The sequence below is a fragment of the Strix aluco genome, chromosome 19 (genome assembly GCF_031877795.1).
Source record: "Strix aluco isolate bStrAlu1 chromosome 19, bStrAlu1.hap1, whole genome shotgun sequence".
In the NCBI taxonomy this organism is placed as follows: Eukaryota; Metazoa; Chordata; class Aves; order Strigiformes; family Strigidae; genus Strix; species Strix aluco.
This window is the reverse complement of record NC_133949.1, coordinates 12,775,436-13,042,035: the sequence shown is the minus strand read 5'-3', so window position 1 is coordinate 13,042,035 and position 266,600 is coordinate 12,775,436. Positions and strand designations below refer to the sequence as shown.

The window sequence follows — 266,600 nt, the reverse complement described above, 5'->3', positions numbered from 1 at the left end:
CTCCAGGCAGTTTTATTTTACCTGATACCGGTAGGAATCTCTTCACAAGCAGCTGCAAAGACCCAGCAACTTAAAAAAAAATTTCCTGCAGTTTTCACCTCCTGATTTGCTCGGCCAGGCACAGGCAGCTGCTGGCCTGGCTCTCCCCACACCCCACAAAACTCTCCCCCATCGCAGTACGGCAGCGACAGTAATGGGAGAGAAAATAAAAAAGATTCTTTCTCTCTCTTTATAGAAAAGGTTTTTTTCCTCACTAACAAAATTCAAATACAGCATACAAAGATGTGACGTGGCAAAACGCTTTAAGAAATAGTATTAGGGTAATGGAAGGGAGGGAGATGGGGCCGAGCTCAGAGCTGATGCCGGTGCAAGTGCAGAACAGCTCAGCTGAAACCCAGCAGGCTGGTTGGGTTTTAAATTGAGGTAATGATGAAAACATTTTGGTGCATGTGTTTCCTCTGCAGAGCCCTGCTGTGTCTTTGCCGGCCGTCGACCTCCTGCCCGAGCTGGGGCTGCTCAGGCACCTCGTCCTTCCTCTCATCTTTCACCTACTCAGATGATGAGGTCGCTGGGACGGGGAAGGATTTTGAGTACCTGCTGCATTTGCGAGGAGCTAAAAATAAAAAGCATCTGCTAAAAATAATGAACGATAAGGGAAAAAATGCTAAACCCCAGAGATCTCCCTGGACTCTGAGGATTAATTTTAATTTCCCTTTAATCCAGACAAAAATAGTGACATCACTGCTGGAGGGTACAGCTCAGGGCCGGGGTCCAAAGCAGTTGTGCCTCCCTGCCCATCCTGCCCAGCAGCACCCCGAGACCCAACTCGCTCCCAGCACGGCCAAACCCCAGCACGGCCAGACCCCAGCACGGCCAGACCCCAGCACTGAGCTTTTGGGTGCATTCCAGAAAAAGTGGGAATGCTGCAAGCCAGAGGCCACAGGGCTTCAGCTGCTCCTGCAAGGGACGTGGCCTTAAACCCAGCTCAGTGCTTGCTGTGGTGCGGATTAGAGTTGGGCTTCATGCTGCTGTGCATGCCTGGGTATGACCAGTTTTGGGGTGCTCTGATCCTGTATGATGCTACAGCCTCAGGGAAGGGGAGGAAAAGGGGCCAGATGTCCCAGATTACAGACTGGACTTTTTAAAAATAAAATTTACCAATACTCCTTACCTTCAGAGGGAAGAAAAATAGTGATCAGAGTGAGCTACTTAGCTTGCAATCTTCCAAAGAGGCAAAAAAAATAATTTCTGAAAACACATTTCAAGGAGCAAAGGATGCTGCACACCCAAGAGCCTGGGCTCCACGAGCACCGCAGCCACCGCCCGCCCTGTCTGACCCCACACTGCACGGCAGCCAGCCCGGCACACGTCCCCTTTCTCCAAATCCTCAGAAAATGTTTCCCTGGTCTTATCCAAGTGATAAAACACCAAGAATATGAGGAGAGGAACGCGGGCTGGGCGCTCTCTGCAGCTCCTCACTACCCATGCGTACGGACAACGGGGGCGGTTGAGCATCATTAAATAGAAACATTGCTCCCAGCTTACCTACTGCATTCAGATGTATGCAAATATATGCATACAGCAATTTACATACAGAGCTCGCCTGGGACTTTGCTTCAGTGCCAGGAGGAAAACTCCCTTAATTCCTGGGATGCGCTCAGGGCTCGGTGCCCCCCCACGAAGCCGCTAAATTTGGGGTGGGGGGTTTGGGGGTGGATGGGCTCAGAGGAGCGAGGCAGGAGGATGTGCTTTGGGGCTCTTTGTGCAGCAAGGTCTCAGCTGAGAGCCTGTGAATAGATACAAGGGCTCATAGTTGGAGGTGTGATTTATATGCAACAGCACATAAACACCTGAAATGGGGTCTTTAAAAACGCCTCAGACTTCCCTATAATGCTGCTACTGTGGAGCTGCTGCAGCTCCTCGTGGAGCCAACATGCATCCCCAGAGCCCAACGCTGCTTGCGGGAGGGGAAAAATTAAGAAAAATCAAATCTAAGCAATTCCTTACAAGCTGCTCCAAATGTGTTTTCAATTCAAGAGTGACCAGAGAGGTAAGTAAATATTTTTCTGGAAAGGAAATTACATTGTGTTTACACCTAATACTGTTTGCTGAAGCACTGCCTGCAGTCAAGCTCCAGCCTGCTTAATATTTACCCAGCTGGAGGAGATGCTCAGTGGTGTTTGGCCACACTGGGCATGATATAGGTGAAGAATTCAGCATTTATACTTATAGGAAGCCCTGTGGTTTCTCGAGCTGTGATGCAAAAGACCCAGCGTCTGTTTGCTGGGCTGTGTTTTTGTGAAGCTGCAAGCCTCAGACAAGGGGCTGCTGTTGGACAGGGGCTGTGCAGCCACTTGGCAAGGGCCAGGTAGATAAAAAGCAAATACTGAAGTCAGGAGGGTCCAGCCTGCAGCCCGCTGGGGTCTAGCATTGGCCTGCAAGGCCCTTCCCATTGCAGGGAGCTATGTTCTGCACGTTGGGAAGATCTCCCATGGCTTTCTTTAAGACTCACTGCTCCAAATTTTTGAAGGTGACTGTCCCAAAAAGCTGTTTGCTGTTTCTACAAAGACCTTTTTGCCACCCTCCTGTGGTGGGCACAGCGATGCTGGAGTGACATGGGTGCCACATGTCATGTCCCCACAGCTGGTGCCTCCCTTCCTGCATAGCCGAGGGAATGAGCTGGGAATACCCATGGGAATGAGCTATGGAGGTACCTTCCCTGGGCAAAGCTCTATCTGTACAGCAAATTTGATGGCTGGTGCAGCCGCAAGATCCTACCTAAAACCTGTGCCCTTTGGTCCCTGGGAAGGGCCCAAGTGGGGCCTCTGTGTTGCAAAGCAGAGCTAACCCAGGCTGGGGCTCACGTCTTCCATAGAAACAGATTTACAAGCCCCTGAAAATGGTGGCCAAATCTAAATATTTTCCTTGGACACGGACAGGACAAAGGCACTTGCTGCCACATTGCCAGTTTGGGTAACCCACAGCTGAAGCGCTAACGAAGGTATGTCTGCAATGCCTTTGCTCATCAGCCTGGAAAGAAGCACAAAGCTCTCCCCTCCCCAGCTCCCAGGTGCCAAAAGCTGCTAAAGGTCAGGCTTAAGCTCCATGGACTTTGGCAAGAGTTTGAGCAATGAAATCCCCTCCAACATCTTGGGAAACACAGGTCTGAGCTTTGCCTTCTGTTAATCGTGGTGGGAGCAGCCGGGGGACGCGGCCGGGCTCCCCACGCTGCCAGGACCTGCTCCAAATCTCCCCACCGAGCCCTTAATCAGCTTTCACCTGGGATTAGCTCAAACATTCCCAGCCTCTGGTTCAAAATAGCTTTTCTTGCTTGTGGGCAACTAATCCCAACCAAGCCCTCTCTCCATCAGCCAGTGTCTCCAGCAAGGTTTGTTTTATTTTTTTTTTCCTAAGGCTTGAACCTTGCCTGGTTCCCAGATTTTTTTTGATTGAGAAGCCAGGACATGGGATTCACGTGCAAGTGTTCAGAGCTGGGTTGTGATGGGGACTGACGGCTGTGGCTCCCATAAGCCCAACCAAGCGAAGCCTGGCCTGGTGCAAGCCAGGTGCAAAGAGGAAAACCAGCCCAGTTCAGGCTGAGCAGTCTGCATTTGGGGAAAATTCAGGGTTTGCACAGGGGATTTTGTTCAGGAGCTCACAGAGGGGGTGCAGGGCACTGCGCAGACACCTCCTGCACAAGCTGGGTTCATTCTGTGCTGAACTCCTCTCGCCCTGCCAACAGCAGACAGAGCCAAAGAAACTCCCTTGTATATCTGAGGCTGTCAGAACCTGGGGAGGAATTGAAGAGGGGAAACAACAGCCCCTTCTGTCAGACAGGGAGCCCCAGGGCAAAGAGCTGCCAAAAACCCCACAGAGCGAATCAACAGCCCCCGACTTCCATAGGCACCCATCAGGATAAGGCCAGGTTGGGAAGGGACGTGCAACCAGTCACATCCAGAAACGCTGTGTATGACGTGACTATGATTAAATAAAAGACATTATTACTGCCTTGCTAATGGCTCAGGGCGCCAGCAGCGGAGCCGTCCGGCTGCTGGCAGCTCCCAGCTCGTGGGAGCTTGTCCCCAGCAGGCATCAGTGTTTAAAAGATTAAATTCACTTTCACAAGCCTGCAAACAGGATCCACATTAACACTCCCCCATCACAGCCATGGTGACAACCTCCTCCAGCCCCGATAACCAGAAGCACAGAGCCACAGCAGCTCAATAAACAGCTCAAATACTGCATTCAGAATGAAATCCGACCTCAAATTAAAGACAACAGAGACTCATCCCTTCAGCCAGTTCATTTCCTCCCCTATAAAACCTGCTCCTACCTGGCTCCTTCCCACTGACCTGCCTCAACGCCCATCGCAGGGAGACAAGCTTGAGCAGCAAAGCCCAGCCAGGATTTCAGCAGCACCAACACTCTCGATAAAGCTCCCTCCCAACAAAAATTCAGCACATTTTTTTCAGAAACCAGCAGAACCTGGGGGTCAGGGGAGGCCCTTGTGATGGGCACAGCTGATACCTCATCAGTGACACCTCAACCACCAGCTGTTGGTGCTTCATTACCCTGTGCTGGGGCTTTATCTCATCAGTGGCAATTAGGGTGTTGATGAGCTGCAATGTGGGAGATAAAGGCCCCTTGACTCGATGACAAGTTCATTTTTGTGCCCTGTGAGGTGAGTTTTGGTTGCACCCCTGCTTTACACCATGAAGGCTCCAGCGTCTGCCCCGGGCACTCTGGTTTGTGCAGCATCTGCACCATGGCCACTTCACCTCTAGGCTGGAAACTCAAAAAAAAAAAAATCCCTGGGAGGTAAAACCCCTGTTTCAACAGGGCAAGACATCCGCTAGCAAAGCGACTTGGCGGAGACGGGAAACCTGCGTCAGAGGCTGAATCCTCCAGTGTTTGAGCTCCTCTGACACCAAGGCTCGGCTAGGAGAGGCCCTTGATTTCTGTCCTGAAACCTTCATAAAAATAGCACAATTATGGGAAAATCCTTGTCCAAGTGGAAAAGAAAACACCAGTCTGGGTTTCACAAGGAAGCAGAGCGATATAAAAGCGCACTCCTATAGCCTTCTATTATTTCTGTAAAGCGTCCAAAAACTTGCACAGAAACCCTTTACCGAGGGGCATGTTTCCACAGGGCGAGGTCGGACCCCTGGTAAAGTATTTTATTTTATTTTTCCCCAGCATTTTACTTCACCTAATCAGAAGTTTCCGTATGTGGGGAACAAAATGTCTGCAGAAACGTCCTCTGCGGCGCTGTGCGGGGCAGCCCCCACCGGGGGCTGGCCCCTTGATCCTGAGCCATAAATAACAGGGCAGAGTGGAAAATCTCCATGTTTTTTTCACAGAAGGCAAGTCAGTGATGTCTGTCACCCCTGCCCCTCCTGTCCTCACAGCAGCATTTCCCCAAGCCCCCTGACACCTGCCCTCGTGGGGATGATCCTTCCTTACAGACTTGGGGTGACCCAACTGATGGATGTCCCTCCTGGAGTGATTTAATATATAATTAAATTAAGTGGCCACCGCCTGCATGGCCTGGACAAGGTTTGTGCCCACAACACCCCCAGAACCCCCCAAAACAGCGCTGAGAGGCTGAGGAAACCTGTCCAGACGTGGGGCTCGCTGGGGGCTTGGTGGCTTTTGGGGGACATGTGGAGAGGGTGGCACCAGGGCTCTGTTATTTCAGCCATGTCCCACCCTGGGGACCCCTCTCTGTGGCCAGGGCAGGCACCCACGGGGTGACTGCCTTCTGGGTGACATCTCCTTTGTGCCCAGCCTCTGTTTCTCAGCCAGTGATGGAGAACGGCCTCAACCCTATTTATACCCCAGGCTGGGACTGGGTAAAAATAACCCCGGCGTGTTTGGCAGCCTGAAAGTGCTACTGTAAATCCTCCCTGTCAGCAAGAAAATCCCTCGGCTCAGGTCGGAGCCGTTGTCCCCACAGGAGAAGTGGTGTGGGGGAAGCCCAGGGGCATCCGTGGGGCTGAACCCCGAGCGGTTCACCTGAGAGAGGACAAAAGGGATCAGGTGAACCAACGGAGGAGCAACGGGCAGCATCCCTCCCCAGCTCCTGTGTCCTGTGAGAAGGGCTGAAGAGCAAAGCAGGAGTGTCAAATTGCTCTTGAACCAGGATTAAAGGCCACCGGTGCCACTGTATTTATAGCTTCATGATCATCTTTTGAAAAAAACTCACTGGAGGATCTGAGACGAGCTCGGGGAGCTGCCCCACGCTTGGCCCTGTTGCTCTTTCTAGCCCATCCTCTGGCTGCAGGTAAAGGTCATCGTGGCTCCCACGGCACCGTCACCTCTTGGGGTGGCACCTCCATGGGGACTGAGGAGGGGGTTTCATGCACCAGCATCCCTCCCTCCCTCCCTCCCTCCCCACCACGCTCTCCTGCTGCGGAGCCGTGGGCCAAGTTTGCAGCAGTGAAGCTGCCGCCGCTCACCAGAGCCCACGTCTGCTGCTGTCTGAGTCAGCTTATCTGCACTCGGCTATTAATAGATTGCTTTGGCTTGCCTGCGCTCTAATTGCAGTTTAATAATACATCTAACGCACCCCGGTGAGAGACAAAGGGCTGGTGCAGGGTTGGAGGCTCTTCCCGGGCCGTTGCTGAGAGAGACCCTTGAGATTTGGATGCTCGGGATGGGAAATACTGAGCACAACACTTTTTCTTGGGGGGAATTTCCCTATAGGGCTCACGTCCGAGCTGGCGAGGCGCCACGGCCGACACACACAATTGGGCTGGTAAATAAGAAACGCTCCCACCGGAGAGGAGCAGCCAGCAGCCGCCCCATCCACCGCTTCCCCTCCCCATCCTGCCAGGGATTTCTGCTGCCCGCACCACCCCGGATCGCACCCTCCCGCCCCAGCAGCAGGTTTCAAGGGAAAGGTGGGAAAACAAGACAGAAATATTTCTATTTTCCTCCCTAAATCATGTAATAGAATTAGAGACAATAAAAAGGGCCGGAGCCCCAGTCCCTCCATGCCCAGCTGTTCTGGGCTACGGCAGCGGCAGGCGCGGGTGGCCCGGGGCCAGGACGGCCACGCTGGGCTTCGACCCCGCCGTCACTGGCTGCGCCCCGAGGCATGGGGTGCGGCGGGAAGCACCCGCTGCCCGTGTCCTTGCCCCTTGGAAACAGCTGACTATGGTGGAAACCAAATCCCTCCTCTTGTACACACATGCATGGCCACGGGACACGGCGCTTGGTGAGCTGCCCTTTCCATGGGGTAATTGCTTGTCTTGACAACACGAGGTGGAAACGGGGTTAAAACCTTTGGGCTTTTTGAGTGACCTGGCAGCAGCCGTTCACCTACAGCAGCTTTGGGGGTTTGTAGGAACAAGCCCAGCACAGCAGCGAGGAGCTGCCCTGCACCAGACCGTGCTCATCTCCAGGCACCACAGCGTGCCCGAAGGACCGGCCTCGCATTTTTTGGAGATGTCATCATCTCCGAGACTTTCCTGCCGCGCAGGGCGGAGGCAGCGCGTGTCTCATCCTCCCGTCTCTTACGGATGCCAGGGCAGCCTCCGGAGCACACACCCAGCACGTCACATGCAGGCACGGCGCCAGCGATGGCAAATTAAAGTTTTGGCGAAACCAAGAACTCAAATTACCTTGAGCCCATTGGGCAAGCAATTAATTGCATCGACTGTTCCATCGGCTGAACCCGTTCACTCACGCTACGGGCACACACGGGACGTCGGTTCGTAGTCGCATGTTCCTTGGCTCCTCACACACCTCCCGTGAACCTCCCAGCTCCTCCTCGCCTCCCACTTTTCAGGCTTTCTCGCTCCGGCCTGAGCTCCACTTTGAGTTCAGGGCATTTAGCAGCTGGCACGAGCGGGTCCTCTCCAAAATTGCTTTTTTGGACATGTGGGGAATTAAGGATGCTCGGCTGGTGTGTGGTGGCACGGTGAACTGCTGGGCACAGGGCACAGGGACAGGTCCCAGTGGGATGAAGAGGGATTGCATCAGCTCATCCAAAACTACCTCAAATAAAGCACTGCTTTCAATCCAACTGCAGTTTCAAATAGATTTTCGAGCTGAATGCACTGAGAATTGGAAATGTTGTACCCCACACACCTGGGAGCAGAGAAGCAATTCTGGCGTTTAAGTGAACGGCGCCAGATGAGATGAGCAGTGGCAGGCTGCAGCTGCAGCTAGCAAAAATGATTCATAAAAATGTCACAGCGTGTATCTGAGATGGACAAGCTCCCTCCATTATGCAAAGGAATTGCTCTGTATTTCAGTACTGAAGGATCACCCTCTCCCTACGTGCCCTCTTTCCTTCCAACGCACGGATTTTCTTTGCTTCAGGACTAGTGTGGATCTAACCCAGGAAAATCTCCTTTGCTGAACTTCTGAAACAGACATTTGACTTGCAAATACCCACATCAGACAGCTTTACCGATGCTTTGGCTTAACTGTGACCAACAGGTATCTCCTACAGTCACCACAATACAACTTTACAAGACACGGAGCTACACCGTGAATTCTACCAACAAGCAAAACTTCCAAACCCCATGGGTGATTTTCTGGCCATTGGGAATTTTTGGACCCATTCTACCGTTGTAGGCACTGCTACGTAACGGTGCTGACAAAACCCCTCAGCCATGGGAAATGATTTAATGAGAATCAGGGGATTTTATTTCATGGGTTTCTTGTTATTGTTGCTGCTTGAAAAATACCTTAAAATTGTGTAATTCCTCATGGAGCAAATCATGTGGTTCCCTCTGGTCTGGTTTAGGGAAAAGCACTCGGTTGTGGTAGGATGGTGCCAGGCGCCAGCACCGTCTCCTGGTGCATTTGTGGTTTCCTCTTGTACTAAATCCCAGACTTCAGGGGCTACGGATCATCTTTCTGCTCCGCCCGATGGGATCCCTGCTCGTGACGACGGTCTCTTAAGTGCTGAAGTGATTCAAGTGCACATCAGGTGACTGCTCCGCACTGGCAGGTAACGGGAAAGAGGAGAATTTGACTATTTTCAAGCTAAATATGACATTTATTGAACAACCAAATTTTGCTGCCTTCGGTTTGCACGAAGGAGATTAAAACAGAACACGGACCGGCAGTTTTAGTACTTGAAAATTTTATTTTCTCAAATGAGCACCAACACATATTGTAAATATGACAAACAATACGCCTCCCTCTAATACTGAAGAACTATATACAATGTACAAATACATGAAAAGGTGAAAACCAATTATTTGAAAACAAACAATTGCATTTATTACTGAAGCAAATGACCTGAAAGAATACGCCAAAAAATAAAATTAAAATAAGATCAAAGAAATAAAAGTATACACAATTTGTAAACACAAGAGCATCAATAGACAGGCTGGTATTGGAAATATTGTCCTTTAGTTTTGTCAGTGGGGAAAGCATTCCCATTTCCTTATGAAAAACAAAACAAAGGATACATACAGTTCGTAACTATGAGAATAGCTTATTTGTGGTTGTACCTTACACAATGCCATTCTGCTTGCATTTAAATACGTTGATTTTTTTTTTTTCTGAATTCAAGATGATTTTGTTTCCCCTCCTCTGCTTATTCTTTTTAAACAGGATTCTGCAAAATCTATGTCTAACGTAATTGTTTCTGAGCACTTAATTTCTGAGGCCTCTCACCTGGTGAGAAGAGCTCCTTCCCACTGAGCTGAGCTCTGGTTCTCGCCAATCTGTTCACCCAGGCGGGTGTCTGGGTGTCATCTCTTCATCCAAGCACTGGTTCACACGGAAACATGATGCTCCTCCCAAAACAAGGAAGTGCAGTGAAATGCATGATTAACATACTCTCACATACCAGTTAGAAAAATGCATACAGAGAGAATTCTCACTTGATCATCACAAGAACAACAGATTTCATTCGTAGGGTTTTTTTAATCTGTGTATTTTTAAATCGTGTGCACCAAAAACAGAGAATTAAAGAGCGTGCAACAGTTATTCCTCACTGAAAACAGCTCCTTGCTCAGCAAAACACAGTCCAGTGGTTTGTGCTGTTGGTCCACTTTGGGATAAACAAGAGACCCAATGAATTAAAAACAAAGAAGGGGGAGAAGGGGCGAGGTTAAAGACAGAAAGGAAAACAAAAAAACCCCACAACTTTACTGCCAGAGAGGTAAACTTTTACTCTAATTTGTTATGTAGCAGCCTGGTTTAAAAAAAACCCAACAAAACAAACAACAAAAAAAACCTCAAAAAGAAAACCAGGATCCATGTCCAAAGACTTATGTTCTAGTTTAAAAACAATGACTAGTTAGAAATCTCCATCCTCCATCCCTGCTGCCCCCAGGCAACTGGAAACAGCGATTCAGAGGTTGCAGCTCATATTCAATCCTGTTTTCTAAGTCTCGATATCTACTTCACTCCAGCCAATACTGGTGCAAAAGAAAATTTCAGGCCCAGATCCTACAAACCAGATCTCCTCCGGAATGTCGTGCCCAGACGGAGCCCCACTGGCTTTCGTGGGACTCACCGCGGGAGCACGAGCTGACACAGGGCTCAGGCTGCCGGACGGGACCTCCAGCACCGAGGGGAAGGTGCTTCAGCACGGAACCCCAGACACCGGAGTGCTCCCCGTGTGCCTGGAGCCACCTCCCGTCCCACACACACCAGGACCTGCCCGGACCGCGGGCTGCTGACCATAACCTGGCCCCCACCCGCACCGGAGAGCAATTCTGCTGGGGGGAAGCGGGAGTGACTCCCCTCTCCTGCCACATCCAGAGGAAAAATGGATCGACTTAAGAGGACAACGTATATTATGATTTTTGTTTCCCTTTAAACATATTTTCCAACAAATACGGAAGGAAACAGCATCATTTATAAACAACAAGAAAGTGCTCTCAGGGAGGGGCTCTGAGAAAACAGCACCAAATATATTATCTTTTTAAAAAAATTAAATATTATTTACAAAAGTATATTTCACAAGATAATGTTTTTTTTCTGCTTTGTATATATTATCATCTGAATATTTATTACAGGGATCAGGATTTCACACCAGATTACCCACCAGAGCAAAACAATTTAAAACTTACTCAAGTCTGAGCTTTGGGGTAGACGGGGGTGATGTAAACTCAAGGGTGCGCGTAGCTTGCCGGAGACGAGGCTGCCACATTAAAAAAAACAAAAAAGCAAAACTCACTGCTGTTCGTGTTTTCTCAAGGATGTTACCCACGGAAAGCAGCACCACGGGCACTCAGCGCTCTGCGTCCAGGCACTGCCTGCCCACTGCTTCCACGGGCCACACCTCCAGCTCAGAAACAACGGCCCCACCTTGCTCACCCCAACCGGTAACCAACGGGCTACAGTCAACTCGCACGGCCAGAGGGATGCAGATAACGAGGTTCTTTGGTTATGCTCTGAATATATCACTCTACAAGTCATCGATTTAGCCTGCAGTGATTGTGGTAGCCACCAGCATACAGATCTGATCATCCTGTCTGGTCACCAGCTCCCACTACTGTCATGTCTCTTAATACAGCAAGTCACAGATGAGTTAGCAGCGGACTAAGAAGTACTTCATATTTAATGGGCACACAGCAGAGAACAAACACCAACGAGCTTCACAAGCACATTTTTCCTTATCTCCCTGTACAGTGTATTAAAGTCACTCTATAGATACTTTTCTGGGTGTTGGGGACACTCACAGGCACACATATTTTTTTCATATCAGGGCTTGAGGCCAGATTCTCAGCAAGTGTAAATCTGTGGATACTGATGGGACAAAACCAATTAAAACCAGATTAAGATCTGGCCGTATTCAAGCTTAGACTGGCTGCCATTAAAAGCGTAACCCCCATGAACAGTTAAAAACAGCCCGATCTGATGGATCATCGTCCTTTCTTGTCCCAAATATATGGATTAAAAACATTTACATCTGGTAGCTCTCTGTAGTAGCTGTTGTTATTTCTCAGAGCAGCCTTCAGACAGGCCTACTTTTTATACTGCTTTTTTATAGGCAATCACTCTAAAACCCAACATAAAACCATGAGCCCCTGTGCACTCTCTTTCTCAACCTCCTATTAATGATTTGGGGTTATCCCTTACTTCTCCCAGCTCCAACCAGACCCTTTTAAAGGCTACCTATCTGGGGAGACTGAAGGGCTCTTCAAAGAACATAAATTACTTCCCACTAGTCAAAACCCAATAAATCGTCATGGATCACCAACCAAAGGACAGGAAAATGGGACCAGGTCAGTGCCACAGTCAACAAGATAGTGGGTACTGCAGTAATTTTTGATTTCTACTAGTTTTTTATCACTGAAGGGAATGTGGATGATGGAAGCAGAGACAATCAGAAATGAAAGCTGAAGCAACTGTTACACAGCCACAGCAGAACGGGGGAAGGCAGAGGCCACCTCCTAACAGGCCAGCCACAAACCGAGCCAACTCCATCCACTGCAGGAGCCACGGCCAACCTCCATCTCACTTCCCTCTCCAAGGCTGTAGAGAATAGTGGTTCAAGAGAAAAAACAGCCTTTGCTTAGACGGGCCATCAGGTCTGGGTTTCAGCACAAGGACCCAACACAGAAGTTCCACCCTGATCCGTAAGTAGCGTCTCTGCTCACATCCCCTTCGTTTAACAGCAAATTACCTTCTCACCACCAGCCCTCCGTCCTGATCCCCACCGCCAACCGAGAGACTCTTGGGGGTGAGGGCAAGCAACAACAGATTACAGCTCCAAAGCTTCGGTTTCATAAGGAGTTACAAACCCCTACACAATACTCTTTCCTTCTGGATTAAGAAAGATTTCCCCCAGTGGATTAACCTACTTGAAAGAATTCCACAAACAAAAAGAAAATTCACTCAGAGAGATAAAACTAATTCAGTTAAATAGTCTTGAGTTATGCACCAGATACTGGCTGGACTGTTGCAGAGCAAACTTCACATTGTCATGTATGTCTAACTCAGCTCCCCTCTCATACACAATGCCCCTTCCCCACCAACCACCTCGGGAAGGTCCACACTAATTAAAATGAAAAATTAAAATGGGAAGGACTTGTCCCTTGCAGTTATGATGCCCACATCCACCCCTCCCCTTTAAACTCCAAGGCATAGACAATTTCAGGGGTAGGGGGAAGATGTTTAGTTTCTTTTTTCTTTCCCATCCTCCCTGTGCCTGCAACAGGCTTCTGGGAGTGGGAAAAGGGGGAGAAGGTTTTGGGGAGGATACCTCATGGCTTGAAATATCCACCTGTGCAATACTGCCACAACCTCCAGGCTCCTCTGCTCCCTCCTCTCCCCACTCTCGCACCATTTCTCTGCCAGGCTCCAAGAGCAGAGCTGATGGCTGGGGCCTGGGATTTAAGAAAAAGATTCTGTAACAGCATTTTCCTACTCGCACTTGTGAAGGATTGGTAAAAGACCCCCAAGGATGCTCAGTGGAGGCCAGGAAATCAAGGGGTACCCTGCGTTACTAAGTTTGTCCCCATCCTCCTCTACGTAATTGCCTCTTCCTTGCCTAGCACGTGCTTTTTTTTCCCCATCATATCTTCTAAGATGCGGCTCCAGCCCCCTTGTGCCGTAAGTGGTCTTCTCCTCCTCTCTGAAGGGCTCAAGAATCAGGATTTGGTTTCTCCAGCTGTGAGGATGCTCCCCACAGCTGTGCTCTGTTGGGACGTTTGGCCTCCCTACCCTGAAACAGTGAGAAAAAGGAGAGGCAGGGAATCTCTCCAGCCTTCAGGTCCTCCACCCCCCCAAACAACGAGTTCATAAACAGCAAACAAAACACAGATTTGCAATTAGCTTGTGGGGGGAACTGGTTATGACTTGTGCTCAGCCGGCTTAGACTGAAGCTCTACCGATGGAGCAGCGGTTTTACGATTCGGAGAGAACGCAGCCGTGAGGTATTTTTCTGTCCATTTAGACAAGTAGATAGTTTCAAGCCTTGGTTAACCAGGACTTAAAGGAGAAGTACAGTTTCAACTTCTGATGACTTCCCTTCGGGCCCACTCCCCACCCCCTATCACCTTCTCCTGCCCAAAACTTGGGTCTTCCTCCCGCACCGAGACCTTCTGATAAAATGCCACCACAGAGCCAACTTCAGTTTGTACTTAAACATTTGTCAACATGGAATGGCTGTCGGGCATTCGGTGCATTCTCTTAGCCAACGCCAGAACAGAGAGAGAAGCAGCCAGGGTCAACTCACAAACAGATACAAAGCAAAGAGACAGAGAGACAGAAATTTAGAGGCCAGTCACCAATAAAGATGGAGAAGGGTGTGAAGATGCTCCCAAATTGCAGAGCCTCTAAATGCATGGAACCAAGCGTTCAGTCACTCTCTCACTCTTGGATATAATGTTCGGTTGGATGGCATTCTCTTACACGCTGGTAGGGCTGGGCTCTTTCCATTCAATCCCAGCCATTATCCTTGATCATGTGAGCTAGTTCAATGATGTATTTGCCTTCTTTATACTTCTGGCTGCTTTCAAAAGCGTGTTCCTAAAAAAAAAGGAGAAAGAATGAGATCAAGATGATATTTGAAGGTAAAGCCACAGTTACAGATCAGATCTGGGAACGCTGGCGCAAGTTTTAGCCTTGTCTACAGAGTAAAACAGTCAAACTGCAGGTCCTCCTGTTGGCTTTCAGAAAAATTACGTTGGAAGAATCTTAAATCCTGTTTCTATCTGTCTTTACAGGCTGGAAAAAAACAATCAGCATCATGTAAACATGCAGTTTTCTGTAGGTCAGCGGCAACTCCTCCTTGAACTATGTTCTAGGAATCATCGGTGATAAAATCCACCTCCTCTCTCTAGGGTGATCTGAGAATTTATTAATGTTTGTTAAGAATGGTGGGATCCGCTGACGAAACATGCTGTAAAAGCACTACCATCGGGAACGAGGCAGGTTATGGCAAACTTCATGTGGAAATGGAGCAAACGGACACCAAGGGATGAGAAGGACCCACTCTACACAGATGTGTGCTTGCAGCTACAGAGACACGCAGCGCTTCAGCACTGCAGGGTGGAAGAAGCCAAGAAATCTATGGGATCCCTAACCAGGAGGGGCTCCCGTTATTGAGACTGCATCCTCAAAAGCCGCTCAGCTCTGCTCAGGTGTGCTGTTTGCACACACGTAACGCGTCTGAAAGAATGCTAACACGATTGCTGGAGAGGCCTGGGCTTTCTGCTATGTTTATGAAATTTTGTATTTTGTTTTACAATAAACTCAATTTATGTACTTAGTGTCCTTCCCCATTTGTGAGATCCATGCTGTGTTTCTGCACGAATTTCTACTGCATCAATTTTTGATGCTTTACTTTTTATAGCCTTTCAACTGATTTATTAAAGAATATTTCTGTCCAGAGGCCACAGATACATGTTTTGTTTAGACACTGGTCAAAATGTTTTGACAAACAAGTACACTGCGTGACTCCTGAAGCAGAAATTAGGATGTAGGATATGCCTTTATTTGAAGGTAATTGAATTTATGAAGAGCAAGAGACAGCAAACAGATAAACTCATGTTCAGTAGCATTTCCAGTGGGAAGGACACAGGATTAACAATATATGGATCATATTATTATTCAGATACTGTCTGGGGAAAAAAGACAATATGAACCACAAGACTGGCTGAAGTTATCCTCATTTACGTTAAGTACCACTAAGGGACACCCACCAAAACCAGGCTGTCAGTGTACGTTCTTAGTAAAATATACATTAGCCACAAAGAGCTCCTGCTCTGAGTGGATGCAACAAATACAAGACAGGAGGGAAAATGGAAACTCAGGAAAGAAAAAAGACGTGGCTACAGGCCAGAACCCACATTTCTGGTTCCCAAGTTAATGGTTTTTCCACAAGACCACGTTACCATACATACACCTTCAGAATGGGCTGGAGCAAAGATGTCCACAGGAAAAACAAATGATACTGATACTCACATATTTCCAACCCAGTGTGGTTTTGCAGTTTTCACAGTAAATATCTGCAACCGCATGTAATCCTGTTAATAACACCCGCTCCTCTGCAGGGCCACAACCCACATTAACTCTGGGGAAAAAGGAGAGATGCTCCCTATTAGTGTGTCTTTCCAAGACGCTACAATGAAGCTGACAGCAATTTTATTGCAGTATTTGAAAACATAAGCAAGAGGTTCAGGATACTGAGTACCACAGCTGTGCCCAAAAAAAAGATCTCTTACAGTTCCAGAACAGAATGAAAAGGTAAAATAGAATTTTTATCCAACTAAAAATTCTATAAAGCTTTGAACGGAAGATTAATAACATTCTAGTAAATTGCACTAATTATGCATTTGAGAAAGATTTTCATTTTCAAATTGATAAAATGGTACTTTTACTTTCCCAAATGGAAAATTGAAAAATGTAACTGAAATCAGCAGTTCTTCTGAAAGACATGCCAGCAGTGATCTCACCAAAACTACTTGCAGTTATCGGGAAAATTATACTTAATTTTTATGCTAGCTCTGAAAAGTAAGTTTGTATTTAGATATCATTTATTCTCTACATTTATGAAACTCTGACGCTTCGGTTCAACTACATTCTCTGAGAAGAGAATGACTCATCTGTTAGCTCTTATTTCTCAATCTGATGACGAAAAAATCACCTTGTCCTGGCTGCTTATCTGAGACCTCAACATTAAATCAAATATGAATCAGTGCTATTTCCTGCCTCTTTCTCCAACCATTTTCAGAAAGCTCCCAAGTCTTAGGCTGAGGTTTTCTAAAGGAAGACTGTCCTTTTGTTTTCTTCTTCACGAGGTTCTTCTTCAATCTATCCTAAGAGATGCAGAGGTGACACATACGAAGTTATACTCACACTGAATTGAAGAGGTATGCTCGTCCTTGGCTTCCTTGAAAGGACTGAAAGGCAAGAAAACAAAATTCAGTTGGCTTGTTGATAGAAATAAGGCTAAACCAGGACCTGCCCTCAACGGCTGCATTAATGGTCGTTATAGCAACCGCTAGCCAGGGCCTGAGAAACGCACATCGGTACAGCCTTTGAGATGGAACGAGCACAAAGCGCGGCGTCAGGAGGAGGTGAGCGCTGACGAACAGAGGTCTCGTCCGCAGGACGGGGACAGCTGCCTCCAGCTCTAATGCCTGCCCGTTTCACAAGGAGTACTGGCAGCCTACTGGGAACTTCACCTGATATTACCAGCATTTCCAGCGCCATACGAGCCCGATGTACTTTCCAAGAGTTAAGTTGTTTTCTCTCTTACATCCCAGCAATGTCTATTTTCACCCTTTGAGTTCTGATAATGAATTTCACACTACTGCCTCCACCTTACCTAACGCAGCCTTGCTGCCAAATATTGATTCAAATTCTAAAAACAAGGTGCTCACGGAGGCTTCCCATTGCCCTGCCACAGTTCTGACACACCGCTGCTGCACACCAGGTAATCACCAGTCATGGCACATCCTCTCTGCCCCACATTTCCTCGGGATCTTAAACATCACCATGAAAAGGCAGCATTTTGAAGACAGTGGGGCAATGCCAGCCCAGCAGGACACTCCAGGTAGCCAGGACACTGCCAAGAGCCAGCGGGCTCCATTTGTGTCAAGTCTGTAACATTACCCCGTGCTGGTGCCTCGCTTACAAGAGCTGGTTCACACACAGCAAGTGCTACCTGCATTTTTAATGGACTTTGACAAGCACACACTGAATTAAACATTGGGTGCCTATGAGCAAGAGCACAGTTGCTCTGTACACAAGTTACCTTATGAGATACCTCAGCGAATGTATGCACTGAAGGGCACGGAGCTGGGAAAGTGAAAGAACAGCTTTCCTGGGCCATTTAATCCTTTACCTTCCCCCTCACCAGGAACCTTGGAATATTTAATGGTTTTCTTAAAACCTCAGCTTCTACAGATGAGTGAGGATTTCAGACTAAATACCCTTAAAAAGGGGGAGACAGAGTTCTGAGAGAAAAGAGAAACATTCAAGGTTTTACCTCCCTGGCCCACTAACACTGGTCATCTATTTAGTTAAGAGCAAATCGACCCTGGGGCAGCACAAATGTGGTCTCCCCACGCCACATAAAGCAACCTCTGGGGGGTCCCTGCCCTTCCCAGGTTGTCCCCTCCCATCAGTCCAGCCCTTGGGGTGCACCCCGACACCTGCCCAACCGCTGCCTCATGAAGAAGTTGAGTCAAAGCCACGCCTGAGAACCAGCAAGCCCACGGATGGGTCTGGACTCCACTGCTTACATCCACATACATCTGCATTAATCACCTGCCTCCTGCCTCCTCCGCACTGGGAAGGCCACTGCATGTTTCCAGTTAACTCCCAGAGCTGGGGTACCAACCCATTAGCTCCAGCGAGTATTTTTTGGGGTCACGACAAGCAGCTCTGGGCCAGACTGTAAGATGTTCTCTCCATCACAAGTCCTGTTCATGTGAAAGGCAGAGACGGAAAATTCACTCACCAACACAGGAGAACAAAACACTTTAAATGTGTGATTTAAAACTGCCCTGACAAGAGAACAATCACAGCCTGTCACGGTGTTTAGCCTGGTGCCCTTCCCGGTGTCAAGGTACTCTCCAGAAGTGGTGAAGGCCCACTGGAAGATCCCCAATTGCAAGAACGTATGCCAAAAGCTCCTCACCACAGAGCAGAGGCACCGATGTGGACAAACACAATGCCCCGGGCCACGCAGGCAGGGAGCCACAGCCAGCAGTGAAAGCTGCCTGTGAGGTCTGGATGGCAGCAAGGGCTCTACCAGCTATAAAGTCACTGCCTGGCAAAAAAAAATTACTCAGTCCTGGAGGAATAACTGTTCTTCAGAGGAATCTGAAGCCCAAGTATTACTTGCCACCCAGGGCACAGAAGAGCCACTCTGGATTCAGAGAGGATGCCTGAGGCACTTGGATATCTCTTTCACTCAGACAAAAGCAGTGCCCTGAGGAATGCCTCTTTTCTTGGGAAGGAATTAAATAGGGCACATGGCTCAAGCATGTTTGTGTAATTGCATTTATTAGAGAAGCTTCTTTTAATCCTTCTGCAGCACTCAAGTTCTTTATTACTGTTATTGTCAGCTGGCTGATACCCCACATGCCAACGAGGTCTAGTCTGACTCCTACGAAACACACACTGCATTGTTTCAGCGTCCTGGGTGGTAAAGTAGGAACCCACACAAAGCTGATGTCCCCAGGCCAGAAAGAAGAGTCCCAGCCAGACCCAGGCAATGCTCTACCTTGCTACAGCAAAGGGCAGGGGCACTGGCTGTCCACGCTGCCCAAGAGGGATACCAGCCTGGAAGGATGGACTGTGGATGGGGTACAGGGATGAAACAGAAGGTCCCACAGCAACATATGTGCCATGAAAGAAAAATGAAAGCAGATGAAGCTTGCTAACCATCCAGTCCTTCCCAGTAAATAATTTTCCATAAACACCAAAGTGACTAAGTTTGCCAATAACAACAACCATGGGAGCAAAGTTTTTATTGGTACAGAAATAGGATTTTCCATTACTGCTGTACAAAGGCCTGTCTTTAATAAACAACAAACCCAAACCCATCAGCTTTGTGTTCGGGGCTCACTGGACACTATTCCAGCCCACTCCCAGTGGACAGTAGCATCCCTTCAGAGGTGCCCTTCCTTCCAGCTCAAGCCAGTGCTGTAGGGTACCTAAGGGTGGTCACTGCAAAAAAACCACATTAATTATCTCTTGCCCAAGCAGAATTTTTCAACATACCACTGCTCAGCTTTCAGTGCTGCTGCCTGTCTTAACATTCACCCTCCAGCTAGCTAAGGATTTGGCAAATCATATAAAAAGAAGTGAGAGAAGTCTGGCAACCACCCCGAGTTCACCAGTGCGTTTGCTCTCTGCAAGACTAAGCTGACTGTATGTTTATAAAGGTAACACAGGTTTTATCTGGGTGTTATAACCTCAGCATTTTCTGGAGATGCTCCTTCTCTTCTGGCACTCCAGAAAAATTGCACATGCTCTAACGAGTGGTATGAAATCAGAAGAAACAGATATATTTATACACAAACAGATGTTCTTTTCTTTGGTTTTGCTTTGGGGTTTTTTTTAAGAAACAAAGAGATTTCCACAACACGCTTGGTTTTCACTGAACAGTGACAGTCAGCAGTAAGACCTCCTTTCTGTGGTATGCGTTCATCTATGTAGATTTGCTTGATACACACTCAAAGGTGTATCTCACACGCATGCTTATAAATCCAGACTTATTCTCTAAAACAACAGCTCCTGGCATCACTTTCCAGCTGAAAGAAATGGAAAGGATTTTTTTTGTTGTTGTTTCCCACTGAAAGCCCAAGCACATATTTCTCTCTGCACTGCTAACGCTCAATGTCTGGCTGGAAACACATCTGTATATGCCAGCAACAAAACTCTCCCTCCCCATCCTGCCCGAGCCCTCTAAAAAACAATACAAGGTTTTGAGATGTGCAATGCACAACAGCTTATTCCTCCTGACTACTCGCATCCAAAAACCCTCCCTGCTCCTGGGTGCTCCACTCAGCACGGAGGCATCTAAAAGCTGTAGGGCCTAAGGAGTGCTGATATCAGTACCCAGGTGGGAAACCACAAGCCCAGAGTCAGCTATTTGGCTGCAGATCCTCGCCTGCCAAGCTGTCTTTCGTTACGGCAGAAGCTCCATGTTAAGATGCCTTTGGCAGCTGCTCTGGTTTAAGAAGTTCCTATCATCCAATTTACAGACGCTCATTATGGCCCCCTCAGCTGTGCTGATTCCAAATTAGATCTGTGAAATCATTATTTTTAAAAACAAATACTTTGTGGGGGGTGGGTGGGCTTGAGGTAAATAGCTTTTTCTTCTTGTACCCTATCATGGATCCAGTTTAAAGGGCAATCACACAGACTACTTAATAATCACAGCATGGGGGCAGACACAAGTCGTTGGGAGTAGGAAGCTCTCAAACTAAATTTGCTGGCAAAGAACCACAGTGCAGAACTGCAGCTCTAGTGAGAGACAGTCTGCAGGGTAGCGAGTTTGGGTTTCACAGACGCTGTTAAACCAGATCTGCCACAGAAGGAAGCGTAACGTTCAGCCAGCGTCTAAGAAGCGCCAGCTCCTTTGTGGCAGACACATTCTGCCCCTTAGAGATGGACTCAGCCTGCAAGACTCAAAGCTGAATCCTTACATATTCAACACCCATGACCTTGGGAGCTGTCATTTTGGTTTAGCCCATTTGTTATATTCTGGCCTCAATATGAAATGCTGAATCTACCACTCTGTTTGCTCTGAACAAGATGCATGACTCCTTCAGAGCCTTCTTCAGCAGAGCAACAGCACACAGATGCATTCAGAGAAGGGCAGTGCCCCTCCACCACTCCAGCCTGTTTCACATTCCACCTGCCTTCCCACTGCCACCAGACCTTTGCACTTGCACGTTCCTGTTACCGGTGACCACTGAAGACACAGAAGGAAATTTTTACATTCAATCAGTACAGCCAGGGAAAGGCATGAATTCTGAATGTGCTCCAAACACGCCTACACACCATACCCCTTTTCCCTAGTACCTACAGCTTCTCATTCACTGCACAGCCCACTCAGCAGTTCCACACACTGAACAGATGACAGGATTAATACCGCAGGTCTTTGTGACAGCATTCGACAATAGGCTAAACACAAAAAGAGCTGGCTGGAATCATCTGGAAAAATAGAAAGCAGTTGCCAGGACTAAATGGCTACATACTGATGCTTGTTCTCTGCAGACTGCAGCAGAGAAAACCCCCACTTACCTATATCCAGCTGGCAGCCTTTTAAGAAACTAATAAAACAAAAATGAAAAGGCAACTGGTCCTGAAGAGGTACAAGAGGAAAAAGGAACAGAGTGTGCCCCTCCACGCTACGCTCTTGAAAGCTACAAATAATTCTCACTGCAAGGATGCAAACAGGAACAGAGGGCCCAAAGCCACCGCCGGAGATCAACGGCAGTCGGCACGTCCTAGGCAGTGTGAAATGGTAGCATCAGGAGAAGCCAAATGACTACAGCCATCTGGACTTTTCAAAAAAAGGACATGTTTTCTGTGCTTGTGATATCCCCACCGGGACAGAGCAATTCAGTGAGTGAGAGAAACAGTATTACAAACTCCCAGGTTTAAGAGGCACTGAAGTCTGTGTGAGAAAAATTCATCCAACGATCTATTCAGACATAGCTCTCTTATCACTTATTTCCCACCTACACATACAGCTTTTAAGTTACTACAGTCATTTGCACAACACCGACTGTTAGATTTATCTATTCTTGCTGCCAATTTAACCCTTAAACATCTAAGGATGAGATGTTCTCATGAAATACAATTTGAATAGGGAGACGAGACCTTTAAGTATGACCAAAGCATGATGTCAATCCAGCTGGAGTGCACATGAATTTGCATATAAAGATATGCTCCAAAACACAGGCTCTCCTCACACTCACCCCACTCCCTCTAGAATTTAATCCCAAATCCTATCAGCTGCTATCCCACCTAACAACCAACACCACACAGAAAGCTCTGCCTTGATGGCACCTTTCAAGCCATATTAATTATGGCAATAACGATTTGATTAAAGAGGCCTACAATGTGTTTAGAAGAATCACTATGCCTGGTAACTACACTAGGTGTATGACAACTCTACAAGGAGGTTACCTGTGAGACACTGCACGGTGGAAAGTTGGGAAAATATAACCATGAAAATACCTGCTGCAGATTCTGGGGTCTGCCCTAGACAGCACGAGCCATTTCAACCATCTTCTTGCATCATACTCAAGTATTTCCCAAGGGAGCACGAGTTCAATTACTTGGTCCCTGTATCCACACAGACTATAGAGACCTCCTCGGGGTTCATTAATTCCACCTTGTTCTTCCTCACAGAAGGGACAGTCAATGATCAGATTAAACTGAGATTCAATTCTGCTCCGATTATGCGAGATACAGACCCACATCAAGGGAACTGGTTACATTATTCCACCTGATGCACAGATGTGACCTTACGCTGTTCAAAATGCATTCCTGAGTTTTAATTGAGTTTTAACACGGGTCCTTAATGCTATTTAAAGCCCAAAGTCAATACGGAATTAGTGGACCAACCTCATCTCTGAAGTAATTCAATTAATTCAGCACGGCCTTATTCCCCAGCAGTTTACATTGCTGTGCGAATACACAGTGAGTAACTACCAGTCTGCCATGTTTCATCCGAGGAACAGCTACATCTGAGCAGTTTTACACAGTGTTTGTGTCTCAGGTTATGTAGTCTGTGAAAAGGAAGGTGCACAAACTGGAAAGATGGAAGACGTTACTACTTTTTTTTATTATTATTCTGATGCGAGATCTTCTTACAATCTTTTAGTCTGCCTCCTGGCAGCAGCAGGTGTACATTCAACCCCCTCATTCCCCCCACACCCGACGCAAGCAGGGGTGAGCTGTGTTTCTGATAAGAGCCTTTTGTCCTAACAGGAACCAACTCAGCACTTTCACCACACAGGATAGGTGGGGAGAGACTGCAGCCAGACAGTGCAAAAGGTCTGAACACACACCCGCAAAAATACCAGCAGGCTATCCCGCTGGCATCCCCTCTGCCTCCCATGAAATAAATTCTCCGCTGCTCGGAAAAAGGCTGTATGGTGACGCTGTCAGGGAAAAGGTCAATGTTACGGGGCAAATTATCAGTGACTGAAGAACCTCACGCTTCTGCTACATCCCACTTTTGCGGGGAAAGCATCAATTCCTGCTTTGTGTTTGAGAAGAGAACCTTTACCCCTTGTAACTGTTTGATGTTGCAGAAGAAATCTGGATGAGCTGGGTCCAAGTCCTCTGTCCCCTGTGCCACGACCAGAAGAGACTGAGGGCAGACTTTTCAAAAAGGCTGAAAGAATTTAGCGGTCACGGCCAGCCGAAACCATCTTCAGACCTACTCACACCTGCAAGAGTCCTTTAGCACTCATGCAGATTTCACATCACAAACTGCTTTGCTCTGAAATCCAAGTGTTCCAGTGCTACATGCCAGCCTCCCCACTCCTGATCCTTAAAATACTCAGCTTGGCTCAAAATTCCGGCAAATTTAAGTAGTAGTTGATTTTAAATTTTTTTTTTTAAATAAAGATTTTTTTTTGTTTGGTTTGGTTTGTTTTTTAAAGTGAGATTCTCTCATCTTTTCACGTTGCTAGGAGCTGAAACTGTGAGAAATCAGCACTGTTCACAAGACTCCCAAAAACGCTAAGGAAAAAGTATCATGAACTGCAAGAAGATGGTCGGCGCACGCTCTGCAGAGTTATCTCCATAACATCAACGCTGCTCACAAAGACGGAAAACAAATGGGACCGTACAGATGCCTGATCCCATCGGAAGCGAGCCATGAAATGCTGCTCTGTCCTGTTCATCGCAGCGGTTCTCAACACACGTCAGCACAACACGAAGGTGACACCGATGCTCCGATGGGGCTGTGTTGCTCCCAGGCAGAGAGGCTGCACAAACTGATTTAAATGGGTCAGGATCCAGGAGCAAATTCCCAGTTATTAATTCATGTGTCAGTAAGGCTGTCCATTATCACCGGGGAGGGGGGGGGAGAGCAAGAGATACCTTTCAAAGGGAACTTCTACATTGCAGTTGCAGAGGAGAGATCTCTTTGGAGGCTTTGCAATTAATGAAGATCAGTATTTAGGGAAATACAAATTGCCTAAAACTGAGGTTTTCATTTTTTCTGAAGTGCCTAGATTTCTAACACATTTAAGCCACAGCTCTGCTAAGCTAAAGCCTGAGCAAAGCTCTACAAAGCACGTAAAAATGCAGAAAGTAGTTGCAAACTGCTCTATCCTCTTCTCCCTCCAACACGCCTGGCAGGCTCCCCTCCAGACTTTTGACTCAGTTCAAACGCAACGCTCTTGCGTCTCATCGTGTTATCATGAACCCTGCACTATCCAGCCTCCTTATTAACGCCTTGGGCTCCTGGACGCTGCTCTTATTTTTAAATGTGTTTCTAGCCCGCAGACTTCAAAGTGAAATTTTAAAATGTGAATGCTAAAGGCGCAAACAAGTGAAGGCAAATAAAAAACACACCAAATTTATTACCTCTATAAAAGTTCATAATGTTTCGGGGCTTCTCTTGTGATTTTGATGGTCTCTGGTTGCTGCTGCTATTGTGCTTTGGAACTTGACTTTGAGATAAGAAAGAATGGAAATACTGTGGGAAACAAAGCAGATGCAGTATTTACTTTTAAAAGAATTACTCTGATTTATTTAGGGGGCACACAAAACTAGAGCAGCTTCAGGAGACAGATCCTTCTCTTCTCTGCAGCCCAAGCAGGGAAGATGGATGCGTGTGACTAAGAGCCCTGCAGCCCGCGAGAGCAGGGAGCACAGGCACTGCAGCAGGGAGCGACCGCTCCCTTCCTCTCCTGTTCACCTTCCCTCTGCCAAAGGAAACCTCATTCCTGCATTAAGGGAGCACTGGGCAGACCAGAGGAAGAAGGGCAGCACAGCTTCTGCAAGCAGGGATGGCTGCCACATGCCCCCATTTCAGATCAAGAATTCAAGATTTACTGGAGGCCTTGCAGATTGGAAGGGAATTTAGCATCGAGTTCTTTGACCAGGTCCAGCTGTCATCTTGTGGGTATACACTTCTGCTCCATCTCTTCCACTGCTCCTTGCGGCCAGGGAACAAAATGCTGTATAATACCCATAACAGTGCAGGTAAAACTCTCTTCTATTTCATGGGAAACCAACCTCTCTGGCGGGGAGAGTTAAAAGAGACCTAGGCTTTTCTAATGATCTCCACCAACTTCTGGAACTACACATGCATTGACACCAGACTGCTTAATCAGGCAAAAATACGAGCAAACGCATTGCCTAAGGAGCATTTTTAACCCCATGGGAAGAGGGAATGAGGAGAAAGGGTAGCCGTATGTCTTAGAGAGCTGCTTCTTTTCCCACATAGAGCACTCCAAATGATAAGCCAAGACAACCCATGACAGCAACACGAGATTAGAAAGAGGAAGCCACAAATTCATGTACACTGAAAGATCACAGGTTAATTCCTGCTGGACAATAAGTAGAAGACCACTTGCAACAGAAGACTGACATTTACCCAACAATAAACCAAAGAAAACTACCAAGGTATGCCTGCTGGCAGAAGCGATGTTTATTCATATGAAGTGCACCGAGCTTCTCCCATGAACGCTGCCGTGAGCCCTGGAGGAGGGCAGGCCATCTCCCACATGCAGTGCCTGAAAGGAGATAGAAAGCTCCACATTCACTGTCTGATCTAGATGACACGGGATGGGAGAAGGAAATGAAAACCTGCATCTTCCAGGTCTTCATGCTGGGCCTCGGGCCATACTGCTGGTTAACCCTGATACCTCCACGGCCTCATTCCCAACAGACACCAGCACTCCCAGATCTGCAGGAAGTTCAAGGGACTTGAGGTGAGTTTGGCATCTCTGGCACTTCAGTCATCAGTGACACCCACTGAATGCAAGCCTTTACGTTTTGGTATGTAGAAGGGCAATATGGACAGAAGCATTTTGTTATTTACTGTGAAAAACAACAGAAGATGACAACAAAACCCAGCGGTGTCTTTCTGGATAGAGACATGAAAAATGCATTTTATTCTGGTGAATCTGCAATTGCTGCAGCAGGAGCTGTGGGGTTCTTCCCCCAGTTTTGAGAGCTGCTGTCTTCCTGTAGGTCGATGCCAGCTCAAAACATCCAACAATCAAGTCATTTTATAAAGGAGTGGCAGGGGGGAGGGTAAAGCCCTTTCTTTCCACATTAATTATTGCTACTGCATGAGTTTTAGAGATAAACACAAGACAGAACTGGGATGGAAGATGGAAACTGCTAATGCAACAAGTTATTTAATTAGCAGCATAATAGTGACTGTCCATGTATCAGTGGAATACTGTATTCCATTAACGCAGCTGCTAAACTCACAATGGCACCACTACTGACAATGAGAGCAGACTTGCTTTTCAGCAAAAGCAAATCTGTCCACAGCAGCAGCTCTTCTCTGTCCCTGGATAAGATCCACTGCAGTGAGATGAAGCCACCATATGTACACCTTACTGCTGAAAAGGTTCATCAAAAGTTATCCTTTGTTGTTTAATCTCCTGCCTAAATTCTGAATGTTCGTGTCTACTACAAAACAAGTGTTGTGGTACTGAAATTTATTACTGTGGATGTGCCCTCTACGGAAATTGAACAAAAATGTGTGGACCAGAGGACAGGTCCCCAGACACCGAGGTCTCTCAGCCATGCCAGAGTGCAGGACAGACCCAGCCTCTTCCAGATCAGAGATCACAGCAGACCACACGTGTACCCTGCATTTCTCCCCAGCCTCCCCCCTCAGAGCTGGGTGGAAATGAGGCGTTCATATTTGAGATACTCCATAAGCAACTAAGATTAATCTGATTTTAACTCATTCCTTCCATGGCAATCACTGCTGAAAGGAGAGTGATCACTGGAAATCTTCCAATTCCAGGTTTCAGGTAAAGACAGTCTGTTTCTACCTTTGTTATTGCTACTTATTCTAACAGTTGTGATTTCCATGCAAACACACTGTGTATTTTAAGAGAGAAGACTCTGGGTGGAGTTTCCTTGTGCACTTGAGCTTCAGTCCTTGCCCATTTCAGTTCTGCTGGATGAGAAAAACTGTCAGGCCAAACACCTCTGACAGACGGATGCTGAGGCCCCTCTCCAGGAGAGGCCAGACTCCTAGAGAGATCTGCTTCTTGCTGGCAGACTTAACAGCTCCCCTAAAACAGATGAAGCCCTCTGATAGCATTTCCTGCTACTATAAAATGAGACTGCAATAGAAATTATCGCAAGAGACTCCTCCTGAGAAGTCAGAGTCTTCTCCCCAAGAGGCAGCAGGTGAAAAAGCCCCCCCGGCGTGGCCCCCCCCCCGGCTCATGTGCATGTGTGACTAAATTATAGATTAAACCAGAGGTCTCAGAATTGTGAGATTCATATCAGCGTTTTTCCTGGGCTCATTCTTACAACCATAAATCAGATTAAAAGTACACACCTGCATGGGAAGTTCATAGGGCAGCTCACCCCATCAGCAAGCCTTCGAGCCTGCTGGCATTTCCTCCTCTTCCAACTGCAAGGGCCAACAACTGAAACACCCAGCGAACCCAGGAAGGCTCAGACCTGATCAACTCCGTGCTCCAGTTGTTCAGGATTTGCAGCAGTTGCAGCAAAAACCCTGATGATTCACTGTCCTTCGTCCCTGGCAGTTCCCTGGATAATAAATGGGAACAATATTTTATTTATGCCCAGGTCATCAATTCTAAGGCAGAGGAAGCAGCAGATGAAAGGAGAGTTATTTCCATAAAGAAAGTGATGGATTAGAAAAATCCATTTTTACCCTGTCCCTCCTCCTTGACAGGGAATTCTAAACTGTTTTGACTTATTACTTTTTTCCCTCTTTTTGGATCAGAATTAAGTATTTTAAAATCACATAGCAATTAATTGCTGTGTAAACACAATTATACAAGGAGGTACAAATTACCTTGGGCTCATTCTATTAAACAACCGCATCCTGACTAAATCAGAGGCCTGATCCTGACTGTCTTCAGATCCCATTACGGACAGTAGGAACTGAGGGAGCACAGTGACTTGTAGGATAAGCCCCAGAGGAAGCAATTACACAGGACAGAAAGATCTAATTTAGGTAGCTGTACTATGGAATAGATACTACAAATACTCATTACACAGCTCAGATTTCATATCCTGACTTTTTCCTGCAAAGGGCATTTTTGTTTGTTTGTTCCCTCTCACATAAAGGCTGTGCAGAGCTGATGAGAGGTACTCGAGTGACAGCCTTCAAGACCCACTCCCCTCCTCCCTGCTGCAATACAGGCCAGCAACAGCAAGGACAGCAAGCACCAATCTGTCTAGTAAAGGTCCTGGGGATGAGTCTGATTGCAAGAGTTCCTCTGCCTAATCCATGCTCGATCTGGTTAAAACGCTAAAGGAAAAGGTTCCCACCATTTAATAATTTTGATGACACATTGTTCTACTGTAAACTGAAGTCCTCTCAACCTGCATTTTAATTTTAAACTTAATGCAAGCTAAGAACTACAAGATACCTTACCCCAAGTTCACAGCAGTGAAGTGTGAAGCTAAAAATCTCTAATGACATCTCACAGAACTGCTTTGCTGGTCATCACTTTCAGCCTGAACTCCAGCAATATTTGCAATTAAGAGCAAGCTCTGAATAATACCTAAAAGTGACAATTCATTAGGGAACAAGAGCTGAAAAACAGGATCCAAAAGTTACTGGACAGCTTCTAGAAATGTGCATAAAATTGACAAACCTGATGCATAAAGAGCTAAGAGCAAATAAATGAACAGAAGCTTTCTGTGCGGTGCTGAGCCAGAAAGACTAATACAATTATGAAATGAGTACGCTGTAAAGATGTTATTGCTGAGTGTGAGGCTGGAACAATGAGACCAGCCCTGTTTCCATTCCTAAAAAGACATTGAAATGCTGAAGATGTAGAAAAGAACCACAAAAATTACATAGAACTGGAAAAAATAACATTGCACCATGACTAAATTGAATCTGTTTAGCCTATCAAAAAAATGATCAGGAGTGACCTTGGTTACTGTATACCACAACCTCCTACAGGGAGAAGTAGTAGGTACTACGGATCTATTTCATTAGCAAAAAAAAGAAAATAATGGCAAATGACGGGAAGCACAAGCCAGACAAATCCAAATTCCAAGTCTCCAATTTTTAATAGTAAGGATGATTAACCACTGGAAAAAATGACCAAGGGGAGCTGTGAATTTTCCCTCTTGAAGTCTTCAAATCAAGACTAAATGCTTTTTCTGAAAGACATGCTGCAATCATGATGAAATCCACTGGCCCGTGTTCTAGAGGAGGTCAGATGTGATAGCTCCTCCTGGCCTTAAGAGTTCATTACCGTGAAGCTGGGAACTTAAATTCATATTTGGGAAGAAACAAGATTTACTTTTAAAGCAAGAATAAACCCCATGTAACGAAAAATGGTAAGAACTTTACCCATGAAAGGGGAATACTCTCCTCACCTCACACACAGTTTTTTCCTACGATGGAAATGCAGGATTTTCACTTGACTACTCTTGGACACTCAGTAACTGCCTCTTTCTTTTTCCATTAGATTAAAGTTTTGAAACCGCCACATTGTAATTTTAGGATTATTGTTTTAGCGTGTGTGCATGCTCCCTCCACCCAGCAAATAACTTCGTATCTTCAAGGTGAACTGACATACAAATATCAGCTGGTTCATGAGAAGTAAACCACTAAGAACATTACACACTGCCTTGCCCACATACTCAGAAAAAGAAAACAGAACGCACAACAATTGCTGCTTACTTCACCTATACACGGTGCATCAAGTGCTTCAAAGTAGCTGAATTCATCCACAACTTATCTGAACGCCACCATCAAAGTTTCAAATCCTTTGAAGATCCCCCAGTTGCAACATGGAACAAAGTTTGATGCTTTCAGTGTGTCACAAAGCTCTCCAAGAGGCTGTTGTACCAACACACCCGGGCTCCAGCAGTCTGCTGCCCAGGGAAGCAGCTAGGTCAGTGATTGGGAGTGAGGTTTGCTTACAAACCTTCCAACTCCTGCCTGAGAAGATAGAAAAGAGAGCTTCTAAGTGTTCCCTAGCCAACAACCCAACCCCAACTGGGAAAGTTAAGCACACACAAGGTCTTTGGTTTTTTCTAAATTCTCTGTGCTGGAGGAGCTGCAGCCTTTTGTGTTGAAGAATTTCACATTCATGTTCAGTAAGGGTCCCATGCAGACATCAAAGGAAAAATATTAAACTTCCTCAGCAAGCCTTAGGCTAACTTCAGAGGATACATCACTGCATAATGTTTAGCAGTTGGATCACAGTAATTCATGAAAAAAAGAAACTGCAGGACGCCCACAAGACATTCTCTACATATTTCCATAATCAGGGACATTTCTGCTGAATTACTGTTCACATAGCAAAAAAAGACAGCAACCAAGACACTAACTTGGCTGTGTTCAGCCTGTATCTCTCTGCTCTTGTTCCCATCCTTTTTTACTGGGTACTGGGTATATATGAATTCAAACAGAAAAGGCTGACAAAGAATTTTAATAGCACAGAGTAGGTAGAAACCAGCATCACATCTGCCTCTTTGAGAAAGAGAAGAGATGCTATTTACACTGTTGAGTGTCTATTATATTAGCTGTTCCCCCAGGCCCCACTAGAAGATGATGCAGAAGGCACATTTCTCCTTCCTGGAGAGGTTTTGCCACTGTAGATTATCAAATACTTATTTTTCTTAAACATTCTAAAAATCATGGGATGTTTTGCCTGGGAAGGATAAACGTAACAACACGTATCCTTCACTTGCTTTTTGGCAATTGGAAGGCATTGAAATACGCTTTTAAACTACAGTCGCCTGGCATGGTATTTTTGTTTTTACAGTAAAGCCAAAGATGATTAGAACACACTGTACTAATTCATAAGAGCAGGCAGTACCTGCTCCAAAGCTTTATCTTCCAAGCAGCCCGGACAAAACAGCAGCATTTCAATTGTACAGGTAGGGAAAAGAGGAACAAAGACATTAAGTGACCGACTCAAGGTCACGCAGGAATCTGTTGCAGGGCAAGGTTGAGTTCCCAAAGTCTCAGGCCACTTAGGCATTGGAAAAAGCCACGAAACAAGAGTATGTACTAAATTTGGCACAGATTTTTAAATGATGCATTGCTACAAGGGAGCGAGAATCTCCACTCATGCTAACCCAGACACCAAAGGAACATATAAAGGAAAACTAGTTACTCCACCCAGTCTATCTGATCACCTTATATTTCCTAAGTCAATAGACCTTTCTTGGCCAGACAATCCAACCCACAATTCAGATCTTATTACAAATCAGACATACTAAACCACTTTCTCCCTCTGGCTGCAGAAGATAAAAGGCCAAGTAAGCAGGCAACATTTTGGTAACTGGCTTCATGTAACAGCTTTGGATTTTCTTAAAAGCCTCAGCATCGATTATTTCCTTTAAATAGCAATGGCTTATTGAGAAACCTTCTACACATTTTAATGCACAAGGTTTTCTTAAGTAGAAAAGAAAGCAAAAACTGCCCTGCCAAGGCATATTTGTCAAAGAGTTTCAGATACCCAGCCCTGGCAAAACACTTTGAAGTCAGAGTAAATTAACACTGGTGCTGAAGGGCTAAGGGAGGAAACTTGGAGATGAAGAGGAAATAAAGACTGACACAGAACAATACTGGGATTCAGCTCCAGTTTGTGTTTCAGCCAAAGGCATGAGCCAGTGCTGCAATTTGTATGTATCCAAAGGAGCTAAAAGCTCATGGCATGCAAAGCAGCACAGCTCTCGTGTGGTCTCTGCACAACTTGGGGCAAGAGGAATAGAGGAATTAATTTCATCAAGCCAAATCACCAACACCCTGCTGTTACATAAAAGCCTGTTTTCTGGGGAACGTTTCCAAAGATGGTGTCATTTGGGCTGTTTTGATTAAAGTGACATAGTCAGGTTCAAGATGGGATACACTGCAGACTGAGAAACACTCCGGTTTGACAAAATCTCCCACTCCCTTTTCAATCCTCATGGCACTTGTTTCTTCCTTCCGTTCGCCACATTTTCATACGGAAAACAAGCGCAGCAATTGCACTGCCTGGTTCTCAGATGCTAATACACTGCTGTGATGAAAGATCTGCAGAAGGCCTCAGGGAGATGTTTAAAACCTAACTCAAACAGATAAAAAGATGACTATTTAAGTTTGCCTGGGAAAGTTTCTACGCATATTGGAAACCCCCTGAGGCAGGGACTGCCCTTCTGTTCTCAGTTTAATAGCCAAGTTGTACAAATTACGATTGCACAATTACTTTTATAAGGTTTTCAATTACACAAATAATATATCTTATTAGGGATTATATCTCTGAGAAATAAAACCTAAAACCCCAAACCCTTTGCATTCAAGCTGCATGACCCGCTAGTGCTCCACCAGCAATGCGGTCCCAGCACTAATTGACACCACAGTCTACAATGAACTTTTAGAACGAGCAGATACAAGCGCCGCAGCGCACTGTAGTTAATACTTCCATGACTTAATACACACAGACTTACATTGTGCTTTCATACCTTCCCTCTCATGTCCATATTTTAGCAGTCAGCATTCCTGGGCAGTTTCTGCATGCCTCGACGGCTAGAGGCTCAAATTCCAAGTAGTCTGCAGCACTGGTATTACCCTGCTGGAAGCTACTTACCTGCAAAGCTGGCTGTATCGCACAGCGGACCAGAAGGAGCATGGACATGGAAGGGAAGGAAGTGTCAAAGGTGAAACCACTGGGCATGCATAGCCTCGTGTTTTCCCTGGCTGGGGATCAGCTATGTCAAAAAAAAAAAAAAAAAAGCAGAGCACAAACTCTAAGCTACCATAAAAACAGTAAGTAAAACAAGCCTCCTTCTTTATCCAGTAAAGCATCTTGTGTCCCAAGACAAAATCCAGCTGGTAACAACTCTCCCAAAGGAAAGGCAGGGACTACCCATTTTAGAGGTATCTCAACTGAGCACAGGAGCCTAAAGACACAGACCTGAGCCAAGAGGTTGAATGTATTTCACATCCAGAGCTGGGCACAGACTGCTGTTGACATTTACATTTCAAAATCTCTTTCTGTTGAGGAAATGTACAACCTTCTCCTCTTTAAAAGCTGGAGGCTTTGACAGTCCTCAGGGACAGCTCTGCTAAGAACCACTGCAACTGGATCAGAACAAGAGGAACCCCCACGAGGCCCACAATGACTTGGAGGCGACAGCCTAGTAGCAAGCCTGTCTATTCAGAAACTGCAAAACCCAAAATTGTATCAGTCTGCAATCAGCATTATTCATACCACAATACTTAAATCCAATTGTTTGGGGTGGAGACAACATCACAGAGGTACACATCAACCTAGCCCATGCAACAACCAAGAGAAAAAGGAAGGAGACAGCCTCCAACAGAAGACGACAGGTCTGAGCACCCAACACGGAGAATCCAAAATTGCCTCCACAGCTGCTAAGATGTCAACCCTGTAAGGACAGATGCCCTTGGTGCAAGGTGGCATGTTCTAATCTTACCTGGGCAAACAGGAAGAGGGGAAGCACTACACATTTTGTAACGGGCAGAGCGCCTCTGCCCCTTGTGATCCTGGCCTTTCTCTCAAAGCTGCTCCAAGAAGCTGAACCGGTTTAAGTTGCGCGCCCACACACACACACAGAGCTCACAGTGCAATTTCCTCTCATCTCAGCTAATAAATCTTATGGTGTGTCTGTTTTTTCTGAACGCAAATTTTATAAGCTGCATAAACTTTATGGAACAGTTGATTGCCAAGGCAGTCAAAACCTGGAAATTTGATGCCTGACCACAGCCAGGCACTGCAGGCTTCCACAGACACTCTGAGAGAGTTTAGTTTTTGCACTTCAGAAAGATCCTCTTACTGGCACGCTCCCTCTGCAAAGGTCCCTGACTTACTGGCTCTGAAAACTTTTCATTCAGCTTATCCTCAAGACCCTTCCCCTTGCGATCAACAGATCAGAAGACAGGACAGAATCCTTCCACCCTCCCCAGCTGAGAGCACATCCTACCAGCCATCCCTTGCTTTTTCACTGTGAAGTGTCTTGTTAGACTGGCAAAAATACGAAGGTTTGAACAACAACTCATCAGTCTTTGGAAACCTGTCTTACATTTTGGTAGAAGCATCACAGAACCTTCCCTTAAGTAGGGGCTTTAGTGTAGTTGCTCGGTACAGCTCAGAGTTTAACACGGAGAACATCTCCAGACACTTTGCCTCCCAATCATGATCATGTAACAACCCTTTGGCTATGCTGACAAGCATGTACACGAACAAGAAGTATCAGGAAGGTAATTTGCACAGTCCTGGCCATCGGTTAGTGCAGTTTTACAGCTGGAAATGAGAGGGAGGAGGTGGTATCACGGGAAGAGACGGACCACCTGTAAGCACTCCAGAGACCCGAATTTGGAAACCTGTCCCCTACAGCTATTTTCAAGATCACTGAAAACAAAAACGGCAGCTCACAACTAGATCCTTTAGGCTGAGAGCCCATTTTCCAAGCAAAAACTGTGGTACCGGTTAAGGCCGGGCACTTCCACAGCAACTGACCTGCAGTGTGAGCGAACGCACCCTTCCGCTCCCCGGGGAGGAGGTGTCTGCCCAGCACCTGCGGGTGAGGTCATGCACGTACCTTGGAAATGAGCTCATCGTGGTTGGCAAGATGAGCCCTGCAGTGAATGCAGCTGTAGGTCCTGTGGCACGAAGGCAGATATGCCTGGAAAGTCTTGGACCTTGTCATCTTCACCATTGGAGCCACTGAGCGCTGTGTGAACTCCGGGGTGGCCCAGGAGGCACTCCCACAGGACGGGTCGCACGGGAAACACCGGAAGACACAGGTAAAGGCCGTGGTTTGGCAGGTGATGGGTGTGGGGCAGGCTCCACACGCTGGTGACTGCTTCAGAGGAAGAGATTCAGGCAGAGGGAATGGGGGACTTCACACAAACCTAAGTTCAAAAAAGAACAGAGACAGAACACTCAGCTCACACAGGCAACAACGGTCTCCTAGCCCATGGGGCGATCTCAGGTTTGATGGAGAGAGCAGGGAAGAGTCAGAGCAGCCAGGAGACGGGCGTGATGTCTGCAGATTAGATCAAGGAGAACAGATTTTTATTCACAGCTCAGCCACTAACTTGCTGACTGCCCTCGCATCTTCCCGCTTCTGTTATCTACCATCTTCCTATCGCTCCAATGCTCACAATCTCTATTCATTCTTCCAACACTTAATGGATTTGGAAATGACTACAGAGGTACAAAGATGCTCAGAAGATGATTTTCATCAAGTCTCGTCTCCCAGACACCTCTGGGGAACTGCACACATTGAGGTCCAACTCTGCACCACCCCTTGGGGAAGCTGGGCTCTGCTAGCTAGAGATAAAGTCAGGACCCAGAGTCGGACCTGCCAGCTGCTGGCCCGTGGACTCACTGATGTGACATCCCGGAGGCCAGTGGGAACGCTGGGAGCTGGACATGGGTTTCCTCAGCCACCAGGAAAGGGCACAAGTCACCAAACCAGTTCTTCTCTCCATTCTGCCCTAGTTTCCGCATGGGAAATGGAGGATTACTTCATTACACTCTCCTTTCTAACTCCCTGCAAGCTCTGAAGGTAGAAGCTACTCTATAAATGGCACTCTAGTATTTTATTTTCTTTTTACTCAGAACATCTGACAGCAGTCAAAGCAAGAAGCAGCCTCTGATGCCTATTCTTGATAGCAAGAGACTGTTAAAAACCCTATTCAGGATGGAAACACCTTTTTACAATCCAGTATCATCTGACAGAACCTGCAAGGCAGCTCAAGTCTGGGTCTCTTTTTGTTGGCAGAAATCAGTTTTTCAGATCCTACATCTATAAGCCTTACCAGCTACAAATGTTTCTTTTGAGAATGGATGCAGCATAAAGGATAAAGGAAGCAGCTCCCCTCCCTCCTTGATACATGGCGTGCATACATGCTCTAGAAATTAATCATGAACTCTGGCTGCTCCTCCCATGAGGATTTTCCTTTCCATAAAACATGTGATTTTGTTCAGTTTCTAAGTCTGCACTTTGTGTATCAAACACTGGAACAGTACCACCCCCCACCCCCCCAAAAAAAAACCAACCACCAAAATGAAAATCAAGAAATAAAAACCCCACACCTGACCTGCAATGGAAATTTCTGAAGTGGACAAAACAGAAAAGTACAAGAGCTTAAGAGCTGGTCTCTAAGTCGGTATGAGCAACTTGCCTGAAGCACAGCTGATAATCTTCCAGGTTAGAATAAAGCCAGCCCAGGTCACTACGCTGCTACACTGCTAAAATAGCTCCCCGGCGTTTGTGTGCTAAGCTGGCTCTGCTGCTGCTCAGCAGGATGCACCTTTCCAGAAAAAGCACCAGCCACACACCTGGCTCAAGGCATGCTGCAGAGAACGACTGAGCTGGAGCTATTCTAAGCAAATACATCTCTCTGGCTTGCTAAAGGGGAAACTGTCAAAACAGTGGGATGGAAATCAGAAAGTCAATTGGGGAACCAAAGGGAGGGCCCAAGAAATTTGCTGGAGGAAGCAATCCTGCAGAACTCTTAAGCATCCCATTTAGATGATCTCTTCTGCCCAGTGTTAGCATTGGTCACAAGTATCTCACCGGGGCAAAACTGTCCAAGTCATTCTTGAAAACAACAACAAAAATCAGACTGGGAGTCCACTACTGCTGTTTGCTGGAAAGCCTCATGCGTGATCACCGTCAAACAGTGAGATCTGCAAAAAAACTCGTCGCTGAAGTACCAAAGTGCCATTTATGGAAACCCCTGTCTTCAACACTTCTGCTCATAAGTCTTCTTGGCATTGTTGAAAAAGAAGACTCAAGGTATCCAAGTTGCTTTAGCGTTTCTGAAAGCGTCACCCACTGAACCTACTGCCAGCTGGACAATCCCCGACAGCCAGGCACGCTATCTGCAAGCTTTCCAGTAAACAGCTCCTACGAGCACTATACTGGAGGGTTGTCACAGGCTCACACGGGCATCATTTGGTGCAGTCAAAGGTCCATTATATTATGACCATGCACAGTGCTCAACAGGAGGCAGACACCAGTCAGACAACAGGATACCCATTTTCTCCTTTTTCTGAAATATTTTTCTCTTGCTCTCCAGAAGGCAGCTCTCACAGTCAAATGGGGAAAAAAAAGAGTCTTACTCATCCCACAAACTGCTGATAAAGCATATCTATCATGCTCATAACAGTCAGCACTTACATAGCACTTTTCATCCCTAAAGCTCTTTGCAAACACTAACTAATCAGATTAACCTTTTCCAATTAAAGTTACAGTGAGAGCTTTGGAAGACCCGTCCTGACACGGAAGGGCTCACTTCCCAGCTTGTAAGGAACTAACCCTCCTCTTGTTCAGTCAAAAGGGGTCTTGCCAGGAATTTATCTGGCCAACCTGTAGCTAAGCAGGCTGCCTGTGCACTAACTGGTACACAGCTGCATCGTTATATTTCAGCAAGATTTGTCTTTTACACTAATCGGAGAAGAGAAATCAGGCAGTCTTTGTCTGCACCCTGCCCCAGTTCTCCATATGCACCAGAATTTTGCCAGAACGGAGTTAGTTTTGTTAGACAGCATTGTTTTCCCCTCCGAGCTGAGGAGCACTTTGAGGACTGAACCCTAAGTTTGCAACAGGGCAGAAACAAGATGCAAAACAAAGCAGAATCCTTCCTTATTTTCTGCTGATGAGATGTAAGTAAAAACAACATATCCCAGCCTTCCTGAACTAACCAAGAGCCAACCTTTACAGTCACAAGACAAGAGAATCATCCCCAAATTCCAAGCCCCTGATTCAGCAGCTGATATGCTATATCCCAGCCCTAACAGATCTTGGAGCCTGGAATTTGTGAGCCGTGTACCTTGTCCTCCAAGTGCACGGAAGCAGGAGACTAAGTGTGTTCTTTCTGGGGCCAAATGCAACTGGATTCCAAGGCAAAGCACCAAGCCCTGTCTGAAAGAAGCAGATGACATTGGACAGACCATCTGGAGGAAAGCACAAGAAGGACTGGCAATCGCTTTACCCGATTTCTGAATGAGAAAACAGACTGTGTCTAAACCTTAGATATTTCATTGATTCATGACGAAATGGTGCAATCCCCTCTCTCTCTTTTTCTTCAGCACGGATAGGTAAGTATACCAACCACCAGTTTTACTACTTCCCTCCCATACTGTCATGCCAAACATTTCTTTTTTGATCAGCTGCTTAGCACTGCAGCACAACAGCTGGAGAAAGCAGTCCACAGGCATCCTCAAAGCCAAATGGAGACATAAACGATACCCAACCAGAATAATATAAGAGCAATCCCTTAATCTGTTGTTTGTTGACCCCTCTGTCCAGGCCTCCCAAGCATCAATGCTCTAGAACAATGAGTAAAACAGGAAATACTACAACTGCATTTATCTAACGCAGAAATGAACACACACACATGCACACACAAATTATCTGCTGCATGCAGCTTTCTGCAAAAGCTTTTCACGAGCATTCATTTATTTGACCTCATAACACCTTTAACGTCAGCAAAAAACATTTTGACCTTTTAGAAGTGGCCAAAAAAAAAAAATTCAAGTGAGATGATATCAGAGCACAGATTAATTGCAATTCCTGTTCTCACTACTGTGCTGAGAACACAAACCAAATGTGATCTCTTTGCTTAAGGCAGGGGAGAGAATAAAGATTTGTGAGCTAAGGTCTTGGTGGGAAACCTAGGTAAGAAACTGTCTTGAAAAAAACTTCGGATAAGCTCATATATGGTTGCCATACTTTATAAAGGCACTACCTTCATACAGCATTCAGCCCGACAGTCTGATTGCTTGTGTGCACTATCTACCAAGAGCTCTGTCCTCATCATAGTAAGGGAGAGGAGGGAAAAACAATAGGAAATGCATTCTTACATCTACGAGCACAGCTAGGAGCTTGTAAGGACCCACTTCTGTCTTGAATATCATCTTGAAATGTATTAAGTAGGATCCATGGCCCTCAGCAATGCAAAAAACAATCTCCTGTATTTTTTTCTGTCCTAGTAGCAAACACATTTGAATTAAAACACATTTAACAGCCAACAGTGCATTCATTCTACTGCAGAACAAAGGCATGGGGATGATTTTAGGCTGAGCCTCTGGTTTTTCAGAATGATGAGTTAATATTCACCAGCCTCACTGACAGTGGGCATTAGTGAAGTCATTCCATTCACTTTTAAAAAAAATAATGCTTTGATTACTTTATCATCATGTCCAGTACTGTTAGAGAGATAAGTATCTGTCACCACCAACATAATTCACTATTTTTCTTTTATCATTCTTTAACAGAGATTTATCTCTGGGATGAACACACTCAAACTGATGGCACAGAAATTGTGCATACTAATTAGTTCACAAGAAGTCAGAAAACTGGTTTAGACAAAAGGAAAGAATTGTAGGGAAAAAGCTTATCAACATCATTTATTGTGGTTATCAGTGAGAGAATCAGCTGAGTGTACTGCTTGCAAGCACTGTGTATGTTAGGGCTGCCCTGCTTAATCCTGCTAAGTTTCAAGCAGATGCCACCTCCATGAAGGAAAAACCATGACACACATTTTGCTGTTCAAACAACTTTTTGGTTCAGTATTCACCCGCCACCTGTCCAACAGCCACTTTTCACATGAAGCTGTTCGCAGTTCAGGAAACACAAAAAAGAAGGAATGCCAAGTCTGTGCCAAACACTTGCTAGACAAGGCTACTGCTTGTACAAGTCCATATGCCACAATGGCAGAGAACAAAAACTATCACACACAAGTCTAATTTTGCATAAAACCCATGTGCAATGCAGCTCAGATGCAAATGTTCCTGTTCGCTCTGGCAGGACAAACAACAGGTTTGTTGGGTCTGAGGGTTTGTTCTACGGATTATTTGATTTTTAAGATAAACTTTAGTCCATTAAATACTTATTAGAACATAGAAAATAGTATAGAAAGCTGCCTGTAGTAGCTCTGAAAAAATCCATCTATTTAGAAACCCAACCTTTCTTCTTTGGTGTCTCTTCTCATTAATATAGAAAGAGCTAGAGATGTACTTATGCTGAGTGCAATGAAAGCACAAGAGGAATTGGGTTTGGAGTTTTCTGTTTCTACAAGGTCACAAACTGTAGCAGCCTGCATTGCTCCAGGGTCTTAGCATGAGTCTAAGAAAATACTTAAGGTAAGCACACTTACTTACCAGGGTTTTCTTGACATAGAAACTGCTTTAATGTTGCTTAACGCATTGCAATTTGAAAGAGGAAGGCTAGTCTCTAAGGTGATACGCTGAAATCAGAGTTTGGGTTTAATGCCCAGTTTTGCCAGTTTTCCCTATGGAATAAAAATTAGTGTCAGAATTTCAGGTGCTGAACCCTCAGAGACAGCTGGCACTGCTCAGGAGCTTTTATACTCTGGTGATGTAGTACTGCAATAAAAGATCCTGGTTTGGGGCAGCTCTGGAGATCCTCACTACCACAAAGGACTGCAACAGCTTTGGAAAAGATGAAGCCAGATCATCTGAAGGTAGGAGGGTAGGATGTACATTGTGAAAGGCCCTGCAAGAAACCATTCTGAATTTAAACACGGAACACAAGGGGAAGCCAAGAAAGGAGTTTAAATAGCATATGGGTGTACACAATGTACCTTTACTCCTTCAGTATCAAGTTTCTGAAATGCACCGATTTCAAACACTTGATGAGATGACACTGCATTCAGCTCAGCAGAACTAGCACGCTCAACAAAAGTCCTTGCTGATACATGAACCGTAAGTGTCCTCCACCAACGCCTGCGCTCCTTCAGCTCATTCTCAAAACCTTGCAAGCCCTTGGTGACAGGAAAATAACAAGTGAAATGGTGGAAGATGGCCAGCAGGAAGCCTCTGCATTTACTTTTATCAGATAAATGGACACAACTGCAATACAAATAATAGCATGGGGTAGGTTTCTCATTTAGACCGCCTTCAACTAGAAACATACTTAACCCCCTTCATTCCTCTGGATATCTCCTAGCAAGCCACTTCATTTCTGCAGGCCCTAGTTCTCTCTTCTGCACACTGGAGACAGCACCCTTCACCGCTGGGAAGCACTTTGTGACTCTGGGAAGAAGGATCCGGATGGATGGATGGAAGAAGGAGATACTGATGACAAACAGTACTGCAGACAATTGCCAGGTAACCACTAGAGGGCATCAAAAAGAGCTTCAGCAAGAAGCAATTAAAGACTATCTGGCCATAGTGAATCAGGGACAGGCACAATGCCAACCGTGCTGCACCTGCCGTGCTCCACATACCGCAGCCAGCCTGTCAGGAAAAACATCAGAGTTGTTATTCTGCTCAATAGCTATCAATACTAAACCTGTCAAAACTGTCATTGCAGTTATATTAATTGTTTTTTAAAGGTTGGGGTTTTTTTAATTTTTTTTAAAAAATGGCAATATGTCAGTCTATCGTCTATCACAAGTGTTCTCATCAAAAGTAGATTCAGCAACCCTACAACAAAATTTCTAGTCCCCCTCTGATGGAGAGGCTTTCCATGAAAATGACATGGAAGGTACATAAAAATGAGTTGAAACTTAAAAGCACCAAATTTTTAAAACTCACTTTGCATTGGAATTTTTTTTAAGTCTGTCTAGCTTTGTCACTGTATACCCTATTAATCCATAACTTATTAAAAACAAAGTATTTTTTAAAAAAATAATTGTTCTTTACAGAGTTGATTTACCTTCTGTCAATTTGGAGAGTAAATGAAATTTAAAAGTTTCACTTACTATTTTTTAAATAGGTAACACCCACACCAGCCCATTTTCAGGTTCTCAAGTGCAACCACGTGGTGAGAAGCAAGCCCAGAGGACTCCTGCATTCAAAGAAAAAAATTCCTTGTCTTGAACTACAGCGCACAACTGACTGGAAAGTGAAGGAACAGGTTAAAGTAACTCAGTGAAGATGGTGCAGAGATGCCTCTTTCCTTTCTGCAGAGCCCAGACAACCATGAGAACTTTCTGACTTCACTTACAGATCTAAGGCTGGACTCGGACCACTCAGCGTCAAAACCGCTAACTCACCTCTCCCCACTCTTCAGAACAAAACACACTGTTCAAAACAATCCAGACACACCACAGACACCACTGGGAAGCAGCAAAGGGAAATCATTCTGGAAATTTTAATCAAATCGTTCCCTTTACAATTTCATCTCAAAAGGCACAGGACAGCTAGGACAGGCATCATCTCACAAGGCTGGCTTCAAAATTTGTTACCTTTTCTGGGCTGTCTCTGAAACCCCATGAACACGGACTGCAAGATTCAGCCTCTGCTGAGGAATAACTGACACCTCTGGCTGAATTCTCTTCCCACTCTCCTCCGAGTTGCCTGGCAGCAATATCTTTGCAATGCAGAAGAGCCTGCGCTGCTGATAACAGGCAGCATGGCGAGCATTATAGCTGCAAGCTGCCCACCTTTGTTTTGCAGGTACGCTCCATCACAGCTGAATTCAATAACCAGTTACAACAGATGCCAGCGTGCGTGACCGAAAGCAGGAGGAGACCTACAGGCAGAAAAGCATCACAGCTGGCCAGGAGAAATTTGAAACAAGCCAGCACTTACTTTTGCTCCTACCAGCAAATCCCACTTGTGCCACAAATAAACAAAAACTGCAAGCTGAACTAATTTAAAACACAAATGACTCCATTTCCTCCTTTACATTTCACGAAAACTCCTGCCAGCATCCCCCGCAAGGGGCTAACGGTCCCTCATCTGAATTGGCCAAGTAGATATGATGCACTCGAGTGAGATAACAGCAACGGCTCAAACACGCTGCAAGATGCAGCTCTTCGATTCATACCCATCCTTCTGCTACATGTTCAATGCAATGGGTCAGATGTGGAGCCACAGATAAGGACATCATCCTGTGTCTTACGCGTGCACGGCGTTCTACAAATGAAAGACCCTCGCCTTGTTGTTCAACCTGAACTAAAGACATCAAGGAAAAGCTCTTCCCATCCAACAACCAATTACTGGCAAAATGGAAACACTCTTTATCTTCCCAACTTCACTTCCTCATTTGTTTTAATTGTAGCACAGTCTAGCTATCCAAATCATCTTATATCGTTATGTTTCTTTTGTGCTCCTTACATTGCTCTATTATCTTCCTTTTTGGCAAATGCAGGTATGACTAGGATTCAATTAATTTGGGCTGCTGGATGGATCATCTGTTTCCCTGATAAAGGCTAGGTAGTGACAGGGAACACAGCGAGAACATTGATCTATTGCAAGTATCCTTCCAATATCCTTAAAGTCATTTGTAGTTGAAAGAAAAGATCTGCCACAGCTGCCTGTCATGACTTACTATTTGCAAGCTCCCCTTGTCAAATCCTGTAAGCTTTCACCTGCTCACAAAATCATCTGCTCAGAGGGTTCTTCCCAGGAGCATCTTTTAACTAGCCTTGCGCTGCCCAGGAGCACATCTGTCACGGGAGAGACAGTGACTTCATTTTCTACTCTGGTCCATCTGTCTCTTTTTCTGACTAAAGCTAAGGATGGGGTGTTGAATTCCGACCCATCTCTGCCAGTAACACTTTTTATGCAACAGTTACTATATTAACGAGGTACATACTTGCCATGGCAGGTGAGTCATCATCTTCCAGCTTTCATTTAGCAACCCACATGTCAAGGGGGCAAAGTCAGGTGAAGATTTATAGCTTGAATCTTCACATGACAGACACTTTATAACTGAATCTAGTTTAAGATGGGTCAAGTCAGCTGTTACCTTGCCAGTTTCTGTCGTTAGTTCCTCCTGGATATCCTCACTAGCCTGCATGTTACTGCCAAGGTATGTGAACTGACTCACCTCTTGCAGTTCTGTGCCTACTGACGCATGCTTGAGCTGGGAGTTCCTGGGATTCTCATTAAGATTTTTTTTCCCCCCCACAGTTAATTATTAACTCCAACTTTTTTTGTGATGTTGGACAATCTGTTTTTAATAACATATTGCTGAGCTATCCTTTAGCAATATTTCACCAGTGAAACTTCAATATTCCAGAGTTCTGTGGCTGAGCTATGCAAATGTCTAGGTCATACCACACTACATTTTTGTCCTCGTAACGAAGTCACTGCCAATGTGAAACAGGAGAAGTGAGAGTGCAGCTTTGACACCACTCTGCCTTCCCTCTCAGCGGATCAAAAAGTTCTCTGAAGGGCAAATTCAAAGCATCCGCAGCTTTTGAAACTTTCAATAGCCTTTGCTCGACCTCGGGAGTTTAGTTCTGTACAAGTCACAATGGCAGTAAAAAAAAAAAAAAGTCAAAAAGCTACGTATTTTACTAAGTCAGCAAAACATGACACCTTTTAACACACAATACCAACACTTGAACAGGTGTAAAAGAAACGACCTCTAGCTGGACGTGTACGCCTGCGCGAAGGGACCGGAAGGCAGCTCTTACAGTTGCATTCACATAACTTCCAATGACTCACATTGCCTGGCACTATCATTTGTTAAAGCAAGAGTGAAGCAGGGGTAATAGCTATTTACTAAAAACAGAGGAGTGTGATTAGCTTTAATTAGCATTGTCAAGTGACTTGAGATTGTCGGGTACAAGATGTGAGAGAACTAAGTCTCATTAATTATGTTATTTCCTGCAGCCTTAAGTGGCTTGGCCAGTCCAGTGACGCTTCCGGAGACGAAGCTGCTCCCGACGTCCAACACATCCGCATCAGCAGGCGAAAACGCTCTCAGACAGCCCTGGCAGACGTGGCTATCGAGGAGAGGGTCGCAAAGCCAGAACGCAAGAGCAATCAGCTTACAAGACAACTACCTGCCCTGACCAACGAGGAACACAAAGACAACTAAGTCATGGCAGAAAACAGACTCGGAGGGAGAACCGACAGCCAAACTTCACGGAGGATGAAGAGCAGGGGCAACAGGGAGCGTGATTCAGGCCCAGGACCCAGCACTCCTGAGCAGCAGCCTGCCTGGAAAACCATATTTTCTTTCCCTCAAAGATGACAAATTATAAAATCTCTTTGTTTTGGGGAAAAAAGATTCAGATCCTCAATCAGCATCACACCACCAACAGACATGCTGATTTACCAGCAAAAGTGCTGTTTTAAAAAACTGAAAAATCCTTGAGTCAGAACAGTCCATCTCTTCTGTGGACTCACCTTGGCTTCTGGGAAAAAAAGAAGGAAACCTATCCTTAGCCTTTAGCTGCTGTGATTAGATCTGGAAGACAAGACCTCCGAATTGACAGGCACAGAAAAGAGGGAACATTCTGAAGGACCGACTTACAGGTCTCTGTCAAGGAGAGGAAAAAAAGGAAGCTGTGTGTTTTGCTATGGTTTCAAAGCAATAAATACACTCTGCTACACCATTCTGCCTTGAACATCACTGACCAGCTTCAAAGCAGCTAAGAGACCTGAACTCTCCATTTCTCCATTCCAGACACCACTTCGCAATCCCTCTTGAAGCCCACTGCTCTAGCAATTCATAGTTGACCTCTGTTGAAGACTCTGTTCAAGTTCCAGCAAAGGTTTGCCAGCTAATGACCAAAGCCCAATGAAAGCCTAGGTTTATTGGCATTTCTTCAAGAGGCTTCCACACACATGGTCAAAGTCAAGGCCATGATGCAAGACCAAGAAATAAATGGCTTTACTCCTCTGCAATCCTTGCAATGCTTGTGTACTACCACAACAGATCAAGGAGCTCCCACTTTCTAAACTGCCAGTCAGGACCTACACCAGAGTGACCAGTTCCTTAATTAAATTCTCTCTCAGCAACAGGTACTCAATCCATGAGTCAAGGAGCCTTTGAGGGAATGTGGATTTACAGGTAGTGATGCTGTCTTCCTCAGTACAACCCTGACTCAACTACCCACACCAAAGAGCAAAGAAAGGAAATCACTTATTCAAAATCTGTGGATCCAGAGGACACAAGGAGCTCAACAACCAATACAGTTTTGCCAGTTATTCCAATCCTGGCATCCTTGCAAAGAAAGCTTAAAAAAAAAACCAAACAAACAAAAAAAAGAGAAGCACTTGACATCTTCATCAGATGAAAGCAATGTCTCTGCCCTCTCTACAGCATTTCCAACTTCAGCTTCAAAGCACAAGGCTCACTTTGTGAAATAAGAATTAGGGATCCAGTGAGAAAAGGAGAACATCTTAACTCCCTACTCAAGTACTGCTGTTACACAGCAAACAATGTTTACAAGAAACCAGAGGCGTGGATCCCAACACGAGGAGATCTTAAACAAAATCAACGGGAGCGCTCTGCAAGAATGAAGTCACAAAATACATCCTCTCCAGGCAGAATCCTCTCACGGACTTTAAGTAGAGCTCTCAGTACCTTCTTGTTAACAACCACCTAACTCAGCAAAGGCCTCTCTGTGCTACCCAGCATAAGCTTTAAGTAACTGTAAACGCATTAGCAAAAAATCCTTATGTGGAGCACGCAGTAGGCCCTGAGGAAGGTAACGTCAGGAAGGCAGGTGAGCCATCCTACCCCTTGCTTAATTGTCGTCTGCAAGCTAAGAACACTTGGGGGGCCTTCCTCTTTCTGTACTTTAAGACAGAGACCAGAAGAAAGTGGGGACAGATTGACTTCAGTAAATTGTGGGGGAAGGGGGTGAGGATTCAACTTCTTTTTCTACACCGTTAAAATCACATTTTAAACTGGAACGTTTTGAATTTTTTTGGCTTCAAAAATCAGCATTAAAATCTGAAGCTGTGGACCCGTAGCTCACTCCACAGCTACTTATGTCATCTCAAACTTCTTTTCTGATCAAACCCAGAAGTTTCAGTGGAGAAGCACAAGGCAAAGGACCCTTGACGCTGCACGTTCTCACCCTCAGCATAGTGCTCTGCAGAAGAGGAAGCTGCTACACCCTTAAGCAGAGGCTAGAGCAACAACACAGAGCAGCCGAGTTACCCCTGCTTCTCCTGTGGGGGACCTGTTTCAATGCACCACACGCAGAAACTGCCTGCCTTTAACGCCAAGCATCAAGCAGGGTTGAGGATGCCCTCTCCGCAGGCTGATCCAGGCGCCCTGCAATCTCTCTTTTGCCACACCAGGCATGATGTCACTTCTGTAGCACAGAGCCACAGCCTGCAGCTGGGCAAGGCCTGGTCTCCAGGGACTCCGGCAGCAGTGTTGGTAAATAGAGCGGCGGCAGGGCACTTCTCCCTGGTCAGCAGCCAGCTCTCCGCGCCGTGCTGGCAACGGCTCGGGAGGTGCCCCCTGAACCCGGGGGGAAGATGCTGCACCTCTCCCTGGAGTCGCAAGCCTCCCGCACACCTTCGTGGCAGGCACAGATCTCACCTAGGGGGGGGGGTTCAGGCTTTTATTATGCAGTTACTCGCTACAGCGAGACGGTTAGTGAGGAAGGACCATTCCCCTTGCCCCTCCTCCTCCTCCCGCGGTGGCACCGCCGGGCAGCCCCTGCCCCGCTGCCACAGGTCCCTCCTGTTGCTCTCCTCCCTCGCTAGAAGCGCCGGGGGAAAGGCAAACCCCTCTCCCCTCGCCTGCGCGCTGCCCCTGGGACACTCTCCCGGGCTGGGACCTGTTGCCCTCCCCACCTCCAGCCCTTCACCCGGCCCCGCAGACACAAATGCCGCCGCTCGCCCCAGAGGCGCCGCAGGCCCCCGGGCCCTCTCCCCTGAGGCGACACAACCCCCCTGAGGAGAAGCCGCCTCGCTGAGGGGTCGCGCCGCGGGGCTAGCGGCCCTCAGGAAGCGCAACACCCCCCCCCCCCCCCCTCCCCAAACCGGCGCAGCCGCCCCCGCTGCCCCACCGCGGGACAGGGCGGGGGGGTGGGGGTGATGGACGCGGTTGTGGCGCAGCTCCGAGCAGCGGCTTTACCCCGGCCCTGCCGCCCCCCCGTCCCGGGCCGCCCCGCAGGGCCCCGCCGCCCGGCCCTCTCCCCCCGCCGCACTCACTCGCCGCGGCGCGGCCGCCTCAAGCGCGTCCCCAGCGCAGACGGAGCGCGGCGGCCGACGCGCACCAGGCAGCCCCGCAGCGCCCTCCCCTCCTGCCGCTTCCCTCCGCTTATAGGCGCTCCCGCGAGCCTGCTCGGCCCTGAGCGGCACCGCCCAGCACCAATCGCCGCCCGCTGGCACATAGCAACACCCCGGCGGTTGGTTACCGCCAGCCGCAGCCCATTTTTTCAAGACCAATCAGAACGCGAGGCCGGCAACGGGTGCTCCCGCCCCCCCGCTCGCGGCCCGGCGCGCACACACACACACAGACGCACGCCTCGCCCCGCCCTCCGCCGCGCGCAGGGAGGCGGCAGCCAATGGGAGCGGCCCTGGCGCTGCCGGCGTGGAGCGCGAGGGGGAATAACAAACAGATGCGTTTCCTCTTAAAGGCGCAGGCGCCGCTTCGGCGGAGACGGGGAAATTGGGGCGGGGGGGTAAAGCGAGGGGCGGCTCCGCCTGCCCCCGGGGCCGCTGTGGGACCGGCGCTCCCCCACGGAGCGGGCCCCAGTGACGGTGCCGGGCAGCAGCAGGTGGTGGTGGATGATCTGTACAGGCGCGTAAAAGCGGCATGAGGATGCGCAGGAGATGCGCGGCCGCGGGGCACTGCACCAACCCTGCCGCATCGCGCCGGGGCTCCGGCCCGCGCCCCTGGGGAAACGGCAGCCCAAAACCTTAACGGGGTAAAATTTTAATAAATGACCAGTTTTGGTGACTCAAACCTGTAACCCCCCCCAAACGCCCCAGTTTGGCAGAAAGCACTTGAATGTCCCCAAGATCTTTGGGGCCACCCCGCACCCACAAGCGGGGGAGCACCCCACTTTGGGAGGCGCTGGGACACCCCCGGGCAAGGCCAAGGCCAGGATGGAGGCGGGTAACCACGCTAAGGCCTGCACTTCTGTCCTTAGACACCAAGGCAATTAGTCCCCTTGAGGTAAACTGAAGGCAATGATTGCTGCTAATGAACTCCCACCACTATCAACCCCACTTCTTAAACATGTCATAGGATTGTAATTAGCAGGAGGACTAATTGCAAATGAAGATATTCTATATTTCTCCTGGAAATCTCCATTAGCTTCACCCCCCTGCTTACCATGAGTTTTTTTCAGTGGTGATCTTGGCAATCTTCTACCCAAATACCTGCAGGTGCACTCGGTGCAGACCTACTCTGTACACGTATGTATACACGCACACACACACACGGCAGTGCACATGCACACAGCTAAGCCAGAAAAAAGTGCAAGGCCAAAATTAAACGCAATCACCTCAAAGCACTGTAATTAAGTGACAAACAGCACGCAGCTCTGAACAAGCGGATTTGGAGGCTTCTCACTGCACATTTTTTCAGTTTCAGCTCACGACAGCACGTCCGTGGCGCCCCACTTTGAGTGCTGATAACGGTAATTCATCACCCTATAAAGTACAGTTTTCATTATGTTTTCTATCTGTCCCTTTCCCACATCAAGGGATAAAAGTTTTATATCTTATTGGCTGAAATGTATTTCCTTTATGAGTTTATTCTTGTTCTAACACTCTAATGCTTTAGCAAATTCTTAAGAGTATTTTAAGCAATTCTCTACTAATTGGTAATTACTGGTAACTGTAAGGGCAATGTTCTGTTCCATATGTTAAATATATGGACTCTAATACGCACTAAGCAAGGGGCAATACAAGGTAATATTTCTATTAGTCGTGATATTTTAATTTTTTAGTTTTTTATTACATGCGGGTAGAAAAATAACACACTACCTCGTGATATAAAGTAAACACAGTTTTCTTCCACACAAACAAAATGCACCCCTCTGATCATGTTCCTAAAAGGGATGCCAGCGAGCTAAGGGATTCTGTAGACCAGCTTTTAAAATACAAAATGACAGTTTTGTCCCCTAAGCTAGTGGTACTACCACGTACAATTTAAATATGTTAACGAAGATTCAAGCACCATGGTAGTTACTAGCTACTAAACACACTCAAATGAAGAAGGAAATTGCTGTGTTATCTTTAGACAGCTACAAGAGCAACAGGAGCCTACTTTGAAGGCTTACTTTAAGCTGCTTCTTTTCTTAGATAACCTGCTTCCTTTTCAAGCCCAGCAGCAAGAGCTAACACATCAGGTTTTCGGACCACCTCACCAGTGCTGAATGAAGCCATATTTAACAGATCCAGACAAGGTTACGTGCAGGAAGTGGTGAAAAAATCTGCTTGAACTTTAAATCACCGAGACTTCTGAAAAGCAACCACAAGTACCCAAAGTTGAAACCATCAGCAAAATAAAATTTACACATCATCAAGAAGCCGCTGCATAACAGTGAATTTTTTTTTTTTTGCCACCCAAGAGTGAGTTGCGCAGCAGAATTTTGTTTGCTAATAAAAATATGTTACTATTTACAAGGAGAACATCAAGTTTCTTCACATATACACAAAGCTCTCTGTTCTAATAAGATTGCTTTAGGATGGTAGTTAATTGGAATTACATTGATATAAATTCAGCATCACCATGGAAATCTAGGGGTTCACACAGCTTTGAAGTCAGAAAAATAAGACCATAAAAAAGCCAGAATTTCTTCTTTAAATGATAATCCTATGATTTATGAAAACTGGAAGCTTTGTAGGGGTAACCATGCTTCATTAGCAGCATTTCACTCACTCTTGAAAAATAAAACGCTAGTTGGGTCCTAGTTACTTTCTCATTGAAGCTTCAAGTTACATTTTCACATTGATTCTGTGTTACGAGTTTGGTTGCTAACTTTGGGAGCACAGCTTAACCAGCAACATGAATACTTTTACTGGGCTAAGCTTTTGTGAAATTGATTTGTTTAAAAAACTCTGAATTTTGTGTCTAAGCTATTTGACAGCTTAGCTTTCAGCTGGACAGCTAAGCAGGATTTAAAATTTCTCTACCTGCAAACATCCATTTTTTGGAGCCTGAACAGCACAGCTAGTGTTTCCCTGCTCAGTGTCTGACATCAATTTCAACTTTTATTATCATTTAGACTAGAAAAACCTAATGGATAAAACATCACCGACTGGGGCTAACTTTTGCTACTCCACTACCATGGCAATATTGAGAGGGGAGAAAGTATCAAATCACTCATCGAGATATTGCCTCAACACTTTTATTGTTGCATTAGAATTAAGTGGTACGTAAAATCTGCTAAAAATCTCAGTTTCTCAGCACTCTTAAATTTTATTTCTAGCTGGTGTTACTGGCCTTGAAATCAAGATACCTCACCTAATATTGCCTTCACTTCTTTATTTCTAAAGTGAGGATACTTCAAACTTTTTCAGAGACATCAGGAAACAACATCTCCAAGTACTTCAGATCAAAGAAAGGTGCTTTCACCTATTAAAAGCAGTCGGTTCCCCCCCCCGCCACACACACACACACTTGCAGCATCACTATTTTAGGTCCAACAACAAAACAGCAAGTGTTCCCCGGTGCTTCATCTTGTCCCCCCAAATCACCAAGGCATCTCACAGTGAAGCTGTAAAACCCTCACAATCCACAGCATGTGATAGTTCGTCTTACTCCCCACAGCAATAGTCTGCACCTTACAATGACGAACTAGACCATCCGTAAATCCAGCTGTCCAGCTTAACTAGCCCCAGAACCGTGGCAAAACTCAGAATCTGTAACTGAACGAGCGTGTACTGTTCCTCCAGCTCTGCATTGCAGTTTCCCCAACTCCCTACTGGGAAGAGCTGTGTGTGGAGGGACAGAGCCCTGCTGAAGCCAGCAGCCATGAGCAGGGCTGTGGCGGCCTCCTGCGGCAAGCGGGAGGAGGACAGGCAGGAACCGGCCCAGTTACCAGGCTGGTTTTGTAAAGGTTTTGGGGCTTTTGTTTTCTGCACGCTTTCAGGAGGGCATTCTACACAGCCAGGGAAACAATCCATTCTCCACGCACGCAGGAAATTCCAGAGACAAACCAGGAGGCTCTGAAATTTCTACCAACACCAATGATCTCACTCAATGTAGAAAACTATATCCTGAAAATACAAAGAATATTGCACCTCAAGCCTTCTTGCTTTGAATAAACTGTTAAGTTCTTCTGAATATTCTGATTATTCTGTACCAAGTCTTAGTAGTGCAAATTTATGATAGGTTACACCACCTGAAGTGATCATAGACAAATACTTTCCATGTTAAAAAACACACAAACATTCATTAACGCTTCCCAATTCCTTGTTCTGGTTTACTAATCATTTATAGTATGTAGTAAGAAATAAAATACTGCCCAGAGCATTCTGGGGAATGACCTCATCAGCCTGCCAAAATCCTTTTAAAATTACTAAATACTGTTATATACAAAAACCCCACTTCATCTCTCTTACCTAATATGAAGCCTCAAGGCTTTAAAATTACACTTGACCTTAAAACCTAGTATTTAATGTAATTTAGTGGAAACCCAGTAGGAAAGCTGGACTAGAGGAAACGTAAACCTGCTTATCATTATCATCATCAAGTGCCGTATTTATAGCAAACTATCACCCAACGCAGGACAACACAACACCGTACAGAACTTGCTACAAGTGGAATACCTGTTAATATGAATATATTCAAAATAGAGCCGGTTTGCTGTCTCCACTTCAGAAGCAGATACCTGTCAGCTGTCAAAGGCTTTTTAGACTCCATAATCCATTGATCTTTTATCAATCATCCACAATCTTTTGTATAACTCTTCTACAAAAGTGAGCGAGTAGAAGACGCGCTGTGTGGGGGAGACGGTTAATTAGAACAAGCATCCTTGGGGCATTACAGAAAGGTATTTCAGGATAATTTAAAGGCCACGGTAAAATAATTTTTAAAATTATCAGCTGTTTACCATTTCAACAGAGACCAAATATAAAATTATGATTATTAACCAAGTGGAAGCAGCAGATAAAGCCCTTTTACAATGAAGGTTCTCATTTCAATCTCAGGTCAGTTCCTCTGCTACCACATCTTACGTGCAGAGGTAACTGAGCGTTTTCATTTCCCCCATTCAATTCAGGTATGATATACAGATAGGATATGATACCTTCCACATCTGTGAACTGCTACATTCTGTAATTAAACTAATGAGCCTGATTATAGGTCGGAGCTGATGTCTAGAACCAGGCTCCATAAGATGATTTCGTCAGTGTTTTCAAAACCTGACCTGTGATACTATAAATGTGCACATACAATCTTGTAACACTGCCAGAATTGTGTCACCAATCATCAAATGGGATAAACACCAAACAGCATACTTAAAAAAAGAAGACATGTCCCCCAACCAAAAAAGCTGGTATTTCCTTAGGCATGCATTACTGTGCTTAGGAATTAAGGATGATGATTTCTAAAAATAAATAATTAGAAAGCAGCTCTGATGCAGCCAGCCATTTTTACACTGAAGTGCAAAGCAAAGGCCAATGCTCTCACTTACGCAATTATTTTTGAGCATGGCCATCCAAAACACTAGCATATGTAATACTTCTCAAAATATTAAAAGCAGCAGCATTTCCTGCCTCATTTCACCTTGCTGTTTTCATCTATACAGAACTACAGACTCCATTTTAAATTAAAGGTGTTACAATCCTAGACAATTACACAGAATTTGCTAGTTCTTTACATTGAAAGCAGCTGATGGCAAAACATATACACAGTCGGCTCTCCTGGCATGCTCTTACAGTTAAGACACTTGGGATCTTCATCCTTGTTTCTCCCCCTATTCTCCCACTATTACACAAGACTTGTCTACTTCAAGCTGAATAACGTATGGTAAAACTTCAAGCGTTTAGTATCCAATTTGTACATCTTCCCACTCTTCTCCCATCTTAAATTTTGATTATTTGAATTTTCACATGCACAGACAGGCTGCCTGCCTTGAAGCATGCAATGTCCATTCTGCAGACAGACCTTTGTTTGGAAGCAGTGAAGCAACAGCACATACTGCCCTTGCTGAATCAGCAGAATTCTCTACACTATTTTCTAGCATCTTGTATGGAAACCACTTCTGATCAAGTTTATCTACTACTGTTTCTGTCTTAAAATAAATTATATGAAAATCCAATCGGAACTGACTTCAAAAGTTTTACTTAAAAGTTGATTTGTACATGGAGAAAGCAGGCTTAAGTCCTCTGCAGGCTTCATTTAGCTGCACATAGTTGCAGATACTGTGATTACGAGAAAACCAACGTCATTGCTGAAAATTTCTTAGAAGCTCAGAGTATATAAGATACCCCCTTCTTTTCAGCAACCCTATCAACATAAAAAGACCAGCATCAAAAGTTCAATGTTTACTACACCATAAATATAATATCATAATCTCAGAAATTATACTTTCAGGTGAAGAAGTCACAATTAAAAAGTATTTAGATCTTTTATGAGCAAAGATGTTTTAATGCGTCACATTTCGAGAGCATCAATCTTTCTTTACAAGAAAAAGCACTTCATAGATTTGGAGCTAGAGAGGTCCACAAGACTTTCTGCAAATAAAAATGCATGAAATACATACATCATCCTTCATACATAAAATATTTTGCAATAGGGTTGAGAACACAGTAAGTGTTAAACAATACTTAGAGTTTAAAGTACCTGAAAAGAATCTCTCCTTGAAGAGAGAGAGATTAACTGAACATCCTCCTGGACAGCTGTGCAAATTCTCAACAAATGCTTTTCTGTACAAGTGGTTTAAAAATCACACAGCAAGTTCTGGAATATTCAAAACAATGATTTGATAGAACAAACATTCTACAGTTACCTCAATTCCATGTTATTTTGTTACAAACAGTTATCATGGCCTAAGCCCTGTGCGTTGGTGGTTGGATTCACCGCCTCATCCAGGCAAAATTGTCTCAAGAGATCAAACTTCAGCTCTTGTACTAAAGCCCAAATGGGTGACTGAATAAATTCAGCAGCTTTTCTGGCACTGAACCCCTTCCCTCCCATGTAACTTGACTCATTCGAATTTCAGATATTAAGTAGCAGTCTAATCAAAGAGAGATCATGTATAAACAGCACAGTCAAAAGCTACATCAGATGCAGGAAGACTAGTGGTTGAAAAATGTGTTGAGCATCTTTGAAGGCACAAGTTTCCAACATCACTGCTAGAGAGAAAGAAGAAAAAGATTAAAATGAAATTAGAAAATTAAGTTTGCCATTTCAATAATCGTGTTTTGTCATTCAATACAGAATAAAGCAAAATAGTTTATTTATGCAGCAATGAGGGAAACTTGAGAGAGAAACTAAGTCATTGTCTGTCCCTTGAGATCAAGTCCAGAAATCAAGACTGGTATTTTAAAACCTAGCTTTTTCTAATCCAAAAAAAAATAAATTAAATATGCAAGTGCTATTTGGTAATACTCTCTATAACCAGAATTATATTTGCATCTTAAAGGTGCGCGTGTTGGAAATTCAACAGCAATTAAATTAAGTTGAAGAAAACCACACTGCACAAAAACTATCTGGAGGTACACCCTAGTTAGTAAACCAAATTAAGACAGAGTGTAAGTTTTTCATTACCTATTGAGCTGCATATGGAGCTCTGTAACTGCTCTGTGACTACTAGAAAGCAGGCAGAACTAGGACTAGACTGATTATTAGCAGTTACCTGACCAGACGTAACTGGTCTGAAAGGGAAACTAGAAGATTAGCACATAGTAAATATTATCATCCTTTTTCCTATGAAGAGTTAGGAAGTGGCATTATTCACTCTTCCATTCAATGTGCAACAAGCCTGATTAAATTAAGAGGAAATCGAATCTACAACCATCTTAACCAGGCAGATATTTACAAGGCCACCATTAAGGCATTTGCCACCATCATCCCATGTTCACTTGAACTGTAAATGCAGTAGTTTCTTCCACTTCATCCCTGTAGAAATATTCCTCAGAAAGGAATTATAATGCACAAACGAATATTATCCATCCAGATGGACCTGACATTCTAACACTGACAGCCTACTCACAGACATAATGAAATAGCAAAGATGCTCCATGATGATAAGTATGGCCCAGCAGCCAGTGGAGGGACACAAGAGCCTTTCCAAATCACAGCTAGCAAGGGGGGGGGGGAAAATCACTTCTAAATAAGTTTTTTAACTGTGAGTATATTTTGCAGTAAATGTGCTCTTGCATCTGGCTACTACATTTATTACTAAGATCCATGATTTTCACATGAAGTTCTTTAAAGAAGCAGATACTATCACTAAGTACCACTAAGCAAGTTTTGTTCCAGCAGTATCTGATGATTAGATGACTGAGCTTTATACATGTCATTGTGTATAATTAAGCTACAGTAATGAAATTCCTTCTGAAAACCCCTACCACTAACATGACAATACCAAAACACACAGGCATTGCAGGCTCAAGTCTGTTTGACACACACGTAACACCTGTTCACAGTGACAGAACAGCATGTAAGGTTCCAGAAATACCTTCTTATCTAACCCCATTTCATCACACTTGGGGTTTCCTGGCTTTTGACAGTAAAGTTACTTCCATGTCCACACACATAAACTTAATGAATATTGAATGTACTTTTGCAGAGAGAAAACACTAAAATTTACACACAGTCTAGACTGACACTTGCTCCTTTTGTAAGTATCCATATAAATCTGCTTTGGGTGAATTCATTTAATAGGAACATTTTAATTTGTTCCTCTCCTGACCAAACTTAGTCTTCTTTGGTCCCTCACCCTAAAAACAATTTCCCATTCACCAAGCCAACAGATGTTAGAACTATAAATGTGCAAAAGACTTCTAAAACATCGGCTTCCTTTGTGAAAAGACTATTCCAAAGTGTAAGTGCAATCTTCCTTTCTGGAAAGCTAGCTACTGCCATGCCATGGTAGCCTAACAGGCAGGTCAGAACCAGGGGCAAACCTAGACCCCTGCAGTGGGACTCAGTGTCACACACAGAAACTGTCTTAAATACTGTATCTAGACCTTGACGGATGAGTCACAGTATTACTCTCACATCAGAAAGGGGTCTAAATACAGCTGCAACTCAAGCTCAACATTCTTAACAGCGATAATGGAGTAAATCTATACTGACCAAGTGCGTTAATTTTGGTAAAAAAGTGACCAACTTTACTGACTACACTTCACCGGCTAAACTATCTGGCTATCCACAGATTCTGCTTTCTATTTTTCCTGTGCGTTGTTTTTCTTTTTTGCCCTACAAGTTACCTGAAAACTAAAAGCAACATGAGAAATGCATACACACAGGGCACGCTTTCAGAAATTCTTTAGTTTCTGCCCACTAGAATATAACTGACATGTCTTGACATCTGCTTAGGAACACTTGTGACTGGTAAAATAATGCTTATTATCTACAGGTATCCTATCCAGCAACTTTCTTCCTAGGCGTCGCTATTTGTGAAGTGCACCGTTGCTAAATGAGCTATTTACAAATGTAAACTATGTAATTAAAGTTTTAAAATAAATAAACAACCTTTACATTAGATAACAACTTGACAACAAGGTAATAGATCATCCAATTACATCTTTCAAACAAAATGATCTGTGTATGCCGCTCATTTTTTTTTCTAATGAAGAAAATCCTTGGCTCACAATCTATTCTGCAAGAACTTCCTTGATTTTATCTTTATGATGGATAATTGTGTAAAAACTCCTTAAGTTTTGTTGGATAGTCTGTCATCACACCAGTTGCTCCCAGATCAAATGCCCTCTTGTATTCTTGTTCTTCATTCAATACCCAAATATACACCTATAAGATGGGATAGAAAGACAAATTATATAGGAAATACTCAAATTTAAAAAAAAGGTGACGACCTAAATTGTTTCACATGAGAGAGATAATGCTGCGTATATTTAAAGTGATCAATGATTACACTGTGATGCCAAAGACATGCACACAAACATACCCAACCTCCTCCCCCTCACCCTCCAAAAGCGGCATTTTCTAGTGGTGACTCCAACTCCATTTTGTTACCTCAGACTTCAAATTTTTCCAAAAGTCAATATATTATTCTGTGAAAAGCCCCAAATCAGTAAGCAGTTTAGCAGATTTTATAAGCTTAAGTTTGAAGTGGGAGGGGGGAAAAAAAAAGAATTTTAAAGGGATTTAATTTAAAGATCCTTTTTCTAAGCATACAATTCTTCCTTCGCAACTACAGAACTGCAATTATAACAGCACAAGCTCTTGCTCGGGAACCAAAAAGCAATTTATAATCCTAGCAACACCACAGAACGTGTTGGGGAGAACATGAACCCATCTCAAGGCCGTATCTGGCTGGTTCAAATTCTCCCTAGGTTAAAAGCACATTTCCTTTCGCTTTGCCATGCTGTACCTGAATGCCCCGAGCAGTGAGGTGGTCAAAAAGTGCTTTCCGCATTAGCAATCTGCGGAAAGGAGAAAGATATTATTTAAGAACTTGAAGTATGTATGAAATTTTCAATGTCTGTTCATGTTTTGTAATAAATTTTCCATAAAGCATTTAAATTCAGCGTCTCCCACAAGAAAGTGATTAGAAATCTAATTATAGAAAACTTTTAGTTCAAGCAACTCAAGACTGGTTAACACAGATACCCAGAAATTTGTACCAGCTACAGACATTTGTATCAACTCTTGTGAAGATCAGCTCCAGCAGACCCCTCCGTCACTGTACAGGTGCCCTGTACCACGTCCGATGAATCAAACCCTTTGCTTTCAGAAGAGACTTTATCCTTCACACCAGAAGACATGAAAACTCTGCTGGCCGCTCAAGAAATCAAACTAAGACATGTCAGACACCGAAGCAAGAGCCAGAAGACACTTATTGCAATCACGTTCAACCTCTGAAAGCACATGACTAGGTTTCCTCTGAAGCACAGATATTCTTAAAATGCAAACCACTCCATGTAAACCAAACAGTATCTCCTCTGACAACATTATGAAACAGTCACAATCCCATGGAACGTGAAAGCCGCATTCTGAATCTACTTGCATGCTAATTAGCTGAACGCACTTAACGACAGAAACTAAATAGATTAAATTGGAATAAGGCCCACTGTTACTGCACCTCAGTATGTTTCAGCGTATGAAAAATAAAAGCATACAAGAACACCTACGTAAGATTTGAGTATGATTTATGCTGCACTGACAAAAAAGCTAGAAGAAACTGAAAAAAATACAAGTAGCTATAGCAATAGCTAGTCTTAGTTGCTTGAGCCAACTGTTAATATATAGCAAAATATAAATGAAAATTTAATCAGATTAAAATCTTACGTGTCAGCTAGCCAGATAATAAATTTCTGGCTTCTTGTCATCTTCTCTGGTTCTTTCAGCCTGTTGAGGAAGAGGAAACAAAAAATTACCACAGCACAGATTAAAATATTAATTGAGATGTTCCTGCAAAAGGAATATGAAGAATTAATCTTGCGGTTTCTCAAATTAGAGCAGTAATTTCACTAAGACAGTGACTTAGAATTGGGTTACACAAGAGAAATGTGCTATGTTTAAGAGCAGCAGCAGAGATGGGTATTCAGCAGCATTTTGAGTAAGTTATGAGAAACAAGGAGCATGTGAAATCTCATATCTACCCTATTACTGACTTGCCTCTTGGTCTCAATCTAACTAATTTCTTCTCAAGAAAGAGGGAGAAAAGTGCAAGAATTAGTTATTTGTACAGAACTGCTACATATTACTATCTAGATGGCATCAGCACAAGCTGTGTTGTAAAGGCAGCTGCGTGAAGGCGGTATTTACAGGAGATGCTGTAAACAGAAAACATTGATATACACAGGCACCCCACACTAACAACTAACTTGGAGCTGGCTAGGTGGGTTAAATATAGCGGGGCAGAAGGTTTGCATAGCTTTCTCTCAGGAATATACAAAAATGCCTTAAACTAACAAACCGGTATCCTCAGCCCAAGGATGCCAACTAAACCAAAGCTCAGGCTGGCATTACCATTCACTTCTTTACTATCATTTCAGCGCAGCACCCACCGATGGACTCTAACTCACTTGAGGATGATTGAAGGCATGGGAATTTCCAAGAATTCTTCCTTGAAAGGAATGAATGGCAGCAGACCGGTGTAGAACAGGCCAAGGAGCAGGAGGACACGTTGCAAACAGAAGATGATGGGAATGTCAGCATTCTGCAGGAACCAGGAAACCAAGAGTCTAAGTTAGCTTGGTAGATTGTTGACTCTGTTGCAATTAAATTTACTCATCAATGCCTGTTTAAAGTTCAACACTTGCACCTAAAGATTAGGCTGTCAACTGTTTATGATATGCCTGACACTGAACTTAAATTACTCTTTCCGGTAATGTAAGCAAAAGTTTCATCTGATTTGACGGGGCAATGGGGACCCGAAAAGGTAAAATTTCACTGGTTGCAGTGCTGCTTTTGTTACCTGCCTTCATCAGCTTTCCACACTGCATGACACTACACAGCATTTTGTCTTCGACTAGTGTTACTGCAAAGAACAAGCTGTGCTAAAGCACAGGACTTGTTACAGTTTGGTATCACATCAACTCACTTCACAACACATTTTTAAAAGATGCTGGTTTACGAACCAAAATATTTGGGCATTGATGCTACAAAAATGAACAAATACAACTGCTGTTCAGGTAGAAAGTGGTGTGTTGTCCTGCACTGATAAATTGGAACAATATCTGTACTCTCACCTAGATCAGTTTCACTCAGGTGCATAATTCCCTCAGACTAAGCACAATTTTAATTTAATTCTGAAATGTACGATTCCTCAGCACAATCTATAACTGTAAAACAGCTCTGTACCAATATAGCTGCATGCCAGCTAGTGACCACATCCATTATTTTCATAGAAAGAAACACACAATAAGCAGTCCTTAGAAAAATTGCTTTTGTATCAGAGGAATGATGTGCAAAACAGGCTCTAAGAGTTCCTGGCATAAAATCATCACACCCTGTATTTCACAGAACAAGAATAAAACATGATTAAGCTTAAATCCTCAAGTATTTTATTGCCAAGTATATGGGTGTTAACTGTGCTTGACATTGTAACAGTGCAAAATCTAAGTGCAAAACTTCTCATCGCATCTAGAAGTCTGACATAGCTGGCTAGGTCTTGATTTACTGGCTGCTTTTCTGTACATTTTGTCACCACACAGTAACAAGCAGGCAAGAACAAAGCTTAGCTGGACCCATTCTTACCTCCTTAAGACATTTTGATACAACCTCGTAGTTGACATTCCCCCACACCGTCAAATGCTCTCGCTTATACTGACTCACCAGCTCTGAAACCTGCAATACAAAAAAGGAGAACCCTAACACGTATTCATTGAAAATTACGTGCAGCATTATATAACTGAAACTCTACTTGCTACTTTTCAACTACCTACGTCATTACACAAAGGATAGTTCTTCTATATGCTCTCCCATCTTAAGATGATTGTGCTGCTTTCACTTGGAAGAAACAGGTGTTCAGGTTGACAGATAAAAGGAAAGACCATTATACCTACAAAAAAACCCTGGAGAATTTAAAAAACAAAACAAAACAAACCCTAGATGGCAAATAGTATCTGATGGAAAGCAGATTTCCTTTTCTGTGATGAACTGACACCATGCTTTTATGCTGCTTTGGTAGGCAACAGCCCATAAGAAGACCCTTCACATGAAGTACCAAATAAGCATGTCTCTAGCAGCACAGCATTAGTTTCCTGTCAAGATAAAAGGTCAGTAAAGAGCTGAGTATCTTGCACAAGATCACTTCTCTGTCTTCTGTATTACCTCATACATGGAGCAAGATCTAACACGTGAAGGATGAAGCAGTCCAAGAACACAGATTTTAGTGGCACAGACTGCTAGGAACTCCAAGAAACTTTTGGAATTTAAACATCATTACATGGCATTCAGTCTCAGTTCAGTGTAGATTTTCACGTACCTTTTTGATCAACACATTGTTGTTCACTTTGATGTCAATGTTGACAGGAGTTTGTGGAAATGCCTCAAACACCTCCTTCAGGAGTGGAATACGGTTGTCTTCTCCCTCACAGTGACATTCTCAGAAAACAAGAACATTGACACTGCTGTGACCATTTTTAATACATTGCAGATAAAAGCTGAGATGTCAGGGCATTTGTCATCTTAAAATTAAAAATAATATATAGTTCCTAGAATTAGCAAATTTTTTAACTGAAGAAAAATAAAATTGCTTCACTCTGATAGTTATAATTAATTATGACAAGCTCACTTCCATAATGAAAATGTCCTAAGCATATTGCATGTTTAGCTCTGAACTTCAAAAATTCAGACATTATTTAGCAACAGTAGGAGTGCAGGCATCGTTAAAATCCTGAAATAGCAAAGACGGGTTCAGTTACCACATACCAAACGCAATGAAATTAATATGAAGTGAGACCAAATGAGAAAAACTTTTCCTTCTTGGAAAATTTACTGGAGAAGCATGAGCAAAGGGAACAGAAGGCAAATGTTATTGTCTGAAACTGCTTGCAGCTCTAGGGAATTAACTGACAGCTCTTGCCATCTCTTTGTATTACTGTACATAAACAAAAGACATATACATGTGAAAATAACACATCATGGATCTCACCTTGGTGCACTTTAAGTATTTTGCAATTTTGAACTGAAAAGTTTAACATGTTTGCTTGCTGGGCGATTCAAACACGGAAAGGCTACACAAGATAGTCACAAAGCCCCTCAAGCAAACATGTCTGATATAACCTCCTGATATAGCCTTTTCTAGGTGGAAGTGCTCTCAGTTTTAGCCTGTATGCTTTATTCAAATTACAGTCCCATGAATCACAGTTTTCACAAGAAAACAGGTTAATCTTTTTCCAGGTTTTCCTCTCTTGCAGAAATATTGGTACTGAACTTTAAGTCATACATACAGTAACTACTATTCTTTTTATTCACCCTTCAGAAAACATCTCTATATCTGATATCTCATAGTACTTCAAGCCCAGAGGGCACCAGCACAATGGCATTTGAGTTGTAAAGAAACTCTCTTCTGCCTTCTCTTTGTTTTTCAGAACAACAAATTTTCAGTCAGCACCCTCTGAAGAGCTCACAATGGAACTGGAAAGTAGTTGCAAGAAGTAGACAAGCTAACAATTGAAATGTTTACTTGGGAAAAACATGTATCTTAAACTTAGTCACTGCCAACTGGTATGAAAAAAAAACCACCTTGGTATCTAAAGCTAGGATTATATTTTCCTTCTAAAACGTCTCTTACCAAGCTACTGATAGAAGCAAATCCACTTTTCTACTCCCTTTGCCAAAATCAGAAATTGCCACACTAAGATAAAGGAAAATTAGTTACTGTAAATTGAAACAGCAAGAGACAAAAACTTACCTTTCTGAAATGTGACATCCAGCTTGCAGAGATATGGTGGAAGTTCCTTAAAAATAAAGGGAAATGGAACATTAATTAAAATGCAGGGATCTAATAATGACTTTTCTCAAAAAAGAAAAAAAAAATCCAATTCATAAGCCACATAAGCTATCTTTAAAGACAAAAATAATAATTTTTAAAAATCTTTTTGCCCAAAAAGTGATTTAGAAGCACTGTGTTCATTCTTACTTGAACTATGTGGCATTCTTAGACATGTGTTACCTGTAGCTGAATAAAGCAAAATGTTTTCAAATGCCTGTCTGAAAATTCTGAGAATTCCACTTAAATATCAGGTGGAAAGACAGTTCTGTACAACAGGCTTTTAAAACTGTCAATGCAGGTGGGATTCATCGACCGGTTTTCCCATTAAAAAGCTGCTCATACGCGAAGGAGCTTGTTGCCTAAGCTTCCTTTGTTATCAGTATGGCAACACAGGCCCACCTCCAGAGCACTATTCATCCAACCTGCTATTGGAGGGAGTTAATCACCCTCTGGAAATGTGCCGGTTTTTCTCCCTTGACTACACAGGGAGCCTAGTTAACTTTTTTTAAGTCAGACAAGATGAATCCTCTCCTTTGATTTTGGATACGACATACACACACATGCACACAACCTTCCTGCCCACCCCAGCCACTCTACAAATGCATTTTTAAACATCATCCAGCACCAACATTTTTAATTCAACTTACAGAATATTTGAGGTCAGATATGTTGACATCAACTCCTGTTGATCTCTTCAGGTTCTCATCATGGGACACAACCACTTGCTCATCTTTTGTCAGGTGACAATCTAGCTCCAACATGTCTGTTCCTATATTAACTGCACTGGAAGCAAAGAAGTCGGCCTTGAACCACACGTGTATTTTGTACAGGTCCAAACCTAACACGTATGTGTTATTCAATTAAACTAATCCCACTGGAAGTACTTTAGATGCTTTATGATGCAATGAATCCTCATAATCTTGCTGCAAAGCACTAAGCAAATAACTCTGCTGCAGTGAGACAGCTGATGCAAGAATAAATAACATATCATGAATCAGGGATGGGATTTGAACTCTGGAGCTTTGGCTCCGTCTTCCACAGAAATCAAGCAGCACACCAGTTGATTGCAGCCTATCACCTCAGTATTGAGCAACCTACTTCCAAAGTATTGTTTCAGAATTTTAAGTGTGATGTTTATTAGTATCGGCACATAAAAGTGAGCTCTTTTAAGAAAAGTAATCAATTTTGTGGTAAGCGTAAACAACAAATGACAGGGAAGTGAAAGCCTTTTTTTCCTTGATTTAAGTTAAACAGGAACAGATGGATCAGGAAATTAGTAATGGGGCTTTCGGGCTTTTGGCTAGCAAAACTACATTTTAAAAAAATTATTATTTTAATGAAAAAGTTTTAAATTTAAAAAAATATACCACTAAAAAACCCAGTCATATTTTACAAAGAAAAATAGCTATTCCTGTTCTAATCCACTGCTTTGAAAAGTTCTAATCCAATCCCAAACCCACTCTATAGAAGCTTAGCTCATAGGAGGAGTAAAGAAAGCAGAAAAGTAGTAACAATATTGATGAAAAATAAGTACAAGCAACCTCATACCAGAACAAAAAAAACCTAAGCTTCACTCCAACGAGAAGCGAGTTGCTCATTTCATTAGAAAAGATACTCAGAAGGTAGCATTCCAGCAGAGCTGAAAGTCCTGGCCTGAAGTCTGAACACTTTCTTCAAAACACTGGGCTGTTCTTTTTATCCAGCTATGAACAAACCTGTAACATCTGTGAGTGCAGCCTATATGGGACCCAAAGTTCTGCCACTTCAGTAACAGCCTTTTCCTTAAGGAAAGGGCTTTATTGACTGCTGAAGTACAGACATTATTGCATTTGTGAATGTTTATGGTATAAAACAAACAAACAAAAAAATTAGAACATACTCCCATAAGTATTTAACACAATTTCTGGTCCAGCTGGGATAACGATCAAGAAGAGGGCAGTCAAATTAAAACCAATTTGTTAACTGTTTTCCAGTGCCACCAATTAAGAATTAGGAGAGGAACAAAATCCTATTACACAGCCTGTTCAGTGTAATTTTTCCTCCTGAGGAAAAGCATCGCCAAATAGGCTGCAGGAGACCTGCCAAATCTGTAGATGTTCCCATCTAGTACCACTACTCATTTAACCAGCAGAACTTATTAGAAATATTGCTGCTTAAGAAATTCAGGACTGATGCTGCATGGAAAAAGGAGAACAACAACTTTCCTTGTTAACAAATTTGAGAATTTGCCAGGCTCTTACTAGCAGCTTGCTGCTAAATAAGCTTCCTTAAAGTGCTGAGTTTTTTCAGCTGGAAATCAGTTTGTTCTGCAGCTCTGTAATAACACATGAAAGCTACACTGCTCCAGAGAAGACTCCAGATGCTCTCCAGATTCAGAAGAATGTGTTGGATTCAGATCCAAACTGCTCCAGAACTCAAGTTGTGAAGCTGGCTCACACTTGCAAATTAGGATGATAGAGCTCTTTCTTTGTGTTTAACTCCCAACTGTTTTCTAGGACATACCAGGAAATATATAAGAAAAGCCCTACCTTGGAAACTAAATTCCATTAGGCAAGGCCTAACGTAGCACAGTGTATAGACTTCATAAATACTAAGTTGACCACGTACTTTTATTGCTGTAACTACAGCGTTTAAAGCTTTGTCTCCAAACATGTTCGTAAAAGAAAAGGAAATACAACGCAAAAATATCTGGAAAGTTTACTTAGCAGCTTCCTGTAAAACAATGATAAAGTACATGGCTGAATTAGGGACAATTAAGCTGGTAATTAAATTCTTATGACATCTTTTATGCCAGATCCCCAAATACTTTAAGACACTACAAGTGTCTCTCTTAGCTTAAAATCAGTTATTTTAAAACCTAAAACCACCACAGAAGCATTTAAATACAGTATAACATGATTACAGCCAAAAAATCTGTTAGGCTTTTTACCATGCAAAACCAAAAAATACTGTCTTTGGTACAAAAACCTTATAATTGCTTTCCAAAATATTTGTAAATTAAGCTAGTCTAGAACTTGAAATTACCAATAAGGCCTCCTCCCCCATACACTTTGTTTACTTATTACTATAATGTCTTCATCATCATGCAACAGTATTAAATATTCTCCAATCACCGTTAAAGTGTAAATAGCATAAATAAAACTATTTGCTTGTCAATACTTAGGTTACTGTCAACAAGGCAAAAACAAAGGGGTAGGTCTTACACCGCAGACACACATTCTTTTTTGAATTCAACTACATCAACAGTCAAATACATCTGCTTGTCCAAACCTGCAGAAACAGCTCTTGCAGGCATGCCCGACTTGGCTTCATGCAAAATCTGATGGATTATAAATTGATTAGTTCATACCAGCCATCCGAGCCAATCCAGATAATTTTTTACCATGCAGATCACCAATTTTCTACCCAGTTCCTTTTGCCAGCATACCAGTGGAGATGGGAATGAGCAGATGGGAAGGACAAAGCCTTTATGGCTTCACAGAGGAAGCCAGAAGACTTTCTACTGCCTAATGCAAGGTAATCGCTCTGACTCTGCTTTCTGCAGAAGTAATATGCCTTTATTATTCAATCAAGGCACCTCAAGCCAAGTAATTGAACTTTGCTATTGACAGTTCAAAGAGTGGACCTCAACGCATTTGTTACACTATAGTTGTAAAATAGTTAAAATGGTCAGAAGAGAGTCAGACAAATGTCTGTATTATCACAAAATATTATTTGACTCCTAGCACAGTCCTTACTCTAAGTAGCACAGCTTACTTCCGGGAATGAAATAAAAATAGGTTATGTTTTAACCTTCTTTTCAAGAGCCCTATACATATAAAACCAGTACGACACTAAAAGAAAATTAAGAAATGGTTAAAAAAAAGCAGCACTTTCCAGAAAGTGTGGTAGCAGACTTGAAAAAAGGCAGGCCAGCAGGAAAAAAACCCACAAAACTGTGCTAAGCTTCCATGGAGATAGAAAATACTGCAGTACTTTCAATAGCACTGTTTGGTTGGAAAAGCTGGCACTCCTCTGTCTGCAAGGAAATGTGCAAACTGCTGAGGCTACATAGCACAAAGCAAATTTAAAAACCCTAAACAAAATGAAGAGAAGCCAGCATAGTTTGGTCACTTCTCATTGGCAGCTGGAGTTTTAGATATGCTGCTTTTTCAAATGCCTTTGAGGATCTGGTTAGAATTCACTACTTACATGCTGGAGGCTTAAAAGGCTTTCCAGCACCAACTCCATTTTAAACCCCTAGAGCAGGGGCTTTCACACATTGTGCCAATGAAGTATGTGTATGAAGGGAAAAATATAACACAAACATTTTTAATCGCTTTGCAGGTGGTATATTAAAAGTTAGTTAACATTAGGATTTCAGCCACAATAATTCTAGGAGACAAATGATTAACCTTCTACTTAGAGGAGGGAACTGAGTAGCATGAAACTGTGGAGTATCTAAGAGAATTGGTTACAGCCATAAGAGCAGTCACCAGATACAGGCTTCCTGAAACCCAGCCTTGTATGCTAATTAACATACTGCTATAGGCTATGATCTGAAATACCTTTTGGGAAACACCTATGTATCTAGAAAAACCAGTGTGTGATATTAGTTACAAAAAGCAGCTTTACCATGATAAGTAAATTACTGGAAGTAATCGCCATTAAACATGGAAGTGGTATTGTTTCATGCTTTATTAACTAGCACAGGAGGAATCAGGCCTCAGGAGTTTTATTTCCAATTGCCACTCTACCACGTTATTGTATACAAATCATAGTTTGTGGTATCCCAATTCCTTCTTGTTTGAACTGGGGTGTTTAGCAATCCACAGACGGCATCTGAAGGAGGGATGACTTTCAGAAACAGAACCACGTACCCCAAACAACTGAGGGAAATCCTATCTTTCTTGATTGCTTCACTCGCTAAAGACAATGAGAACACCACTAATTTAGGTATTATTGGTTCCATTTGTACTCACTGGTGAAAGGCTGCCATCGTGTTTTCCAGGTTCTCTCCAGCACCTACAAAAATAACAAAAACTAAAACATGTACAAAATCCTTTTCTCCCCCTCAATCCCAGTAGAAATAAATAATAATAAAAAATGATTAAAAAAATGTACATATTTTGAGGAAATATTTGGAGGAAAGAATATGAAGCTAGAGTCAGAATCCCTGTTGCCACTAACCTATTGGAGAGATTCAAGAGACAGGACTTTCTCAAGGTAAAACAATAAAATAAAACAAGAAGAAAAAAAATACTGTTATCTTGCATTTGTATAACACTTTGAATATAGAAAACAGAGCATTTGTTTTACCAGAGGTTGGGTGCCCTGTTTTTCCTTAAAGGCATTGCACTTGGCTATGACAACATGCTCCACAGGCATAGGAACAGTATATGCAAAAAGCCTATTTCAGAGTTAGTAGGAGGAGTAGTAAGAGGAAAGGTAACTAGAGAGAGAAAAAAAAAAAAAGCCCCAAGAAAAAAAAGTGCCCAAGACTCTCTAAAGCTGATATTCCCTAAACGCATAACCCAGTTGATGCTCAGAAAGGCAACAACCTCTTTTTTCAGTGCAGGGATACTTCCTGAAACAGCACGAATCCGTCAATAAAGGTTTATGCTGCTGGCAAAGGGAGGTCTCACACACAAGGAACAAAACACACATCAACACCAGTTAAGAAAGGAAAGAACAAGCAAATTAAATTTTCTCTCAGGTGGGAGTAAACTCTGCAACTCTTAAGCCATCATTCTCTACATAAAAGTCTTTGAAAATCAGCCTGGTTAGGGACTGAAAAAGGTTGTGCCTTCTCCCTCCCTCAGAAAACAGGCAATATTATATACTGGAAAACAAAACAACTTCAGGAAGATACATGTACTGATGAGGATATCTATGCAAACTTTAACTACTCTTTGACAGTGATGAATGACAGACGTTGTAAACAACAATTACACAAGCCCCAATTAAGGCCTTGCCTATTAACAAGGCCTCACCAGTACATACTTACCTAGGTCTGTGTTTAGTTACTTAATGAAAGCAATTCTATGCACGTGCAACTAGCAATTTAAAGCTGTTGTTATCAGGTTAGCTTGCATTGTTAAGTTTACAAAATGAAAGACTTAACTGACTTAGACTCATAATGACAAAATTTGCATGGTTTAATGTAACCCAATACGGTAAGTCCACAGCAGTTTCTGTGATTAGACATTCACCAATATTTTCTGGAATTTGATTGCAGAACTAGAAATAGGCTGAGTCTCATCGTATACTTCTGATGATTGCCTAACAGGTGGAAAAAACTGCACAGGGCCTGGATGGTTAGTTGTAAGTTAATTGCAATAAAAATTGAGGTTTTAGATAACTTATCAACTGTGACAATACTGCCCATACATCCTAACGGTAAGAGAGAGGGGGAAAAAAACCCGAGTCAGTCTTCAATTCGTGAACAAAACAACAGTATTCAAAACTTTAAAATGACTGATCTACCAAGTCACATGTTAGGGAGGTAGGTATGGCGAATCTAACCACTTGGTAACAAAACGCCTAGCTTGTACTGCTTTGGGGAAATGAGGAAAAATGTTGAGAAATCAGCTGAAACAGGAATTCTAAATCAGTAACATGTGTTTCACAGACCACACTCAGAAAAGGGAACTACGACAAGCAAGTTATTTGATGTCCTAAATCACTTTCCCTCCTTAAAAATGAAAAGGCCGGGCTGACTGAAGGGCTTCTGACATTTGCTCAAACGCAGCTCCAGGTTCCTGTATTGTCCATTTGCGCTGTTGCATTTCCCACACAGAAGTTACCTTCCCCAGCACACTTCAGCATGCTGTGAGCCAGTGGCCACGCTCAAACATTATGACTGCATACTCTGACTCCGAAATTACCGCCGTGGGACAAGAGGGGGTCAATGTCAAGCACTGGCTCAAGGAGATGACCCTTCGAAGTTCTGTTGTTTTGGGGTTTTCACCCCGATGTAAGCAAAGAAGCCTGTTAGGAAGAACGTTGTCAGCACGTCAAGGGAGGTGATTGCTCCCCTCTGCTCAGCACTGGTGAAACCACGTCCGGAGTGCCACGTCCAGTTCTGGGCTCCAAAGTACAAGACAGACATGGATCTACCGGAACAAGTCCAGAGAAAGGCTGTGAAAATTAAGGGATGAGAGATTCCTGCATACAATGAGAGGCTGAGGGTGCAAGATTGTTTAGCCTGGAGAAGAGAGGCTTGGGAGTATCTTACTAACGTGTATAAATACCGGATGGGAGGGCGTAAAGAAGACCGAATCAAATTTCTCAGTGGTGCCCAGGGAAAGGACAAGAGGCAGCAGGAACAGAGTAAAATACAGGAAATTCAGTTTATAAACATAAGAAAAAAGCCTCTTACAATGAAAGAGTAATAACTCTGGAACAGGCTGCCTGGAGAGGTTGTGGAGCCTCCATCCTTGGATGCATTCAAAACCTAACTGGACAAGGTCCTCACCAACCTGCTCTAGCTGCCCCTGCTATGGTCAGACGAGATGATCTCCAAAGGTCCCTCCTAATCTCAACTGCTCTGTGATTCTGTAAAAATCATCATGCTACCCTGTCATCCAGTCCACACAGCTGGCATTGGCAGAGGACCCTAACACAGAATAGCAAGACTTAATTATTGATCTCAGAAATGACCAATTTTAAAATTATGCAAAGTAAAGAACTAATTCAGGGATGTTTTCCCTGATGAGCTATAAACTGAAATATAAAAATTACCGCACGAAGAAGCGAAATCAAAACCCACAGGCTTAAAAAATTTCACGTACAAGGCTTCAGCTCAGAGAGGAAAAAGCCAAGCAAGTGTTACCTTGATCTCTTAAGTTAACAGGAGAATGCAATAGGAAACCTGACACTGAGTCTAAAGCTACAGCATGACTAAAGCCTGATGAGAATTTAAGTCCCACAGGAATTTAAGTTACGAGGTAAATACTACAGAGAGCAAAAAGTGATCTTCCATCTCATAGTACCCGATGAGCAAAAAGCTGCAAAATGTTAAGTGTTGTACTTCTACCTAGGTGCGTTTCACTGTATGCACGTGGACACAGAACAGTTCAAAGACTAAACTTTCTCCCTAAACGCCTAATGAATAATCCTCCCGTTGAGTAAGGCTTTCCTGCTGTTCTCATGGTGCTTAGTGCAACTGGGCAAAACACTTGCATTCTAGGCTTAGGGCTGTCTATCTGAGCCGAGGTCACTGCAAAGAAGCGAGAACAAAGGAAGATTAAGGAGATCATACCAAGTTCCAACAAAGTCATCCGGAAGTTTTTAATAGCTTGCAAATTAGCAAACAAACAGGTAACAATCAAAATGGAGAACCTTTGTTTGTTGAGTGAAAATACACACCTACCAGGAAGCAGCTAATACATTCCAAAGCAAAAGGTACATTTTATAAAGAAATTTCTAAAGAAATTTAATCTGTCACATAAACTAAATGAAAGAAATGCAAGTAATAAAATCTATAAGAGATCAGCTCTAGTTTTTGTATTTTAATAATTCAAGACAGTAGCAGTAGTTAAGGACCATTGGCTAGAACTGCGATCAAACACGGCATAAACTGGCACTGAAAACTGTTTAAACTCAGCATCTGACATATCTCCCACAGAATTTCAGGAAAAATACTTACTAGAAAACTATTTTCACAAACTGAGTGAAAATTCAGCAGGGAAAAGCGCAGAACTGATCTTCACAGAACAGGAAAGTACAGTTTGCTGCATTTTTTTCCTCCCAATGATTTGGAAAAGGTAGAAGAAACTTTAAAAACATCTTTCAGCTATTTTAGACAGAAACAACCAGCCTACCCCCAAGGCCTTGGCACAAGGTGTATGAAGGGGACAAGACTCTCAAAATGGGACCGGTTTTACCACAGCACTGAACCATTAACGTCTCCAACAGCAAGGGGAGCAAGAACAGAGCCACAGCAAACTGCATTTCTTCTGAAACCAGAAAGCAAAGCAAATGGGCAGTTAGAAGCAAGAAGATTGATCTTTCGTACCTGATCTAAGCAAGAGTCAGCCGCCCCTCTTATTAGGAAGAGAAATACCATAATAGAGAATCGTTAGGAAAAAAAACCATACACGTTTGAGAGGGAAACCATCACGACCCACGTAAAACAAGCTGATTTCGGCTGACGCGTTTTGAGTTGGGAGATTAATTCAGCTTTGAAATCAAGCACTGGTCAGCAGGTGGCACCTAAAATTAGGTTGCGGGAGGAAGGTTTAAAGGGAGCCCAGCGCGCAGCAACCCCTCAAGACCCCGCCGACAGGGCTCCGGCAGCGCCCGCCCGCACCGCGCCTCAGCGGGGAGAAGCGTCCTGAGGGAGCGGGAGGCATCGCCCCGCGGAGCCCCCTCAGGAGCGGCCGCAGCCTGAGGGGAGGGCGGGAAGCGGCGTCCCCGGGGGCGGCGGCGGCGGAGCAGGCAGGTCCCCCCCCTCGCCAGCCCCCTCACTCACCGCCGCGGTGGGAGATGTGCCGGCAGCGGAAGCGCTGCCGCTTGGGCCGGTGGAGCAGCCCCGGGCACTTGAGGAGAAGCGCCGAGGTGAGGACGTATCCGCCCAGCGTGGAGAGCAGGTAGAGCGTCGCCGACATCCTGAGCTTCTCGCCGGCTGCCCCGCTGCCCGCCCGGCCCGGCCCGCAGCCGGCTCCCAGCGAGGCGGCGGCTCTGCGGGAGCCGCTGCCACTGCGGCCGCGCAGCCGCACCGCCTCCCCTCCGCCCCCGAGCCGCGCAGAGTGCGCAGGCGCGGGGGGACCCCCGCCCTTCCCGCCCAGCGCTCGGCCCTCAGGCGCTCTCCCCTCAGCGGGACTCGCCCGCCTTCTTCTCCGCTCCGCGCGTCCCTCGGGGCCTGCGCTTCTTTAAAAGCGGTTAACAAATGCTGCCAGCGATTCCCAGTCACCCGCTTTAACGTCTCACTTCGCTTTCCCCGCTGCCTGTAGCACGGCCGTGCCTCTCCGAGACAACTGTTCTCTGTAGTGCTTTTCATTTTATTGATTGCGCTCGGGAATCGCTAAGTGCTGGGTAAATCTAAATTCATTAAGGCGTGCAAAGGGAGATGCCGCCCTCTTCAGAAGCAAGGGGAGGTGTTTTACGCACCCAGCTGATCAGAGATGTCAGAAACTAGGTCTCAACTCCGGTCATGCAGTATAATTACTGTATTATAACAAACTGGCAAATTAAATTTTGTATGCATGCTAATGAAAAATAAATATTCTAGAAATTAAATTAGGTCTCAGCATACGGCCACTATCATTAATACATCTTACCTTGACAAAAAGTTAGAAGCTGATTTACTGTGACTAATTTTTTGGCACCGACAGCCACACGTGAAGCCTGCAGGACTTCATGTAGCACATCTTTTGCAAAGTGCAGTATAACTGCCCAAACTTCCTCCATTTCGGATTCAAACTGGGCCAAAACCATCCTTTTAGCAACCAGAAGTCTGTTTAATCACAAGTCAAGCTATACTGACAATTAAGCTGCAGTTGCTTATAATGAACAAGCTCATACAGCTTTAATTTTTCCACAAATTGACCAGCAGGTTTAGTTTCCAAAGAGATCTGTCATTCCAAAATATGAAATTAAATCAGCCATTTAACAAAATCTGATCTAAGTATACAAATACAGTAAAATCTTTCAACTTGATATAGGTAAGCACACTTTCTGGCTATGGTGTTAATACAAACACGAACTGCCATGCCTTTTTTCTTTTTAAAGACAAGATCAAAGACAAATGGTTTCTCACATGAGCACATTAAAAAGCATTTATTGTTTGCATACCAATAGCTTGTTTAGAAAGTGAGAAAAGAATCTGCCCATCATTGCCTCAATATGACAAATGTAACTCGAGTTCAGGCAATACTAATTTTTAAATAGTCCTAAACATGTGTGTAGAAAGATACGATGGGGAAAAGCACTATCATCAAAACATCTAGTAATACAGGCTCAGTACATTTCGATAACCAGCTTTTATTTTTTACATATGAAAATGTAATAAACGGAAAATATACACATCTCGGATTCCTTTCTCTACTCTGATATCAGACCTTATTTTCAATCAGACCGTGTCCAGTGAAATACAGTGGGTGATACCTGCTGGGTAACAGACATGACTCAAAATCCATTCTTTGGATTGAAGACAGTATTTTTAAACGAAAAGCAATCTACCAGAATAATTCTTATTGTGTAATCGCTTTCAGTATTCCTCGGAGAACTTTATAGCTCATTAATTGTTGGCTTTCTTTGGGAGGAAAGCAGGGTCCACGTTCTGTCACGTATGCATAAGGAAATCTAAGCACCCACAGTCCATCGGATGGAAGGGTAATTTCCTGCTTCTCAGGGTAAAATACAGGACAAGGTGGTGGCCCTGGTTGAACCTGAAAACAAAAAGGAAATACGAGTAGATAATCAAACATCATTAGAATAAAAAACAAAACAAAACAAAACTTAAAAGCAAACTGAATCCAAGGAAGTCTCTTAAGTCTTGCCTACTACCACGTTCTCATCCACTTGAGCACGTTCCAGGTAATCACTGTGCCATTACTGTGGGACATCCATAAATTTCCAATTTTACCACAGCGAAGATGCTGAATTTAAGGCTGCAGATTAGGTCCTACCAAAGAGATTCACAATATAAACACAAGCCTTCCGCCTCTCGGGCAGTGGTAAACGCTGTGAGAACAGCAGATTTCAGTGCTGTAGCACAGACATCCCTGAGCTGTAACCTCACTAAACCAATGTGAATTTTCAAGGACTTCAGCAACATTTAATAGGGCTCTTGTATAATTCATACTAGAAGATTCAGAAGGTCTTATTCACATGAGGAACTGACATGTGGAACCCACAACACATAGCATAACAGATACTCCAAATAAACACACGCCCTCAGCAGTCAAAAGCTGTGATACAGCTGTACACTGGGAATGAAGAACAAACTATCAACACAAACTGAAACTTCAATTCTTGCCTCAGTTTCAAACAATAACACAATAAACTGCAAACTGCATTGAAATACTGGTGTTGGCATCAGGGTTCAGTCAGTATTCTTCCTTTAACTTCTAAAACAAAGCAGGTTCGTATCGGAGTAGTTGAAGGTGTCCCATAAAAGAGGCCAACTCCATTGTCTTGTGATTCAGCCTTAAGGATCTTGTGGCACTTCCCAAACAGCTCAAAGGGTTACAAAACATCCCAAATCCGCCTCTCCCCCACCCATATGTTTTGTGCAGACTTGTTACTCAGTGACACCACTATACAACGAACACCAATTTTCTTGCCATAGACTAACAAATAATAGGCACTTATGCGCACACAGGATTTCATACAGCAGTAACTGAAGGAAGATACACTTGTTCATGTTTTACTACCTTAAAAAGTAAGAAAGTGTAAAGAGAGCTCTTTCCTCATTGTTTTTAATATACATTTGAAAATGTGAAAAAACCCTCCAATTAAAAAAACCTTTTCACCTCCTAAATTCAAAGGGTAACTAATAATAGTTTATCTCTGCAATGAGTCACTGCTTTTCTCTATGACGTTTAAAACAAATTCATTCTTACACAATCATTACTTACTTGTTCTCTTTTTAAAAAGAAGCAATTACTACAGTATGGAATGCTATTAATTAATCCTCGAGAAAATATTTTTTAAAACTTACTTTATACAAAGCATAAAGCTGGCATAACCCCATCTTGAACTTTTAAAAAACCCAAACCTGTTTACAAAACAGATACTTTTGGTGACTACTGCCTTAGAGAACTTGACTGAAGTTGGTTTGAGTTGGAAAGCATTTCCTGTAGCATCCCTCTGACACCCTTTGCCAATCACCCTTGTGCCTTCCGGTCCTGCAATTAACGTTCCAACAACCGACCCTTTCTCAGCAGTTACCAGTTTCCCTCTTCCATTATTTACCTGAGGAGTTAACGTGATCTGCAGCGGAGCATCAGGAACCACCACAAAGAGTCTCATGAACTGAGCGTAATGCGGCTTGAGTCCTCGCCCCTGAGTCGACGACAGGATGTACAGCGGCATGTCAGAATTGAGGGCTTTGATGGCAGATTCCTTTGGGCCCCCTCCCATCACTTTCATGACCTTATCAGGCCCTGAACACATGAACCTCCTACCACGTGCGTCTTCATATTCAAATCCTACGAAAGCTCGAGCTATGTCATCTCTCCGTCTTCCTCTTCCCATCACAACCGCACTTCTTTTTCCAGGAACAGCCTTGTTAGGTGCAGGCCAGGAATTGGTATCTAAGTCTCCTTCATCTTCAGCTCTCGTCCTGATGACAATGTCCCAAGGCATTAAATAGTTTGTTCCCGGGATAAAGCCCTGTTGATCTAAGCCTGTGTGGAAGTTATAAGCCTTAGCAGGCCCCAGCTTAACCAGTGACCAACTGGAGAATTTGGGCAAAAGGCCTTTGGGGCAATTCGAATGGAGCATCCCAGGGAGGTACTCAACAGTGGATGCCTGGCGATCTACCAGGCTTGGTCTTTTCTCACTTTTGGAGTCCCCACTCTGCCCATGACCTTCTGCGTTGTCCCCTCCACCCTGGGCGTCAGGCGGGTAGGTGCCCAAGCTGCCCGTCGACTGACCCAGGCTGAGGGCTAAGCTCAGGCCTGTGCTTTCTCCCTGAGTCTGAGGTTCTTTTTCTTTAAGTTTCTCAATCTCGCCTTCCGGAGGGGCAGGCGATGACTCGTCCCGAGCAGGCGCCGGATCAGGTGTGCTTGGCTGAAATACGGGAAAGTTGATGTGCTCCAGTTTCCCACAGCATTTTTCTTCCAGCAGCTATGAGAAAGAAAACGTGGTTAACTTTCCATCTTCCACCTCTGAGATGAGGGAGTTCAGACTCCTAACATTCAGCAGCTACCATTAAGATTCAAGAAGTTTTGCGCTAAATGAGAACCAAAGCAGCGATGGGAATACAGCCCACAGACACGATGGATTGAAAATTCACATGAACACACTTGAACTATAAATAGATGCTCCTGCGTGCATGCACTGGTGAAGACTGGAACTGCCCACTCTGGTCAGCCTATCGTGCAAACAATTTCTGCTCCCAGAAATATCTTCCCCAGGCAACGTTTACAAGCTGATAAGAGGAAACTCACTTCAAAATAGAGACTTTGTTGATGAAGCAAAAGCACTGCTTGAAGCAAAAATAGAGACCTGATAGTTACCTGGTAAAAGTCGTAATTAGCTGCTTTGATATCAAAGGGGTCATCCCGAGGAGCTTGTTTCCTTCCACAGTTACAGGCACCGGTGGAACGAGCCCGGCTGTTGTGGTACAGAACTGGAGGATTTCTGTCTGCTTCTGGCTTTTCCCCTAAAAGCAAAATCAATCAAACCCTAGATAAATTGCTCACCATTTCTAGAGATTCTTTAATTCCCTTCACCCACTGCTTCCTCCTTGCTATATACACATGCAAAATTATTTACCAGCAATGCCAGTTTGTCAAGCAACTCCTTCCTTTCCCACTTTTAATACAAAATTCAGTTTAGTGGTGTAACCTACACTGGAATCTTGTTTTTACAAACTCTTCCTAAAAGGCATAAATACTTCTACTGCCTGCAAATAAATGTGTATCAGACAGTTTCTACTCCTTGACATTAATCAAGCTATTTAAAAAAAGGGGGGGGTACTTATGCTTCCGAGAGGACTTTTGTTCTCTTACATATCTATTGTTAGGAGGACTCCAGTGCAGCGCTTCTAATTAGCAAGACGGAATGAGAGTTACTACTGAAATCAAAGCAACTACTAACAGCAGACTCACTCCTAAACATTACCCAAACCTAAAGGAAGCCTGCACAACAGCTCTGCTGTAATTAATCCCACCATACAAAGATGAAGCTTTAAAGCTGCCAAGCTTTCATCTTCCATAAACACGCAAGAGTGGGTGTTTTCAGCCTAGGACATTTTGAAGCAGATTCAAAATTAAACCATGAAACCCAATGACGAGTGAGCTTCTTTACCTGCTTTTGGGAGCAGGTGAAACTTATGGACGCAGTGCTGGTCTGTTAAACTTCGCTCTTCACAAAGCTGATGCCCGTTGCTCCAGAACTTGTAACAGTCCTCGTTGAGCTGCATGGCGTATTTATGAAAGGCTGGGCCGCGGGCGTGCTGACTGTACACACGCAGGGCCTGGGCCAGCTGGTTCTTATGGACCGTCATGGTGTAATTGTGGGGCAGGTTGGACTGATAAGCGCTGTGGGCCATGGGGAGAGCCTTCTGGCAACGGTTTTCTGAGAACTTGGTGTCTATATCTAAATAGCCTTCCAAGACTTTGATGCTGCCCATGATTTTTGAGCTCAGTTCCCCCGTGAGAGAGGTCGGGTCGTCATCTTTGCCTTCGATGGTCACTTCATACAGTTTTAAAGCTGCAGCAACCCACTTCTGGTAGGTTGGGAGCTCAAAGTGAGAGGGCTGCGGGTTCCTCCCCACGCTGTCATCGAAGCCCTTCTTGCTGAGCACCAGCTCCACGTGCTGCCACAAGAACTCCTTGAGGGTGCAGTCCACAAGCTGCCCAGACGAGCTGGAGCTGCTGCTGCTGCTCTCTGCGTGGAAGGACAGCTGCTGCCTGCCATGCCGCATCATCTGATACCTCCTGGGTCCTGACAGGGTGGGAGCCAGCAGCGAGTCAGTCTCTCTCATGGTGCAATTGCTCCTGAGCTGGTCAAGAAGCATGGCCACCGGGTCATCTCCGTCCTGGGCCCCCCCAGCCACAATGTACACAAAAGCCTGGTTAGCAGGCACGGTGAACAGGCAGTTGATGCTCTGGTTGGTTAACACCCTGCTCTTGCGGAAAATGCGGTAGATCTGATCCTCCAGAGCATGCTGCAACCTCCTCTTGGGGGAGTGCTTCTTGGGGGGTGGCTTTTCCAGGTGACCACAGGGGTCCTGGCCCCTGCTTGGGAGAGGATCCACCTTTAGGGCCCCGTTGAGCTGGAAGAGGAAGAGGAGGCGAGGAGGGCACGGCCTACAGTTGAGCTTCCACTCCTTGCCGACCGGGCAGTCTTTGATGGCCGCTTTCAGGGAGGGCAGGACCTTCTGCCGCAGCCCGTCCAGCGCCCTGAAGACGCGGTCGTAGGTGATGTCGAAGGAGCAGGTGGGATGCACCAGCAGCAGGATGTGGCAGACGGAGAAGAGGTAGAGGAGGCTCAGGCAGTGCAGCTTCTCCTGGTGCTTCCAGAACTCGTGGGCCTCAGCGTGAGGCAGCGGGGCCGGGCCGCCGGAGGGGTGCCCGGGCCCGGTCTCCCCGCTCTCGGCCGCCGCCAGGTCCCCACAGGCCCGCAGCAGCTGCGGCGTGTCGCAGATGGAGGTGAGCACCAGGTACAGCACCCGGCTCTCCTGGCTGTAGTAGGCCTGCAGGTGGTTGTAGTCCTTGCCCGTCGGTTCGCCCTCCTGCCCCGGGACGCCGTCCGCCAGCTCGGGATCCTCCTGCCCGAAGAGGGGGAAGACCTGCCGGTCGCACACGGTGTTCACCAGGGCCGCCTTCTCCGAGCACAGCTGCAGCGCCGTCTTCCCGAAGATGCCCACCACGCACACCTCCTCATCGCCGCCGGAGCCCCCCGCCGCCGCCGGGCCGCCCCCCGCCTCCGCGGCAGCCGTGGCGGCCAGCAGCAGCTCCCGCAGGCTGACGGGCCCCAGCGCCATGGCTGCCGGCAGCCCCGCCGGGAGCGGCATGGCGCCCGCCCGGAAGCGGCGGCGGCCCGGCCCCCTGCGCATGCGCGGCCCCGCCCCGGGGAGCCGGTTGGGGCGAGCCGACCGTGACCTTGACGGTGGGTGCGCGGTAGAGACGGGGTGTACCGGACACAGCGAGGCGGGGTAGAAACCGGGTGTTGGGCGGCAGCAGCCGCGGAGATCTGCCGTGTCTGGGGTGCTGCGCGGCCCCCGAAAGGCACGGGGCGGGCGGGAGGATGCTGCGCCCACGGAGGGGGCCACCGGGCTGGGGAAAGCAGGTCCTTGTCCCCCCCTGGACACCACTGGAGCTCCCGGGGAGCTGGACCGTGAACGCCGGGAGGCTGCCGGGGACTTGCCTGTAAGCAGCACAGTCTGACGCGGCCGGTGAGCTGACCCCCGCCACAACCCCCACACACTCTTCATACGTTCTTACCCACGTCGTTGAATCGTGGTGGAAACTTGCAGCCTTTCACTTTAATAACATTAAAGTGCTAAAAGTGATGCTTTTCTTCGAACCAGTGTAATTACCGTCAGGATTTTTTTTTTTTGTTTAAAAAAAAAATGTAAAAACAATACTGAATTTCAGCAAACATGCACATATTTATATTACAAGCAGCACCAGTGCTGGGAACACAATAGTCCCTGCTCAGCAGCAGCCAGGTAGCAAAAGACTCGAGAAATTTCTTTTTTTCCCCATTAATAAACTGCAACCAGATTGAGACACATTATAAAGATGCTGCCTTTAAAAAGCAAAAGGCTGCTAAAGGGTTTTCATCACGCCCTGTTCTCGTATACGCTAGATTTACTTACAAATACATATGCTTGAGTGAGATAAAAATGGGATTCAAGTGACCGCGAATGAAAAATACATTGTTCCCGAAATCTACTTTTGTTCATCAAAGCTGTTTGCAGCACTTAACCGGGCTGGCGAGGGACTCTTTGGATGAGCCATCTGTCAAAATAAGAAAAGGGTCAGATTTTAGAAGATGAACTTAGTGCTAATTATGACTGAGATAAAATATAGTGTAATTCTTAACTGACATTCAGAAAAGAAAACAGACACAGCAAAAAATAAAAGACATTATTAACCCTCTGATTTTGTTCTCCTGCAAACTGGAACTATGAAGTTAGAGATCACAATGAGGGACTAGAAAGGCCATCAAAAAAGCAGCTTTCCCTCTTAGTGCTGTCAAATAACCTGCTGGAAGACAGGCAATGGCACTTCCCTTCTGCAGTTTCCTTAACATTAAATCAGGAACCAGTAAAACAAGCGCCCTTATTTGTGGGTACTTCGGGCTTTTGGATAATTATGGAGAGACTGTAACGTAGGTAATACATACCAATAGCACTGCACTGTAGGGAAAAAGATCAGTAGGAAATTCTGTGGATTTTAAAGCCAATTTATTGTTCCAAAGAGACACCCTGACTTGCCTGAAATTTGCGCCGTAGTGCCTGTGTCATTATTGGTGTCAACCCAGACCCACATTCAATGTTTTCTTTACTATTTAGTGGAGTGCCACCAGGACTTCTGAAAAGATTGGAAACAAGGGGAGTTATGATTAGTTCTCTGTTTTTTCTAGAAAAACAAAACGAGAGTAGAAAGGAACTTACCTTTGTATATTGACTTTCTTCAGATGTTTTCGAAGATCTAACTGATTTTTAGCAGGGGTACTGAAAGAACAAGACAAATTGTCAAAATAGAACATTTTGTACTCTGTAAGCAATGTTAATTACTGTTTAGAACAGAAAAATCTAGTATCAAAGAAAGGAAGAAAGCATCTTACATTAAGGAGGTTGTAATGTGACCTGATGGCTTGGATTTAGGTCTCAGACTAACACTCTGTAAATCTGAGACGGTAATTAATGCCCTGCGGGTCTTCACTGGTGATTCTGCCTAAAGTGAGAAGAGAAATGTTACCACAAATAAACTTTAGAAGGTCTTACTGACCTTAAATCTATTTAATATTTATACTCTGAAAGACTTGTGTGGTTTATGGCTTTTATGCTTTTATGAATCATTAAGATTTGCATGTGCCTTGGATAAAAATAGATTTATTAAAAAAAACACCACACTTTTGCAAACAAGGTTCCATCGGGGGAAAAAGAAAACTCAGAATCTATTGATAACACACAGATGTAAAGCTGCATGCCCTTAACATAAAATTAGCATTGTCCTGCATGCCAGATGAGACTGGAGTTAGTTACTTAGTTTCTTCACTTCAGGTGCAGAATTAGAATGATTACTTAAAGCTGATCACTGGGCTTTGGGAAGAGAGGAATTAATTTCTTGAAAAAATTTCTCTGAGGGGCTAAGATATGCACTGCAGAAAATACACCGGTTCCAGGGTGGTGTTTGCCTTGATACACCATCACCCATTTATCCGTGTGTCCTCCGGTTTACCTTGTCCATGCTCAGGTTGCTGTCTGTCTTCTTCAGTTTGACATTCAGGAGATCTTTGAGAGTGATCTGCATCGGCCCATCGTTTTTCAGTGATGGTGCCTGAAAACAAAGGTGGTTGGAAGGGAAATTGGGATCAACAAGTGACTGAGCGTTCACAAAGACCCACATTCCTGATGAAACTGGGTCCAAAGAACCCAGCCGTGAGAGGAAAAAAAATAGAGGAACCTTCTTATTCCCTACCAGAAGTGCTTTAGAGCCGTTGCCCCGTTTGAGGAGAAGAGGTGCCGGAGGCAGTTTTGGTGGGGGCAGTGGTGGTGGTGGCGGCGGAGGAGGAGGAGGAAGAGGTGGAGGGGGTGCAGACAGAGGCTGCAGCTGTATTGCGCAAGGCCCGGACACTGCTGACGGCGGGTACGGCTGCGTCTGTACGGGAGCACCCAGAACTGGTTTATTACACCTCTGACAAAGAGAATTTTCTGAAGACAGAGCTGCAATTCCATTCATCTGAAAACAATGTAAATAAATAAGAGAATATTAAATCCACTGGCAAAAGTAGATGGAATCTCAGACAATAAGGGTTCTAGCTTCAGTTGATCCAGAAAAACATAAAAAGCCTCTTAGGAGGCTCACCAGCAAGCCAGTTCCCTGTAGCTATGAAGTAACCACCATTTAGTAATGCTGAATGCAAAGAAGAAGTGAAACATTGCCCAGTGAGGAGCTGTGGCAATACAACGGAAGATTGGCAAGGAGGATTGTAAACACGCTGAAGTGACTTGCAGCCGGGGTGCCAAAAACCACAGATATCACACTGATTGTTGTTTAGCTCTGTGTGCTTGACAGGTAGGATGCCTGCGCTTAGACAACACAGACCTGTGAGAAACTCAGAGGCTCAAACCTCCTCGAGATTCCTGCCCTACTGTGGGAAAGATCGAAGCACAGTGGAAAAGTACGCCTGTGAAGATCCTGGATATATACAGGCAAAAAGCAGCAGGCCTCAGATCTTTTCCTCTTTTCCTGCCTAGCAAGGACTGAGCTCTGTGGTGCTGGCATCCCCGCTTGCGTGCCTCTGCCCGGGTGCCGCTGTGGGGATCCCTTAGGTGACGAGGTAACGGGAATAAATTTATGCTTTGCATTTCATCCGTGGTTTGTGGTTGGTCCTGCCTGTGCCGGCTCACACAGAAGCTCTTAAAATTTCAGCTTATCTGCACTGACTGCAGTTCCTTACATGCTTACATGAGCAAACATCACCCTGCCCCACTGGGATGGAGACTGACCTGGAGTGTTCCTTGTAGTCTGGAAAATTCAGTTTCCAACTTTTCCAGCTGCTCTCTGAATGTATTTAGCTCCCTTAAGTAGATTTGCGATGGAAATATGGTGTCTTTAACCACCTTAAAACTCTAAGCATAAAAAAAAGCCCAGATAAGCATTTTCACCACCAAGTTATGTTTCCAGAGACAAGGCTACGATTACTCCTGAAAGTTCTATCGCAAAGTCTAGTTGTAATCCATGGAAAGGCACACCACAAAGATCCAAAATTTCACCAAATAGTTCCTTGGCAGGAACCCAGCGAGTGACTTTCTTCAAAAACACTTTAACTTCATCTAGGAATTCTAAAATATAATTCACATTTGACCTGAAAAGCTCATACTATTTCTGCTACGAAAGAAAGACTGCACCTTCTGTCACTGCAAATCCCCCTGATATTCCAATAAAAAACCTACAATTGCATGTATGCATTTAATGCCCACAGTTGCCTTGACACTCTTCTCATATTTACTCCTTCAACAGTAAACACTAAATATACTTTAGATGTTTCAATAGACATTACTAAATTTACAACTTAGTTCTCAAATCTGACTGTATATCCTGCATCTGAGCGCTAAGAACAACCTCACGCACTGGCAAAAATAGAGAAGTAGAAAACTTACCTGTGCAACCGTGTTTTGACACCAACAATACAAGAATGATGCTGTTGTTGTAAAGGGTTTTACCACATTTTTTACGCTGGGCAAAGCTAATGACCAGAGTGAGGACAGATGGCTTGGGATAGCTGACGTGTTCAGAGGAAGATCACCCACTGACCTGGGGACAGAACATTTCAGAATGAGGCCGTAATTCTGTTTATCATTTCAACCTTTAAAAAAGTTAACTGTGACCAATCGCCTGGAAATTACAAGTACCAGCAACAGCAGGTGACAACAGAGTAAACATGAGCACAGAGACCAGGAAAGACCAAGATACATTTTGATATAGTGCAGGGAAAATCATAGCTGCAATACATTTTTCTCCAAACTGCTTTTCTTGCACATTAAAGTTAACAATAGATGGAGCGCTACAATATATACAAGATGAAACAATTTCACAGCATCCATAACAAGATGTAGAAAGGCTTCAAAACCAATTCTGTTACCTCAATTCCATGTACTGTCAGGAGCAAACAGTGGACCCAGAAATTGATTTAAAAGGAAAAGTTCCAAGTGAGCTTCTCCTTACCGTGGAGAAGGACAACCTGAGCCCTGGGGCTCTACAGCATCTCCTTTTTCTTCCAGCAGAAATTTTGCTCGGGCTCTCCGTTTTCGTCTGTATTTCTTATACTTTGCCATTACTGTTAAGAAAAAGACACGTTTAAAATTAATGTTTAGAAATATACCCACTTTCACATGGGGACAGAGCTATCACCAGATAGGTAGGGAAGAACATGAGCTACAGCTCAAAAATCCAGTCAGAAGTTATTCAGTCATATTGCGAGAAGCTTAACATATAACTCATAAAAAAACCCTTTGTCACTGCAAATCCTCCTAATATTCCAATACCCCCCCCCCCAGTTGCATGTATTATAGCTTTTTAATTGGAATTTCAAGACGATTTGCAATGACAGAGGGTGCAGTCTTTCTTTCACAGCAGAAGTTATTATTCTTAAGTTCCTCTGATCTGCTGGGACATATCGGTACGTAAGAGAGAGGAGTGAACAACGTAAAAAGTACCATTTTTATATGGGCTTTTGCGGGCGGATTTTCTTTATCCTGAAGTGACAAATACTACATTTTAGGAAAATTACGTCTGGGGAGAACGTAGGCAAAAGGCACGCAGAAAGCACAGGCAGCAGGCCCAGGAGGTCCCTGCCCGCGGGCGCTTGCTCCAGCGTTACCCGAACGCTGCCCCCTCCCTGCCCCCGCGTGGGGTCAGCCCCGCTCCGTGGGGCGGGGGGTTCCTCACACCCAACTACCCCACCTGAGACGGGGGGAGGGTAGTGGGAGGTGTCGGGGTGCCCGAGGACACGGGGCAGCCTTGTTCTTCTCCCCCCCCCCGCCCCCGCCACTCACCTCCCCATCCGCCGCCACCGATTCAAACCGCTCCCCGCGCCGCGCACAGCCAATGGGAACGCCGCTCTCTTCCGCTCCCCGCCCCGCGGGCCGTGCTAACCGCCCGCTGATTGGCCGTTAGATTGACGCGGGCCCGAGCCAATCGCCGGCCTAGCGCTGCTCCGCCCCGTCCCGGGGCGCACTGAGGAGATCCGCCCCGCCATTGGATAAAGGCTTTTCAGACCCGCCAATCAGCTGCGGGACACCGCTCGGCTGGGAAAGGCCAATGGCGTTGAAAGGGGGGGGGGGGGGGAAGCACCGGCCCGCCGGAGGGAACCGGAGGAGGTGACCGGCGCCCCCCCCGCCCTGCCAGAGACGGGCCGCAGCTAATGGACCGCTCCACTTCCCGCCAATTGCAACGCTGCGCTCCCTACTCCAGCCAATCACCGCTAGATTCCACTCTGGACCAATAGCAGCTCAAGGCGCTCCCCCACGTAGCCAATCACTGACCGCAGCTTTCCTACCAACCAATGGGCTCCCCCCTACCTCGGAGAGGGTTTACATTCTTCCCCACCCAATGGCGAGCTCCCTCTGTCAGCGATGAGCCAATGGGAGACGGGCGGCGAGTGACAGCTGCCCAATGGGAGCCTCCGACTCTCCCATCCTGCGGAGCGGGGGGTGGGTATCTCCCCGCCGCCGCCTGAGGAATGTCAACTATTCAACATGGAGACGGCGGTTACCAAGCTCCAGACCATGGTGAGTCCGGGCGGCGCGGGGGGAGCCCGGGCTGAGGGGCGGCCGGGCCGGGGACCGGCGGGGCGGCGGCGGGAGCGCCTCGGAGGGCACCGGGCTGCCGCTCGAGCGAGGGAAAGGGGGGCGCGGGCGCGGCTGGGGGGCGCGAGGGGAGAGCGGCCGCTCTCCCCTCGCGCCCCCCAGCCGCGCCCGCGCCCCATCCGGGCCCTGAGCGGAGCCCGCGCCGCCCTCGACGGGGCGACCGCCGCCCGCCGTTCGGGTCAGGCGAGTTCGGCCGGGCCGGTCCATTCTGCTCCCCCCCCACCCCCCCCCCACCCCTTCCCGGGAGGGGCGGGGCTTGCTGGTGCCGCTCCATTCCCCCCCTCAGCGCGGGGGCAGGGCCCGGCCATTTCCCTCTCACCTGGCGGCGGGGGGAGGTGGGCGGGTTCCGCGCAGCCCCGGGCGCGTTTATTCCTCTCCGGGACGGGGGAAACGGGGCCGCTGAGGGGCGCGGCCGGACCGGACCGGTCCGGTCCGTTTCATTTCCCGGTCGCGGCGGGGGGGGGGGGGCGCAGAGCAGAGCGCTCCCGGACTAGTCCATTTTCTCTCGGTGGGGGGGAGGGTGGAGCTCTCACCTGGGCTGGCTCATTTTCCCTGCGGGGGAGGAGAGGCTGGTTGGGCTGTTTCATTCGCTCCGGCAGCGGGGGGGGGGGGGGGGGCGCGGGGCGATGGCTTCCCGCCCGGGATGGCCTCCCGCCGGGGGCTGCCGCCGCGCCTCGGACTCCGCTTTTTCTCTGCCCGGGAGGCCCGGGGCAGGTAGAGCGGGGCTGGGCAGCGGGAGAGGAACCGGGGAGCCTCCCCCATCGCCTGGCCGCGGGTGGGCGCTGCGGGGCCGGGCCGCTCGCCCTGAGGAGAGGGGCGGGAAGGCGGGGGCCGGGGCGGCAGCGCGACCCTGGGCCGGGCCCGCCCGCCGGCGCTGGAGGAGGAGTGCGGCGGGGCTGCCAGCCCTTCTTTCTTCGCGGGGTCTGGGCTGTAGCCAGTCCTGAGGAGAGGCTGGCTTTTCCTTCAGCCATTCAAGTTCGTGGAGTTCCCTCACAGCGTTTAACTTGGTTTCAGCACTCTTTGAGCCAGCCCCTGAAGGCAAAGCTGAGCTACCTTATGTAAGAGCCGCCTTTCTGCCTGCCCCGCTCACGGAAAAGCAAAAAAAAAAAAAAAAAGCTGTGCCGTGCTGCTTTCACGTATTGAGAGGCACTGGAGAACTGACTCTTTCAACAGCAAAGTTCCTTGTGGCATCCTTCAAATCCTGATCTTCATTTTTGCTTCTATATAATGTAATCTCGTTGACACTTTTTTTTTTTTTTTTTTTAGTTAAAATGCTTTGGGAATATTTTACTCATCCAAATGCTTAATAGAGAACATAATTTCGATTCTTAAATCCTTACATAACTTAAAATGCTCATCCTGACATAGTTCTCCAAAATATGATGAACTTTTGGCTTTTGCTTGGAAACTTCCAGAAGTTTTTTGTAATTTTAATTGTCCTAGTAGCAGTGTTAAGTACCTTAATTGATAAACCACAAGTGTCCTCATGGAGGAAAAAAGTACGTTAAATAATAGAGAGTTAATACAATAGACATATCTTTGGATTTTTTTCCTTGTCTGGCAGTCTTGGTTTCAAGTTTTCATTAAGAAATAAGTAAAAAAAGAGTTTAATAATCTCCTAGTTCTTACCTGCGCACAGTAACATCAACAAAGTGGAATATTAAAGAGAAATTAAGAATAGGAGGAACACTGGGAGAATGTAGCAGGGAGTATTGTATATCCACATTGTCCCTTAACCTGATGAGTGCTAGACTTTCACCTTAATACACAAAATTGGTGTGCTGCTTAATGCCCTGTGTTTAAACACATTTAGTTTACTTTTACTTACTCTACTGCTCCTTCAGTCCCTTTTCTCCAGCATAATGCATCCCTTAAAGCATTAGGAACAGTGGGCAAGTAAGTGTTTCTTGTCTGAAAAGAAGCAACTGGCTGAAAGTTGTCTAAATGTGAGCTTGTTCTGCTAACATGCCTTCATCGCCTCGCTGAGTGACCTGCATGTCATGGCAATAGTAACACGCTTCTGAGTGAAGATTTTAAGCTATAATACAGTAATTTCTGTTAAGAAATAACAAATAACAATTTGAATAAGTGCCAAAAAAACTCCATTAGTTGAAAGATCAGATAATTCAAACTATCCTACCTAATTCTCAGTTTTACTGCATGTTAAAAACAAGGTGGTGTGTTTTGTTTTCACTTTGAAGAAACCACGCTTTGGAGGAGATGGGGTTATTTTTGCTTTCCTTTAGCTACTGAACTGCAGTCATCATACTGAATGAGTGGTAATAATATACAGTATTTTAATTCAGTGACATACTACATTCTTGTTAGAGCTCTGAAGTTGTTCTAATTTCAGTTTTGAAACTTCAGCCTTGCCTGTAGTGTAAGCTTGATCTCCCTGTATGTTATTTTTTTTCTTTTCTGTAAAGCCTAGTTAAAAATAGTAATTTAGAAATCTATTTAGAGATACCTAGGCTAGATGTTGAGATTTACCGATTTATTTAATGTTATGGTTTATTTATGTGTTTTATTGAAAGTCTTACTTTCAAGTGATTCTCATTTTAGGACATGTAATTAGTCAGAGAGGTAATTTGGCCCCCTTAAAGTTAACAGGGGCTTTTAGAGATGGTAGTGGAAGAAGACAGTAATGGGACACTGTCTTACGATCTACTTTACGAGTAGACCAAAATCATCATTGCACAAGTAATTTCAAGGCAGAGAGCTTGTTTGGTCAATTATCTGCACAGATGGCGTGTAACAACTTCCAAAGGTTTTGAGATTATAGCTTGGTCTTTCAGCCTGTTCTAATTACCCCAAATCATTTGGGTAACCGAATTGATTTTGCTTTCACCCTGTTAGTCTTAGTTTTCTGTTGGATTCTTCTGTTAATTTCTTCTAGCAGAGGACAGAAGATCCTACGCCTGGCTGCCGCCTTCCATTAAAACTGCTGGGTGGCACAAGGCAGTTGAATCTTCACCCGTTTCTTTTGTTTTCTTTTTTTTTTTTAAGAAAAGGGTGATTTCATAAATACACCTCAGAAATTTCATTTATTAATTTCCTATATCCAAACCTCATTCAAAAGTGCAATATTTTTCTTTGTCATTGTTTATGTGATAAAAGGAAGACTAGGGAAATGTGGGCCCTCTCCAGAAGACTTGGTTGCCTGGGATATGGAGAAGGCTGAGGTACTCAATGACTTTTTTGCCTCAGTGGCCGGTGAAGACTGGGAGAATGAAGTACCACCCACTGTAGGAGATCAGGTTCAAGACCATCTAAAGAACCTGAAGGTGCACAAGTCCATGGGACCTGATGAGTTACATCCACAGGTCCGAAGGGAACTGGTGGATGAAGTGGCTCAACCATTATCCATCATAGTTGAGAAGTCATGGCAGTCCAGTGAAGTTTGCACTGGCTGGAAAATGGGAAACATAACCCCCATTTTTAAAAAGGGAAAAAAGAAAGACCCGGGGAACTACAGGCCAGTCAGTCTCACCTCCGTGCCCGGCAAGGTCATGGAGCAGATCGCCCTGGAAACTGTGCTGGGGCACATAGAAAATACGGAGGTGATTGGTGACAGCCAGCATGGCTTCACTAAGGGCAAATGGTGCCTGACAAATTTGGTGGCCTTCCGCGATGGGATTACAGAGTTGGTGGGTAAGGGAAGAGCAACTGACGTCATTCACCTGGACTTGTGCAAAGCATTTGGCGCTGTCCTGCACGACATCCTTGTGTCTAAACTGGAGAGACATGGATTGGATGGATGGACCACTCGGTGGAGAAGGAATTGGCTGGATGGTCGCACTCAAAGAGTTGTGGTCAACAGGTCGATGTCCAAGTGGAGAACGATGACGAGTGGTGTTCCTCAGGGGTTGGGGTTGGGACCTGCTCTGTTTAACATCTTTGTCAGTGATGTGGACAGTGGGATTGAGGCACCCTCAGCAAGTTCCCTGACGACACTGAGCTTTGTGGTGCGGTCAACACACTGGAGGGAAGGGATGTGCCATCCAGAGGGACCTGGACAGGCTGGAGAGGTGGGACCGTGTGAACCTCATGTTGTTCAACAAGGCCAAGTGCAAGGTCCTGCCCATGGGTCGGGGCAATCCCAAGCACAAATCCAGGCTGGGCGAGGAGTGGATGGGGAGCAGCCCCAAGGAGAAGGACTTGGGGGTGTTAGTGGATGGAAAACTGACTGTGAGCCAGCAACGTGCGCTCACAGCCCAGAAAGGCACCCGTGTGCTGGGCTGCACCCAGAGCAGTGTGGGCAGCAGGGCGAGGGGGGGGATTCTCCCCCTCTGCTCCGCTCCTGTGAGACCCTCCTGCAGTGCTGGGTCCAGCTCTGAGGGCACCAACATCAGAAGGACACGGACCTGCTCGAGAGGGTCCAGAGGAGGCCATGAGGTTGATCAGGGGGCTGGAGCACCCCCGCTGTGAGGACAGGCTGAGAGAGTTGGGGGTGTTCAGCCTAAAAACTGACAGAGGGTAGATTTAGATTAGATATAAGGATGAAGCTCTTCCCTGTGAGGGTGGTGGGGCACTGGCACAGGTTGCCCAGAGGAGCTGTGGCTGCCCCCTCCCTGGAAGGGTTCAAGGCCAGGTTGGACGGGGCTTTGGGCAACCTGGGCTAGTGGAAGGTGTCCCTGCCCCAAGCAGAAACTTGGAACTGGATGATCTTTAAGGTCCCTTCCAACTCAAACCATTCTGTGATTCTATGTTGATCAGAATATGTACGTTGGCAACTGTGTCTCACATATCACAGCTTTGAGTGTCTTGCTTCTCCTCCTGCTTATTGTTTCTTCTTCCTGGATTTCCTGTGAAGTCAGCTCTCTCCACAGAAGTGTGATAAAATAACACTTATTTCCCCAGAGGTTTTGACATGCCTTTCATGGAAAGCTTCATTTTAGTCTTGTGGAACCAGGGATAAATGTAATTTGTAGGAGCTTAAAAAGAAAAATGTGTATGAAAATACCAGGTAATCGCTGGTTATTTAAGAATATTGCTCAAAGTACAGTAACAAGAACAGCTGAATGAACCATAACTTCTACAATCTAAGATGAGATTCACTATGCAAAAGATCGTAAAGCTGACTTTTTAACAATTTAAATAAGAATACTGCGTGCTGTATTTTAGGACTTAGGCACCTGAGACTGTGCTGCACAAGCGTTCATTGAAGTCAGCTGGGACTGGAGATCTTCCCAACAGCTTCAACAGACACAGGGTCAGGCCTCTAATGAAAATACAGTACGTGGTAGTTGCTGGTGATAAATGTATCCTTCTGTACAACAACCATTTCATTAACCTTTAATGCTCAGCACATCCTGAGCTCTAGTGCCTTCCAGTGTGCACTTCAGCAGTCTGCACTGAGAGAAATGTTATGGGCATCCATTTAGTGAAATTTGATAACAAATGGATAAACTGTCAGATGAGCTGAGAGTGCTTCATTGAGAGCAATTTAGTTAATACCTGTCACTGTATTTTTGGTATAGTGGACCTGCTTTTTATTTTGAGTGGTGTCTGTCCAGTGCCCTTTTTATGTTGTACTACTAGTGATCGTGCACAAAAAGCAGTGCAATGTTAAAAGGGCATTGGCCAGCAATACTATCTACGTTACTCATTGTTCTTGTTATTATAGTCAAAAGTCACTATTGTATGTCTGAGACCAGAAGGCGATTTGAAAAACATCTGTAAAATGGGATTGACACTCATTTATTTTTTTGCGCTCATTGTCTTCTAGTTACTTGCCACGGAGAAACGTTAACTGGTCTTTTAATGCCAAATGCCATCAACTCTGTGTGCATGTTTCCTTAGAAATAACTGCCCTACAAAGAGGAACGCATTCTTATTTCCTACATTGTGTTCTAGAGAAATGGGACAGGTGTGGAGTTGATTGAGGTTGTTGCTCTGTGTGCATCATCAATCATCCATCTCTCCATTCTTTGGTCGCTTTGCATTTTGTTGTTAGGAATCCTAGTGCCTTCAAACCCTAAGAGTTTTTTGTTGAGATTTATGAAATACACCCCTTTCCTGGTGCTCTACCATCCATGTGGTAACCCCAGTGGTAATGTATGTCCACAATGTTGGGAAATAAGTGTGTGTTTAAGTGCATTTTAAAGTGATTCAACACCTGCAAATGAGAATAACAAACTCTGGTGTCCAGAAAATGTTCCCTGTAATGCAGTTTAAGAACATTTGTCTGACAGCGGTTTAGAATCTTTTCTTGCTGTGAGGCAAATCTAGAAAAGAAATACATTTGGAAATGTAGTTTCCAGTTAAAAGAACACCAAAGTGAAATTAAATTTCTGACAGATCTGTTGAGCATTTTGTTGGGTGTTTTTTTCTTTTTTTCCTTTTTTTTTTTCCCCCCCCTCTTGGTCAGTGGAATGACAGGGATTATCAATATGTGAGTTCTTATGTGTCTGTATCAGGACTTGGTGAACATTAACCTTATCCAATTTTCCATGATCCACAGAAACCGCTATCTGACTCGACCTGTTTTTTCCAAAGCATATTTTGAGCGTATTGATTACTTGTACAGAATTCTTGCTGCTAACGAATGCTCTGACTTTATTGCACTACTGTACTTTACAGCTAGCAGTGCAATAGTATTGTCAAAGCATCTGAAAGCAGAGTACGCAGCAATGGCTTGAGTCTTGCCTCACAGTTTCTAACACTTTCTTCCAAGCCTGTGAGTAAATTACAAATTTACATTTCACAAACTGCATTTTCTGTGTGATTGTTGTACAATACTCATCCTACCAATGGTCCTAACCTATAACATTAAGGTGAGATTTTTGCAGGTGTATGTTTCCTGAAATACAGCAAGAAATAAATATTTAGAAAACAAAGGAAAAATAGATCATAATGGAAGAAAATATAGCAGTGCTTAGAAACATGCTTTGAAATAGCTGATAATAATTTTTGATTTTTTCAGAGTTAGCATACTTTTAGGAGAAAGCAGTGATACTGAACTGTGTTCGTTTTTTCATTAAGCACAAATCTTAAAATTACAGCCTCATGATGGATAAGCATTCAGCTTCACATTCAATTTTTACTGTCTTGAATCAGTAGTAGCATGGTATTAGTGGCTTAAGGTCGTTCTGTAAATCTCAAATATTTCAGGAACAGAGCTTTGTGGATAATTTTGAAAGCCACCCTTATTCATTGTCTGCCTTCCCAAAAATTAATCAAATGGAGGAAGTGAAGAAAAGCAAAAAGTTATCTTTTTGGGGTGCCTGCCTCTAGGAATGAAAACCTAAAAATGTTTGCTGGTGGTGGGGAACAGAAACGATTGAGCAGATAGGAAAAAAATCCCTCATGAACTCTTTAAAAATACATAGTGTAATAAAAAGTATTTTATTCTGACATTTTGTCATGACTGGTTTCTGTGTTAGATGGGGGAAAGAGTTTTGCTGGGCAGATGGTAAGTTATGGGAGTAAGGGGTGAAAGCTTTCCCTTTGTATAGCTGTTCAGGGTCTTTACGAGATTTATTTTCCTTTTCTTAAGATATTATTAAAAAATTTACTGAAGGTGTGTATGTGTATGAAACATCATGCAGTTTCACTACATCAGAAAGGGGGTTTTACTTGGAGAATATCTTGGATCGAACTCTATTCCTTTAGGTTCTCTGAAGTTCCAGATCCTCAAGGTATTAACGGCAGTTCCTGAAGGTGGATCCCAAAGGCTGATGTTTAAAACCTAAACATCCTTTTGGTGTCCAGGCCTGACTAGAGGCTACATCCAGAGACTACTGAAGTTTGTCACTTTAGCTACTGTTACAGCACTGGCAGTTAGTACTTTGGGATACGGTTAAATATAGCCTTATTCTGATCCTTAAAAAAGTTGTAATGGTTACATCAGGGTTAATCTCCATATAAACAGTGCAAACCAAGTTAAGCAAGTTACAAGCATTTTTAACTTGCCTTCATCATTGTCTCTTTTGTGACTGTAAAATCACCAGATTATTACGTGAAAAAATTAAGGAGTTGTTTGTGAACTGGGAAAACTGCCTTTCTTTCAAGCAGAAGACCTTAATAGATATTAAAATTGCAGACTAAAATTAATTAAGTAGTAATGCTATCAGCAGACTGTTTTACAAGGCAATTAGATAATTCTCTGGTGGCTTATTTATCCCAAGGAAAGAAATGTGATGTCATCAATTTTATTATCTATTTGTCAGTTTGGTTTATTGGGGAATAATAAAATGTATTATGGGTATTATAACCATCTGAGAGAATGATTTCCTAATATAATTAATAATAAAATCTCTGTTGATATGCCTGGATCCTGAACACTTATTCATAATCTCTGCTGTGTAAATAACTGAGTATTGCAGTGTTGCTAACATGACTTTTAATATTTGAAAAGAAAAGCAACTAGCCAAGAAAAAGCTGTAGAAAACGATGGAAAATATGTTAATATCTCAGGAGAAAAAAAAAATCTAACACCTGCATCTAGTGAAGATCAGTTGAAGAAAGATGCATGTTCTGTTCTATTAATAGAACTTACCTCTTTAAGCTGGTATACTACTTAAAAACTTCATTTTGAGAGGTTTGGCATTACAAGGGCATATGACATAGGAAGAGATGGAAAGGTTTTCATGCATTTTGGGGAGCTGCATGAAAAAGGTACTAATGGCAAGATGCAAAGAGAAGAATTGGGTAATTTGGGTTAGGCAAATGGAAAGAGGGTAAAATTAATAGAAGTATATGTGTGTGTACACATGTAATTCTTACATGTGGTTATGTTAGGTCTGAAAGTTTACTGCTTTATATTTTTCAGGGTAGAAGTGTGTCAGTGTAATTGGCAAACATTAGCTCATGGAATAGATTGGAGGAATAGAAACTTAATTTTATAGTACATGAGCCTTTAAAACAGAGGCATCTGGCTTCTGCTTTCCTGAAATACCAGGAAGTTTGGGTTTTGTCTGCAGATTTTGGTTTTTAATATACTGTGGCTGACCTTAAATATTTTAGTTCCAGAAGGCAGAATCTGATCTGGATTATATTCAACACAGACTGGAGTTTGAAATATTGAAAAGTCTTCCTGATGATCCAGCAGCAGAGGTAGTATTTCAGATTAAATAAGTAGATTTTATTGCATTTTGCTTGAAGTTGGTGACAAATGGCAATTTTCTTTAATCCTAAAATATATGTGGCTGTTCTTTTATCTAGTTGTTAGGTATTTATTAAGTATTTCTTGCATCGTATATCAGGATAACTGGCCTAATACGAATTCAGTGCAGAAACCAACAAAACCCCCTTGATTTCTTGGTATAGTGAAGTTCTCCCATGTTCTGCTCTGAGAAATGAGTAGTAGTGTTAACATCTAAATTTAAGAGACAGATTCCAGTCTGAGCTAAAATACATCCTTGCTCTGAGATCAAAGATAAACTTGCTAATGAGCAATGACTAAATTCAGATTTGGGGGGGGAGATGAGAGGAAAACAATAAACGGCATCATGTAAAGGACTTTAGAAACAAGTCCTTGTCTCCATGTATATTGTAACATAGAGTGGAAAAATAATCTTTTTAGTTAGAAGTCCCTAACTTATTCCAACTCAGAAAAACCATTAAAATTCACCAACACAATAAATTCATCCTCCTGTATTTGTGGTGGAATCACAGAGTTATGCTGTTTTATTAGCACTACCTGTCATTTTTGCTTATGAAAAATTAAATGTATAGATGAAACAGATGCTCACAGCTACACTTTTCATTGTAAAGGGTCATTTCATGGTATGTTTTAGTGTCTTTAATGCCTACACTTTTAATTGGTATGTGGCCACATTAATTTCTCTTCTTAAACAGTTTGAATGTACTTTTAATTTCTACACAGGAAAATCCAATTGCCCTCTTGGAAGAAATCTCAGTGGTGAAATCTCGTTATAAAATGTTATGTAAGCAACTGGAAAAAATTTACATAGAGCAGAGAGAGTCCATGAAGGCCATCCGTGCTGCTCTAGGGAACACAGTGAAGGTGGTTCAGGTATTACAGCAACATGTTGATGTTGAGGTAGTATTTTCATTTTAATCACTTGGGTCTTACTCTTGTAAATGAACCTTTATGTAGATGTGAGTAGTTTTGTGGGAAACTGTTGTAAGTGCAGACTCTTAGAAGACTGTTAGAAGATAAGACCATTTACCTGAAGAAATGTTTGCAAGATTGGAGCTCTTTTTGTAAATCACAAGTCTGATTCATCACTCAACAGTTAAGCTAGTGGTATTCAGTTCTGGGGTTGAAGTAATACCATAATAGTGTGAATAGTGTGACACACATTTAAATAGTTTCATAGAAATTGATGCCTCTGTGCACAGCTGTGTCCCAGTTCTATACTGACATTTTTTAAAAGTAGCCATCTTAAAGAAATTAGAAAGTGAAACCAATTTTAAAAGGCAAAAAAGCTTTTAAATAGCAAATGTATTTTCCCTGTCTAGAGTGAGTAAATTAAAGCCAACGCATTGTAACATGCATGGTGGAATTGCTGTTAGTACAAAGAAGGCAGTTTTTTCTCAGTATGGTAATGCCTATCTATCTATTAAAAAAACCCCAATAAAAACACCTTTTCATAAGTGGTCTTCAGACACTGCTTCATTACAGTTTTGAAGAGGTTGAGAAAGTGTTCATTTGGTCCCTTTACAAATAAGACGATTTAGATCAAAAAAGCTAATTGATAGTCTAGTGGCAAAGACAGAACTGGTGTGACTAAAACACATTCCCAGATCTCAGCTCTCACTTTAATATTCTAATGACAGTACCCCGAGATTGTGTTTAATCTGTCAACAGCTCTAGACAAGTTACTGGTAAGTCTTTGTAGATAAAATATACTGTATAATGGTTTAAAAGACAGTAGTTATATGTCACAGAAAGGAAAAAATATTTTCTCTCCCTGTGTTCCAAGGATATGCTGCCAAGAATAATTTCATATTTGCATTTTGTTAAAGTGGAAGACTCTTGTCTCTTGGGTTATATTTAGACTTTTTAGATAAAGATTTTGTTGTACTTTGTGTATTTCCTAAACCAAAGATGAATTAAACTGGTATGGAGAAGTATAAGTGTTTAAGTGAAATACTTCTTTTTATTGAATAATTTATCTTCTTTCCATTGAATCATTTATAGTATTGATGTTAAAGGAATATTATGGCTGGATTTTTCAGAAATAATTTGCTTGTAAATTTGCTTTCATTTGAAGGAAAGTAGCAGTTTACTATTAGTTTCCATGAGAAAAGGGCTACACAAACATTGAGTTCTTCTGTAAATATCATCACCCTAGGAACTGAAAGTATCAGAGTTCTCTGTGTTTGGTTTTTTTTTTCCCTAGCGCTTACATCTGTCAGAAGAAGAACGGACTGCAGCACAGCAGTTAACCTGCCAAACTGCTAAAGAAATGGAATCGCTAGTGGAAGAGGTAATTAGGCCACAGAGTGTCACTATTCCAGAAACCCTTAATCCTGAGTATAGCTCAGCTGAAGTCAGAAGGGCTGTTTTTGTGACTTAATACCTCTCAAATGAATGGAATTTTTCAGAAATGGGACTAAAGTTTGTATCAAACCTTTTCATTTTTATTGTATACTGATGAAGTTTATGATTCGTTCCAATTAAATTGTCCACAAAAGAAAAATTTGCTATGATGGAAGACTTTGTTCCCCTTATTTTTTAATTGGGATGTTCATGTTTCTTGTCAGAGATGCAGTTGGTTGCTCTTGTCGATCCTATTGTTCTGTTAACTCATTATATAAGAAGCTTTTGGGTGGGAGTGAAGAATGATTGATTCAAACCAGTGTGTATCAAAACGGAGAGAAATTTAATTTCCTGTAAAATATTAAATAAATAAATTTTGGAATATGAGTATCAATATATTCAAACTGTAATGCAGTAGAACATAGATGTAAACTAATCCTTGTTAAAAAGTCATATATTTTCCCATAGCTCCTCAAAGCACAAATTTCTAATACAATTATCTGCAAGAGATTTGGTCTGGGTCTCATATTAAAAAGGTTAATAGAGTGTAATTATCATATGTCTGTATCTTTTTCTACATGTCTTCTCACTTCCCACTACTCTTCTGTCAAAGGATGCCTCGCTTTCTGTCCCTTTATTGCCACAGTTGGTTTGCATGAAAGCCGTCTGGTATCTTGCAGCTTCCTTCACTCTTTGTTTGCAAATACCTTCTCCTACCTTGATAAATGCTCTCAATTTCTGTCTTTGCATTATTTAATTCTAAAGAACTGAACATACAGCTGGCATAAACCAGGCCCAATGCCAAATATAGCTATATCCTACAGCTACTGAGGCTGGTTTAATTGGTATCCGTCCCTATGTTGTCACTGAGGGTGTTTTGAAGATGTTCTGTGAAAGGCAGAAAGAACGGAAGGATGTCACAAAGGCCCTGGGATTCTTTCGTCAGTGCTGTATTTCTGGCTGAGGCGAGTTAGATATAGCTGCCTTCAGCTTGTCAGAGCTGTCAGCCTCTGTAGGTTGCCTGAGAATAGGAAAGCCTTCTTTTTCCTTTGCTGCAGGTGCAGTGCTTTCAGCTAGATCCATACCGGAATGCAAAGGACAAAGCCCTCTCCTTTCTCCTGTAGAGGGAAAACCCTCTAAATTAATTTGTATTAAAATGGCTCATATGATTTGATAATTTTCAAAACTGAATGACAGGTTCTTCAGAAACAGATTTTTTCACTTTCATTTCACTGTACGGATGTCCAAAACTGGGTCTATTCAGGAAAGTTTTGCTGCCACAGTCACACCGCCAAACTCCTTTAGCTTTTGGAATCTGCATCCAGACTGGAAAAGCAGAGCCCTGCTGCTAAACCGTGACCCCCGAACGCTGCCCTCCTCGCACCAACCCCTCCCGCCTCCCCGAGCCCTGACCCCTGGCTGGGATGTGTGTTGCGGATTTCTTGCAGGCTGATGTTAAAAATGAGGAAGTTTTTAACTCAGGAATTCTGTCTCTTTAACCCTAAGGTTGGATTCGCAAGTGACTGTTCCCAGTTTGAAGTAGCACAGAAAAGTTGATGACAGTCTGAATAAGCATGAGATTTACAGAGCACTCGCAAAAATCGTTCGTTAAACAGTATGTGCTTTTTAGCCTTTTTCTGCTAGACATGATGTTTGATACCCAGTTTTGCTAAATAGTTTGCTTTTGTCTTACAGAGCAGCAGTGGGTGTTTCACAGATGAACAAGATGAATATGAAAGCCACTGACTCAAGAACAGGAATCTTGAAAGAACTTGCTATTGTGGAACTTGACAAACAAGGAAATGTTGAATTAGTTGTGTAAATGTAAGCTCAGTCCGTTCTCATTTGACACACAAGCATCTTGGTCATAGCTCCTGGATTATTAACAAGCAAGTATTTCTGTTGTGTCTAGGAGTTATAAGGCCACTGTTGGAAAGCTGATAATGTTTCTATATACAGATTCTCTTTATAATACTTAAAATTGCAGAGTTAAAAAACATTGAGGTTGGTATTTTAGCTTGGATATTTGTAGGACTATAGTTGATGCATTTTGGAAGAGTATTGTTAGCCATGTGACACTTCCATATTCTTGCTTACATTCCTGAGTGGGTTTTTAACACAAATAACCCAAGCCACTTAATTGTACTTACATTCCTGAATAAATGATGAAAGCTAAGGAGACGAGGCCATAGATTTATTGCGCTTTTGTTTACATGACTGCTGACCCTGAGCCCTGCCCTAACCCCTGAACCTGGTCCCTGACCCTTTTAATTTTCCTTTGATGTGAGCTGTCTTGGGTTTTTTTTACAGTCCAGCAAAACTGCAGACTCACGGAATAGCTGGGGTTGGAAGGGAGCTCTGGAGATTGTCCAGTCCAAACCCCTGCTCAGAGCAGGTTGCTCAGGGCAGGGTCCCGAAAAACTCTTGAGGACAAAGACTCCACAACCTCCCTGGTCAGCCTGTTGCTATTTGACCACCCTCATAGTAAAAAAAAAAAGGTTTTTTTTTTCTTATGTTTAATGTTTTAATGTTTATTTCAGCCTGATTTGAGAAAGTATATGTTTTTTATGTTCCTACTTTTTTTCTGAAAAATGATGGCTGTCAAAGGAGGGAAATTTAAATCAGTGCCCTTAGGAAGGAGAAGGCTGATTTGTGAACTCATCGGTGAACTGATTGGTCTACTTAAGAGTTTGTTGTAAAACAAAGAAATTCACTCAACGGTCAGAATCCAATAGAACTGTTCAGCAGGTATTCCTTATTAGCAGCACTGGGGTCGCCCTGGGGTTTCTCCACCATAAGGACTCCCCAGAACTAGCAAGGGACATCAGTTTACATACACACAAATCATACATATTCATTAGATTTCCTGGAAAGCGGTGTCTTATGATAATGAGTTCCCAGAATTCATTTACATAGCCCAAGCATGCGTAGTAAAAATAGAGTGAGGGTCTTTCGTTGTTGAGGGAAGAGGTACATGGTCTTCTTCATGGTGTCTGCTCCTTCCAGAGCAGGCACTGTGAAAAGTCCAGGTGTCTTCTTCCTAAATTGGCAAAATCATCCTCCCTAGATAGTATCTCTGTGTCCTTTTGTTTGAGTTCCCCTTATCTTAGTTTGCCCAAGTGCCCACTGAGGGCTTTGAGTCTGGTATGTTACATAGGGAGCGTTTTACTTTAGACGAAGAGGCCTGGGGAAAACAGTTGAGGAGTCCCTGGGAAACAAACACAAGCAAAACTTTCATCCATCACAGTTTAGTCTTAATCAGAAATTCATTGGTTTGAGCCCTTGCAGTTGGGAAGAGGAACAGGTTGTCTATTGAAGAAGAAAGGGGAGGAAAGGACAGAGATAACTTGATTTTAGGTCTGCTGCTGTGTCCTTTTACTTACAAGGTTGCTATCACTTCACAGATTTAATGTCTAAGCATTTAATCATATTGATCCATTTTCAATACAGGGCTTCATCCTTGCTCTCACTACCTCCAACAGTGTTAAATATTTATTAGTGAAATCTGGCTAAAAAAAGAAATATGGGTTAGTGGGAAAATAACTGCAGCTAAGGTTGTGCTGTGTGTAATTTAAGAGCAACTGCCACCTTGAGGACAGTCACCGGGCTGTTTCTAAAGCCCTGTGGGTGTGGAAATCCCTCCCTGCAGCTCGATTTTGTTTAGCGCTGCCTTGCGCTCGCTCAGCACCCAGTAACTGAGGGAAAACCTTTTTGTCTTGGAACCCAACGGTTGCCAATTCCTCTGAGAAAGCCACAGCCTCTGCCCGTTAACCCGTGTTCGGGGGTGCGATGCTCAGCACCTCATCGCGGGCCGGGAGCGCCGCCGCCGAGCGCTGAGCCGCCCCCGCGCTCCCCTCAGCAGCGACCAGGCCGCAGCGGGATCTGCGCGGGCTGCGCGCGGCGGGCGGTGCCGGGCGGCGCTGCCCCGCCCCGTGGCGGTGCGGAGGGCGGGCCGGGGGCCCCCGCGCATGCGCAGTGCGGCTCGGCGGGGAGGCCCCGCCTGCCCTCAGCGGCCGCAGGGCGGGTTCGCGGAGGGAGGAGCCTCCCCGCGAACATGGCCGGGGCGCTGCCTCGCCCCGGCGGCGCCTAAACGCGCCACACGCCTTCGCTTTCCACTCCCGGGCAGCGGCGTGGGGAGCGGGGCTGGGGAGAGCCTTCCCCCCGCCGGCGGAGCCGCGGCCATGGACGAGCAGAGCGTGGAGGTGAGCGCTTGGGCGGCGGGTGGCGGCGCTCCCTCAGGGAGGCGGGAAGGGCGGTGCGGAGGAAGCGCTGCTTCCCGCCGGCGCATCCCCGGGGCCGCGGGGGAAGAAGCCCGGGCGGCTGCACCTTCTCCTCCGTGGGGGACGGTGAGCGGCCGGGGCCGGGCCTCTCCCGCGGGAGTCTGGGGCAGGGCAGCCTGACCTATTTACGGGTCAGCGGAGGGCTGGCGGGCGGTGCGGGGGCCGCAGAGCCCTCGGCAGGTCCCTCTCCCTTGTGTGAGGGGAAAGGGGCCGAGCGGCACCGAGCCATGGGCGGCCCGAGAGGTGGAAAACAGCTTTGCAGCTCCGCGGTGGGCAGGGATGCGCAGAGCAGGGAGCTTTGGCTCGTATGTGCGCTGAGCAGCTGGGTAGGGAGGAAGCAGGGTGTAAAGAGGTGGCATTTCTGGGTGACACACAGTTATTTTACATAGTGAGGGTTAGAAAATAAATTGATGGAATGTTGGAGATGCCTCTTCTGGAGGTGGATGGAGACCTGGCGCTGACTGAACCCGTCTTGGCATGCGTGAAGGCACAACACTCGGCGGTGTCTGTCGGTAACCTGGGCAGCTTGCACGCATTGCTGTGGTCTGTATTAATAGCAGTCAAACAGCGGAAGAATTTAAAAGACCTCGTGTGATAATTTCCTGCAAATGCACGTATTACATTTTAATGGTTTGCAGCCATTAAAGATGACACTAATGTATGGGAGATACTGTGGTATCTGTAAATTGAAGATACACCTCACTTTTGTGCTGATTTATAATTTCAACTCTGTGGGAAAAAAATCAGCCCAGTCGAAAAATCTCTCAAAGTTTCATAGTTAAAGCCGGAAGAGGTCTAACTCCTATACAATACAGAATGTAGAACTTCTTTGTCAGTGAAAAATCTATCCATATGGAAAGCAAACATCGCTTGGCATTTCAAAATACCTTTCTCGTGTGGGGAATGGAGGGAGATGAGGTGATTGTATTCTAGAATAAAATGCTTCTTTCTTCAAATGGGTATAGTAAAAAAAAGTGTTAAATTATGTTTTTATTGCTCGAGATTGATTAAATGGGGGGTGAGAGAGTGTGGAAATTGTAGAGCTAGTGTTAATGGTAGGCCTTAAAAGAATGTAAGCCTTATAAAAGTCAAAAAAATGCCCCATCCATTCAACCCCCCTCGTTAGCATTCTGTATAATTCATACGAGCACTTACCATGGTTTCAAATTAGGTTTGTGGCAGTGCGTTGGAGCTCGTGGCTGCAGAATCTGCAGGTACAGCACAGTTTTCTCTGACGACTGTTCAATCCTGTGTGAACATAAGCAGGAATAATATCTTGGCTACAGAAAAGCCCACTTCAAAGAAGATAAGCCAAACAAAGCAACTGTTCCCTGAAGAAGAAGAATAGTGTTATAAAATGGGTGCTAAGAGCTGGTGTAGTGTAGGAGAAAGTGGGGAGGAGAGCCTTGGTGTTTGACGTGGTATCTCGCTCTGAGATGCGCTATCCGTAGCTGTTTGGAATGGGACTACGTTTATGAAACCTGGCACTCTGCCTGGAAAATAAATGGCACTCTGATATGGTTGAAGTATGTGGCTTAACAATAGCAATAATCTACCCTTTGCAGAGCATTGCTGAAGTATTCCGATGTTTTATTTGTATGGAGAAATTGCGCGATGCACGTCTGTGTCCTCATTGCTCCAAGCTGTGCTGTTTCAGTTGCATTCGGGTGAGTTTGCTTATTATAGTTTATTCTTGTAAATGTATGAACTTTAAAACTACTTATTTTATGAACACATTCTTGCCTCTTTCTTTCTCCTTTTCCTGGAGTTCCAAAGATTTCCTGATCTGTGCCCTTTAGTTTCCCTTTCAAAATCTTTTATGACACCCTGAGGGAAGACGAGGCAGGCTGTGCATTGTGTTCACTAGTGCTAATTATAGAGACTATCTGGAATAATTGCTTTTAGGAAACAGACATATAATGATCCCTTCTTTAGCATCTTTTGAGAGTTAGTGATGCCTGGATGGAAGACAAAAGTTGGGACAGGAATCAAATGCTGACTTTACATCTGTCAGTATGGAGCACTGGAAGGTCATAACATCACCTTTTGTTATCTTGGAGATGTCTTTAAACACCAAAGTAGTATGATATGATCAGATAGGGGCTAAGTATTTCTTGAGGGAGTCTGGTATAGCAGGTTGAAGCAGCATCTGAAGCACCTCAGTTCATTTATTAAGGTCATGGTTGCCAACGTGTAACACTTCATTTCCGAGTCCACACGCTGTGACGTGGTAGTGTAGTGGGAGAGGGTTCAGCTGAGGTTTTCAGACCTCCAGTAGTATCTCCAGAAATTGGAACAATCCTCGTTTTGCTTTGAAAGCTCTGACAAGAACTATAGGTGAAGGATTCACATTACAAACTAAGAATGTTAGATGACATATTGTTGCTGGGTGGTGAGAGATTATTCATGAGAATCTTTAAATGTAGTAGTGAGCTGACAAATATAAGCCCTTCAACTGCTGAGCTTTTACACTTGTAAGTTGTAGTGGGCAGGTGAAATTCTTTCCTCAGCGACTTGTCTTTGGAGCTTTTTGGAAGAGAAACATTCAAGGGGTCCTTGTGGATTTGATCGTTGAACTGCAGGTATCTGCCTTGAGTATAAATAACTTGAGAGGAAGAAATAAGTTACCTTGAAGACTAATAATTTAGATGGCGAAAATATGCTTGTTCTATCTTTTGCTTTCTTTTGCTGAAACATGCTCTATAGTCTATGGCTATGGGAGTCTGCACCAGGTGTGCGGTTTCTAGTAGAATATTTGGTACCTCAAAATTCTCTGCATAATTTTAACTGAAGTGTCTTGACATCTACAGAAAGGTGGTTGCTTTGTTACTAAGATACAGATAGCAGCTTCTTCTGTGACTAAGTGGTTGAACAGTTAAATTACAAATCTGTAAGAAAAGGAAAAAATACAGGAAGATAATAAAAAGATGTAACTCTTAATTAACGATAGAATGTACTTGCTTGCAGTTCTTTTCTTACAGATCTTTAAAAATGTTTTTCCTTTTTCCTTCATAGCGTTGGCTGACTGAACAAAGAGCTCAGTGCCCTCACTGTAGGTAAGGTATTTTTAATACCAGAAACAGATTATCAGGAAGTGGGTGTACTGTCCTGTTATGATTGATCTTTTTTTCAGTGCAGGTTGCACTAAATTTGTAAGCTTGATTTCTGAGACCTGCCTGCTGTTACTGTAAAAATTTACCCTGGTATAATATTCTAAAATTTGTTCTAGTTTTGTGACAGGCTAAGCAAGATCTTTGTGCTTCCCCTATGCCACTGCTGTTTTCAGTGCAAGTAGTTGGTGTAATAAGAGTAACTAGAGAGTATTCCCCTTAGAACTCTTTATATGCTTCTTATGAGAGTCAGAGACCAGAAACTTCAGTTTTCAAACTGAAGTGTGTACTTTTTTATACCTATAATTTGTGGGAGTTACCTTGTGTTGCAGCTTTGTCTGAGAGGTAGCTGCAATGTGTTGTTTGTTTTTTGGTTGTTTTTTTTTAATGCAGTGCCCTACCCCATCCCCTCTTAGCACTTCTAGTCCTTGAGTACCCAGTAGTTCTAGCTCTTGATAGACCAAAAATTGGAAGGTAGCATATTTTTTCCCCTAAGGGAAGGGAGGTATTTAAAAACAACCAACCATTTTTGCAGAACTTTTTAAATATTCAGCTTTTAAAGTATTCGATCAATAGCTCTAAGGAGGATCAATAGCTTGTAAGGAGGTAAATATATTGACGTTTTGTAGAGCGGATAATTGAAAAGCACTGCAATGGGGATAGTTGAATAATGGGAGAAATTGAAGAAGCACTGAGAAATGAAATTATTTGCCCAGCGTTATCCAGGAGCCTATCAAGAAATCTGGAAATAGTTTTTGGGTTCCCCATGTAGCTACTCTGTATGTCATTGTGGGGTAGTTCCTTGTGGTTCCCGCCTCTCCCCAGCCCCCAAATGAGCAAATCAACTTAAAACATTACTTTTTTTTTTTTCCTTATTTTTCTGAAATAGCTTTTGCTTTTTCTTCCCGTGACTTTTCTGATAGTGCAGGACTGATGAACTGAATTCACTTCAATGCTTCTGTTTTAGCTCCTGGAGCTGAGTTCTTGCTCTAACTCTAGCAATGCTTCTTGCAGAGCCCCACTGCAGCTACGAGAGCTCGTAAACTGTCGTTGGGCAGAAGAGGTCACACAGCAGCTTGATACGCTTCAACTGTGCAATCTCACGAAGCACGAGGAAAACGAAAAAGACAAGTAAATGGGGCATTCTTCCCATAAAGCGTTTTGCAGTTTGCTTTATATGAGCAGGCTTTTAATTTCAATTCGTTATAAGAACTGGGGAACTGATAACTTTTACTTACTTAAAAGCTGAATTGTGCTCACTGTCTGACTAAAAGTTGGAGTTCATTTCTGTCATACTTAATGGAACGAGAAAAGCTCTTCAGTGTCTTTGCCTAGAAAACTACTCCTATTTCTGTTTTGACTTAATAAAGTTAAAATGAGAGATATGGGAAACATGAAGGGTAGTAATACTTTGTATGGCTCTTAGCCCTTCTTAGTGACTGTACATTAAGACTGTGGGTGCTGATGTGGTATCTCAGCACATAAAAGCAGAGAAGCTGGTCTGAGAAGATATCTTCTAGTCCCTTGCGAAAATGTAATTGATATACCCAGTTTGAGATCAAAGAAAATATATAAAGTCCCACAGAAAGCACTGCTGTTGCTGCATCTGTCACGTTACTGCTGTTCGTTCTCCTTCCTTGTCTTTAGAGCCTCCTGTATTTTCCGATATATTCCCTTCCTAGGAGCAACTGTCGGTACTTTCTCAGCAGGCTTTTCTCCTGTTTTCAGCTTATTACCAGTGCTATTATGTGTTTTAAGATACATTCTGGAGATTTGCAGGAGAAAAGTGTGATAAGAAGCATTGAAAAATGGTCAGGGACTAATTATGTGTTCTATGCCTGCCTCCTCCCCGTGTTCCTGAATGCTAATGGCGGGGGAAGGGAGAGACATGTATTTTAGGTCTGTGCTTGGTTTGTTGATTCATTCTGTTCCTGAAATTTTAAAAAATGACAAAGATCAGTTTGTCCAAAAAGCTTATGAGCTGTTGCTCTGTGGTTACCTCAGGTCTTGTATGATCAGGATTTTAATAATGTGAAGTATTAACTGAGAATTCTGAGCTTGATTTATTGATGATATCCTTTATCTGCTGGGTAGAAATCCAATTTTAGTAATGTACTTTCTCTCTGTGAAGTAATTCCTGAGAGAATACCGAGAGCAACATTTATTTTACAAAAGGTTTTTACTGAATGTAAGCAGTATTCTTGCAAAACTGTGCTGATGTTTTGTGCTTTACTCTCAGTATCAGATAGCAAAACAAGTGAAGATATTAAATAGAGTTTGCAGAAAATTCATAGCTATTTTCTGTTGATGATGTGTGTATTTTTTGATTAAGGTGTGAAAATCATCATGAAAAGCTTAGTGTTTTCTGCTGGACCTGTAAGAAGTGTATCTGCCACCAGTGTGCCCTTTGGGGAGGAATGGTAAGAAGAGACTTGCTTGCTTATATGCACATGTTATGCTACAATAAGGGGCTGCAAGCATGATGCTTGACAGCAGTTTGAAGAATTAGAAATGCTCTGAAACTTATGGCTATTGAATTGCTGTGCAAATACTGTAGTTGCATGTGTATTTATAATTTAATGTGAACAATGCTTGTGGAAGGCGATACTTTCTGTTTATAATTAGAGAAGCACAATGACTTTTTGCCAAAAGGAGGTCAGAATTACCTTCCTTGTTATAAACTTCAAGATGTCTTGGACAAACTTTAGATGGTGGTGAGAATTTTATGGGAAAGGAAGAAGTCTTTCTCAGAAAATATAGATAACACTTATTTTATTTAAATGTCCTTGCCTGTAATCTTGAATATCTTCAAAGCTGTATTAGTAGCACAATTCACCACACTGTTTATTATCCTTTGAGTGTTTCAAGGAGAGACTGCTGTCATTGTTTGGAATATAAGTGGTTAACAGCATGCTGCCTTTGTTTGGGAAGGGTGTTTTAATAATAAAAAAAATACCCCTTCTATCATTATTTGATTTGTTAGAGAATTTCACAGTGAATGAAACAGTATATTTTTGGAGGACTGTTGAGCCTTCAAATAACTCTTGACAGGAAGCTTTGATGGTATGAAAGCCAAATTCATGACTTCTTATGAAGGGAAGTGAAAGACAGACTTCCTACGTACAATCTGCTCTGGAACTTTTCCAAAACAAGTGATACAGTAGGAGGCTTTCTTCCCCTCTCAGTAATTTAATAGGAGTGGAATAAAGTTAAAATGAGATGCTCTATTATTCTCCACCTCCTTCCCCCCATTTTTCTTTTTTGACAGCATGGGGGACATACTTTTAAGCCACTGGCAGAAATCTATGAGCAACATGTCACAAAAGTAAATGAAGAAGTGGCAAAGCTTAGGAGAAGACTCATGGAACTGATCAGTTTGGTGCAAGAAGTGGTAAGAAATTGATCCTAGAGAATGTTAAATTTTTCTGTAGTACTCCACTGTCAAAGGGTAACTGTGAAGTGGGAAATGGAAATAGTACGCCATTTTGTATGCTCGTGATGTTTTCGGTACCTGCGCAGAAGCTGTTGCTTCTGTGAAGATAATCAGATTATCCCATAGAGAGATGTGTTTACTTTTTAGTTACAATCTTTTTATGCAACGTGGAAAGATCAACGTATTCTCAATACTGTTTTTGTAGTTGCCAGACAGAAAAAGGTGGGAGTTAGGTAACAGGGAGCTTTTGTTTTGGTGTATGCTATTTAAAAGCTAGAGTTGCACAGTTCTTTGAAAGATATATTTTTGTCAACGCTTATAAAAGTGCAGCCTGCCGTGCTAAACAAGTATAAAAAATGCTTATTTTCCTTTCTTTTGGAGAATAAACTCTTGAGTATATTTGAGTCTACAGGATGGGCTGTAAAGTAGCTCACCGATTAGAGATTGGAAGTTTGTGCACCTCCTTTTTCTTCCCCTTAGGGGTAAATGTGTTAGACATCCAAATATCGCCATGTTCAGCTTTGACAGTTTCAGTGGGAATTCCAACAATTCAGCACAGTTTCTTGTGTTCTAGGAAGGATTATTTTTGTGTTCTGTTGAATGCTGTTACACTTATTGTGTAGTCTTTGCGTGAATAAGGTTTTTTTGAAACAAGTTTCCGTATAGTTTTTGTCTGTGCTGTTGTTCAGGTAGTTGTTTGCCTCATGCAGTGGTAGATCAGCTCTGCTGCAGCTCAGAGGTGGCTGTTATATCACCAAGTGGGCTACTTGTAAAATGTTGAGAGGATTGCAGCCTTCACCTTCCAGGGTGAAGGGTGCAATTTTTATCAAATTATTCTTGTTACCAAGAAGGTAACTTTTCTGTGCTGCTCAAGTTATAGAAGAGAAACTGGCAGTTGTATTTACAAATTTTGGTACTAAAGAATCCCCATATGACAAATCTCTCTGTAATGAGAAAATGTTGCTCCACTTTACTGTTAACCTTTGGTCACCCACCAGAGGGCACGCTTAGGTGTTCAGTAAAAGTCAAAGGATATTTACAACTGGTGACAGGAATAGTCTGTAATACAGCTCATCTGAAAACACGTTTCTCTTTTCTTTAAGCATGTAAGCTTCAGTAAGACCAGGGTTATTTTCTTTTTCCCTCATAGAAAAATAGGGCTGGAGGGGACTCTAGGGAGGCTTAGGCATTTCTGGGATCTGAGAGTGGAGTCAATGTGTAAATGAATGAAAGACACAGAAGCGTGAAGGCTTTGTTTTTTCCTGAACCCTGTTTTAGGAGAGGAATGTGGAGGCGGTGCGTAGCGCGAAGGATGAGCGAGTTCGGGAAATCAGGAATGCAGTGGAGATGATGATTGCCCGGTTAGACACACAGCTGAAGAACAAGCTTATAACATTAATGGGTAGGTATTTGCCGGATTTATTATGAGTAGGAGCAATATATTAACAATGTGTAAAGAAATCTGTTGAGAAACTTTCTTGCCCTGGGAGTATGACTCCTTACACACTTTGTGGTGTTAAGCAAGTTAACTGCTGACAGAAAGCTACCTACAGCAAAGCTTTTAGTTAATTATGTAGTTACTGTGATGCAGTTCTAAGTTGTTAGGCATAACCTGGCTGTGTTCTGTGAGAGACTCCTCTCTGACAACTTGGAGAGCATTTCCATCTGATTGGAAGATGTTTAGTACCTGTCACCTGAAGTATTTTTACACCATAATTTGTGTTAGCCAAGAAGCCCATAATTGTAGTTTGACATCTTTGTAATATATACTTGTTCTAGTTTTTTTAAATTACATTAAAAATCTATATGAGGTGTATGGTGAGCAACAGTTCAGATCCATACGTATAGGCAGTCTGCAAAGGAAGAACGTGGCATCTGGAATCAGCTGCTAGTTTGGCTCCTGACACTTGCTAACTGGAGACTGGTCACTTTAGCTCTCCTTTGGTATGAATAGAGGTGAGAAGACAGGTGTACGCTTACACATGTTGAATCTTACAGAAGCAACACTACTAAAAATGAAGTGTAGCTTTTGAGGAGAAGGACATAATATTCCTCAGCTGGCTATAACTCTGTGCATGCTTTGCTCAGCTGATTTTGCATCTGTGCCTTGGTTGTTCCGTGCGTGCTTTCTTTTCCATAATGCATTAATAGGAGCATAGTAAAGATGGCATCTTGGGAGATCAGTTTCTTTAGACACTCTTGAAATGTTAAACTTATGACCTTAGTTTTGCAAGGTATGCAACCAATAGATCAAAGTACCCAGACAAATAGGTCCTTGACCTTGTATCTATGTACTTGTTTTGGAAATAAAAGTAAGGCAGTAAAATAGCTGTGCTGAAATTGTATTTCTGATGCTTGAAATCTTGATGCACAGACATACACACGCCCTGCCTCTCCCTGCCACCCACCCAAAGAAAACACAAAATGTCCATGCCTGGAAAATGTCCTTAGCTTTAATAAAGCTTGTTTTTATTCTCTTAGTTCATTCCATTAAAAACAAAACAACATAATAAATATATATTGGCTTATGTTTCAAGTTTCCCTTCAAATTCATGTCAGTACTTCAAAATCTTTGCTTTAAGTTAAATCCAGGATTCATATGTTCATACATATTTTGTGTCTATATTGAATACAGTAATCAGTCACAAGATTTGTTTTAGTGTGTACTAATTAAAGATCAGCCTTAAAGCTGTGGTGGAACATCTTAATTATTTGTATGTACAGGTTAATATTTTGTCCATGTGACACCTTTTTTTCTAACAACTGCCAAACACTCCTCAGGTATGTAATGTATGATGGGAGACAAAGTAAATCCCCATGATAGAAAACAGGCAAATATAACTTAGTTTTTTGTTCTTTCTTGTCATGATCTTCATGCCAGTTGAAATGCACAAACACATTTAAACATTGTTTGTTCTTTTTGGTAAAGAAAACACTTAAACATCAAAGTCAAGAGAAATGGTGGCTTTTAGGAGAAAAGTGTCAGCTAATATAAAAGAGATGCTTGTTTGGAGTGAATTCAGGGAAGTCAAACCTGCTTTTTTTTGCCTAAAAAGCACCCCAGAACAACAAATCTGCCATTTCTGGAACACAAGAGTGTTTCATTACTGTCTTAACCTCAAGCGAGTTCTTCACTACAGCTCTAATTAAAAACGTAGGCTTGCTTTTAAAATGTTTTCTCAATCACCCTAGGTATATTTAGAAATCCTTTACTTTTAGTAGGTTCTGGGGCAGCTTCCACGGGGGGGGGAAAATTCAGTTTCTTAAAATCCAGTGAGTGTGTCTTTTTTTTTTCTTTCTTTAAAGATGTATTATTTTCTTTTAAACAGGTCAAAAGACATCACTCACTCAAGAAACCGAACTTCTGGAATCCCTGCTTCAGGAAGTAGAACATCAGGTGATTATGAAAAGAGCTGAAATACTGTTACACAGATCCTTCCTCAGTCAGCCTTTTTTATTATTTTATTTATTTTTAAGCTATTAATTGATGGATATTTCCTGAGGGTATCTTTTCATTTAAGTGGCCTTAGGTTGCACAATTTCTTTGTAAAAACAAGTATGCCTTCTAGAAATAATGAAAGATGTTCTGTTGCTTGAAAAACTAGTACAGGGTTTAGTAGCAATATCATATAAAACTACACAGTTATGTGTTTAAGGTAACGCAGCATTTAGATGGTGTGGGTAGATTCTGTTAGTTCTGCTGCTGCCAACTGCATATGAATAGTGGTGGCTATAAATGGAGAATAAACAAAAATGTTCTGTTTCTCTTTGTGCTTTTGAGGAAAACTGAACTGGTTCTAGCTCTTTTATTCCTGTCCACCTGTCTTTCCAAGAAGATGACGTGGTATCACTTTTTTCATCTTGCTTCTAGCTATTGAAGTTCAGCTTTTGAAAGTGAAATACTCAAGTTCTGCAGAGCTTGATTGTACTTGCCCTGAACAATTTCTGCTTGCTCTGAGGAAATGGAAGGGTTTTCTTCCTTCAAGCATTACTGTATCCAGTAATTTTCTCTCAGCAGAATTTGACATTTTAGGCTGGGGATGAGGGCTAAGCCTCTTTGAGCGTTGCCCCTTGTGCTGTATTCCTTTTTCATTCCCTGCACTGCTTCTGATTCAGTAAGAATGCTAAGCTGGCTTTATCACCTGATCAGCGATTATCATGTTCTCCTTGCACTTAAGTTAATTATTCCATACCTGTGATAGAATGTCTTAGTTGAAGAATCGAGGACATCAGGAGGATGAGTGCTCCTGCATACTATGCATCAGCATTTTTTTTTCTGTTTGCCGAGAGCTCTCTGTGTATAGATCATTCAGAAATGACTTCTGCTGCAGCCCAAATGAGGACCTTCTAAATCCTGAATAGCAGTGTGCATGCAGCTCTGCAGATCAGCTTCTCTCTGGCAGGAAAAATATCATGGCAATAATAAATCGGTGCTAGTGGAACATGACAACTTCTCCCTCCTAAACAGGAGGAAAAGCTTACTAATTAAAAAAAAAGATGATGTGGACATCTGGCAACTGCATAGGTCTCTACTGCTTATTTAAAGTCATTATGTATGTCTTTGTCAAGAGAGGCTTTTGACGTATTATTTTTGTGGAAGTAACAGAAATAATTGAAGATAGCAAAAATGTGACTTTAAAAAATGTACATTAGTCTCACATAAGCATCTCAAAGTTTGAAATTAGGTCTAAGATATGTTTTTCCAGTGTTTAAAGTCTAAATAAGAAGCCATATTTATAAATAAATAATTTTATAAAATAAACATTTGTCTCTGTTAGTAAAGAGGTTTAGAATATAGAATATTAGCTATTCAAGGAACATACCAGGTTAGATATTACTATTTTCTTTCAGCTTTTGAAAATACCTTTGTTATTCTGGAATGAAGTGGGTTGAAGTGGGTTTTCTGGCCTCCTGTTTAAGATAACGTAGGCTTTGTGCTGTTCACATTTGGATAAACAAAAAAAAAAATACAGTGCTTGGCAGTACAGCAGTAAAGGAGTAACTAAAACGTAAAGGAACTGTCTAATGTCATGGGAGCTTGTATCGCTGTGTTGTGATGTATTGAGCAAATTATCCCAATGTCTAATTAAGCATCCTTTCCAGATTGATTTACATTGTTATTCTTGCCTAAACAGTAATAGATGTGACTTTGTATTAATCAGACAGTTTTTATATAAATTAGTTTAACCTAAGTGAACTACGTAGTAGTTGCTGTAACTTTCATTGTAGAATTTGACAGTCTTAAATATTCAGGACTTCCCAAATGGTTTGTGCAGGCTTTGGAGTGAGGCAGAATTAGAATACCAATTTCAATTTCCAAACAGAAATTTTAGAACACATAACTGTTGGCTATCATAGGCAAATTCTTAGTCTTAACTGCTGATAGTTTCAAGGGAAATAAAACCCAAACAAACGAAAAAAACCAAAACAACCCAAACCAACAAACCTCCAAGCTTCATTTTACATTGCCTTGCGGGTAATCTTTCTGAAGCTGTGATAGACATGCAATTTATTACGTTTAAAAACAAAAGCAGTCAAAACCTGTGGTTTCTACTAATGATATAAGGATTTTTTTCCTTATTCTTTTTTCCCATATAGTTACGATCGTGCAGTAAGAGTGAGTTAATATCCAAAAGTTCAGAGATCCTGATGATGTTCCAGCAGGTTCATCGGAAGCCTATGGCCTCCTTTGTCACTACTCCTGTCCCCCCAGACTTCACAAGGTAAGCACTGCATTTCCTTTTTGCTGTAGTTTGAACTTGGAATCCATCTCAGTGAGGAGGAGTCATACTTCAGCTATATGAGCAGTGGCAGTGGTGATCTGTGGGGTAACACGATTTGGTCTGTTTCTGTGTTAAACGTGATATCTCGGGCTGAATTTGGGTCCAGGCTTATACACTGAAAATGATAAACTGCTTAACTTACTCCTCCTAGTAACCTATACTGCAAGTAGGCTTTTCTGTTCCAGCCGGGCTTATTTTCTGTCTGTAGTCCCTGCTGGGAAGTCAGGACAGTGGGTTCCAGCTGACAATTTTTTTTCTCTTTTACACTCAGTTTACTGATTTGTCCTTTTTCTCTTATTATTGGGTCATTCAGTATATAATTGCAAGCTCTCATGAGATGCCTCTGCAGGTCACCTTAATTCAGAATATACAGCCAAAATCACTTCATAGCACAATTCTTCCTAAAGAGAGTGCTGCTAGTGCTGGGTTCTGAGGAAGACTGTTGAGAGTTTAGGCTAGCTGGCTGAAAAGCATCTCCAAAAAACTGAAAGTAGGAGAAATCTTAAAAGAATTGCTCAAATAATTCTGTGTTCTCTAGCAAAAATCGGTTTGGCTTGCTTTTAAATGCAGTCTCAAAACTATTTTCCTGACACATTTTCTGAAAAGACTAATTAAATGCCTCTCTGAGGAAAGCTTAAATCTGAATGTTCATTTTCCAATGGCAGTAAGGCATCTCCTGCTCTGAAACACAAACCATTTAAGCTTTGTGCTTTCAGCCATGCAATAGTTTCATCCTTTCTAGAACTATCAAGGAGTCTTACATTAAAAATTCACCATATTAAGAGGTTATTAGCCATCACAGGTAAAAAAAAATATTTTAATCCTCTTAACTCTTGGTTGCTTTTCCCTTCACACAACATAAAATACTTGTTTTATTGTGTGATATTACATGGAGAGGTTCTGGGGAGAAGGCTTATAAATGGAATTTTCAGAACTACTGAAAAAACCCGGTGTAGTCCTGGTGAATTTTAGTGGCTCTGGTGACCTAAATCATCTTAAACACTTCTGAAAATACCAAAAGTTGGGATTGTTAATATCATGTTACTCAACTCTTAATTATTTCCCCCCTGCCCAGTGAATTGGTTCCAGCCTATGACTCAACTACATTTGTCTTGGAAAACTTCAGGTAAGAATGTATCTTATGTTATTGTGTATATTTTTGTGAAACTTTTGGGAAGCTTTTTGTGTGTGTTCTGTACATCAGAAGTATTGTTTAGAACACAGAATAGTCTCTAAAGAAAACTGTTAGATATGAACTATAGGAATTCAATAAAAAAAAATCTCTTGTTTACCAAGTGAACAATTAACCCTTGCTAAACCGTTTGCCTTTATCACGGAAAATCTTTTTAGCTAACTGCTTATTTTTCTTTTTTTAAAAATACTGGATAATTTTGCAAGGAATACATATATTTGTATGGCCACTTAACATTTTGCCTGGGCCTCATGCTGCTGCACGCTCTGTGCAGCAAGAAGGATGGATCTAGAGTGAGTGCAAGTGTGTATGCAGCTTGCTGTTTCATGGAGGGTTTTGCTTTGTCCCATTAGCAAATGTTTTTTTTCTTCTTTCTCAATAGTACGTTGCGTCAGCGAGCAGATCCTGTTTACAGTCCACCTCTTCAAGTGTCAGGACTCTGCTGGAGACTAAAAGTTTATCCAGTGAGTTACATTTTCAACTAGAGTCATTATCCCATCCAAAACGCTTCTCTTGTAAGGAGACATCAGTTAGTCTCTTCTCATCTTGTGTATAAAAAGCTGTATGACAAGAACATAATAATGTTGTAGAGTTGGTGACCAACCTTTAGAGTGTTCCCTCGCTGCCTCCAGATATCCAGCATGAACATTCTCAGTATAGTTAATCAGGTTAATTTAAAAGTAATTAAAAATGGATCTTACCAATATGCCATAGGAACTTTCATAGATTTTTTTTTTTTTTTACCCTTTTTGTCTGAGTGGTTTTTGCAGATGTTTCTTGCAGAACTGAGGTGTAGAATAACTCACCCTATTTATGTTAATAAATAATACTTATTTGGGAAGTTGGGAGGAGGACAAGGTATTAGTTGAAGGGGAATCTGTTTTACTGTGCGTCCAGTTCTCAGATCCTGACATTAAAACGTGTCTATTGTACTAATGTCCTGTCAGTGCGGTGAATATTCCGATTTCTGAAGCAATATCTTTGTTAATGTTGGAGTGTTGACCCACAGGGTGTGATCTCTGTACAGTTCACTACTCTGGTCAGTGTTTCCAGGAAGCTCTGGCTGCTACTGCAGCTGTGTTTGGAGAAATACGTGTTTAGTGGTAGACCACAAGTTTTGTTTGTTGGTGATTTACCTGACATCTTCAGAGAAGTGGATTAATCCGTTAAGCCCACGTACGCCCAGAATTGTATTCTTGCAAGGCAGAGGTGGACCCCTGTGTAAGTTTTCAGAGTATTGTAAATTCAGGATTGCCTATGTAAGGTGTGCTGTCAGAAGGCATTAAAACTTATTTTTTAAATGGTAAGTTGGAATGTTTCTTCAACCTAGAGGATTCAAGTTGAGCCATTCTTCATCCTTGATTAAGGTGAGTGTGATGGAGGTTTTGCCATATTTCGTCTTGATTTCTGGTGACTCTAATGTTTCTCAAGTTAACTGACCTAACTTTTTCATGTTGCATGTTTTTTCTAAAGAAATTGCTCTTCTTTCAAAAGTAGCTTTGAAATGCAGCTGTATGTAAAATATTTCAGAACTAATGTTTTAACCTGAGCTGGTTTCGCTTTGAGAATTTGAGAATTGGACTGTAATAAACTGCTAAGTAGATTTTGAGCTTTTTTACTGCTTTTTCTGTATGTTAAGTAAATGTTTTTCCTATGCATTGACAAGCATTTGTCTATTCAGTCTTCCACTTAATTGAACCCCTAAAATGTTAATAATTAAAGCTCTGTTTAGAGATTTATATCTGAGATACCAATACTAGACTGCATATGTGCTTCCAGATGCAAACTCCATGTTGATTCAAGTTACAGTAAGAGTTCTAGGTCACAGAAGACTAAAAATCAAAATTGTAGCATACAAAGTAGACTACTGCTGCAATTTCTTTATTGATTGAAGCTGTTTTCTAAACTTCAAGGGTGTATCAAGGTGTTTTGTTTTTCTGGCTTTTGCTTTTTTTAATCAATTTATATCTCTTTTATCTATTTCAAGGATGGAAATGGAGTAGTACGGGGTTACTACCTGTCTGTGTTCTTGGAGCTGTCCGCTGGATTGCCAGAGACATCCAAGTAAGCAAACCTGTAGTAAGAGCAGCTAATTTTAATTTTTTTTTCTCTGGACAGAGCATCTGGAGAGGTTTGTAAAGAATGACCTCAGGTTCTGTGGCATTGCTAGGGACTGATGCAGAGCGCTCTTGAAAAGAATAGTGAGGCTTCTGTCGTCCACTGAGCTTTGAATCGTGCCCAAAGATAATATTTTAAAGTTGTTACTCAGTGGCTTTTTTGAGCTAAAAAACAAGCTGGCAAAACAACTGATAAGAGTATCTGTCTCCTAGTATTCAGTCCTAGAGTTGGTTTACCACTCTACTCCCTGTTATTACTTTCTTCCCCCTTGTAGTGCTTGTGTACGTGTTTGGTAAAATTTTAAGACTGACTCACCTCTTCAGCTGGGCATGCTCCCAGGAAGCACAGTTCTGTTAAACTTGATGCTTCAACGATTCTGACATCTTCATTTTTGTATTGATACCTGTGATCTTCCCCTCTGTAGGTATGAGTATCGTGTAGAAATGGTTCACCAGTCCACCAACGATCCCACCAAAAACATAATCAGAGAGTTTGCCTCTGATTTTGAAGTTGGAGAATGCTGGGGTTACAACAGATTCTTTCGTTTAGACTTGCTAGCCAACGAAGGCTATTTAAACAGGCAAAATGACACTGTGATCCTAAGGTAAGGAAGACAACTTAGTGGGGCTCTTTTCTGCTGTTGTTTCACAAAGTGTCACACCTACTACTGCAATAGGAAATAATTAAGTAGTTGAATTTAAAATAATTGTGACATGTTTTGTCATAAGTGGATTTCACTGTCATAAGCTTTAAAGAAGAAAATGTGCTGAAGGGAGTTGTGGAAACTTTAAGTGTATCTCTTTCTTTGAGAAGTAGCTACACTTGACACTAATAATTCTGGTTTAGAGATCTGTAGCAAACAGAACTAAAGGAAAAGGGTGTTTTCTCCCCCTCTTTAGGAACAGTTGTAGTGAGCATAGGAGAACTTTGGGAATAAAGGAAGTCTGTAGTTTAAGAGAACTAATGCTGTCAATGGGAATTGCAATGGTATGACAAAATATAGAAGCTTTATCCATCTGCTTCAAATATTCTCTGTCCAGCCCTACCGTTGCTCCAGTTCAGTGCTTTGTAGTGTGTGTTAGTGTTGGTTTGTGAAGACAACCACCTCTCATGTAACTGCTTCTCCTACAAAATACTTGCTGTTGCTATTCAGGGCATCCAGGATACTGAGTGTAGAAGTACATGTCGTCTGTTAAATGTATTTCATGACTAGATTTTGGGTTGTACAATGTTCTTACGCAGCGCGTTTTGGATTTGGGGCGGGGGGGGCGGGGAATGAAAACCAAACATACCCCCTGCCCCCCCACTCCCCCCCCTTCCTTCAAAAAAAAATCTTTTCAAATGTTTCTTTGAAGGTTCCAAGTGCGCTCGCCAACCTTCTTCCAAAAGTGCCGAGATCAACACTGGTACATTGCTCAATTGGAAGCAGCTCAGACAAGTTATATCCAACAAATAAATAACCTTAAAGAAGTAAGTGGGATGTATATTAATGTAAAATCACCTTTTACTGACCAGTAATTACCTGTTTTAGGTTACAGTGTTCATGTTTGACAGTTGTGTTCATTTGGGTTGTATTGGTAGTTTGATATTGGTGCTATTAAAATAGTATGTATGCAACTCAACAAACTTACTTGCTTTGATGATGATGCTCCATTGTCATCTTCTATATGTGCTTTTGTGTATCCTTCTAATATTTAAGAGGCTTGCGATTGAACTTTCCCGGACTCAGAAATCACGAGGCATTTCACCTCCAGACACTCATCTTAGTCCCCAGAATGATGATGGTCCAGAAACAAGATCAAAGAAATCTGGACAAAGCACTGAAGTGCTGCTTGAGAATGTTGCTGCTCCAGGATTGGTGCGAGATAGCAAGGAAGAGGAGGAAGAGAAGATCCAGCATGAGGACTTTAATGTAGGAATTTTTTTTTTTCCTGCCTCTGTTATATGTGTAGCTTTTTATGATAGGATAGCAGTAGAAACATAGGTGAACTTCTGAACTGTAAATTAGATTTATTATCCTCTGCATGGAAATAGTAGACTTCCGGAGGGCAAACTTTGACCTGTTCAAAAGACTGTTTGACAAAATCCCTTGGGAGGCTGCCCTGAAGGATATGGGAGTCCAGGAAGGCTGGACATACTTCAAGAGAGAAGTCTTAAAGGCACAGGAGCAGGCTGTTCCTGCGTGCCGAAAAGCAAGCAGGCGGGGAAGGAGACCAGCCTGGCTAAACAGGGATCTTTGGCTGGATCTCAAGAACAAAAGGAGATTCTATGACCTTTGGAAGATGCAGTGAAGCTATGCAGGGAGAACATTAGGAGAACCAAAGCGCAGCTAGAGCTCAACCTGGCTACAGCTGTTAAAGATAATAAAAAATGTTTCTATAAATTCATTAACAACAAAAGGAGGATTAGTGAAAATCTCCCTCCTTTATTGGAAGCAGAAGGAAACATGGTAACAAAGGATGAGGAAAAGGCTGAGGTGCTCAACACTTGCTTTGCCTCAGTCTTTAGCAGTGGAACTGGCTGTTCCCGGGACACCCAGCTTCATGAGCTAGGAGATGGGGAGGGGAAGCAGAATGGGGTCAGCAGAATTAAAGAGGAAGTGGTCAGAGACCTGCCACACCACTTGGATGCACACAAGTCTGGGACCAGATGGGTTACACCCAAGGGTGCTGAGGGAGTTGGCAGATGTGCTCGCCAAGCCGCTTTCCATGATTTACCTGAAGTCATGGCTAACTGGGGAGGTCCCATTGGACTGGAGGGTGGCAAATGTGACACCCATCTACAAGACAGGCAGAAAAGAGGATCCAGGGAACTATAGAGCTGTCAGTCTGACCAGGGTACCAGGGAAGGTCATGGAGCAGGTCATCTCGAGTGCCATTAAAAGCCATATAATGGGCAACCAGGGGATCTGGCCTAGTCAGCATGGGTTTATGAAAGGCAGGTCCCGCCTGACAAACCTGATCTCCTTCTATGACAAGATGACCTGACTATTGGATGAGGGAAAGGCTGTGGATATTGTCTACCTGGATTTTTGAAAAGCATTCAACACAGTTCCCCATAGAATTCTCATAGAAAAACTGGCTGCCCATGGCCTGGATGAGCGTGAGGTCTGCTGGGTCAAGCACTGGCTGGCTGGATGGTCCCAGAGAGTGGTGGTCAGTGGGGTTAAATCCAGCTGGCGGCCGGTCACAAGTGGTGTTCCTCAGGGCTCAGTGTTGGGACCATTTCTGTTTAACATCTTTATTGGTGATCGTGATAAGGACGCAGAGTGTATCACCAGTAAGTTCGCAGATGACACCAAGTTAAGCAGGAGTGTCGATCTGCATGAGGACAGGGAGGCTCTACAGAGAGACTTGGATAGATTGGATCAGTGGGCCAACGTCAGTGGGATGAGCTTCAGCAAGGCCAAGTGTCAGGTCCTGCACTTGGGCCACAACAACCCCCAGCATGGCTACAGGCTTGGGGAGGTGTGGCTGGAGCTGTCTGGAAGAAAAGGATCTGGGGGTTCTAATTGACAGGCGGCTGAACAGGAGCCGGCAGTGTGTCCAGGTAGCCAATAAAGCCAATGGCATCCTGGCTTGTATTAGGAATAGTGTGACCAGCAGAAGTAGGGAGGTGATAGTCCCCCTGTGCTCTGCACTGGTGAGGCCACACCTGGAGTGTTGTGTCCAGTTTTGGGCACCTCAATACGAGAGAGATCTCGAGGTGCTGGAGTGAGTGCAGAGGAGGGCAACGAAGCTGGTGAAGGGCCTGGAGAATAAATCCTGTGAGGAGCGATTGAAGGAGCTGGGACTGTTTAGTTTGAGGAGGAGAAGGCTGAGGAGACACCTCATCACTCTACAGCTCCCTGAAAGGACATTGTAGAGAGGTTGGTGCTGGTCTCTTCTCACAGGTGATTAGTGACCGAAGAAGAGGAAATGGCTTTAAACTGCAACAGGGGAGGCTTAGACTGGACATTAGGAAAAAAAATTTCACAGAAGGAGTGCTCAGACAGTGGAATAGGCTGCCTAGGGAGGGGGTGGAGTCCCCATCCCTGGGTGTGTTTAAGGGTCGTTTGGATGAGATGTTGGGAGGATGTGGTGTAGGGGAGAACTTTGTAGAGTGGGGCTGACGGTTGGACTCGATGATCCCAAGGGGCTTTTCCAACCTGAATGATTCTGTGATTCTGATTCTGTGATATGACACACTTGAGAGAGATGATGCTAATAGATCCCACCACAAAAATGTTTCCAAGTTGCAGCTGAAAAATCCAGCTTCTCTGTTTGTTACCAACCTTTATTGTGCTTTGAGACCCTCCGAACTCCCGTGTGATAGTGTGACACTCTGGCGAGAGAGAGTTTCTGTTCATAGCTTTTGGTGAATGCATTAAAGTGCAACGAAATGTTTCCTCTTATAAAAAGGCTTGCTCTGTTTTTCCTGTAGCACGAGCTCTCTGATGGTGACTTAGATATAGATCTTGCTGGAGAAGATGAAGTGAACCACCTCGATGGTAGCAGCTCTTCAGCTAGTTCGACAGCAACTAGTAACACTGAAGAAAATGATATTGATGAAGAAACTATGTAAGTACCTCAAAATGCCTTTCAGATCATCCCCTTGCTTCCCAGGGCAGTCACCCTAATGCCCATGGAAACAGATTCATTTGCTCTATCGCAATTATGGTGCGTGGGGGATTCCAGCACAACATGGGGGGTGTTTCCTGTACTGGAAACAGCACGAACTGATGTAGTTAACATTAAACGTTGAATTTTTGGTCAGCTAGTTACTATCTTGCTGATCTCTTCGTTTATTTTAGTGTTGTATTCTGTCTTTGACAAGTGATAGCCTGTGAAGGTTCTTTCCCAAAACACTATTAAGAAATCTGTTTCTACACTATAACAGAAGAGAGGTTTGGTATTAGGAAGTGTTGTAGTAGTAGGAGAGTGATAATAAGGACAGTTACTTAAACTAGAGAATTTAAGGTTCTTAGCTGAGACGATGTCAAATCCTAGAATCTTCATTAAAACATGAGAATGTGTTGTAACACGTACAAATATAGAAGTGTGCAGGATCAGATTTTACAGTCTAGATACGTATGGCACTTCTGGACTCCTGGTGAGTGAGTCAGTCATTTAATTAACACACTTGGATTTGTTCAATTTGTGTAGCTTGGAATGCAGAAAATACTATTTATGTCGTTCAAGGTATGTGCTATAACATTTACCAAGAGCTGAAAAAACCTAATAATTGTATTTTCCTTTTTCCACCCCAATCGTCTCCTAAGGTCTGGAGAGAATGATGTGGAATACAGCAGTAATATGGAGTTGGAAGAAGGCGATCTCATGGAGGATGCAGCAGCTGCTGCTACTCCTGGAACATCAGGTATGAAAACCAGCCTTCCGAAATCCCATATATGCGAAACGCTGCGGGATTCCTTCCCCTGTTCTCCTTGGAAGCGACGCCAAGCTGCGCGCTCTGCAGGCATTTCTATTTTTGGAAGTGCTGCATCATGTGGTTTGTACTGATTATTGCAGTGTAGCAGAAACATTTCATTGGCTCAATAAAAAAAAGGGGGGGAAAAAATCTTCTGAACGTGTTTGATTAAAAATGATGCTTAAGTTTGGAGGGAGGCTTTTCTGCCTCTTTGAAACCCCTTCCATTCTGCTCAAAAGTAGCCTGACAAGCAATTTTTAGTGATGCCTGTGCGGCCTCTGAGTGTGTGACGCGTCCACTTAGGTTTTAGTGTGCTATAGAACCTGAAGTACATGGAGGGAGTGAAGTAAAGGATCCTTATAAGTCAAGCAGATATATATTTTAAATGCGATAATGAAAAGGCTCTTGCAGCCTAGAGATGGCCCAAATTAGCCATAAGATAATAAGATTCTGAAAGAAATGTATGTGTATGTAATATATTTATTTATGGCAGAAACATCAGAAGTGGCATTCACTGAAAGTGGTATTTATGCTGCTGTGAAAGTCTGCTAGTGCTTGAAAGACAGAATTCCTCAACTGTCCTGCTTTTAGCTGCTGTTTCAAAACTACTTTTAATTTCTTGTAAGCTAGGAACTTGAGGGACATGTCTGTTTCCTTCTGCAAGGGCAGCCTTTAGAGTAGGAGCACAGTGGCTGTGGAAACATCATTTATTTAGAAGCTTTTAGAAAGTAATTTTTAACAGCATTTGTAAAAGCTGACACAGTCTCTTCACTTGAGCTTCTTGCATCTACCCGTGTGTGCTGTTTTCCAGTCTGAATGTTAGTAGTGTCACCTGTGTTCTACTAAACTGTACAATTTTAGTCTCGCAGATCTAACTCTTTCCTCTGAAGATACTCTTCATCTTCTGAGTGCCTTGGCCACTCTGTAATGGGAACATCGTAACACAGAGCAGAACTTAACTGAAGTTCCCCCCTGCCCCTTAATCTAATTGGCAGGGTGGGACACCTAGAAAGTTCATGTGCACGTCTTTGGAATTAATGCTCTTTTGTATTGATTTGTTTACCAATCTATTTATTAATACATGTACATAAAAGGTGTGAAGTGAAATACTCTTCTAAATTTATTTTTTTTTTAATTCCTTCTTTTTTTTCCTCTGGTGCTTTTTGGCTTAAACATTTAGTTAGGAGCATTTCTGGTTGCTTTCAGAATCCATAAATCCATGAAATAATACTGATGTCTTGTTAAGTTTATTGGAATGTTTTCATTCCTAATCTGCTTGTTGAACTCTTGTCTTTTTATTTTTACAGGGAATAATGCCTCACTGTGTCCTGTACACACACTCTTTCTCTGTAACTCTTCCTTAGGTACTAGCCATGGCTACACCAGTGCAAGTGGAAGATCTTCAAGGCGGGGAGGAAGTGCCCTGGGCTCAGCAGCCAGTAGCAGTTTACTAGATATAGATCCCTTAATTTTAATCCACTTGTTGGATCTAAAAGACAGAAATGGGATGGAAAACCTTTGGGGCCTTCAGCCACGTCCACCCACCTCTCTTCTGCAGAACAGAGGTAACTGTACATCACACATCAGATGATTTAATTCCAACCTGGGAATGTCTGAGAATGTCGCCCCAGAGTTAAAAGCAGATTTGAGGAGGGGAGGGGGAAAAGCAGATGATGTCTGGGCTTCCATATCCTCATCTGCTCATCGGTACGCTGTGGCTTCCTGCCTGCTCCAACACATCCTTTGTCTTAATGGTTGACCTCAGCTTGAGAACGCCGGATGACTCAATGGAAAACAGAGGAGTGTATCAAGGAGGGTCTTCTCATCTTTCCTTGGGGGATGGATGGGGTGTCTGCTTAGTGTAGCAACATTGTACAGCTACAGTTCATGCGGTTTCTCTGCCTGCCGCTGTGGGGGATGAATGAAAGGCCCTTTCCAGAAGGGGTTGGCATTGAAAGACAAAACAACCCAACCCAGCCCTCTGCTGAGGAAGCTGTTACACCTCACACTTCACGCAGTTTGTACTCTTAGTGGCTGAGAGTACAAGCAGCACAGTGTGTACGGACAAGAAAATAAATCCTGGAAATTACTTTTGTATGAAAAAGGCATTTAGAACTGGACTACAAAAATGTCTGTGTAGTAAGGCTGGAAAAGCACATGGAAGCACTTGTGGGAGAAAAATGGATCAAAATGTCAGGAGCCAACAATAGTGATAGTATTTAAATAATTGAGGACTTGGAAGAGTATTTGTGGTTCCGTTAGGACCCTTCAACCAAAAACCACAATTAACTTCATGTGCAGCAAAAGCAAGATCACTGGTGATTCTGGCACCCGTGGCTATTGCTGAAGGTTGTTCCTTGTTTCTCTTGTTTTGTTAGTGAAGAATTAAACCTCAATAATACATTTATCATGATTAACATGGATACTTGGAACTAGCTGGCCCACTGCTGCAACATCTTATTTCGAGTCATTCTGAAACAACCATTTGGTGACTTAATAGAACAGAAGAGAAATAACGGTCCATTTGCTACAAATAAATGTCTGCTTTTGCTGCAACAATGACATTGGTGTTAATGAATCTAAAAGCTAGCTCAAACTATTTGTTCCTTTGTGATTAGCTTTTTAAATGTAGTCACATGAACAGTCAGATGAATTTTCAGCTGAGTGTAATCCATATTTCCAAAAATGGAAATCACTTCCCTGAGCCCACACAGGGGAGGCAGCACATGAGCTGTAAGTCTCAGCTCTGTTTTGCTTGGAGAAAGGCCTGGACAAAAGGACCTTCAGAGAGGGCGTTGCATTTGTGCTGTACTACTCGAGCAAGATCAAGCTTTCCTGGTGTGTTGAATGGTGTCCTGGTCATCTTTACTGGCCTCACAGCTGAAATCAACTATTTTGCTGAGGTTCCCTCAAGGTTTGACTGTTCCCAGAGCTTATTCAAGTCAGTCAACTAAGAGAAAGCTGCTGTTACGTTTGGAATTTGCCAGACTTCACCTCCTAAGGTGAAGGTTTCCAAGAGCTGCTCGGCTTTCTGGTTTTGAACAGCTGAATTTGCAGTGAAACACTTACAGAATTTATAACGCTTCAAATAGGCGTCAAAGTTGATCTAACTCCAGCTGAGCAGCATGGAGGCTTACGCGGGTATTAGCTTCTCAACCCGATCTTCTGGTCTTAAGTACTTTAGGGAATTCCCTAGTTTCAGATTTCTTTGAGTTCTACATGTTAACATGATATGTTGGTAGTATGAGAATCTTATACACGCACTCAACAAATTTTATAAAAACATGTAACAAATGTGACATAAACGTCAAATTGTGAACTCAAGCTTGTCTGACAATATAGATTAGTAGCTCAGTTGTCATCAAGACTCAGGAGAGTCTTGCTTCTTCCAGTCAGCAGGTTTTGGGGCCTCCTTCCATGACAGGCAGGGAGGGAAAACTTGTTGTCCTGGTAGCTGTGCAGTGCCTGCAACCTAAATATTATGGTGCCGTACCAGTGCAGAAGAATGCCTCCCTGGCCCTCATTTTTATAACAGGGCAAAAGGTAGAATTCTTATAGCTGTTAAAAACAGATGTTTGTTTTTATTTGAGAAGTTTTACTTACCTGTTTTGTTCTTTTTAACTTTTTTCCTTTGGTAAAGCATCATCCTATTCTCTGAAAGATCGAGATCAGCGGAGACACCAGGCAATGTGGCGCGTGCCGCCTGACTTGAAGATGCTGAAAAGACTTAAAACTCAGATGGCTGAAGTTCGAAGCAAAATGTCTGATGTAAAAAACCAGCTGTCAGAAGTGAGAAGCAGCAATGCTGGCTCATGTGATGGGCAGCCCAGCTTCTTCTCCATTGAGCAAGGTGCTTTAGCTGCCTGTGGAACGGAAAGCTGCAGCAAGCTGCAAGAAATAGGAATGGAACTACTGACAAAGTCTTCAGTTACCAGTTGTTACATAAGGAATTGTAAGTGCATAGAAAAGGGATTGAAATGTCCCCCTCTAGGGATGTCAGTTGTATAGGTGGTTTATATATCCAGGCATCTGGAAATAGACCTTTTAGAGTTACTCATACTCAAGTTCAGCTCTGCAAATTCAGAAGCGTAAAACCTGCACTCAAAGTAAGTAGATGTTACTGAAACTGGTTTCAGCCCTTCTTGGTAAAAGCACCAAGACTTGCTCCCCAACCAGTAACACACCTAATGCAGTGTGAATGTTCTGAAGCTGAATCTAGTATCGAACTGGTCCTAGCTGGAGGGCATTTCTTGTTGAGAGCTGCTCTGCATCTGGCTCATCCCACCTGGGGATGTTCATGGTACTTGCCAGTGAACAACATTTAAAAATTCCAGACTTCTATGCTTTAGTAACTTAAAATCTTGTTGAAATTCAAGTAAGCCAAGGTTTTCTCTGGAGAGACTTCATCTTTTGAAAGGTGACTTCTTTCAGAGGTGCAGTGTGGCATCTTTTGGCTGCCAGCACGAAGGCTGTGCCGGTGCTTTGTTGCTCAGATCCTGAATGAAAACACTGATTGCTAATCCTCTCTGACTTCCCTGTTGCCTGGGAGAGATGATTTTCCAGCCTTCTGGCTTTTGATTCAAGTTATTGCTTGCATTTTGGAGCCAGGATGAGTAAGAAGTGTGTTATAAACATGAGTGGACTAAAGAACTGGTAGACTAGTTCTATTCCTCTCCATCCCTTTCAATACTGACCTGCAAAGCCGGGCTTTTGCAGTGCCAGCAAAGGTCTGTTTTGCATTTCATCGCTCCCATAGAGCAGAGAATTCCTTCTCTGATGGTGCACATTGTGTTCAGGTTTGGAGCCCTGAATTGTGCCATCACTAAAGCCACGGAAGGATCAAGCGGCTCCATTGGAAAAATCTTTGAATTTAAGAGCTGAAGGGATGGGTTTGGCTGTCCTTGTCCTTTAGACTTGCCCGATGGCTGAAGGACTCTGGGTGATGGCTTTCTGAAGGATGCCTTAGTGTAAGGCGAGTGAATGTTACTTGTGGAGTCTCGGCCGCACGCGTGTATCTCTAATCTTCCCTCTAGCCCAGGCCTTTGACAGGAAGGCTGTGGAAGGAGTTTGTGAAGGATTGGGAGTTAGTGAGCAATGAGACTAATATGGAGCTTAATTCACTTAAAACAAACATAAAGACAGAATAGTGCAGCAGTTTGACTGAACACTTGTCACATCTTTAACTATTTTTGCAGCTGCCAGTAAGAAAAGTAATTCTCCCAAACCTCTTCGCTCTGGAGCAGCAGGTAGCCTGTCCTTACGGAGAGCTATGGACTGCGGGGACAGCAATCTGCGTTTAAAGGGAGACGGGAAAACTTCAGAAGGTAAACAAGGTCATCTTTGCTTGTGTGATGGGCTGCACCCGTTGTACAAAAGCTTTTCAAGAAGTCTTTTACTTGGCAACTGAAGTTTCCCTGAAACTTGACTGGATCCTTTCTCAAATCTAGTCAGTGCTATTGTGCCTCTGATAGCCGGTCTGCTGTGAAACAGTGCCACACAGCTGCCTTCCCTGACCCTAACCGTAGGTGCTACATGTTACTTCTGGTCTCTGAAGATGTTTCAGGAGCTAACTCCACCATGAAAATCATAGATCAAACAGTGCTGACCCAGGCTTAAATTGTGATCTGACTTAAAGGGAGTTCAGGAAGGCTCTGGATACGTGTGATGAAAGAACTGTATGATATTGCTGCTCCTGAGTTTTACGATGCCCTTCCTTAAGTGGAAATGAAGTGAAATACCTAGTACAGGAATTGGTATTTTGCCCCTCTCAAGTGTTCAGAGAAGGACTGGAGTATCACAATTGTTTTCTTATGATGCTAAATAGATACAGAAGGCTTGGGGGAGAAACTGGAAAATGCCATAAAGTCGTTACACAGAGTAACTGTAACCTTTGTGCCCGGTTCAGCCTTGTCCAAGACTAGAAAGGCGCAGCCATCCGACTGCGTCTGGGGAAAATGGCAGTGAAGTGGTTGTCTGTGGTACTAGAAGATAAACAGAAGATAAGTTTTAACTCCACAAGATGGGGAGGGATTAATCTGGATTTAGCAGAGTCTCCCATCCAAAATGGCAGCTGAGACAAGCCCCGTGTGTTCAGAGGGTGGGTATCGAATGGTACGTGTTGCCCATACGCTGACTGAAAATGAAAGGTTTTTGGGGTGAGCCTGGGGAAGGTGCACTTGTGCTTACGGGTGTCTGGGACCGGCTGGCGATGTAAAACAACTGGATGTTCAACCTTGGGAAATAAAACTCCTTGTGTTTTGAGTTTTTCTCCCTCTTCTCCCCGGTGGCGTAGGGAGCTCGAAGCTGAGTAGCCGGCATCACTCTCCCAGGCCCCTGGCTAACAGCTGCGCTTCCGAGGCGCTGCCTAAGCCGGAGGAAAGACCTTGTGAAGGTTCAGATTCCGATGTGGGAGTTTCTGGCTTAAATGGTTTAGCTGCTGTAGAGAAGACCAGAAAAGTTGGTGCTCTAGGGTAAGGGGTTTATTCTTTCTTTCCTCTTGTTATCTCCTCCCCCACCTTCCCTTGATCTAGAAAGAAAAAAATACCAATCTACTAAAACCAGGTGCTCGCAGCATGGAAGCGAAATTACTTTGAAGTTTAGTTGGTTGCTGCTGTTCCCTCTGGATATCACTTTTTGGTTTTATCACTAGGCTACAAGTCATCTTTTCTTTTTCTTTTTTGTTTTTTTCTTTTATTTTGATCAGCTGTGGATGTAGTCTGAAACTTTGATTTGAAAGGCAGGCCCAGTCTGTTTTCCCACCATTCCTTGCAAAATATCCTCTAACTGAAAGTTACCACTTTTGATTTCCTCATTTAAGACAATGTTTTTCACTGTGACTCTACTTCTCAGCAATTTCATAACTCCCTGTTGGCCAACTAAGCAAAGTGCAATGGAGCACTCAGTTGTGGGGTGGGTTTTTTTTCTAAATAGCAAGAGTCACTATTCTTGGAAAATACTCATCATAAACTTTTCCAGGTCTATTTTTTTAAGATTTTAAATATTTCTAAATCAAAGCTGGAAGCTTAAATGGGTACGCAAGAGACTTAAACAATGATTAAAACTAGATGTGGCACTAAAGGGATTTGTTTCCATAGCTGGATTAAAGCTGAACTTCTGACATGGGTTTTTGTATTTCTCCTAAATTCTTTCTTAAGAACAAATTCTAAAGGATGTCGTACAGAAGGAGCCCAGTCAGGTGGTGTGGAGAACAGCTCTGAAGCTGGTGAACGGCAGGGTGTGCTCTCTGAAGGTGCTTCTGCAGGGCCTGAGGAAGGTAAATGGGACGTTGTAGAGGGCAAGTGCAGTGTGATGTCACTCCAGTCTGTGATGATCCATTTCTGTAATGGAAATAGCTTGAAGAGGGAAAAAAAAAAACCCAACAAAACCCAAAACCTGTTTTCATGGCTGTTGAACTTTGCTGTAACATTTGGCAGCTGTAGCAGAAATCTGGCGGAGGAGAGAACACCTCTGTCACGGCTGCCTGGGGGGAAATCCTGACGTTATGGTGCAGCAGGGATGGGAAGACCTGACAGATACTGTTAGACGGTGCCATCTATTTCCCTGGACTACTGGTTGCTTTTTGTACCTCTTGATATGTCTCCAGGTCTCTGGTGTTCAGTTGTATGGCCTTGAAAATAATTTCTTATCTAATTAAAATAGTAGCCAGTGACCTTGGCTTTTAAGTCTTGTGCCTTCAGGGACAAACCACGTTGGTAACTACCTCCACGTCTGCACTAGAATCTCTCCAACACTTCATTCGTGTCGGGTGTTGTGGTACGTAAGCCAGTTTCCTTAGAGACTTGGAGGAAACTTTTCCCCCTCCCTTCCTGCATCCTTTCCATGCTGGAAAAAAAATATTATTGCCTTTTTTTTTATGAAAGTCCACGTAGAAGAGTTTTTCTTATCTTGCTAAAGCTCTCCTGCCTTCCACCCCTGCACTAATTTGAATTTCAATGACTGAATTGTAGCGCAAAGCCTATATTAAGGTGCCAGCATCCATCTCTATCTGCAGTGTGCAATATAGTGTAGGAGTTGGCATTTACAGAAGGTCTCTCAGTGACAAAACTGAATTTCTGCTCTTAGTCACTGCAGCGTGATCGTGATGCGCTCCTGCAGCTCTCCTATTATAGCGGAGAGCCTAATAGGAAAATGTTTTAAAAACTGAAATACTTCATTGTTAAAAACCCCAGGAAACAAATATTACAATTTTTTTTTTCCTTTCAGAGGAAAAACTACAGTTGAGTTGGCACCTCACTTAACTACTTGCTTTTTCTTAGCAATGAGTATCAGCTCTTAAGAAGTAAAAGAAGAGAGCAAACCCCTTTTGTCACCTACAGAAGGGAGAGCTGTGACTGCTGTCAATGCACACTCAAGGTCTGGCAAAACGAAAGAAGCCACCTTGATTATCAACAGCTACGGCTCTTTTTTGTAGGAAAAGCGTGGTTTTTTTGTGTGAGACTTGAGTATTGCTGCTTGAAGGGTTTGGTGGGTGCCTTGCTCCACGGGTCATACTACCTCTTAAAGTGTTAAAAAAGCAACTTTTATTGTGTGTCCTAATTGTGGAGGTCGGCTGAGCAGCTGGCAGGGGAGCGCTGCGGGGGCAGGAAGGGGCTGCGGCCACCTGGGGACGGGTTGGAACCGCTCCCCTTGAGCCGCGCAGCAAAGCTGGTACCCACTGTTCTGTCAGATTCCTTAGTGCTGTGGTAAATACATTTAGCTCTGAACGTGCTCCTTCTCTCTTGTTCCTCTGCCAGCTCGTGGTATTTGATAGTGGTAGCTCTTACGTGTGAAAAGGTTGAATGCTCCAGCGACGTGATCTTACTGCTGCTGCTTTTGCCTTGTGGGTCTCCTTGGGTTTTTTTTGCAGCTGGGGTGTGTCAGAAGCATGTCCTTCATCTCCTGCCAGGAATGAGCAGTGACAGTGACATTGAATGTGACACAGAAAATGAGGAGCAGGAGGATGCCGCCTCTGCCTCGGAGGGGTTTAACCACGCCTTCTCCGTCCCGTCCTCAAGCGAAGGTAGAGTTGCCCCTGTGAGCTCACCCCCCTGCCCCCCCCCCCCCCCCCAACGCTCCCCCACCTCTGCCCCAGAGCTGCTGTCGTCCCCCCGCTGCTGCGGTCTGATGGGGCTGGGGAGGCACTAAAGCTCCAGCAAGTGCCAGGAAGATGTGGAACTCCTCTCCTGGGATCCTAATTAAAACCAGACTAAAACAGGAGAGGGGAACTCTTTCTAGGCTTGAGAAGTCAGTTCAGGTGAGGCTCCCAGGGAGTTGTTGGAAAACCCACAGCTCTAGTTCTGACCTGGAACTCCCTGTGTACCCGGGTCAGCGCTGTAACTCGGAGGTAACCGCTGCCCGTAGACACGGATTCGCATCCTAATTGGCAGGAATGTGCTCTGAGGCTTCAGTGTAGTTTCAACAACTCATCTCCTATTTCTTTGAGAAGCTTTAACCTTCTGATCAAATTAAAAGCTGTAGGGTGACAGCTGATGCCAGGTGAAGTTGACTTTTAGCCTGAATAAGCATCCCACAGGGGATTAGCAGTGTGGCCTAACAACTGGGCTCAGTAATTGGAGTTTGCTGCTTTGCCGTGTGTCGGCACAGGCACTAAAACCTCACGGCTTGTCAGAAGAATCAGGACATCGCTCATATCTGTGCTTGACTTAGAGGTATCTTTAAATTTAAAACCCTGGGGCTGTCTTAACTCTGTGTCGAGCCCACCGTGTTGCACGACGTCAGGGCCGAAGCACGGTGCAGCGGGCCTTTGGGTGCGGGGAGGGTGATGTGCTGCCTCCCGACAGCTCATCGGGTGAAGGTCACCAGGGTCTTGTTTGGTTTGTTCACAGCCTCGGAGCGGTGCTCCATGTTCCCGGAGGGGGATCAGGGTGGTCCCGACGACCTCGGCTTCGTGGCTGGAGAAGACGGCACCAGGTAATTGTAACCGTTGGCCCCGGGGGGACCCCAGGGCTGCGCCTGCCACCCCTCTGAGGGCACCCTCGGACATCCCGGCGTGCGGAGGCGTACGTGCGTGTGTAAGCGTCGGTGGAAAACTCTGCTTGGATTTAAGTACCCGGTGAAACATTTCTGACTCTTAAGGTTGTAGTTGCTTGAAGTCTTAAAACTCTGGCGGTGGGAGGGTTTCCGATGAAAGCTGACTTTGTTTTGGAGCAGATAGAGAACGGGCTCGGGGCCTGAGGACCTGCCAGCTCGGGGAGAAGCGGCGGTTTGTTCACGGGAGCTTAGCCCAGGGCGGCTGGTGGTGGCTGTGTGTGTGCTCCGTTCCGCCCAGGGCGGTTCTTCAGTCGTCTTAAACCTGTTCCTGGGGCAAAGTGACCTTGGAAGGCCTTACCCTAACACGACATTCCTGCATTCTGGCTCCGCCAGCCTCTCAACAAACATCCGGAAGGTGCTGGAGCCCTGTCCCAGGCTCCGTCCTCCTGCGTCGTTGGTCTAACGGCACAACCTGGCTGTGGGGGGCTGAGTCCGGCGGGTGTGGTGGAGCACGGGCGGGGGTACAACAGCCGGTGCAGCGGTTGTTTTCCTCAGTCTGGTGGGGACCAGCTGAACCCGTTGCCAAACTTTGCCGCTGTGTGTTGTGTTTTGAGCTGCTAAACGACGTGTGAAGCTACAAAAGCTGACCGCCGGGGTAGTGACCAAGCATGAGTAACTGTAACCCAGAGCTGTCCTTGTCGCAGCTGCCTGTACTGACGTTGTTCTTTTCTGTCTGAACGTTCCGCAGTGTAAGTGCTGTACAACTCCTAGTTTGAACCTGTTTGCACTTTGTTAATAAAATGAATGTTGAAAGCTGCTGTGAAGTTCTAGATGTTTCTGTGTGAAGGAGTAAAATGGAAGCGCCTGCCCATCAGGGCCTTGCCCTGCAGCACCACCTGCTCCTAGAAGATCTTGCTGCTGTACACCTGTCCTTTTTTTCCCTGAATTTTTCAATGAAAGCGCTTAAAATCCATCTGGGATTTTGAAAGCCAGACTAAACCCTTAAATCTCATCTATTCAACTAGGAATTGACCTAATTTTACCCAAAGTTGGTTGCGTGTGTCTCTGCTCCAGCTGCGGCGCCCGGACGGTGGCCTGGGCCCAGCTGCACGCGGCGGTAGCGCAGTGTGAGTGTTTACTCTTGTGCAGGGCTGCGTGTTGATTATTACCCACAGCTCAATTAGCAGTAATCACGGAGCTCTGCCTCTTCACCACTTGCAGATGCTTTACTTTGGATAAGAGGCCCGAGCTGAAGGGAGTTATTTTGATCAGTCCCAGGAGCTGTTCTGGGGTTCGTGTCCAACCTTTGCAGGGCCAAGAATGGAGCCTCACAGAGAACTAATGTGCCTACAGCCAGCTCTTAAACAAGAGGTGGGTGAGGGGTACTGAAGACTTATTTATGGAATTACAGCACAGTGTGAGTTAACAGCCCCTTCCCTTTTTGGCTGTAATGGGGGTCAGGCCCAGGGTGACACCCCAGAGACTGCCCGGGGCTGTGCTGAACTGCAAAAATCTGCTTTTACCCCAGGAAAGACACTTAATTCAAGTGGTGGTTGCTGTCCTTTTAACTCTTAAATAAACAGACTATCTGAAGTGTGGTTTAAATTACTGTTTTATTAAGATATTGGTAAAACTTCAACAGTTTTTCCTGTATAAACAGCTTTCATAAATAAAGTACGGATGACTAATACATGGTTATAACTAAACTCGCATGTGAACTGTAGAACAAGGTTGAAGGGGGAGGTCCCACCCCTGTGACAGCGTTAGCCGTCACTTATTTGCTTCATAAAGACCACGTGAGTTTCATGAACAAGATAACACAGAAAGGTCAACGGGAGCACCCAGGGACAACACACCTGGCTCTCGCCACACGCGCTGGTGCCGGAGGAGTTCTCGGGGTGAGCTCAGCCAGCTTCCCTTGTTCCAAGGTGGCTTCTAGAGTGAAGGAGAGAAAAGACCCAACAAAACGCGATTGTGACATACAACAGTTATACTAGACCCTAATAGGTGGGGTTGTATTTTGTTTCTTTAGCTTTAATGCTGGCAAGTACAGTGCGAGCGCCGGATTAGCGAGGACTGGGGAAGGATATGGACACGGACGTCTGAGGTTGTGTTAATGCTTCATTATTACTTATTGCACATGATACAAGGGTAGAAAGTTTCGTTCCTGTTGCACAGAGGCTACGAATTAAAGAAAGATTGCCCTAAATTGCAGGCGTGAACAAAGCTGCAGTATCCCCTCCCATGGCTTCGTTTACGTGACTAGTGCCGAGTGAATAAATTGTGCTCAAACAGCCCCTCATTTAGACCAATCTTTCTCATTTTTTGTCCCCCGCAGAACATTGCCAGGGTGGGGAGGATTTAGGGAGGAGATAGTGGACCTGAACTACAGCAGCCGTGTCTGTAAGCACAGAACTGGCGGTGCCTCACCGTATCTGCCCATAGGACAACGCGCTTCTCGCTGACACACAGTGTTCCAAAAACAGAGCAGAGTTTCTGTGAGGATGCACCACTATAAATGTGGCGTTAAGTTAAAGTCTGCTTTGACATTGTCCTTCAGTGTTACAATGCAACCGAAATCAAATACCGAATGGTTTGAACTTGCAAGGACAATTGATGGCACTTCTAGGTAAAGAAAAAGTTATATACATGCGTTTCCACCCACCTTTAGTGCAAATCGAAAGGGGTTAACAGCTCCCTGGTCTGGTGCTATACTGCTCTCTGCAACGCAGACATTCCTCAGAGTTGCACATTGAAAAAGTGTACACAGGAAACTACCAGCGTGGGGATCGCGGGGATCCCACTAGTACTCACAGTGAAGAGCTTACGAGCGAGTTTTGAGCAGCTTCAGACAAACCGCCTGGAGCCCGGTTCTCAAAACCAACACAATTTAACCAAAAAAAAAAAAAAAAAGTTTTCACTACCTACCTCCTAGTTCTGCAAACACGGTTAACACGTAAACTGAAAGTGATGCGGGTTGTGTTAACGCGGAAAAGGGATACTTCAGCTCTTTATTGGAAAGATTCGTTATACAAATTTCACCACCACTAAGATACACAATAAAAATACAAAACACAGGTCACAGACTGAATCTCAGTATCAACAGTTAATAAATACAATTAGATACTTTTATATTAGCCTAATATTTTTACATTGTCACCAGATAGACAATCAAAGTACGAGATACAGAACACTTAGATACCGTTAGAGAGGGATTATTGCTTACGTTAGCAAGCAGCAAATAAGGGCACAGGATTGTGAACTGAAGAGAACTACTTCCTATCACCAGTGGCATTAAGAGAAAACACTGCATTTCACAAAGCACTGCTTTTTTGTCTAGTGTGTAGAATCAAGAGCAGCATATATCAGACCAATAACCACTACTTTTAATATTATAGAACTTTAAAGGACTTACCTTACAAATGGTTCCTATCTACTCTATAAATATGCATTTAGTGAAGAAATGAACACTCGCTATCTATACAATGGTTTTACCTGACCACACTGGAACTACGATGGTAGATTTTTTTTTTTTTCTCCTAGCAAGATAAATGGCATGAGTCGCAGAATTATCGTTTATGAATCCACACCTAAAAAGCTAGATCCTTCCCAAAACAGCACACCTGCAGTCCAGTGCTCTTCAACTGCTCCTGCAGACTGGGAAGAAGTTTTATCATCCATCACGGCTTTTCATTCTAATTTACTCACACGAAGAATTGCACTTACACCACCTTTCTCTCTGAAGCACGACAGTCAGCTCTAAGATGGACCTTCAATGTGTCATTATTACTGTGGATAATTTAAAACGAAGGCACCGCAGAGATGCCCCAGAGTTGCATATTTTACCATTTCCTGGTTTCTCAAATTTCCTCAGTAAATCTGACTCGGAACATACGCTGCAGCTAAAGAGAACGTTGACAACAGCTAAGGCTTAATAAGATGACAGATAAGAGCCAATGATCCCGTAAGATTAAAAAAAAACTCTGAAAAAGATCAAAGGAATCTAAAGCCACACTCTGACTCCTGGTTTACTCACAAAGCCTTTTGCTATTCATCAGATTGCTTTTGAAATAGTGCATCAAAGATAGAAGCAGCGGAAATTGGCAGAATTCAAACCTTGCCATCTTGTTGTGTTGAATAATCTCCTGACTACTTAATATTAAAATACTTTGCAAACTCTAGCTAAGTACTAATACTGTTATTAAATCGTTACTGCTAAAATGATATGAATTGTACGATAAATGCCTATGAAGACTTACTTTATTCAAACTCTTCCAAATGTCTAACTGTAACAAAGAATAGTAACAGGATGTGTATTTAGTGGAGCTGACGGAATCGTCTGCTTACTTACGTCCCAATTAACCGCTCCCCTCAGGGTGCGACGTCACCTCGAGAGCAGGGAGGAGCTGGTGGGTCTGTTTGTTGCCCAGTTTGATAACTAACGCTCTGCCTACGAAAATAAGGGCGACTGACATTCCTCACTCTCCTTTCTAAGCCCAGGTTTAACCGAAGCAGAGCTCTGCCTTGTCAGGGAGTTCTCCCCTCTCCACTAAACCCCAAGCGCAGCCCCTGCTCCTGGGATTCTCCGGCAGCCCGGCCGCCGTTCCTACGCGCGCTGGAAACCGCCACGTTGCGGCAAGAAGGCGCCTTGTAGACACAGCGTCCTACCAGCCTTCCTGCTGCAACCGCAGATGAAATTACGCCTTCGCCGTCTAGAAATCACGACCGAAACCAAACAGCTCGTCAAATTGCTCATTATCTCTCGCAAGCAGTTCTCTGGTTTGACTGGTTGAGTGACAGTAGCGTTGTACTGAACATCTCCACAGATTGGTTTCTTTTAAGACCTGAGATGAAGTTACGGTGGAAAGAGGTTGGCTCAAAGCATTAAGCACAATCATGTTCAATTAAAACTAATTGAGAACAGTTTCCTAAACTGACAAACGAGAAAAATGCCACTAAAAGCACCAGAAAGATACGAAATTCCCTACACTGCACCTCTAGCCATAGGAAATAATTTTTTTAAAAACTACAAAAAACAGTTTTCTTCATATTCCACGTTTTATGTTGCATGAAAAAAAAAAAAAAAAAGGTAAATTATGAGTCTGTACCTCAATTGGAGTCTGAGAACAGAGTAGCAGGAGCTTAGTTTGTCCATTCCTAAGTTACCTGGTAAAACCCTGTATGGCTTTTAGTCATCTACCTGCAAAAGCGGATGTAATTTTCTAATTCACCTTAACGCTCGCCTGAAATAAACAGAAAGCAGAACACACACACACAAAAAAAAAAGCCCCCACACACCTTGACTTCTCTGGCAACTTCCCCCCCACTCTCACAAAATTTGGCAGTTCTAAACCAGAATCTTTCTTTCCATATTGCTCCACAGACGCCCCTCAGGCGGGTTCATCTTCCTGTGGTGTCACAGCCCGTTCCCCGCGCGCGAGAACCGGCTGTTGGGCTCCCACTGGTGAATGTGGCTGGGTACGTGCGGGTGGCCGGGTGGCTGTGGCACTGCTCAGGGTGGCACCACCACCAAACTTTATTGAGATTGAAACAACTACATTTGTTAATTCCTAGATCTATTTACACATGGGTTGAGCTTTGCAGGGGACTGGAGTAGAGTTCTGAAATGCCCACCTTTCGTCGCTTTCTGATGATGCCAGTTTTATTTTGGGAATGTCTACTTTGGGAGTCTGACGGGGGACGCGAGGGGGACGGTTACATTTTACAGCATTGATGAAGGTGTGAATCTGGTATACAATGACTTTGTCTTCGCATCAAAAACACGCTCTCACTGTCAGCGCTACGCCCAGCCAGCCTCCACCACGGGGAGCGTCTTACCCACAACCTCGTGCTACTGCGGCCCCGGACGGGCAAGGACAGCCTCGATCCTTCTAGATGGGAAGGCTCACGGGCCAAGAGCGGCACGTGAAACTTTGGTTTGAGCCTGGCTCCTCGTCGCCTCTTCCCGTTACAGAGCCGGAGGTGAAAGAGCAAAGCTCGTTTTCCCAAGGATTTGAACAGTTCCTCTTCCAGCCCACAGAAGATGGGGGATAAACCCTTCACCCTGTAGATGCTCGGCCCTGCAGCAGCCAAACCAAGCGGAGCGTGGTGCTCCCTGGGATCGCGCTGTCCACGCACTGACGGTGTGGTGCGCTCTGTTGAGTCGTTCTTCACTGCTAAGCTGATCAAATCGGCGCTCTTTGGTATGCCAGGACTAAACGCTTGAATTGGTGGCAGACATTTGGCACTCTGAGGTGTACTAGTTCCTGTTTTTGTCAGGTCTAAATAGCCTTGATCATCAAACAGGTTAATGCTGGACCCTATGCTTAAGCTAGTTCTGTCGGTGAAGGAATCCACTCGTCCTTCGTACCCTAGGTCTGCAGGTGCTGAGCACTGGTGCTGGGGCCACGGTCGTTTGCAGTCTCCATGGTTTTCCTTATCTTCCCCGTTGTCTTCTTGCCCACCTTGAAAAGAGTTCTCTGTCCAGTCCGACTCCTCGCTCACGTTGACTGCTGCGTTCATGTCCCTGAGAAATACCACAATGACAGTAATGTTGTCGCTGGAACCGGCGTCCCGAGCAGACGCCACTAATTTATGTGCTACCATGCTGCTGTCGCCATTATTCTCCTTTAGATGGTCAGCCACCACTTTGACTGCCTCATCGGGATTGACTGTGTCATAGAAGCCGTCGCAGGCTAGAATGAGGTAGTCTTCAGAGCCGTCTAGGACAGTGGAGGCAGAGTCTGCGTCCCCACAGATATATGGCTTGTGCTCAGCATCCCCTGTGGAAAAACACCACACAGAGACACCAGACTGTGGGTTTGCAGCCACAGCATCTGGAAGGCCTTTTATTAACACAGCACGGAGCTGATGACTCTTACCCCAAGTTAAAGCAATTATTTGGAAATTACTCCCTCAAACTGTAGAGGAAAAAAATAGAGGTTATCACCCACAGGTCTATCTTCAGCTGTACTTCAAATTTTGATCACTAGAAAAATTAAAGTTTTAATTAAAAAGAAAAGCAAACTGGAAAAAGGAATTGAAGCCCACTCTTACCAATAGCTCTGGAGACTGAGAGGCTCCCATTCACCCTCCAGGCTCCAAACCAGACCACACAGCCCCCAAGTGCCTCAATGCGCTTCTTCTCATCCTAAACAGCAAGGCAACACGAGAGGGGTTTGGACAGAGCGTTCAGTGCCGCCAGCGCACACCAAACATGCCCAGAAATACTTGGTTTTCACAAACACAGCACAGCGGGGGCTGCAGGCCCCAGCAGATGAGAAGAAAGGGTTTGCACACAAATCCACGCCAACTTCCAAACAAACTGGGATAACTGGAGCTGCCGCTCTAAGAGACCCCAGCAAGGTGACACTCCGTGTCCCAGCGTCCCACATAAAGCTGATTGCTGTCAGCTGCAGCAGTGAGGACTGCCCGGGTGTATTTAAAACGGGGTATTCTCACCTCTCGATCTGGTTTGTGGGGTTTCATCAGTTCCACAGCTTGGCCTCTCCTCACGAGCATAACCTGGGAGTCCCCAAGCCAGGCCACGTGCAGCATATTTCCTCGGATGAAAGTCACCACCCCGGTGGTTCCACAGCGCAGACTCTGGGGAGGGTGAAAAAAAACCAAAACAAAACCACCAGCCGTTTTAAATAAGCAAATAAGAACCATTTCAAAGCATTTTCTTGCTTAACTCGAGGACAAAACATGTTGATATTCCAACACTCAGCCTGTTCTGGGGAGGAATGGGCAGCTTTTCTTACTGCTCCAACTGTGCAGTAACAGCCCCTCAGAGCCAACATGGCCGGACACAAGCCATTGATTTTGCCCTGTGACATCCCCTGCCTTGGAGCCACGTTTCAGAAGCGGGGCTCTGCTAGGGAGCTGCTGCGCCACTGGTTTGACTTGGAATAGTTAAGAAGTGAGAGTTAACAGGTTGTTTCTAAAGGCATTTAAAAATTGTTGTTCTTTTGGTGTGTTAATGTTCTTGGAGGAAGGTTTCTTTGTAAGCTTCTGGAGTTCCCTGCACTTAACTCAGCCCTTGCATATGTTTAGGAGGCCTAGGGGTCAGTTACCCATTGATTTGTGCTTTCTGGAGCTAAGAAAAAGGTATGTTGTAGAAATTAGGGAAAAAAATACCACCCCGAGGACTAAACCTGGTTAGTTTGTGAACTTAAAAGCAGCAGCAGCGTCCTCCCAAATGAAGGGGGTGTGTGGGAAGCGGAGGCTCAGCGCCCGGAGCGCCCCTGCTGACAGAGGAGGTGGAGGTGAACGCTCTCAGAGCCCAGCCCAGGTCAGTCAGTCACCTCTCTGGCTGCCTTCTGCACAAAGCGCTCGTCGGTCACCCGGAACGCTCGGCACAGCGCTTCTGCCGGGTCGTGCTGGAACATCTCCTGGTGGACCATGTTGACGTGGAGGTGGATGGAGGCATAGATGGCAGCGTCCACGCCCCCGTGACCATCAAACACGGCAAAATAAGCTTGCTCTTCTTGGTCCTGTCAACGGAAACACATTGAGAAAACAACTCAGGGAAAAGCAATGCAAACAGCTAACTGGATTGTCTTAAAACTTTTGAACTTGAGATTTGTGGGGTCCTCATGAAATTGCACTTAGAGACAGAGTCTCCACTGGAAAAACAAACTACTCGGACCATCTTCACTGGCATTGATGGGAAATTCCACCTTACTGCTGATGAATTCTACCTGCAAACTGCAAGGGATGCCCGTGTGGCGCTCTCAGAGCTCCCTATGTCCCATTTGTTACAGTTCAGTCACTCAACTCAAATAGCAAGTGCCATTCTTATCAAATTGTGCAGCAGTTTTTGTGTGCAAAAACCATGGAGAGAGAACATCCAGTACAGTTTGCATGAAGTCTACATTAACCCACCAGGGATAAAATGCCAGTACAGTTAAAATGTGAAGCCAGCCACAGCCTCTGCTTTCATTCTTTTTTTAAAAAAAAAAAAATCTAATCCATATCACCTTGGATGCCTGTTTTTTTTTTTAAAAAACCTGTATGTACTCTTTCATCAGATAATTGTGATTACATTCACAAATCAAATACAGCAAAATCACTCATCTTCAAGTCAGTTTTCTCAACTTCCCCTTATCTGTTCAAACAGAGAAACAATGCTGTACCAAGAGACAGCAACTCCTGTGCCTACTCGTACATATAACACACCAACCCACTGTCAGCGCCAATTCAACCTTGACAGCCATCTCAATGACTAGAATATTTGTACATTGTAATTTTTAAGTAATGGGCTCCAACACAAATTGGAATAAGAAAGCTGACAATTGACAGGCAAAGGAAACATCTGCCTCTGTTTGCATTAATATTATTTAAAGGCAAGAACGTGGATGGGGCAGAAGATGGTTATTAAAGTGACAGGATGTAATAAAAAATCAATTATGCAGTAATCTGATCCTAAAGGTAAAATTCTTGCCACTTTCTTCTATTTGCCTTTCTTCAGTGTCCAGTTTTATATCTGAAGGAGGAGCAGGCATGAGTGTTTGACCGATGGCCACGTAAAGTAATTAATGGAGGGAAGTCTGGCCCCAGTTCCACCAAACTACTCATGGTGCTAGATTCCTGTGTGAACTGCACCCCATTCTCCTATAAGTTTTGGGGTTTGTTTTGGGTTTGTTTTTTGTTTTTTGTTTTTTTTACTTTCTTTCCTTATTCTTGTTTTTGGCTTCTTCCTCCTAAGAGAAAGGGTTGACAAGCAGGACAGACCCACCCCTGTAGACAACTGGTTTCAGTGATGAACTGTAAGGTGAACTGCTTCCCATTTCCATGAGCAATCCTCTTCTACACCTGGGCATCTGCAGCCAAAGAGAAGCTCACACCTTGATTTATCGCATGGTACAAGGCCATCAGTTGCTGCTCACAGAAGTAGGGCTGCTTTCTGCACGATGGCAGGTCAGTCCTTCAGCCACTGCATGAGTGGCTACCTCAGGGTGGGCCAGATACAAACTTTACTTAGATAATATTTCACCAGAAGCCTTGAAAATTGCCCTGCGTAGAAACTGCATGTCACACTGCTGCTATGGTTACAGAACATCAACTGACCTAACTAAAGACCGGGTTTGTCTCCTGACTGTCAGTCCTCCTCAGGTCCCTCACAGGTATGGCTTTTGTTTTCACAGCAGAAGGCTACCTAAGTTTCCCCAGGAATAGAAACTGTACATAGCATATGCGTCTGTCTTCCACACGATCTCTTTTTACCTCAAGGTTGAAGAGCATGTTGAAGTCCGGGATGCAGACGTGCTTGTCTTCCATCTTCCTGCGCATATTCTTGATGGCATGGATGGACGTCTCGTAGTAGCGGTGGGGCTTCGGCTGGAGTGGAAAGTCTTTCACCCAGTTGCTGCAGATCTCATGCAATTTGCTAAAAACTACGCGGGCTAGCTTCACTGTCTCAATCTCTGGGGAAGGCAAAAACCACAAATGAAAGGCTAAGTGTTATTAAGTGGGAATTTTTTTCTTGCATACATTACAAAGATGAAACAAAGACCATTTTAGCTGAGCAGTTGAAATGGATGTCAGCAGGGAAATTCTGGGCTCTGATGCATAAAAAGAGGAAGCCAAACTGACCATAATCAGCATTCATCATTGTTTGTTTGTCTTTTTAACTTAAACATTCCCCTGTGCCTTTGGGGAACTCATTTGTGGCGTCAGAAGAAATGAAAAGCAAGTACGTTTCCCTCAGCATTTGATCCCCTGCGTCGCTCTGCACAGGGCGGGTGCAGCTGTGCCACCGCAGCTCTGATAAGGACTTTGTCATGGCATATAGCGTCACATACAAACCCCACAATCCATTACAGTGATGGCTTGGGTTTAGACCAAACTATCTATTCCAAACAACACCTCACTGCAGAACTGAGGCAATTCAGTGGTAAATAATCTACAGAAATGAATAGCGTTACTTTAAGATGTTTTGGTGGGGTACACATCCAGTACCTTCTTAGTTTCATAACGTTATTTCCAGATTCACGACTAGACAGTGCGTCAAAGAAATCTGCATGAGCAAATGAGAAAACCATAAAGGTCTTCAATTTAAGAAAATGCTGAACTGTCACTCCTGAGAAATTGTAATTTTAAAATGTGAAAACTCGGGCACTTGACAATTGTTCTGAAATGCAGGGGAAGAAAACAGGAAGTAAGCATCAGAGCTGAACACACCAGAATCTCTTTGTTCATGATCATTCACCAGAGATCTTCAAAGCCAAACGGCAGCAATCCACGAGTGTCAAACGTTCCTGGAGGAGGAATGGCTCAAATACAGGGACTAGAGGGGAGAGTTACAGCATCTCTCAGTTCACAGCAATTCTGTGAAGAACCTAAAAGCAGCATTTACTAACTTCTGTACTAGGTCTACACAAGATGTGGGCTACAGTGATCAGGGGGCCAAGATCCTTAGGAGCAAGATATATTCCCAGCTCTGTTGAGTATGAGTTGGTTCAAGCTTGATCTGCAGGAGCAGCCATGAAGCCAGAAATAAGCTATAGACATAATCCAAAGGAGGAGTCTTAGCATCTTGATCACACAGCTTTAAAATAAGTGGTGGAAATCAAATGACTGGGTCATCCCACCACTGCCATAGTAACAGGCACCAATTCCCCCACAACACCTCTGCTGCTCTCACCAGTGCCACCAGAAATCTCTTTACTGGGTAATATAATTAAAGAGGGAACACATACAGCCTGGCATGTCCAAATGATATTTTCCAGAAGCGAACCCCACAGACTCGCTCTGCCATTTCCTTCCACTGGGCACATCCGAAGGGAAAGGGTGGACATTCAGTGTCACCTGGCTGTTACGCTTCAGAGCGTCCCTCTGAAGGGGGGAGGGAGGGAGGAAACCCATTGGCTGTGCCGAGACACTGAGCACCCTTCCCAGCAGGGAGTGTGCGTAGTGTCAGCATCATCAATAATTGCTCTGGAGGTTAAAACAGGAGAAAGGCCCACAACAGTTAAACCACCCCCTCACAGCTGTAAATTACTCATCAATTGTTAATGTTGCAGCGCTGAGCCAGAGCTGACTCAGCTGTCATTGCGGTTGTGTCATGGAGAATTTCATTTCCCTCCTGCTGCTCCAAAATCCCCAGTGTTGGAAGTAGCGCTTAATTGTACCACAGCTAAGTGGGAAATCCAGCTCAGGCATTATTGTTCCCGAAGACGACTGACTTCTTTTAGGGCAAAATTAGGGTATAAAGAATACCAGTAATCAGATTCTGCTTTTTACTACCTAAATTTTGAGGCCTTTCTTGAAAATGCAGACAGTATCACAACAGGGATCAGTACCCAGGTTTGTAGACATGTCATCAAGCCAAGGACCAAGGTCTTAATCTAAGAACTCAAGTTTCTGACTAGTCAGTGACCTCTTTGTGTCTTGGCTATAGTAACCCCATCTCCTAGTACCTGCAGAGACGGGGTAATGGGACTTTGTGATTTGCTTTGTGAAGTCTGCCAGACGTTTTAGATACCTTCACCGTGTAATGTGGTCCTACTAACCAGCCTCCTTTAGTGGTTCCTTAACAATGCTGAACCCCCACGTGAATATCTTTCTCCACAAAAAAGGAAACTAAATGTTCTTAACCTGACCTTTCAAAAAAGGAAATCGAATGTCTTTCAGTTCTCATGGAAGCTCTCTTGCTTCTCTCCAGTGCAACTGGAAGAGAAGAATCAGTCCTGGCCTATGACTCTTAGACTCTGGTCTTGAGATCCAAAGACACGTGGTCACCCCAAATATAACAGGTCCATATTCCTGCATTCCTACATTTGTGGACTCCAGTTTTTCTTCTTTTATGATTAGCATTCTTCTTTCATAAAGCTTCTAATTTCCTTTCCACCAGCACACCAATAACTGCTTTTACCACTCCTAAGTATGCAATACGATTTGTCACGTTGCAATTCTCAGAGTCACTAAGGAAATTTGGAATATTTTTTTTTTCTTCTAGCAAAATCAAACTTGAGGCAAATCAGGTAAATGTCTCCTTGTATTATTCAGAGTAAAAATCTTTGTGTGTTCATAAGAAAAACCGACATAGAACTGGATATCAAAACCTGCCAGCTAAATTCAGCTTGGTTTCACGTTCTACTGCAGTCCAAACATCATTAGGATAAACAGTGAACTCTGAGCACAAAACTTCAAGATGTATAAATCCCATTTTCATCACCTGCTACAGTTCCCTTTGTTTTCTTTCAAAGCATGAAAGTCTGCCTATATGGTACCCGTAGGTCCTTCATCTGTTGCAGCTCTCTTCTGAGCAACTAGCCCCGGTGTCTCGAAGGACTCCTACTCAGAAAGTGAGCGAGAAAGGAGTTGCTGACCTTTTGCAATGAAATCTCCTTCAGTCCTGCATGAATCCCCCCAGTTTTGTTACAATTTTCTCTAGCCAAAGCTTGCATCACTTGAGCTAATGCTCCATTTTGAAAATTATCATTATGGTGTATTATTTAAAATTGTAGTATTCGTATGAAACCACTGCTTTCCCACGGTCCAGAAGATGTTCTGTTTCTTCCTCTCCCCCTTTATCTTCATATTTGAACACTTTACATTGCATCTATAAAGGTATATTTTATTTTCAAGTACCTTCATTATGACAATTCACCTCAACATACTGCAGCTGGAGTCATATTTTTAGTGCCTGCTCCAGCCTGTACACATACCAATCCATGTTTGCATCTGTGTATTACAGATTTAGATACATTTAAGTGGCAATTTCTGTAGGTGTGAGGATTTTGTGGTAGTTTTTTATTTCTTTTTCTTTTTTTGTTGAACTCTTTAGATATTCTGTGTGGAGGCTTAGTCAACATTTCCTTGGAGACTGTCAAATATTTATGCAAGTCTCAGAGATCTCAATTTGAAATTAATGAAGGCTGCTCAGCCAGAACAATGACAAATCTATTCCATTTACCTGCTCAGCAGGAGGAGGCAGCAATACCTACAAAAAAGGAACCCAGAGCATATTTTTCTGTTTCTCAGGTTTCCAAAGGCCTCTGAGAAATACAGCAGAATCTTCCTGGAAGAGCCAGATTTATATATCCTACTTATCCTCAGAATCATTTATTTATTTTTTTATCAAAAAAGGATGGAATAGACAAAAGTGGTTTGGTGGCTGTATTTTCAAGATCAAATGACAGAATTCTTCTCAATACATGTGAGAAACATTGTCCTTCATTGTAATGAGCACCCTAGAAGGTGTTTCAAAAGGTTATTTAGGTCAGCAGAATCCCGAAATGACTTAGGGTGCATGGCTTTGAGCTGGATGCTGCAAAAATCTTGTTAGCCAACACAGATAAAAGAAGAAAGGAAATTTTCCTTGTAAGCATGAAGTATCTTTGTACTATCCTTTGCTAAAACTATATAAAAAAATTACAAACCACAGTAAAAACTATATTGATTGAAATGATTCGGAATTAAATTCTCTCTTCACATGTATATTTGACTTTGCTCTAAGGATGAAGGAGGACAACTGGTACTCGCCAGCAAGCAGCAGGACCACACAGTCTAAAGTGCTTATAAAGAAATTCAGGGCCACCAGATACAGTCTTATGAAGGTGCACTTAAAAGAAAGGAGTGATTTCCACCTGGTCTTAAGGAGCAGGAGTTTGATAAAATAGAAGTACAGATACAACCAGAGAAAGGCATTTAAAATAGAGAAAGAATTCAATAGTAAAACTAGGCAAGATTCAAAGATGAGAAAGCTCTAAGACATTGGCCACTAACTCTATCAGGAGTGGTGGTGAATTCTCCATTAATCTTTTTACATTGATGTGGAATATTCCTTTACAAGAAATCTAGTCCAATTTCATTTAGCTAGTTGGTAGAAGCAACTAATTTGAAGAAATCTAGTACCATTCAAGTGGTCAGGCCAGATGGATCACTGAAGTCAATGCTGACTTTAAAGATCTATGAATTACCTGCAAAGTGTTCCAGTATAGACTATCAATGAAAGATCCACACCATGTAAAATTGTGCATTATCATGTGCAGATGTACTTACGTATGATCCCATCTGCGTTGTCCACATGCTTTGGTAAATAGTGTGCTGAAAGATCACTCTGAAGGACTTCATCTGAAGTTGCTCTAGCTAGAGCAGCAGCCAAAAATGAAGGGCAATTACTGGAAAAGAAAAAAAAAACAAGAAGAAATGCACAAAAAGATATTTTAATCTGATTTAGCAAGGTAACTTGCAGTCAGGGAAATACATAACATTATTTTCTATAAACAAACAGGAATTTGAACCAATATTTGTAAAACTTCCGATTCTCCTTTGCTAGACAGCACCACAACCCTGCAGCAAGACCTCAACCTCACCATGTGGATCTTAGTAACCCTGTTTCACTCTTAGGTTCCCTGTTCCTTAAGTTTTAATGTTCCATTTCGTAAGCTCTCTGCAAAGGTTTTTCAAATCTAAACTTGAACCCCCTACAGAGTCTGTCATGCAACCCTTGCTTAGCATACATTTGCTACATGTGCATTACACACTTTTATCTTAAGCCCATTCCACCCAGTTTCTCCTAAGAATTGGAGTCAGGATTCCAAAGGGTAAGAGAGTCCTCAGATTTCAAATTGTCCAAAAGCTCACCAAGGGACACTGGAAGTTAAGGCAAAGCCATAAGAGGTATGCAGTTGACGTGCATAAGGTTAAAAAGCTCCCTCGTGAATGATCTCTATCAAGAGTAAAGTGGCTTTAACTCACTGTAGCTTAATTAAGCCTGATATCTCCCAAGGTTAATTAATCTATAGCAAACCAAAGCCACTTTAATGTACATTCTCTCATTCACGAGTTTAATACCTCTTAATTTATGCACGACTTTGTATTTCCCATTGGTCTGCCTTAACTTCTCCAGGTGTCTCTTGCTGACGCAGCCTGAAACTTCCAGTTTCCGTAGTTGTCATCAGGGGTAACAATGTCCTCCATCAGACGCGTCTACCACTGCAGGACTGCGCAGAGACATACGAGCTAATTTCAGCCTCAGAAACCACCCATCAACAACAGAATTCTGCATCAGGTAATCCAGGGAACGGGCAAGACGCACATATACTTCCTTAACCTATTTCCTCTGCTTAGGCCCAGTAAGTCTGTTCACATGCTTTTAGCACGGTTGGAGAGGGGGCGGCAGCCTGGAAGCATCAGTCCAACCAGATCCAGAGCAGAAAAACTTCTACACACGAATCCGGACTCATCAGACTTCGTTCTGGAGCCTGAGACGCACATGGCGACCGTCACTTGCATTCACATTTGGTTCACTGCCCAGGAAAGCCAACTGCCACCCTCAACTGGCCCACGTGCCATAGCTTCAGCAGAGAAATCCGAATTCCAGGAAAAAAAAAAAAAAAAATCAGATTCGCTACACTTTGGTTTTTTTGAAAAGCCATTTTACCATGAAGTTTTCCAGATCCTTGTACCAAATGCTGCTACAAACAGTAAGATTATGTAGCAGATTTATAAAACGCACACAAAATAAGTCCTCTGACCCTCATTATTTACTATTCGACATATCTATAAATTATTTAAAGATAAGATTAGCAATAAATAGCTTTGTCCAAGTGATAGATTGCCACGAGACAAGCTCTGACCCTTGCAGTTACGCAGAAAGCCACTCGTACTGCGTTACTGCACCATCTGTAAGAGTATTTCCTCGAACGAGCAGCTGAGCATTCTGCTCACGAAGCACCTCCAAGCCTCAGCAACGTGCGCGCTAATGAAGCACGACTGCTGGAGGAAATCAGCTGTCTTAGGACTGGCTCTTCCCAGCACAACCCAGGAACTCTGATCCTATTTACATACAGCAATGCCCGGTGGTAAGAGTAATCAGCAAGAGGAAAACACACCGGGACCTCCGTTACTTCTGCTGTGTGTAGAAGCTGATTTTCTAGCTCGTCTTGTCCGCCTTTATTTAGCTCACAAAGAGCAGGTTTTTCATTTCTATTATTAGCTCCAACACTCCAGAGCAGTGAGACTGGTTACTGTTCATGTTACATGCAATTTCCATGTTACAACAAAGCGAGAGATTGCGATGCCAGGGATAGAATAATTACGCCAGCAGTTATAAACACCGGGAGGACAGCGTTCTGAAAAAATGCAGAAAAGATTAAGGTTCAGCCTAAATAACACGCAGCAGAAGAATCCGTGCTGAAAGCGTTTACAGACACAAGCCAGACAGCTCGCTTGGGGCACAAACGTAACAGGCTGTGCTAGCACCTGCAGCCATCTGAGCTTGTGTCCCCGTCCAAGGCTTACCCTCACCAGCTCAGTGCTGGAACTTTCTAGGAAAACCAAACTGGTTTTGTGTCACTTATAAACAACCGCTCAGGAACATTGACTGATGAGCAAAGAGGGAACCAGGTTAATAACTGAGGCATCCACAATTGCTAAATTAGACACTCAGGATCTAAACAGCAGAGAAAAAATCGTCCTGACATGAGGAACCTCTGCTCTGCCTGGGCTTGGAAGGTGGGAAGGCCACGTCCCTGAAGACCCAGAGTCATGAACATTCTTATCTGAAATGCTAGATAATATTTTAACTGTAGTGACAGATTACAAAATAGAAAGGTGCATTTATAGTGTATGGAGCTGGTCAGAGTATTTCCCCAATCAGCTCCAAATGCTATTTACATGTCCCTACAGCCAATGCTAGCAATTTCACACAGGAGCTCTTTATCCAGCCAAAGAGTGAATTTCCATTACAATACTAAACCTACACAAAAAGCCGCTAAAGATGTTATTAGATAAATTAGAGGATTTTAAGTACATCCTTCCTGATTCTCTGGCAGCGTGGGTGTGTTTAGAACACCCACAGTTGCATTGCAGCAATCCTGGAATAACTCTTCTAAGGTAATAAATCAAGCCTAAAAGTGGGCCGTTTCCATCAATTAAGTTTGAGAAAAACAGTCTGAAGTGGGCTTAACTGAGCCCACATATTATTATGTTACCAGCTTAACACACAACTCTGCTTCTTCCTGATAGCATTGAAGTGGTGAAGACTTTCCAAACATTTTCTCTGTGCTCTGGATCTAATATAATGTCCCCTACTAAAAAAAAAAAGAGATGGCAAATTTAAAATTCTTGCTGCATGAAAGTTCGCCATTGGGGTTTGAGTAATTTAGCAATTTGGGGGAAAAGGTAGAGAAAATAAATCAACTGAAGGCTTTTCTTCTACGTCTGGCCACTCTTGGTCCTAATAATAACAGCTGCCTGCCAAAGAATTAATTGCCCTTGACATTTGTTCAGCACAAAGCTTCTTATGTAGCCGTTACAGGACTATGCCATGTAAGCAGGGAAGTGACCAGATGCAGACAGATGACTTCCTCTTCCTCATTAGCACAACTCAAAATTTACTTCTCTTACTTGGCTCCTGAGAGGACTTTAGTTGAATTCCTTCTCCCCTTCAAGGAGTAGCAGACTGCACTGGAGGGTTTTTTTACTTCTTTTAAACTAGATTAGATGTTGAAGCCAAACCGCTATTGGGACACTTCGTTATTGTTACACCAAGACCAAAGAAGAATCAGGCCTAGGATCTTTGTTTTTATGACGAAAGTGAACATTCAGGTGAGCACCTACAGCATCCCACAAAACAGCAAAGACCCCCACTCGAGCGAGCAGACTTTGCCACACTGGTAGTCCTCATCTGTCCTCACATCTTTTATGCAAAACAAGAAGTAGGAGACAGGAGGACATGGGAGGTGCATTGCATCTCGCTGCTGGCGTAACTAAGGATTACCTGTCGGCTGCTGAAAATAAATTCTTCTGCCACATTCTAGATGCTCAAATGTTATTAGTCATCAAGTTATGACAAATTGAAACTGGGAGGGCACGATCTTGTTTAGCAGAGAGCTGAGAGCTAGAATGCCTCTGTCTATTCATAGCCGTGCCACTAATTCAGCAGCTGACCTTGGACGAGTCACTTCACCACTCAGACCTTGGATTCCTCATCTACAAACAAGGGATGAAAATGTCATTTCCTGGGGGAGAGGAGGAAGGCTGTAGAAGGCTTATTTCAGTGTTCGTAAAATACTCTGAGATTTCTAGATAAGAGCACAACTGAAGTGAAAAACATCAAGATGATAGTGGGAGATTATTTTCAATCTATACAAGATTTATGGAGCTTTCATACTTTTTTCTCGCTCCATATTCTCTGTTTTCATACGCTGCCAGAAGCGCTAAGTGGAATACACAGGCAAACAACAGCTCTAGACACGCAGGTTTAGTCTGAAGCAGGCAGCTAACTCACAGTCATAAACAACTGCACGTCGTAAACATTTTTAGAAAAGCTGATGCATCTCTAAAGGGGAAAACCAGGAAGGACAGACATCAAGTTCTTAAAACTCGATAATGCTGGTGTTCCGGGAGCATTAGCACTGCTGATGGAAGAACAATGCTACAGGCACATTACTGCCCCTGACCAAAATACACAATCGAGGGCCACCAGTGCTGAAAATATTTAACAGTGTCATGGTCTGCTGTAAGTGATGAGGCATCACTAACCCAAACAAAGCAGGAAAAATGGACCAAAACGTACTGGTGCCTTTCAAAGGCCAAAATGGTCAGTAAATCACAAACCATACAGTGTTCCTATTACCTCAGGAATCCCCTGACACTACAGAACAGCAATTGTTTTAGTTAGAATGAAACATGATTTAAATAGAAATGCTATTCAATCTGTTGAAACACAAAACAAATCCTCAGGCAAACAGTATAAAGCATCGTATATAGTTTCACACAGTAATCCAAGACCAAGAACATGACCTGAAAAGAACCAAGTCCAGCACATTCCCATAAGACCTATAATATACTGTGTTAGTCAAAGACTTTGTAGGGATGACAAGCTAACTGCACCCGTTCCAAAAGGCATTACACTAGGGATGCAGTTTGGTAAACACTCCTGTGTTAATGTGGCCTGTTGCAAGTTCTTGTTAGAAAGCAAGTTTTGCAAGGTTCAATTTAAGAAAAACCTCGTTTGTCCCCAGCCTGTATTTACAAAACACTCCAAAGTCTCATGAGACTTCTTCCAGATGGAGCTTCTGATACAGCCTGGAAGCTCTTTGAAGAAGCCTTTAAAGTCTTCATTATTGAAAGTTCCCAAGCTGTGAACTGCAGCAGTAATGAGCAGAGAAATTCTTTGGGAAGGTCCTTTGGCTGTTTACCCAGCCCTCCCTTCAGCTGACTCCTGTTTCAGTGGCCATCCAGAAAGACAGGGTACCAGCTTCTGTTTGTCTCCTAACTCCTGTAAGTCAGACAGGACTCAGAGAAGGACTCGGGGAGGAATATTCTGTTAAGCAGCCTTAGACCCCAAAATGATTATGGATGTATCATCTAATATTCTATTTCCAGCTTTTGTCTCTGCAAGTTCTCCTCTCCTTACTCTCTCCTGCAAGCTCACCGCTCTGCTCTGCCCTGTGCTGTTCCGCTGCTTTGCACAGCTGGTGAAAGTTTTGATGCTTATTTAAAACCTGGTCACGGTGGACAAATGGAGTATGGGGGGTTTTTTTTCCTAACACTTCGTGAAACCCTGCACTAGATTTTAGCTGCTGCAATGAGTTACTAAAAAAAACCCAGCACACACACACAAAAAAAGAAACAAACAGAAAAAACAGTGCACCTTTTAAAAGATTGCATAACCAAAGCTCCTTGAGAAGTCATTTGAGCTGGCAGCGTTGAGACAGTAAAGATGCTTGATAAATCTGTTTGAAGGAGCTGAAAATGTGCTACACAAGGAAGCTGCTATCTATAGGCTTCACAGAGACAGCTGCCTGGTCACATTCAAAATGCTTCTGTCCTTGCAGTGACAGTTGTAAGCAACAGAAATATAATACACAATCATCACAAAAATATGCTCTTTCTGATGTGTTTACCATGCCCATATTCTATACAGACACTGCAGTGCTACCTCTTTTTTACCAAATATTTAACCTTTTGCATTGTGCTGACTGCCGTATTTTAGAGAGTATGATCAGGTTTATAGAGATATTTTCCTGCAGTTAAGTCTATCTTAACTGGACATCAAAAAAAAAAAAAAACCACCAAAAACCCCAGAGATGCCCTGCTAATCAGATAACACCTTCAAAAGCTGGATTAAGATGCTTCAACATAGCAATCAGACTTTCAGCATTTGTCACTGTATTTATTTTGTAATAGCTGTATCTTACTTGTGAAATCATTTACAGAGCCTAAGGTCTCGAAATGTCCTGAAGACTCCACAGATAAATATACTGAATGAGAATGAAATTACTTTTGTAGGAACAATAATTTCCCTTTGCAAGTTCTTACTAGGCTCAAAGATTTTGCTGATGGTGAATAATACAAATTATCAATTTAGTTGCAAAACTGAAAGTCTATCTTGTAAAATAGAATACAACCTTTTATGAAGCTCATATTTGACAGCTATGACTAAGATAGGTAAAAATACTTTATAGTCTCAATTTTAAAATAACCACCTTAAAAAAAAACGCCAAAAGAACAACAATTTTTAAATGCCTTTAGAAGCAACCTGTTAACTATCCCTTGTTAACTATTACAAGTCAGACATTAGTTTTGACTTGTTCACAAATTAAGATCTGTGATAAAAACATGTTCAAATTCTTTCCTCATTTTTTAATGAGATAGAGTCAACAAAATAGTCTCTCTAGTAAAGGATATGTGAAATGGGTATGAATGGAAACCTCTTGGAAATCACGTTTGGCAATCCGATGGGAAACATTTGCAAAACCACAGAACTGGATCATGAGTGCGTTGGCACTGATCCCGTAAAAGAGCTCAGGTGCTGCACTCATCTATCAGGGGTTTTTGATAGGATATTATACATAAGGAAGTAGAGAAAGTGCTGTGCTGCATGGCATAACAAACTAATTAAAAAAAATCAGGGCAGAGAGCAAAATTAAAGTACTGCCATGATACTGGAAAAAAAATAAATTAAGAAAAAAATTGCTCATGAAAGCGTGATTGCAAGAGCATGGTTCATATATCCTTTAATCTGACTACCTGGGAGACCTGGCCGCAAAGGGATATCCTACCTCCTTTCTCCTGTCGGAGCACTGCAGGCGAGTGCAGCTCAAATTCCCACCCTCCAAGGTCCAGAGGCAGTTGGCACTGGATTTGTGAATGGATGCCAAACCGAAGATCGGGCCCCTTTCCAGCTACCTTCGCACACGCACTCAACCTCTCTCGCACCAATTGTTTCAGAACACGTCTAACAGGCTCTCTAGCACACTACTGCGAACACCTTTCTCACCAGAAGCTAAATAAAGGCCAAGTAGGAGACGCGACACCACCGGCAGCAGGCAGAGCAAGGCCAGGCGCCCCGCAGATGTGCACGCTCGGCCCCTTGACTCCCCTGGGCAGCGGGGCTGGATTTCCCTGCAGCCCCCCACCTCACCATCTGCTTTACTGGGCATGGGCTGGCCTCCCACGCTGCCAGATGGATCCCTCAGGGCTCAGCCCTCCCTACCCTCACCTTGGAGGGGCCGTTCTCACCCACTCTGCCACCAGCTTTCAGAAAATTGACAGGTATTCACTTATCTTTCAGCCTTTGATCCATCTTTTGACTTTGATTGAAACTGGCCTGCAAGGTTAAGCTTATCAGTGGGAGGAACCTGACAGGCAGACAGACTGAACAAGCACAAAAGCCTTGTTCCCTTACAAACCAGACTTTGGAAATCAACTTCTTGGAATGATGCTACTAGAATTTTATCTGACAATACAGGCCATTAAGGGAATCCCTTGACTTTTACCATGCTATCTTCAATGCATGAATTAGACTGAGACATCTAATCCATTTTCTGCGGCATAGCAAGTCACTAAGTCCTTTCTCTGGAGGGGTAAGTGCACATGACAGTACATAAAGCTAACAAAATGTAAGCAGGACATAATAAAAAGGTCCCCTTTGTCTCTCTGATGAGGTACAATGTCATGAAGGCTAGCGTATATTTAAAAAATAAATGGTTGCTTGCCACAAACCAGTCATAAGCATTTGTGATTTAATGACCATCACTAAAATGCGATTGACGCTGAAGGGGTGAGCTGTGAAGAATCCAAACTACATAAAACAGCTTCTACAGAGCTAGTCTGTATATTATCATTGAAACCTAATTCTATGATTTCTCTAACTCATTCTCATCACATGGCAGTTCTGAGATTACTTATATTTCAATCTCTGTAGAGCTGATGGCTACCTATATTAGAGGCTGCTTTTAAAAAGACAGAAGTCATCTACTATAACATGAACAACCCTTAAAACCCCAAGATGAATCTTCCAGGAGCTGAAAGCCAAATTACTCCAAGAAATTGAATTCCCAGAAGTGACTGTACGATAGTTTTCTTCATTACGTCAAAAAATTGAAGATACAAAGTTTGCTGTTGAAAATCATATTTCGGGTCTAGAGTCCTTCACAGTTGTATTATATCCATCTGTTATTAAAAGAAAGGTAAGCCTAAATTTTGAAGGAATGCAAAGAAAAATCATTTTATTACAGAAATGGACTGGTATCCATGAATCTCAGCTACAATACTGAGATGCCAAGGATGTATCTATATAGCAGTCTCCCCCTATCTAAATCAGAACCTTCTCTATCTGAGCAGAAAGATTCTGAGGGATTGGGCAATCTTTGGTAAAATTTTAATTACTGCTATAAAAAGCATTTTAGAAAATTATAAAAATATTTCTACAAAATTTTAAAAATACCAGCAAGCCATGTATTTGATGGGCATTTATTATAAAGCTTAGATCTTTAAGGTTCAGCTATGTAAATGCAAACACATAGTAAAAAAAATAAATCTGTCTGTATTTACCCTATCATTAATTAATCAGAATAAATATAATTTATTGGAATTACCCACACATGTGACTTTCAGGAATTTATACTGAGATAAAAGATCCTTCTGTGTTTTGTTGTTATTGTTTTACAGGGATTAACTTGCATATTTATGCAGTGCATTCTCTGTTCCAACAGAAATGCTTAGCATTTGAGTGACACGCATACGTTGTAACCGGAGTCTTCTGACTGCCATTCCAAAAACCAGTCACTGCCTACTTAGCATCTCCGTGTCTGGAATGGTAACGAAGCCTACATCTATGCAAGATGCATGCTTACCTGAAGAAATACATTTCTTAACTGGAAAACCAATGTCAACAACAGTTATCTCATAGTGAGTTTCCCTGCTAGACTGAGGCCTGTTTAAAAGCTCTACAGGACATGAAAAATGTCATTGATTTTTCTCTCTCTCTGGCTCTCAGTCAATTTGAAAGTCAGCATAATTCAATATCTTTCTACTAGTTCCATTAGCAAAGAAAGGAATCCAGGCTTCAATCTATGCTGCCTTATGGGAAAAAGTAATTTAATTTTACATCTGAAAGTGTGCCAGCATCAGCATAAAACCGTACACAGTATGCATAAGATTTAATTTATAAATTCTGTATTTTGTCAAGCCAGAATGAGACGCTGTCTAAAATCAATGAGGGTGTCCAAACTTGCTCCGAAGATACTTGCATATATTCCTTTTATTTCAGGTATTTTATGTTCTAGTTGGAGTTTTTGATGATTTCTCTCCTTACTCTAAAATATTAATGACACACTATCTAGAAAAGTTCATGTTGCAGAAAACTTTGTTACAGCAGGCATGCTTTGCCCCTAAAAGTTCAAGGCCTATCATTTACTTACCACTGATTCATCTCTTATTTTTTCCTCTCTGTTAAAACTAAACTTTCATTGATACTTCCCTTAACCTGAAGAGATATACCATACCGTACAAATTTGATGTGTCCAGAAATAAAAGTTAAATAAGAATGACCCAATACAGAGCACCTATTTTATTTCAGATCAGATTAACATGCCAAAGTCGTCCGATTACTAGTCAAAAAGAAAAATGTATTGTGTTGTTATAGTTAATGACTTAATTTCAAACAAATGAAAGAAAACGCTGCACAGCAGCACATACGACTCTCTTCATTTATATCTCTACTGCAGATCATCATTAAGGCAAACAAATGTAAAATGACTTCTTTAAAAAAGGGTGAAGACAATGAATCTACCGTGCCCATTCAAATGAACAGCTTGCAGTAACACCACACAGAGCTAGTCCCTAAATAATTGTGCCTGTATTGTGATATTTGTCTTCATGTAAATGAGAAAAAATAAAAGCTGCAGGCCAGGATTTTCAAATGACATTTGATCACTTAATTTCCTTCAACCCATTGAACAAATATCAAATATAAGGCAAAACACACCCCAGAAGATTTATGACCACTGAGTCAGCAAAGAATGTTCTCTCACTCCCTTCTCACTCTCGTGAAACGCAGTTCATCATACAAATGGCTTGGGTGTTTATGCCAGATGTAAGATTAGATAATTAGTCATCTGAGTCCTGGATGTCAACTCTTTTGTGATAAAAAATTTATTCCAAATGCACCATTTATAATCAGTTGACTTGCAAAAGCATTCTGGTGTTATACAGTAATACATCTTATGAGGTACAGCCAAATATCTGCCACTCCGTACTAACGTATTCTGTTTCTGCTCTAGCAATACCCTGCCTGATCTTAGCCCTTCCAATCACTTAATTTTTTTGTCTGCAAAATAGGGATAACGATCTTGACCTTTGGAAAGCAATTTCAACTCTACTGATGAACAGTACCCAAGAAGGGCTGAGTCTTATTAATTAACCCTAAACTGGGAATGGAAAAAGAGAATTGCAATTCGCTTGCACTGATCACCAGAAAATACTGCTGCTCTTTTACCTACTTTCTTTTGAGCATGACATGCAAGATAATAAAATTAAAAGCAAATGTGAAAAGACTACACAGCACCTCTAAAAATAATTTTACAGATAAACATATAACTACAAGGACATTCAAACATTATACAGTGGGGCAAATTAAAAAATTTTATTGGAACCTCAATTTCAAAATTACTGACATCGATGCCCATAGAACAAGACAGCAGAGGGGTAAATGGGGCTCTAAGATCAGAGTGTGTGCTCTTTTAAAGGAATAAATCTTTACTTACTCAGGAAAGATCACATCCTAATTCCCACTGTCACTTGTCCTTTGCAGAATTGAAAAGAATATTGGCAGGTTTAGGGTTTTAGGTTTTTCCTTTAAAGGATAATCAAAATGTTTTAACTATTCTACTTCACATTAAAGTCCCTGATGCATTCTGTTCTACTGAGCCACATAGTTATTTCAGTCATTCTTAATAAATAACAGTTGCCAGTAGTAGTTAAGCCAACAGATCTGAATTATTTATAGTGTTGAGGAACAGAACGGCAGATAAAATGCATTAGGGCTTTCAGTTGTTCTTGCCTGAACCACACAATGGCAGCCTTCAGATGATTTTTCCACAGGCTGTAAAATATTCTGCTTCCAATCCTAGTTTAAAAGATTTCCTAAAGAGACAACAGCCAAACGTACTGCTATCCATCTTCAATAACCACATTCAGGAAGAACAGGTAAGAGAGAGTCTTCCAAATGCAGTACATTATTAAAAAAAAAAAAAAAAAAAAAGGCACAGACTTTAATTTGATTGAACAGGTCACATTCAAACGGCTATTTAGTATTATTAACCAGAACTTGCTTATTTAGATGTTACTTAGCGTGGCTCTATACCTTCAGCTGGAAGAAAGCACAGATCTCATCTACATTTTACAATGGCAAATCCAACTTCACATTCAAGGGTGGAACATGGAAATCCCAAGTCCCGTCTCTCCTCTGTGCCTCTTTAAGAGATCATATCATGAAACATTGAACACACAAAAACCAACAGGGACAGAAATTATCTTGATAATATTTGACAAATTATTTTAAACACAGTAGTTGAGTTTATGCTCTTTCTGGTTTAAAAGATGCATTCAAATATCAGTCTTGATTGACTGATGGGATAACATGCCTCTGCTGAGCTATGTCTGGGTAGAAATTTTGGGGAAATATGAGGAAATGTCTTCCTTTCCCACCTGGTATTGACATCATGGGGGACTGCACCAGTGTGAAATTCACTATACACAGTTGATTCACAAGGAGAACCATGCCCACAAATGACAAGGAGATTTACACTTAAAAGCTGCAGAGAGAAGAACTGGGGGAGTAGTAGCAACATAAGCTTAAACCAAACAGTTTTCCTTTTATAGTCCACCTTCCGCTTTCTATATGGATCTATTTACAGCAGGAAATGCTGCAAATTGTAGCATCTCTAAGGAGTAAAAAGGAGAAAAAACAATGAAAACCTGGAGAGGTAAAAAACACAGACAAACCTCTTCCTATCAAATACTAAAGAAATAACGTTGGTTTGGGAAATATCACCTCCAGGCCACGTCAGGTTATTAAGGCATCTGAAAGTGGCTCCATCACATGTTAGGTTGTGGGAATGAGCCACAGTATCCAAACCATCAAGCAGGCTCAAGTGACACAGGTCTCTGCGTGTCCCCACTGCCCCTTCCTTGGCTTCTCTTCCCCACTCTCCCAGTTCAGAGGCCTATTTAAAATCAGCGCTCTGATTGTACTGAGACAGTGGTATTGAAGATGCCATATGTCACAGGAGTGACCACGCTCAAAAGATGAAGAATATGGCTTTTGCTTTGGGTAAAACAGGTCCTGAGCCTGCGTAACATACAGCTTGCCTGCAGTATGCATCTATATATAGCTCTTTTTGCACACAAAGGCTATATGAATTGATTCTGAACAAGCTGAGGATTTCGAACGAGTCTGCAGTGCTGTAGCCTCTCTCCCATCCTGAAAGGTACAGTGAATTATTTAAAACTTGGAAAACATGTCCTAAAATTATTTCCAGCACCATTTAAAAACAAATCTGTGTACACATTCCAAACGCTGTTATAAGGTCAACTGAAAATAAGAGCTGTCACCTTTTATAGCTATGACATTACAAAGTAAATCTCACAAGATTACAGACATTGTTTCTCTATCATGGACTTCTCAGTACAACACAAATTCTACCTGCCTATTCACCAAAACCTGGGGCTTTGTTTATGCAAAAGAATCAGTCTTTTCTTAAATCTTATTTGTTCCATTTTATTTTGTATGAGCAATGTTGTATTAACACATTCAATTCACCCACCTCAGAGCAATAACGCTGCCCCCAATCTATTGCAGCTCATGTAAGAATAACCCAACAGCTCTTCTTTCTCTCTACCCCCCCACCAAAGAAGATTGTTATCTTTTCCTGTAAGTTTATTATGAAACCTGTGGCATCTTCAGAAGACAGACGAGCTCTAAATAGAAGAAAGAATCTGTTACATAATACCTCAGGAAAGGAGGCAGCGCACAATAGCCTGTAGACAACACGAGTCTGAGTAAAATAAAAGTGGAAAGGGCATGAAAATCTGTGGTTTTGTCTGGCCGTTGCCCAGTGCACGGACTTAAGTCCATCCTGTGTACAGTCAAACGTGCAGTAGAATGTGGAGTCACTTAATACGTGTGTAAAACTTAGGTTTTTATTGCTATGGAAGATAAACAAATGCAAACAAGCAACATTATCTGGAAGTTAATTCAGGATCTGGCAAAAACTTACTCAGATCAGAAGACATCTTCCTCAAACACAACAGAACTTGTTTGAAGCTCCATGAACCAGGATTGTAAATAATACACTAGTGAGGACTGACTCACCCACAGTGATGAGTAGGCTCAAAGCTTCTTCAAATGGAGCAGTGTCACAGTTATAATCAGCAGTTAAGAGAGTTACTTAGGAGTCACAATATCAATTACAATGGTAATACATATTCAGGGAGTGATATGCAGACAGAGAGAATATGAAATCAAAACGTTAATAAAAAATAAGGAACCTTTGGAGACAAAGTATTATCTTCTATATCTACAGTGCTTTATACATTCCCAAATGATTTAGAGTCTAAAAATAAATTATTACTTCTACCAGCCCTGACATACAAGCTACCTTGGATGAAAAACAGCAAATTTTTAACCATGGATAGAAACATTACACAACTGATTTGAACAAACAGCAAAAAATGGATCATGCTAGAAAGAACAGCAGGCATCCATACAGCAATTGAAGATATCCATGCTAAAATTTAACCATAATAATGTGAACAACATCTGATTTTCTACACCTATGATAGGATTTTCAATAAAAATGAGAATGGTTAGAATTGTCTGTCTACCTTGATGTCTCATCCTCCAGTCTACATCATCCTTCTCTCACCATTCTTTAGCATCATACTGAGACACTGACTTGAAGGAAAACATTCAACATCTGTAGCTGAAATACATATACATATATATATACACATGTGTATGTGTTTAAATATGAACAATCACCACAGACTCCTTGGGAAAAGGAAGAGCAAAGATTACCAAAACAGGTGGAAGATCAAAGGTCACACAAAACCATGCAGTTAACCCAGAAAAGATAAACACTGTGCCAAGTAGCGTTTTGAAAATAAAAAATTCAATCAATTCTGCCCCTAAAACACACAGGCAGTACCAACTCTACCAATGATGATGGCCTTGAAAAACTAAAGAAACAAAGAGGCCTCTGAAAGGCACAGTTCTGGACTCAGGGCAGCAGTAAACTAGAATAAGTAATTATGTAATCACAAAAGAACAAATTCAGGAGGAAGCAATTGAGTAAAGATTAAATACAAGTATGTTTTCTTAGTTGGAACAGAGAAGTCTGTGAAAGAGTTTAGACAGACCATGAGAAGAGCCATGAGAGTGCGAGAATTTTTAACTGTCAAAAAATAAAACAAAACCAGTACTCTATATCCACACTGAAAAATAGCAATGAATTTTTTTGTTGGATTTAGCTGAAAAAGACTGCTAATAGCATGCAACTGGATCTATCAGAAGTACAGTCAGGCAGCACAAAGATTGCCTCAAGGGCAGATAGTTTTCAAATAAAAATACAGGTGGTGCACCTGCATGAGTGAGCTTTTTAATGATGCATGGAGTCGACATAAAAGACATAACTGCGATTGGTTATATTGACAATAATATACCAAGAAAAAAAAAAAAAGATTAGGAACACCAGCTGAGCTTGGAGATAACATAAGAAAAGTTATTGTTAAAGCAAGATTTAAGTTATAATAACACAGTGGTAATAAATTGGAAGATGTAGTATGATAGGAGACTGAGCACTGCTCCCAGTTCTGCATCTGACAAATGACACTTCTGCCATCAAATCATTTAATCTCTACACATCCATCCATCTAGGTGTCAAATAGGTTTATTGCCTTCAGACTTTAGAAGAGTACCATGAAATTTAATTCATTAATACTTGGAAACTATGCTTTAATCCTTGGATGGAAGGTGCTGGGAAAGGACACCGTATTACAAAATTAAGACTACCTAATGAAATATTATTGTATTTACTTTAGTGAACTCCTTGTCTGTCTCTCTCCTGTTTTGAGTTCCTGGGTTCCACAGCGCTTCATGACTTTCTCGTTCCTTTGTCTCGGGTTAGTAGGATGAGAGCTGTGGTCACAAACCAGGAACATCAGTGCTGTCCGTGGGATGGACAATTAGCACTTGCTCCCGTAATATACAGAGAATACAGGAAGAATCCTACTTCATCTAGGTAGTCACAGACATTATTCTAAAATCTTATGCTAGAAAGTACTGTAAAAAGCAGACAGAAAACTACAGGGGGTATGGAAAGAGTAATCTAGGTCCAAATCTTTCCTGAAGTTACCAAGAATGAAAAGTTAGGGGCTTGATTTGGCATGAGCTGAAGACACTAAAACCTTCCAGAAATACAAATGAAGCACCTTGCATAATTAAACTCAAGTATTCCCTTTAGTATGAGGAGAAAAAAAAAATCAAAACCCAAACTTTCAAAGATCTTTAGAAGTGTAAAATATTGTAGATTTTTTTATGTATGCAGAAAAAAGGCATGTTCAGTCCTACACCGTCTTTAATGGTTAGACATATATTCATTAGCTCTGATTTTCTATTTCAAAACTAAAATCCTAATTCAAATTAGATTAATAAACTGGAGCAATATGAAATAAGGAGGAATGCAAAGGCAGCAATATGAACTCGGGGATCAGGGAAATTGAAGTCTAACATGTTATAGCTTTGTTATAAAACAATAACGGACTGGTGACACAAATCTCAGCCTTTTATCAAAACTCTGTTTTCTAATATTCAACCTGTTCTTTTTGATCAGGGCTGGTTATGTAATCCTCAGCCATGCCACATTTTTGCTGAAATCATGCATTTGTTTTCTAGATTTTTATTAGTACCAAAGACAGCGAGAGAATTAATTAATCCCCAAATAAAGTATAGGAGGGTTGGAGCCTTAGCACTGATACACGTTCATCTGGGCTAGATGGCAGTAAAAGAAAATGCTTATGACTAGAGAGACATAAGCTCAAGTAACCACAAAACAAAGGGAAAACAACGCACACAAGAACGCAAATCCACCTCGCTCTGTCGTTCAAAGACAAGACTGATCATGCTCTCTTACCGACACGGATAGCCTGTGGCAGGAGGTCTGAAAAATCCAATAAGGAAAACTGCCCGGGTCCCCTGTTTATAGCTATATATTAATTCTTGATATTTAGCATAGCTTGTCAAGAATAATGCAGTATTGCACAATTCTTCATGAGTCTCTCCTGCCTTTTAGCTATGAGTCACCATTATATTAGGAAAAAGTGAGCTTAATTTAGACAACACAGAAGGGTAAATTACATATTTTCTTAAGGTCTCTGGTCCAGGGGACTACATATTTATTTAACGTCTCATTTCTCTCATCTACTCTTTTTCTTAAAAAATAAAACTATGAAAATTTCATTCATCTTCAGTAAGCGGCATCTGAAGAAGCAACCAGAGTCCTGGACATGAGGGAAAGGGCTTTCTACATTTGATGGAGGACTCGAGATCTCTGCTACTCTCCCTCTCCCGCAGGAATGGCAAAGGAAAAAAATACTCCTTCAGTATTCTTCCTCCTGCAAAATGTATTGTCCCAGTCTACCTAGCAAGAAGGAAGATGGAAAAACTGCAAACGAATATTAGCATTTATAGCCATTTCTTCAAGACAGATCTTGTCTTAGAAAGAAAATGTCTGTTTTGATAGCAAACTTCATTGAGGCTAGAAAAGGAGGAGTACATGTGCCCTTTCTAGTACATGTTGAGTTTAATGTGATCCCAACTAAAACAATAGCGAATCTTACTGATTTAACACCTCGTTGATCAAAGCTTTTCTCTGACGTTTAGTAGCAGTTATGAAAGGTTTGCAAGGAGGCTAACAATAATGTACAGTAAGATATGTCTGAGTAACTCTTCAGGTTTAGGTATCTGCAAAACCTTACCAAAAAGGAAAGAAAGAAAAAAAAAAATAATAGAATGATTGAGATTAATTTGCATACTTGCTACTACAGTAATTAAAGACATCTTTCTTATAATGTGAATGTCTCAGGCATTTCATTCATAAGGGAGATTGACATGCTGATATATTTTACTTCCAAGTTACAAAGTATTTCTCTTTCATTGCAGCTACTCTCTGAAATTTATTAAAGGCAAATAGTGAGAAAGACTGATAAGAGAAAGAAACAGTGAGTAACACTAAGTTAAGACTGCAAATACTTCTGCATCCTATATCCACCACAGCCCTCGATACGGAACCAAGATGGTAGAAATAATCAGGCATTTGCTCCTCTCTGTCCTCTCCATCCCTTATCTTTTCACTCTCCCACATCCTACCCCCTAGCCCAGGCCCACACAACAAACTGACTCCTGGGTCCCACCTCTGCTTTGTGTTGCCCAAGTCTGATGAGCTGATAATTAACAGAGAAGACCTCCCAACATTTTCTTTGGACATCCTTCCAGGAGAAACGATTTCCTCCAAAATGGATTGTTGTGATGTGAAGGTACAGAAAAAGACAAGAACTGTGAAATGGGCAGGAAATAGAGGAAATTGGAAAAAAAAAAAAAGTCCTGGGTGTACTACAGGATGTTCCAATAATCAATCCATATATATTTCCTTCAAAGTTTCACTATTGGAAACAAAATGTCTGTTGAAGTATCATATTTTAAAGAATCTAAAGCAGCAACCAATAAGAAAAAAAAAAAAAACAAGAAAAAAGAACAAAAGAAAAAAGAAAAGGGGAAAAGGAAAAAGGGGGGGGAAGGGGGGGGAAGAGGGGGGAAAGAGAAAAAAGAGAAAAAAGAGGGGAAAACAGAGAGGGGAAAACAGAGAGGGGAAAACAGAGAGGGGAAAACAGAGAGGGGAAAACAGAGAGGGGAAAACAGAGAGGGGAAAACAGAGAGGGGAAAACAGAGAGGGGAAAACAGAGAGGGGAAAACAGAGAGGGGAAAACAGAGAGGGGAAAACAGAGAGGGGAAAACAGAGAGGGGAAAACAGAGAGGGGAAAAAGAAAAGGCAAGCAGATTTCTCACTACATGTATTTAATATTATGTTGTTTCCTGATGAAAACCCTTAGCAAGTGGGAGTATGCAGGGAGACATTTAGATTTACATAAATCTGAGACAGAAATATGCTGTTAGACGAAGTCCATTGCACTGCATGGTTGGGATTGAGTCTTCCAGACAGACACAGTGCTCAGGCAAAGTTCATAATTTAACTTCACAATATTTTCTTAAAGCCAGTCTGCTCTCTCCTTTATACCATTAGCACAATATTTCAAGGTTATACATGCATCATTTGTAAACTCTAAGTTATTATTTTACCTTGGTTTTAAACAAATAAAACATACATAAGTCCATTCTATCATTGTCGTATAAATTTTAAATATGACTACATGCCATTTCTGATAACCTGATTTTTAGCCCTCTTTTAAAGGGAACAGTACACATATCACAGCAACCCTCAGCAGTTATTATAATTCAATACAAAACTACACAAAATTTAAAAAATGGATACTGTCATTTATTTGAAAGTTCTGCTAGACTCAACTTGATATAGCGCATCATCATACAGGTAATGAGTACTATATGATTTTTTTCCCCATTATGGCCAGTACATTCAAATATTAATAACTCTTTCATAAGAAACTTCATCTGCTAAAGACCTGGGTGAAGCCTAAGCCATTCACCAGAAGATACCAGGATTCTCAGCTTGGCAAATGCAGAAGAGATTTAAAAGAATCATCCATTTGCTTTTTTGGTCAAAAACCCCAATGCTCCATGAGCAATTTCTGTGCATAAGAGATCCAGGATAGAAATAGCAAGGAGAACACCCAATAATGCTTGTTGAAAAGTTTAGTAAAAGGATGGATAGAAACTGGCAGAACAAAATTCAAAGGTGCACCACAATTTTCACATCAAGACGACTCCTTTGCAAGGCGTATTCTTTTGGCCATTCCTATATTTTTACTGGTTACAATTTAACTTCCCTTTGAGGGAGAGGGCAGGCGGTGGAAGAAAAGACATTCAGATTTTAGGAGAAATCTGTAAGATCAAAGTATGAAGAATTTGGAGGCTGTAATAAAAAACAACACAACAGATGGCTAAAGAGTGAATGCACGCCCCAGTTCACTTCTGGGCCCCTGGTACCATTCCCAAGACAATGACGCCAGCAGAGCCCCTCCAGTGAATTACAGTCCTGCGAACACTCAAGGGTCACGTATTATCCTACACGTGCTGAAGATGAGATGTCTTGCACAGACAGTGGTTACACACCACCAGAATACTCAAACTGCAGCTATTCCCTACATACGTGCATACATCCCGTAATACCTACTGGATTCAAAGATAATAACTGTTTTTCAATTTTTTTTCTTCCGACTAGATAATGCCAAACTACTTCAGCTGCAATAAAGATCTTAGTTTGAAAAATGCAAATGTCAGAAGGAAGCAATCAGAGAGCAATGAGAATGATCAAAAGTTTAGAAAATGTTACTGAAGAATAAATGATGACGCATATGGAAACATGTTAATTCACATATGAAACAACGAGGCAGATGAAGGCATTATACTATTTTCTGTGTTAATGAGGAAGGGACAAACATTATTGAAAAAAATTAACAGGAGAGATTCAGATTAGGCAGTAAGGAAAACTTTCCACCTGTAACTAAAATTACCAAAAACTGGAAGAGCCTGCATAAAGAGGTTGCGGGATCTCCGCTGCAGAAATTTAGAGACGAGGTCAGAAAAGTACCTCTCAGGATATGGTTTAGATTTAGCTAGTTCTACCTTGAGGTAGAATGATGGACTAAATGACCTCCTGAGCTGCTTTTCAGCCCTATTTTCTAAGATTTTTCTATTCTATTAAAAACATGTGAAATTTCCCTTAGCTCTTTTCCTTAAAAGGAAGGAGGGTAATTCAAGAGACACAGTATCTCCAGAGCATAGCCCTTATTAATTAACCTCATAACGTAACCTGCAGTAACACTGTGCAATGTTGTGTACCCCCTCCAGTGCCTGTCCTACATAAGAGCATTTTCTGGCCACAGAATTTAGAGCTTGATCACAAAGATATTGATGTGTCCTAACTCTCTCTGAAATCAATGGGAATTGAGGTAACTAATTAAGAATTGTAATCAGGCCCTTAGTCCAAAGCAATAGAAAGGCATGCTTTTAGAATCAGATTAGTTAGGTAATCATTCAAAACAGGCACCGAATAATATACTGACTGCCTGTGAAAGAGGCATGATTTTCTCAGGCCCAGAGCCTGCTCTCTCTCACATTTCCACTTAACACCTAAGGAAAGAGAAGCCCACTCTCCATCAAAGCCAAATCTATCAGGCATTTACACGGGTGATAACATTTTATCGTTGTTCCTCAGTCAGGGTTGCTCGTTTATGGCTGTAAAAAGATGCAAGACTGAAGAACTAGCCCTTTTACATCTGTTTGTAAAAAATGATTCTGTAATGATTTCAGGTCTTCTAAGCTGTCTCTGCCCTATTTAAAAAATATGTATGTCTTTTTCCTAGGCAAGCATCTCCCATGTAGACAGACCTTTAGGTACATTATACTGGCAGCCTCTTGCTTGAGCAATACTCTTTGCTTATCCACTGTTCTCATCCCAGCCGGTAATAATCAGAACTGAGAGACTTAATTACTGTACCTTTCAATAAGGCTTTAATTTTATTTTTGTTCTTTCTACTGCAAATGCCCATGAATCAGAGGGTCACTTTAAGCACAGAATTCAATTTAATTATACTCACAGGCATTTTTATCATTAAACAGGTCAACTTATTAAAAAAAAGAATAATCTTTATTATGAATAATGGAAAGCCTGGCAGGCAATCCAGAAGAGTTTCACTCTGAAAGCTCTCACATCCATTTGTTTAGATTTGTTTACTAAGCACTGGTCAAGGTCCCACTGAATGAACATGACAGCATTAACTGAAACTACATCTAATATTTAATTATAAGTGGACCTTCATGCTGACTTATTGACATGTTTTCATGGGAATATTTACCAGTATTTGTAAACTGGACCTTTATCTGCTAATAAAAGCAGAGAATGAGAAAACCAACACAAAAGGTCATTGACTGAGAATATTTGGCAAAATTCTTCCCAAGTTACAGAATTATTTCATACAATCAGGTCCATTCTTCAGACAGGATAGGATTCTTTTTCAGGTAGGACACTGTTTTAATTACATGCCAGGGAGGATGTCTCTGATGGACTATCCTCATGTGAACTAGAGCTAAGAAGAAATATCCATGCTGTTCATGAAAGACTTGATATGCAAAGTAGAAGATAGTAAAAATTCTGGAGAAACAACGTTTTGGATAGCAGAGAACACAAGAGGTCTCCTGGAAAGCTGTTTTCATGTGTAGCTATAACACCTTGGTACTTAGCTTGGATCTTTTCAAGGCAATCCTTTTGCATATTTTTGCTCTATTCTGTATGCAACTACGCGTGACATGATTTCTGTATGCTATTTATAAGCCCAAGTAGTCAAGTAATTATACATACTGTGTGTTTTATATATCCCCTTCCTTTATGCTCCCCATTTGCATTAACTTTTTGTTTTCTAATAGTTCAACAGGCCTAGAACTTATTTATTTAATTAACTATATGGTCAATACTAATTTGAAAACTAGCTTTTATTTTTAACCATTTGTTGTATGTATAAAAAAAGCATTAATTCAGTTAAGCTAAAGTCTTAAAAAGGTAATTGCACAAGAAGTTAAAGTTTTTACTGATTTCAGTTACAAAACCTGTTTACTTTCATCTTTATGTCCTCATGGCACAGAAAGGAAATCAAGCTGCAGTGATGAAAAGCTATTACAAAGAATTACCTTAAAGGAGCCTGATTGTAAAGCCAATTCTCTGTACTTGAAGACCATATGGAACACTTTTCTAGATCATCCAGGATCACTTTAGAGTACTGATAATAGATAACCACAAACACACACATATCTAAAATGGAAAAACTGGAAGCAATTTCTGTTCCTGGAAAAAGTTGCATTTTCCTGATTCACTAAGGCATCCAGATACAGTAAGAGTAGTAGCTCTCAGAATCCAGAAAGACAACGCGGCATTACCATGACCCTGAATTCTCATGTTTCATTTTCAATTTCCTTTTCTACATAAAAGTAAACATCACATAGTTACAGCATTACAAAATTGTCAGAACTACACACACTGATGCAGAAACAGGACCATGTGGATTTTGTTTGACATGAATTGTTGCTTATTATCCAAGTGGTAGTTGATTTCAGAAGTTCATAGGTGTTTGGATTTTAGCAGAGAGAACTGATGCAACATACTCTTCCTATAAATACAAAAGTTTATTCAAACAAGGATATACCCAGTCACACAGATGTCCTTCTCAAATCAGTTGCTGATGTTACTTCCTTTGCAACTACTATCTCATGTCCTCAGATGTCTCCTCTCACAGCTACATAACATTCCCCTTCAGCTGATATCATTACTATCTTGTCCAGACTGGAAAGAGCAGCAGATCTGCTTGTAACAAGTTCATCTACTGCTCTCTGGTGATCTATTTTTGCTCAGATGATTCAACTTAATATGTTCCTACAGTGCACAAGGCTGACCTAAGTTCTTTTGAGTTATGACCTAAGGAATAACATTACTTTTATTAGTCATAAAAATTTCCAAGATCAAGTTTCATATGGCAACAAACCTGAAGTTCAATGAAAAAAACCAGTAAAAATACACAAACTTGTTTCTGCAATATAAATTACACTGAAGCAGCACTAAAATATGCTTAATTATCTCCAATTAGGTCTCATACTGGTTACATTAGTTCTTCAGGAATTAGACATTTGTTCATTGTATGTTTTGACACAATAGCAGGGATATTTCAAATTGTAACTTAGAATTAAAAAAAAAATAGGGTTCCTTATACTTCCCGTAAATTGAAAGATTGGAATTATTTAATCAGTCCAAGTGAGAATGAATTTGCAAACTTAGCAGCATATAAGAAATTACCTTTACTCCAATCAATGGATACCTTAGATTTATCCCTCAATTATTTCAGAACAACATTTTTATCAGCAAAGTTGCTTTCAAGCAAATCAAGCTTCCTTTGAAAGTTCTGAAAGATAATATTACACTTTGCTATCTGCAGGTTTTGACCATTCTTGCAAAGAGAACATCTAAGGAACCTTTTGATACCTATTCATGCCTCGTCTCAGTTACAGTGGTACAGCACTTGGATATTTAACTGGAATTCTCTACATGAATTTGCCATCTTTTGTTACCATTTCTACAAATTCCTGAGGTAGCTTCATAAATAAGGTCATCACAAAGAAATTACTGTGTATGAAAAAAACAGAACACTACTTGGTTCTTACACTACCTCCTCACTCTCCTCGCACACTGCTCTTCCCTTCTGCATCTGCCCCCATGCAACTCTTCTGTTCATGCATTGTTCCTCCTGCAACTCCATGTATTAGTTTGCCAAGTGACAGTGACTTGAATCCTAATCATGTCTTCTTTGTCACTCAGCACTTCTGAGGACAGTATTCCTGTAACCTCCGTGCTAGTGAGGGAGCATACAAAGTAAAGCAGCTTGGAGGCACAATGCACAGGCTGAACAGGATAAAGGAGCCACAAAAGCAAAGCCCAAGCAATGGATGGTGGTAACAGCAGTGTGGTGGCGACTGGAAACGAACAGCTTACTTAACACACAACCCTCAGGGGCAATGCTTTTACTCTAGTCCCCCATGAACGTACAGAAATATACGGATACGTATTAGAAGTCTCAGTATCTGGACTGTCATTTTGTGTATCCCAGTGGAATTCAAGTGATGGCTACTGCGCACAGAAGAAAACGCTCCCTGACCCAAAGAACCTACAATTTAAATATTTAGATTGTCAGTCAAAGGGAGAGGAAAGAAGGGCAAGAGAAGTTAAGTATTAACTGCGTGAAAAGAATAATAATTTGCCACTCAGGTTAGTTCCACAGTTTGGAGGGTAGATTTCTATTTAAATATTGTTTATATTATTATGAAATTAGGACAGATAACACACACAAAGAAATGTAGGGCAAAAAAGGGAGACAGAGCAACTTTCAAACAGAGGCCTAAAATGATGGTAAAAATAAGCAGTGCTCAGAATGATAAGCTTTTCTAACGAAATATTCATCTTTCTGCCACATATGTCAATTCCCTAAACTTAGGGAAAGGAACCACGGGGCAATACCCAGAATGCAAATTGTGCCCAATGCAAAAGCAGCTGCAAAACATAGAATGAGCTGATCTGACACTTGTTAAAGAAATCCATTAATCATAGGAGAAATACTTATGTTTTCAAGGCAGAATACTAGTCCTGAAAAAACAAGTATTTGCATAAATTCCTCATCATATTTTTAGACGTTCAGCCACAATACAACTATTTCCATGAAAAATGTGATTATACAATTTCCTATGTGCGTGTGTTAACAGTTAGTGTATAATTTAAGAGACATCCCACGTCAAGAGATCTACAAAATGCCATACAGGTAGCATGAAGCATATTTCAAAGTGACACTAGACCACTTATTAAAAAAAGTTAGATCATGGTTTGTATCATTCAAAAGTGGTAGATATAACCTGTAAATTAGAATTAATTACATGCTGCATAAATTCTTCCTTTAAATCTGAGTGCTTCTTTTAAAAAGCAAATTATTTGGGATGCTGTTTTTAACGGAAATTTTGAAAAAATAGACAATATCTAATCTTAAAGTTCTACTGAATTTCTGTTGCTATAACAACGTGTCAAAACCTTTTTTCAGTTGAGGACATCTGTAGCTATTTTTACATGCAACAGCTGGATTTGTCTGTCTGAATTTCACTCATAAGAAAAAGTATTTTATTTGCTGTCTTTGAATAAGCTTTTAATATAATGACAAATGTCAGAGTCCAGCAGGCTCAATAGCTGAATAATCTCTAGTATAAAACACACATTGCATGGCAAAACTGTAAAATGAGCAACACTTTGATTAAAAGCAGTGAGAGTCTCACATTCCCCCCATGCACACACACCTCCTCCTCCCAGATTTGGCACTGGAACAACAAGGGCACAGCAAGTCTTCATAAATGTGATCTTTGATCTCAGGAGATACCACCTTCGTACTCTAAATTTGGCTAAAATTTACCAGTACAGGAGAGCACCAAGAAGCTGATTTGCCATTTCCTGCAGAACAAAGCATGTCAGGCAGCTGGAAACCAGCAAATAAACCCAGTGATGAACATGCAGATTTCTCCAAAACAACATAAATAGCTGAGCTGCCGCTGCACCTTGCAGAATTAGGCCACGTGTAATTTTGCCCCCAAATCATAGATATCTGTAAGACTAGAAATAGGAATTAGGAGCTCAGGCAACTAGGCAACACAAAAATTGACATCTAGAGAAGACAATTTTATTTCTAAACTCCCCTTTACACTACGCAGCAATGCATTTATTATTATTGTACCATAATTTAGAATATAACATCATTATAATGAATTACTGAAGTGATTTGTTCATTCCTTGTAAAGATTAGGAAAGAATGAATTATTACAAACCACCTCTCCCACACATGGCACGGCTTTGCAGAGCCTGGTGAAACTCATACCCCTGCCTACCTCAGGCAGATGCAAACTCCAGTAGTGCAAAGTCTTTCAGTGCATAAGGAGTCACAAAAGACTATGTGGATTCCTGAAAAATTCTCTCCTACTGTTTCCAAAAAGACCCATTACTTATGAACTGAAATCACAAACAAAAAATAGCTAACAGACTCCACTGGGATGTTGGAAGTACGCAATGCATACATTATACAAAGGCAATAACTGCACATGTGCCTGGTGCATGTGGATTAGAAGAAGAATATTTGCTTTATTTTTCAAACACAAAGGAGGAGGGGAGGGCATGACATTTTGTGAATAGGGTCCTGTATCTTTTTTCTTTCAGTCCTGATTTTAGCTGTAAATACGTAATTACTGTAAATGCATCCGACACCTACATAATTTCTAAAACAGCACAGAATTGTTCGATTTGCATCTGCTGATCAATAATTACTAATGTCATGCAGAGACAGGTAAATTGCCGGTGCTTTAGCCTAGGACATTTCACGTTCACACAGACGCCTACAGTTTAAGGCAACAGTTAGCAATACAAAAGGCAAAACCAGTCTTAATTTTTTCTTAATAATTTGCTTCCAGCTGATTGCCAAACACATTGAAATGTACTACTACATACTGAAAAAGCTTACTGAGTATGACTTGGATGTCAAGCAGATTTACAGCCCAGTGGCAGACAATAGTTTTGTTGACACTTTCTAAGCTGAATTTATTGGAGAGCTTCCTGAAGAGAGGAAAAGTACTCAATTACCCGGTAAATATCAGAGAACATGCTTGGTGCTGCTGTTCTTCCCTTGGACAGGAATTCCATACTTTGAAGCGTGACCTTTTGTGCAGACCTACTGGAGTCTGTATTTAAGTTGTATGCTGGAGAATCGGACACAGTATTGAGCTTCAGAGTGATTTCCATGCTGCTTAATATACAATGCATGAAGCAGCACAGAAAGGAGAGACCAAATGGCCCAAGGCAGTAGTTTCTCCACAATTCTCTAAAAGAACAAAACAAACCAAAAAGAGATTAAGAGCAGAGATCTGAAACAATTGAAATCCAATGCCTTGAAATTGTACTGAGGTGTCTGCCAGGATGCCCTGGAAGCTAAGTAACTCTCTGAACTCTGCAAGACTGATGAATATATCTCGATGCTTTGCTGTTGTTAGTAGGGAAATAAAGGAAAATAACATGGAGAATAAAACTGGCTTGAAATGCAGCCAGGACAAAGCAGAGCACTTCTGCTCCAGGATTCATGATCCATGTGAAGTCTAATCTGAAGGGCCACTCATAAAAAGGGAGATTGCAGTGGACTACTGAGCTTCAAGATATGAGGCCAACATACACAGCAAAGAATACAGAACGTGCAAGTATAACATAATGGGCAACCTACTTGCACAGGATGGAAAGCAACATATTTGTTAGGATATGGCAAAAAACAAGTAGTTCAAGCAACTTAAAGAATTTGAGAATGACCTTGTGTTAATCAGGTTAGCATGCCCAAGGGAGTGGGAGGGAAATCTCCTTACTTAATAAGATCAGTCTTGATTTTAGAGATAATAGGGACATAATTACAAGTTGGAGAGGATGATGTGACCTCCAACCCATCTTTTTAATCCTCATCTAGAGATACGTAATGAAGCTAGTGAAAGTGGAAAATAAAATGGAGTAAGGAATAATGATCAGTGCCAAAGTCCGTGGCAATAACAACTATGCCAAATTTTGTGGAGCTGAAAGGAAACATTTTAACACCACATAAAATAAGACCCGCATCCAGTGCAACCTTTCAACGCATCTTGTTAAACCGAAAGACTTCAATATACTCGCAGTTTAACAGTGTGGTTTACAGCTTTGACACACAAAATGAGAATGAAGCAGACAGAAAATGAACTGGCCTTTGTAGGAACCTTCACAGGCAGCATACATCTTCCCAAATAACCTTCCAAAACGACTAGCCTTTTCTGTCTACCATTTATATTTACTGTGGCTATTACAATGTTTTTTGGAAGTAAACTCTCAGCAATCAATCAGTAGAAACACAATAGGACTTGGTTTTTGCACAAAGGAACACATACATCTGTAACTTTGCAGGTGCTACCGTCTGCTCATGTATTAAAATTTGTACCCACTAAAATCTGTTGGTACAAAAATCTTTCAGCTACTATAAATACCTTCGGTTTTACACTTTGGTAATTTTATGAGGAATATTTACAAGCTAAAAAGCAAAAGCTGTGCACAAACATCAGAAAAAAATACATCCATAACAACAGATTAGTCTTCCCAATTGGCTTTCCAACTGGTAAGTTTATGCTAATTAACCACATTTTTTTTTTTTCTTATTAAAGATATGATACAAAACAGATAGTATGGGATAGAAGATAAATATTAATGCTGATCTGCACACTATAAAAAAATTAACTCAGAATTATATACTATCAACTATTCTGTTTTTCTAATGTTTGATATCAAAAGTGAGGGCATTGCAAAGAGTATTTCTGTCAACAGTGACTGACCTTGAATTAGGCCTCAACATGATAGAAAACTCTTGAATTTTCAGCAGGTACCCTGCTCATTTAAAGACTAGCAGCATTCAAAATACATGAGGGACACTGATCCTGCGCTGAAATTCTAAAAAGCTACCTTTAATAAACAGGATCTGTTCTTTATGATCAAAGTAACACCAAAACATTACTAAATCTCTTTACTACTATTTTTCCAGATGAATTATTTAAAATCAAAAAACAAAAAAATTATAGCCTAGTGACTTCAAGATGGTATTACTCTCTGTTCACAATTACTAGTTGATTCTCAAGCTGAACTCAAAAGTTGCTACATAAATTTAATGATAGTTAACAAATCTAAGGGTTAAATAAATTTAAAGCAGAAATAGCAATAGAGGGTAGCTTGGGGGGGGAAAAAAAAAATCAATGAAAAGCCATGAAATTTCTCTGTGTTCTATCCTTCATGTCACAAATAATCTCTCTAGAGATATATATACACACACACAAAATTAAATTACTGCTTTCAAACTGACAAGTGTGGTTAAAAATAATAAAATTAAGCCCTTTTAATCAGAAGGCACTGCCAAAAGGTGCATCCGCTGAAGCCTGCTGCTGATACCAAGGCCTGGCCAATCTAACTGTTAAGAATATGACTTAACGAGCAGAGAGTGTTCTTAAGCCTATCGTGTCTTTCCCAAGCCATCACCTCCTGTCAAAGCGCAGCGAGGTGCTGGCAAGCTCTTCTCAATGCTCTCTGGCTGGAGACTGAGTTGCTATGATATATGTCTACAGAATAGTAAGAAAAAAAACCTGTGGAAAAATGTGAAGATTGTGGGCATGTTCCCCAGAAAAAACATATTTGATTACAGCAAGTCAGAAGCAATCTTGACCTATGAATACCTTACTATGAGAAAAGAGAACTGTTCTTCCCACTACTGGTTCCAATTTGTACTCATTTTGATATCAATCCAAAAAAAAAGAAAGAAAAGAGGGGAAACAAAACAAGTATTTTGCTGAAAAAATACTAAGGCACTATAGAAAGAGTTTTTCTGTTGTTATGGAAACACAGAAAGCACAGGCTAGGAAGAAGAAAAGTGAATAAAGAAGGAATTTACACTGCAAATATAAACGTGTTCTTGCTTCCTGGAAAAAGTCCTTCCAAAGGATTTTGTTGCTGCTTTGGATCTAAGCAACTGAAAACTACAGATTCTTCCCCACAGACACACAGATAAAAATTTGAAATCCACTCTCACAAAATAATAAATAGGACAATGAATAAAAAAAGAGGCAGAGTTATCAAACTGGTATTTTTCACACACACAAAGAACTGGTTTGCTGAAAATGCAGTAACTTCAGACACTTCTTGTTTAAGCAATCAACAGAGTGGTGAAAAAGGACATGATTCTGCATTTCTCTGGAGAAAATTAGTTCTTTGTTCCTTCCCCACATTTGTATTTCATACATATGTCGAGCAGGTAGCCAGAGAAATAATTCCATTCATAAATTACTTATTAAAAATTGGTTAAGTTGCTTTATATGAAGCTACTCTGAACATGCAGAATAGAATGTAAACATTGATATTATCTGTTAGTCTATAGTCCTTTGCACATCAAAAAGTTAATTTAAAATATTTCCTGATACAGTCCTAAATTACATCGAGAAATAATGGTAAATAATTGTACACATATAACTGATAAGCAAAATTTGGCTTTAAAATTCTCATTCTGTCTTTAGGTAACGCTTAATGAAATGGTATAAATCAGTCATGCTAATGATCTAATGTTCTTATGCACCTGGATAATCGACATCAGTCAGGTATCATGGAAGTTCTCAATGAAAATGGGACAAGGGTTCATGACAAATCCTTTACTGAAGAGCACAGAAAATTGGCACTTTCTCTATGGAAGGGCCACATGTGCACGTACCTTTGGATCTAGTTGAAAACACCTTTCCACCATGTCAGAAAGAAGGAAACAGATTTTTTACTTGTAGCAGTGATCACATGCTTACATAAATCAACAATGAGAGACTATGACAGAGGGTTTGTCATCACTCCTAATTATTTGAGAGGAAGACTAAGTGAATCCTCAATGGTTTTAGCACCATGGCTTTTGGTCAAATATCCTGACTGCACCTATTCAACAATGACTGCTGCTGATGTAATAAGGGCAGGAAATCAACTGCACATCCAACCAGCACTTTTGTAAATAATCTCATCTTTGAAAATAGTTACTCTTCCTCACCAAAACAAAACGCCAAAAAAATCCAAGGGCAACAGACCACAGAGTTCACATTATGGACTCAATGACTTCTAAATTCATTCTGGAAAAAAACCCATTTTTAGCGTAGCCATCTATCATTCATCCGGCTTAGTAGCTGTTTACTCCCTGCAGGGCAAAGTCTCTTTATCCTTCCTTCTGTCATTTTAAACTACAGAAGGGAACAAATTACACACCTAAGACCACTGCTGCTTTTTTTAATTCTTTCTTAGCCCAAATTTTTAAATCAATTTGTGGCTGAGAACTCTGAACTCAGGCACCTGAACTGTGCTGACAGTAACAGTACCTGTTAAGAAAAAAACCCACTAAACTCTTCATGCATATACACATGTACAAGCATAAACCAAATCAGGCAATATTCAAATAGATGTTACCATTGTAATTATAGAAAGTGACTGAACTGCACCAAATTATTAGGATTAACTTTGCCTTGCTGAGTCCATGCACTTGCACACACCTTTAGCTCTAAATGTCTGTCAAACTCACTAATGTTCCTTACAGAGAAGTAAAACTTGGAAACAGAAACATGGATCTTAGCAGGATCTAATAGGACTTTTTTTGGGAAAAAAAAAAATCCAAGTAAAGGAAAATTTGTGTGATTTTTCAAAATGAAGCATTTTCCCTCATTTTGTGAGGATACCCACAGAAAGCCACCCTGTGCTTTTCTGATATTCTTTAGTAACAACCCCCCCCACCCCCCCAGATCTCTGTATATTTATGAACATGAAAGTGACATAATAAAATATTGTCACATCTCTATTTGACCCTCTGTATTTAAAGAAATTCCATTTTAAATTCTAAACTGCAGTGGAAGGTGCTGTTGAACGTCCCAGTGGCTGCCTGCCTGGGAGCTTTACTGCCAGTTCTTAGCCAGGAGAAGGATAATTGCAACAAAGAGCCCTGGGGAAAATGGTCACAGAACATGTATTTTCCTTTGGGCCAAATGTGAGCAGGACTTTAGAAGTACCAAGATGCTATCCCTGCTGATACCCTGTCTCTACTGCACTTTTATCTTTGGTGCACAAAATCAGTTACAATCTCTGCCATAAAAGATACAATACACTGATTTATCCCTAATTAGGGATGAAGTACAGAAACAACATTTGATTGTTGTTTACCTTTAGACATCTGTTGGCCTCTTTCAAATACAGTGATTTGAAAAAAGGGAAGAAACCTCACTAATTGCTCTTAGAGCTGTGTGAAGAGTTCAGGCTTTCTGTTTCTGGGCTTTTGTAGGGAAGAGCTATGTTTCAGATGTAGTGTGTGTTGCTATGGTAATTATTATTTTACTGAATGATATACATTCAGAACTGATTTCATATTGTCAGACAGCAATTAAACAGATTAGACTGTGTATACTCACAGTTCTGAAATATTTCCAATTTGTTTTAAATTTTAGGGCATGTGAAAAGCACTGGTCTGACACTCCTGGATAATGAAATACTAATTCAAAGGGCAGCTCCAACTGTACAGGTTTCCTCTTACCTCCTCAGTGGTCTATTCACAGGCCAGTGTATCTTAGGAGCAGAGATTCTGCAAGACATTTTGGTGCCTGAAGTCAGACACTGTCTCTCTGGCTCCTCACAGTTCCAGCTATCTCCTGCTCAGCTCATTCTTCTGCTGCAGACTTGAAATCTCTCCTTCCAGATGGTTGTAGCAGCAGCTACAGTGACTATCAGAAATCGAACATGTTGGTTTCTATCTTCCATTATTACAGTACTCATCAGGAAGAAGTCTGCAGTTGCTAACCGCTGAGAAAACCTACGAAGCGAAGATAAATTATTTTCCTCGTCCTGCAGTCCCTTCTGCCACCATGCAACCTCTGAGGACAGAACAGCGCTCTGGAAGCAGGTACGCATCCACACGGCATCAGCTGCAACCCTGCATCCTAGTTATGTTACCAGAACACCTGTACAATAGAACCAAAGCACAAAGTACTCACTCTTATTCACAAACCTATCATCCGCCACTTCTATTCCGGATCCAACATATATTTCAGACTGACAACCCAGTTTCCAGATTTATCTAGCTCTCTCAAGTATCTGACTGAAGTTACAGAAACACAAAAGCAGTTGAGGAAGAAAACCAGCAAGCAACATGATTTGATTTTCCTGAGAGATATGAAGTATCTCAGAGTAATTAGAGACAGTATTTCTACAATACAAAAATGACGCTAAAACTGGGGTAACCAAAACCACGAAACCCTTTGGAATTTTATTTGCTAGGCCTTAGCTTGTCAAAGGAAGAAATTATAGCAGCAAGGACAGGAAATTAAGAAATCCCCAGCTTGTTCCTAGCTTTACTACAGTCTTTCTTTGTGTCCTGGTTTCAGCTGGGATACAGTTAATTTTCTTTCTAGTATCTGGTTCAGTGTTGTGTATTGGATTTAGTATGAGAATAATGTTGATAACACACTGATGTTTTAGTTGTTGCTAAGTAGTGTTTATACTAAGTCAAGGATTTTTCAGCTTCTCATGCCCTGCCAGCGAGAGGGCTGGAGGGGCACAAGAAGCTGGAAGGGGACACAGCCAGGACAGCTGACCCCAACTGGCCGAAGGGCTATTCCATAGCATAGGACATCATGCCCAGTATATAAACTGGGGGGAGTTGGCTGGGAGGGGCAGATCACTGCTCAGGGACTGGTTGAGCATCAGTCAGCAGGTGGTGAGCAATTGCATTGGGCATCACTTGTCTTTCTTTGGTTTTATTTCAGTCTCTTTTTGTTATCTTCCTTTTCATTACAATTATTATTTCATTTTTTATTTCAATTATTATATTGTTCTTATCTTAACCCACAAGTTTTACTTGTTTTTTTTTTTCTCGTCTCCACCCCACTGAGGGGCGAGGGGGAGGAGCGAGTGAGTGGCTACGTGGTGCTTAGTTGCTGGCTGGGGTTAAATCACAACACTTTGGTAAATCAACTAATTGCAGAATCCCATTTTTCTCCATGCTATGAAATAACTCAAGACCAAATTTAATACACATGAGTAGGGACAGTCAGGGAGATAAATGATGAGTTTGAAAGCTCATGGATGAAAAACACTAGAAAAATATACAGAATTGTCAGGAAAGAAAGTAGCTGTGCAGCTTCTGAACAAAGGACAATCATCTCTAGAAGAGCAGCTAATTCAGAGTCTGCCTCAGTTCTCCAAGCCCACAGCTAGATACATGCAATAAGACAAACAAAAATAAGCTAAATCATTAAGCTTCATGCAGCGGACACCTGACAGACACAGAACAGTAAGGGAAATTATAAGATGTTATTTAATTATCCATATATTTTCTTGGTCATTCTCTCTATCAAGTAAATCATTATCATAGGTTGATGTATTACAATCTGTGGGAGCAAGCCAGTTAAGAGACCAGGAATGAGTCAGCAGTAGAAGGCTGATGGAAACATTAATCTTGAAGAAAGAGCTAAAGGATGAGAGGAAAACAGAATATCATTCAAGATCAGAGATAATATAATAGGTACAGAGGGTCTGAAAGGTGAGTAGACTGATGGCTGCACAAGGGAACATCAGACTGTGAGAAGCTGGTAGAGCACAGGCCATAAAAAAAGAGGAAACAAATTGACTAAAATAAGGTGGAGCCTTGAAAATTAAGATAAAAATAATTTTGATTCCAAAAGGAGCTCATGATTTACCCAAAGGAGGTCATGTCATGGCAACATGACTGGAGCAATTGTATAGCATTTGCTGTTTCTCTTAGTGATAAGGAATCAACATAATCTAGTCATTTCTCTAGTGGCATTTCAGACAGTTCACAAAGGATCTGGCAGTCATTCAGGAAAGTCTTGACTTATCTTTTTGTCCCAGTTCCCAACCCTGTGAATAGTGGGGGGTTTGTATGTCATCAGCATATCAGTAAAATATCTAATTTGTTACAATGGTACTCACTACCTAAAAATCACTAAAGCAGGAAAGACTTTTTTATGTCTTTTGGATCAAGCTGTCATGTTTGCAAAATATACTTTACTGGGTATCCCTGACATATGGGCAGAATAATTTGGTTTGTTTTCTTATATACAAACTTCTTTCAAGGAAAATTTACTATGTGAGAGCTATGAAGGAAAAAAGGATGCAAAATGAACTAGTACTCAGTTCCAAGGGAACTTAAGACAAATTTAATTCTAATAGATATTGAAACTGTCTGCTGGGCTTAATATTCAGGCTAATTATGACTAAACCAAAACGGTGATTCTTTCTCTTTCCTATGCATTTTAGAAAAATTGGTTTGGTCTGGAAAGAACAGGGAAATACAAACAAGATTGTCCACATCCAGACCAGCAGCTGCCAAAAGAGCTTGAAAAAGGAACCTCAACTGCAATTTCTGCATCTGGAAAAAAAAAATGCAAATGGTTAACGAACAGCAGGATTCCACAATATGAGTTTAGTAAAGCTCATAATCCTCAGCTTTCCAAAAGGGGCACAACATTAAAATTCAGTGGTGAAGGAACAGATCATTCTTTAAGACAACACTAGCAGCTGAAGTAGAAGTGATATGGTAGTCATAACAATGTCCCTAACTTTTTCCTTAAAATGGTTCTAATGATATCCTTCAGCCTTTGCCTAGTTAACTTGCAATTAGCACATGTGAGGCTGAACTAAAAGTTATTTTAGGAGCCAACTGGAAAGGAGATTGGTCCTTTTTAAAATTGAATTGTTTTCTATGGTTTGCGACTGTTTCCATGGAGAGCCACAGCATATGAACATCTTTAGGCCAAGTGCTTTGGTGCAGGCTTATCTGAATGAAAGCACCACAGCAGGAAGGATAATCAAGGCCAGTTGTTTAAAATTCATAGGCATTCTCTTATACTTAATACAGGGGCAATTTCTTTTCATTATTTTGATCTGTTAAGCATTTAAATGTTAAAGAGTGCTATACACACCTTCTCTTAAATGACGTATCTTAATATAATATTTACTCAGGATAGAATAACGTTAGTTGCAGCAACATTATGCTATTGGGTGATGGTGGCAAAGTGGCAGGCAAAAATCACACTCTAGATGAATGCAAAGGGACACGTATGGGGAAAAAATGTCCATCCTAAATTCACATACAAAATAGTGAGCTCTGAACTGACTATTACCACTTGGGAGAAACATCTTGTAAGTTATAATAAATATGTCTATTAAAAAGCCAGCTTACTCTTCACTAAAGGAAAATAAAACAAATAGAATAGTAGTAATTATTAGAAACAGGAACGTTGCTATACTTCTTTCCAAAGCCTGAGTGTGGGTGCAACTTCAATACCTCTGATAGGGATGCTAGTCCAGGTTTCTCTCCTTACACCTTCCCCCTCCCAATGCATACACACACAGACAAACAAGAAAAAGTACAGAAAAGGGCAACAAAAATGATCAAAGGAATGGAACAGACGCTCTCTGAGGAACAATTAAGAGTTTATATTGTTTAAAAAAGTCACTTGAACACACTTGTGAAAGAACAGCAATCTGGTGGATGTGCTGTTAGGCTCTAGCACACCTTTGCAAGGCAAATCCAAAATTCAGCCTTTCCCCCAAAATATTTTACTAGGCAACATACTTCTCCCTACATATTTTTAAGATGATAATGAACAGTGCTGTATATGAGTAGATATTTCAGAGGATTTCTGAATTAGTTTGCACTTCTCCTGATCGGTAGTGTTATGTTTTTAAGTTCACATTCTTAAGACTCCACAACACACAACCATTGAGGTGTATTAAATAACACCTATATAATCTCTGAGGTTGTCAAAATTACACCTATTTTGTACTTCAGAAAATATTAAGTGGCTTAAAAAATGCTAATGGGATTTTTGAAGAAACAAGGTTTAGGGTCCAGGAGCCATTGTTTAAACTTGAACTACTGATAGACATTTATGTAAGTCCTGAGAACATTTTCAGAGCTTAATAGATCATAAAAATACCATTAACACTCCTTGTTTAATGTTTTCAAAATAAGCACAAAAAGAAGCCTGTGGTAATTTACATATCCTCCTTTGCACTTTCACCTAAACTTCTTCCAGGATACAAAAAAAAAAAAAAAAAAATCTGTGTTTTATCTCCTTAACCCCTTTGGAGGCAAGATAGCAGGCAAAAGGGAAACACAGACTTTGCAAAAGATTTTCTTAACCACACTCCTGCAGTCTTAAAACACAAGCCCTGAGATGTATCTTCCCTCGTCTGTGCTCATCACTTCACATGAATTGCTGGTTTAATCTGCATTTTATCTGATGTAATCATTCATACAGTGTGGGCTGTGGTTGGACTCAACACAGAGCAGAGCTGCACCAAAACGGGGCCTCCATTCCTGGGCTGTCTCAAACTCCGGCCCGGCGTGTTCAGACTGCAGCTCTCGTGACCCTGGCTCATGACACCTGAATGAGTCGCTGCAGCCTTTTCCAGTCAGGGCAATGTTATGGAGTGCAGCCCATTTACAGTGGCAAGGCCGAACCAGCACAGTCATCATACCAACAGCTTAGCACAGTTACAGAGTAAATGTCACAGTTTCATAGTCATATCCCATCCCAGAAAAAGTAGGTTCAAAACATTGAGATATATTTCAAGTTTTTACTAATGAAAGATGATCAACTGAACTACCTTACAACCCAGTTTAAGAGCCTTCACCTTCTGTTTTAATTTATTGCACTGAATTTATTCATACTATGCCTGGGTTAGAAGGACACCTGCAACGTTTGCCAAGACAGAATGGCAATTTAAAACCTGAATGGAGGAAGAAGGACAGCAAGAAAATTTTCTCTGGCAAGTCAGGATGTTGCCACTTACACTGGTTTTGCTCCTGGTTCTCCTGTTCATGATAAATGTTAGTGTCAGGTTCTCATAACCAAGTACCAAATCAGACAAGCTGATACTCAGAAGACAACAGCTGGGTCTGAGAACATTTACGGTAGCTAAAGAAATTCCAAGGCATTTGATACCAGAACATTTACCTTTGACATCAGAACCTCTGTATACACAAGAGGATCAATTTATGCTGACATTTTCCATAGCAATACTCTTTTTCATTACAAATGCATCATGTTCTTTCCGTTCTTATGCATCGAGAACAATGACCTTAAAAGTAACATTTCAATTTACAGGAAATCTTAACTAGTATGATCATCATACCCAAAGGAATATGATGTTAAAATATTATTCTCTTGAACTTTGCAAAACACAGTAAGATATCAACACGAATAACAAACCTTTCACTGATTTAATACATATGCACTGTAGCGAGGTATTTTTGCAAATAAAGGTTATTTGCTTCTCCCTCCACAAATAATATTGATAATTAATAGAGAGTCCATATTCACTCATTCAACCCAAATTTCCTGGAGATGAACAGCAGCACACAGAAGCAAAATGACTAGATTTTGACTGGCTTCTTTGACCTGCATTTCTCAGACTAATGAGGAAGTATCTAGTTAAGATGCAAACGAGAAGCCCATGCGAAAGGAATTCCAGCCTACCAATTGCCTTTGTAATTCCCTGTATGATGACAAACATTTCTGAACACTGGCAGACATTTTCTAACCACTAACTGCAGACTTGTTATGCATAAATCAAGATCACTTTTATTATCAATATACAGTATAATATAGACAGGTAATCCTTTTCTTTCTCTTCAGACCCAAACCCAGTTTTGTGGCAAACATGGGTAAATGAAACGAGGACAACAAAAGTACTCTCAGCCAAGATCCTATAAACAAAGTGTGTCAAGCAGAAGAGAAATGGAAACGTTAATTTATTTTACTTCTTGAAATTCTGGATCCAATTCCACCAGTTTATTGCTTCTCTGGGGATAATCTCAAAAACCAGACAGGCTTGCTTTGTCACATTTCTTCTCTGGAGAATTTTGAAAAAGAATCTATTTGCACCATTGCAGGTTGAAAAAAATCTGAATCAACAGTGACTCGCTCAGCTAGTTCCTGACTCCAAGACAAGGGAATCAAGAAGACACTGTATCTTTTATCCAACTGTAGCAATTACCCCCAATGGATTTTACACATTCAAAAATATATTTATGATGCCTCATTAGCTTGGCACAATGAATAAACTGCATTAAAATCAACATTTATTTTACCAGAACTGCTATTACTCTTGAAAAGGAAATGAAGATAAATGTAGGCTTGTAGGAGCTATTTGCCCAAGGGCTTTTTTATGGGTGAAGAAAACAAATGTCATGAGGGTTTTGGTTGGGGTTTTTTTGATAGGGGACAAGAATTACGCACCTGCTTTAAAAGTTCTTGTTAACAGACATATCTTACAGATAGGGAAGGATATAAGGTGCTGTGGTCTTCACAGTAAGAATGTCAAAAGTTAATGGCAGCTGTATCAAGAAAGCCAAAAGTGATGAGCATCTACTCATTTGGCCAGGAACTGAGATGACATGAATCGGTGGCGTTGGTCTGGTTCTTCATATGTGGCTGTTGCTACCACATAAATCACCAGTAGAACTGCCAGCAATATGCAATTTTAGGTGAGCACTGACTGGGGAAGGGGGAGCAGGAACAACAACCAAAAACTGAAAGAACCCCTGAGTTAACTCCTAGTACTGCAGTTGGCAGAAATTGTTCCGAGATTTAACACAGGACTTCAGTTTTAAGAGAGAAACCACAGTCTCTATCAGGCCTAAATGAAAATATATTTATTTACAGAGCCTGTGTATGCATCTGTGTGTGTATGCTTTTACAGATAAAACGGCAAGCAGACAGATGTTGATTTATGGAGAGTTAAAATAGCCTACTTGCTGATTACAGCATTCAGCACTAGGCTTTTTTGTCCTATTTGACATTATTTTTTCATTGCTGAATGCTGTAACATTGTCTCATCGCCAGTGTATTTTAATGCCACGTTCATAATGCCACAAAGGTACTAAGTGACCAGAACATTTCGACAGTGTGTATATTAAGACTTTCATCACACAAAAATAACCAAAAAGTTTGCTAGTTTTGTCTGTGCTACCTATCTGTAGTTAGGTAGCTGTAATCCCAGAAGTCTTTATCTCTCTATTTTAACTTCAATACAATAATGAAATGGCTCATGTTAACAAATGAAAAAAAAAATAAATCTGGGCTTATGTTATGCTATATTAAAAGCCCAGCATTATTTCATAAATAGCTACATTTGCTTTGTTTGATACTACAATCATAGATTTTACTCTTTCTGACAATACATAATCCAAGATATCTGGCATTCTATCAACAATTCCAGACTTGGAAGGATTATAGATGCGCTGACAGTTAAACGGAGTTAGAGTTCTCTGCCAAAGATAGATAAGTAGCATGTACTCTTTGATAAGTCCCATCAGAGCCACACTCTGACAGGAATTCCTTTACAATGCTAGTAAATCTTGCGCTCTGAACCTCATTATGCACACTGCCATTCGCCCCACTAGAGGCTGAACTCCCTTGCCACCAATAAATGTATTCCATTTCTTCCCCCAATTACATACACACTGCTTTATATTCCAGATTCAAAATAACTGATCAGGCTTGATGGGGCTGGGAGGGGGAGAAGGTGGAATGCTTTTGTAATAGCATACAGAGATCTAGCCAGAATGCTTAATCTGGTTAGCTGTAAGACGAAAATCTGTCTGGTGGCTTTGTGACAAAGGAATGAGGCTATGTAGTACAATGCAAACACCTTATTTTAAATGTTTACAAACAGCAATTTCCATCATCTGCACAGAGTTACTCTGTTGAAGGAAGTTTCTGTAGAAACATTAGTTGGGGGCGGGGATTAAATCTTAGATCTTTAGTCATCATGGTTCTTCTGCATGCCAGATTTTTACAATATAATTACATAGGCGCACACATGCAGAGCACGAGGATACGTGCCAGTACCATTCAGTAAAAGCAGATCCAGGTTGACTGAACTTTCTTCTTTTATAGGAATATCATGATGCTAGCTTCTGTAGAATTTGGTCATATTTTTACTTGCTTAACTGGATGCTAACATCATTACAAAATCCATTCTGAAATATCTTCTCGTCTTCAATATAATTTGGTAAAATAAGCGAGCTCTAGCAGCAAAAGCATTCCTGTATGTGTAATGAAGATCTCAGATCAAACATCTCAACAGATTCATTTAAAATAAGTGTATTATAATTTCCTAGATTATTACCTGCCAAAGCTCAGTGGGTGGTCTCTGAAGGCCTACGCCATCAGGAATCCCAGGTTCTTAGAATCCTGTCATATCTGTCTGCATCCACCCCCTCAGTGTTTCCAGTTTCCCTTCTTCTGCTTCAGAAAGTAATTCCCTTGGGAGCTGTCACATTAAGATATTGGGATACAGTCCTCCTGCTGCACTTTTGGATTCTAACTGAACCTGATTGTCAAGTTCACTAACAGAAAGTGAGTACAACCTAATGTAGTGCCTTGAGATTAATTTGCCTCGAGCTAATGAAAGTCAATTTCTAATTTCAATCCTTAATTGTGATCAATAGAGCTTGAATGAAACTTATCCATACAAATAGAGAGATAACTGATAGGAAGAAATCATATTCAATGTGGGTATTTAGGATTATATACCATCCAGATTTGTTTCTTCAAGTTTAGCTATTTTTCAGAAGGAGGGAGACGACAGCTCAGAAGCAAATTTGGCAAAGTTTAAGAGCACAGTAAAAACTGGAAATGTGTTTAGAGTCATACGTAGTCAAACTAGCTTGCTATATAGCTATTTTTTATATAAACAGGCATTCAGTGAGTCATATGCCTCATATACTTTATTGAAAGAAGTCTATTCCCTGCAGGTGGTAAGGCCTAACTTCTGACTGAGACATCAGCCCTGACTCTTCATTCCTTCTTTTATACTCCAGTGATATAAATCAACTTAGAGCAGGTAAAGCTTATTTACGTTCATATGGCATTCTCCAAAATATGATCTAGAGAAAAATTTTATCGTCAGAATTTTCCTGCATGCTTAAAACAAATCAGCACAAGAACTTACATATACACGCTAACAATTAACTGATTTTGTATTTTTTAGTATACTTACAAGCATGCTATTTTTAACTAAAGAAACTAATTTGATCTACTGGTGAGCATGGGCATGCTTGTTTACTTTCTTGGGTACAGGTAAAAGCTGTCTTAGAGAGAATCTAGGCTGTGTATTTGTGTGCTTTATTTTTTTATTGAACACTATGGCTTGGCCAATAGTTTGCAGAGATAAAATAATCTGAAAGATATTTTCAAGCATGATATCAAGGGTAACACTTCCTGAAGTGCTTTGTCTGTGTTGCCATTTTTCGGAAACTTTCCCAGTTTGTTGATCCCACCAGTGTTATGATAAGGGTAGTAATTTTAAACACCTCACTGTAAAATTTCTTTATGTCACTTACCCTTGCACTAAGAGACTAGCAGCTTGTATTTTCTACTCATACTAACACTAGTAGTCTCTAGCGTTTTCATGAATAGTACTGTAATGGTTTTATAACTACACACAGAAAGCAACAGTAAGAGTTACAGTGAAATTAATCAGCCATGTATCTAGCTACCAGTGCTGTTTTAAAAATACACTGCCTTATGTGTGTATTTCTGTTTTTCTCAGATTATGATTATAACAAATGAATAATTAACCTTTGCAAGCAAATACACAGAATAGCATCATCCTCATACAATTAACTGCATTCACACAACAAACACATGTAAACTATACTTGGATCCAGGAGGTGGAAAAATCAGATGAATCTGGAGCAAAGGAATACTTGCGACATGCTTTCTTTTATAGGATATCCAAGACGTAAGCTGGAACATGGAATATGGGAAGTTACAAATATACTTAATAGAGCTGCAAATTCCTTATTTTGATATTAAGTCAAGATATCACTCCACGCTTAGATCTGCTAGCAGCAGGAAGAGTACCAGATCTCTTACATATGAGAAAGAACAATTACCAATTCCTCTTACATATCAGAAAGAACAAATCTACTAATTATGAATTCCATCCAAAATGGTGTATTTTAGGGGCTGGAATTAGTAGATTAGTTGCAGTCTTTGACCTTTGAAACTAAGTACATTGTCCTTCTCACAATCTCTAACATGCAGCAACCAAAGTTCATTAACATCAGTTTCTTGGGTAGCTTGCTACGTCAGTGTACTTCTGTTTTTTATGAGACCTCTAGACTATGATAAATTCTTATTTCCCGTTTATAAAACAGTAAAATAAATGAGGAGAAACTGATAGAGAATGATAGATTTATCTTTTCCAACTGTTCCTGGAAGTATAAAAGAATCTATGGCTGGTTTGAACACAGAAACATCGGTTGAACAAAACAATTTGGACCATCTATTTACCTTGCCAGCCTTTCTTTGTCACGGAAGAAACATTCAACACTGATAAAAGAGGATGGTGAAACCTAAGAAAGATTACAATTCTGTAAATCCATAGTAATAACATTAAAGCTGTTGCACTATAGCTACTTTTGACAATTAAATTATTGAATAAGTGAATATGGTTCAGAAAAAATGTGCAGTTTTCACCAAGGAATCAAATAGAATATACAGTTTTTCACCTTGGAGAGGGAGAAGGGGCATCAGACCTTTAGTTTTTATCGATTTCAGCTGTCCAGACTTTAAATGGAACTGATTAGGTTATTAGGTTCAATCAACATTTTACTCAGATGTTTAAACACAGACCATTAGGTATGAAGTTAGCAGGTAGCTGACTAAAGAAGTGAGCGTGCTAGCAATTCCTTTTAATAGTGTTTTAGCTGATCTGATGTTTCAGATGATCTAATACTCTTCTAATTTTTTAAAAATTATTTTAATTTGACACCGTGTCTATTACATTTTTTCATTCTGTCCCTTTATTCTTAAAGTGTTAATTGGTGACTTCTACATATGTTGGAAAACAAGCCCACTTAGACCTCCTCTGTTATAGATTCTATCACCTATCTCCTTGAAGAACTATTTTTCAGGGTTTGAGTGATGAGAAATACTTTACTTAGACTTGGAGGAATTCTTGATGCTTCAAAGTGCTCATGAATGACAATGTAAATGTTTAAAGGAAAGAATGTGGATATCACAGATGAAAAAAAAAAATCTCAAGAGCAGTCTAGAAGACCCCATATGTTTATTCACAAAAAAAATCTGAAAGGCAAATTATTAAGTATTTATAGTGTAACCACCAGTGGTGAAGTTTCAACAGTCTTTTTTACAGCTGGACATTTAATCTTTTGAAAGACATCACAAGTTTTCATTACCTCCTATTTATGTGGAAAAGGTCCACGTTTCACCTGACAGGCTAATAGCCCAGAAACATCCCAGAAGGTATAACAGCACAGACTCAATCACTTACCACAGCATATCACACCTAACCTTTTCTTACAGGTTTAAAAAAAAAAAAATATATATCTGTACAGTGGGTAAAATTGTGGCCCAAAGGAAGCACTCGAGAATTATGGTTCTGAAGGGCACAGTTTCATCCCTTGATGCCAACTTGTGCAATTTCATGGCAAGTTTTGTAGTATTTTCTGCTTTACTTCAAGCTTCAACTATTTGAAACAAGCAAGTACTTTCAAATTTCAGATTATTCTTTTTAAGGAAAGCTTCCAAGCTTCTTGATTGCAAAGTAAAAGTTTAAAATGTTTCTAAGTACATTTTGCAGAAGCAAAACCAACACCAGGGTTTTTTCTCAATTGTTTTAAATTTAGGTCAGTTTTATTGTTTTCAGCTAAATTGTGACATGATGATTACTTGGTCTGACAGCATTACTACTTTACCTTTTCTTTTGCATATTCTTCCCTCATTATTATAGTGGCACAAGAGCAGCACATGTCAAACAAGACTACCAACTCTGGATTTTTATTTGTAACAGCAGCACAATGTAATTGTCTTTTGTTTTATAACTACAGAAAAACATGAACACTTTTTGATGGGAGGGGGAGAAAAGATTAAGAAGGAAAAGGATTTTCTTAAGGGGAGAGGAATTTTTTTAATGTTTACTTTTAAATCAAGACTGACTTGGTTTTTTTTTAAACTACAAATTTCTTCCAACCTCCTACCCTGTTTTGTGTATTTATCCTTCTTTATTCATAGAACAGAAAAGTAAAGCAAATAATCTTTCTCAAAAAGAAGGATAAATATACAGTAAATTAATTAACACAGTTTTGAAACATAAGGGTTTATGGAGCTACAGGATGTGCTAGTTTATTCTTGGATTTAAAAGTAGCAATTTTTTGAGGGTCATATCCTGTGTGTCTTTTTATTTAGCCCAAACTTCCTTTGACATAACTTGGAAGCTCTTGACATGCAGAAAATTCAAATTAACCTCCATACACATTGTCCAGTTTGACATTTTCCTGAAACTTTCCATGTTTATTGCTGCTACCAGTATTACTACAAGGGTAGCTATTTTAGACTTCTCACTGTAATAACTTTTATCATGTCATTTAACCTTGCTCTAAGTGAGACTAACAACTCATATTCCCTACTGCTCCAGCAGATAACATTGTTTTGTCACCAGAAATGAACAACTAAGAAAAGTAAATACAAGTTCCTGCAGAATGTATTGCAAGAGTCTAGACACTACACACCATTCTGTGCTACTGCTTCCAGTAAAATATCTGATTCATTCTGTTCAGTTTTCTTGACTATCTTCACAAGATCCATTTTGCAGAAATCTTTTTCTAGCAAACTCTCTGAATCCTCATTCTACTGTAAGTACTAACACAACTCTCAGATGCCTATAGATGCAAAATCCCGCAAGATCCCATTATAGAATATACCACAAGGCTACCAGAATGACGTGAAGATATCGCATTTTTAATTTTTTGCAGTAGTGAGTATACTGGAAAATAAGAAAAACCCTCTGTTGGCACATAGTATTTAAAATACTATATGATCTTATGCTATTACTTGCTTGTTAATTTTAACAAACCCAATTTCTTTTTTTCCCCTGCTTACAGAAATTTGAGTTTTTACTCCCACATAGAAGCAGCCCTTTAAAAAAAATGGGTTTTCCTGATTTAACACCTCTGAATGTTTTCTTTTCTCTCTGCTAGATAGCCACAGGCAAAATAGAACAGTGTCGTCCCTTTTTCACCACTAAAAGGAGACAGTTGAATTGTTTTATCAGTCTTTCCAAAAAACCTTTGAGTGAAGCCTAAAACAGCTCCCTGAAAAGCATCTGTAACTGGTAACAAGATATTAATAGCAAACCTACATGAAAGCAAGAGCATGAGAAAGTACCAGATCTTTCTTTAACTTAAAGTAACAGCATAGCCCCTAATATCTTGCAATTAGGTCAAAGTAAGTCCAGATACAGTAGTGCATAACCAACTTTCAGTTTAGGAAGCTTGCCACCATAAAACAGGGATTATAAAAAACATTGTTGAGCTTCTCTGTTTTGCAGACCCATTTCACTGGGGTCTGCAGACTGACACTGGGGTCACAGACTGACAATGATTTTCTAAGAAATGAATGGAAGGAACATGGGTGGGTCAGTTTGTGCTATTATTTAATTCTTTCTTCCTCTTTCTTTTTTATGATTTCATGCTACCTGATTAGCTGTTTTTCGTATCTTTACAAATATAAAGCAGACTTCCTCAAAGTGCTTTCCTTTCCTTTTTCTTTCTGTACTTCCTCAACAGATGTTTTTTTGTTATCTCTATTTCAGATGGCAATTTTCTCAAAATTAAAACCAAAAAATAATCCCCACACACAAGGTGTTACTTCCAGATTTAATATTTTGCTCCACTCCATAATAAAGAGGATGAGACTGCAAGATAGCTTGAAACTCCCTTCTTATTCTGAATTTCTGTTTGGCTCGATAATTTTTGTTCATAAAGTGACTGATCAAAATTTGGTGTTTAATAGAGCTTAGACAGACAGACAAATATATATATATTACATACATACTATACTGTAATATTTCTTGGGCTGTTACAACCTTTGTCTTTATCCCTGTTAAGATCCACAGACACAGCATGGAAACAGAAATTGCATTACTTCAGTTTTCAGAGGACACTAAATTAAACTGAATAGCTTTCAATATGTAAATGCAAAACTAGCTTTTTATTAAGTAAATTACACATTTTGTAATATGTAAATTATAAATTTTGTAACTTAAAAAAATCGATTTAATATAGAATTACATTAATAGAAATAGAATACCTTTTACCAAAAAAAAATCAAAATATTTAGAGTTCATTGCTTTCTGCATTAAATTTTCAACTAGTTAGGATGAATTTAAGAAGCATTTTTCAGATTTTTTGTATTCTACTATAACAGATTCTAGATAATCAAAAATGTCTGGTTTTACTTCCTGTTGACAAACCTTTCTTCTCACATCTCCCAAGACATAGGGAGAGTTTGCAAGATTTTTTGGGGGAAAAATATTTTAGGATATTTAGTAATTTCATAGGAGAAACTATGTTTTCTTTAATCCGCAGAGCTAGATCTAGAACTTTGTGGCTTATCTCATGTTTTTAAAAATGACTGTACTGTAGGTCATAGGCAGCATCAGCACTTATAAAAACAAAGTGAATGTGAATTGCACCAACTCAGTTTTGTAAGGTGCTACACCAAAAGTATCTAATATTCAAAAATGTTTTTCTAAAATTAGTATACAATGTAATTAGCAATATTTTAAGTATTCTATATGATCATTTGGGTCAATCATAATCAGTCAAACTGAAGAAGCTTAACACCAGTGAGAAAAGTTTAAACCACTTAAAATTCATTCTCAAATGAACAATGCACGGGGGAAGATGAGCGGATTAGTTAACAGAGGCTCAGTTCTCCAACCAAGTAGCCTGGGGATACATCCCTGACCAGACTCCCTTGGAAGCTGCATCTTCTTTTCTCCACTTATTTCAATGGGAATTGCTCAAGTGTTACACAGTGATAGCTCTAACCCTCTGTTTATTTGGAAAACTTTTTTTTTTTTATGGATTTTACGGGGTTTGTACCATTGGGGTAAAAGGTTAAAGGCCAGAGAAATGAGCTCACACCTTTTTTTTTAATTTATTTATTTTTAAAGGATTTGGTCAGGGGGGAGTTCTTTCTTCTGATCTATCAAATATCATCAATTAATAATATAGCTCAGTTTCTCTTTAGATTTCTAAGACATGAATATATCTCAAATTTCATCCTTTTTGGGCACGTCAAATCTACTATTAGTTACTACTATTTGCCATCACAGAGGGATCATATGTACAAGCACCACTTTGAAATCACTTCCATGTGTCAAAATTTTAAAATATTTAGTAAAAATCCAAGATCCCTGTTAAATATTGTAATGAATACTTATGTGAGCTTAACATAGACTGACCTTAGTAGTTCAGCACATTATTTATATCAATACTCATTTCTACTGGGGACACTTTCACCAATGATTCACATTTAAAAGTTCAGGTTAGGACCAACTCTTTTTCTTCTAAAATCTGACATAACACTTTTGGAGTGTCAAGAAGAGGAGAGATTAAATCCATTTTATAACAAATACATGCCTTATTCTCTGTGGAGTACACTCCAGTGAGAAAGCAGAACTAAGTACAACCCAATGCACCCATGTTCTGCAAGCAGAAAGCATATCTGTTCCCCAAACAATACTGTTCTTTCTAATCTCTAGAAATATTGAGCTTCTGACTTCTTGTTACCCAACACATAGGTTTTTACACAGCTTTTCAGAAGAAAGTGGTAATAAGACAGCTAGGAGCATAAACTCTTTTAAGATAGGGACCTTTATATACAAATACATGCATTCAATCATATTTGCCTCAAACAGAATGATTAGATGACTTAGAGTGACACTACTTATAAGAAAAGCTGGTAAAAGCCTGAGTTGAAAATACATATCATGCTATACATGTAAGCGTGTACGATTAGTTTATATTAGCTTATTAGTTTAAATTCCTACTTTTTATGCAGGTAGGAATTTTAGATAGTTTACCACTGTTCTCACCACAGGTTCCAGTAGGAACTGAACGTTTCCCTTGATTTTCAGGTGGTCTATTATAAACTAATAAACCAAATACCTTATTAAAAATAAATTGCGTTATAAGCTTTATCAGTGCTATCACATAATTTTAAAAATTAATCAAGCAATGTCTAATTGAGCAAAAGCTCATTGCAGGTGAAGCTAGTATACACAGAAGCCCAAATTTTAGTTACCTAGCATTTTCTCTGTTGAGAAACAGAAAAAGAAAACACACAACTATGTGTTGAATTCTCAACCAGAGCATGGGGGTTTCAGACTCCCATAACTTCAAGTTAGGACTGAAAGTAAAAGAATCATTCTAGAAGCTAATGAATAGAGCTTGCAGAGTACAGTGTTCATAACACTAATGAGGAATAACTTACCACATTCATTTCAGATTTTTGAACCTCAGTAAGAAGGTCATAGCCTGAGGTGAAAGGAACAGCCCTAGAGACGGTGCCAAGAAGTTAAAATGCCAAGGCCTATTTTTATACGCTGCTTCTATTTTTAGTTACATCATGATGGAAGTACAGAGCCTATGAAAAAATCATATTCTCAAATGAGAGAAAGTACTCAAATTCTTTACTGTAAATGAAGAGCAAAAGAAACTAAACTTGAAAAATTGTTAGGTACAATTTAACAGACCTTACTGGATCATAAAAAGCCAGCCAAAATAGCTTCAAAATTATATCCTCTGAGAAAATTAATTTTAAGGAGCTACAGACAATTTTACCTGATTAATCAAATATTTCTTTTATTGTACAAGAAAGAGTAAATGTTTCCCAAGTCAGACTTGTCTGCACCCAAGCACATTTTCCCATGATCAAAGTTTAGCAGTCAACTTTTTAATCCCGCTCTACCAACACAAAATATCAAACTTTTCAACCGATTGCATACAGAGTTCAGAACTGGTGAGCAGTACTACAGCTTAAAATGTTGGTTCAGTTCCTCAATCACTAGTTGCCTTTAGCTGTTTTCCATCCAATATAAATATAAACTGAGGTAATCCCGCAATCTAGTTAACTCATTTAGCTTCTGTATTAATTACTGAAGTACCCAAGGGCAGCTATTTCCCATGCAGTTCTAATTTATGACTCCGATGATTACTTCTTTATGAAATGTCTTATTAAAGGCGGGTAATGTTGTTTCTTCATAATGAAGTACAAAGGCACAGCAGAAATGTTTCTGTAAAACAAGTCCACAAGCTGCATTTGTTTTATCTAATCACTAATACGTTATAACAACAAAAATCTAGAATATTTGTTTGGTGGTTGATTTCAGCTAAACCAAAGAGGAGGACCTACACTATAATATGTGGCAATGACCATCTACAGTTTAGTTTTTAGGTTTTGTCAGAGATTACTAACACGTCATGGACACATATTGTCCAGGACACATTTATTTTTATAACTATTTGCATTACATAATCATGATTGCATTGCATAAGACAGTCTTGCCGCATGGTTCAAAGAACATCTAATGTTTTAAAGCGCTAACTCCATTTCCTCTCATTTTTCACATATCTTTCCTAGTCAGTGAGAATACTTCCTAGGAGAAAACAAACCAAAAAGCAGTATGCACCAAATAATATGAGGAAAGAAAATGGTGCAGAACAACCAGAGATTATTTCAGAGTGACATCAAATATAAGAATAAATAGTGCTCTCATTATCTGTGTACTACATGCCCTATTGCTTTTGCTTTTAATGTGATCATGTAAGCAATTTAGCAAGACAACAAAAAATTAATGAGAGCATACACCAGTGACAGAGCAGTCAAGGCACTGAAACTTCTACTAACATACTGTAAAGCAAACTAAAATTTAAAATTAACATCAATAAAAATAATTTTTTAAAATATTTTGTGAAAAGAACCACAACTAAGTAGACTATCTTTTCTTCAAAGTACAGGTGGAGAATTACAATGAGGAATTTTAAGGATAAAAATATTCTATGCAGAGTGTTTTGTGCCAGAAAGGAGGACTACTAAACAAACTCTCCAAAGGAATGAAGCCCAACATGCTCATCACATCCAAAAGATCAGAGTCAAAAGCAGTTTCACAAGATGGCCAGTAAGATTTTAGTTAGTCAAAGGTTTCCGAGTATCTTATAAAAAGTGACTTATTACAAGTAAAATTTATTATACGATTCATCTATACATTCTTTCTTGATAAGTCAGTCTAGTTTTCACAGTGGTTATATAAGGTCCAAAAAAAGAATGTGTTAACACAGATCTAATTCTTCAATCAATTTGTATGCAAAAGCAAAGAGCTTCACTAGGAGTAGTAGAATCATGCAAATTGCTCTTGGGTCAAAAAATCTTGGTGTGAAAAGCTCCTAGCAAAATTAATTCCCTTTAATTTGTTGTACTACTAGCAACATTCATTGAAATAAAAGCACTGGAATGAATATATTTCCATAATCTGTTCACTAAAAATGATTTTTTTTAATGCTATATAAAGCAACTTCTAAGCATAGTCACCATTGCACTTGAAAAACTCAGCATCCTTTTAATCATAAATTAGTAAGTTTTGAAATGTCACCATATATGTTAACCATTACAAAATGTAAATCTGCAATTTAAATAGCTCATTTTAGCTGATACTCTTTTTTTTAAAAGGAGTTTCAAAATATCTGATTTGATTCAGTATTTTTAAAAGCGTGGGAGCATGAACTGAATATGCCTTAAAAGCAATGTAAAGAATCTCTCACTGTGTAGACCATTAGTTGTGTTTTGAAAGTGATTATCACTAAACACCACCTATTTGTAGACTATCATGATTTCCAGCCTAAAGTGTATGAAATGTGCCCATCTCTGCACGCTATGCCATCACCATCATGCGGTACATGGGTTGAATGTCATAGTAGGTTCTTTTAAAGAGTAATAAGGCATTAAAAACAATACTGAAGTTCTCTCAACTTTCTGCATACGCTTCTATCAGACGATTTTAGAATTTCTGTACAGAGAAGCACCATGATTTCTAGGACCAAAATCCCTTGGGTCTGAGGATGTCGGCATCAGCAGCCATACCCACAGATGTTCGCGGCAGAGCTTGGTGCTCACCGCTGAGTCTCTGGGTCTCCAGGCCACGGCTGTGTGCTCTGCGGCACGTGGCTGGCAGCAGCCAGCTCAACAACTGCCCTCAGAAAGAGATTCCTAATCGTGGCGGGGGCTCCAGGGAGACATTACCACAGCCACAAACCTGCCTCCCCTCCCCTCCCTCAACCATAACCTTGTCATGCTCTTACCCAGGACAAGCTAAGGTGCAGAACCAAACCACCAACAGAGCTGGGGGAGGGAAATTTAATGGTCTCTGTCAAACCTCCTCATTAACCATTAGAAAATTCCCAAAACAGGTGCAAACTATCTACTCCAGTCATTTATTATAAGCACAGGCCAACATTATCAACATTTCCATTGTAAAACCTCACAAAAGAAGATGAAACAAGTACCATCTTAAAAAGGATGGTATTTCTTTTTTATTGGTCCTTGTGATTAATATTAGAGATGGCAAGTAGCTAATTATATTTCCTAAAAGGGCTTTGAGATTGCAATCAACAGAATAGGTGATAAAAGACAAATTATAAAAGAGTAAAGCATCACAGCCTATTTAATATGGTGCTAAGAAAGCCAATCTAGCATAATATATGAATTTCAACTTGCAGATAGCGACAACAATGCCAGCTTTCATATGACAGGGATTAAGAAAGCAAGTTAAAAACATGTACATCTGCTTTTTAAAGGGAGAGGATACAGTCTCTTCACAGCAGACAGAACATTGTTTTTAAGAGCTTACTTTATAAAAACGGATTTCTGCTCATGTAAAGTCACCATGAAAAGTTCTTCCTCTTTAGCTTAAAATTGCAAGTTGAGGGGTAAAAAGTCCATTCTTATTTACTATCCATATTTTACACAGTTCCAATGTTAAAACATTGAGCCTACATTGCCATTCTTTATTTTTCATAGCAAGGTTGTGGGGAATACATAAACCTAAACAAAAATATCTTCTCTCTTTAAAACAAAGAAAGGATTAATTAAGAAAAATCTCACTTCAAATATTGCATTTTTTAATCCTAAACTTGGGATCTATGATATTCTGTGAAAGTTGCGTAGTATTCTGTGAAGAAATCTAAAAGGGCAGCACTTAAAAGTTTTTCTTTTCATGTTCCAAGTCAGGACTTCTTGCAGCCCTCAAAATAATAATTTTGTCATCAGTGCCTTAGCTACGCACTTAAGATGACATAATATTGAGTTTTATTTTACTTGCCATCTTCTGCAAATCTCAACAGTAGAGAAATAGATCTGCTTTCTAAGCTTGCTAGAGATGTTTCTAAATGAATATTTGGAAGCAAAAAATTATACCACCAAAATAACTGAAAGGAAACCTGAACCTACAAATGATACCAACTGTATCTATTCCCATCAAAGCTTGGGGGAAAAAAAAAAAAAAAAAAAGAGAAAAAGAAAAGCAAGAATAGTATACAACTGAATTTTTCAAATTATTTCATTTGTACAGGGAAAAAAAAAAAAAGTAACAGCAAGATAAATTTTTTCTTCCTAGTGGCACAACTTCTAGGGTGCACAATTTAACAAAGCCTGGCCCTCTCCTCTCTTAGCAACCACATCTTTGTTGATTAGTTTTTCAGATGTCTTGTCAAGAACCAGCTTTTTAAATACATTAGATTTAAGAAAAGTATCAGTAGGAAGAGGAAAAGAACAGAGAATGATCTGTAACTTTGTTACATCAAGTTAGTAACTTCTTCCTTTAAAATAAGTCAGAAATGAGGTCTGCTCCTCAGTGGAAGCAAGCAATGGGGGTCTCATATTTAACAGATTAAGTCCCAAGTATATTTCTTTCTACATGGAAACTATTTAAATTATATAGCTTTCTCTTGAATAAGATAGCATAGAAGATAATCACAAAATGAACTTTCAAGCTGTCAGCCAATGTTCCAATGCAATTCCTCAAACCTTACCCTCTTTTATTTTCTTCATCTAACATACCTCCTACAGATCAGTTTCATTCTGTTGAGGATCACTAAGAAAGCACACAGTACACATTTTCTGGCATTTAGACAGGTATAAAGATTACATTAATCTAATTTTCCAAGCATATGCTGTCTCTAGAAAGAAACCAGGAACTGGAAATCTCAAAGGGGAATATGAATCTTTCGGAAAATAGCAGGAAGATCTCATAAATAGGAACTCTTTGATACTGATCTAGACAGTGGCAGAAAACGATTATATTTTTTCATGATTAGCAATATGTTCTCATTTCTGAGATGGTTTTACTTCCCTCAAAAAGAACTAAAGCGGTGTGCTTAAAATAGCTGAAAAACAGCTGTTGGATTTTTCACACTAATGGGTTTTATCCTGATGCTACGTATAATGCAAACCAGTCATTTGACTAATGTATAGTTACAGTTACAGAAAACATGCCTTCACAATATAGTCTTTCTTGCTAATGACATACCAATAAAATATTTCCCTTCACATAAGTTTTCATCTGCCTTTTTTTTTTTTTTTTTTACCCACTATCATAACCATTTGGCACAAGAGTAGCTTTACTGATACGCACGCAGTTTCCCATCTCTGGAATCATCTGACCAGTCGAACCCTTAGCTGTAAAGGGGGAAGACATTCTACTTTTGCCTGGTTTATAATGTTGTGACAGTTCTAAGCTTCTCTGGTGACTGGAGAGTGTACTAAAGATACAATACTTTACCTGAAGAACAGTTTTACATACTTGCACTTACCTCAGATTCCACCATCACTCAAGAAAAAGCTATTTCGGTTTAGCTCTTTTAAAAGTTATTAGATTTGGCTTATAATATTTTAAAATATTTTAAAAAATTAAATTTTGCAGTTAGCTAGATAGATATAAATCAATGTCTAGCAATCTTCAGTTAAAGGATAATAAATTACTATTTGAAAATGCATTTTCTATACATTAACAAAATATTTAAGCCTTCGGAAAACCATTTTCTAACAACATGATCCCCTGCTCCCTTAATTTTGAGGTAGATATTGCTTTTTGCTTCATACTGTAGGTGCCTATAGAAAGAAGCCTGCATTGATTTCACCATAAACAAAGCCAAAGAGATGCTTCATTCAGCAGCCATCAAAAGATTTATACAAAGGCTGAAAAAAACCCAACTCCACAACCTGGCAAGAGCTATCTCTATATAAAGAATCCGCTCAATATGGTGGTGTGGGTTTTTTTTTTTTTTCTTAATAATTTCATCCATGAATATGGGCCTCAGAAACTGGGGAATCTAAGTCTGCCTGTCCGGGGGTATGGGGACATGTAGAGAGAAGGGGGCGGGGGAGGAATTCAGGTGCAAAACCATTTCATAGATATATTTTAAATAATACTTTAAAATAATCTGCTCTGTGTCTAAAACTTTACTTACACTAATCTGACTTTTGATTTCACAAGTCTGTTTTAAAAAAACAAAACACGTTCTAAATATGCAGAAGGGACTTGGCGCTCTCCTCTCTGCCACATCCTATGAATGTGCTGCTGTATTCCAGAGAAAGACTTTCCAAAGGTGGCAGGGCGAGCGTGAGTGAATAGGAGAGCTTTGTCCTCCGCAGCTATCATTGTGTTGTCCCTATCGTCCACAAACGCAGAGGGCAGATGAGAATTGAATAGAAACAGACCATGCAGTTGTAAAACCCGGATCTTTATTTATTTATTTTTGCGACCGAGTAACACCTCTCATTACAATTATCAGCTCAATGGCAGAAAGCTCCCCGGTGTGCTGTGCATATTTTCACAGGTTCATTTGTCTCCTCCTGTGGCATCAGTTTAAAAAGGTTCCTAAAGAAACGCCACTAACAACCATTTCTATTTCAAGCCTTCAAAGCCAAGGCTGAGCACAATACAAGGCACTGGTAACTGATCTTTAGGTTTCAGTCCACAGACTTTTCACACTGGGAATAGATCCCATCTGTTTCCTCTTTATGCACCAGCCTTTAGAAAGCACAGATCTGGAAACTGCCTCCGTACAGAGCAGAGTGTAGCTGGCTTTCCCCAGCTGACGGTAGACAGAGCCCCGTGATTATGGATAGCTTTTTTCTAAGGCTAACTCCGCTTTTCTCCCTGGTCTGTAAATACACGCTGTGGTTTTCTCGATGTGGGGGGTTTTTTTGGAGGGGGGAAGCGGGCGGACTGCCTCTCTTTCCTTGCCCCTTGTTCTTCCCTTCCTTCTTTCTTGGCTGAGGTTTCCCCCTTTTACAAACCCTCACAGAGGGAACATTTCCATTTCGAGCCTCAATACAACCAACCACAGGCAAACCCCCCTCCTGCTTTGGCACCAGAGCGTGAGACATTTTCCCCACCACTCTCCCTCCCCAAGCAAGCTGCTCTCCAGATGGATGCTCGTGTCTATCCCCTTCGCCTCTTTGCTCCCTGTCCCGGCGAGAGGGAAGGAGGGGGGCAGAGAGCAGAGGCGTCTTTTGGGCAGGGGGGAAACAGGACTGAGTAGGACGCTTTGATCCCGAGCAGCCACCAAAGTCCTTCACTCCTTGCCTGGGGGGACCTTCCCCTGCCCAAGCGCCCTGCCCTCCGCTGCCCCAGCAGGACGGTCTCCCTCAGCCCCACACCTTGTCCTCGCTCTCCAGCATTTAAAAATACACTGGGGTCACCTCAGCCCCACACCGGAGATTCCCCACACACAGGGGGGATCCCCTCAGCCCCACACCGGAGATTCCCCACACACAGGGGGGATCCCCTCAGCCCCACATCCCGCTCCCGCCTCCAGCCCCACGGCGGGGCTCCCTCAGCCCCCCACACAGGAGGCTCCCCTCAGCCCCACGCAGGGGGGGCTCCCCTCAGCCCCGCGCCCCGTCCCCCCTCCCCTCAGCCCGGTACTCACTACTTGTAGAGCTGCTGCAAACAGAGGTCCAGGCACTCGCCCTCCACCTCCTCCTCCGTGATGTACTCCGAGAGCGGCCGGGGCAGCGGGGGCAGCGGCGGGGGAGGTGGCGGCGGGGCGGGCGGCTGAGGGTCGCCGGCGTCGCCGTCGCCCTCGCCCTCCTCCGCCTCAGCGGCCGTTCCCGCTTCTGCTTCTGCCCCGGGGTCCTCGTCAGTGGCGGCCGCGGCGTCGGCAGCGGGGAGCGGGGGGGAGGGAGCCGGCGCCGGCTCCGGCTCCGGCTCTGCTCCGAAGGGCCCGCGGAACTCGCCCAAGAACAGCTCGAGGAAGCGGCGGTAGCTCTTCTCCTCCGCGCTGCCGCCGCCGCTGCTGCTGCCCGAGCCGCCCGCGGCCATTGCTTCGCATTCCCGGCCGCCCGCCGGCGGATCAGCACTGCGCCCGCAGAGAGCTCCCTGCCCGCCGGCAGCCGCCTCACGCCTCCCGCCCAGCCTGCGCGCGCGCTCCCGAGCCGGGCCCGCGGGGGCGCGCACGCCGCGGGAGGAAGGGAAAGCGGGGGGGGAACGCGCCTCAGCGGCGGGAGCGCGGGCGGGGCTGAGGGGGCTGAGGGGTTCGGGCCGCGGGCGGAGGGGGAGGCTGGGCCCGAGGAGGGGGGGCGAGGCGAGGCCGAGCGGGCGGTGAGGGGACGGGGGGGAGGCAGGTGGAGGGCAGGCGCGCTGACAGCCGCGCCGATGTGATGAGTCATGCGAAGGCAGCCAGACGCGTAGGATCCTCACAGGAACCCGAAGGAAACCTGAGAGCACATTCCCTATTACCTAATCTCTGCCTCAGGATTTCCCTGCGCTCATCGTTTCCGGCGCCGGTGTCGCCTCCGCGGGCTGCCGCCCGCTGCCAGGACGGGGCCCGAGGGTAAGCGGGGCCGGGGCTGGGGGAGGCCCGGCCCGGCCTCACCTCACGGTGTGGGGGCATCGCTGCCCCGCGGGCTGGCTGCCAGGCGGAGCCTCTGCAGAGTGGGTTTGAAATCAGAGTGGCTTAATGTGAGGGAAAGTGTCCGTTAAACACAGTATTTCGGGAAAAAAAAAAGTCCTCTCTGGAAAGCCTGTGGTGTGTGCGGGCCCGGGCTGCCCCGCACCGGCGGTGGGCGGGCGGGTCTGGTGTGGGCTCCTCAGCCCTCGCCTTTCCACATACTCCCCGTATTCCCGGGAACGGGAGCTTCGGGGTCGTAGTTACCCATTTCCAACCCTTAGCAACAAAACTTCTGCCACTAATTTATGTTCATTCATTTGAATAGCCACGCGGGTTCATAAATGATACATGAGATCTACACATTCGGTGCTCTGGCCAAGTTCATGAGCAGCTGAAGATGTTACACCGAATTAAACGTAAAACTTATAATCAGTCAGTGGGAGACAAACTGTAGTTGATATTCTACTGCTGTCTAATAAACGTCTTTCATTTGTGAAAGGCGTTTTGGCTTGTTTTATTCATTACTGCTGAAAAGCTATTTTCGGAGCTATCAGGTCCGTAAATACCAACAATGAACAGGTATAATTGCTACACATTTGAAATAGCTTGTACACATGGGAGAGAACGATATCCTTAATGTCAGATATACCTTGAAAAACGGCCAAATCACAAGCCTCAAATGCAAAAATATTCACAAATTTTAATGGATGGTAACAAGGACAGTAGCTTGCTGAAACCTGTTGTTCTCTGCATTGTAGTAATTACCTCTGCGTGTCAGGTGCTGCTGTAAATCTATCTTCTGTTTGGTGAATCGTTATTTCGGAACCAAACTAATTTTAGAATATTTCCGGCAACTGCATTGACTGATCATATTGCAATCTTGTGAATATGTAAAAGCCCCGAGAGTTAAAAATGTGATTGTCACAGTTAGTCTTAGTCTTTCACAGCCAAAAGCTATTAAAGCGCCAGAAAATTGCATAGCTTCTGAAAGAATATTTCCCAAGTATTTTTTTTTCAGTACACCATTTATATATTTTCAATTTAACATTCATGTATTTAGGAATGCCGGGTGGGTTTGGGGGGTAAAAACCATTGCAGTTCTCTTTGAAGAGATAGCCCACAGTTGCAGTTGATAATGTCACTGCTGGATTTTGGTTTTATTTTTTTAGGTTTGTGTGTACTGCACCATCAGTGAGTCACAAGCCTCAAGAGGATGCATATCAATGCAAGTATCACAAAAGCAGTTTTAAGTTCATGATTAGTTGTTTTTCACTAGTAATTCAGAGGCAGTTGGAGTTTCTAAGAAATTAATCCAGATAATCTTTGTGTAATATGATCTCAATTCTAAAAATTCCTATAACAACATCATCTTAGGGAAGTAACAGCTAATTCAACAAGACGTACGATCAGATTCATGTTGTATGACAAACAGCAATTAAGGCTATCCAAGAAAAGATCCAAAAGCATTTAGGTAGTCTTTTTCTTAAATTTTTGTTGATTGTATATATTTTTAGTTGTTTCAAACAGCACATAAGAGTATCTGAGAGCAATACCTACTCTGTTTCATGTTGAAATGTTAAAGTTACCAGATGTCCTTGATTCATCTTGGCAGTCCCCATGTGCTTTTCATCATTTGTCTAATTGCAAAGGACACTAATTAAAATGAAATAGAGTAGAACTTTGTACTCAGGATACTTCGTCAAGTTTTGGCACCACAGTCAAGTTAGCATTGTTTTGCTTCAATATTAAATAAAGAGTTTATGGCTCTAAGCCATGCTGACATTTGTTTCTGGGAGGGAAAGGTGAAAAACCATTCTTATTAACCTGCAATGTGGAACATACGGTAGCTGTGGGTGGTATGGCTAAGTGAGGCAGCCAGGAACCTGTGATCGCTTCACTGTGTGGAGACAGTGGGGTGGGCAATTACCACAGAAGGTAGCCACGCTGTTACTTACTGCTGTCCAGAAAAAGAAGCTCTAAATACAATGTATTGTCAAGTAAAGCATTGATCTGTGAGAGGCGCGTTTGGTACTGTTATGAAATGTTTTCAGTGTTCGGTAATTCTGGAAGCTAAATTTAGAACGCCTCAGTGCTCTCTGGATTGCTGGGTAGCAGAATGGTTCCTACGTGATGGGGTTAGGTGGATGGAATAAGCTCGCAATTCATAAAATTTTGAGTCTGAAATCATTGGTTTGCAACATATTGTCAAACAGAGGACAAGACTTGCACCTGAACTAAGAAGGAAACACAGGTGTTTGTATCCTTTCCAGCTTCATGTTGCTTTTTTTTTTTTTTTTAAAAAAAGAAGGTTTTACAGCATTGTTGTGGAAGAAATCTGTTTTATTTTAGCCTTAAAATGATGTCTTCCTCATTCTCATTTTGCTGGTGAGAAATAAGGAGGATTTGAACAGGCCTTGGGGAAGTGACCTGAATTGTATGAAGTGCAAAAAGAAGTGCTTTTTAATTTTTTTATAACATTTGGAGGAGATTCCTGTGCACTGACAAGTAGAAAACAACGTAGGGGCATTAAGAACATTTTGACAGTATTTAATACACCTATGATACATGCTTCAATACCATACAAAAGAATATAATGGGAAAACCTAATGGTAAATAAATTGCCTTTCTGAAGTGATCCCTTGAAAAAGTAGGGCTCTTGCAATAAACCAGAAGTAATTTTAGAAGCTATATTCTGTTTTCCAGATGAAAACAACAGAAGAGCATGTATTTCCAAGCCTTTGGCTGTTCTCATTTTGAAGGCACGTCTGCTGTTGAAGGTAGTGTTGTATGTGGGATAATACATGAAACGATGCTTGCAATATACTGTTGAAAGAGATTAAAATTCTCTATATGTATTCACATGATCAATATCAGTCACCTTGTGAATGTGCATGTACATGTCTGTTCTTTTTATAGCTCTTCAAACTCCATGAGATAATTATTGTTCAGTTGACTTAAATAATTTCTATTGCTTAAGAGTAAGAATAGCAAGAATTTGAAAGGAGTACAGTGAGAAGGCTCTTGTTGACAAGCTGCATCAAGCTCCAGTTAATTTTCTTAGGTTCCGTCTTTGTTCAGCTGTAGTTTAAAAAAAGCACAGTAACTTCTGTGACCACAGTTTTACTGGCTCCTTTACCATGTTCTTAAATACCAAAGTCCTTATCTCTATTTCTTTCTCTTGCCCTTTTTTTTTTTTTTTTTTCTTTCTAAAAGAAAAGGGTTTTGAGGTCAAGTCAGCTTTTCCAGGTTACGAGTCAAAGATTATTCTGGAATATCCACATCCATTGCAAAACACAGGATTTCAGGCCTGAATCCCACTTCCAGCTGTCATGGAAATTTCCAATCCCGTTCCAAAGGAAAATTCCATTTTCAGCCTTCCATTCAGACCCCTCTTTAGCTAAGGGGGTTCTTTGAATAGCTATAGTGAGAAACTGGGTATTAGTCCGTGCCTATTTAGTTAGATTTGGAAGTTTGTTGGAGAGAAGTATGTGGAAGAAAGAACTGATGAAAAGCTAAGCTGTTCAAAATGCCTAAACAGGTTTGGAACAGTGTCAAAGCAGATAGAGCTCAACCTTGTTTCCTGTTAACAAAGACAAAATTTGTTACATCATAAAACCTTTGACTGACTGATTGCAGTGTGCCTGTAGGTCAGCACCCGTGGGATTGCCTCAGCAAAACACAGCTGACCACATAACACTTAGTAAAGTGGTCTGGATGTTGTCAAATCATGAGATCATCCTGCAGGCGGGAGCACACCGGAGCCCAGTATCTTCATGTTAAGGTTGATCCACTTCAGCAATCAGTCACTCTTCATTATCATAATTTCCTTTTACTGCTAAATGGAGATGAGGGGCGCAGACCTCCTGGATATCAGCAAACAACAGAGCTTGCTGGCAGTGTTACTGTGCCAGGCCCTTCCTCTGTACTTTCCATTTTTGCAGCACATTCCATGAGGCTGAAGTCCCGCAGTACCGTACTGGGTGAATGTAGCACTGCTGCAGTTCTGAGCCTGAAGCTCGCTTCTGCTCAGAGAAGGCAATATGAAAAGATGTACTGCTTAAATCCCATTTATACTCAGTTCTAGGGATTTAATGGTGTGTGCATATTCTGCCCTTTTGGGGTGGAGGGTGAAGTTCATCCTAAAATGAGAGCAAAATTTAAGCCAGGCTTCTTAAGGTAGGTGCCTAGTGGGATTAAAAAAATTACATTGGTCCTTCCACAGACTTACTTTAAATGGCTTGTTCATCATTTTACTGTAGATTAGATTCCTGATTCTGTGATATCCTGCTCCAGTCACAAGACCTTGAATTTTACAGTCACCTACTTAGAAAAGTCTCTTAAAAAAAAAAAAGTAAAAATCAGCCATTTGAACGAGTACCAGAAACCAACCATTGTTGCCAATGTCTGGCCATTATTACTGTAATATATGTGCTATAAGAGTGCAGATAAAATAGAATGGTAGGATTCACAGACTTTAAAGTATGTCTGCAGCTGATGCTAACTTCTTTGAACAGTCTCAAATTCTATGATTTAGCCACAGAAATTTGTGCTAATTATACAGAATAATGAATAAATGACTTTTAGAGATACATTTATGTGATGTGTTCCGTAACATTTACAGTCAAATATGTAGTAAGCTTATATTGTAAAAAAAGGTGTTATAAATGATGTTACAGTCTCCTATTGACATGCTATACTTAATAGGCATAATTTTCATGCTAAGGAGACAACTTGTTCTTTAGGCCAAACCATTTTATTTTAGCAACATATATAATACAAAAAGAATCACTAAATAAGTGTAGTTGTAACTGCGTTGCTAAAATGGCAGTGTTTCACACTAAATAAATTAGAGTATTAGAGGTGCACATCTCATAGATTTAAAACTCCAAAATAACGTGATGTGAGATACCAAAGTGAGCAAGAATTCAAACAGCATGTTTGGAGGCTTTGAGAAAAGCATCCAGATCCAATTAGAACCATTTATTGAGGTCTGTTGAGTTTCCTTTTTTGTTTTCCTATATACATTGCTAGATAGTTTATATTTTAAACATTCCCCCTTCTCATTGTTTGAAACTGAAATGTGATTTTATTTTTTTTTTTTTAATATCCTGATGCTTGTCCGGCTCCGTTTAAATTAATGGCAAGTAATTTTTGTAATAAAATGAACAGTATTAGCTATAATTCTTGAAGAATGACTTAGTAAAATACATACTTTCTATGCATCCTTTCAGCGCATAAGCTAATATTTTTACTGCTTGTATAGTGATCAAAATATTGTTTTTAATACCATTTATTATTTCTACAGATATAGTTAAAACTGTGTGGAGCTTAGACTCTGATAAATAGTGCATATTGTGCGAATCTTTCTTGCTTGTAGGAAGCAAGACAGTAGCTTACAGTTTAACAGTGGGTGCATTTGTGGGTGAAATTCAGTACTGGGAAGGGGGCCAGTTCCCGGTGATTTCATTCTTCAGCACAGAACATTAATGCAGCAGTCTTGCACTAGCCAAGGGAAGCCAACTCTCCCGACCCTAATCATCCAAAACGACTCCATGGCTAGAAGCCACAAGACACGGAGTACGTACTCAGCCTGGGGAGCCAGGCAGAGGGGAAGCCCGGCAGCGGGCACTGGTGCCTCCAGTTGGGAGCACTGGTGCGGAGGAGGGCTGGGCAGCTGCTCGGTGGCCCTGAGAGCTGGGGGCTCACGTTTCCCTACAGCCAGGCTCTGCGTGCCCACCCTTAGCAGCGCCGTTGTGCTTGAACTGGTTTAGAAACCACAGGTTAACTTCCCTGGCTCTCATCCTGTAAAAAGAAGTATTATTTCCCTTATGTACTCTGTCATAATATTTGTGTTACTGCAACGTAAGCGCTCTATTTACTCAGTTTCCCTCAAGGTACTCTGTCTTAGGGCAAGAAAGCATCAAACCATACTTCAAAACTGAATCAAATATATTTCATATAGAATTAGCATGTGTTAAACCAGTATAATACAGCTTAATATGCCTTTCTAAATAATTATGATCCTGAGCATGGTAAAGACAATCTCTTCTGAGAAGCTGCGACACAATGACTCGTCCTTACAACTTACATATTTTCTCTCGTTCAGAAAAAAGGTGGAGTTAAAAAAGCGGGCGGTAAGGATTTCACCTTTGTCATTAGTCCATGAAATACTTTAGAACAAATCTGATTCTAAGTTTAGTCCCCCAAAATAACTAAAGGAACACTAACTGACGTTCAACAGAAAAATAGATGTTATATTTTAAACGTTCTTTTCTCAGCACTGTATTCAACATTTGGGTTAGCAGCTGAATCTCCTTCTGCATTAGTCAACCAGTTTGTAATTGACTTCAATACCAGACTGTTTGATTGCATAACCTGAACCTTGGCTACACCTTCTTACCTTCAGTTAAGCTATTTCTTCTCTGTGTTTTCTTAAATTTAGTTGAGTTGGAAGCTAGTTGGTTTCTCAGTGTTTCATAATGGAAAAGGTGCAGAACACATAAAATGAGGAAAAAAAAATTGTTATTTTCCCTGTCCAAGCTAAAGAGTTTCAAAGCAGGATTCTGGGCTTGGGAAGAAGTACACTGCGACCACAATGTTTTCCTGTTGCCAAGCCCTGTGGTAGATACTGTGTTCTTGTTGTGGTGACGAAGTAGGTTCCTACACCACAAGTAAATGTCATCCCTACAAAATGGAGTAATTCTAAACTCAGCATGATCGTTAAAGCTCTTGGCTTTCAGAAAACTGGGACTTAAGCAGCGAATCAACCAACCTATATTTATTTTTGATTCAGTGCCGTGATGTTATCTAGTCAGAATCTTACTGTTTGTGCAGTCATAAAATTCTCTCATGTCACTCACTGTTGTGCAGCGATGCTGTGAAATGCAAGAGAATTCCAGGCACATGTAAGAAAATATCAACTTGCCACAGAAGATTTATTGGTGAGGTAACGGTCAAATTCTTTCTATGTACGCAATTCTAAGCCTGGAACAGCTTCCTTGTCTCCAGCAGATGAGAACGAAATCTGGCTCATTTAATCTAATTTTGTCTCCGCCAACAGATCCTTCTCTCTAGTTCTGGTCTGCAGAGCTGATTTTTGTAATAGCTTCAATATGAAAAAAAAAATTTAAATCTCAGCATAGAGAGCCTCCAGTGCTTCCTTTGGATGTTTTGTAACTCCCACTGCTAGCCAATAACTACACAATTTTTTTATTTTGATAATGACACCTGGAATACTGGAAGTTCTAACATTTACTCAGACAAAACAATTTATCTTAGTATAACAGGATCCATCTCAGCTGGGGCTTCTGGATGCTACTCTACTACAAACAAAATAAAAACCCACAGTCAGCTGAAATTAATAGTATATTGGAGACATGTCCTTACTCTCCTCACACATAGAAGAACGTGTTGAGGATATTAAATCAGAACACAATAAACTGAGAGAAATGGATTTTTCCATAAATATCAAACATGTTAGATAGCAGCTATCACTACTAACCAGCAGTGCTTCTCAAAATATTGCTACAACATTCTTAATGGATGGTTTTCCTTGTGGCTACGTAGGCATGTGTACTGTGCTAGCTCCCCCCTCCTCCTGCACTGCAATACGTAGGAAGCTATTATTCCCAAACGGAGCATTTGCTTGCTGACATCACATGCAGTAGGATCCTTTTGTTTGCCTGTGTCTCCTGCGTTGAAATGTTTGTCTGAGTCACAAATCCCGCTGCCTTTCTTCCTCTATGTCATTCTTGCTTGAGAGCTTCCCCCTGACTCAGTTTTTAAATCCTGACACAGCCCAGTTTGCTGCATGGCAATTGAATACTTTTCCTTTTAATATTTTATTATGTAATTTATATCTAAACACTATAATGATCCAAAAATCACTGCCGCTTTTTTTTCTTTTTTGCAGCTTTTTGAATAGAGAGGTTTTGTGACTCAGATTCAGCACTGAATTTTGTTTCAAGGCAAAGGCAGTTTAGTGTTACTAAATTAAAAATTAAAGATAGTGACTCCCACAACTTGAATTCTCCATTTAGCCTGCTGCCTGAGCTTCCTCAGCTATAACGTTATCAAGCTCTATGCCAGAAAGGGGTTATATGTGTGCATGTGTACAGACAAACACTTCTCATAATTGAAGTAATTACTGCTTTGCACTGCAGTACCTTTCTTCTCCTCTAATAATCTTATCGACTTGTTTTCTCTTAATAAAAAGAGGACAAATCCCTGCTGTATTTTCAGTGTACATTCATTCTTTCATTTGGTTTAGATTCTGGAGCTGCTAATATATTGCTGGTGTCTAAGAAGCCTGGATTTTCTCTTTATTAAAGCCACGAACAAAACAGAAGCTGATTACAGAATCTTCATTCTGAATGCTGTGGTAAAAGAACACGGAAGCTAAGGGCTATGCAGCAGTTTGGTTCAAGCTTGAGTGATGGTAAAATATTCTTACTTACTAAGACAGGAACATAAAATTACCATGCTGGATTAAATCTTTTGTCCTTCAGACCTAGTCTTTCATCTCTATTGTTACCACTACAAGATAAATGAGAAGTTCAAAACAGTGCTTTGATTGTCCTTGATCAAGGACTTTGCAGCAGGTAAGGGCTAATGCCCCCATCTGGCATAGCATTTGGGCTTGTATTTATCTTAAAGCATCCATCAGCAGCTCCACTGCCTTCTGCCCTGGTCTGAGGCATGTGAGCAGACTGCTGCACGAAACCTTGTTAAAATTCAGATACATGCAAAAGCAGATGAGTGATCGAGACCTGTGTCATTAAATGTACTGTATTAGATGCTCGCATTTCGTTGTTGTTTTACCCAGAGTAAAAGAAGTAGTTGTATTCTCCCCCCAAAAACCTGAAGCCTCTTGTTGTAGAAAACATAGATTTTTATTATAAAATTAAGCCACACACAAAGGATTTTCCTGCGACATAAATTTGCATATTGCAGTCCTAATGTTAAAATAATGTCCAGAGCAGGAATTTAAGGCAGAGTCTCTCAGGCCACCTTTGGCTGCATGTTCAGTATGCAACTGTTCCCATGTAGCACACATTTTTTAACATTCAACTTCTGAATCGCTATTACTTTTCCTCCTCTCTCCGTGGCCGTTTGCGAGGGTTCATTTCAGTATCTTCTGCATTTTGAGTGACAGCTGGAGGCTGCACATCTCGGAAGCCATGAGACTGTAACATATAAGCAAAATCATGCGGTAACACTTCCATGGATATAAAGCATGAGTAACTAGTTCCCAGAAGATCAGAATAAGGTATGATGCTGTCATTTATTTTAGATGAGCGGCCACGGAACGTTTATAGACCAGGCTAAGGTCAGAACTGCAAGCTTTTCAACACACGTGCCAACTAGTAACTCTGTCTCCTCATTTTATTTTTTAAAGATATTTTATTTTCACCAACCAGGCTATCATTTTCATTTTACCACTAATAACGCCTATGGCTACGAAGCACTGCTTTTCTGTAAATTAACCTATGTGCCTATTTAAATAAATTAAAAGCCAAATCCTTCAGCCCTTATTCAGGCTCCCACAGAAGCAAGGAGATGACTGGATTAATTGCCTCAGCCATTTTCAGAAACAAAACTGAATTTCTAAAACCTAGGGCATTTTTGTTTCATGCATCTACTTAATGAACTGAAAACATCAATGAGACGTTGTAGGAGACCAGCATTTCTGAATCAGTTTCTAGACTGCAAAGACTGTCCCAGCATAGTAATTTATGGGACACAATGGGATGAGAACCTTTAACTGCCAAAAACTAAATGTAGAAGTGAAAACTAGATGCTGCTACTCAGGAGAGAGCTTGAAGTGATCTATTTGGATTAGTGCCATTTGTATTTTCTGTTACCTTAGCTCACAGTTTAATGATTTTTAAAGATTTTACAATATGAAAGATTTGGAAAATCAGTTAGTTAAACATGTCATCAATGCAGATGGAGAAACTGCGCTGACATGTGAAGCTGCAACTGTCTTCCCATCTCCAGACAAATGCCGTGCAGGGAGCACTGCTGACAGCTCAGTGAAGACTCTCACTGCAGTGCAGACTTACAGAGGAAAAGGGGTTAATCAGAAAAAGAAATTGCTTTGGGGATCCTAAATGCTCACAGAGAGACAATGTGGGGATGAGAGCAGTTCAGGAAAGCTGACATTTTAGGTTGGTGCAGTGTGAAAAGCAGGTAGAATTACTATCAGACATGTGACTTTTCTAAAATGCCAGTGTGTCCCACACCAAGATCAGTCCAAAACAAAACCAAACCCAATCAAAATGTTTAGCTTAAGTTTCCCATCTCTGTATTCCTATTTCTAAATGCCTCACCTCACACAGCCTATGATTTTAAAGGAACAAACAGCAAGAGGTGCCACAAGGGCAGAATTTGTGCAGTCCCTCTGCTATTATAAGCAACTCAAGTGTTATTCTAAATAGCGTAATGGGGAATCTTCAAGTTTAGTGTTTCACTGCTGCTTGCATCTAATCTCTGCCATTTCCCTTAGGCACAAAGGTGGATCTCTAGCCAAGAATCCACTTAATCCAGCATGCTAGACTCCCAGTGAAAGCATTCCAATGGTTATAAAGGCCAGAACACGATAAAGTAGGCTGCTTAGTATGGATGTTTTGCATTTAGTTAAAGGCATGTACCTTCTGGGCATAGCACCTCAAAAATACAAGAATTTTGTGCATATTTGTGAAGCTTATTGGTGTTTTTTAGATGGCGAGAATGTGGCTAATGGAACCAAGGACCTACAAAGCTCAGTCTGTGGTCATTTTGAACTGCTCTTTTAACATCTTCTGGTGTCTACAAACACAGACTGCATCGAGACTGACAAAGGTAGATAGATGGCTTTACTACTTGAGCAGTATTCTCATTGCTAGTCTGGCAGACCCTCCACACTTCAGGGAAATACTGACAATTCCTACCCAGAAGATAGGTCCTGGGCCTCTGTCTTTCACGGTAAAATAATCAGGTCGCATTACCTGGGAAATTTAGGTGAATCAGATGATCTACTTACTCCCTCCTGCATAAATTGATTTACATTTCTGTACTCTGCATTTAAGAATGAATCCTTATCAGCCTGTGAAACAAACTCTCTTCCATTTGCTAGGTGCTCCACAGCTTCCACACTTGCTCAAAGTGGTGACTGACTTGCAAATATGCTGGAAAGGTCACAGCTGGAAAAAAACCTAGAGCTCTGTCACTAAATTACACACTTCTCCACCGGCCTACAGGCGCTGAACAGCCAGTTTGTCAATGCTACCAAAGTACCTAATTTGCATAAGACTAATCATCTTTGAGGATCTAGGCTTGAAGAATTTATTTTTTAATTATCTTTTTTTGTATGCTGGTTATAGATAGATGTGCTAGATCAGATTTGGAAACATTGAACACGTATTTACATCTTCCAGTTTAACTACAGAGATGGGAATGAGAAATGATAACAGCAGACTGTTACCATCAGACCTCAATTTCATGAAAGAAACAGGGATAATACATTTCTTACTTACAGAAACCATATGCTGAAGCAGCTCAACAGGATTAAGGGAAAAAACACAGGGATAATCTTAAGTTTTAACTAATCTTTGGTTACGATACACTCTCAACTGTATTTCAAGATTTCAAGACTTCTGCATTCACACAGAAGAAGAGAGCATAGCTGTTTTATAATGCATATAAAACTGAAAGGAAAAGGCAATTAAACGGTCTTAAGATAAAATCCATCTGTTTGTCAGCTGGAGAGAAAGGGCTGCATACTCATATCACATGATCCAAACAACCTTGGGATGTAGTCCCACTTACCCTTCCAGTCTTTACAGAACTAAGAATATATGGATTTGCAGTATTTCTTCTGTCCAGGTGAATACATTCAGGAGTGCAAAAAACTGATTTCTGTTCAATAGTTTGAAGATCTCATCTTATGGCAGCATTAGTATCTGCAGAAAATGCTATGGCAACGTGTTTCCATGAGGACACACAGCAAATAGTTATGGCATGTACCTATGTATCTGACATTTGAAGATCTAAGAGTCGAGTGGTGGGCTTTTTTTAAGCCTAAATACAGCTTAGACAGTATGTTTTCTCATTAATATGTATCTAAGCACTCCACAAAAGAAAATAATCACAGGATTTAACTAGGCGTGAATAAGGACTCCAGCCATAAGCTGGAAGCTCCTCATATGATAGGGACAGAAGAGAAAAATCTGTATATATTGGCTGGTCATAGGGTCACCAGTAGGTTGGAGCTATGGAAGAGATAAATACAACCTAGGTTATACCAGGCAAGGCACTTAGAGCAGGGACGTGGAAATATATATGGCACAAAGCACGGATAAGACCTCTGCAATACCATGTATGATTCTGGTCACCCTTGTCCTAAAAAGATAAACTCAACTGGAGCAGATGCAGAGAAGAGCCACTTGGGAAACGATGACCTACCCAACAAGGGAGAAAACAGCTTGGCTTGTTCAAGTCTCCCAGAATGAAGGCTCAGAGGGTGCATGACTGCTCTCTGTAATTGCACTCAGGCCAAAAGTTAACATCAAGGGCAGATAAAATAAGCAGTACTAGCACAAGAACAGATGGGGACAGGCTGCCTGTAAATTTGATCTGGAAATCAAAATGTTTTAACTCTAAGAGAACTAACATGCTGGGACATTTTTCTAAAGAGAAAAGGTGCAAAATATTCGTAAACCTAGCGACATCCCAGAATTACTGGTTACCTTCAGAAAGCAACTGAAAGGTAACACTAAGAAAGCAAACATCATTCTCAGCTTTGTCTGTGTCTGAAAATTCCTTCACAGCCATCAATTTGCTCCCATGTCTGTATCTCCATCCCAAAAGAAATACTAACTGTAATGTGATATGGTATGGTTGACTCCTTCTGACTCGGCGATTTGTACAATGTTGCCAACCTGGTTAAACAAAAAACAGATAATTATGATTAGTGAATACAATAAGAAAAATCCCAAGTAACCAAATGACCGGACCCAAGTTTTCCCAAAGTCATGGGCTAGGTGACCACTGGCATTCTGATGTATGTATTTTCATATAGGTCATTTAAACTGTGTTTTATTCCCCAGCCTTACATGACTTGTCAGCTCAAATACAATGTAGACCTACTAGAAAGAGTGAATGATTAATTAGCCTTGTTTCATCACTGTATTTGATCACGTTTTTGGAACAATGTTCATTACGAATTAATTCCAAATGCCACTTTCTTCAAATGCAAACAAAAAAGGTGTTGAGCACAACTCTCTCCTACTCCATTAAGCAATCATTTGTTCACCGACCTCTCAACATTGGGAGATACCCTCAAGAATTCAAATACTTCTAGGGAGGTTTTTTCTAGAGATTTCACAAGCCTGTCAACATAACCTGCTGGATGGAGAATGAGAATAAGATGTTCTATTTCTAAGCCTGACCTTGCCACTGACATACAGCATAACCTTGAGAAAATCATTTCTCTTGTATTTCTCCTCTAACACTTGCTTGATTTTGTGCATTTAGACTCAAAGCAATGCATCCTGATTTGTGCTTATGCAGCACCTAGCCCAGTAATACACTTGCATAATATAAATAGAAGATTGCAAAGCTCAAAAGCAAGGGATTTTTCAATCAGTCCCAGGGCTGCTAGTCTGCACCATGCCCACCTTCCCAAAACTTACACTTATCTAAAGCCAATATAGAAAGTGTTCTGCTCTCTGTATCAAGACACCCTGCCAAAGATCCTGTTAATTATTTGTGGGTTTTTTTTTTCCTCCCTGAGGTGTCATTCTATTAGAGAGCACGTAATTACAGCCTGAGGAACACTGCCACTTCATATTAGCTACACAGGGAATTCCTCAGAACATTTAAGTGGTGGGTTATACTTTACAAAATAGCCCAAATTTGAAGCTGCAGAAGCCATACTTTTACAAGCGCTCAGCTAGAGCTCTGCTGCATGCCTCTGACTCAACAGGATCTTTTCTCACAGCAATGAGAACCCTTATAATTAAGCTCTGACATTTTCAGTTGTAGAGAGAAAGGAGACAGGTATCACATTTGGTCAAAGCACAATTGAAAAAAAAAAAAAAAGGAAAAAGGCAAATGGCTTTTCAAATGGTCATCTTTGTGCCTCAATAACCTAATACGAAAACCAAGAACAAACCCATGATGGATCATCAGGTATAGGTAGTTTGTGTAAAAATGCAACAGAATCTAGCTATTTTTGCTTTTTACAATAGGAGTTGCTATGCTTCTGCAGGCCCCGCTCCATATTAGCTGCATATTTAGAACAGTAAATAAAACATGTTTGTCTATCTTTGGCTTGCTTTCTGGAACCTTGTATCCCCAACCTTCCTAGCTGTGTTGCAGAAGAAAAAAGCTCTTTACTTTTGATATATAAAATTAACTTTTCTTCACTCTGCAATCATTATGTTGATGCAACTTCTGTCTTATAAAGGCTGTTAACTAATCAGTGATGTTAATTTAATTCCAAATTAAACAGCCTGCTGTAATCGTTCTGCATTGCCTTCAAACTTAGAATTTAAAAAACAAAACTCCACAAGAATGTGTGGAGCTGCATTTTTCTTTCAAGTTTGACAAGCAAAACTATGCACAACAACATTCCAGCAGCATTTTTGTTCACTGTTTGCAGAAGATTAGGGAATTGAAAGAAGGCTTCTTAATCTCAAGTTGCTGCATTGTGATACTATATAGAAGACAAATTTAACTGACCAGGAAAGAGAAGTGAGCTTGCAGTATAGTGAAGAGGGGCAAAAAGAACCAGGAAACTTCTAGAAAAGATCTCATTGTAACAGACAGAACTTCATACTGGTTTTAGAAGGCTCATCCTCACTTCTTTGGGCTTCTAAAATCATCCTCCACATGTCAGCTCTGCACTGGGAGTAAATGCAGCTCTCATTCTGCCTCTCTGCAGGTCACTGTAACTTGGTATCTGCATAGCTGTCTGGTTTTGGAGAACCACCCTGCTGCATTCAGAAACAGAAAGGTCCAACAGCTGCCACTGAGGCCAGTAGGCCTATGGTCTGTCCTGAGAATCACTACTTAGGTGGAAAGCCTGCTTTGGCATCTTTGGCTTTGGACTGACTGGGGCCTAAAAGACTGAAACAAAGTCAACTGCCTGCCTGCAAAATGTATATAGTAAAAAAGAAAAATATTTCTACTTAGCCACCAGATCCTAAATGGGTGTATCTGAGCACAGCACTGCAGCAAGTTGACCACAGTGAGAAGGAGGAGCATGACAGTTCAGCCCACACCATCTTAGGCTGAACTAGAAAGCTCTTCCTGAGCCTCAGTAGCCTGGGACGTGACAGACCAAGGCCAAAAGTCAAATTCAAATCCCTGCTTAGCCATTAGGGCCAGTCTGAAAAAGATTCTCAAATGTCCCATTTGTCAGTACCTTCCTGGCCTACATTTTCACTTACCTCTGACTGTTGTCCCAGTGAAAGATTAAACGGACAGTAGCAGCATGTCCCCAGCTTTCTCCTGGGTGAACAAAATGACAGGCCATTTTATTTATCTCCTATAACAGCAGCATCATCAGTAAACTGAACTGAAATTAGACCAGTCTTCCAAAAAAAACCCCATGATTAAAATATATACACCTTTCTTGCAGTAATGAATCACATCATCTTCATATGTGCAAGGATTTCACAACTAGTTTATCAAATATACTGAGACAAGGAATAACCTCTGTACTCACAGTGTTTTACAGAAAGCTTGATGCAATACTTCCATATATGTAGAAAGATTTTATATATACCTAATAAAGGACAGGTTCTAGACAAATCTTGAAAACAGAGGCACCATGAAGAAAAGATTTTTCTAATTACTACTGAAGAAGTCTAGTGAGTATGTCTAAATCCTACTTCAAAACTGTGATATTCTGTCTCTCAGGCATAATTATGAGCAAACATCACTCCCTTTGGGATAGAAGCTTTGGGAGAAAGTCAATGATTATTAAAGTATTAAGGGCCCCTGAAGCAGTCTTCTGCTTCTGACAGCAAAATGCAAAAGAACACAACCAAAAGCAAGGGGCGGGGGGGTGTGGAGGAGAGAGAGAAGTTTGGATCATTATCCTATTTCAGGGGAAACGATCCTACTGTTTCAGTTCACACCTGACCACAGGATCAGTCAATTTACAGGCAGTTTTATTGGGTGTTTTCCTCTGTTTATCCCAGGAGACAGTCAATAGTCCGAAGATGGATGGCATTTTAAACCAGCCATTTTGGTTAAGTGCTGCTGCAAGCCTCTCCTATTCACCTCCACACAGCCCTGTAACTTCTGAATCACATGCTGGTCTCCATCATGTCACCAGCCCCATGTGCCCTATGTGCTCTGGTATTCGTTATAGCACAAAGAAAACAAATGATTCAGCTGTAATGGAGACCTAGACCCTCTAGGCATCTTGCCAGACCGTGCTCCACTATATCTAAATTGAGATTAAAGATTTTGGCTATCAGATATGGTTCCGAGTCAGAGATCAAAACACATTTTATAATGGGTACAAATTCCACACCACAATGTTTCCAACTGTATCGAATATGAGAGAAAAATGCTACTGTAAAAAGAGATATTTCTGAGTTAAACTGGCTGTAGATTAATATTTGACCTCCTTTCTAAATATATCTAGTAGAAATGTCTAGGAAACCCGGCTTAGCTATCACTAGTGGGAAAGAAGCTGTCCCCTTCATAAAGCTCTTGACTTAATACCTTGCAGCATCTGTGCTTTTTTTTTTTTTTCCCCCATAATTAAGAAATTCCCTTCTGCTAAGAAGCTGAATAAGGATTTAGAGATTAATGCTCTTCTGAAATCTTAGAAAAGGCTGTTTCTGCGGCTTAGCAATCAACAGGGAAAAAACCTATTTAGGGGATGCAATAGGATTGATTTTACTTGGGGTTTTGCTGCTGCACCCTCCTCCAACAGTTTCTTTGGCTACAACCGACCATGGAGGAGTAGGATGTTCTTTAGTCTTTATGAGGAGACTGTCGAAATAGCATTCCCTCAGAGTGGGTCGTAAAAAGGACCTTGTAATGCACCAGCTCAACACCTGCACTGAGTCTATGGAGTAGATTCCCATCAGAGTGAAAACAGCTTTGTACCACTCTGAAACGCTCAACTTGAGACACTGCTGTTTAGGATGAGGGCAATATATCTCTTAGCTTAAACATTTTACCAACTGGTACAAAGTTTCATTTTTGCAAGAGTACATTACTCAGTTTAATAGTACTCTGCTGCTACACACACATTCTGGTGAGAGTCACTATCGGTTTATGGTCAACATGAGGTTATGTCAAATTAAATGTTTGTAAAAGAAAATATGCACAAGAAAATACATGATATATATGAATTATAGCCTACTCTGAATGTCTTCACATTCTTCACTGTCCCTATGACTCAATAAACACAAGAGCTCTCAAACAACACTGGCTATTGAAAAAAGACAGAATCTATTAGCTTTAATTGAGTTTGTAGCCAAAAAGGCTGCCAAAAATAATACATCAGAGAGCAAGAGGCAAAAACAACAAAAAGGGTCAGATACTGGAAGCTGGGTCTCTAACTGCATGCACAGCTCAAAATTCCACATTCTTCACATTCTCAAAGGAGATGGTCTGTATTTGTTCATTTTATCTCATATCTGTGCCGAATGGTTCGATGCCTGTACAGACTCCGAGAACATCTTTGCCTTTGTACTGTCCCCTTCTGCCTCCCCTCCAGAACAAGGGAATCATTACTTAGTTCACAGGAACTGAAGCTGTGGACAGAGAATTTGTGCCCTTTAAGCCCATCATAACACAAAGTTACAACCTGAAATGAGATTTAAACGCTGAGCTTTTTCCTAATTTGTCAAAATCTCTGCTTCAGAAGAACTGTTCTATTTTCCCCTGCGACCGCAGCAGAAGAGTCTGCATGAAGACTCATGAAGAGTCTCATGACAGGGAAAAATGGAGCAGCCTGTAAAAAACACTTAAACTCACTATGGGCAGGCTGTAGTTGAGGATCCCACACAGAACTTCCCTCTACATCGTAACTGTAGAGAGCAATGGGTAGAGAGTTCCAGCTATGCAGCAAATATGAAACACCTTTGCAAATAATTAATGGAATGTGTTCAAGTGTAATAGCAAAATAAACAATTTCAACTGTTTTGGAAAGGCAGTGAATGATTCTCAGGGAATTTACAAAACTGCAGCACAGTTTGAGGTGTGGAACCATTAAGCTGTGTTCTTCTCTTAGTGCTTTAACCTGTTCATCACCACATTCCTGCTAGAGATTTACTGCCCCCAGGACCACCCCTACATTTTTTGATGATCATTCACTAGCCAATTTCAGTCTAAATTATATGATTTATCAGAGGTTTACTTATTATTTAAATAGCTCCAGCTTACCCGGCCCACTTTTGGCAGAAATGGATTGGGAGACAATCACATAAACAGCTCAGCCAGCATATAGGATGAGGCAGTGACCTCCAGGAGGGGTAGTGGCCTCCTTAGCTGACACAGCTGCAGCTGGAACAGAGGTAACTCCACAGCCCAAGATCCTCAGGGGAAGGCTGCAATACATTAGCTGCACGTCTCAAAACCTACTTACTCAGAGAGTTCTTAGTGCTTCCCCATAAAGGGTGATTCAGTCATCTTAAGGAATAGTGATAGATCTAATATCAAGTTTAGTATTAAAAATTTTGGTTTAAAAAGGAAAAAAAAAAAAAAATCCACCAACGCTCTCAAACTGTGAGTTTCTGCCATCTAAAAATGTCATGACTTTTAAAAATATTTGTAATCGCTTTTCAAAAATCTAACCAGGATTCTAATCTGCACACCATGTTTGAGTTTAGACTAAAATTTGATAGTTGCTAATTATAATCACAATGCTGACATAGATAAGTATTGCTGTAGAGTTCCACAACGCTAGCAGTTCCAGATGGGTCTAATATTTTCACCATGGATTCTGCTACACTGCAGAAATTCAGCAAACAATTTCATTTTCTTTGTACACAATGTCAAAAGAAAGGAAGTCATATATTTGAAGATTAAATCAGTTTTCAACTCACAAGCTAAACACCTACCTAAAGCAGGTACCAGTGTTGACTGGCTTTGTCCAATCCTTGTTGTCATTTGGTTTGTCAGAACTACCTAAAAGAGGAAAACAGAAGCAAACAAGAAAATCTCAAGAAAAGAAGCATACTCGTGGGAGGAAAGAGGGATTTTTCAAAAAGCTTAGCAATAAACTAGTTACTCAGGCAAAATTCTTGCCAACTGCAATGAAGCTTCCGTGTTAACAAGAAGAAACTGTAGAGGTGCCTCATCTTTTCTCAATAGTCAAAACAAAATAAGACAACCCTGCAAAATATATTTTCAGTTTGCATGGAAGGTAGATTTCTTTCATTCAACCTAAATTTCTCCCTTCCCAAGGAATGCAAACTCTACACAACTCATATATTCCACTGTATTTGTACTAAATACTGTTTGGATCTGTATTCAGATGCACGTGACTCGTACTAGCCCTCTTTATAGAGATAGATTTCAGTCACTGTGGCATAAATGAACTTGGTGGTGCTGCTCAAAACATGCATAAGCCTAGTGATTAACAGAATATCTGCACCTTGTAGTCTAAAAATGCGCAAGTGGGTACAATACAAAGCAGAATGAAAGTGAACAGACAGAGCGGGGGAGTGTTTTCGCAGCACGAATCACTCGTAGGAGGTTCACAGACAGTCTAGGTTAGATCCCTGGTAGAAGAGGGGGTGGGTGAGACAGAAAAGAGCCAGGAATATTAATTGCAAAGTTCATTAAAAATGAAAAAAAATTGTACCTATCTTAAACCCTAGGGGTTTTCATTGTTTGATGTGCTTGTATGATTCTTGCTTGAACAGTTAGAAAAGTGTGCGAGAGCAGGCAGTTCCACTGAGCATGCAGGGCATTTACAGACCTGAAAGCCCCAAGACATATACTGCTTATTTGAGAGAGGTAACTCATCGCATATGGACTGTAACAGCCCCAGGTAGGCTCCCCATCTCACTGCTGGAGAAGGGCTGCTCTGGACATCCTAGCACAACCCACTGAATTCAGCTTTAGAAACCAGAGGAACTTACACCCCACCACGTTAGAGCGTTCAGGCTGCCTGACTTTGCTGCCCGACAAGCATCTCTGGCACACAAGGTGAATTTAGACTGCTTGGAACTACATGGAACTAACTCAGAACCTAACGAGAGGGCCACTCCGAGCTAAACCATTGCTGAAGCTCTGTGATTGATCACTTCTTTAGCAAGTGTTTCTTTAGCAAGCGTTTGTACTAAACCGCTCACTTGTTCAATGGAAATAAGTTATACGTGTTTCCCTTGACCACAGGTAGAAAGACTGTACAATGACAACTGCTCTTGTTCAAGGTCACCAGGTACCCAATTTATGAGTGAAAGTGCTCAGTAAACTGGAGGCTCTGGAAATCCAGCAGCCATATAACATTCCTCTCCCTTGGTACCCACAGCAGCAGGAAGAAGCTTCACAATTCATGGCAGGGCGAGAGAGGGGGAACGCTTTGAGCAGCAAGGCCAACCGCCTAACCCCTGCGGAAGGTAGAGCTGCGCTCCTTCCCTTCCTGCAGCTATCAGAGGAAGCACAAGGGCAGGCTTATTTTTAGCCGTTAGGAACAAAAGCCAATTGAACAAGAGAGTTGTGGGTGACAAGGTTGCGAGTCACCTGGAAACAATTACAGGCACAAGCACCATTTTGAGACTCTGTAAGCTCCAATTCCTAAACAATGCTTTTCTGAGCTGTAAAAAACTTGCCAAAACAACTTCTGGAACAGATGTAGCTTCTGAGTGCCATCTGCTGGCTACGTGGCTGCAGATCTGCTGGCCTCCATATTGGCGTAAATGCTGTAGAAACAATGCCCAGGAAGGAAGCTATGGGTTTCCATGGATGCCAGAAGAGCAAGCCAAACTAGCAGATAAAGTGGTTTTCCTCCCTAAGAACAGTTCCTCCACTAAGGCTGTGGTTTATTTTTAAACGAAGAGTGGAAAGTTATGTTGGAACTGCTAAATACTCTGATGTGTTTTAATGTGCACACTTTGTAGGCAGAAGTCACCAAAGGAGCATTCCTTGTCCAACTAAATCATTAAAGAAGATGATGTGAAACAGCATGACAAATTGATACACTACCATTTAATTAAGATCCATGGGATGCTTTTAATGAAAATTTTACTTATTTTGGCAAGTCTAGGAATTTTTCACCTAAACAGATTTGCCTGTGCGATCCATCTATATTTACTAGCCAACTTGGCAAGCACGAATGTAGAGGACATTCTTGCAGTTTTATTTTGCTATTTACAGACATCTGCTTAATTCTTTGCAATGTATTTATTCCAAAGTAGCATCTTTTGTGATTTAAACCTGCCATAGACTTACCGCTGATTTATGATCGTTTGCTATGATGATCAGCTGTTGTGCCAAACCGTTCAAAAGCCTTGTTCGGAGCGAGAGGTCCTCGAAGTCATGGCGAAAAGGAAATGCAATTCCATCAACCACCACCAGCCGGACCTAAATGCAGAAGAAAAGGAAACACTACCATTACTATCCTACAAAGAAATGACAAAAAGCAGTTAAGACCTCTTTTTAAGTGCACTGGAATGTTTTATAGATAACAAACTTTTATTTCTCAGTCACACGTGCATGACTGCATCACAGCCACTGTCTCACTCTCTCTCCAGGAGACAATCAGCACCCCACAAGAGTGTGGGGTAAAGAGCCTCCAGCTCCAAACGCAGCAATACACTTGCTAAGAGCAGTACTGCACTGTGCACAGATACCAGCTCAGACCATAGCTGCGCTAGTTTAAACAAAATGCTGCACTAAGCTCTCCCGTTAGTTAACTCAGCACAGAGCTGCCCTTCTGACTGTTCCCAGTTTCAGAGCTCACACACTTAGAGCTAGCTGACTGATCCCTGCAGCACCTGGTACAGAATACAAAATAACAAAGCTGGACTTAAAGCCTTGCACAAGAGAAGCTGGAGGAAAAAAATATTGTTAAACACCAGAATTGTACTTCAATCAACTCTCCATGAACACTAATTTATTTCACTTTCTCCCTCAAAAATTAAATCCAAACCAAAATTAGAATACATGCTGTCTGTAGTCACTGTTAAGATAACTCATCTGATTCTAAGGCTCGTATCAGTGATCTATCTTAGAAATACGAATTTTAAGAGATGCTTAAAGATATTCCAGACACCACGCAATGGAGCTGAGTATCTATCTTGCCTGAAGATGTTTGCTTTGGTGAATTATTTCTTTTGTAGCAATCATTAGCTGGAGCTAGAGCACAATGCCGCTGCTGGCTCATCACCCTCAAGACACTATATAAACATTAGTCTGGGATTTTGATTTATTCTAACTTCATTTGTTGTAGCTGTTTTGATGACCCAAGTTTGTCTGAAATACAGAAGGGAGACGAACAGCCTTACAGTGTCTGCATGTTCAGATGTCACTCAAATCCTAGGTATCTACAAGTTCCTGCATTAATGCACAAGATAACAAACTGGAAACAACACAAGAAAACTGATTTTCTATATTATTGATTTAACTCATTACTGAGAAGTTGCTTTGAGTCTGGAACATACAAGCCTGCAGCAAACATCCCTGTGAAATAGCCCTGGGTCTCCAACTGAAAAAATCATAATTTGAAAAAGATTAAGTAGTTAGGATTAAAAGACGACGTTCTTCTGTTCTCTCATTTTTCCTCCTTCCTGCAAATTCTCATCTATGAGCCTGTACATCTTCCTCATGCATAATTTTTTGACTTTAAGAACAATCAGTTTAACAGTATAAACATGACTCATGCCAGAAAGGAATATATATATAGTTATGTAACTTGCCTATCAGATGAATATGTCCAGGTAGGATGTAATTTAGTTTGCTTTCTCCCAGTTGCACTTATTACAAAGACCAAACAAGTATACTTAAAGTATTCAAGAGTAGGCTATATAGAGAAAGCTTGATGACACATGCCTTCTCTGTGTTAGTTTGTCTCTACTAGACCTTAAGGAATTAGGTTTGTTATGACAAGAATATTTTCTAACATAGTCTTTTTCATATTACTGTTCTTTCTCATATTATTAACAAGATTTCAAACCAATTCATATTTCCAAATGACACTCTGTATGACTATGTCTCTCTCAAAAAAAACCTAAAACCTGGAGGTTTCCTGTGGTCCCAGTCTCAGCTCCAGGTCTGCACAGAGGGATCAGGCTAGTTTTAATGAGAGCTGGACTGCAATAAGCAATCTGTCAAGTCACTTATAGCCTGTCCAAGGAATCACCAGAAGGTCTTACAGTTCTCCTGCAACCTTCAGTATTTCAGGCTCCAGGCCAAGCACAGATAATCAGCACAGATGGTACCAGAGAACTGCAGCCCAATGTAACTGTGCTAATGAAGCCATGTACTTTCCACAAGAGCAAACACAACAGGGCACCGTTAGTACCTGGCAGGGAAAGGGAAATACCAGACTACACTAAGCAAAAGTAAGACTTCCATCTGTGCTTTCAAGAACATAGCAGCTTCCAAAAATTGGAGTGATATGCAAAAGACAATCTAACTCAACAATACTGATTTGCGCTCTGTTAGAATGAGGCACGAGTCACCTTCCCCAGATCCTGTTAGGGAGTGATCTGCTGTGCACAATCTAGAAATCTGGAAGGGAGGTGGTGAAAATCTGCCTTACAATAGCATTTCACTAAGACACTAGGTACTAGGAAACTTTTTGGCTGTAGTCCACCCAAGAGTCAAGCTGCAGGCTCTGGTTGCTTGTAGCAACGGAAGATGTGTTGGAAAGAAGAAGAGTCACTTTCTGAATGCCAAGATGGTGCCAGGATGCTTCTGGTCCTCAGTGATCTTCTAGGACAAAACAAATGGCCCTAGGGCTTTCTGATCCCCCTGCACCATGGGCATCACACGCACACCTGGCTCAGAGACTCTTTTCTAAAGCAGTTTGGTGACGATTCATAATGCAGCGCTCACAGAAACATAACAACATGTGGCAACATAGATCCAGTATCCTTGCCTCAAAGTGGAGATTCGGGATGATGGCAGCAGTGGTAGCAAAAGCAAATTACTCTCAAGAGTAATTGGGATGGGAATAAAAAAGCAAACAAGCAAGCAAGCTTTACATTTGTAGTCTGGCATCAGCCAATATATTACTGCCAAACTGATGAGGTACCAAGGTGTTACTCATGTTACTCTTACTGTAACAGATGAACATCCTTGAAAATCTTTAGTGTGAAGATGAGTGATACCTTCTGATAAGTCTGCAATAACCCTTACCTTTGAATGCTCTGAAAGAAAGTCTGGGAGGAGGTAGACCTGTGCAAGAAGCTCTATGTAGTCACGGCAACGGAAGTAATATATGTGAGAAAGGATACTTTCAAGAGAGAAAGTCTCCAAAGCTTTCAGATTATCTGAGAACAAATAAATAGATGAGTAAATGAGTCAGAAGTCTGCACTAGCATACTGCATCATTCTACCAAACTATGCCTTCCACATATAGTAACAGCAAACCCCCCAGGAACAGAAACAGTCAAGGTAAAGAGTGTGAGGAACACACCTTCCATCTGGCTTGAAAGTCAAGAAGGTGGTGAGCAGATGCTATCTCAGCATTTGCACATAGATACCAGAGCCTCCAAGGGAGTACTCCAAAAATGAAAAATTTATTTCTGAAAAAAGAACTTTTCCAGTAAATAATTTTCAAGCCAGAACACTACCAGTGGACAACAGTGACTATTAATCATCCATTGTTTAATGTACAGGCAGTAGCTCATTTAATATGCTGTCCTTTTATCTCTGTTCAAACAGAAGTTTGCTGCATAAAATACTCTAAGAGTAACATAAAAGTTGTGTCAGCATCCCCAACACACTGATGGCCTAAACAATAAAACTCTTCATTAAATGCAACCTGGCTATATTGACCTTATGAAGGAGCTGAATTCCAGCTACAGTTTTACAATATGGGGCTTCAGCAGCAACATTGCCTTAAGATATTCTGCCATTCCTCTTCTCTCTCCCCAGCTGCTCTTCCTGTCCCTGCGTCACAGCACATTATCCCTCAGTTTTGCTGACAGAATTGTGTTTGGGTTTTCAATCATTAAAGTGCTAAAAAAAAAAAAAAGCAAAAGCCAAAACCCCCACATACCTAAAAAAACCCACAAATCATCATGTGGAAAAATAATTATTCTTAAAGTAGATCAGCTCAGTCTGCAGCATGGCTCCACATACTGAGGCAGTTCAGGGTATGATACAAACAGGTGGAAATAAAATGCTGGCAGCAAGAACTCCTTAAGCCAGCACTGCTGCTGAAATCCCCAAACTGTAAAACTGCAGCCTACGAGACACGGGTTTCACTCAAATCCTAGCCTGCTAGGCAGAGAGAAACAATTTAGCAGCGTACCTTCTTCTTGATGAGCTTCAGCAATAAGCTGGCAATGCTGCACACAGGCAGTGGCAATCTCCACTACTCTGTCTACCATAAAGCTGCCTTCAGTATCAATGAACACGGCTTCTCCCGCTACGCCCCCAAAGCATTCTGGGATCTGCACGTCTACCGCCAACTGCATACTGCCACGGGAAACAGAAAAAAAGATAAATATTTACATCACAAAGCTCTCCCCTCCCAAATCACTCCTGAAGTGACATTTCTGCTGAGGAATACATGGAACAGGAAGCAGTACAGCCATTATCATGATTATATTTATAATGTTGTAGAAGAATCAGAGATTGGAGTCATGACAACGAGAAAAATGAAGTCTATGTAGTTTAACTAAACAAAGAAAAGTGACTCTCAGTCACACAAAAGTAGTCTCAAAATAAAATACCATAGCTGTGTTTTCCCGACACCAGGCGCTCCACAGATCTCGGTGATTTTTGTTAGTTGCACACCACCTCCCAGAATATTGTCTAGTGCTGAACAAAAGGTGATGATGAAGCCCTGGGCTTGCTCTTCTTCCAGAAGTTCCAGTGCTGTGCACTTTCTGGTGGCGCCTGATCCCCCAGCAGTCCTTGTTGCATCCCCGTGACATTCCTGCCTCACAACCTGCAATGCTTCCAATGCCTCTTCTTTGGAGATCCCAATTTCTAGAAAAGTCAAAACCATGAAACGCTACCTTATTTTTATAAACAGTGATTTATTTGAAGTGTGAAGAGATAATTCATCTTGTTTGACAGAACGTGATCATTCTGCAGGGTAACATAAAAATATTAATCCTTTTAACATAATGCTAGCAAAACATCTCTGGAACTAACGATGTGATTTTCAAAAGAACCCAGAGCAATGACGCCCTGCGTTCAGAATTCAGGTGGCAGAAAGCTATCCGCAAATGAAAAAAAAAAATCAAAACTGCTGTTCATTGACATGGATGAGATGTGGCAGAGCAACTCACCTATTCTGCACTGAATGTGCTATCATATTAATTTCATCTGAAGCGAATAAGGTCCTGAAAAAGCAGTCAGGTTGCAGACTAGTAAGTGACAGTGACACCTACTGATCTTACTCTGAATTCTCAGGGTACTGCAGGGCTGAGCACCTTATGCATCATTTCCAGATCTGAAACACAGACCGAGTAGCAGAGAGATACCTGCAAACATCTCTGTGTGCCCATCTGTATACACACATCCCCGTCGGGATCCAGCTGCTTCACCTGGATCTTCAAGGCACAACTATTACCACATATTATTATAGATAATAAAACTATCGATAATCAAAATTCTGATACACTTCTTACAATGGCTGTGCAACTCCTATTTTAGCTTCTTGAAAAAGGCAACCTTCTGGCTTTGTAGAAGTTTGTTTTGTTTAAGGCATATACAGCTGGGGAAAGAGGAAGGAGAGAGACAGAATCCTCCTGGTTTTCTTTTGCTGTATCCTATTTGCATCTATCACGCAGCATATGAAGGCTCTTTTATCAGAATCGGCTTGGGTTTTTTTTCTTCGCTTAGGCACATGTGAAAGTCAGTAAAATTTACTTTGCCCATTTCTCTGGACTCACCTGAGGCCTCCGTGACACTTCCCAGGGGAGCTGCCACTTCAGTGCACCCCACGTGCCTCATCTACCCGCCCCACTTCCTAGGCATTAACCGTTTAAATAAGCGAAGCCCTCCTCAACCCCCATCCTCGCTAATAAGCTACTACGAAAGTTTCGCGGAAGGGGGAGGCCTGCTCGCAGCGGGGATGCCCCGGGGGAAGCGGCCTGCGGGGACACGGGCCGCCGGGCGCGGAGCGGCCGGCAGCGGGGACGCCCCGCCGGTACCTTTGCTCAGCCCGCAGGGGCCGGTCTCCAGCAGCTCCTGCGCCGTCTGGAAGCCGGCGGCGACGAGCCTCGCCCGCAGCGCGGGGGCCAGCGGGAGGCCGCCCACCGCCCGCTGCATGACGGCGGCGGCCCGCCGCCTCCGGGCCGCCCTAGGCCGCGACAGACCCCGCCCCCTCCGCGCCGGGCTGGCCCCGCCCGCCCGGGCGCGCGCGCGCCGCCCTCGGGCGGGAAGGGCAGGAGGCGGCCGCGCATGCGCGACCCCGCGGAGCCGCGAGGCCGTGGCCGCGTGCCCTCAGGCGGGTGAGGGGGCCGCGGGCGGGCTGCGGAGGAGGGGGCGCGGCCCGGGGCCGTCGGTTGTGGGAGAGTGGGCAGAAACGGCCACAGGGCCGTGGGGGCCGCAGCAGTCCTGCCCCAGGAGCGAGGCTGGCTGTGTGCTGGCTTTGTGCAGCCAGAGAGGCCTACGTGAGGCCTACGTGCCTGGCAGGTTCTGGGGGTGTCACTGCCGTCCCCCAGTTGTCACCTCGCCCGTTTCCCCCTTGGGACTGCGTTTCCCCGGGGCCAGGCCTTGCCCACTAACAGCCCCTCATCGGCGTGTCTGAGGCGCAGGCAGGAGGGCACAGTGCTTCCACCATCCATCTTGCAATTCATCTGGAGGAAACAGCTGTAACTGATTGTGTCAGCTACTGCAGGTCTTGAAGTCAAAAAGAAGTTCTTTGAGCTGTGGCGTTTTGTAGCTTCATTACTTTTCATGCCTTTCCCTAGTTTTGTGGAGGAAAGAAGATGGCTCATGCTCTTCCAATTCCCTGCCCAGTCCAGCTTGGAAGTATAAAAGGTGATTCCTTGGAAGCTCAGCTGCATGAGTCTGTCAGACAACGAAGCTATGTGAAAGTGAAGAACCTTCTGAAAAAAGGTAAAAGCTAAATTTAGACAAGTGCTGGCAGAAAAGTTTTTCTTTCTCCTGTATGCTTATATTTGTGGTAAAACCCAGTCAGCATAATATCTGTATAAGGGAGTTCTGTTTAAAAAATGTAGTTGACCTTTTCTGGTAAGTGGCACTAATGACTGCATTAAAAAAATTTATAAGTGAGTTGGAAAAAAAAGTAAGCTTTTGTCTGTAAAGAAATGATTGACGCATTGTGAAAGTAAAATTCTGAAAGCCTACTTTAGGAATATACCCTTTAAATGGGATTTTAATGTTAATTCTGGTTGCAGAATGCTTAAGGTATGATTTAGGTACTGGTATTTTTGGCACCTAGAGTTCTAGCTACATGTGGACAGGGAATTTTGTAAATGAAACCTCATTTAATCCAGTTTTATTTCGGGTTTAATATCAAGACCTTCAGCAGCAGTGGCTGTCCGGGTCTGGCGGTGGGCGGGGCGGAGACTGCGCGGGGCGGGGCAGTGTCCGCGCACTGCCGGGCCGAGAGCGGCGCGTGTGATTGGTCGTTTTCTGCGCATGATGCAAATGAGGGGGCGTGTCCCGCCGATAGTGCCCGCGCCGCCGTCCCGTGGGGCGTGGGGCCGCCCCGGGGGTCCCGGGTGGCGGTTCCGCGGGGCGGGGGCCGGGCGGGAGCACGGGGGGGTGTTGGCGGGGGCCGCGGGTGGGCGAGGCGGGGTGTCCGTGTGTTAGGGGTAGGTGCGCGGCGGTGGGGCGGCGGTGTGTGGGGGTGTTGTGTCAGGACTATACTTTCAGGGATCATTTCTGTAGTCGTTGACTAGAGGAGAGTGATCGTCCTTGTCCGGCGTCACAAGCCACGAGGAGGAGCGAGGCGCTGTCTCCTGAGCGCGAGGCGGGCGGGCGGCGCTGCGTGTGCAGGAGCCGCCCGTCATCGATGACCGTTCGCGGTTCCCCTGTTGGGTTCCGTGAGGGAGAGAGCGCGGGCTGAGTGGTTTGTGGCCCTTTTTTTTTAAGGTGGTTCTAAAAAGAGATGAGTTTTCCTGGTTTGTGTGGCGGGTGGTTCTCTGCGAGTAAACAGTTCCCATTGGCACGGAGACTCCTGGCTGCCTCCTGCGTCCCCATCTCGCCGGTATTTTGGTTTCTCACCACCCCTCAGTGGATTTCCGATAGCAGTGGCGGTTCGGGCTGCGGGCGGTTTTAGCTTTAAATGCCCGAGGGGATTGAAGATTGTTGTTCAGCGAAGAGAAATGCTATGAGAAGTTGTTAACAGCCGGGTGTGCAGGGCAGGCGATGGTGTTCTCGAGCTGTCCGTGGTGAAATGGTGGGTGCTGTGGAGTTGTTTGTGATGAACAGCTCATCGGACAGTAACCAGGGACTGGGGAGAAACTGCTCAGGATTCGCTTTTCCTGACGTGTTGTGGGAATCTGTGTGGCTCAGGCCAGACCTGGAGCGTCGTAGACATTAACCACTCTGAAGGGGGTTACGGAGATGCTGCTGCTGCTGTGCTCTTCGTCCTGCAGTGCCGTGGAGGATGGGAAACAGGTTGGGTCCTGGGGCCACAGGGTGTCTGCTGGGGTGGGGGAAACTGCGCAGCGTTGTGTCGACACTACGGCGTGGTCCTTGGTGCCCAGGCTGGGTCCAGAGATGTAGAGGACAGCGATCAGCACAGTGGAACCCTGTGGGCTTGTTCGAGTTGGTACGTGAGCGGAGCCTGAAGGTGTTGAGCCTGGGTAGCCCCTGGAAGCGCTGAGAGCGGCAGGCAGAGCCGTGCCGTGCTGCCCGGTGGCGCCTGGGCCTCTCCTCTGGTGCGTGGGGCGGCGGAGCGCGGACGGAGACGGTCGTCCCTTGTGTCATGAAAACTGCAACAGCCCGGCTCGCGTGGGTGCAGCCCCCGCGCGGGGCGGTTCGCTTGCGGGGCGCTGGCCGTGCGGGCCGGTACTCGCGGGGGCGGGGCCGTCTGGGCGAGCGGCGCGTCTGATTGGTCGTTTTCTGCGCATGATGCAAATGAGGGGGCGTGTCCCGCCGATCGTGCCCGCGCCGCCGTCCCGTGGGGCGCGGGGCCGCCCCGGGGGTCCCGGGTGGCGGTTCCGCGGGGCGGGGGCCGGGCGGGAGCGCGGGGGGGTGTTGGCGGCTGGCGCGGGTGGGCGAGGCGGGGTGTCCGTGTGTTAGGGGTGGGTGCGCGGCGGTGGGGCGGCGGTGTGTGGGGGTGTTGTGTCAGGACTATACTTTCAGGGATCATTTCTGTAGTCGTTGACTAGAGGAGAGTGATCGTCCTTGTCCGGCGTCACAAGCCACGAGGAGGAGCGAGGCGCTGTCTCCTGAGCGTGAGGCGGGCGGGCGGCGCTGCGTGTGCAGGAGCCGCCCGTCATCGATGACCGTTCGCGGTTCCCCAGTTGGGTTCCGTGAGGGAGAGAGCGCGGGCTGAGTGGTTTGTGGCCCTTTTTTTTTTAAGGTGATTCTAAAAATAGATGCGCAATTTCAAACAAGATGGGAGTTGATCGAGCTGTGGGAGGGGCCCGTCCGCGCTGCGGAGGGGACAGAAATAGACTTGCCGCTGCACAGAGTCGAAGTCGGAGAGAGCTGCGGCTTCGTGGGGTGCTGCCGAGGTGCTTTTGTGCTGTCGGGAGCGGTGGAGAGCGCCAGGGGGTCGGGGGGACCCTGCTCTCTTCCCCGTCGCCTCGCGCAGTCCCGGGAAGGCCGGTGGCTTTGGGGGGTGCAGCCTTGTAGCCCGAAGCAATGTGTCTCATCAAGCACAAGGACCACTAATCACCGGCTGCATTAAATATAACCAACCAATAGCAAGTGGAACGGTAATTACTGACCAACGGGGGTAAACTTAGGTTTTTACTAATCATGTCATAGATAAAAGAGGCTGTAGTTCCTTTGTGTGGCGTGCCAGCTTTGTGGAATTACCCCCCAGCACCCCTCTTTGTGCAGGTCTGTTTAGGAGGTGTTGTGCAGCTGTGTTGTGTCTCGACGTGTTTAATTTGTCCTGTTCTTGTTCCTGTTATCTTCAAGAATAGGCCCCAATAACTGTCTTACCTTCAAACCCCTTTCTTCTTCACAAAAGCACCAACCTTCAGCAATGTCTGCATATTCCAGAAGCTGTATTGACACTGACCTCATTTATTCTCAGTAAAATGTTTAGCAAGACGAAAAAAAATGTTAGCGAGACGTTTTGGCTTACAATGGAATAAAACTGCTATCTCGGTCTGGGGTGAGCCTGGCTGTTGCACACCGGGTGACGAACCCGGTTGGAGGGACAGCACGGGGGGGTCGGCAGAAGCTGCTCGCTCCTGGCACGGAGTCACCGAGCAGCGGAGGGGGGAACAGCGGTTTCGGGGGCCGCGTGGCGTCACGTCACTCGTGTCACGGCGGCCCCGGGGAGCGCGATCGAAGCGTTTCCCGAAGCCCCCAGTGGGTGGGGCGGTGGCGGAGAGCGTCGCGTCTGATTGGTCGTTTTCTGCGCATGATGCAAATGAGGGGGCGTGTCCCGCCGATCGTGCCCGCGCCGCCGTCCCGTGGGGCGCGGGGCCGCCCCGGGGGTCCCGGGTGGCGGTTCCGCGGGGCGGGGGCCGGGCGGGGGCACGGGGGGGTGTTGGCGGCTGGCGCGGGTGGGCGAGGCGGGGTGTCCGTGTGTTAGGGGTGGGTGCGCGGCGGTGGGGCGGCGGTGTGTGGGGGTGTTGTGTCAGGACTATACTTTCAGGGATCATTTCTGTAGTCGTTGACTAGAGGAGAGTGATCGTCCTTGTCCGGCGTCACAAGCCACGAGGAGGAGCGAGGCGCTGTCTCCTGAGCGCGAGGCGGGCGGGCGGCGCTGCGTGTGCAGGAGCCGCCCGTCATCGATGACCGTTCGCGGTTCCCCTGTTGGGTTCCGTGAGGGAGAGAGCGCGGGCTGAGTGGTTTGTGGCCCTTTTTTTTTAATGAGGTTCTAAAAACAGATGAACTTTATTCGTCTATGATAGGAGGTGCACAGCAGCTGTGGGTTCAGATCCAGACCCCTGATTAAAGTAACAAAATATTCACCTATTAATTACTGCTTTACAAAAATTTAGTTTTCTATTAAAGCAGTCCTCCCGTGTTATCTGTACTCATCCAGGTTAATACTTTGGCTCTGATACACATCCTTCATTTGAAAACATCACGGACTAGCAGCGCACCCTTTGTATAGAAAGTTACAAGAAAGGGTCGTTTGCTCTTTTTTTCCATTTCCATTAATATCATCATGTTTTCATATTTCCAGTATCTCAGAGGGAATTGACAGTCGGTTTCAGTGTTAATGATCTGTTGCCTTTTATTCATGGTGGGGGGGAACAAGCGCTTGCCTCATCATCTTTTGTTTTCTTGCAGGTATTTTTGTTGATGTGGTAAATTCCATGGGCCAAACCTCTCTCTTCACTGCTGCGTTACTAGATCTTGGTAAAATAGTGGAGATGCTGTTGGATTATGGCTCAGATGCTAATCAGTTAAGTATAAAAAAAATTTTTTTTTCTTAAATTGAAATTTGCATTGAATCTTTTAGTGGTTTTGGTCAATGTAATACACAATATTCACTGTATATAAATAGATGCTTAAGATGAATGTTGCTATTTTAGCCTCAGAGGTAAGTAGGTGCCTGATTTTCCTTATTTCATGGTGTTTGGCAGTGCATAAACATTCTAGGTATGCTTCTTTTTTCCCCGGAAACACAGCTGGTCGAGTGTAGTAGGGGTAGGTTGACACATTTCTGCTTTAATGTTCCTCAGTCGCTGCTATGATGGAAGCACCCCAGTCCATGCAGCTGCGTTCTCAGGCAATCAGTGGATTCTTAGCAAGTTACTGGATGAAGGAGGCGATCTGAGAGTACACGATAAAGATGGAAGAAGTCCTCAGGACTGGGCTATGTCAGCCGCAAAAGAAAGCGGTGCTCGGGTATGTGTGTGTAATACGTGTTGAATATGTGCTAGGTATGGGCTGACATCTTCATCTTAAAGTGAAGAAACTTCAGCATTCTGGGGAGAAATTCTTGGCTTTTCCGTGTTAGAACAATTATTTAACATTATTTTTCAACATCAATACTGGTATTTTGAAGTTTTCATGATTCAGATTTTTTAACTAAGGTTTTGCTGAGGTGCAGGGGCGTGTCTGTAACTTGTTAGGTCCTTCATGTATAAGTGTGCAGTGAGGAGAATGACAGGCCCTTGTTTTTGGTCCCCGATGTATGTAGCTTGTTTGCACGTATGTGCAATTCAGGAGTAAGCCTGAAGTAGTTTTCAGGTGTGTCTCAGTCTGTGCATGAACAGTGTCAGGAAATGTGTCGTTTTTGCCAGCGTGGTAGCAAAATGCAATAGCAAGAAGGCTTATTCATGACTGCAATATTGATTTAAAACTCATAATACTACTCTTTCCTGTTATTACAATGCTCCGCTTAAAAAGAAACCTGACATTACAACTTTCGGTGGGTGAATGTCTTGAAAGTTAGTCATCTAGTGTTTGAAGTAAGCTTTTGCTTACATTTTCATGTAATTGATTTTCTTCAAGTTTTTCTGTGTAACCATTTCTTGAAATGCCTATTTAAATACTACAAGTAACTAGTTATTTTCTCAGTAGTCATGATCTATTACTTTAAAATGGTTTACTTTGCAGTTCTGAAGTAATTTTGTTGTTTTTTCCCTCCCCTCCCTCTAGATGCTGGAATTTATACAGCGTTGTACATTCCACATGCAGGCTGTCGTTCAGAATTTCCCCTCTGATCTCAGGAAGGTTGGCTCATCAAAAGCGCTGGTCTGCAGTCCCTCTAGATTCCGTAGTCTTGTTCAAGGGTAAGAATATATTTGCAAGTACTGAGGGACTGAGCCACAAGGACTTTTACTTCCCTATTCTGTTATCTTAAAATTAACATGCTTTTGTTTCTTTTTGATAATAGCAGATTTAAAACTATTTTGTGTTAGGAATGATGATACTTCTTGTTTCTCTTGTGAGAGTTCCAAATAGAAACTTGATAGTTGTAAACATCTGTATATTAAGAGATACTCTTAAAATCAGCAATACTAAGTACTGGATTTTAATAGTATTAAAATGGTGGTAACATGAAGTAGTTTCTTTCTTGATCTTTTAAGGTCACTGCAAATCTTTTCGGGGTGTGTTTCCAACCGTTTCAAGAGCTTTTATCTCAAATACAGGTTAGGAAAAACACATACCTGTGAACAAAAAGCAATGCAGGATGCCTGTATATATTTATATTTTTTTTTATTTGCTGTCTTGCTTTAAACAAATACATATCATAACAGTGTATCTAAAAAGTTTTAATGAGTTACACAATAACTTGGAATTTCAGCATCCGCATTACACTTTTTGTGTGGGACCTTGTCAAATGCAACATTTGAAATACATGGCTGTTGCAAAATTTCTGCATTTTTCTCTTTTGTATTTTACTCAAAGCCTTGGCATATTAGTTACTCATTGCTTATGTTTTTGATACTTAGAAATGTTGACAGTCCTCTGGGTAGATTTCTAAAAGGTGGAGCTAATGCAGCCAAGAACATTTACAGCTTTGGTTTTGGGAAGGTAAGATGCTGTGCATAATAGTTTTCTAATGGTATTAGTAGTTTTTCAGTGTTGCATATTTTTCACAGTAATCGCCCCACCTGTGGTATTTTTGATTTTTAGTGCGTTCTTATCTCTACTGAAATGGTGGGAAAAAAACATGGAGGGGGCAAATATTCAGGCCTTTAGTCATCAGCAGGCCCTATCAGAGGAAGCTGGTTTGGAACAGGCCAAAGAAACTCCTGTTAAACGTCACCCGTGGGAGTTTTTAATGACTGTTTCTGCTTTTCGCCCTTTCAGCTTCACTAACAAGTGAAGCTTTTGCCTCAGACATCTTAGTGTTTCATTTTGATGCTTTGGCTGATGCTCCCACTGCAGTGATTGCACTCAGGTTTTTCTTGCAGCAGATGTGACAGATCTTGGGAACTCTTGCATGTTCCTTTTGGTTATGCCCTGGTGGTGTGTCAGTTTTATCTTGCAGGCAGCGGACATCTAGGGTACCTGGCATCTCTCCCTATTATTGGGGAAAAAGACGTGGTCCAGGCAGATGATGAGCCAACATTTTCTTACCATGTTGGACCGTACATGATCATGACAAAGTAAGTGGAATCAAAGGGATTTTAGCCCCTCTCATGTGTATCTGTTACTATTAAGCTGCAAGTTGTTGTACCAGATACTTCGTTTGGATAGTTTTCCTTGTCTATTCTGTGTTCATCCACTGCTTTCTGCTTGCAACTTGTTTTCTGCAGTCCACTGACTAATATCTTTTTCAGGCTCCCTTAACACCTGTAGGTTGTTCTTGTCCTTTCCACCCAATTAGGGTTCTTCATCGATAGTGATGCTTCAGTACTGATTCCTTTTGTGGTGGGAAATACATTGGTGGGGTTGCACAGATTTAGTCCTTGTAATTGTAGGGACAGACCTCAGGCCTCTGGATATGCGTGTCTGCAGCCACTTCCTCAAACCTCTGGTGAAATGAGAGTTGCAAGGGCAGATGGAGCTTTTTTTTTTTTTTTTTTTTCCTTTTGTATTGTGTACCAAGTAGTTCTGCCTCAGAGGCATCCAGAAAATTGACAAATGGGTGATTTAATCTTCCCAAAGCTCTGGCTTGTATCACGGTGGGCTGGCCTGTAGGGAAAGGAATTTTAGAGTGTCCTCGTTCTTTACCTTGGGTCACGAAAGGGTGGTGTCTTTGGACAGCAAACCCGTCCTGCTACATCCAGTCTTTAACAGGAGGAGAATTTATTGTCAATTTGAAAGAGCCAGGATCATCAAAGTAATGTTACTAACAGCAGGAGACAGCACCAGAGCATTTCAGAATTACAAAATTATTTGAGGTAATCCCATAACTGGAAAAAAAACCTGCAGAAAGCATCTCATAGAAATTCCTCTTCTCCTTGTAGCTTAATGTGGGGAAGCAGCAGAGTTACAGTGAAGGAACTCAGCTTTGAGCCCCATCAGAACTGTAGTAAACTACGCTTAGCCGATCTTCTCATTGCAGAGCAGGAACATAGTAGGTAAGAAAGGATGTGCAGTAGCCACAAGTGCTCCAGGGGTTTGGGTGTCTCCAGTGCTGTGAGGAGTGGGATTAACCTCGGGACGCGTGTTAGGCTGTGGGTGCATTTTACAAATGAGAAATACAGATCTCTCTCTTCTCCTGTCTCTTCCCACTTCATGTGCTCCCCCTTGGATAATACAGAAGAAGATGATACTCTCTTGTATGTCTGGATGAATGCTTCAGTGCACGTTTTTTGGGTGGCTTATTTATAGATTTTCCTAGTTGTGACAGTAAGCATGTTTCCTAAATGCCTCCTAACCTACAGTTCTTTTAAAATTTGGGGTATTTTAATGAAAAGTTAGAAGCGTTCACATTTTATTGATAAAAACATCTAGAAGGGCAGGACTTTTAGTCTCAGATTTGCCTTACAATTTTTTTTTCCTCTCCCTTTGCAGTGAACTCCGTCATCCTCATTTGCTACAGCTGATGTCTGTTTGCCTGTCTAGTGACTTGGAGAAAACCCGTTTAGTATATGAAAGGGTTAACTTTGGTTCTCTGTACAGCATTCTTCATGAAAGGGTAATTGAAATACTTGTTTTTAAAATAGGAATTAATTGAGAGGAAGAAGTTTAGTCACTTTACTCAAAGAACAAGAAGGCAAAATCATCAGTCTGCGTATCCAGGTTTCCGTGTCATTGCGCAGTATCAGATACTCCATGTGAGCTGGTGAAGTCTGTAACTGACAAATCTTCAGTTAATGTTTAGGTGCAATTGCATTGATTCTCTTGTGTGGTGTCAGTCTTAAAGTGGCTGCCGTTAAACGCAGTTGAAGTTTTAATCTTCTGCATGTGGTTGTATACTGCAGATGTGGTGAGACCAGCTTTTGCCCTTGAATATTTGCATGTAGTACATTACAAACTGCCTGTGTATAAAGCGAAGGTTAGAATTCAGTTGTGTTTTTTTTTTTTTCCCCAACTCATCTGTGTTTTATTTTTGTTGTTCAATATTTTCGTCTTCCTTTTTTGTAGTTAAGTTGTTATTTTATTTCTTTAACTGAATGCAGACATCTAAGTTACTGGAGAAATTGCAGTCAAAGGCAAGAAATTTGAAGAGTTCATTCTGCTTCAGAGTGCATGTTGGCACAGTCAATATCTTTTTTTTTTCTTAATTACTTTTTAAGGTATTATTAGTTGGTTTGGTCTTGAGAACGAATGTTACTTAGCAAGTGCAATTCGTCTGACTTTTACTACAGTATGTTTCATGTTTGCTTTCTTTGCCTTCTTCTGTACAATAACAGTTTTCCTCTTCGTCAAGCTGTAAAGACCTGCAGTGCAAATTTGGTACTTCTGTTTTCTTCCAGCGTACAGAATTCCCAGTACTGCACACGGAGACGATTTTACATGTGCTGCTTCAAATTAATGACGCTTTGCGTTTTCTACACTCCCGTGGATTTATCCACCGTTCAGTTACCTCCTATGCTGTTCAAATCGTTTCTTCTGGTGAGGCAAAGCTGTGCAACTTGGAATACATGATAGAGAGGTAAAGAACTTCCTCACTGTTTCTGTGAAAGGGACAAACACAATTCAAGTCAAATTTAGTGCTAAATTCTGCTGAAGTGCCCCTCTTGGTGACTAGGGACTCCTGCCTCTGAGTCGGGCAGCAGAGTTACAGCAGTGAAGAACTCCACATTCTTGCTGCTCAGGTACATTAACTTTGCCACAGGCAGTATGGCAAGTTTCAGGTGGACTTAGTTTCTATGTTGTATCTGAAAACAGAAACTAGTAAGAGAAGTGGCTCTGTACTGAAGTATAAAAATACCATCACAGAGAAATAGAGCCCAGTCTTACAGAACAGAGATGAAATTCCTCTTTGAGTCACTAATTCTGAAACAATTTAAGTCTCCTCTTGTTATACTGAACTTGTGCTTATGGAGGCTTACCGAAATTGGTTGAAGATTCCACACCTCAGTGAACTGGTAGTAATTAAGTGCCACCCGTGAGAAAAAGAGTATTCTTTTTATGAGGCACACCATTCATTTAATCTAGGTAAATTATTATAGACATTTTTTACTTCTTTCCTGTAGCGCAGTCTGGTTAGAAAGGAAATGGCTGGTTAGACTGTAAAGAAAGAGAGTAAAATTGATAATAAAACAAAAATTTGCTGATGGTAATGTCCTGAAAGGAGCAAAGATACTTCCTAACCTCCTTGCACACTCAGTTTGTTAATAAATCTTGGCGATTTCTTGGCTATTTCAGATACAGCTTACTGTGAAATGAATGACAAAAAAAGTATAATTACTGTGAGGAGGAAGCTATCTTCTAGACGTATGTATACGTTGCAAAATAAATGTTGACAGGCTAGGTGACAGCTTCTTGTATTTTGTCTGCACTCAGAGAACGCTGGCCAGAGCTAAAGGATTGTTTGTAAAATTCCTATCGGGAATTTTCCAACTTTCTCTGATTTATTTTTTAGTGTAAATTTGTTAAAGGAGGTGTAACATCTTTGCTGTAATGTGCCGAAATACATTTATTGGTGTGAAAATATTACACATTTTTATTTGCAGGTATACTTTGGACCTTTTAGGTATTTAAACTAAAAGCATATAGAACAAACTCAGGTGTTTAATTCCAAAAGATGCACCTTCTAGTTGAGTGTGCTGTATGTCCCGTTTTACAACTTCTTTCCCTTTATACAGCAAAGATGGTGGAGAACACAGTGATCTGACACGTCTTCCTGTCCCAGTGCAGCTGTATAAGTGGTGCTCTCCTGAAGTAATCCTCGAAAAAGTTGTCACGGTCAAATCGGATATCTATAGCTTCTGTACAGTCATGCAGGAGGCCTTGACAGGTATATCTATAGGTTTAGGCTTTTGTCACTGGGGTAACCCACTGGATATTTTCAACACCGACTGTCAGCCCCCTGATGTCTGTTTAATTCCCCTGTCTGACTAGATAAAACCTTGCTGTGATGGTTGTACAGAGTTAACTGGGAAAAGGAACCCTCCAGGCAAGAAACCCAAATGTTAATGACAGTACCAACTACTGGAAACTTTTGTAAAATGTGATCAGAAAACTTAAAATTGCATAACTAAGGGGTGAGATTAATGGTTGCTGTTAGAGAGATACAAGTTTGTGTATGGTGTTTCTCTGCTGTTTATCTTTCTTCTATGAGGACAGCAAAATGTTTACTTAATTCTTTGCAATGTGCAAAACAAGCCTGTGCAGCTTTTATCTTTTTGATCACTGCAATAACTTACAGATAGTGTATTGTTATTACAGATAGTGTAATGTATGTTTTGTATTGACTTTGACTATTTTGACAGTGAAGTGGGATAAACACCCTAAAAATGAACCCCTCTATTAGCTGGTTGGTAGTGAAGAATCCAGAGCGTGGTTCACAGGGTAACTGTCCTCTAGAGATCGCCATCAGCTCCCTTTAAATCATCCACTGCTGAAATAAGATGGGGAGGAGATGCCAGACTGGACTGAGTGCTCGTTTGGTTCGTGACAGTAGTTGTAAATTAGGGAAAGTACAGTCAGTAATGCTTCAGTATCGGATTTTTTAAATCTTTTTTTATTTTTTCTTTATTTTTATTAACATCGACACGCGGCTTTTGAGATAAAGTCTGTATTTATGTCTTGCAGAGACCCCTCCCTGGAAAGGTCTTGAAGACTCAGTTATTAAGCAGCTTGTAATTTTGGGACAACGGTTAGAAGCAGATGTCAGACTTCCTATGCCCTATTATGGTATCATAAAGTCAGGGCTAGAACCTAAACAGAAGAACCGCTCCTTGAAACTTCAGGATATTCAATATATACTGAAAAATGACTTAAAGGTGAATTCCAGGATTGTAGATTTTCATGTATTTGAAACAGCGGAGTTTTGTGTCCATTCAGATTCAAGCTGTTCTGCTTAGATCTAGGTGGGAGGCAATCTAAACTTTGAGTATCCTGTTCTGATCATGGAGACAAACCACCTTAAAAGAGAAGGTAGAGACATTGAACTGTCAAATGTAGTTGTCTTTTACTCCATTTTTGTATTACAGGACTTAATGAAGTCTCAGACTGGTCATGCTGATGAAATGTCGAAAGCACAAAGATCCCCTGGTTTTGAAGATGTGAACATCTGTTTGGCATCAGCTTTTAGCTACCAGAAGAGAACACTGGAATTGCAGGGAAAAGAGATAGCTGTGGGTGGTGAGTTTCTTCTGTCAAGATGTCACGTGTCCTTCACTTAGCATGTTCTGCAGTCCGTACAGGTCTAATATAAATAATTAAAATGCAAGCACTTAGATTTTATGACATAGTTTGAAAATAGAAAGCAGTTAGCTTTAGATTCTAGCTGCCACCCTAATTGTTAATGTAATCTCAAGACTGTAAGTCTGGTTAATATTTGAAGTTCAGGCACACTGTTTTGTGCAGAGGTGTTAAGTGCTGCTCATGTAATCTCTAAAAGATGTTAACTCTTAAATGTATGAAAGCAGTGTGTGGAGAAATGGCTTAACACTTAAAATCAAATTTTCCAGACAGCTCTATTACTCCAAGACACTCTCTTTTTGCTGAGGAGAACAGTGCTTTAGTGGACCAGGAGGCATCAACCAGTCTACAGCCAGTTGCACAGGATGAGAATTGTGATGTAGCTGCTGAACCTCAAACGACCCTCAGTGTCAGTGACGTGGACGACAGCCTCTGTAGCTTTGAAGTCAATGAAATCATTGCCAGTTATCCAGAACTTCACGAAGACTTCCTGGAAGAAGGAGCTGGATTAGGTCCAACTCTAAAGGATGAAAAAAGGCAGCAAAAGGAAGACGATAAGGCTACCCTCGGAGACCTGTCTGTGTCCCCTGGAGCGCACCCTGAGGAAAAGCCAGGGTGTGAGGAAGAAACCTTTTCAGAGTCAGGTACAGAGTACACTACAGAAGAGGAGGAGAGCGTAAGTGAGGCACAGGTGAGAGGAGAGGCTGGGAGAAGAACAAGTAGTTTGTCCCCAAGTGAGCAGTACATCGGCAAATGTGTCCTTGATGTAAAGATTATACAAAGCATGTTGCAGCAGGCAGCAGATTCCCTGTGCAGAACAGAGGAGAAACTGGACAAATTAGAGGCCGCTCAAAAGCAAAAGAACCTGCTCCAGGAAGTCAGAATGAATCAGCTTTCTAAGCAGGTTTTTCAAGAAATACACTGGAACAGATCTGATGATACTTCTCAAAATACCAATAGCCCTTTTTCTGGAGCTAATAGTTCTTTATGGAAGGCTGTAGGTCCACCATCAAGGGACTACATTCCACCAGTGACAACACGTCAGGCACAAGGAGCGTTGGGTGGAGACAGTTTCCAAGCTTTTTCAAAGACGGCAAAGGAAGTGGAGGCAATTCAAAATGAAAAGTGGGAGTGCTTTCATGAGATGAGTAAGAGTAAAAATGAAAACGACCCTGATGATCTCAGCTTCAGCGAGGTAGAAAGCCTGGATGATCAAATGACCCTAGACCGTGAGGTAAAGTGTTGAGCGGGTGACTATCACTTCTGTATTCCTCAGCAGGTAAAGAGATGTAGTTATGGATGGTGTCCAAGAGGATGGGTGAATCTCTTTTAAAATATGCCTACCATATGCATTATATATAGGAATGAAAATAGTCAGCTTGGCAGTGCAATAGTATTATTTCTTCTTTCTCCTCAACACCGCCCCCCCCAGCAAAATACTAGTCCAGTGGCTCAGGAGGGAATAAAATCCTGTACTGAAATGGAGATGGGACTGTCAGGGAAAAGGGCAAGCAGAGAAAGATTTTTTGTTTGTATACTTAGTTATGGAGGCCTAAACTGTCATTAGTAAGGGCTTCTAGATCATTTTCGTTATTAAATATAAGTAGTTGACATGCTTAGCCTGAAGAGGAGGAGAGAAATTCATGTACGTATCTGCTGTAGGAATGATCGTGAGTCATTTAGGTCCACTCATTCCCCCGGGAACTACATGTTACGATAGTCTGCCTGCGTACATCTGAAACCTGCTATAAATCCAGGGCAGAGTTTTTACTAGGCTAAGGCCTGGAGTTGTCATCCTTTCTCATAAGCAGTGCTACTGAAATATAACCTAGGGAATAAAGTTTGCACGGTCCAGTTCTTAGTATATCTCAGAGACAGCTCAACTAGTAATTACCAGAATGCCCGATGTGTGCTGAATCATGGCTTGTTGGACTCATTTCAGCATTTACTCCCACGTGTATCTGTAAGATGCAAAAAAAAGTTCAACTTGCAGTGTCAGAGAGGAGGTGATTCACATTCTGCAGCAAGTGGAAGTGGAGAAGAGAGGTGGTGAGTTTTGATCGTATTCACAGAAGAGTTAATTCAAGCAGATTCATCTTGATACAGCCACTGTCAAAAGTAGACACGCTCAGGATCAAGGATGGCATTAAATGTTTTTTCAGCAAGCCAAAAGCCATCTGTCCAATTAGGACTCAACTGTGAGTCATTGTCAGCTGCCGAGCTGCCAGGGTAATTGCTGTGACAGGGCAGTTACTTCTAAGAGGGGTGTTCAGACAGATTCCAAATGCCTCTCTGATGGACGTCAGTCGTCCAAAACTGGAGCAGTGCTCGAGGAGAGCAAACTCATAAGTTACTAGTAAGGGTGGTTCTGCACAGCCTCATTCAACTCTCGCTAGAAATACTTTGGCTTTCATAGGTGTAGGACTAGGACCTATGTTAGGGGCTGTGGGAGCAGAACAGCTTTGCTAAACCCAGTGACAACAGAGCATATGTTACTTCATTATGTCTGCTGTGCTTTTTAATGTTGTCCTTTTGTATTTCTAAGTATGGGTGGAAAGTACATGTTAAAAGTACCTGGCAAAACTTGTGCAAATTAGTGTATCTTACTAGTTGGAAAGATGGGGAGAGGCACCTCCCTTGCTGTTTGGGTCAAATCAGTCGGGGAAACTGTTGATTGATGGCCCAGTTGGATCAGCAAGACCCTCTGGTAAAGGATGTACTTGGTTAGAATGTAAATATGCCAGCTGCTGGCATCTGCTTAGATGGTCGAGTGAGCAAACTCTGGGTTGGAATTGGGTTGGTAGTAGGGTTGTTATCCAAGTCTGAAGTTCTGAATGTCTCCAGTTGTCCACTGATCACCTTACTGACCTGAATAAAATGCATCTACATAGCATTCACTGGCTGCTAGTGTTTATGTAGATACATCATCTGAAGGCAGTTGACAGCTTTTGAAATCTAGATTTTAATGTACAGCTTGCCTGGTTAATCTGTAACAGACCTAAATAACTGTCTGTGCTTTCTAAGCTTGTGACGGCTCAATCTGCTAGTTCTGTTGGGTTCTTAGAACGTGTGTGCTCTCAGCCTTTTAATTAACAGTAAACCAACTTCTAGTCTTTTACTGACTGGGGAGAGTACTCAACACGATACACTTGTGCATTAACAGAGTTTGATGCATTTCATAATGATTTATTATAGGAGCTATTTGAAATCAAGATCTGAAATTTACGGTACAAAAATAAGTGAGGAGAGAAGGATGATGCAATCAGAATGGAGGAGTAAGTAAATCAGTGTTAACTCGGCATTAATGTTAGCAGGTCTTACTGCAGTGCAGTGCATTAAAACTTAAGACATTTTGTTACGAAAGGTCTGTGTGCCTTAATTGCTGAAGCTCTATTAGGCTCTTCTTGGATGAAAACCAGATGAGTGGGATCCTGTGTCTTGCACGTTCAGGGCATAAAGTAATCACAACCCCATTAAGATGGTTTGATTATAAAGCTCAAGGAATTTCTAGCCCTGTTTGGGGGGATGTAAGGGAGGGACAGCCTATGGATTTAGTTAGGGTAGTGTAGCAGTGACCAGTGGGTGGCAGTACAGGCATGAATACTAGAGAATGCAAACTAACAAAAATTGTTCTTGTAAAGACTTGTCCATATCAATTTATGCAGGTTTTAAGCTTTCCTTAAAATGGAAGTGTTTAGCTCTTTTCATGATAAAGGGGTTTACAGGCTATAACTTTAGCATTTGCAAGTCTGCAGACACAATGAAACCCAGGGAATGCTTTGAAGGTCCAGATTCTATTGTGTGAACTGGCAATTTTGTTCTTTTTGTGTAGCTGAAGTAAAGCAAATGGCCAGAAAAGTGGCCTCGGGACAACTAGAACTCTGCTCTCCATATCCAGCCAGTGAATGCACATCTGAAAGTGAAGCCGAGAGTGTAAAGGAAGCCTTTCAACATGTCACTGTTCGAGTGCAAAAAAGTCAAGACCAACAAAGATACAAGTGGCAGACAGGTGATAATGTTGAGTCTTGGGATGTGAGCAGCGAGGATAGATCTAAATTTGAGGAGAGTGATGTGGAGTCTGCATTCACAAGTTCTGGAGGTAAGTGGAAAAACAAAAAATAATTTCTTCTCTGTTTGTCTCAGTCCATTCCCAGCAGATTTCAGCTTCTGTGATTTTGTTACAATAATTGTCAATTTTATCTTCCAGAGTCTTGCCCCCAAAGCAGGCCAATCACTCAGTCACTGGTGAACATAAATAATAGGCTAAGATAAGTGTTCCATGTTAATAGGTGGAGGTAACACCTGTGAGCTTGGAGACCCTTTGTCATCATTGATTACCATGTATCAGCATGGGAGACCCAAAGCTTTCAGTGCCACAAGTCTGCTTTCACACTTTATTGCTTTCAGTTGGGCTACAGAGATGCTTATTCTGTACCAGCATAGTGGGTAGTGCTTTTGCAGTAGTTACAGATAAAGGAACAAGGAAAGCCTTACGTGCCTAGATTACCAATGTGAGCATTTAAGTGTCGTCATTTCTTCATGTTCCTGACAGACAATGTAGTTTTTCTGTCTACTCTCATTGCTATTCCGTCAGTGGTTCAGATCACTCACTTCATATTACTTTTTGCCTAATAATTTTGTTCCATTCTGACATCCTAGGGAGAAGTTGCCAGTCACCATCACAAGATGAACAAGCAGAGTCTGGAATAGCCTTTCATAAGAAGCCAGCCCCTCCTCAACAAGTTGCAGATCTCTCTAGAGTATGTATGGTAATCCAAGAGATCTGGTTGCAGCTGGTTATCTGTAAAATGGTTTAGCCTGGTCTCTCCGTGTTGCACACTGAACTACCACAACAGCTGATCTCAGTCGTGATCTGACTAACAAATCCTCCATTCTCCCCTTTTGTTTTTGTTTGGTTCTGTAAACCATCATGGTGATGTAAGGAACAGGAGGTAGGTTGAAACACAGAGTGATCAAATATCATTTCAATTTGATGCACTATTAACATTATTGACTCAAATATATATTCTGTAATAGAGAGTGGAGAAAGCATCTCAAGTGATGATGTCTTTCACAGGGGCATTCAAGGAAATTACATTGTTCCTTTAATTCATCTCCTGATGTGTCTGAAGAATTCTTGTCTCCTGATCCTGGTTATTTGCTTCCTCCTACTAAGGGAAGTTCAGAACTAGAGCTAAAAATAAAAGAAAAGACAGGAATGAAGTCTGCGTCAAGAACTTGGGACGTAAGTTATACCACATTTGGTTTTATTACGCTCCCATTTGATTTGAAGAAGAGTTCTAGAAAATGGGAGAATGACATTTTTTATTCTTTTCATTTGAAATAATATCTACAAATAAAGATTTGTGTAAAAGCAAGAAAACTCTAACCCTGTTCCTTTAAAACACACCCCCTGCCTGAAAAAAAACCAAACACAACACCAAAACCCCCCCAAAATCCCCAAACAATTCAAATGCCACAAACACCCAGACTCCCAAAACACCAGGGGCATGTTTTCTTAATTTGTTTACTAGGCAATTACATAATCTGTGGCTGAGAAAAGTTTTAGGCAGTTGATCATATCAGCCTTTCCTTCACAGCTCTATCCATTATAGTACTCAGTAGTCTTAAAACAATCTTCATTAATTTCTTGAAGATTCGAAACTCTTGTATGGACTGTTAAATCCAGTCCATGCTGTTTGCTGATAAGCTCTTGAAAAGTCTCCATTCTGATTATTGTGAACATCATCCTGTGAGAGTTGTCCTACCTTTCACAGCTTGCCTGTGAGAAATTGAATTCACTTCCCTTTTTTTCCCCCCGCTTCAGACCTCAGAGGCTGAGAGCAAATTAGAAGATCCTTGTGGAGGACTTTTACAGAAACAGTTACCTGAAGATGCAGTATTGGGTATTCAGGTTTCAGGTAAATGTGCTGGTTTTTTTTGAAGGTACTTTTGTGTCAGGGAGACGGAGTCTTGTTGCCCTTACATTATTGTCAGCAGCGCTCCTGTCAGAAGGCTGGAGCTTGAGTCTTCAGGGTCACTTGGTCTCATTCCTCATTATTTTAGTGAGAGGTCAGGACACCTGGGATGTTGGAAGACAAGGTTTGGGCATTGCAGTCACTGGAATGTTGTTGAGTGCAATGATTGTGTACTTGCTGTGTTTCAGTTAAAAAACAAAACTTCCTTGCAACCATTTTGTTTTTACCCTGGGGCCAAGTTTAATCTTTTTAGGCAGCTTGCTGTGGTGCTGGAAACTGAACGAGAGTTGTATTTACACATTAATATCCTTACTGCTAGAAGGATCTTGAGCTTAAAAACTGTAAGAGCTGACATTGTGTATGTGCAGAATAATGGAAGGATCATCGTCGTTTCTCTAGTCTGTTGCCTCTCAGCTCAAATTTGTAAATGTTGTGATATTCCCCAGTGCTTCAGTGGTTGACTGTCTGGCAGCTGCGGTATGGTTATGAAAATGCATCTTTAAAACACATTTGTCTCTTGACAACAACAAAGGTCACAAGAACTAAAAAATTTAATAAAGTTGCAATTTCCTGTTCAATGAGTTGTGTCGCTTTCTTTTGTACTTGCAAAACCCAATAACAGGGAACATTTGTTATTTGTATTCAGGAGGAAAAATACTACTCTGCAGCACAGCGGCACAGAACTCTGGCAGTAACACGCTAGGAGTGAATCAACTCAGCTATATGCCTGTAGCCAGGTAGAGAGACTTATTTTCGTTACTTTAAGCATAAATTAGGTTATAAAGTGTGCTCTCTTTATTAATTCTGCTTATATATCTAATATTCAAATAAGATGCCAGTGGTGTTTTTTAATGATTATCTACATACCATAGTTCCTTGCCAAGAAAATACTAAAAGGACTTTCACAGCTCTCATGGGGCTTTGTCTTTCACAGTGCTCAGGTTTTGTTTTGGTTTTTTTTTGCTTAATGAGGGAGCTAAAATAGGAAAAATAAGTCATGTATATATTACAGTTCCTTTTACACTGATAAACTACAGCCTTAAACAGAGCAAAGATAATTCAAATTAAGGCTTCAGTCATCTGTTTTAATTTTGTTGTGCTTTGGTTTTGGAGCTCAAGTGGCATGAAGATCATGCCTTTTCCCCTCCTGTGGGAACAATCCGATGCAAGTACACTCACTGTATCTTGCCTGCAAATAACATTAGCCCATGCTTGGAGACTTGCAGTCTCAGCTGTCAAACGTGAGGTATTGATCCAGTATTTTTGTAAATTTTATATTCTACTCGTATGCAGAGATGTTGGCCAGAACCCCCACCTCATGCTGCAAGGACTACTTTGGTTTAAAGAGAAACAGTCCTCACCCTGAAGGTCTTGCAGCAGTGGCTTTCAGGCCTCCTCGTAGCTCAGCTTCCTGTGTGTTCCTCCAGAGTTAGCTGCTGCTCACTTCCTCCAAGTGTAGGAGTGAGAGCTGCTTTTACTGTCTTGTCAGTGTTGTACTCTCTCCTCTCCACTGGAGGAACTGAGTTAGCAGTGTCAAAGGCAGGCAGCAAGTGTGTAAATACTTGGCCCGTGATGTAGAAGGGGATGGGTTTGGGTGCTCCCTTCACCTAGGAATTGAGCTTTTGCCAGCAGGACAGAGAGGACTGTTGCTCTCTGACCATCTGACTAATTCCCCTTGAATGTCTCTTTGACCTTGACTGGTGGTGTTAAGAGTTTGAGAGAATAGCTCACAATGCAGACCAATCAAAGGATGATAAAGCAATGTAGTGATGTATATTTGTAGATTTTTATTTAGCTTCCAGTTTTATTTTGAAACTGTCAGTTAGAAGTTTTCTCCTTACCAGATACAAATCCATAATGTGCTTAAAATGGCATTTTTCTCCTAGCACTCTCCATCTTCTAAGATTCTAAGCAAAAATTATTTATGAGCTGCAGTCTACCTCAGAGAGAAGGTAGTCCTTTAAACTTTTTGAGGGAGAAGAAACTAAATACATTTATTTTCATAATTCTCTAAGAGGATCGATGTATATCACTTTTCTTCCCTCATTCCAGTGTTGAAGCAGCACAAGAAGTGATACCCTGGGAGCCACAGGAAGAGTGCAAAGAAAAAGATGTGTAAGAGCCACCGACCGTTTTATATCAAAACTTCAGCAAGTTGGTCATTATCATTGTAAAAGTTTTCTGGTGATGCAAAACAGGAAGATGAGACAGACCAAAGCTGAGGAAGAGAAAACTATCTGAAGTATTGAAAGAATATTTTCTCGTGATAAATTGGGAAATTGGTATAAAAGAGCTATCGCATACAGTTGTCCTTACCTTGAAATGTTTTCATATTCAGAAGTAATTAATTTAGTGTTAATCTGGGTGTACTTCTTCACGTTAAAGTGTTAGGATCCCTCATTTCTTCTGTCCATATTACACAGAAGAAATAAAATTCCTTTAAAGAGCAAATTGTTAGTATGTAGGTAAGTACATTTTATTACAAAAATAGTATTGTGATTGAGATTCTCAGGAAAAATTTGCAGAATAGGTTTGTGACTTTACTAGTAAAGTTATTTTCTTGTTACAGATAATGGAAATTTGCATAGAAATTACTGATTTGGTAACAGTAGACATCTGTTCATTTCATGGTCTTCTGAGGACAGTGTAACCCAGGGTATAACTGCAGAAGATGTTGGTTTGCTTAATATAATCCCAGTCCTGCAGCCATTTAAGAATTTCTGTAACTGGTGTGGACATTGCTGCCTGTGCAGATCTTTAGCAGTTTCAGTTTATCTGAGTAATTCTTTTAGAGACTCATAAGACCTACATTTAGTCTTAATGGATTGTTAATTTTTGTTAAACCTTGAGGTCTTCCCTTGGCTTTGGAGAGAGTTTTTACCTAGTGGTTCACGTTTGAAGTTCTTGCCCTTTCTGGAGGCAGTTTCCTGAGGTTGCTTTTGTAGGAGAATTATTAAAATTAAGAAATCCTGTAAGGAAAGGGAAACCAGATAACTAACCTTTTCTGCCTCTGCAAGATTATTGAAGATGGTGATCTTTAGCCTTCCAAGAATTCTGTGGGAAGTTTTCAAAGGGAATGTCTCTCTTCCTTCTGGAAAACTAGATAAGACTGAACAAAATTAAAACTTAACCTGAAAATAGCAGAATTTAGTGATTCACAAGTGTAAGAAGTGGCTATTCTAACTGTCAGAACATCTTTCAATACTTCAGATCAGTGACAGATATTCAGGATTTGTCGAGTATCCCCTGTGAGCAAGAGAACTACTGCAGGGATATAGATTGTAAAACGCCCCGAGCGAGTCACGTGCCAGCGAGCTTCAGCACTCCACTCAGCTCAGGTAACTGCAGGGAGGGAAGATGGAAGGACCAGTGAATTACTGATAACCTTTCTGTGCAGGGAGTCAGACCCTTCTGCCAAGACTTGCTAATGTAAAAGTCATTGATGGGAATCATGGAAACTCCATTCGCGTAGTACCGATGCAGAAATGTCAGACTTGGAATAAGTCAAGCCTAGAAATGTACCTGTTGTTTGCAATCTCATTGTTTTGGTCTGAATAGTTACAACTTTGTAATTAGAGCCTTCTTGGTCTGAAGAAATCTCTCACGTAGAACTAAAGGAGAATTTATGGGGACACAGCTGAAAAAGCCACTATCTGAAAGGTCTCTCAAAGAGATTTATGTGGTAGTTAATGGTGGCCTTCATAAATCAGAAATTGTTTTAGACATTTAAAATTGGAGTGATACATACAGATTTTTGTATTTTAAAGCCAATGTAATAAGCACTTACTTGTTTTAAGTGTTGATAAAGTGAGCTCAATGTTTGTTGAACTTAAGTGTTGTTTAAGAGCAACGAACTATCATTTGCTTTGTACCTTCATTAATTTGGTGTAACACAGTAGTTGAAATTTCTCACTTGGCAGAGTTTTGCATAGATAATGTCTGAGGTGGAACTCCTAGGTAATCAGTTTGCACTTCTGTTTAGAGATCAGCTATGGACAATAATTTCTTAGTTTCCTGTGCCTGTTCAAGTACAAGAAACTTCTCTCTGCTTCTGTGGAAATGTATCCAAGATACAAAAAATCCAAAAATAATTTCCCAGCTTTGCTCTTTGTCTTTTTCTTTTCTTTTTGTTTTAATTCTAGAAGAAAAAATTCCAATAGCCTTTGAGAAATACAGGCGCTGCCATGAAGTAGCTTCAGATTCTTCCTTCTGCAGTTCTGAAGAGATCTCCTCTTCAGTGTCCGGGACGTTCACTACAGTCTGTGAAGGGGGAAGGAGCGCTGAAATTCCCCCAGTTGCTTCAGGAGTTTGCCCACCTGAATTAAATGAGCCTGTAAGTCTAGAAAATTTACCTTATATCAGCCATTTTAAATTTTTTTTAAAAATACTTTTCCTTAAAAGAAAGCAAGATGAGAAGCACAGACATACTTCTAGTTTTTGTGAGTATTTTGGAATCTGTTGACATTGACAAAAATTCTGGCTGATTTCAAAGCAGAGTGTGCCAGTGATTATACAAAGAGTTGGCTTCCCCTTGCACCTAATGGTATGTAAATGTTGGCCACCATCAAAGTGGCCTTGCCTGCCCTCCACCCCTTCCCTGGCTGTAAAGAATTGCCATTTCCCAGCACTGGATCTGGTAATCTTGGAACACCGAAGTGGTAAATATCTGCAAAATGATTGGGTAGAAAAGGTGTGTTTTTGTTGGGAGATTGGGGGTTGATCAGTTGGTCTGGTGAGGCAACAGCAGGCTGCTTCGCTGAACCGCTCTGAATTCACAAGGGATTTGTGAATTGGGCTTTTGACTATGTGTAAGTGGGGAAGAAACTTCAGTGAAAATAAATCCAAGGGCATGTGTGTTAAAGTATGTAAGTTTTCATGTGAAATTGAAGAGTTCTCAAAACTCCGTGGGGAAGGTAAATGAGTACATAAATGAGTCGTTCTCTGAGGAAGAAGACTGAGGTGGAAGCCTCCATCTAGTAGTTTGGAAGCAAGTGAATGTTCAGAAAGCCTTTGTATTAGGGGATTAAGTTTGTCCTTTTTATGCACAGACGTGGCACAATGTTATCAACTTTGTTGTATCAAAAAATCCTCTTTGGAGTTCACAGTTTCCAAGGTCACTGTGGTGATTTGCAGTAATCTTTTTGGAACTGAAGGTGTTGTGGAGCCACAGCATTATCTTAACTGTCTTTTTAGAGAGTTATATATAAAATAGTTGCCTTTATGCCTTTCTTATTGTTATTCATTGATGGAGTTGTCATTTAAAGATGAAATTAGAGTTTGTTCAACCAGAACAGCAGTGACTACATTCGTTGTCGTCGGGTTAGGTCTGTGTCTTTCTGCTTGTGTAGCAGACAGTTGGAATTCATTAAGCCCATTAACAGTGCAGTGCTGCCTTGCCTGGCTCAGCAGAGATACTTGATTGTGTCACTTTCTTGTCTAAAATCTTATTCTAGGATTAAGTGCATGAAGCACCCGCTTCCCTTTTGAGGACAATGAGGATTGGCTGTGATTACAAATTCCTGATTTTTGGGAGCTCCTTTTGTGAATAGGTGTGACTGACTTTTAATAAGTAAAGATTTAAAGCAGAGAATGGGAACTTAAGAGATGTTGGAACTGCCCTTTCAGAGATTTTCCTGTCCAATTGTGCATACAGAGTGTTGAAAGGGATAATTATGTAGCTGACAGTATCTTATGGCTGGCTAAAAGATGAGTGCACAGCAGCCTAGGCAAAATTTGTGACACATTTGGCTTACCTGGATGCTACCTGGTTTCATATTCTGAACTGATTGAAGAGCTTATTTTGAAATTTAATGGTCAGCTAAGGTTTTAATTAAGGTCTTGCCTCATTTTGGATTTGGTGTATTAAAGGGGAGGATTGAAGATCAGCAGTTGTTCAATTTACTTTCTTGTGTTCTGTTCTGTATGATCTTACACAGGATGGGTTGCCAGTAGTTGCTTCATCCTTGAGAAGCACCAGGAAGCCATCTGGTAGGTCTCTTAACCCAGCCCCAGTCCAGATAGAATGATCCATAAATGGAGAAACAGATTTGAAAAGAAACTTTGCAGTTTTCCTTCTCCCTCCTCCTCCTTCTCCCTCCTCCTCCTTCTCCCTCCTCCTCCTTCTCCCTCCTCCTCCTTCTCCCTCCTCCTCCTTCTCCCTCCTCCTCCTTCTCCCTCCTCCTCCTTCTCCCTCCTCCTCCTTCTCCCTCCTCCTCCTTCTCCCTCCTCCTCCTTCTCCCTCCTCTTTTTTTTTTTTTTTTACCCCCCCTCCTGGGCATCTCTTTTTACAGTATAAATAGCTTTGCACACAACTGCGTATTGCTAGTGGTAATTAGGTTATGGATTTTGTGTTTGCACCTGCAGACTAAGAACTCTGACCTCTAATCAACCTACGTTTGAAGTGTAAATATTACTGGCCTAAAATGTGCAATACAGGATTGAGAGCTGAATGTGCAAGTCTAGCTTTAAATTATTTTTCCATTATGAAATTATTTAAATATTTGATAAAATGTGAATGAGCCAGACTCGTGCAGGTTGATAAATGAAATATGTCAGCAAGATGCTGTCATAGTGTAAGCCTATATCACAGTTATTAAGGATTAATACTGCTAATTAACTAGAGTTCTTTTTTTTCTATCTCAGCACTCTCACAGGCATCTAACCACTTCAGTGATGAGCTGCCTCCACCAGCCCAAGAGCTGCTGGATGAAATTGGTAAGAGGCACTTCACCCAAAATGGTATGAGGCTTGCCAGCTGTGTTCAATCAGGATCTCTCCCAAATCATTCACTGCTAAAGTACACAAGAGCTCCCAAATTAGTTGCAGTCAGGTCAGTGATTAGGAAGTTAGGCATCCCAGTTTAATCACAGTTTAAATGGCTGGGAGTTAAGTTAGTCCTTGAAGTTTCTGCATTTCACGTGATGGTTAGTTGCTGCTGCTGACAGCAGCTAGCTTACTGAGTGCAGATACCATTTAACATTGAGATGAATTTTGTGTAGACTGAATTTTTCAACGGTGTCCCAGAGCAATGCATGTTCTCCATTAAAACAGATGCAAGCCAGGCAGCTGCATCCCTCAGGTATTTTTGCAGAGTTTAGTCTCAATGATTTACTCTTCTTTTTGTAATCACATACCTCTTCAGACAGAACACAGTGTAAAAACTCTGCATTGTTTTCACTGGTGTGTGTTACAGAAGAATTTGCTTTGGTTCAGCTATAAACTCTGTCTAAACTAACACCAGACATGGGGATCATTAAATATGTATAGGTCCTGTGCTCTGTTAGAAGTGAGGCACCCAGACGCATTCTGATCTTTTTATTTCCTCATTCACCAAAACAAGAACATGCGGAGACTGGCATCAAGTGAATAAATGATGGTCAGAGACAATTTGCAGGATTAATATGTGAACTAATTCTAGATTATGTAAAGGTTTGGATGGATAAAGTATTATGGTACTTCAGGTTGTATAGAGTCAATTTGCAAGGAGTATATAGCTCAATAAGGAAATATGCTGGTTTTAACAGAATATTTAAAGCAGCAAGATTCCACCACTCAAGGCTTTAAAGAGAAGGGATTGTCTGACTGCGGAGTGCAAATAAATGGTTAGTTGATATAGTCCTAACGTAGAGATTACAAATTACTTTTACGTTGCTGTGAAATTACTCTGAATACTTGTCACTGTATGTTCAGCTGTATAATAAACTTCAATTTTTAGCTTTTTTTAGTATTTGTGGTTCAGCAGAAATTTGAGAGGATTCTCCCTTTCATGGTAAGGTTATATGCAGGGTTTTCACAAATAGTAACCCCTCCACCAGTGTTTGCTGTCTTTCTCTGTGTATTCACTCTCTAAAGTCTGTGGGAATCTGGTGTGGAAGGCTTGTGGGTCTGAACTGTCAGAATTAATCTTGTACTTTGTTATGCCACTGTAATGTGTGCTGTGTTCAAGCACAAGTGACGAAACCCACAAAAGGATAGATGGGGGGCAGCTGATGTGAAATAGAGCCAAAGTTTCCTTTCTGGGAGGGTGGTTCAGTTGAGAAAGTGGCCAGTGCACACCGACTGCTTATGTTTCTTATTCACCATAATGAAATAAAGCCTCTGATCTCATAGGGGAAGAAAATAGCATCCACTGGGGTAATCAATATTATATTTCCTGTTCTGTTACAGAGATACCAAAGATAGCAGTAGTGAGTCTCTGTGCTTCTGAAACTGCAAATAGTAATAAGTGGGAATAATTTTTAGATGTTCAGCAAGTAATGTCAGAGGAGCAGAAAACCTAAATCTTTATAGGCTCTACATTTGTTTCCAATGAGTCAGAAAGTAAAGAGCTGGGGTTTTTTTTCAAAAAAAAAAAAAAAAGAGACAAAAAAAGAAAAAAAAAAAAAAGACAGAACATGAGTTAGTCTGTAAAAAAGCTAAATAGCATAGTCACTTGAGAATGATACTGGCACTTGTTTGTGTTATCCTACAGCTTTGTTAGATCTTTTCCCAGAGGAGAGAAGCTACTGTGACTTTATTCATAGGAGTGTCTTGGTTTTAGGTGGTAAGGAATGCAGCAGCCTGTATTGCTTGCTGTTCAGTCACTGTGGTTTTGTTGTATTTGCATAAAGTACAGCTATTTCAGACTCCATTTTTGTGACAGCCTACTGCTTCCTGCTTATCATAGCTTAGCAGAAGGTGGCTGAATATATTCACATGCTGTAGGGAACAGAACTTACTGAGATAAGTCTTGGGGGGATATCATTGGATTTTGCTAAGTAGGGTAACAAAGCTAACATCCACAGGTTTTCTTTTGATTTTTCTCCCATATCTAGGATTGTAAGGGGAAAGATTAAAGATTAATTTCCACATGCATTTTTCATTTTAGCATGAAGCAAAATGTTCAGTCCTGTGAATCTAAAAATGTGTTATAGTAAAATATTTATCTAGGTCTTGCTACTGGCCACCTTTGACTGTAGATAATGTGAATTTGCTTAACTGGTAGAAAATCAGATGACTGAGGAAAGAATAATTGAGAAGTGGACAACTGGAAGTTTCCCAAGTACAGTAAATAAAAACATATTTTAATTTCTTTATTGTCTTCCTTCATACCTTTGATATTAAAATCTGTTTTGTGAATAGGTCCTGATCAAATTAAAATGGAAAACAGAGAGTCAAAAAAGGAATCTGAGAGAAATGAGAAGATAAATCATAGTTTATGCATTACAGAGTCATTTAATCTAGCAGAGGAAACAGAAAGGTATGAAAAAAGGGACAACAAGGCGTGTTTGGCTTTGAGTTACGAAGATTTAGAGTAATGGTTCCAGTATATTTTAACAAGATTCAGTGCTTACAGTAAGCCAGCTTAAGAACCCTGATAATTATGACTGTTTTCTTTTAAAATGTGTAGTATTAAACTTGCCAGCATCCATTTTATATCTTTTATTCGACAGGGCTCACTCTACTCTTGATGATATTTTAGAAAGAATGCTCCATGCAGTTCCTGGAGATGAGGAGATCCAAGAGGAGCCTCAGGGACATGCTTTTGGGTTAGCTGATAAAATATATTTATGAACAAAGTATCAACTTGTTTATGTTCTGTGTACAGACCTGTGCAGGGCTTTTTCTGAAAAAGGGCTGTCACTGCTTAGAGAGTAGTGTGTCAGGGAACTGGCCTGGAGACATCAATCTGAACTCTCCATACTAAATTGAGAGGGAAAAGAATGTTTTGTTAATATAATTTCCTGTAGGTGGAAAGCAAATACTTCAATAGGCGTGGAAGGCAATGCATAGTCGTTCACAGAAATCAGAGATAATTTGATGGAATGGCAGATTTTTTTGAGATGGAGAAGAATGTATGTTAAGAGAACAGAATCATGAAAGCTCTTTAGAAAAGACTTTAAAGAAGAGTTTGGGAAGATGGTTATAATGTCATGGCAATATAGGAGGAAATTAAGAAAATGGCAGAAGTCATATATACATCACTTCAAGGAAAATGTTCGTAGCCCAAATCACTTTTTTCCTCTTAGAATTAAAGATCAGAGCCTAGTAACTCTGAACAACTCCACAGTAAATGCCAGTAAAAGCCATTCCTAACATATATCTTACTAAGGAACACAAGATACTCTTGTGTGTGGCATCAGGATCTTTTTTTTAATTGAATACAGAAGGCAAATACCATGATAACCAGGAGGATCTTGCCAACAGGGCAGACCGATTCCTGCAGTAGATACACTGCCATGTTCATAAACGGCTCCATCCAAAGCCCATTCACCCCTGTAGTCCGACTGCATTTATTTAACACTGCTGTGTAAGGAATCATTAGAGTCTGCCTGTGGATGTAAAGCTAAAGCACATCTGTGGTCTTGGAGGGGAGAGGCAGTTTGTTTGGGGGTTGGAGGGGGCAGGTGCCCATTATAGATCAGGGTAAAAATCAAAAGGCATCTAGTATCTCCAGAGTGCTCTGTATTCATCCTGTCTAAAAATACAAAAAATTGGGATGATGTACAAAACTCTGTCGTTCAAGGGCTGCAAGCCTGCAAGATGCAGAAGATGCTGGAAGGAAGGAGGGAGTAGAGGAAGGCGGAGCCGGGGCCGGCGGCAGAGCGCCAGGAAGTTGTGCAGGGAGTTCAGAAGGTCCTCTTGGTCTGTAAAGCTACTGGGTGCTGTGCTGGGCAGTATCACACTTACTGTATTGTTGGCACTGGATTTGTCGAGCTTGCACAGGCTAGGTTTTTTGCTTTTCTTGATTCCCCCATCTGGGTGCCATTTCTACCCTGTGCTTTTGAAGGAGAGGAGTCCGCTCTAGACTTAAACTCTTCAGAAACACCTGAAAATTACTAATTTTGGGGGGGCAGCTGAGATTGCCAACACTGTGGGCCATTTGCTGGAGTTGCGGAGTGTCTCTCTCATAGAGAGCGGTTTCGTCTACTGACTCAAAAGCACTGGAAGACTCTGATATACTGCACCTGTGTCCTGTTCCATGCTCAGCCTCTCTGGCCTGGGCACCTAAATGCTCCTGCTCTAAGGACTTTGGTTCCTGTCAGCATGGTTTGGTACGTACCTGTGAGGTGTGTGCTAATGCCATCAAATCCCTTAAACATCTCTTTTGGTCTCATCTCCCCTGGCTTTCCTTTAATAGAAACTAAAAGTAAGGAAGGAGACACAAGATAAAATAAAAGTGTTTCCTCTGTTCTGTAACTCCACGTCTCCATTAGGAACTGTCAAAGCTGACGGGTATTTTACAGCTAAAGTAAAAGGTTGCCATTTTCAACAGTTCTCAGTTAATGATGTTTCTTGTTACAGGAAGGGTACTGATATACTTGCATTAAGTTAATGTGCATTTAGTGCTATGCAAAAACTGTGAAAGAACTGGCATTTTGTCTGGAAAGAAAAAGGCAGTAGCTTTTTGTTTTCAGGGACACGTTTTGATTTTTCAGTGTGTAGCACAAGATGACCTAAAGGAGGCTGATCTTCAGTGTTGTGGGCATTTAACGCTTCTGCAGCAGTCAGCTCTGCAACACATTTTGCTCTTCACTTCGGCACTCAAAATTTGAAATGTCCCAAATCACTAGTTACTTCTGGAAACGTTGGCAATAATTTTTAAACCTAGACATCTGACGGTAACATCACTGTGCTTGTTCTTTGCACAGCATTAGCATATGTGACCCTGTTTTCTGTCAGACTTCTAGAAGAACTGAGCTGGTAGGGATTGGGCTTCGGGTTTTGAAAACAGAATGATTTTCTGATCACAAAGAGGGTCCTGTGTAACGCACCCAGTAGCAACCGAGTTGAGGCTGATTTCTGATTACAAGTGCAACTTAATGAACCAGATCTCTTGATCTGCAGTGCTTGATTGAGCACGCTGCTATGTGCTGACAAAACCAGAGTTTTCTCTCTGAAGCATCGTGTGGCTGTATATATTCTCGGTTCTGAGATGAATTTATGTGTTTTTTAGAGACGTGTCCTGAAGAGCAGAAATCTCCTTAGAGGAACAGCTGCCTTTGCCATTCAGGTGAGCCTCTCTGTGAATTAAATTGGGCTTTTGGTGTCTTGTCTTCCACACCGAGGAGGTGAAAGGAGCAATATGAAATCCCATTCCCTTCAACTTGTAGTTTGATAGTAGAAAAAAAAAAAAAGCATAACATGTTTTCCCCTACAGGATAATTGCTTTGGATCAGAGCTCTCCTCCATGATTAAAATGGATAGCGAGTAAATTCTAATACATCACCTGCTTTCTGCTGCGTGTACACAGCCTGTGGATTGCAACCCTTTTTGGCCACATCAACAATGGTAAAGCTTGGACTTCCTTTAACTGCTGCAGCAAGAACAGAAGAAAATCTACTTTGTAACTCAGTTTGTATTGGTTTTCCACCATCCGTGCATGTAAGGGCAGTATCAGTATCTCCAAACTGAACTGTTTTCTGAACGTAACACCCTCACCAAGCTGACTGTGTGGTGGGTTTTTTTCTGCGCATACACGCTTTCATAAGCAAAAGAATTTCTTGCTCTGTTGCATTACACGGTTTCCAGCGTTACAGACAAAATGATTATAATTCTGTGGACTGCTGTTACCGCTCAGGCACTTAAATTTTTTCCATGCTGGAGTGTGGAGCACTGTTGCAGCCCATGTAGTGTATGTTTTTCCTTGCTCATTAAATTTAACAAGGTAATTTCTTGTTTTCTTTTTTCTTAGTGCTTTTGTGATTTAGTGTTGAACTGATTTGACTGATTAAGGAGATTAATTGCTGTGCAAAAAGCTAATGAGAAAAAGGCAGTGTTCTCCAGAGATTGCAAGTGCAGCAATACATTCCCTGCCAGTGTTAGACAAGAGTATGAGAAAATCTGGTCAGTATTACGAAGGTGCCTGTTGTTTAATTACACCACACTTTTGGTAGGCCTCATCCAAAAAAAAAAAAAAAAGTCCCTGGATATAATTGAGTTTTGGATTAGGATTTTGATGCGCACAGCAACTTCCTATTTAACTTTCCTTGTGAGAAATACTGTTCAGGTGCAGGAGGTGTGAAGATTGTCCCTGTCCTGTTTTAGCAGACACTGGGATTTCAGTTGCCTGCGTCCCGCTGCACGTACCACATGTTGCTTTTTTGTTCCTGTTCACGTAGGGCAATGCTGCCTGTCTGTAACTGTTAGTTAATTTCGTTTAATAATACTAATAAAAGTTTCCAAGGTTATTGTGCTGCCATGTGGTTCTTTTTCTGGTTTTGGAGGTTCTTTTTTTGGGGTTCTTTTTTGGGTTTGGGTTTGTGGGGGTTTTTTTAACTTGTTATTGTGTTTCCCATCATCAGATTGTCTGTACAACTAGATACCGATAGAGCTACTCCAGGGAAGATGCTGCAAACTTTCTTCAGAAGTGGTCAGCTAAAAACCTTTCATCCCTTCAGTGATGTCATGGTAGCGACAGAGCTCGAGCACAAGTGCCAGCAGGAAGGAGGCTGCAGTTTGAGTTCTGCACCTCAGGTTAACAGCAGTGCCAGCGCCTGGGAAATGGGGTCACTTTTGTGCATTACACAGTTCTGTCCAGGCAAAAGTTTTATTATTTTCTAACCCAGGCTCCTAGCAACCACAGGTTTTCTCTGTGTGTGAGTTCTGTCTCCTTGCTGCAGGCAGAAGAACTTTATATTCTTGATATAAGCTGCTGGAAGAAGATCCTACTTCAGCTCGGCCTGGGGCGGTGCAAAGCGTCGTGTTAGGTGCAGCCTGTTGCAAGGAACGGAGGGTAACAACTAACGATGCAAAAGTTAAACTGCCATTTATTGTGTGATGCTGTCCTTAGTGGCTGGTGAGTGACAAGTAGCTGAGGGTCATTCCTGCTCACTTTGGGCAACGACGTTTTGTTATGTTTCATCGACTCGCTCAATTAAATAACAGT

The 266,600-nt window shown here is 42.2% G+C and overlaps 9 protein-coding genes, 3 long non-coding RNA genes and 3 other non-coding genes across 31 annotated transcripts; 8 read left to right on the top strand and 7 right to left on the bottom strand.

The window, feature by feature from the left end:
* Window positions 1-9,083: 9,083 nt before the first annotated feature.
* On the bottom strand, window positions 9,084-48,574 carry YPEL2 (yippee like 2). 8 transcript variants are annotated; one of them, XM_074845365.1, is made up of 11 exons: window positions 48,462-48,574; window positions 42,305-42,390; window positions 41,515-41,837; window positions 41,183-41,362; window positions 40,740-41,094; window positions 39,441-39,565; window positions 38,408-38,499; window positions 35,164-35,476; window positions 16,783-16,826; window positions 15,889-15,997; window positions 9,084-14,451 (listed from the first exon to the last, which is right to left on the bottom strand). In XM_074845365.1, the coding sequence occupies exons 8-11, from the start codon at window positions 35,278-35,280 to the stop codon at window positions 14,362-14,364; spliced, it is 360 nt and encodes a 119-aa protein (XP_074701466.1). In that variant the 5' UTR covers window positions 35,281-35,476; window positions 38,408-38,499; window positions 39,441-39,565; window positions 40,740-41,094; window positions 41,183-41,362; window positions 41,515-41,837; window positions 42,305-42,390; window positions 48,462-48,574; the 3' UTR covers window positions 9,084-14,361. The 8 variants fall into 8 exon arrangements, 5 of the variants coding, with proteins under 5 accessions (XP_074701466.1, XP_074701468.1, XP_074701467.1 ...); XR_012625757.1 differs by lacking the exons at window positions 38,408-38,499; window positions 39,441-39,565; window positions 40,740-41,094; ... (1 more) ...; window positions 41,515-41,837; window positions 42,305-42,390 and having other exon boundaries at window positions 9,084-11,116; window positions 13,205-14,451; XR_012625756.1 differs by lacking the exons at window positions 38,408-38,499; window positions 39,441-39,565; window positions 40,740-41,094; ... (1 more) ...; window positions 41,515-41,837; window positions 42,305-42,390 and having other exon boundaries at window positions 9,084-13,307; window positions 14,211-14,451.
* LOC141932192 (uncharacterized) lies at window positions 16,833-33,180 on the bottom strand. The gene is made up of 3 exons (XR_012625759.1): window positions 29,024-33,180; window positions 27,953-28,167; window positions 16,833-27,680 (listed from the first exon to the last, which is right to left on the bottom strand). It is a non-coding gene; the product is annotated as an uncharacterized LOC141932192 (long non-coding RNA).
* Window positions 48,575-54,829: 6,255 nt separating the features above from the next.
* Window positions 54,830-73,540, bottom strand: GDPD1 (glycerophosphodiester phosphodiesterase domain containing 1). Its single transcript, XM_074845038.1, has 10 exons — window positions 73,299-73,540; window positions 68,806-68,848; window positions 64,492-64,627; window positions 63,764-63,809; window positions 62,333-62,451; window positions 61,603-61,692; window positions 60,429-60,562; window positions 59,689-59,748; window positions 58,772-58,823; window positions 54,830-58,188 (listed from the first exon to the last, which is right to left on the bottom strand). Exons 1-10 carry the CDS (start codon window positions 73,432-73,434, stop codon window positions 58,066-58,068), a joined length of 939 nt encoding a protein of 312 aa, XP_074701139.1. The 5' UTR covers window positions 73,435-73,540; the 3' UTR covers window positions 54,830-58,065.
* A 774-nt stretch (window positions 73,541-74,314) lies between these two features.
* SMG8 (SMG8 nonsense mediated mRNA decay factor) lies at window positions 74,315-81,028 on the bottom strand. Its single transcript, XM_074845307.1, has 4 exons — window positions 78,806-81,028; window positions 78,013-78,158; window positions 76,745-77,620; window positions 74,315-75,216 (listed from the first exon to the last, which is right to left on the bottom strand). Exons 1-4 carry the CDS (start codon window positions 80,934-80,936, stop codon window positions 75,019-75,021), a joined length of 3,351 nt encoding a protein of 1,116 aa, XP_074701408.1. The 5' UTR covers window positions 80,937-81,028; the 3' UTR covers window positions 74,315-75,018.
* A 65-nt stretch (window positions 81,029-81,093) lies between these two features.
* On the bottom strand, window positions 81,094-87,493 carry PRR11 (proline rich 11). Of its 2 annotated transcripts, XM_074845311.1 has the most exons (10): window positions 87,367-87,493; window positions 85,405-85,516; window positions 84,840-84,993; window positions 84,186-84,308; window positions 83,155-83,415; window positions 82,915-83,013; window positions 82,298-82,407; window positions 82,125-82,184; window positions 81,945-82,041; window positions 81,094-81,465 (listed from the first exon to the last, which is right to left on the bottom strand). In XM_074845311.1, exons 2-10 carry the CDS (start codon window positions 85,512-85,514, stop codon window positions 81,397-81,399), a joined length of 1,083 nt encoding a protein of 360 aa, XP_074701412.1. In that variant the 5' UTR covers window positions 85,515-85,516; window positions 87,367-87,493; the 3' UTR covers window positions 81,094-81,396. The 2 variants fall into 2 exon arrangements, with proteins under 2 accessions (XP_074701412.1, XP_074701411.1); XM_074845310.1 differs by having other exon boundaries at window positions 82,915-83,415.
* SKA2 (spindle and kinetochore associated complex subunit 2) lies at window positions 86,868-100,675 on the top strand. The gene is made up of 7 exons (XM_074845035.1): window positions 86,868-86,969; window positions 96,015-96,104; window positions 96,877-97,053; window positions 98,360-98,446; window positions 100,006-100,051; window positions 100,087-100,114; window positions 100,195-100,675. The coding sequence occupies exons 1-7, from the start codon at window positions 86,937-86,939 to the stop codon at window positions 100,319-100,321; spliced, it is 588 nt and encodes a 195-aa protein (XP_074701136.1). The 5' UTR covers window positions 86,868-86,936; the 3' UTR covers window positions 100,322-100,675.
* A 1,823-nt stretch (window positions 100,676-102,498) lies between these two features.
* On the top strand, window positions 102,499-134,630 carry TRIM37 (tripartite motif containing 37). 3 transcript variants are annotated; one of them, XM_074845308.1, is made up of 25 exons: window positions 102,499-102,701; window positions 104,345-104,446; window positions 105,795-105,835; window positions 106,904-107,020; window positions 108,222-108,309; window positions 109,158-109,280; window positions 110,601-110,724; window positions 112,652-112,719; window positions 114,921-115,045; window positions 116,181-116,231; window positions 116,680-116,761; window positions 118,285-118,361; window positions 118,840-119,019; window positions 119,771-119,885; window positions 120,115-120,327; window positions 122,838-122,974; window positions 123,676-123,773; window positions 125,189-125,389; window positions 127,465-127,776; window positions 129,020-129,148; window positions 130,117-130,294; window positions 130,979-131,097; window positions 132,730-132,843; window positions 133,670-133,754; window positions 133,995-134,630. In XM_074845308.1, exons 1-25 carry the CDS (start codon window positions 102,681-102,683, stop codon window positions 133,996-133,998), a joined length of 2,904 nt encoding a protein of 967 aa, XP_074701409.1. In that variant the 5' UTR covers window positions 102,499-102,680; the 3' UTR covers window positions 133,999-134,630. The 3 variants fall into 3 exon arrangements, 2 of the variants coding, with proteins under 2 accessions (XP_074701409.1, XP_074701410.1); XM_074845309.1 differs by having other exon boundaries at window positions 102,511-102,701; window positions 132,691-132,843; XR_012625750.1 differs by lacking the exons at window positions 133,670-133,754; window positions 133,995-134,630 and having other exon boundaries at window positions 130,979-131,597; window positions 132,730-132,814.
* A 778-nt stretch (window positions 134,631-135,408) lies between these two features.
* Window positions 135,409-205,799, bottom strand: PPM1E (protein phosphatase, Mg2+/Mn2+ dependent 1E). Its single transcript, XM_074845495.1, has 7 exons — window positions 205,323-205,799; window positions 148,824-148,942; window positions 144,042-144,241; window positions 142,121-142,309; window positions 141,276-141,419; window positions 140,871-140,964; window positions 135,409-140,596 (listed from the first exon to the last, which is right to left on the bottom strand). The coding sequence occupies exons 1-7, from the start codon at window positions 205,712-205,714 to the stop codon at window positions 139,530-139,532; spliced, it is 2,205 nt and encodes a 734-aa protein (XP_074701596.1). The 5' UTR covers window positions 205,715-205,799; the 3' UTR covers window positions 135,409-139,529.
* Window positions 205,800-206,058: 259 nt separating this feature from the next.
* On the top strand, window positions 206,059-214,788 carry LOC141932254 (uncharacterized). Of its 2 annotated transcripts, XR_012625785.1 has the most exons (5): window positions 206,059-206,225; window positions 207,452-207,507; window positions 208,986-209,059; window positions 213,153-213,228; window positions 214,552-214,788. It is a non-coding gene; the product is annotated as an uncharacterized LOC141932254 (long non-coding RNA). The 2 variants fall into 2 exon arrangements; XR_012625784.1 differs by lacking the exon at window positions 213,153-213,228.
* A 363-nt stretch (window positions 214,789-215,151) lies between these two features.
* On the bottom strand, window positions 215,152-233,756 carry RAD51C (RAD51 paralog C). 6 transcript variants are annotated; one of them, XM_074845496.1, is made up of 9 exons: window positions 233,579-233,756; window positions 232,148-232,406; window positions 231,724-231,890; window positions 230,604-230,737; window positions 227,694-227,825; window positions 225,356-225,422; window positions 221,717-221,777; window positions 219,142-219,202; window positions 215,152-215,467 (listed from the first exon to the last, which is right to left on the bottom strand). In XM_074845496.1, exons 1-9 carry the CDS (start codon window positions 233,694-233,696, stop codon window positions 215,366-215,368), a joined length of 1,101 nt encoding a protein of 366 aa, XP_074701597.1. In that variant the 5' UTR covers window positions 233,697-233,756; the 3' UTR covers window positions 215,152-215,365. The 6 variants fall into 6 exon arrangements, 5 of the variants coding, with proteins under 5 accessions (XP_074701597.1, XP_074701599.1, XP_074701600.1 ...); XM_074845498.1 differs by lacking the exon at window positions 233,579-233,756 and adding an exon at window positions 233,318-233,493; XM_074845499.1 differs by lacking the exon at window positions 219,142-219,202.
* Window positions 233,757-235,255: 1,499 nt separating this feature from the next.
* LOC141932363 (small nucleolar RNA U3) lies at window positions 235,256-235,469 on the top strand. Its single transcript, XR_012625813.1, has one exon. It is a non-coding gene; the product is annotated as a small nucleolar RNA U3 (small nucleolar RNA).
* Window positions 235,470-236,692: 1,223 nt separating this feature from the next.
* LOC141932354 (small nucleolar RNA U3) lies at window positions 236,693-236,906 on the top strand. Its single transcript, XR_012625804.1, has one exon. It is a non-coding gene; the product is annotated as a small nucleolar RNA U3 (small nucleolar RNA).
* A 732-nt stretch (window positions 236,907-237,638) lies between these two features.
* TEX14 (testis expressed 14, intercellular bridge forming factor) lies at window positions 237,639-264,419 on the top strand. Its single transcript, XM_074845034.1, has 34 exons — window positions 237,639-237,693; window positions 237,743-238,090; window positions 238,209-238,352; window positions 238,827-238,941; window positions 239,222-239,387; window positions 240,144-240,277; window positions 240,941-241,022; window positions 241,470-241,600; window positions 242,405-242,518; window positions 242,955-243,078; window positions 243,860-244,038; window positions 245,195-245,346; window positions 246,144-246,334; window positions 246,545-246,695; window positions 247,025-247,989; window positions 248,698-248,804; window positions 249,951-250,030; window positions 250,588-250,854; window positions 251,415-251,515; window positions 251,833-252,000; window positions 252,583-252,676; window positions 253,380-253,470; window positions 254,786-254,848; window positions 255,944-256,071; window positions 256,876-257,066; window positions 258,670-258,721; window positions 259,376-259,447; window positions 260,257-260,334; window positions 261,854-261,971; window positions 262,165-262,260; window positions 263,238-263,356; window positions 263,702-263,766; window positions 263,853-264,021; window positions 264,364-264,419. The coding sequence occupies exons 1-34, from the start codon at window positions 237,639-237,641 to the stop codon at window positions 264,417-264,419; spliced, it is 5,166 nt and encodes a 1,721-aa protein (XP_074701135.1).
* LOC141932362 (small nucleolar RNA U3) lies at window positions 238,167-238,380 on the top strand. The gene has a single exon (XR_012625812.1). It is a non-coding gene; the product is annotated as a small nucleolar RNA U3 (small nucleolar RNA).
* Window positions 264,420-264,566: 147 nt separating the features above from the next.
* LOC141932174 (uncharacterized) lies at window positions 264,567-265,908 on the top strand. Its single transcript, XR_012625752.1, has 2 exons — window positions 264,567-264,725; window positions 264,873-265,908. It is a non-coding gene; the product is annotated as an uncharacterized LOC141932174 (long non-coding RNA).
* Window positions 265,909-266,600: the final 692 nt, after the last annotated feature.

Bases quoted from the DNA above. Each gene is read 5' to 3' on its own strand.
- SMG8 (XM_074845307.1), bottom strand. From the start codon at position 80,936: ATGAAGAGTGTGTGGGGGTTGTGGCGGGGGTCAGCTCACCGGCCGCGT. The intron at 77,621-78,012 runs GTAACTATCAGG...TCTTTCTCATAG, and splicing joins CTAATTACGACTTTTACCAG to CTGCTGGAAGAAAAATGCTG. The intron at 75,217-76,744 runs GTAAATAATGGA...TTTTGTTTTCAG, and splicing joins AGATCACGTTAACTCCTCAG to GTTCAACCAGGGCCACCACC.
- TEX14 (XM_074845034.1), top strand. From the start codon at position 237,639: ATGTTAGCGAGACGTTTTGGCTTACAATGGAATAAAACTGCTATCTCG. The intron at 244,039-245,194 runs GTAAAGAACTTC...CCCTTTATACAG, and splicing joins TTGGAATACATGATAGAGAG to CAAAGATGGTGGAGAACACA. The intron at 252,001-252,582 runs GTAAGTTATACC...CCCCCGCTTCAG, and splicing joins CTGCGTCAAGAACTTGGGAC to ACCTCAGAGGCTGAGAGCAA.
- PRR11 (XM_074845310.1), bottom strand. From the start codon at position 85,514: ATGGCAAAGTATAAGAAATACAGACGAAAACGGAGAGCCCGAGCAAAA. The intron at 84,309-84,839 runs GTAAGTTTTCTA...TTTTATGCTTAG, and splicing joins GTCAAAACACGGTTGCACAG to AGTTTTAAGGTGGTTAAAGA. The intron at 82,408-82,914 runs GTAAACCGGAGG...TTCTCACTTTAG, and splicing joins GCAACCTGAGCATGGACAAG to GCAGAATCACCAGTGAAGAC.
- YPEL2 (XM_074845365.1), bottom strand. From the start codon at position 35,280: ATGGTGAAGATGACAAGGTCCAAGACTTTCCAGGCATATCTGCCTTCG. The intron at 16,827-35,163 runs GTACGTGCATGA...CTTGCCTTTCAG, and splicing joins ACGATGAGCTCATTTCCAAG to TCCTTTCAAGGAAGCCAAGG. The intron at 15,998-16,782 runs GTGAGTATAACT...CTTTTTCCCCAG, and splicing joins GCATACCTCTTCAATTCAGT to AGTTAATGTGGGTTGTGGCC.
- GDPD1 (XM_074845038.1), bottom strand. From the start codon at position 73,434: ATGTCGGCGACGCTCTACCTGCTCTCCACGCTGGGCGGATACGTCCTC. The intron at 61,693-62,332 runs GTACGTGAAAAT...TTTGTATTGCAG, and splicing joins ACAATGTGTTGATCAAAAAG to GTTTCAGAGCTGGTGAGTCA. The intron at 58,189-58,771 runs GTACAGCATGGC...CCCATCTTATAG, and splicing joins TCACTGCTCGGGGCATTCAG to GTGTATATTTGGGTATTGAA.
- PPM1E (XM_074845495.1), bottom strand. From the start codon at position 205,714: ATGGCCGCGGGCGGCTCGGGCAGCAGCAGCGGCGGCGGCAGCGCGGAG. The intron at 142,310-144,041 runs GTAAAAAGAGAT...TTCCGTTGACAG, and splicing joins ACATGCTCTTCAACCTTGAG to GACCAAGAAGAGCAAGCTTA. The intron at 141,420-142,120 runs GTGACTGACTGA...CACCCTCCCCAG, and splicing joins TGCAGAAGGCAGCCAGAGAG to AGTCTGCGCTGTGGAACCAC.
- SKA2 (XM_074845035.1), top strand. From the start codon at position 86,937: ATGGAGACGGCGGTTACCAAGCTCCAGACCATG. The intron at 86,970-96,014 runs GTGAGTCCGGGC...TAAATATTTTAG, and splicing joins TTACCAAGCTCCAGACCATG to TTCCAGAAGGCAGAATCTGA. The intron at 97,054-98,359 runs GTAGTATTTTCA...TTTTTTCCCTAG, and splicing joins AGCAACATGTTGATGTTGAG to CGCTTACATCTGTCAGAAGA.
- TRIM37 (XM_074845309.1), top strand. From the start codon at position 102,681: ATGGACGAGCAGAGCGTGGAG. The intron at 102,702-104,344 runs GTGAGCGCTTGG...TACCCTTTGCAG, and splicing joins TGGACGAGCAGAGCGTGGAG to AGCATTGCTGAAGTATTCCG. The intron at 123,774-125,188 runs GTATGAAAACCA...ACTCTTCCTTAG, and splicing joins TGCTACTCCTGGAACATCAG to GTACTAGCCATGGCTACACC.
- RAD51C (XM_074845496.1), bottom strand. From the start codon at position 233,696: ATGCAGCGGGCGGTGGGCGGCCTCCCGCTGGCCCCCGCGCTGCGGGCG. The intron at 230,738-231,723 runs GTACGCTGCTAA...ATTTGTTCTCAG, and splicing joins TGAAGCTCATCAAGAAGAAG to ATAATCTGAAAGCTTTGGAG. The intron at 227,826-230,603 runs GTAAGGGTTATT...TTCTGCATTTAG, and splicing joins TTCTTTCAGAGCATTCAAAG to GTCCGGCTGGTGGTGGTTGA.